This window comes from Onychostoma macrolepis, chromosome 13 (assembly GCF_012432095.1).
Source record: "Onychostoma macrolepis isolate SWU-2019 chromosome 13, ASM1243209v1, whole genome shotgun sequence".
NCBI classification, from domain to species: Eukaryota; Metazoa; Chordata; class Actinopteri; order Cypriniformes; family Cyprinidae; genus Onychostoma; species Onychostoma macrolepis.
Window position 1 is genome coordinate 17616638 of NC_081167.1, and position 288358 is coordinate 17904995.

Consider the following 288358-nt stretch of genomic DNA (forward strand, 5'->3'; position numbering starts at 1 on the left):
TTTGATGTGAATACTTTTTTTTTTTTCTAAATATTTTGCATATTACATATTTAAAGAATATGATGTAAATGTATTTTATGATGGTATTTGTTTTATTAGCTGCTAATTTACTGAAGAAGAGGCTGGACTTATTAATGTCGGTAAAAATAGAGATTTATGAGGGTTCGTTATTTTGCTGAAAGGTACTGGTGACCTCTAGGAAATACTTGTATACAGTCCTCTTTTTAATTTGGGCATTACCAAGTCGACACCTTCATATTACAAGATCGATCTGGACGTCAGGGTCATTAGTGTCTACATTTTTCAGATGAGAATATGTTTACGGTGCAGAGGAGGTAATAAAACTGAAAGGTTTAAGATCAAATTTTAGAGATAAACAGCGGGCATTTGTTTGCACCTGTGTGGAACCACATGTTGGAGCGCTACTACCAACATATTTATGTTTAGTGAGACGATATTCTTGTGCGATATATGGGTTTCTATGGATGTGTTTCTGGATTTTCTTTTGTCTTTAACACTCTGTATATACTGAAACAGAGAAAGAAATTTTATTTATTAATTTATTGAAAACTATTTATGCACATTACTTTCCTATGACGTACTGAAACGAAACCAACCCACAGCTGTCCCAAAGAAGAGACCGTTCTGGAGTTTCAGCCAGGCTACGCCGTTTTGTCCTTCAGAGCTTTTCTACTGGAGTCCTTCTCCTTCATCGCTGATTATTATGCACCCTTTTAGATGCACCTTTGACTTGATGCGTAAAACAAGTTTCTACTATTTGATATCGGTGTGACATGATATTAGAGGTAACTGTAAAGATTTTTTGAACACTCAAAATTTTGGCAGGCAAGTAAGGGAAAATATATAGATAGATATATATTTTATACTTAACTGTTTTGACATTTAAGATCGGTCCATTCCCTTTTTAGAGTGAATGGAGTGAGTGAGCGAGCGAGCCACAAACCTAAGAAGCTGATTAGCAGGAACGTGTCCTGGTAAAATGAAGCTAACGTTCATCAGACTGTTTCAAAGTCAAACCGTAGATGCTCTAGAAGAGGTCAAGTCATTTTTCTCTTAGCATGCCGCTCTAATCTTAGAGTTTATCCAGGAATTTCGGAAGAAATCCTCTCAGCAGAACAAGGATCAGAATTCATTTTCAAGGATGCAGTTAATAATATGGATTTTTCGGGAGTTCTTTATGCTGATGTGTCCGGGGCTCATTTCTTGCCCTTCTTTTAGAAGGACTATTTAAATACTTTGTTTTGTATGCCTCTGGTTCTGGGGATTTGAAAAAGACACCGCCATAATGCATCACAGCTGTAAGCTTTTAACTGTGGCACAATATGTGGATGCGTGGACTTTTTCTCCTAACGGAGGTTTTTTAGTGAGCTGACAAAGTAGCGATTCTATGGACTGTTTTAGTCTAGTTAGCAACTTCATGCAGGTTTTCTAGTCTGAAGGCACATTGCAGGGAAATTTTGTGTTTTATGCACTGGTTGATACTGGGTGTCTTAATTGTTTGTCATATTTTAACAATAGAATTTAGATGACTTAGAAACATATCTGGAAGAGTATTGCGGCAAAGTATTTTTTATCACAAAAGTAACTTTGTATTTTGTAACGCAAAATGTTTAGAAATGTTTTCTGCTTTTAAAAGTCTGTAGAGTGTGCTTCAAGTGAATCTGCATATTTATTCTTTAGATCATAAAACCAATTTGTCAGCTTACTGTCGGAGTACTTTTAGCATGTTTAAAATCAAAGGTCACACTTTGTAGGGCATTCTTTTCAATGATGTATAAAAAAATTGTTAAAAAAGATAATTTGTCCCTAGTTTGACAGAATATATTAGTTTTCTGTATCACTCATAGTAGACATTGAGGCCTAGTTTACTTTCCAAAAATGCAACAGCAGGTCTAGGGTTTAAGCAATGTGATATTCCTGATAAAAATATAAGCTAGGTGTAATCCAAGTAGAGCGTACAAGCTGTGTTTGGATGCTGAAGATTGTTAGTCTATTATTTTCTTCTTTGTAAAGCAGGGTATTATAAGAAAGACGTCGGGAAGGCAGGGTTTAATGAAAGTTTTGTTCATGAAATGCAATAATGTTTAGATCAATTAATTACTGTGTTTGCATTTTTTCTTGTAAATCCTAAACATGACACATCACATTCTTTGAATCGTATATATATATATATATATATATATATATATATATATATATATATATATATATATATATATATATAAATATTTCAGTAAGGTTTAATAGAGTTTGTGCACTCTATGCTCGATATTAAGGATAGTAAAAAGAGGCTTTGAGATGCAACTAAATTGGCTTTCACAGCAAAATGCTCCAAAATCTTTGAATACTGCTGCTTACAGATTGTGGGACATTAATGCCTATATTTATGGTTGCAAACTCAGCCATACTAATTAACAGATTCAGTGATAAATGCTATTTGGTCATCATCACATCTGGAAATCAAAGCGCTGCTGTTCATTTGTATATGCACAAATATAATAATAATAATAATAATAATGAGGGCATGCACAACCAATTAGCCCACAATTAGACACGTTTCGCTCAGATTTCCTTTTCTTGTCTGCTGATATTTCTTCATGGATTCAGGCATATTTGAATAAAAAAAATGTGACTTTTACAGGGTGATGCATTGCTGATGTACATAATTATACATACATGAAAACGTCTTCATATTTTTGTCTTTGCCTGTATATCCGTTGACTATATTTTCATACAGTAGATACTGTACAATGTTTGGGTCCTTTATTTGTTTATTTTATTTTTGTCGTCGTTGTGTTGAGGGTTTGATTAAACACCCTTGTTTTGCTAAATCGCATGGGATATTTTAATATAAGGAGTTATTTATGTTCATTACTATTACACATTGTTGAGCACTGGACGGACAGCAGTGGAATTAGACCTCTTAGATTATTGCATGTTTTCTTTGTTTTTTGTTTTGTTTTGTTTTTTTCAATGGAAAACTGCTGGGCTTTTGATTCTCCAATGAAAGCATAAAGTAGATAATTCATTCAAAGTAACTGATGTCTTCTGCATTTCAGGAGTCATAAAAAGAATGGTGGTTGGCTTTATGTACTAAAATATTTTGTTCAGGTGTTTCAGTTGTATATCAGAGTACATTTTTGCTACTTGAGCATAATAAAAATGATCTTTGCTGAGGTAAACACTATTGTTCACTTATTGTCATTTCAGCCATAATGGAATGCGTAAATACACATCTTGGCTTCACTGTATAAAGGCATAAATGCAATTTCTTTATTTATGATAATATTTCCTAAACCTCAAACATACCCCTAACACTAACACAAACCTGGTGATATCAGATTTAAAGCAAAATATTGTTAGATCATGCCTCCACGCCAGAAATACACTAGATCCTGTCAGAAAATATCCGTTTTATCTAGTAACAGAACAACTAGTCAGCAATGTTGTCTAATACCCAGAACTGTATTAACTGTCTTCTATCAGCCAAGAATTTGACTGAGTAAAGCCAGAGAAGAGCAGAAGCAGGAAATGAAGTATGATAATAAAAAATTAATAATTAATAATTTATAAATAATCTTAGGTAGCCTAGATATGTTTCAAAGCTCAGACTTTGTCTGACCAACACAAATCCAACAAGGTTATTATATCACAAGCAACAGCAATGGAAAATTACTGCTTCACAACCTTGAAATGGAGACATTCTCTCTTACTCCATGAACCCACACAATCATAAGTCTAAACAACAATGGAAAAAATAGTATGTCAAAATAATATAATATAAATGACTACTCAATGAAATGAATCAATTAAATGAGTATAACCTATACACTCTCAGAAATGAAGTATACAAAAGCTGTCACTGGGGCAGTACCTTTTCAAAAGGTACATGTTTGTACCTAAAGGGTCCATTTTGGTTCCTTAAAGGTACATATTAGTACTTAAAGAGTATATTTGAACCAAATAGGTACAAAAGTGTACTTTTTGAAAAGGTACTGCCCCAGTGACAGCTTTTGTACCTTTATTTCTGAGAGTGTATAATATAGCCAAATACATCTTAAATAACAGCATATTAAGCTACAGCTTAGTTATCGGCAAAAATGATCAGCTTAGTTTATCATTTCCAAAGACTCTTATAAGAGATGTACTTCTGTCAAAAATGAGATTTAAGTAATTTTTTTTTTTTTTTTTTTAATTATTATTTTTATGAATTGTATATATTGAACAATTAACATTCAAAATTATAACAAAATGTTACAAACATGATGTTCACATTTCCTGGAAGAAAAAATAAAAAATTAAAAAACAGTTTAAGTAAATTTAACTGCGCGCCTGTGTGCAATGGGTGACGTCACCGGCCCGCTATGCTTGTGGGAATTGTAGTTCGTTCAGAACTCATAACGTTCTGCCAACGTTGCTGTGACGTTTGCGTAACGTGATACGTGCGCTGGCTGGGGACAGTTTGATAACCATTTCCGCCTATTTCTCGCACATATCGCAGTGTTTATTAAGAGATGCATGTTAAGGGATTACATTTCCCATGAAGTGCTGTTTGTAAGTGTATAAGTACATCCATATAAATGGACCCAAACAGTGTCAGTCGCGTGAACTGGGCCATAAACCGCCGGGCGGAGGGTTTAGTAAGTAAACACATGGCAGACATGGCACAGAGACGCTCAGCGGTGTCTGAAGAGGATATGCACCCTCTGCCAGGAGACTTGAGCAGAAGCGCAGAAGACATCCCTGGGCGGGCCGAGGTGAATTTCAGCGCGGATTCACAGTCCTACAATCCTGCTGGAGTGGCGGGAAAGTTAATGCGCGAGGATGCGTCTTCAACATCAGGTACTGCGAAGTGAAGAGAGTGAAAATGATTATGTTTACCTTGACATGGACTTTCACATCCCTTCCCTTCTATTCATTATGGAACTTTGTTTTGTTAAAAAATGTCTTTTGCATTGAGATTTTAAGTTTGTTTTTTGTTTTATATAGGTAACGTTATTATTAGTGGGTAGTCGACAGTTGATTAGGTGTTATCTTAGTTTGTTTTAACATAAAATTGCTAACTTGTATAGTTTTTACATAGTTAACTTGTTGGCGTGCTTGTTAACTTGTTGTTGGTTGTTTATTTAACGTTAGACAAAATATGATAAAAGCACCTAATGTTAAAAAATATATATTAATAAAACCCTTTGACAGTTATCACTAAGGTTATTTAGTAAACAAACCACCACCTTTAATGTTATTGGCAATATTGTTTTTTCCACAAATGAAACTGACGCAGCATTTTTGATATAACGTTACATGCTGATTTTTAAAGCAGTAGTTCGCCCAAAAATTTAAATTTGCTAAATTAAAATGTACTCACACTCAGGAAGATGTAGTTGTGTCTTCACTGGAACAGATTTGGAGAAAAGTAACATTACATCAGTTGCTCACAAATGATCCACTGCAGTGAATGGGTGCTGTCAGAATGAGTTAAAATGGCTGATAAAAACATCAAAATAATCCAGCAAACCCATCTACATCCTGGATGGCCTGAGGCTGAGTAAATTTCAAACACATTTTTATTTTTGGGTGAACCTATTCCTTTAATCTTCTGTAAGTCTTCACTTAATATACATTTCTTACAATTACAGAGACAGCAGCCCATAGACAAATCATATCACTCCTTATTGAGATCAAGGAAGAGCAGCAGAGGCAGTGGGAAGTTCTGAAAGACCTGCAGGCCAGGATTCATGGACAGGTGTGTGAAGAGGAGGACGAGCCGCTTGACGTAGATCTGCCACTACGAACAATGGAACAGCTTGATGAAACAGAGCAGCATTTAGAGGATACTGAAGCTCAGAAGAAAATGGTACAAAAAATGATTACTTTCAATCTACTCTACAGTCTACAATTACTGCAGCGCATGTAATAATAGGTTATGTAACTTTGTAAACCTCAATCAGGACAGGAAGTTTACATTTTACGGAGGTAGTTGTGTAGTCCAAAATAATAGTTTAGAACAATATTGTTTGCTTTTGTTTCTAGTTTTTATTGCTTTCCACAAAACTTTTTCTGGTGACACTGTTCCCTTCTGTACATGTACTGAATATTTATTCATATTTTGATTTTGATTTTTTTTCATAGGTGTCACACCTCTCACGGATGGGCGGAGCTACAGTAGATGATGCAGTCCGCCGTCTTATGCACGCTGTTCTCTCTTTCAGTGTAGGCTCAGAGCTCAACTGGGTTGGCAGAGGACAGAAAAGGAGCTTCAGAAACACCAGACTGCAGGGTGTTTTGTTTCGTAAGCAGTCTTTAAAATCATGTCTCAGTGCAGATGCATCTTCAGGTTTATCACTGATCTATCACTTTTTTAGGATCCTCAACATTTCCCATGTGGAAGATTGTTTTAACTCTGTTTTCTGCAGGTGCCTTGAAAAGGACTCCTGTAGGAAAGGAGGCCACACACCACCAGTTTGCTGATGTAGTGAAGAAATGGTTGCGGTTTGCTCCTTTCCGACAAAGAGGAAGTGGACGAAGACCGCATTGGAAACCCATTGAGTTCATCTGTCCCAAATATGACAGTACTGTGGAGGATCATAACCAGCTTAACCATAACCAGCTGGATTCTGGGGAGATTCAGGTGACAATATAATTACACTAAGTGTTGTATGACTAAATGTCCAAAGACAAGTAAAGTGAAATCAGTGAATGAAGAAATGACAAGAGTGTGAAGGATTGGCTTTCAAATTCTGTTTCTTTTTTTCCCATATTACATTCTTTCTATTATAATATTTGCTTTGTTTTCTTTAAGTTAAAATATAGTATTGTTACGAGAATAATTTGCAGATTTTCAAATTACAGCATTAATCTTTAAAAAGTAATGGGTAAATGTAAATAATTCTGTTATAATGATTATTTTACCTGTGCAATTTTATTTGAATTATATTGTAAAATGTTTTGTTTTAAACGCTGATGGCAGTATATTTCCGTTTTAAATATTACATTTTGCAAATTGGAAATTGTTAAGAATGCTTTGCGTGGTTTTGTGCCATTATGTTAAGACAATAATAGACATCAGAGTTAATAATTTCAAACATTAAAGAGTTAATAAGTGTCACAGAAAATGTCAGATTGCTGTAGAAAAAAATGATATTTCTCAAATGTAATTTAATGACTTTTCTCAATAACATAGCTACTCACTTGTTATCTTTGCTAATGTGAACCATTTTCCAACAGTTTTCTAAGAACTCTTGCTTCCTGGCATATATAAAAACACATTAAAAACAATTTATCCATGAACGTTTTCTGTGGTGAATTAATTTGTGTTATTTGAGTGTTTCATGTTTATTGAGCCACTATTTTCAATTTATGTGACACTTTTACTTTCAATTTACTTAACGTTAGAAGAGTGCAAGATGATTTAATATAATCTTCCTTCAAGTCCCTCAAAACACTTATCACTAGTGTTTAATTTTTTAAATCAACATTGTTGAAGAGTACATGGGAATTTGTTATAGCCTATTTGTAATGTTTAGTGTAATTTCCATCATATCTCAAACAATGTACTGTTTAATCGCATTCTATTATGGAAATGGCATATTACCATAGATGTGATAAAATGTCAAGACTCTTACGGCTAATTTTGCAGCTTGTATTTTATGTATCGTAAATACTATAGGCCTAATATATAACGCCTTTTGCATAATTTGACAAAATTACAATTAGATTGGAAATGACAGTTAACAGAATATTTGTAATAACACGTATATAATAAGAAAAAGTGTTATTTTGGTAATTTTTGCTTCGGTTTCTTTGCTTTAATAAATAATTAGAGGAAGTGAAATTTAAGAGATATTTAGCCCACCGGTCATGGTCACACTTTGTATTAGGTGGCCTTAATCATCAAAAATAAGTACAATGTTTATTGTGTTCATATTGTATTGCAAAACACTTTTGCTGCCATTGAGGTGGGATACAGGTAAGGTTAGGGACAGGTTTGGTGGTCTGGGTAGGTTTAAGGGTGGGTTTAGGTGTAAGGGATGGGTCAACAGTGTAATTATAAATGTAATTACAGAAATTAATTACAGATGTAAATACATATAGGTATTTTTAAAATATATAAGTACAAAAACATGTATGTACACAATAAGTGCATTGTACCAAATGATTAATTTAAATGTAAGTACATAGTCGTTAAGGCCACCTAATATAAAGTGGGACCCCGGCCATTTACTTAATTGTTTCGATTTGTGCAGCTTTGGCCCTCCATAGTTTTCCACTGTCTTTCCGGTTGTTTCATGTTTCTCATCAATGGTTGGTGGGTCTAACAAAGGCTTTTCACTTCCAAAGACATTCCCGGCTGGAACACGTGATGTGAAACTTAATGCACATCAACTTTTGTTCTCCTCCAGGAGTTTGTTTTTGCCGGGAGAGGTCGCATGCTTTAACACAGCTATGAGTCTTTCTTGAGAAGTACAAGGAAGCAACTTCGACTCGGTCATGTAGGAACATCTAAAACTGTTAACATCAACTGATCCTTTGGAGGAAGATCATCCAGATCTTATAAATGCGTAACTGCACTTTTGCTTGCGGATGTTTTGGTTTCGACCCGTCGAGGTGAGTCCTCCACACACTGTTTATAAGCGTAAGTCTGCGGCGAGTGTTTTGTTTTTCTATCACAGCTTAGTCTTAAACGCATTTAAAACGTTTCTGCTTTTTGTGTGTTGCTTGTTCAAAATAATAACTAAAAAACATATATTATACGTTTATGTTTTGTAATTCTATTTTATTAACACTTAATTACTCGTGATAGTAATGTTGTTTTAAATATGCTGGTTTAACACTGGTCAGGATAGTTTGATACGTTGGTGACTTCTGTTTAGTAACTACCACTTGCTTTGTGGACATGAAACAAAAATGTTATTGTTGTCAGCCGGTAATTGTGTTATGCAGGTTACTCTGGTTAAAAATGGTCTATAGGAAACATACATGTAATGTGATGTTATGTAGTCAAATGCCATCATGATGTTTTGAAAGTTTTAAGGATGATCTCAAGGAAAGTCCAATTTGTCAAGATCTGTAAAACTTACTGAACTATATGTCCTGACTTTATCTATACCCAGAATGCTGTCATGAATATGAGTCAGCTTAGGTATTGAAACACATTCATATATTTCTTAGGTGAATGGTATATATGCTAATTATGTCCCCAAGAAAAAGAAAAGCTGTAGTACAGCATTGAACAGTGTGTTTTTGTATTAGTATAAGTGTTTATTCAAAATTTCATGTTAAAGATCATATCATTTTGCACTGGAAAACTGCTTGCACTTCCTCCTATATTTTTCTTTGTGAACTCTAAAAGACAGGGAAGTAAACTTAGTGTAGGGGTCAAGTTAGTAGCTTCACTGCTGTCCTCATAACCAGTATACAATGATTTCAAGTTTTTTTTTTTTTTTTTTTGAAGAGCTAATTACATCAGAACAGGTAGTTGTAAAATGTTTGTCAAATTTTGGCATCTCCTAAAACTTGGTCGTGTCTCTGGACAGTAAAAAATAATTAACAGCCCCTGTGAGGAAAGTAGGTTAATGGCGTAATCAAAAATGTGTTCTTGTTGTTGTTGTTATTTATTTATTTATTTGTGGGAAGTCAATGGAAAGTCCTTGTGATATAGTGAGTGTGCACCACTTGTGCTTTATGCATCAATTCTCTTTTATTGCTGTCATACAAATTGATTGCATTCATTACTAACTTTTTTCTAAAAATCGTCCCAACAGATTTTTCAGTTTCTTCCCCACCAATATTTCAGCAGTGGCTCTGAGGCCTGTTAAGAGGATTAGTCTCAGGCAAAGGGAAGTAACTTAACGGATTTTGCCCAGAACATGCGTCACTTGACAAGAATTTCAGAGTTGTGCAGTGACTGGCATTGGATTAGTTTGGAAGAGAATGTTTTGATCCATTTCATTACTCTACATAGCAGTTGTATTTACTTTATTTAAGCTTTATTTATTTTTGCTGGAATTGTGACCACTGAGCGCTACTCAAATGCTGAGGTGTCAGCCGTGACTGAGGTGTCTTCATTATGGTAATTCCGTGGACTGTAATTTGTCATCATAATTTTAGTGTCTGCTGACAGTATTGAGAGTTGTTACACTGATTTTAGTGAATGTGGTGGGTATATGATTAAATAGCTTGACAATTTTGTAATGAAATATGACCTCTTATGGTCAGCCGATCAGATCAATGAATGCAAAGTGAGAGACATAATGAGGTAATGAGATATCATATGTAGTTTAACCGCAGAATTGAAAAACAAGCCAAATACTCACACAGAGTGATACTGTGTAGTGTTTTTAAACTGCATATACCTTTAATATTTTTTACTTAAACACTTCCTTGATTGTTTCTATTCAGTTATTCACCTTGTTTCTGTTCCCTTATAATAGACTATCATTCAAACGTTTGTGATAAGATAAAAAAAAAAAAAAAAAAAATTCAGTTTCATTGATCAAAAGTGACCGCAAAAAGATTTATTTTACAAAAGAATAAATATTTTCAAATAATTAAATATTTTTCAGAATTGTTTTCTGCTTTCTCAAAAAAAATAAGCACTAACTCTTTTCTACATTGATCATAAATAAGAAATGTTTCTTGAGCACATCATCTTATAGTGATTATAGTGAATTCTGAAGGAGCATGTGACTCTGAAGACTGGAGTAATAGCTGCTATCAGATTTGCAGACACAAGTAAACTGAAATAGAACAATTTGTTTTAAATTTTAATAACGATTTCATTTGTAAAACATTTTCACCATATTACTAGTTTTTACTGTGTTTTTGATCAAATAAATGCATCTTTGATGAGTATAATCCTACCGACCCCAAACTCTTGTATCCACACTGAATAGTTTTGCCTTGTTTACATTTTGTGGGCCAAAAAACACAGACCAAACCTCAAATATGTAAAACACCGAGGCCCATTGAGACTTAGGCCTGTTTTGAAGCAGATAATGCTGAGTATATCTTCCCATCACAATAACAACCAACAAAAAAACCTCACTTGCATTCCAGTTTTACCCAATTTTGCCTGGCTGTGCGCATCTGAAAATGGCTGAAAAATTATTTTGTTTTCACTTTATATTCTGTAGGAATAGTGACGTACTAAATAATGGAGGAATTCTTGATGAAGGAAGACCAGGAAGTCATACATTAAAGTAAAGGAAAGCGCACAGATTAGGTAAGGGGAGCTGGCTTCACATCTGCTTCATAAGTGTGATTTATGTGAACAAGATCTAATGGTTTATCTGTCTTCCCCACTGAAGTGAGACTGTATTCAGCACATGCAGACCTCATTTTCTCCTAAAGGAATGTTTCAGCTTCAATGCAGTTAAGATAAACCAATAACTTTTGTGGCATAATGTCAATTACCATAGAAAACTATTTGGACTTACCCCTTAAAAAGCATACTTACCTACACATTTATGACCAAAAAACCAGCCAGAAACAATCTAATCAACAGCTTTTTGCTACGTCTTTACCTGAAGGCATGACATCACGTCTCTGTTGATATACTGGCAACGCCCACAGATATTACAACTTTATATCTCAAATAACTTTTTATGGATGATTTCAGTGCTTTACAAAAATATGAGTTTGACATCTGTCAAATTCTTTTGTAAATGTCTTATTATAACCATGATTTTTGCTTTTTTTTTTGTGGTAATTGATGTTATCAAATGATGTATTAAACTTGTAATGAACCTGGAAAATTACTTAAAAAATATAACACTTGTTTTTTCAGTTTTCATTTCATTTTAACTACCATACATCCTCATATATTAGAGACTTGGATGATGTGATGTGGCTGGAATCCAGCTTTAGCAAAGAAAACTTGTTTTGTTTCTTCAGCGTCGCTATTGTGGTATTCAAAAACCTTCAAACAGGTTTTGTTTGGGAGGGATTATGTTTTATGGAAACCAAAGAAATAAACTTAAACATGGACTGGATTGAAGATGGCACTCAAAACCTCTTGCTATCATGATAACATGCTTTAGACCTTTTCTGAAGACAATGAGAAGAATAATAATAGCGTAATGGGCAAGATGAAGCAATTGTTTTCTTCTTCGGAAGATCATTCGGTATCCAGTCCAGGACTCTAGAAATGATATCAGTTCTTGCAGTCAGGAAGCTGCCAGTCTGCCAAGAGCCTTTCCCACGGAATCACCTCACGCTTCCCACTGCACCGTCTGAATGAGAGACCTTTTTGTGTCTGACACAGAAACTAGGAAATAGGGAGAGAGAGAGAGAGAGAAAGAGAAAGGGGAAGTTCTGAGGAGTAGGAAACTTTTAAGTAGATCAAAAAGGTGCGTTTGGAGCCAGATTCAGGGCAGCAGAGGAAAGGAAACTTGATGAAACCGAATGAAAGATGTGCACTAAGCACTTAAATGCAAGAACAGCTCGATGTATGAGTCTGGAATTTGTCAGCACATGTATAAATCGTTGTTTGATCTTCATTTTGTCTGGTTATTGCTCTGGGACATGCAATGTGGGGTGGAGCTGGCTGGCCACATCCTGTAGAGCGCTGGCCTCTGCCTGCTCCCTCTGAATGTGTGTTTATGTGCTTCTCTTGTCTGGGGATCTGGGGATCACACCCATCCCATGTTGTGAGTAGGCCTATGGTTGAGATGAAATATTGAGAGGCAGTTCTTGTATTTAATAAGGTTTAAATGGTCATCTTTTAGTCTTCACTTATGAAGTGTGGCCGGTGGCATTCAGATGGTTTGAGTTTGTTGGTCTGTGCTGCAGTCTGCGGTACGAAAGACTATTTTGAGTGTGTTTTGTCAATGTTTTGCCTGCTTTTGCAGCTGTGCCTGTTAATGTCATTTTTCTCAGCCTTTCCGAGTCTCTCCACAATCCTTTCAGTCACAGCAGCAGGAGTCTGAGCTTAAAAACCACTTTAACTTGAATGATCTGTCAGTCAGATTTCAGGTCTTCAGGGGTTGTAATTTTTTAATTAATTTTTTTGTTGTTGTGCATTCTGAAACTGCGTCAATGGTTTTAGTACATTTGACACTGGATTCTGAGGGGTATTGCAAGAAAGTGTAATTTACTTGTGTGTCAATCACTTTACTATTGAGATCAGACATTTCAGAATTTCAAAAACAGTTGGTACAGACTCTGACACAAACTCCGTTTTTGGTGTTTTTTTGTCAGTGAGCTTGAACAAATCGGTCAGTAAATGATTCAGTGACTTATCACTAGTTTTGTTTCTGAATGAGGGAGTGCGTTTGAGTGAATCAGTTGAGCAAATGATTCAATGACTCGTCACTTATTTAATTTCTGAATTAATTATTGTTTGAACTAAATGTTTAAATGAATCAATCATAAAGAGTCCCATTTCTAAATAGATCAATGTGGTTGAGTAAATGATTCAGTGAGTGATGCCATCTACTGGCATAACTTGCAAAACTGACAGTAACATCCAAACACGAGTGATAAAAATATTATCGGGCAGTTTAATTTGGCTATTCTGTGTTTGCAGTAACTGTGGATAATGCCAGTAACCATAGTGACAGTGGTTAAAGTAAATATCAAAGATGGTGTCAGCATAACAACAGAAAAGTCTTACCAAAAATGACACAACAAACAAATCTAATCTAGGTGTGAGTTTATATGTCATATTTTATTAAAATGGCTTTGCATGAGTGTACAACAGCACATAATTTGGGTTGTAAACAGACCACAAACTCATGAGAGTCACTCCGATGGAAAAGAGACTGGATCTAACAGCTGGATCTATCTATTTATGTTACCTAAAACCCCATCTGAAAAGGCACAAACTCAGGCATTTTTGAGTGAATCTGTTTGTTTGAATGAAGTTTTCATGATGTTGCCCAAATAAAATATGTTGATGTCGTTTCTGAAGCAGGGGTGACTGTAGCGTGTGAAGATTTTAACTGTTGTTGTCCCTCAAGGCTGCTGTCCTCCGTGGGCGGGTAGAGCTCTCTACAGGCTTTGAGCAGAGCTGGATTTTTTCCAGCCGGGGTTTTGTGAGGTGGAGGGCCATATAGCAGCAGGGTCCTAACACAGTGCCAGACGACTTCATTATCCAATAGAAACCCAGTGTCTTTTCCCTCTCCCTTCCCCATCTCACACACTGCCTAACCACTGCATCAGACTTCAGGATGATTTATTAGTATAATTCTTTGAATGTGTGTGCGAAATGTGCTTTAACTGTCCTAGTTATGGTCTCGAACATATATTGTAGATGTGTTAACAATTAAGTCGGCTGTAAAATTCTCTCAGAAGAGTATAGGAAACTCAAGGGAAATGAAATAATTTAGCATAATTATGATTAAAGTCATTTTTGGGTGATTTATAAACTCCTCTGCACTGCATGTGGGCATATTTTTTTGTTGACTTTTGTTTAGACTTTTAGTATTCCTCACAAGATCTCTTCAATACAAACTGCATAACCTATACAAACAGCACGTCTGGTTTCGTTAGCTGTGAATCACACTTTGAGTCTTAACCAACACAATTCCAGTCCAACAGGACTGGAAAGAGTACGTCATTCAGTAACACACTGTGACTTCCTCTATTGGTTACATTAACTGGAATGGGGAAAAATCCCCTTGCTCAATTGCTAAATGCATACGGATTCACTTTGATTGTAAAACACTGTTGACCACTATAAAAGTATACTGTAAATGCTGTTACTCATCTAACATGCAAACAGGTTAGCCAATCAGAGGGCATTTATGTCAGTCTTGAGAAAGGATGGAAAATATGTCCGTTTCTGGTGCACAAAACATTAACTAGAAACTTATGGAAAGAAATTAAAACTTTTGTTTATCAAAAATGTTATTTTTGACAAAAAAGACAGTAAACACATTTATAATGTTACTAAAGATTTCTGTTTTAAATCAATGTTGTTCTTTTGAACGCATATTTAACCATGCAATAATTTTATACATGCAATAATTTAGTTTCTTGCTTTCTGCACTATTAGTAAACGTGTAATTTTGTAATTTACGTATTGTGTCTTTTGTTAACTTATGTCATTGGCTGCTGAGAGAATTCACAGAGTAAGAATTTCATTGCATGGTCACGGTGTAACAGACAGTTTCCTGTATGAAAAATCCTGAAAAAAATGCATCAAGGTTTTCACAAAAATACTAACATTGAAAATAAAAAAATAATAATTCTTGAGCTCAAAATTATGATTCCCGAAGGAGCATTTGACACTGAGTTCAACTTTTCCATAAGATGAATAAATAGAAAGTAGTTCATTTAAATTGTAATAATGTTTTCTTGTATTTTTCATCAAATGAATACAGACTTGGTAAGCATAAGAGACTACTAACAAAAACATTAGAAAATCTTACAGATTTGAATGGTAGTGTAAATATATGTGCTGGTGCATTATTATTGCACAAGAAGCAACATAAAAGAAATTTATAAACACAGGAAAGCACAAACGGAAACAAACCTTTCCGGAAATTTTTTATCATTGGGTAAGCTATCCCCAACTGTTTTTTTTTTGTTTTGTTTTTTTTTGTGTGTGTCACATTTGGATTTGTTTCTCAGTCATGCTGCACTGTTCTCCTGCAATTTCCAAGGCTGTCAATGTTTTGGCAGTGTTTTTTGTTTTTTTTAGCATGTTGTTTTGTCCTAAAAACTGTCACTGTCCCGCTGTTCATTGTAATGCTTATATTAAGATGCTTTGCACTCAGAGTTCTAGTTTTGTGTTTACATCAGCCCAGGATAAGAATCCCAGAAATACTGAGTCGTGTCTCACATTCTTGTTATATTTGTTCTCTTTGTTTATGGCTCAGCCCCTTTAATTGCTTGCAAGCTCCATTTCCTGTCAAGCCCTGCCAGGTCTCTCCAGACTACAGAAAATCCTCTCTGCTACCACGCACCTGTTATGTGTGCGTGTGTGTGTAGGACACAGAGACGCTCTGTGCTTCGTAGTTCAGATGTGCCTTTGTGTGGGTCCAAACAGCCCAGCTCAGTGGTCTTTACGTCCAGACACACACACACACACACACACACATATATATATATATATATATATATATATATATATATATATATATATATATACACACACATACATAAACTGGCATGCTGAACCTTTTGTGCAATGGTACAAGCCAGCAAGCAATAACAAATGACCCTGTTTTGATGGAAACAGGATACAAGTTTGCCTCTAGTCTTGTGTTGTTTGCAGTTGTTGACATTTTGGACGGCACACTAACAAATGCTGTTCCTTTCAACTGTAGTTTTCCATGTATCTCAGTGCCGTGACATCCCTATTGAGATGGTAGCGGGCGAGGGAGATAAATGACCAATTGAACTGGACTTTCTCTCTCTGCGTGTCTGCGCTCCACAGTGGCCAGTTAATAACTTAGCCTGTTTATTCTGCCCGTGCTGGCAGTACGAGGGGTTTCCTGTTTACTCACCGAGCCGTATGCATGTGTGCGTTTTGTTGAGTCTTTCAAAAACAGATATAGGCACAGAAACCGGATGATGCAAGGTAAATAACAGCTTGCTTTTTCTGGTTGATATACTGAGCAGGGCTCAACAATGGTTTGTTTGATGTCCTGGGGCCATTGTGAGAGAGTTTCAAGCCAGATGATGGAACTGTCACTTGTTTTGCATCATATGTCATCATTTTACAGCAAACTTCTGTATGTTTATGGATAAAGCTGTGGACTATGCAATGTTGGGAGTGCAAGCAGAAATAAATGTTGTTGTTGAGGCCTGCCGAGGAAAGATGAATGTGTTTTGTGATGCCTCATTACAGCAACAACATGAGGTGAAGCCCCTTCACAGAGAGGAGTAGATTAACATGTCAAACTCAATCCATATCTGTCAGCGCAGGAACAACACTTCACAGGAAATACCTGGAATTCACTCAGATTTCTCTTATACCCCACCTTCATCTCCAGCTATTTCCTGAAAAACCACCATCACAACAGCATAAAAATGTTAAACTCAGTTTTCGATGCTGTATTTTTTCCAAGAAGCTGGGTGGTTGTGAGAGTTGTGCCCTTTGGATTGTGAGGCTTGCCACTGAGCATGACAACTGGTCAGGAAAAGAGAAAAAGAAAGAAAGCTAAGACCTGTGGGATTGATTTGGAAGAGAGAGATTGAGACGATGAAAAAACAAAAGCTGGATAATCGTTCAAAGCCTGATGATTAGTCGATTAATCATTCTAATATTCATTAGGTTATTGGATTATCGTCAATTATCAAAATAATTGCTTGTTGCAGCTCTAGTGGACTATCTATTTAATGTGGTGAAGATTTAGTTTATTTGCATCACAGTTGGGCTTTGTTTCTCTTCTCTAATAATTTTATCATTCAATATTATTATTCAATAATATGTTATCTAAATAATAAAATAATAATTGTATTACTATTAACAATATATTAGCTGTTGATAATGATAATAACATTTTAATACTATTATTAAATCACAAAATAATAATAAATAATGAAGTATATCATCATGAAGTTATCATTATTAAATTATCATTAGAATATTATTTAAAAAAAATTAACAACAGCAATAATAATAATAATACCGTATTGACCCGAATATAAGACAATGTTTTTTTCTTGGAAATACATCTCAAAAAACGCGGTCACCTTATATTCAGGGTCTAGACTTTGACATGTCAATAATACACCCACAACAATAGGTGGCGCCAAAAACGCATAAAACGAGTGTGCCATGAAATACAGGTGCATCTCAATAAATTAGAATGTTGTGGAAATGTTCATTTATTTCAGTAATTCAACTCAAATTGTGAAACTCGTGTATTAAATAAATTCAATGCACACAGACTGAAGTAGTTTAAGTCTTTGGTTCTTTTAATTGTGATGATTTTGGCTCACATTTAACAAAAACCCACCAATTCACTATCTCAACAAATTAGAATATGGTGACATGCCAATCAGCTAATCAACTCAAAACACCTGCAAAGATTTCCTGAGCCTTCAAAATGGTCTCTCAGTTTGGTTCACTAGGCTACACAATCATGGGGAAGACTGCTGATCTGACAGCTGTCCAGAAGACAATCATTGACACCCTTCACAAGGAGGGTAAGCCACAAACATTCATTGCCAATGAAGCTGGCTGTTCACAGAGTGCTGTATCCAAGCATGTTAACAGAAAGTTGAGTGGAAGGAAAATGTTTGGAGGAAAATTATGCAAATGAACCAACCGAGAGAACCACAGCCTTATGAGGATTGTCAAGCAAAATCGATTCAAGAATTTGGGTGAACTTCACAAGGAATGGACTGAGGCTGGTGTCAAGGCATCAAGAGCCACCACACACAGACGTGTCAAGGAATTTGGCTACAGTTGTCCTCTCCTGAACCACAGACAACGCCAGAGGCGTCTTACCTGGGCTAAGGAGAAGAAGAACTGGACTGTTGCCCAGTGGTCCAAAGTCCTCTTTTCAGATGAGAGCAAGTTTTGTATTTCATTTGGAAACCAAGGTCCTAGAGTCTGGAGGAAAGCTGGAGAAGCTCATAGCCCAAGTTGCTTGAAGTCCAGTGTTAAGTTTCCACAGTCTGTGATGATTTGGGGTGCAATGTCATCTGCTGGTGTTGGTCCATTGTGTTTTTTGAAAACCAAAGTCACTGCACCTGTTTACCAAGAAATTTTGGAGCACTTCATGCTTCCTTCTGCTGACCAGCTTTTTAAAGATGCTGATTTCAGTTTCCAGCAGGATTTGGCACCTGCCCACACTGCCAAAAGCACCAAAAGTTGGTTAAATGACCATGGTGTTGGTGTGCTTGACTGGCCAGCAAACTCACCAGACCTGAACCCCATAGAGAATCTACGGGGTATTGTCAAGAGGAAAATGAGAAACAAGAGACCAAAAAATGCAGATGAGCTGAAGGCCACTGTCAAAGAAACCTGGGCTTCCATACCACCTCAGCAGTGCCACAAACTGATCACCTCCATGCCACGCCGAATTGAGGCAGTAATTAAAGCAAAAGTAGCCCCTACCAAGTATTGAGTACATATACAGTAAATGAACATACTTTCCAGAAGGCCAACAATTCACTAAAAATGTTTTTTTATTGGTCTTATGGATTTTTGAGGTGGGTTTTTGTTAAATGTGAGCCAAAATCATCACAATTAAAAGAACCAAAGACTTAAACTACTTCAGTCTGTGTGCATTGAATTTATTTAATACACGAGTTTCACAATTTGAGTTGAATTACTGAAATAAATGAACTTTTCCACGACATTCTAATTTATTGAGATGCACCTGTATGTAATGTAATGTGTGTTGTAAAGATCGCGAGTGAAAACAAAAGAAAAAGAAAAGCTTACAGCGGCACGTGACTGTCATGTTAGCCTGATGGGACCAAACTTCCTCTGTAAGTGATTTTGAAACATAAGGCAGTACCCAGATTTGAAGACTACAATAAGATTTCACTTCTATTATTAATACAATTTTGATAGGCTACTATGAGATGGATAGCCTAAATTTTATATAATTCAGATGGGCTACCTGTTATTTTTATGGTATATCAAAAAGTGTATATTTTTCAGTGTCATTGTTGGTACATTTTACCAGTATTTACCATACTTTCAAAACAAAAATTAAAATAGGAAAAATATGCAATATGAAAATAATTTCAGAAAAAATGTGTTTTACAGAGGGAAAAAAAAAACAAGATTTGGTTTTCAAAAAGGCCTTTTCCAAAAGGTACATCTGGAAAAAGGGGGGTCGTCTTATATTCGAGTCAATACGGTACTTTATTGTTTTGTAGATGGATCTTGAGTCTAATACAGTCCAATGAATGAATAGCTAGGCTATTAGTATTATTAATCTTAAAAAGATACAAACTACATGACAAAAAAAAGAAGATAAAAGACTGGAAAAATACATAAAAGAATAAAGGAAAGCAAGACAAAAGAATAAGAAAAGATACATTTAAGTGCTAAAATAGATCAATTTAAACAACTGTGAACAGATACATTTTGAATATGTAAAGAGGTGTTGTTTCACGGACATGGGGGAGGGAATTCCAGGCTTTGTTCTACTGAAGGACCTTCCACCCAGAGGACAGTCTGAACTTAGTGCTGATAAATTGGCTCTGGAGGACACAAGAGTCCATAGCGATATGTGCAGAAGAAAGCAATGGTTTGGGGGGAGATGCTGGCTCTTTTCAAAGCTCCTGGTGGTCACATCAAAGCCTTTGTGAGCTGAGCTGCACATGTTTGCCATGATTTCCTTTACAGTGTCAGCACCAAGACAGCAGCTTTGTGTTAGCTCAACACATAAATTCAACCAGTGAAAAAAGGCTTTGTGTTTCGTTTGTCGATGGTAAGAGCGGAGTCAGGTTGACACTGCAAGACTGTGCTGTCTGTGGAGGAAAAAGCTGTTGTGCATAACTCAGACAGCTGTGCTGGATCAAAGGTTTCTGGGTGTTGGGAATCTGCAGCATCTGGAAGTGGGTCAGCGCTGGCTCTTGCTCCAGCTGATGACAATCTTCTACAGCAAAGGAGAGAGACGCTTGCTCATCGTGAACAAAGTGACCTGCAGAGGCAGAATTGGGTGCTGTGGCTGTTTAAATAGCTGTATTGTTTACCATTTCTCTGGCAGGATGTATTAATGCAGCTTACTTTTGCATTGAATGTTAAAGAGATTTCATAAATGTTTTGAAGTCAAAAAATGTTGTGTACAATACAAAAAGCTCCTTCAGCCTTTAATCACTTCAGCCCATTCATGGTTTGAACCCATTATACCTAAGTTGTAAAGAGAGCTTTGTGAGAGCTTTCTGACCCTCCATAGGGCCTGGGAAATTTCAGTTACATTGTTGGTTATGCAGGGTCAGAAAGCTCTCGGATTTCATTAAAAGTATCTTCATTTGTGTTCCAAAGATGAACAAAGATCTTAAAGATTTGAAATGACATGAGGGTGAGTAATTAATGATGGGTAAACTATCCCATACAGCTATGAGGAGCAGGACATTCCAGGGGTTTCTTTTTTGTGCATGGAGCTGGTTTTGATTCTTACCTGAGCTGAGCAGTGCATTCACAGCTGATTAAGTGTGCATTAGAATGCTGTAGGTTCCTCTACCTTCCCTCTTCCACCACCCTTTCTCACAGCTTGACCTTTGCCCTGGTTTTGTCTCTGCCAGTCTCCCAGCTGATCCCCCTCCCTGTATTATGCCTCAGGCTGTTTTGAAAACTTCTTTACAAAAGTGGGTGAACAAAAGATTTAAACTCAGACTGTCGTCTCTATTTGCTTTACCAGTTCTCCCATGATCTCTAAGCAAATGTACTGTGTAAATTGTTTTAGCTAACGTATTCAAATATATTTGAATACGTTAGCTAAAACAATTTACACAATATACAGTAATTATTATTTACCATGTTAAATTCATAGCCCTGACTGTAACAGATAATATTGGCTGCACATCTTCTTATGCGCAATCTATGACAAGATGTGTTTGAGCATGTGACTGTGTGTATGTATAAGACAGTATTGTGTATGGAGTAGTTCAAGTTAATTCATCTGGCAGGAAATGAGCCGAATGAGAAGAGGGCATTTAATGAACTTCAGAGTGTGCCTAAGGTGCATGTATTGCAGGCCCCTGCTGTAAGTCTTGTATGCTCATTTCTCTGGCCTATCCGTGTGGAATGGGTTGAGATTTCCTCTTCCTGGGCTTCAAGTTATGTGTCTGTGATCCACAGAGACCCAGCCTGACACAGAAGAGCTGCGTACACCCAACCATGTCTACAGAGATGATGATGCAGTCCTGCCTCATGGACCGGAGCAGCAGCTTTTTTAAGGTGAGACACATCGGCATCGGTCTCCTGAGCTTTGCCTTTTTTTCTGTATGTGTCTGTCTGCATGTTCTGGATGTAGATTTGCATGTGCTCTGTTATCGTCACGTGAGCTTCTCTAACAGAGCCTCACATACTAAAAAGCTACACAGGTTTGGAACGATGTGGCTAAATGTTGACATTTACATTTTTGGATAAACTGTCCTTTTATGGTTCATCTCAGTTGATCCAAATTTGTTAATGCTAAATACAGTTGTTGCTAAATGTTTTGTGATCCAATCACTGAAACCACATTCAGAGGTAGACAGAAACACATGTGAATACATGGCCTAAGTCATGATTGAACGGCACTATAGTTTACATTTTACACAGTAATGTGTCAATAATGATGCGAAAGGAATAAATGACGCACGAGAAAAACAACTTCACTCAAGGAGCTTGCTTTCAGTATGCGTCCTACTTTAGAGCCAGACAAGAGCGCAGGTTTGTCAGGGCCTCTGGAGACCCAGTGGAATGCCGCTCTGTCTGTTCACTGTGCCGGCGCTAAAGCTGCAGAGCTTAAGAGGTTCTCAGAGGATGATAGATGCAGTTGTTATCTCTGCAAGCTATTCTTCCAACAAACATAAAGAGTTTTTGTGTGAATGTTTATGTAATTATTTCAGGGTGACCTTACTAGTCCCTCCAGCATGTGTTGTGATTATTTCATGCAGGGGGAAGTTGTAGTTGCAAGTGCAAGCTGTGTTACATGTAAACAATCAGATGCAGCCAAAGACAAATAAATCAGGCTTTCGCGCTGACACTAACCGGCCGTGATGAATGCATGATAAGATTATGAGTGTCAGTGAACAAAAATTTATATTCCTCCTTGTTTCCTTAACAGAAAACACTCCCGTAACATCTCTCCTCTGTCATCAGTTTTAGATGATCCTACAGTGGAATGTGGTGAGCGGATTTTACCTTTGTCATCTATTAAAGGAACAGTTCATCAAAAAATGTACTCGCCCTCATGTTGTTCCAAACATGTATGACTTTCTTGTTTCCGTGGAGGACAGGTGGTGAATTTTCAAAGGATATCCTGGTTGCTCTTTTCCAAATAATGAAATATGGAATAGAATACTGGCAAGAAGACTTAGCCATATAGAAAACTTTTATGATATTAGGAATGCACAATATCACATTCTTGTTGATACCAGTTCCTGTTATGGCTAATAATTGATAAATGGCTCACATACAAAATAAATCACTATAATCAGTTGTTTTAAATGCTACAAGTGAATGCAGGCATTACAGCAATATAATGTACAGTATGAAAAATAGATATTCATTCAGATATTTGCTAAACATAATGTTCAACCGTGTCATTTAATTATTAGTGATTTTAAAGATCAACTTTAGTGAGTGTCAGATGATGAAAGGAGTAAACAAAATCTAAAAAAAGTTATTCTATTATATCCAATATAAATATGATACAACAAATTAAATAAATTCACTGATATTGGCTGATAAACAGCTTGTAAACTTTTCATTTAAATTTAGACCATTTTTATTTAAATATTAATAGAATATAAATTAAAATACTAAAATGAAGATGTACAATATTAAATCAGAATTATATTTTTGAGTTTATTTGTTAGAAATACCAGAGGTACATATCAGCTTAGATAGCAGGCCCTTCAAATAATATCTCGACAAAGGGGAGCTAGTTGAGAACCACTGCTGTTTAATTATATGGAAAAGAGTGGCTAAGATGTTCCTTAAAATTTAAACTTTAAATGTTTTATTCCACACAATAAATATAAGGATTTGGAATAGTGTGAGGGTGTGTAAATGTTGACAGAATGTTGCTTTTTGAGTGAACAGTCCCTTTAATTGAATAACTCTGCTGCTGTCACTTTGAGTGTTTATAATTCGAACACTCCTCTCAGTGTTAGGGCTGTGTTTGGCTGAAACAAGTGTGCTAGTAAAATGTCAGCACATAGTTTCCTAGAGTCTTGGCTGCTTTGTATGCTGTGAATGACTTTACCTCACGGCTGGTTAAAGAGAGGCACAGATGACTGCAGCATTTGGCAGAGTTCTTGATCTTGCCAGTCTCCAGAACACCAGCCAGCACCTCACAGGCATCAGAATTTCCTAACAAATGTCCAGCCTGCGAAAATGCACTTTTTATTTTGCTTCATCACCTCTTTTAATGGCTCATCAGTAAAGCTGAAGTCATTTTCTGCTTCTGTATGAATTCATCAACGCGAGCAGAATGATTTTTATATCAGATCTCTTTCTGTCTCGGCAAATGAAAGTGTAAATGATAGGTGGTTCTGTTGTCATCATTCTGGCCGACATTATAATGACACAATAATTTGCTTTGTTCTTATAAATCTGTTGAAAATGTATCATCTGTTTTTCTCTGTCAGTGTCCAATAGGATTATACAATCTCATTTATATATTTTCCCCTTGCTGGCATAGTTGCTTTTTTTTTGTCTAAAATTAAGAACTGATTTTTTGAAATATGCATTTTATTTCCCCCCCTATGATCTGGTGAAACCAGGCAAAACTTGTATTTTTGTACAGGTGGCAAAAATCTCGAATAAATAAAGAAATAAATAGATAGATAAATGCATAAATAATATTACATTAATAAAAAAAAATACTCTTAATAAAGGTTTGTGGCCTGTAAAAGATTTGAATTTTTTTAAGTGTCTTATGTTTACAAAGACTGCATTTATTTGATTAAAATACAGTAAAACAGTAAATATATTAAGTATTTGGAAAGTGTGATACGTTTTTCATAGTTCTTTGATTAATAGAAAGTTGAAAAAAACAGCATTTATTTAAAATATAAATATTTTGCAACAATGTATACGTCTTTATTGTCATTTTATCAATTTAATGCATCCTTGCTGAATAAAAGTATTCATTTCTAAAAAAGAAGAAGAAAAAAAAAAACACCCACCCCAAAATTTTGAATGGCACTGTACACACAAAAAATAATATATTCTTTATGTGTTATTTTATGATTGTATATGTTCCTAGACAAAATGCAAAAGTGAGTGTTAGTATTTACACTTGTAAATACTCTGCTATTTAGGTCACGGTGACAAGTTCAAGGATAAGTTCATGCATGCCTGTTTCTAATATTTAGATGGTAAGCTTAAAATTGTTTTGAGGCATTTCTTGCCTGACTCACACGTGGAGCACAATGAGCCATATCCAGCCATTGCAGTGAGCCAGTTTATTTTATGTTGGTTTGATAATTCTTGACCTTTCAAGTGTCTAGCTCATTCAGCAATAATCCTACAGCGTTTTGGTGCGACTGAAGCCCTTTCGAGTCTTTACAGAGTGCTTTTCTTGGCTGTGAGCTGGATTTTGAAAAGAGCCAAGAGTTGGTGTGTAATTGTGGTTTGCTGACTAAGTCTGAGATGAAGTTCGAGAAATACCTCATGACTATAAGCGGAAAATGCTGGCTCAGATAAAAAAGAAATGCAACAGAAAGTGTGGACGGGTCTTTACTTGTCTGGTTTATGAAATCTCGACTTTTGTGCATAACAGTGGTAGTGCTTAACTGGAATTTCTGCAGGATAAAAAAGTTTACAAATTAAAAAAGGGAGAGAGAAAAAATAACAACCTGCCCCCTGCTGGCCATCAGGAGAAATACAGATATATGAAAAATATACAACCAGTTTTGCCAAGTGCACTTACCCTTACTGACCTAAAATCACCATGATTCATGTCTGATTTAAGCCGTTAGCAATGAAGCATCAGCAATTATTAGTATCCCGCCTTAAACAGAATATTTTTTATCCTTTCGATGTTGTGTATTTTCATTTACAGTGGCCACGGTTCAGTGTTTCATCTAGGAATAATCAAAGGAAATGTACAGACAGCGTGCTTTGATGTCTTTGTCTGAATTGTTCTCACTGTTAGCTGTTGAAAGGAAACGGACGCAGTTGCTGCCTCACTGGGAATCATTTCATGATGACTAACTCCAGACACAGCCACTTCCCATTCGTACAAAACTTCAATGACACACAGCACACATTCAGAATGTCTCGAGATTTCCTGCTCTTTACGCTTGTATTGTGTTTTCTGTGTGTGTGTGACTACAGCTGATTGACACGTTCTCCACGGAGATCTCAGAGCTAAAGCAGGAGATGGTTCAGCCAGCCAGAGAGCCGGAGACAGAGATCTTACAGGGGTGAGTCCTTCCTTCATCACTGTCATCCTCCTCCTCACTGGCATTAATAGGTTATATTACATTTACATTTAGTAATTTAGCACACGCTTTTATCCAAAGCGACTTACAAATGAGGACAATATTACATGGTGTTGTATATGTTCTCAATTGCACAGTGGGATTAGAAGGTGTGAGACAATATTGAAAATGTAACTTTCATATAGTTTCAATTAAAAAAAAAGATTAAAAATGTAAACTAGGCAATATTTTGAAAGTGTAATAGAGTTATAGCTTTATCTGGCATTAAAATGGGACAGGAAAAGTATTTTTATCATTTAAAAAAAAATCTGTATAGATTTATGTAGTCCGTCAGTATTCAGTATCACAAGTATCGGGTTTAAGATGAATTCTCAGTGTTTGTTTTTGTACTTCCCGTGTTCTCCAGCAGGTGGAGCATGTCTTATTTTTGAGCCCTAGGACATTCAATGCTTTTGCAATACCTCATTTCCATGAAATTTAAAGAAAGTGAGAGGAACAATAAATTCAGGTGTTTCACAATCAGCTTTCAGAAGTTTGAAAACAGCTTAACCAAAACAAGCTTCAGTCTCTTAATATTTTTTTTTCCTCATTTGATGTCCCTGAATTTGTAATGAGACAATTAACAAACATTTCTAACATTCATAAACATAACTTCTTGCTATGTATAATAAAATAGTTCTGTAATTTAGGTCTAGTACTGACAGATCAGTGTGGGTTTGGAAAGTAGGAGGAGGTCTTACTTCCTTCTAATCTGTAAAGAGTCCCAAGTGGGCTGTGACTTGGCTAATTAAAAATGTAGACCACAATAAACAAAATAATTATAATGAATGACCAATATTTGATTTAATTATTAGATAAATTAACTCATATCAGTCAATTAGCAGGTTCACATTAACAGGTTCACATTAGTTTGTGATGTTTCACTTCAGTAGTGTGACTGACAGTTACAAAATTACAAATGTATGCATTGTATGCAGATTTATTAACCAGTGAACACTATTTTTTTTAAGAAATTAATATTTTTAATCAGCAAGGATGCATTAAATTGAACAAAAATGACAGTAAAGACATTTAAAAATGTTACAAAAGATTTCTTTCAACTGAACTTAAACTACCTATTCATCAAATTATCCTGAAAAAAAGTATATAATTTTCACAGAAATATTTTTTACATTGATAATAATAGGAAATGTTTCTTGAGTACTAAATCAGTGTATTCATCATGTGACGGAGGAATAGAAAAGAATAAATTACATTTTAAAATATATTAACACAGAAAACAGTTCATTTCAATTGTAAAAATATTTCCCTACATAGCTGTTATCGGTAGTAGTCTGGGATTCTTACAGGTTGAGGGTCTTAATTAGGTGGTCTGCAATTTTTCTTTTAATGTTAAAAGTGATCTGCCACCTGAAAACATTTGACTACCACTGCTTTAAACCAAGTGTGGTTTTGATCTTGTGTTGTTGTGAAATAAAGGTTTCTCTTTCTATGTATATATCTGTAGTCTGGAAGGAGAGGTCAGCGGTCTTTTCCTTCAATCTTCTGCCTGTGCTGGTACACCTGGAGTGAGGGATTCTGGATATGACTCTCTACGCAGACACATGAGCATCCTGGACAGACTGATGCAGACACACTCTGTATGGTTGCTACTGTCTCTCAGCGATGAGGAAGCCAGACGCATTCTGCAGCCGCAGCCGGCAGGGGTAATGACAACAGCCACCTTGCTTCACAACAATAGGTTCTTCTGTTATTTATGTTTTATCATGGCCAGTGCATTTTATTTGTTTTTGTTCTGTCTAGAGTTTTGTGGTGAGGAGGTGTTATAAACTGCAGAAAAAGGTGATTTCCCTACGTATGGACAGTGACACTCTGATTGTTCGGGACTTCCCAGTTAAAGAGAGCCAGTATAGTAAGTGATATACTAAGTGTATTTCCATTAGAAGACCATTAATAGTATGCGTATCTGCGTCATCTTTTCCCACTTCCTCTTGCTTTTATTTTTTGGTTGTTTTTCACTTGTCCATTTCCTGTCAAATTTTTTGGAATAGCCATGCCCGTGAGTCTCATCAGAGTAAAGTCTGACATAGTAGTAAACTATGTTTGTCTTTGTTTGTTTGTTTGATGTTTTAGCTTAATTTATGTTTTTTGTTATTCTGTCAAAGACACATTTCATGTTACAGAGCCATAAGTGCGCTGTGGTACTGAATATCAGTATGATATATATGTAGTGTCATATACAGTACACAGCATACTGTACACTACCGTTCAAAAGTTCGGAGTCAGTATGTTTTTTGTTTTTTTTAATAAAATTAATTAATATTCAGCGAGATGCATTAAATTGATCAAAAGTGACATTTTTTATTTATAAAGTTACAAAAGAGTTCAAATTCAAATCAATTCTGTTTTTATGTGAACATTCTATTCATCAAAGAATTCTGAAAAAAAAGTATCATTGTTTCCACAAACATATTGAGCAGCACAACTTCATTTAAATTGCAATATTATATTTCACAATATTACTCTTTTTGCTTGTATTTTGATCAAATAAGAAGAAGAGGAAGAGGAATTTCCTACCACAAATGTTTGAATGGTAGTATACATATTTAATGTCTGAAAGAGAAAATATGGAAAAAATGTATTTGGTTGGAAACAGAACTTTTATGAAATGTATGAATCGTTCATAACTCTATATATTTCATGAGTGAGGCCCAGTGAAACTAGAAGTACTTGTATGGCTCAAGCTCCAGTTGTGCTATGCTGTTATTCTACTCAAATTAAATCAGTTCACTGTTTTATCTCCGTCAACACACTTCACGCACTCTGCTTCATTCCCATCTCTCTGTTTTTCTCTCTGTCTTTGTCTGTCACTTTCTGAAAATGCAGTAATGCAGTAAGTGGGTCAGATCCTGTGCGACTTGTGTGAAGGATGTTTAAATGTTCAAATTTGGCTCTGTTTACTTTTCCCTAAGAGAGAGACTGTTAGGTCATTTCAGTTTTTCCAATAGCAATTCCTGTGGTGTGTAACTTACTGTGGTGTGTGTGTGTGTGTCTTTATTACAGCTTTTTCTCTGGAGGGCTCAGGGATCAGCTTTGCAGACCTCTTTCGACTGGTGGCTTTCTGCTGTATCAGCAGGTAAAATTATCCCTCAAAAAAAAAACTAAAACGGCTTGTTTAGTTTCTAAGATTATTCACTGGTCTATTATATACTTATAAATGGGTGGACAGTGCCTTTATGCTTTGTTGGTGTAGATATTAATCATTTATAAGAATTATTGCTTTATCCTTAAGAAAGTCTAAACTGGTGAAGACTCAACTAGTAATGATTACACAAGCATAGATCCCAGACTCAGCCCAAAACAACAATATTAACTCAACCAATGGAGTGAATTTGAGGTGGAAATTCTCCCATCACCTTTCAGAAAATCTCCTGAAGTTCTCCGAATAAACCAATAGGTTTGTGGTAAAGTAAAACCAGATGATGCTGTTTCAGCTGCATTCCAGTGCTGAAGACCAACACGGATAATAACAGGAAGGAAGGGTCTGAGTAGAGTGGTCTCTTTTTGCTTGTAAAAAGACAATGTAGTCAAAGTTATTCTGTCTTAACCTGTTTACATAGTTAGAGTTCACCCATATAGAGTTCTGTAACGAAGAGGTTTGTGAGACGTAACAAATCCATGCAAGGTCTGTGTCAGTGCCACGCAGAAAAGTCAGTGGATAAACAGCCCTCTCTCTGCCAAACTCAACCACATGCTCAGATTAACAGCTATTTCTCTCTCTTTCTCTCTCTCTGAGTCTGACTCATTCTTTCTTTCATTCTCTCCACGAGTGCACACAACAACTCTCAGCCCGGATATTCTTGCTGTTTAGTTTTTAGTATTTGTTGTCACTCTAACAGTCTTTTGAAGCATTTTTGTAATGTTTTTAGCGCTTCTCAACATTCATCTGTCCTCTTTAGGGACGTTCTGCCCTTCACACTGAAGCTGCCCGAGGCCATCGCAGCTGCAAAGACCCCTAAAGATCTGGAGGAGGTGGCTCAGTTAGGAAGAGGTGAGTTTTCTTCCCCATGCATGAATGTTTGCTTTCCAGAGTTTTACTGAGCTTAACTGCTGACTACTAACTACTCCTAACTTTTTATGTGTTTATTGTATGTCTGTGTGACTGGGTTTAATAGTGTGTGTGTGTGTGTGTGTGTGTGTACTGTAAACCTAATGCAGATGTTGTTTGCATTTCATTTTAAATTCAGGTCAGAGTTTTATTGGCATATCAAAGTTTATTCGTTGTTGAGCATTCAGCAGTTTGACATGGTTGAAGCATTCTAACTCTAAAACATTAAGACAAAATGCACAGCATATACTGTATATGCAGAAAGGATACATATTTTAAAATTCTTGCCCATAATGATAAATTTCTAATTATTTTCATGTTGGCCAATAACCAATTAATGGCCAATATTAAAATTCTGTACTGTTTTTTTTAATGTATGCTCTTTTTGACTTTTGCTCCAGATTCAATTTAACAGTTATTAGATTTAAGTGAGTGTTAACATCAAAGGAAATCTAAATGTAATTTTAGGAAATTAGTATGAACAATTACATATCTAATATAGGCCGATATCCATCATGATATCCGTATTTTGTGCATCCCTAATAAACAGTATTGGAGTGACCAACTAAGAGAAGGTAACAAATTCAACATCATTTTGCACATAGTGTGTCTTTCCATCTTTTTGATTGTTTTTAAGTCTTAAAGCCTGAGACCTGCAGGCTGTATGTAGACATGCTGATGAACATGTTGAATTTGTAGTGCGACAACATCCGGCATGTTGTGAAGAACATAAGTCAGGCATGTCCTGGAGCATTGACTATACAGGTGTTACTGTGCCAGCAAACACACGACAACATTCGACACGTGGCATTTAACAAACAGCTCATGTGGCCGACAGATGATGAGATGTTGACTAGGTGAAATTGACCACAGATGTGTTTGACGCTAGTAAATGTCTCTGTCAAACAGAGATCTGCCTGTGTGCTTTGTGTCTGATTCAGACTACATGTTGTAACTTTGCACCTTACTTGACGTATGTGAGGTACAACATTCCTGTACTGAGACACATGAAATCTTAAATACGAAACTGTTGTGGTTATGTTTCTCAGCAGAGATTATGAGGTTCATTATCAAAGAAAATTATCCCTGTAGCTTTATTTAATTATATGGTGGAATGGTTTGATTTGAGGTAAAAAGCTCCAGATTTTATTTTAAAAAGACCTTTTTCATATATCAGAGTCTGAAACAAGTAGGCCTAAATGACTTGTTTAGGGACATGTTTTAATCTAAGAGTTGTTGTTGAGAAATAGCTTTGAAACAGGATGATCTTTTAGTTTGGTGAAATGACATACTTGAAATCTCAGAGGGGAACATATTTTCCTCTGGAAGACCAGGCAGTCTGAATGGGATAGGTGAGACAGATAGTGAGTCTTGGCAGTTAGTGTATCTTCTCTTTTAAAGAATGCCACCTGTAATAATACGGTTAGACAATAATGAATGCTGAAATTGCAGTGCAGAGTAAAGTTGAGAGCAGTGACGGGTGTGGTACCTCCATACTAGGATCATTTCCAAGAGAAACTCCACCAAGACAAAATTCCAGCTGTTCATTGACTGACTATAATGACTGGGATAATGGGGGTGAACTGAGGACAAGAGAATAGTTGAGAATAGCAGCAAATGTGACTGAAGCTGTAAAACAAAGTTTGTTTACAGAGAGTGAAAGAAAAAACGAGAGAGAGTAGATAAAAGAATAGTACAATTGTAAACACAGGTGCAGGTTTCCAGTTATTCCACTGATTCCAACTGATCCGAGTGATTCAAATGCTTCCCGCTCTTATCTCAGGTGGCATCAGTTAAGAGATGGCTGAGACTTATCCAGAAAAAAACAAAAAAACAAAAACAAGTTTTATAGTGATCAGATTTCCTGTCGCACCTATATTGTATGTATATGTTGTAACTTTCTTGGCAATTTTGGTATTGCAGCACTGTCAATTACTATTATTATTCATGTGCCACTGGGACACTGGGCCAGTAATTAAATCTTTGACAATTTCATCTGCTGTTATGAGACCAGTTTTGTTCTAAATTTAATTGGCAAATATTTCACTTTACCTTAAAAACATATTAAATTATGCATCATCCTGTACATGCTAAACTTTATTCCAAAAATGCTACAATTTATTAGTAAATGAATTCATACTTCCCCTGTTCTTCATTGATTTTTATATCTTTTATATTTGATATCTATAGTTATAGTGTTGATTCCCAAAAACTGGAACATGATCAAAGTAAAAGGTATTCATTTTCTGAAAATACAAGATCACATAACAAAGAAAAGTAATTCTCTTGTATAAGGGGTGGAGTTTAGTATGAAGGAGTGCGCTGTAAGAAAGGAGGAACAGAGAGCTCCAGTGCCTGTCCTCTTCCCACCTCCTCATCAGCATGCATGACTCACACCATTCACTGTGTGGGTATCAGCACTACTCTACCACTCACAACTCAGACAGCAGAGTCGCTGCATGAAGTGTAGACGTGTAAACTTTTGTGCTCAAACTATTTACAAGCAGTCTGAAGAGAAGACTTGATGATTAGTAGCGTAAGTTTCATTCTCCTGTTCTTGTCTTATTTGTTTCATGATTTTTTTTTGTTCACGTCAATTTTTTTCCCCTTAGATTCTGTCATGGAATTTTGTGGTTTTGTGTTTGTGCACACTATTATGTTAGTGTTTGCAGTATGCCAGTGCTTGAACCCTTTCAGAAGCATTATCTAGAGTGTCTGCTGATATTCTTCAGCTTTTCTGTCAATCACTTGAAATTGTAGCTTGATATCTGGAATTCTCTGAAATGACTTCCTCTTTTATTTGTTTGTTCTGTTATACTCTTCTGTGATTGTGTGAAAAGTATGATTCAGCTGTCTTATTGTTAAATGCCTTCTTAGTTGAGCAGAATTTCAATATATTGATTTTTTTTTTTTAAATCCAAATTTAATGTGTATGTTTTTGTTTTTGTTTTTGTTTTTTTAATGGAGCCTCATTGTGTTGTTTTCATGCAGGTTTCTGGGACTCTGAACTGTGCAATAAGAGGAAGTCTTCTGTGTCTGGGGAGACTGTGTGTGAAATTTCACAACAGAGACTAAAACAGTGGTTATCCCCAAGAGTTCCGGCCATCCCATTCACACGGACCCCTTCTGAACTTGAATGCAGTCAATCCAACGGAGCGCTGTGCTTCATCAATCCCCTCTTCCTGCAGACACACCAAACTAACCCTTCACCTAAAAAGCAAGAATCATCCCCGGGCAACACAGATCTCCAGAACAGGGAAGACAGCATCTTTTGCCGTGCAAAAAGCACGCAAAACAAATCACACGCAAGTGTGAGTAGATCCAAGAGCGAGAGATCCCCGCCACCTCGGCCCCCACCTCCCCGCTTTGCCTCCGACAGACCTGCAGTTCTTCGTAAACAGAAGACCATGCCTGAGACGGTCTGTTGGATCAAAACGCCTCAGGAAAAGAGCAGCCTGCTGGGGAGGTTGGGATCATCTTTCAGTTCCTTGTCACCCTCATCCTCCCCACCCAAAAAGTTCAGTAAACCCATCCTGGTGCCCTCATCCCGCAGTAAGAATTCCTCCAGTCTGCTCGATGCAGACGGTCTCCGCTGCCACATGGCCCTGGATGACCAGACCATTGAGGAAGCCGTGTCTTGGAGCTTGGCCAAGCTGTCCTCACGTAACTCCACCGCCCTGGAGAACGGCAGCCCCGTGGATGAGCGCTGCTCCACCGGACGAGAGCGTCTGAGCGACATCAGCATCTCCACCTCGTCCTCAGACTCTCTCGACTTCACCCACAGCTTCTCGCTGCCCATGGAGGCCAGTCCCTCCAGAACCGAGCGGCCCACTGGTGACAGCAGCCTGGAGGAGGAAGAAGAGGAAGAAGATGATGGCATCAACTTGGAGAGCGACCAGGAGGTGCCACCACCCTTCAAGTCAAAGAAGCAGAATGGCGCTGGTACGTTCGTGCTGCCGCGTGCACTGAGAGGACAATTGCGCAAGATGAGCAGTGTTCTCAATTCTTTGATGACGCCCGAGAAGAGAGCCATTCGGAAGATTGTCGAGCAATCCAGGGATAAAGGGACTTACTTTGGCTGCCTGGTGCAGGACTACGTGAGCTTCTTGCAGGAGAACCGCTGCTGCCACACATCAGGCTTTGACCTGCTGCAGACTCTCAGGCAGTTCATGACTCAGATGAAGTCCTACCTGCTGCAGAGCTCAGAGCTTGACCCGCCAATTGAGTCTCTTATCCCAGAGGATCAAATCGGTAAGGCTTCCTTCCTTCAGTAAAACTGTTCCATGCTAAGAAAGGGAAATTGAATTGTTGCTCTGGTGCCAATAATTATACAAAGGAAGTAGGGGTATGCAACATGTATTGTCTATGATAATAGGTGTTTTAATGATGTGCAAGCTTACATTATCAAGTATATCATATGTTTAGGGCATCAGCTATATGTACAAGACTGTAGCTGCAAACTGTCCATCTAAGTTGTTTTAATGAAAGGCAACTAATGAAATACCTAGCTGAATCAAGTTCCAGTGAGCAGTAAGCACTGATGTGATTTTGTCTAGTCTCATGAGCATATTACGTCATTCTTGCAGTGGTACCTTTGGCCCTGTCCCAAATGCCACCATAAGCACTTGCGGCCTTCTTCCGAGTCCACACTTTGTGTTGTAATCCTTCATATATTGTAGAATAGTAGTCTGTTGTGGAGCCTGCAGAAGTGTGCGTTTAGGCTGCAAAAGGGTGAGCTTTGTGGTCTCAAAATTACAAATGGGACATTTTGCAGTCTCATGGACTTCACAAGCATGCAGCGGCCATCGCAAGAGCACAAGTTCACATCAAATGTGCCATTTGGGGCTGAGCCAGTGAGTACTAAACACACTAAATTGACACTTTTCTGCAGTATTAAGGCACTTAATGATCTTGTCAATGTTAATTAACTTAATGCAGAGGAATTAATATTTGCACTGACCTTTGGTAAACAGACATTTTAACAGACATTTTAACTGTTAAACAGGTTAATACAGCTATAATGCAATTACTAAGGACACAGCTCATATTCTATAAACTGTGTACAATGGGATTGCCAACATATTCGTTACCCTGTGGCCCACTGCTCACAGCACAACAAATATGACCTTTTTTCCTAGCTACAAATGGAAGACTCCAAATAAAAAAATAAAAAATTGGAAACATTTTAATAATATATATGAAGCAACAACAAATGTGAAAGGGAAATATTTATAATTAGAATGCCAAAATTATGTGTTTACTGCCTTTTGACACCATTGTACCACTGCAAACTAAAAAATATGTTTGGAAACCAACAAATACACCATGAGAAATGAATGCTGAGGGTTAAACTTGTGAGTGTGTGTGCATGAGACAAAACTCTCGTGCCCATTTATCTCGGCCTGGAGGCATTTTACTCAGCGTGAGCGGCACACACAAGACACATTGAGCTGAGATGTACACTGGCATATTCATGTGTGGGCCGAGATCCATTAGTATGGCTTTGTATAACTGGCCACACGTCTTTCACAGTCAGTAACACGCAATTATATACTTTATACAATGACACACTAACTGCAAAAAGCCTAGTAGATATACATGCTAAAGCAGTTTAGTTATCATGAAATTTGTTCAAGTTAACATGGATAGTATGTTGGATGATTTTCAGCCCAGCTGGATTTTGTTTTGGTTCTCCAGGAAATTTGCATCATCCATTGCCCTGAGCATCCTCCTCCTCCTCTTCGTCTCTCTCTCACGAGTTGTAAACAAAGTCCAGCTCTGCTATGTGTTCTGAGGAACAGATCACTTTCCAGATGTTCCCAGAACGAACTTCAGCCAAACGACCCAGTGTCTCCAATATAGCTCTTCTACGATCCACCGTAACCCCTCCTGCTTGTTGATTCAGGCATTGAGTATGTGGGTGTTAGGCAAGAATGTAGAGAAAAAGGCTCTTGTTCAGAGATCCTAACCTGATGCAGCTGCCTATGTGTACTGGCAGGTTTTGTTATGTTTGTGTTGTGTTTAAACAAGCCCAGCACAATAAAGGCAGTAGCTATGAGATTATGCTGCCATAAAGAGAAATCCTATTCTGTGACTTCTGACTTCTGAGCTTGAATGCACAGTAATGACCTTTGACATTAATGTCACCTTCTATTTTTAAATAGCGATAAGTCAGTGTTCCAGCTCGCTTCACTCATTTTTGAGTCATAACAGGATTAAGACACTCTGTTTTATCGAGATTTGCCTGGAAAGACTCATTGTTGCTCATTCAGGCCAAGGATTTTTGTTGTTGTTGTTGTGCCTCGGCTCTATTCTGAGTGCTACCTTAAAAACACGTCTGAGAGTAGAGATTCATTTTGAAGTTATCATTCGTTTTCCTGAAAGACTTCATTTATTTGGATGGGTCAATAGACTATGAGGGGGATTTTATTTGCTCTGTTTGTCTGGTTTAGTTTGTGTGTGCCTTTTGTTCTGTGCTGTGACGTACTTTGTGGCCTTGTCTCCTAACTCAAGCACTAGCGTGTACTTCTTGTGTGGGAAGCATCAGTGGATTCACTTCTCCTGTCATTGTGGCTTTATTTTCCAGCCTGCAGTGTAGACATGGAGCGTGAGAGACAGAAAGAGCACTATGTAGAAGCTGAGGACGACAGGAGATTGTTTTGAGGGGAAGTTAACAAGCCTTGGAAGATAGCCTTTCAAGTAGAGGTGGCCTTGACGGATGAGTGTTTCTAATTTGAGCCACATTCCTGTAAACATTCCTGTCGCCATCACCGCTGTGGTTTCCTGTTGTCCTGATGTCCAATGACATCCTTATTAAGGGCCGAAGTTACTAAATAATACAAACTAAAAAGACAGTATAAATTATAAAATATTTTTAAAAATCTAATAAATTACTTTATTATGCTATTTAAGTAAATTGTGCTGTGCAGCAAACATTTAATTCGTCACCTCTGTTTTATGTAAATAAGGTAAAAAATTCAAAAGTTAGGTTTAAAAGTCTGTCTGGCACAACTGACATTATATTATAGCGTTAAAGTAGGCAATAAATGAAATTATATTTAAAAGCGATGTTTGATTTTTCTGATTGTACATGTCACTGCTTGTTTATAAAATGAAGTAGAGTTAATAACAGGCATGTGTGTATATATATATATATATATATATATATATATATATATATTAGTGTTGTCACGGTACCAAAATTTCAGTATTCGGTACCAATACCAGTGAAAATCCACGGTTCTCGGTACCAATTTCGGTACCAAAGCAAAACACAAAAACATGCTAATTGAAAAACACACAATTTTTAATAATAAATCAAATAAAAATAAAATGTACAAAAAATCAATGCCATTCTTTATACTTATTTAAAATTGTGTTTCAAGTTTTTCCGAAAGTAATAAAAAAATTCATATTTGAATCGACTTTTGCGACTTAATATTTACAGATACTAATCCATATCGCGATTTGATTTAAGTGTAATGACCTACTTTTGATTAATTCATCCAAATTTTGACAAATTCCATGACATTCCGTGTTAAACTGTAAATTCCGTTTTTAAAGCTGGACTCCCGAGATTCTGTCTGCGTTTTCTGCATCGTGGAAATCATAGGGCCATACGCGTCAAGAACCGGGTTGACTGGGTACTTGGTACCATTGGTACTTCAAAAAACCTGGTACCGTGACGTTTTCATTTTTTTGTATATATATATATATATATATATATATGACACACTGTAGTCTAGAGCATTAAATATATTACATTTCAAATGGAAATTACATAAATATCAAATTAAATCAAATAAAATATTCTATTACAGAAATAACATCTGTACCCCTCCCAAGTCCTTTGCTTCCACTGCATCTGCGGTTCTTCCACCGAATAAAGCTCTTAAGTGGAACAGCAAACCAGCTCAGTTCCTGTAAATCTTTGACTTTGTGCCGCCCTTCATTAGCAGAGCTCTCTGCATCGCTCACAAAAGTGAGAGAAGCCTTGCTTATTTACCGAGCTGTCCGCTCTCTCTTGGGACTGACAACCATGTAAATACATTTTGCAACTCAGCTGAATCTGTTAAAGTGATGTCAGACTCAAGAGCTGAAGTCTGACCTCTAGAAAACCCTGATGTAAGGCACAATGACTATGACTGGCTATTTATTAGTTATGCTTTTGATGGATCATTTCTTGTAAATGGAGTGGGAGTATCGGTAGCCTTGACCGGTTGAAGCTGCTGTTGTTGTGCACACTAGTTGATAACATTTGGCCCCATTGTGAGGACTGCCAACAAGCAGCCTGTGTGTGTTTTTACACTTTACTTTAAGATGATTTGCATGGCAAAAACGGGTTTAGTTTACTTAATTTCTTAAAACAGGTTTGCCAAGCTGTTACAGTCACAAGCAGTTGAGTCATCCTGACACACATGATTAAGACGATTACCATAAGATAAATGAAGTGTAAACTGTCATGTTACAAGTTGATTCGAAATCATCTAGCATTTTGTGGATATCATGCACAATGATTTCCTGGGAAAAAAATCATTATGCTATTTATATTAGCTTAAAAACATATGGTATAGAATTACTGTAAATTGTTTTACACTTGTTCACTGTAATGAATTTATATTTGTAATAGACCAAAATAGGAAAGCAAACATAAATTGTATTAGTGTGATTTACTATTATATATTTAAAAAAGTATAAAGTGCTGCCAAAGCGTGCATGCGTGTGTGTTGTCAGAGCACTTATTATGATGGTGTTGCTTTCCTCAGTGTTCCAGTGTGCTGACAGAAGCAGTGCTGTCAGCAGTTTCCAAAGCCCGATTAAACATTACATTCTGCTCTTCAGATCAGATGATTTTAGTTACGCATACACTTCTTCTAATTTATAGATGATTTTACAGTTTAGGTATCATTTCAAGCCCTGCTTGCACAATCAAAGTTACAAGACAAAACCTGTTGCATTGAGACATATGTGAGCATACTAGAGACACTTGTGCTGTCAGGAGACATTTTGTAAATGTCGAAGAGTTTTGGAAAAGCAGGTGTAAAAATACTATGAGCAGGTATTCCCCTTTAAAGCAGGAAATGGAACAAACCACGTCATAGATCCCAGTCAATATACTCATGGTCACAGTCCTTTCATTCACAAATAGACTTGCCCACAGACTTTTTCTCTGTTCCTCTGCCTTCTATAGTTACTATGTCTGTTTTCAGAGTTCACCAAAACAAATTCCAAATCATATGTGGCGTAATGTCTATAAAAATGTAATTTGGATATTTTTTTAATCATGCTGGATAACATGATCATCAGGTTTATTTAAATTAGTATGATTTCTGGTTCCTTGCTAAAGAAAATACTTTTATAGCAAGAATCCATTTAATTGGAAATACTTTTAAAAATCAATTTTTGAAAAAAAAAAAATCAATTTTTATATATTTGGTATTTTTATTTAAAATGCTTTTATAGCAAGAATTAGAATGATTTTTGAAGGATTATGTGACACTCATGTGAAAATTCAGAAATAAATTGCTTTTTAAAATATATTAAATTACAAAACATGTTAAACTGTGATGTTTCCCAATATTGCTATATTTTTGAACAAATAAATGCAGCCTTAGATTTATACAATATTCACAAAACAAAACAAAACTCCATTAACTGCATTTAGCTTTAACCTGTTACCTATTTATATGCAATTATTCAAATTATTTACCGTATATACAATTATTAAATAACATCTTTTTCCTCCGTAGATCAGGTGATGGAGAAAGCCATGCACAAGTGTGTGCTGAAGCCTCTGAAGCCTGTGATAGAGGCCGCTCTGCGGGACTTCCAGGTGAGCAGTGGGACTTGGCAGCAGCTGAAGGAGAATCTGGTTTTGGCCAAAGCCAAGCAGCCACAGGAGATGGGTGTGGATGGAGCTCTGCCTCCTGACCCTGTGGCCATAGAGAAGATTCGCCACAAGTTCCACAACATGTGCAAGATGTACTCACCAGAGAAGAAAGTGTCTCTGCTTCTCAGTGTGTGCAAGCTTATCTACACCATAATGGAGAGCAACTCAGGTACATGAGCGTGATGCATTTGTGTGAAATGCGTGAGTGTGACATAATACTTCTGCATAATTTGATTTCAATTCATGATTTCAATCTTTGTTGTTACAATGGCAGGGAGGATGTATGGTGCAGATGACTTCCTGCCCATGCTTACGTATGTGATGGCCCAGTGTGACATGCCACAACTGGATGCTGAAATAGAGTACATGATGGAGTTACTGGACCCATCACTGCTTCATGGAGAAGGTACATTAGACCCCGGTTTCCGCATATTTGTCACAAATACTGGGCTACTGCAATAACTGCTGAAGTTATTACACAATTTCATTGGGTATCAAACTTTTGTTAATGTTTTTTATCTGATTGTAGGAGGCTATTACTTGACCAGTGCATATGGGGCGATGTCTCTCATCAAGAACTTCCAGGAGGACCAGGCAGCTCGTGTGCTGAGCTCTGAGACCCGTAACACGCTGCACCAGTGGCACCGTAGACGTACCACACAGCGAACCACTCCATCTGTGGATGATTTCCAGGTAAATTCCCTATTAGACATGGTCATATAAGTTCTATTCTCCCTTTTCTTCCTTAAAACAATAGCAATTTCGGAACATCAATATATGTGACCTGTGCTGGCAAAATTAGTCACAACGAGAATTTTCTCCATTAAACAACAATAAAAACATTTTTATTTTCAGTTTTCCGACGGTTCCAAAGCAAAATCACCTAGCAACATTACTTCTTTTCCCCCACTTCTTTTCTTAACAATCATTACTAGATTAATAATCACAATATAGCTATTTTTTTATTTTATCTTTGTTGTTATAAATAAGAACCAAAGATGCAAAAAAAAGAACAAATGTAAGAAAGAAACAAGTGTATAGTGCATTATTTTTTTCATTTTAATTAATTAATTTCATCTTAAACATAAGCATTCAAGGAAGAAAGGCAAATAGTAAAATGTAAAAATCACTTAAGTGTGTTCATTACAAATAAATTGATTATTAAAACTACAAAAGCATTTCAATCGAGATTGATTCCCACTTTTCTTTTGTCGTTTGAGTAACATTAATGCAACAGACGGCCTATATTAAGACATAGTGTAATGCACTGATTTAATATAATGTTACACATCCGATGTTTTTCCCCAAATGTTCGCTTAAGATATAACAGATTGTGTTTGCGTGAATACTTAATATATTTAGCCTACTGTAAATTTGTGTATATGTGTATTGGGATAGAGCGCCGTGGGTGTCGTTTTTATGCGGGTGCTTCAGATGTCAATCAGTGCGAGAAGTGAACGGAGAAAAGGTACTCCTTTTTGAAAATGTACAAATAAAGATACTTTTAGATGTTTAATTACAATTTGGAGCATCGGGATCGCTATACAAGGGCTTAATGTACAAATTTTTGTGAAAACCTCAAATTACATTTTGTAGCTCAAAATTAGCCCATGTGCATTCAGACTCATTTTGCCAGCACGGGTCACAATATGTTCTTAAACATATATATGATATATATTGGGATTTACACCTAGATTTCTTCTTCTCTATATTCAGAACTACTTGCGGGTTGCAATGCAAGATGCAAGTAGTGGCTGCACAGCCAAAACCCTTCAGGTGCAACCTTACGCCACAACGGAGGAAGTGTGTCAGAAATGCGCGGACAAGTTTAAAATTTCTGATCCAGAGAACTACGCCCTTTTCCTCTTGACAGATGAAACCACACAGCAGCTGGCCCTGGACACTTACCCGCAGAGGATCAAGGCCGAACTGCACAGCCGCCCACAGCCACAACTCTTCTACTTTGTGTACCGCCAGATCCAAAACCTCACTGTCCCTTCAGACCAGCTCAATGACAACACTTCACCCAACTGACAGAGCAAACTTGGTTTCCATCAGGTCCTCTCGAAACTCCTTCTCAACCACATTTATTCAACTCCTTCCCTAGGAACACTGCTTACGTCTGCATTGTTTTGAAAAAAGTTGGAGGGACGCGGAAGATGTGCTTAGAGGGAAATAGGGAAGGAAGGATGTGTCTGACAGATGCAGCGTTTTTTATGCTCCGTCTTCACTATTTTCAAAACGTTTTAGGAAGTGGCACGTGACCATCACGAGAGAATAGCTGTACCCAAACTGCCAATGTTACAGTATGCCTGTTTATTTCTTCATGAATGTTCAAATACATTCAGGTTAACAGAAACAGGAGCATTTTAGTGTTAAGAATGTTTGTCCAAGCTTTGCACATTCCACATTAAATACACTCCAAAATTGTGCCTTCCTCGTCCCAAAACTCTACATACCTATTCTATCTCCTGTTCTTCGCTATGCTGAGAGACTGTGGCATTTTTCTTATGACTGCATTGAGGTGAAGACTTTTAGAAAGTTCCTTCCTTCAGCATTCATTCAGTAACATGGACATCTCAGTCCCTAAGGACATTGTGGACAATTATATTCTGATGTAAACCTTTTTTTTTTTTTTTTGCAGTTGCTGGTAAACTGCATTCTTTTTATATATGATGTATTGTTATGATATTGCATGTATCTCTGTGATGATAAGAACCAGGCATTGTTGCCAGTGATGTTTTATCATATTGCTTTTGTATGAATTATGATCGTTAAGTTTTGTTAAAAGTCATTGGTAGTAATGGAGATTCTAAAATACTGTACTACTACTGACAAGCTAAACATTTAGGGCTTGTGGTAATCTGGATCTCTGTTGTACTAATTTTGGATTTGACTTGCAGACAAAGGGTTTTTGGCAAGTAGGACAAGTGGAAAGATCAGCGTAAAGTAAGAAAGAGTAAGAAAAAAGGACATGGACGTTTAAAGCAGGTTTCAACAAACAGAAATGGCTTTTGTGTCGCTGTAAAGTGCTATCAGGGAATACCGAGATGGATGAGTCGCATAGAGGAGAATAGTTCTTTAACATTCATAACTATACTCATAACCTCTTAACTGCAATAACTTACCAAGTATTTTATGTTCTACTAATGTACTTTATGTTTGCATGTTTTGATGTAAACTCGGGGCATTGTTTTTTGTTTTTAAGAGACCAGGGTGCTGAAATGCTCTAATCCCATGTAACGATGATATAGAAACACTAGTCACATCTGAAACATAAACTACGTTTCAAGTTGTGAAATGTATTTTAACAAGATATTTTAAGTCTGTTAAATGTATACATATTTATAATGCAATCTGTGCAGGAATTTTTCACAGATTTGAAAAATATTGTGTATTCATTTAGAGAAAAGCTCATCCTCATTCTTTAGTAAGTAATGCGTATTTGCCTTTTAAAATGTACTCTTTTGCACACAATAAATTGATGTTGAACATTTATCATCTCTGTCATCTTTTATTACAAGTTTCCACAAGTCTTATCCGTTTCTGCATTAGCGGGTGGTTGGGTACCCTGCCAGTTCCTTTCTTGGAATAGATAAATACATTCCACTTTATCACCCTGTGGGCTGGTACTTCCCACCTTATTGATTCCACGTAAAACAAAATCATTAGAAGGAACCTCTGACTGTTTTCTCACTGTATTCCATAAATGAGGATTATTACTCTCTCTCTCTGTGTGTGTGTGTGAGGGAGGGAGATAGAACTAGTAGTCTGTGTTTCATAATGGGCATTATTTCAAGGCAGTTTGCAAACAACAACAAAAAAAAGAAAGCAGAACATCAAACTTTGTAACACATTTAGATACTGCATGTTTTTTTTGTTTTGTTTTTTTGTTTGTTTTTTTGTTTTATTGACCTGATAGAAAATTTTAAACATTTAAAGTTAATTGTGGACATTTGATTTAAAATATCTATTTTAATACATAACAATGCTAATGAAGATCTTAAAAGAGAACTGAATCCTGACCGCGTTTGAATTTCCTTAAAGCATGGACTGCTGCACTACTTTAGCTCCTCTTAGTGGATAAATGTTGCAATAATATAGAAAGTTCACAAAGTAGAAAAAGCAAACTCTGTTTGGTAATGGATCTTTAAAAATATTCATAGTATGAACAATGTATTCAAAATATGAACAATCATAGTTTAATATAAAACGGCCACATTAAGAAATATTTAAGATGATTTTAATCTTGTATATTCTTCTATATTCTTGCACTTTGTTTTACATGTTTTGACCTTTAAAACATTTAGAAAAATATTGCTTTTTTATTTTATTTTAATTTTAATTTTTTATTTTTTTGTTATATAATCTGTGCACCACGGGACTTTTATTATGGCATGTGTTTTTGCTGACGGCGAGCCACGGGTTCCGCATTCGGAGTGTGTTGTTATTGTGCTTCTGGTCAGGCGGCCGGAGAGCAGCTGCTCAAGATGATGGAGCATTCAGCGTCAGACTCAGAAACTGAAGATCATGCCCAGCCTTTACTACGCCGGAAAGACACCGGAGACCTTCAGAAAGGTAGCAGGACATTAACTATGAATATCTTTTATGTATTTATGTAGATTTACAACATGCCACGTAATACAAAATGCGCTGGTACCATACGTGCCATAACATTAGTAACTTACTTACGAAGTAATAATAAATATGCAGTTATAATAGTTGTGCTTAACCGATAATGTTCAGCTGCATTGTAAACTTAAAACAGCTCATGTTAAAAAATGCCTTACTTGTTTTTAGTATTCGTGAGATGTCCCAGTCATTCAATCGTCCCAAAAGTGCAGACTTCGTCTCTTTCGTTCAGTGTGGTATTATTTTCGCAGCATTTGATGCAGTCTGCATAAATAATTCAAGAGCCTTTTCAAGATGTGCTTTCAAACCAGGCAGTCACGTGAAGGAAGAAGTGTGTTAGTCATGCAGGTAACTGCCCTAAAAATGTACCGTGAGAACTATTTGCGCCTAATACTATAGTTACTCCAGAGGTATAAAGTATTGGAGTAAATGTAACTAATTACTGTACTTGAGTATCTTTTCGGATACTTTGTAGTTGTACTGAGTATCAAAGATATTAGCAACTGTTACTCTCTATTTCACTACATTTTTGAACAAGTATCTGTACTCTTTACTCCATTACATTTGTAATGAGTGTTGCAGTTACACATTACATTTTGCATGGCACCTAGCTTGGCTTATTATTTGTTCTAGTTTTTCCATGAAATATCTGCACATAGATCCTTGCCTCTGCCTGTTTTCCCCAGCTTCTCTACAACATTACAGTTTTTGACAGGCATGTCTCTTTGACTAGTGCATCTTTGAGCCTATATTTAGTATAAGTAAAATACTTAAGTACTGTTAAAATCAGATACTCTAAGACTTTTACTCAACTTGCTTTGGCATTGGTCACTTGTAACTTGTAGTGGAGTAACTTTCACTGTAATGTATCTGTACTTTTACTCAAGTGTGGTTTTCAGGTACTCTTTACACCTCTGAGTTACTCTTTTTACAACTGTAAAATCATAATATGTTAATATCAAATGTCCTAATGTATTGTTACAATGAATAATTTATTATTAGTATTATTATTACTATTTCAAAAATGTAATACATGTTTTATGAATGTGTCAGCTATTTAGGGATCTGTCGAACAAAATCATAACTTGTTGTTCAATAAGGAACCACTCTTAAAAATGATTTGAATGAGAATTTCTTTAAGACATTACCGTGAAAGGTCTTTTTTTATCGCACCACATTGTCGACAATTTGTATTCACAACTCGGGTACAAAAAGTCATACAGGTTTGGAACAACATTTTTGGGAGAATCCTTTAACCACTGTTTGATATGGTTTCATCTGTTTTTTCTTCCAGCTCCTGCTTGCTGCTCCTCACGATACGGCTTGGCCTTCTTGTCCTCTTATGGCTTCTTTGTGGCGTATGCCCTCAGGGTGAACCTTAGTGTAGCAATGGTGGACATGCTGAAAAACAGTTCCAGGGCCAACAACAGTTCCTCTGTCTGCCCTCATCACAGCATCCCTGTGCCCAAACACAATCACACTGTAAGAGCATCTACTTTATGGTCTCACATATTATATATGCAAAAATAATTATTGTAAGTTCATTATATTAAAAATATTTCAAATATATTTTTAAATCAATATGTTTAAGGTGCATATGCATTTTTTTTTTTTTTGCATTTCCGCATGATTAATTAAAGTAAAATTTTATTTCAGTTCATTTTAAAAATATTTCAAATTTAATAAATAAATACTTTTTTTTTTAACAATGTTACATATTTCTCAAACTCTCATTTTGACATGAAAAGAAAGGTGTGCTGTGGGGGGGGGGGAAGTTTTTGCAGTTTTTTTTTTTTTAAGTACAGTGCACATTTTGAAGAATTTATTTCAAGCATGAGATCTTGGAAGTGTTAATCATATTTAGTTCAATGTCTCCACAGGCCAGTGTGTATGACTGGGATTCAGAGACTCAGGGATGGATCCTGGGCTCTTTTTTCTATGGGTATATACTTACTCAGATACCAGGTGGCTACTTGGCACGCAAGTATGGTGCCAAGTGGCTCTTTGGTATCGGCATCTTTTGCACTGTGATCTTCACCCTGCTGACTCCAGTAGCCGCTGATCTGGGAGCAGGTTACCTCATCGCTGTCAGGGTGTTGGAAGGCATTGGGGAGGTAACCTCAAAACTCATTACCTACAATATGGATTTAGTACTTCTGTTCTTGTAGTTTGAAAGTCGATGTTTCATTGTTGTCATATTCGTTTTGGAAAATAAAAGTCTTAAAAAGACTCATTCTTGTGCATCCAGGGAGTGTCATATCCTGCTATGCATGCGATGTGGGCATCATGGGCACCGCCTCTGGAGAGAAGTCGTCTGCTCACGATCTCTTACACAGGTGCCCTGCTTTGATTTTGTTACAATCTACTCAAGTTTTTTGTGTGTTTGTATTATTTTTTTCTTTTTACTTTTCTTTTACAGGTGCTCAGCTGGGAACTGTAGTGGCTCTTCCTCTGTCTGGCCAGATATGTTTTTACCTAGACTGGACATACGTTTTTTATATATTTGGTAGGTTTCATTATAATACGCATTTAAAGGTGAACTGTATGCACAATCAGCATAAAATGTAACACTAAATATTCTTTCACAGGCTTGTGTCTTAATTTTATCTGATTTCTTCACAAATCATAGGAGCTGTTGGACTTGTTTGGTTTTTCCTTTGGGCTTGCTTTGTCAGTAACAGTCCCAGCTCACACAAAAAGATAACAGAGGCTGAGAAGACTTACATAATGGCATCTTTAAAAAATGAAGTAGGCAACGTTACAGTGTCTGTCTTTAAGATGATATCTTTATTCTCAAACCAGATAATGGTTGACTCATTAATTGTTTGTTTGTATTAAAATGTGCCATTTTCTGCTCTAGCTGTCCCCAACCACAGATTACATCCCATGGACATCAATCCTCAAATCTATGTCATTATGGGCCATAGTTGTGGCACACTTCTCTTACAACTGGACATTTTACACTCTGCTGACTCTCTTACCCACCTACATGAGTGATGTACTCGGATTCAGCATCCAGCAGGTGAGTGCAAAGCAGGGCTGACACATCATTTTTTTAAATGATCAGATGAATTTGTATTTTTAGAATAGAACATTCAAAAGAATTGCATTCATTTTAAATAGAATTATACATGTCCTCACTGTCACTTTTGATCAGTTTATTGCATAATTGCTGCATAAAAGTATTAATTTTAAGAATAAAAAAAAAAAATAGTACTTACCCCAAACTTTTGAACAGTAGTGTATTTCATATGAAAACAGGTTATCTGAAAATGATCATTGCCTCTTATCAAAAGACCTGTTTGCCATTTAGTAAGTGTGCACTCACTCTGTCATTCTCAGAATGGAATGCTCTCAGCTCTGCCCTACCTTGGTTGTTGGTTGCTGGCTTTGCTGGGTGGACAGCTGGCAGACCTCCTGAGAGAGAGATATCTTTTCCAAACTGTAATTGTGCGTAAGGCATTCACTATCGTAGGTAAGACATTCCTAGATTTATGCTGAACAGTACATTTGAAAATGGGATGATTGAAATGGTGATGTGAAGTCTGTTAATGATAATAAATCAGTGTGTCTGTTTTGAATGTGTCCAGGAATGGTGGGACCTGCCGTCTTCCTGGTGGCTGCTGGCTACACTGAATGTAACTATGTCTTGGCTGTAGCCTTCCTCTCCATCTCCTCCTCTCTAGGGGGCATTTCGGCCTCTGGATTTAACATCAACCATTTGGACATTGCTCCCTCGTAAGACAAGGCTTTTTATTGGCAATCATATATGATTTATGGTTTAGAACAACTGTAGATGCATGAAATCCATGTCACAAGTTAATTATCGTTGGATCATGGATAATGTACACCTTCATTTTCATATTTTTTATTTTATTTATTTTTTATTCAAAGATATGCTGGGATATTGCTTGGGATCACAAACTCATTTGCCACTATACCTGGCATGGTGGGCCCTGTAATAGCAAGATCTCTGACCAAATCTGTAAGTTACAATTTATATATAAATGTAAAATATTTTATACAAAGACTGCATTACATTGTGACGTGCTGCAAAAACTAAGAAAGGTGCTGTAAAAAAGTTATTTATTTAATGCTATGCCTGCCACTGATGTGATCATATGTTCGTTATGCATAAATGCAAACAGTAAATGCTTCAAGAGAAATCTATTTTTCACATTTGTGATAATGAAGTAACAAATGCTTAAACATTTTGTTTTAATCTAGAACACCATTTCAGAGTGGCAAGTTGTCTTCTACATCTCCGCAGCAATCAATATATTTGGAGCGGTTTTCTTCACAATATTTGGCAAGGGCACAGTCCAGCCTTGGGCTGTCCAGAGAATACACATCCAGTGAAACATGTCTACCGTCAATAATTTCCTAAAGGTCAAAGGGACGTACCTCTTGTAAATTCTATAGAGATCTTAGCAGTAGTTGCATATGCTTTGCAAACTAACGAATACTGCACAATCCAATTGTTTTTTTTAATTATACCAACAAACACAATGACTTTTGGTATTTTTTTTATTGGTAGTGTCTGTATTTGTTATACATGTCAGTAGCTTTTTCAGACAATTTTTTATTTTTTCAAACAAAGGTGCAATAAATAAAGGGAAGATAAAACATAGATGTACATTCAGTCATAAGGAGATCAAATTTTTGATCACGCTAGCAGTGTGGTCCAATTCACACTTGTGAAAAACCTGTGTGAATCAGAGCGGTTACCAAATTAATCTGACTCACTGAATCACAAGTTAACTTGTGAATTGTTTTGAAGTATGAAGCTCATGAGACCCATTGTAGCTGTTCTTAACACAGTAGTAAGAACTATATCAATTCTATTTCTGATTTGTTAAATCTGTTCTGTTGAAAACTAAAATAATCGTAAACGTTAAGGAATTGTGAGTCTTTCGCGATTAACGTCCCTGTGAAATATACCTTAATGTAGGCCTATGATTATCACAACATGCCTTACCCATACTGAAGCAAGAGGCCTTAAGGGAGATTATCAGTTAAATCGTGTCTGGTTGTTACGTTTTAGCCTTTTTGTACACTATAACTGATTTTTGTTTACATTTTTATTTCTTTCTGTTTTGTGCAATCTTTACTAAGTGAAACAAAATTAATAAATCCGTGTAAACACTGTATGTTGCATAATCTGTCAATTGTCAAGATGCTACAACACATGCTTCATCACCTGTCAAATACTTGTATATCTAATAAAATTATTGCACTTGTTTACGTTCATGTATTCATTGTTAGAATGATCAATTCTGCTTTTAAAAGAAATGTTTGAGACCAACATTTTCGTCGAATTGTGTCACCTTTAAAACCATCGCAGCAGTTTATGTGCACCTGACACGTTTAAAGCTAATGCGTCCGCAGAATAAACTCGTTAACTTTTTTCCTTTCTCGTCCGTCAATTCTAAATAACTTAACCAGATATTTACAATAGCAGTCTGACCTCAAGCATCCTCAGTGACTGATGTAGAGTCTGCGCATGCACAGTAGCTTTCGTCGAGTCTGTATTATAACAGGATCAGACGCGCCGCTCAGCCTCTTCAGCACCGTTCCAGTATCCCGAGCGCACGCGCAGGTACAGTACCGCACATTCACACGCATCTTTATCTGCGTATTTAACAAGAAACACAGCAAACGGGTGTGTAATCATAAATGAAGAACTTCTGTCGACATTTGTGTTTTCTAAATAGTTGTCGCTTGTAATAGACCTTACTGATGCTTGCATTCGACATTGCGCTACAGATACAGGCTGGGAATGGGAGAACATGGCGGCAGCTGCAGGGGAAGGGATTGCAATATTAAATCCCCTAGACATCTGAATGATCTCTCTCTGTCGCCTGCTGTTCTTAGACGACTAATTTTGCAGTGTTTTAGAGCAAATTAACACCGAAAGGAATAGCTTTCTGAAGTCATGTCAGCCTGATGCGACATAGGAATAATTTAAAGCTCTTTTTAAAGAATGCGTCTGTATTAGGTAACCTTAACAAGAATAGCCCTTCTGTTAACCTCTGAAGTTAAGCTGGGAATTAGCTTCCTTACACTAATGGCAGCTCGGCTCTTGCTTTAAGGAACGTCTTGGAATTCTGTCCTTGACGAATTATTCATTTGAACAGCTCCTTGGAAATGATGCTGATGCAATAATCAAACACTTTGGGTTCATGATGCAGCCAAACCATAATGCATTACCTTAGAATGGAATATGAATTCTAGCTTAACCAGCTGTTCCAATATTTCTTCTTCTTTTCACAATATCGGATACATGAGTGGCTCACAAATGGCTGCCAGTCTTTTAAATCAGTAGAAGAATCTTGACAAAATGGAGGTCTGCAGGACAAAGATGTACCAGGCATGAAGAAAGGCATGCCCAGTCTGTTAAAGCGTTGCTGGTTATTTGGCAGAACTAGAAGCCTAAACAGCCTGCAAGGATAAACTTAATGCTGGTCTGAAGGTTAAAAAAGGAGATGGCGTAGTGAATACCGTATTTGTTAAACAAATTTCTTTGTCTGCATTTCGTTCGGTGTACAATGAGTGAAATTCAAATGATAAGATATTTAAATTCTTCAGTCACAGGGAGCCATAGTTGTTGCTGAGCTGGTATTGCATAGGTCATTCTAAGAGCATTACACAGATTACTGCACCAAAAAATGAGATTTCTGTCATTGTTCAAGCGGATGTCCTGTGTGGTTTGCTTTCTTTAGCAGAACACAAAAGGAGAACTTTTGAAGAATGTGCAGGTCGGTCTTGTCCATGATGATTTTACATCCTTTTTGAGGCCTTACATCCTCAGTCGCCATCCATTTTTATTCAGTGGGAAAGAATGACCAGAATATTCTTCAAATTTCTCCTTTAATATTCCACAGAAGGAAAGTCATATAGGCTTGGGAAGAAAAATCTAGGGATTTTCATTTGGTGGATACTGTATCATGAGATCTACTGATGAACAGTGCATGTGTTTAAAAGGCCACTTCTTAAGTTCATGGAATTAGTGTTTTAAATTGGATGAAAATCATCCTCTAGCCAGGGAACATGTGTCTAACTTAGTCTATGTCTTTAATAGAATAATAGTTTCATAGAAATGACTGTTTGCTGTCTGAGTAAAGATTTACAGTTACATTGACACTTTAAATAAAGCCGTCAGCCATGGGAAAGGAGAAGCTCCACATCAACATTGTGGTCATTGGCCATGTGGACTCTGGAAAATCCACTACAACTGGCCACCTCATCTACAAGTGTGGTGGGATCGACAAGCGAACAATTGAGAAGTTTGAGAAAGAGGCTGCAGAGGTATGATGGAGATATTGGAGACATTTGAACTAACACATGATTAAAAACTATTTCAAGCTGTTACGTAATGTTTATGTGCATCACTCATAGATGGGAAAGGGCTCTTTCAAGTACGCCTGGGTGTTGGACAAGCTTAAAGCAGAAAGAGAGAGAGGAATCACCATCGATATCTCCCTGTGGAAGTTTGAGACCAGCAAATACTATGTCACCATCATTGATGCTCCAGGACACAGGGACTTCATCAAAAACATGATCACTGGAACTTCACAGGTTAGGAACTTAATATATTTTAGTAGCTGCTATTTATATAGAAAAAAATAATAATCCCTAACATTTACTCTGACCCCCAGGCGGACTGTGCCGTGCTGATTGTGGCGGCAGGTGTCGGAGAGTTTGAGGCTGGCATCTCAAAGAACGGCCAGACCAGAGAGCATGCTCTTCTGGCATACACATTGGGTGTGAAGCAGCTGATCGTGGGTGTCAACAAGATGGATTCCACTGAACCCAGTTATAGCCAGAAGCGTTATGAGGAAATTGTGAAGGAAGTCAGCACCTATATCAAGAAGATCGGCTATAATCCTGACACAGTGGCATTTGTGCCCATATCTGGCTGGAATGGAGATAACATGCTTGAGGCCAGTCCCAATGTAAGTATGACAGGAAGTAAAGTATTGTTTCCATTAAGGCTGCACGATTAATGAAAATAAAATGGTAATGGCTTTGATGTGGCTTAGTGCAATTATCAGATTTAATTCAATAAAAATATGCACTGCATGTTTCAGAGTGAAATGCAGCACTGCGTTCATTTAAAGTCCAGGGGTTTCAGTGTCTCAGCGGTTTGGTTTGCTTATAGTGGCAATCGCAACTTTTTTTTTAATAGAAAAATCACAATTATATTTTTCCCCCAAATTGCTCTACAGCTCCATTTTCTGTATGTCATATGGAGCATTATGAAATTCTTCAGTGAATATGAATACTTTATATTTAAGCAAAATGGCATCCCAGCAGGTTGATCCCAATCAGCATCTTCATTAGGTTTCTTTGTCTTTACTTTAGATGTCTTGGTTCAAAGGTTGGAAGATTACCCGGAAAGAGGGAAATGCATCTGGGACCACCCTACTGGAGGCTCTGGACGCAATTCAGCCTCCAACACGTCCGACTGACAAACCCCTCCGCCTGCCACTTCAGGACGTCTACAAGATTGGAGGTTTTAATTTGGACAAACTATGTTAATCAATTTTACCTGTTTTTGCCTAAAAGATGGCTAGGCATTATTCTGTCAACAAAGTGGAGCTGAATTAAATGCAATGTTTTGACTAGGAATTGGAACTGTTCCTGTGGGCCGTGTGGAGACTGGGCTTTTGAAGCCAGGTATGGTGGTGACCTTTGCCCCCGTCAATGTGACAACTGAAGTCAAGTCTGTGGAGATGCATCACGAGGCTCTTTCAGAGGCTTTGCCCGGGGACAACGTTGGCTTTAATGTTAAGAATGTCTCTGTCAAGGACATCCGTCGTGGCAATGTCGCTGGAGACAGCAAAAACGACCCACCTCAGGAGGCTGCCAGCTTCACTGCTCAAGTAAGCTCAATTAACTTCTGTTCTCACTCACTTCAGCAAACCTGAGCAGTCATTACAAGCTTCATTCTTTCCCATCAGGTGATCATCTTGAACCACCCAGGCCAAATCAGTGCTGGCTACGCCCCTGTTCTGGATTGCCACACTGCACACATCGCCTGCAAGTTCGCAGAGCTGAAGGAGAAGATCGATCGTCGTTCTGGGAAGAAGCTTGAGGACAACCCTAAGAGCCTCAAGTCAGGAGATGCGGCCATCGTCGATATGATCCCTGGGAAGCCCATGTGCGTGGAGAGCTTTTCAGAGTATCCTCCGCTGGGTAAGTGTTATCCCAACATCCCATCCCAAGAGCAAAATACTACATTGCTCATTTTTTATTAAAAAGTTAAGGTAACTGAAGTTAAATTCATTAAGTATCGTTTCTTGATAGTTTGTCATTCCTCTTTTATGAATATCTAAAAGCCATGCCAAACCATTAAGAAAAAGTTTTTATAGTTCACTCAAAAATGTTATACCTTCAAGAATGAAAATTGTTTTCTATCATTTACCTCCTAACCGATGACTTACTATTTTATTGTTGTTAGTTAGTTTGTTAGAGGCAATCATAGGTAATGAAATGGACAATTGAATAAAAAAAAAAAAAAAACATTGGGCAGTAAACTGTAAAATAGGGGCAGGTTTTCAGCAGATTAAATGATTGGAGACATCCAGCAGACAGAGAAGTCGGCCTTTCCCCCGAAAGATTGTTTTACATTTTTATTAAAAAAAAAAATAATAAAAAAATAAGTGCATTTAGAAAACAGATTTTTAAAACAGATTTTTGAATTTCCATTTCATACCAACAGTTATGGTATGCCTGGAGGCTTTTCACAATCAGTGTTAGGATGATAGAGATAATGGACACAGATGACCTGCTTAGATTATTTTTTGGTTTGCAGGTCGTTTTGCTGTGCGTGACATGCGTCAGACCGTTGCGGTGGGAGTGATTAAAGGAGTGGAGAAAAAGACCCCGACGAGCGGAAAGGTCACCAAATCCGCTCAGAAAGCCCAGAAGGCCAAATGAATGTTGTGTTTGACTGCCAACTCCAGAGACACATATGGAAAAGCAGAGGTCATCCAGCTCTTTTATCCTATTGGCTGCTTAGGTTCTATAGTCAGAGACTGCTTAATAGTTCCAATGCATCGTAAAAGTATCAGAAGGAAAAAAATTACTAACAAAAGCAGTCCTTTAGATAACACTAATTTATATGTTGACTCGTACTGTAAGTCTTACATCCACACCATTGAACTTATTTAATAGTGTTTTTATAGTTGTGCTTTTCTCTTCGGTGATAGCTGTTGAAACCATATGTGATTTATAAAATCTTGAGAGGTTTAACCTCTCCTGCTCTGGAGTGCAGTTTTAGCCTGGTTCTCACAATGTTGTCTTCGCTTGTTTTAGTGCTTGTTTGCAAAATACCATGTGTTCAGTATCCACTGGTGGTGAGCTACTTAAACAACACAATTTAGTAGACTTTGAGAACCTTTATGTTTAGCTTTGCAGAACAATGAAAACCTAAAATGAAGCTCTTAATCAGCCCGTGTTTGGGCTCATGCAATCTTTGGTGCACTGACAGCTTTATGTTTAGCACTTTGACTGGCGTAGGCTAACCCTGCACAAGCACTTGTTGACTTTAATTGGCATTAGCTACCGCACCTTATAAAAAATAAAAGCTTTCATGTCATATTAAAGATGTCTCAACCATAATAATTGTGTTTGTGTTCATTTCACTCCCAAACAGCACACTACATAAAAGCCATACAGGTGTGTGTTTGATCTTTTGTATTTAGGAAATTACAGTACTGGATTGTGCGCTTAGACTTCAACTAAAGTTATGACAAAGTCTAAAAACAGCTTAGAATAGATCAATACTTTGCTATCTTGCAAACTATTTATCAGTAAAGTCTTAGTCTTTTACACAGCTTGGACTTTTTATAGGTAGTTACACAAGAGTTTTCAAACAATGACATTTATTTCATTTATTCATTATTTATTGTATAAACACATACAGCTTAAAATCCTAAAAATATATTGGCTGGGTTACCACAAGATGTCGTAAGTGATCAATTTATAAAAGTTATTCATTATCAAGACGGGGACGGGGTTACCAGTAATAGAAAAGTAAGTAGACCTATTATTTTATTAGACAAGCCTAAATAATACGTTTTCAGAACACATACCTAGATTTTGCAATGCTTTGAAATATAACTCTTACTATAACTCCTATAATATTAAGTTTACATTTTAGTGTTTAAAAGCTTTTCATGTTCTACAGAGGGGAGACTTTTTACTCCACTTAATATTTCTCAGGGTATATTTATTTATAAGTCAAATCAGTAGTCTCGGACTTTTCACGGTATTGAATATCACCATTATTACCCATGAAGAAAGAGTTTTCACACTGCCATTAAATGGTCAATCGAAGCAGTATTAAACAACGTAAACCTTATTATATAAATATATTAAACTATTATTTTGGCCAACAGATGTTGTAATTAATAAGAGTGCCAACCCTGTGAAAATCAGCACCTGTCTACACATCTTTGTCAATAAATGTAGGCTACTTCACACGAGCCACGGAAACCCTAATAAATATCCCACAGAAATAACGTCATAATACGTCATAACACTGAGGAAGTGAGAAATGTTGAACTGTAGAGGCTGGCACAGCACAACCACCTGTATCCTGATGTCACAGTTCTCTGTAACAGAAAGCTTCCTTTAATGCACAACTGCGCGCGTCGCCGCTCACACACCAGCCATCATGAACAAGAGAAGACCGGGCAGCTTCCGCGCGACAAGCCCTGACCAACACAAAGCCAAAGCTCAAACAAAAGCAAATGGGAAGAGTAAAGAGCAGGGAGATCAGCATAAGACTGACAGGGAGGATAAGTCTCCGGAGCGCTCAGAGGCCAAGAGCGCGCCAAAACGGGAAAGCAGGAAGCAACAGAGTAAAAAGGAGAAAGATCCTCATGACAAACCTAATGAAACCCCAGCACCAAAACGGGGAACTAGTAATCGACACAGTAAAAAGCAGACAGCCAGGCAGTCTCCGGAGATCTCCGAGAGTAAGTACGAAGAAAACGGGGCTTCTGTTCCCAGTAACGCAAACAAAGTTGCCGAGACCGAGAGACAAGACAGTGCACAAAGCAAGCATCAGAGTAAAAAGTCTGAGTGTGAAAGTGAAGGCAAACCACGGCAGACCGTCGAGAGCAAATCCGATGGAAAACCAGCACCAAAACGTCAGAGCACAAAGGAGAGAGCTCCTTTAAACCTAGACAAAGAAGAATCTCCGGAGAGCCCCAAAAGTAAATTGGAAGCAAAACCTAGAGGGCGGCATGAATCTGCTATTAAAACAGATTTTTCTGACTCGAGTGACGCTCAGGACGCTTCTCCAGCGGTTTGCGCGCACAGCTCGGATCGCCAAAAGAAAAGCGCAGAACAAACTGCAACGAGAGGACTAAGAGTCGATGACACACTGGGAAAGGTTCTTAAGGCAACTATTGACAAATTAAAGATCAAGAAGAACGAGCGGTCTAATGCGTCCAGTCGTGTTAATGACATAACAGATAAAGTCATTGCACACCTGAAACGAAACACGACCTGGTGTGAAGAGATCGAGAGTTTACGAACTGGAAGTTATTATGAAAACCTTAAAGTAAGTGATTGAGTGTGACACCTCCACTGTTGATTCTGCATTAATCAGATTGCCAGGACATGTAAACATCTTATCAAACATCACAATATATCCATAATAGGACATTCCTACATCAGAGCATGTCCAAACAAAGATAATACTCGGTGATATAAGATTAGGAACAGAAAAAGCTTTAAATTTTCACAGATGCCGGTCATATGTAAAAAATAAAGCGTTTTATGGCCCGTTTCATTGCACACTTTTATGTTTTCAGGACATGGCTCTGAACTTCCATGTTAAATAAATCACTGTTCAAAATTACAACATAAAATAAATGCATGCAGGCACATCCAATTATTCCTTGAGAGAAGTAAAATAATATTCATGTTCGGACACGTTTGTGGAATATTACAATTATATATGATTATAAGGTCTTGACATTTCTAATCACCATGCCAACGCTCATAAAAGCAGTAGCCCCTCACTGCAGAACAAAAGATCCAGGGGGCGGAGTTGGATCCATATCCAGGGGGTGGAGATTGGTAGGTTTAGGGGTGGAGATGGGTAGGTTTAGGGGTGGGGATGGGTGGGTTTATGGATCAGGGGGTGGAGACGGGTAGGTTTAGGTCTATGTAAGGTGGGAGGAGTTGGATCTAGATCCAACTCCACCCCCTGGACCTTGTGTTCTGCAGTGAGGACCATCTCCATAAAAGAGCCAATCAACATCTGCTTTGGCACATTTTAGATTTGTGAACCAGATGAATTTGATGTGATGCTGACTATTCCTGTGGAGCGAGTGGACATTCAGGAGTTTGGTGAGGCCGGAGCATTTTACAGTATTGCATTGAAACGACATAAGAGACATCCTCTGGACAGATTCCTAAATGAAGACAAGACCATTCAGGCCAGCGAAATGCTGAGTGAATTCAGAGATGCCGTCAAGAAGGCTGTGGAGAAACTCCCATGTATGTCTAAATATTTATTTGTTGTTGTAAATCTTTTACTGATCTCAAAATATATGTTTAATTTAAGCTTAACCTTTTTAACAGATCTTTTCAAATATAATTTTTTTATATTTTGAACGTTTTAAAACGTTCTCTGTTGGACTTTGAACTGCATCTCCTACTGTTGGAACGAGCTTTTAAAATCAAAACATTTGAGCCAATTTCAACCATTTACAGACATGGATATAAGCGTAAATTATAAATCAAGTTGGGGATAACTCTTTAGCGCATTAATCAACAAAAAAAATCAAACATCTGAACACAACAATAACACAGTATGCCCACAAGGTTTTGCGATTAGCCCATAATGAATTTGAGATTATTATCGTTTAGTTCTTGCAGGCCGAGAAATGCTCATTTTATTGATATAAGAAAAACAGAAACATTTATATATAATCTTACTTGGTGTTACGGAACAAGGACAAAAATAAATAAATAAACTAGAGTAACTGGAAATGTTGCTATTTTCAAAACATGGCACGTTTCAACTGAATCAGTAAATGGTTACTTGTGATTTACAACACACTAACTGTAGAACTTTACCTTCTGCATTTAATTTAACCCCTGGTTAAAAAAAAAAACCTTTGTCCAAAAACACCAGCTTCCCACCAGCTCTAAACCAAAAGGCTACAAACATTTTCTAGCATTCTGGTAATATTTGTTTTTTACATTCTGTAGACCAAATTGACATACAGCGAAAAAAGCCAAAATGCCCTGCAGTGACGCTGAAAGTAAAAATGGAAGAAAAAGGAAAGATCATTTCTGTCGACTTCGTTCTTGGTCTTAAGGTTCATCGTGCAAGCTGGCCAGACTTTACAAAAGATGGCTTCAAAATAGAAAACTGGCTTGGTAAAAAGGAGAAAGTACATATGAAGCAGCAACCATTCTACCTGGTGCCTAAATATGAGGGAAAGGGAAACGCAGAGCATGATGGAGTTATTGCAAAAGGTATAGTGTTTATCATCATGTTATTTGTTTTGTTTATATATTATATTATATATATATATATGAATGAATGAATGAACCAAGATACTGTGGCCCTTCAAAAACTGAAAACAAGTTATTTGGAAAAATGTCCTTTTCACAGATGCCTGGCGAATTTCTTTTTCGCACGTCGAGAAAATAATTCTGAAAAAGCACGGCCACGCCAAGACATGCTGTGAACACGTTACACAGAAATGTTGCCGGTAATTATTATTCTGTTCCTCTTGTGCAAAGTTTTGATGCTAGTAAAATTTGTCTGTTGTGATGGTGCTTCATTGTTTGCATTAATACAATGGTGTACAATAAAATAAATTACTGAACTTTGCTCTACTTCTACAGGAAGGAGTGTCTAAAGCTCCTAAAGTATCTTCTTCAACAGCTCAAAGAGGACGACTCCAAATCCAGTAAGATGTCCAGCTTCTGCTCCTATCATGCAAAGACCACCCTTCTCCATGCTTGTGCTACAAGGGGAACTGACCACGAGTGGGCATACAGTCAGCTGGCCGACTGCTTCCAGCAGCTTTTGGAAGACTTTGTGAAACACCTGAGAAATCGTCATCTCCCTAACTTTTTCATTCCATCCCATAATCTCTTACATCAAGCCTCTCCGAGTAGCTGTGATTTCCTGGCAAATGAAATTGAGTTTCAGCGCAATAATAACTTTCCTATATTCAGTTAATTTTGATTGTCTGTTTATTTATATTTATGCATGTTTTGTCCTTTCATCTTGACGGTCATCTGTTGCTTAATACCATTCAATAATACATATTCCAAATAGTTTTATAGGCTTTTATTTGATATGCATTAAGCTGAACAAGACTGTTACATAATCTACAACTGGAGGTATTTTACCTCACATCAATGTAGGATAACAATAAAAAAAATACTGAACTGGGGGAAAAAAATCCTATTAAAGAAATATATCATGCATTCAAAATGAATCAGTGTTTCTTAAACATAACAAAACTTAAATAGTCAGTTACAAGGACTTTACAGGCTCTCTACAAATGAGAGGATTAACACTTTAAAAGCTTATGAATGAACTCCAGTGAGTATAGTGACATCAACCTGAAAGATACAATTAAAGATCAACACTACTGCTGGTACAACAGATACAAATGCTAAAAAGCACACGTTTGGTTAGGAAATATCTTGTAAACACCGAACAATTTAGGTTGAATTATGGTTTAAATCATCTTAAAAATTTGTTGTGAAATAAATTCTTCATACTGATGTTACTTGAAATGGCAAGATAAATTAATGCAACAAATACTACCTTTCAAGCAATCAGAACCGCCGATCTGAGCCTCCTCTAAAACTACCTCTCCATCCTCCCCCTCCTCTTCCTCCTCCTCCTCCTCCTCCTCTGCCTCTGGGCGCAAACATTGCTTTCTCCCTCTGGTGCTTTTCATAACGTTCAGCCATCAGTATCAGTTCTTCTGGTACATCCTAAAGAAGGGAAAAATGCTTCCTTTTATCCAGATTCTCCATTAGGATTTTGTACACATATACAGTAAACACACTAGACAACCTCAACAGAATGAGGCACTCTCTCTCTATACTATATATACACATAACAAAAGACAAATTTAACTGTAAAACAAATGACTTGAGACCTTTTACTGGCAAGAGGTTGTGGTGAGGATTCTGAAACATTGAAAAACTTAACCAAAAGAGATCTGATCAGGTGGTAGCGTGAGGAATAAGAGGTTTCACTTTCATCCAAACTAAGCATTTGACAAATAGATCTTTGAATCCAAACTTTGCAATGAACAGTTGTTTTTCCATACAAATGATACTTGGATTAAGCAAAAACTGGACCCACTGATCCCAAAGATGAAAAATGCTAATTTTAAACAAGCTTTGGTTTAAAACGGTGTTGGACGCAAAAATATTAATGTGAATTTGGAAAGTCTGAATTAAAAAAAAAAAAAAAAAAAAAGAGACCTTCAGAGAAATCCAGAGTTTCAACTGTACTATGTAATATGTACAATGGAAAATACTTTTTTTTTTTTCCCTTGTCATTTTATTTTTTATTTGCAGTAAACAAAGTAGGGGCCCATGATCAAAAAAAAAATATTGAACTACTTTAATTATTGGATTGATACTGATGACATTAAGAAGTCTCTATCAGATATGACATGGATATATTGTGCATCCCTACTGCAGCATTTTTTAGTCTAGATTTCTCCATGAGATTCACACAATACATACAAAGAGAGATGTGTCCCAAGGACTGTAAAGGGTTAACTAAAATGGTGAGAGACATTTCGGTGCATCCCTATTTTCATATCGTACACATAACTTACACGCTCACAAAGGCAACCTGTTGTAAGAAGCCTCAGATTTAACTAGTCAGACGGAGGTTAAGGATTTGCTTTCTTTGCAAAGCATAGTTCAACAAACATAATGAAAGGAGTGGATGCCTGCAGGTGTGATTACCTGACCAGATCTCTCCAGGATGGTGATCAGCTCAGAAGCTACTTTCCAGTCCTCTCTTGTTACCAGGGTTATGGATGCACCGGACCTCCTGAGTCAAGACATGGACTCATTTACATAAAGAGCCTGAATGGTTGAATCTGTCATTTCAGTCACACCTTTCACTGCTTCACTCACCCTGCTCGACCTGTTCTCCCGATGCGGTGCACATACTCTTCCACATTCCGAGGGAAGTCATAGTTGAAAACATGCGTGATGTCATGAACATCTAGCCCACGCGAGGCCAGGTCAGTCGCCACCAGAATGCGCACACGACCTTTGACAGCAACCACAGACAGGCAGATGGAAATCTCACAGATCAATTTCAGTTAAAATCTTAAGGGGCTCAGTACAATCGCTGACTACACCAAAAGTAGTCGTAGTTGTAAAGTATGCATTTTATACACCACTAGCCAAACAGTGTTGGTTTGATAAGCTGGAAAACAACATCGACTGAATGACTGAGTTTGGAACTATTTGTTTGTTTAAAGGAAAATGGGGTCAGCAGTTTTACAAATCGGGTGTTGTTAGTGTCTCAGAAATGACATATGTACTGCTCACTAACATACCATCTCTAAAGTCCTGCAGTGCCTCTTCTCTGTCACACTGCTCTCGGTCTCCATGCAGAGATTGAACCGCTGCACCCTGCAGACACAGGTCACTGGAGAGGTCATCGGCTCTATGCATTTGCAGGAAAGAGAAATCACAGTGAGAATCTGATGACTCAGACATTCTTAACCAGTTTTGCTTCATGGTTTCACATTTGATCCAACATAGTTTGGCATACAGTAATGTAGTCAGGGTCATAGCTTTTTTTTAATGGTTTTAGGATGAACGATACCACAAACAGCACCACTAGAGTAGAACTATTAAAACTATCCACATTACATAAGCAGAATTTAATCCAATTATAGAAATGCCAAGCACTAAACCATACTGTCAGGCTGAAAGTGTAATAAAGGACTTGTACCTAAGTGAGCATTTGGTTTTAATGTTTGCGCAACTGTTGAATGACCACATAAACTGCCAGTATCACAGGGGTGTGGAAAATAATTATGGCCACATATAAATGGCCACTCTGGCATTGGAGAAATGTGGTTTCATTTTCAGAAAAGAGCCGCATTTCCCCACAATCCTTTCAACTCACACCTTGCTCAAGCACGAAGACTGATTACGATCAAGTGATCATAATAGAAATTATGTTATGCAATACCATTTCAGTAGAACATGAATGTGTGCTTACAAAAATTCCTGCCATTTCCTGTTTTGTGGAATCAAACAAAGTTGAATCATTCTCATTTAAGTTTCGCTCTGAGAAACTCACTTTACTTTTTTCCCAACAAATATTAGTACTTTGTCCTGAGGCTCCATTCGGTCAATGAAGTCAAAAACGTAGGCTTTCTTTTCTTCCTCCTGCACGAACAGAACTGTCTGCTGAACAGTGTTTACTGCCTGAAGGAGACAAGAGATGCAGAAGGGGACCTAACTGGGGACTTTTAAGGAGGCTAAAAAGAAAAGCTGTATATGACCTGGCATTTGTATGTACCCACTATAAATACATACTCTGCTGCAACCACTCACTCACCGCTAGATCTAAGGTGCCCACATAAACCATCATGGGGTCTTTCAGGTAGGATTTGGCCAGCCGCCTGACACCTGTTGGCCAGGTGGCACTGAAATAAAAAAAAAAAAAAAGAGAAAAACAGATTAACATAGCAAAATGGCAATCATACCAATATTCAAACTTCACGACAGAAGATGAAATATTAGTCCTTATTCCGCATTTAAAGTTCAGTTCGCACTGCACCGACAGATGTCGAACGATGACAACATGTGCTTGTCGAGTGGATCAGTGTGTAACCCATTTCAGCGTCTGTTCTTTTTTTTTTTTTTTCTCTCCTCAGGCATACCACAACCTGGAAAACCCAGATTGATGTTCAGTCTGTGTTGTCAGGTAGTGAATAGTCTGAGAAGTGACAAACTTAAATTTAGTGATTGTCTGTGTTGGTTGGCGTCTGTCAATACCATGTGATTCAGCCGTAAAACTGACCTCCTCGCTTCTCAGAACGATGAGCTTTGTAAGAATCGGCGTGTGTCAGAAAGGCAGGGCATAGAGGAGCAACAATAATGTACAGTGTGTGGAAAATAATGTGTTTTTTTTAACTTTAAACTGCATAAACATTGCATTACACCAAATACACAAAATGTTTTTTTTAGCAACGTCATATGACCCCTTTAACTGTAACTTGGACAAAAATAACCCTTCATTTAATTTTTAGAGCAACAAACAATGTAATACAAAAGAAGTTTAAAAAAAAACATGTCAAAACCATCCATACACTATTCAAAAGAATCAAACCGCTGAGCCGATCACCTAGTCATAAGAGTTTGTCTGTCAGGTCGAATATCCAGAATGATTTTCATGATTTGAGGTTCAAAGCCCATGTCCAACATTCTATCAGCTTCATCCAACACCTGAAACAAGGGGGAAACCAAAAGACACAATTTTTCAAGACTCAAACCTATTTTTTTTTTTTAAATATATATATTTTTTTAAGTGTTCACAAAAACAATAATGCACCAAATCACATCCGTTACCGGCCCAGTATGCATTTTTGTCATTAATTTACCAGATAGGTGATGGAGCGCAAGTTGATGAGCTCATTCATCTGCAGATCATTTAATCGTCCTGGTGTGGCAATGACAATGTCCACACCACTGGTCACTACTTTAATCTGGGCCTTTCTGTCACCTCCTCCATAGATACAGATGCTACAGTAATGAGAGGAATTTTGAGCAAACAGACAAAGAAATCATTAAATTCTTAAATAGATGTGGCATAACATTATCATTTATTTAGGGTACTGGCTACAGCACCTTTTAAATCCTTTGTAGCTGTATTTGTTACACTCAGTTTCGATCTGGAGGGCCAGTTCACGAGTGGGAGTCAAAACCAACATGCCAGGGCCATCTCTCTTGTCCCTTTTTCTACAGTGTAAATACATAAATAAATAACTGTTTTGTTAATAAAAAGATCAAATGTGGAGCACTGATACTCTGGTAGACATGTACACTGGTTGCTGATCCATATGAATAAAGCCAGGAAGCAGGTAGGACAGAGTTTTGCCAGTTCCCGTCTGGGCTATTCCAATCAGATCTGTTCCTTTCAGGACGATGGGCCAGGCTTGTGACTGAACCATGAGACAAAATAACCAGGATTACATTTATCCCCACATATAAATCTTAACATTCAGACCAGAAGCAAACAAATAAATGTTTCTTTGGGGTACCTGAATGGGAGTTGGCTTTTTAAATCCCACTCTGACAATGTTTTCCATTATTCCAGGATAGTGAGCAAAAGCCTCCTCAAAAGTGCACACTGGATTGGGAATAGTTCTTTTTTCCCCATCTTTCAAGTCATCCACAAAGATGTTGTTGTTCTCCTTTCTGTTTGGGCAAAGAAGAGCAGGGGTACAAAAACAATACAAATATGCACAGTGCTGCACTGATACTCGCTCAATACTTTTAGATATTTTTGATTTGTACATGTCAGAGAAATAAATCTTCATTCATTGTCTTTTTGAAAGATGTGGCACTTCTAACTTATGCTATAACGCAGTGGTTCTCAACTAGGGGGCCTTAAGATGACTTCAATATGATTTAAAACAATTAAGATATTTCTTATTTTAATTTGCCCCCTTAACAACTCCTTCGAAGAACCAGGAAAAGATGGATATATGAGGTAGTCTAATTTTAAGTGTGATTTCTAGACTTGGAAAACTCATGTAAAATAAAATCTTAAAATGTTAAAACATCTGAAATTGTAATTGTTTTAATTTCAATTATTATTTTAGTTACTTTAAGACACAAACTAGAAGTGACCACAGGTTAAAATAAAACAAAACTAGAGCTACTGGGCTTTTGAAACTTGTGGACAGTGAAAAAGGTTGAGATTCATTGCTACAATGGCTTCTTATAATTAGAACTGGTATTAAAAGACAGTATAAGAGGCACATCAAACAACACACACAAAAAAAAGACACTGACAAAGCACTTTGCAAAGTGCATTGTTTCTCTCACTTAAACAAAAATAATGCTACATGAAAAATACAAATTTAAAGCCTTAAATACTAGCACTAGGATTATACCCAAGCATACCACAGTATATTCATCTCAGAGCATTCAGACGCACTGTTATTAACAGATAAATGCCGCCATCTGTGGGCTAACGTGAAGAAGACAAGGTGATACAACTTTTACCTCCAGATTTTGACTTCTTCTGCACTGCGAGCTGCCACTAATTTTGCTTCAATATAGAAATCCTTCTTGAGAGGGGGAAGATCTGCAGAAAACAAGATGACTGTTTAATCAGGTATAGTTCATATCTGACTATATATTTCATACAGTATATCAACTAAATTTCTTACTCTAGTTTAAATTTTAGCCATAAAGTGTGTACATAAAGTGTAAATTCACAGAAGAAAGTCATATGTGTTTGAAATTACAGGAATCTGAGGAATAACACTCCTGACACACCTTGCCATTTCATAGCTTCATATTTGTCCCGGTTTTCTCTAAGCGCAGTCCAGTCAATAGGTGCAGCTGATGGGGCAGCTGCAGCCGCAGCTCGTACAGCAGGAGCTGGCCAGCAGGAGTCATTCTGATAACCTGCCTTGCTGTTACCTGGAATTTGAAATGGAAAATGTCAAACCCAAAATATCAGTAATTAACAATACAATAAAATAATACATTACAGTAGCTTAGTGATTCCTGTGCTCTTACCATTTCCACATCCAGGACCTCTGACAGAATTCCCATGCACCAGATCTTCAATCATGTCTTTGGCTTTGAGCTGAGCATCACGGCTTCCAAAGACAAGTACCTCAGCTTCATTTGCACCACGGTTTATCTATCATACATCATTTAAACAGTATTTGTTAAAATACCATGTGAAAGAAAATTATCCCTTGCTCATTATGTTGTTCTAAGCCCATATGCCTTATTATTTTCAGAAAACAAAAGGTGAATTTTTAAGAATGTCCTCAGAATAAAAGTAAAAGAGAACAGCTTAAAGGCAGCTTTTCAGAAAATATTATGGATCTGACTATACTACTGAAACTATCTGATGAAAACAAAAACCTGAAGTGAATTGAGCTGGATAATGACATTATTGTCTTTTGTAGAGCTGCTTATTAAGTAATTTATGTACTTTGTTACGCTGACACTGTTATTGAACTGCAAAGAGCCATGATGAAAGTATTGCCTTTTATAAACCTTAATCATGTTAGATGCCACATTGAATTTAACATGGACAAAAATGAGGCTGAGGATAGACTTACAGTCTTCACAATGGCTCACTGTAAATGTCCAAATCCTGTAATTTACACAACTCACAAATGTCAAAGCAGTTTTATCAACCGATTTTTTTTTTTTCTGTTTCATCAGCTGAACAATTGAGCCTCATTTTCACTCCTGTCAGACATTAAATATGGCGCTAGCCTAAGAGCTACAGAGCTTCTTTATAGCTGAAATTGAAGTTGTTGTATAATTGATGAACTGTGCAACACTGACAGTTACTAAACTGAATCATCACTGTATCTGGGTTGAGATGAATAATGACACTATTTCTTCTGTAGAGTTGCTTTACAGCTAACATTTCAGTTCTTTCATAACTCATGAATTTAGCTGCTGTGAAACCATGTTATTGTACCTGCTATAAAAACAATAAATAAAAAATAGGCTAAATGTGACTTAACTTGAAAGGGAACTGTCTGTTCAGAACAAAAATATCAAAAATGCACTTATTTCCCAAGATGAAAGTGTGTAATAAGGGTTCAGGAAGAAATATGAGTAACTAAATGATTACATTTCTCATTTTTTATGAGAACGGACTATGTCTTGCATTTCAACAAGTCCTAACAGTTTTAGCCTGCTCAAGGTGTGACGGGCTCTAGGCATGTCTGAGCTTTACAAATGTTACTGCCAACACTTAATGGTAGAATTAGTGTAATTAACTTGCCTTTATCGATGCTCCACTGCCCTCTTCGAGCTCCCGAATTTTCGCACCACCTCGACCTGGGCAGACGAACAGAGACAGAAGTGACTTCCGCGAATCGGTTCGTTTGAACCGTTTTAAAACATGATTCAGTCATTCTTTAGTTTATGCAAAGACGTGCCATTAAGCCATCCCTATGCCATTTGGATGCTGTATTGTTATATTATAATTCTGTTCAATGGAGCTATTTAAAAATAAATAATGAATAAACCCTTGGTTCGCTACAAATCCTCTTACTAGTGCTTCACTCATCAGTTGTCGGCTCATGAGTCTGATTCGGCTTGACTCGAACCGACTGAGCCGAATATTTAAACGAATCGTTTTGGATTTTCAACCGATTCGTTAGAAAAACATCAGACATCACTACAGAGAGGGCAGAATTTGACAGCCCAAAGAACTGCTGCATTCATAAATGTTCAACATACACCTGTGTCTCACCTATTATTCTCCCGACCAAAGAGTTTTCCACATTGAGAGTTGTCGGTGATGAGCCTGATCTGTCTCCACCACCGCGACAGGAACGACTGTGACTGTTATTTTTACCGGCTGTTCCTTCACAAACATTGGATTCAGAGTCTCGATCCCTCCAGTTTCTCCATTGCTCGCCGCCGACACTCGTGGTTTCTCGGCTCCGCGCGCCTCTAGGAGATGGAGGCCTCCATGACTTTACTGGTAACGTTACTGTTTCAACGGGTAACGGCTTTGAAATCGCCACACCATCATACTCATCTTCCCAGTCCGACATTTAAAACAAACATATAAGAACACAACTTTGGATAATCGAGGCTTCCCTCCAGAACGACCACAAATCTCTGATCAGAAACTTCGACCAATATCCGCTCACGTGATCCCTTACTAAAATGGAACATGGCAACCGCAAGTCTTTTATCATCTTTATGCTGTTTTAATTAATGACTGTTTATTTATTTATTTGCTTGCTTATTTATTTATTAGTGGTATTTTGGTGGATGACGCTGTTTCAAAATGTGTACACGAGATGAATAATAAAACTATTAAATTATGCCGTTTTTTTTTTTTAAAGATATTTACAGAAAACTATAATTAAAGCCACCCATAGTAATTGATGCAGAACATCTGCTAAAAAATAAATAGGCTAGTAAGTAACTTTAAAAAGGGCTTTTGGAATAGAATAGGCTACTCCTTATATTAGTGCATTTCTAACTAATGCATGCTGGTTGTTTGCTTTCACAACACATAATAGGATATAGAACACATCAATCATATATATGCATTGCCTTCCAAAATGTATTTGAGGGAAAGAGAAAAGGGATCTAACTGGGCCCACAAACTAAGAGAAGGCACACACAGAAATTAACATCAAGCACACTAGGCCAAGTTTCAAGTATTTTGTTTATTTAAGTATTATGATGATCATAAATTTTCATTTTGCATTTTCCAATCCCAGAGCATCAACTCTGTTATGTGCACAATGATGAAATAAATTATTCTGAACGACAGAAAACGCTAACATTATCAAGCATGTATATTAAGGCCAGTTTCTGTGTAATAAATTATTTGATCTAGTGGTAAAACAAAGAAATGCTGCTTAAACTGACAGACGCTTTAAGTTCACAGCCAAACAGATAATGTGCAATTGTCAAAATATAACAAATTTCAATAAGAGTTCAAGGTACTGTGAATACAGAAGTTGTATAAATGTTTAATAAAATGCAAAAAGGCACCGTAAAACATTGAATTACAAATTAAAACTTTCAGAAAAGCAATAACAATCGTAATATTATTAATCATAATGTGTTAAGAAGACTATATTTCTGTACAACCCTTTTTCTGCATTTCAAGCATCAGTTAGTTCCACAGCTGTTGACATTTTCTCAGTTAAATTCTCAGGTGCCTATATTATTTACCTCAAATCTAGAGCAAAATAAGCATCTCGACTATCTCTGGATTATAAATCTTATTTAAAGCATATTCATGTTAAAACAATTCATCACATTTGCAGGTTTCCTCTACACATCTGAACAGTTGTGCTTCCAATTGTACAGTGCCAAAAACATCCTCAATGTACACCTCAGATGTTTTTAACAAAAATAAAAACAAACAAAAAAAATTTAACAGTTAATCATGGTTAGTCTACGTACACATAATGATACACTTTACATTCTAAGTTGTACAGACAAGCATTTCAGCTAAAGCACTTATTGTACCATTCAGAAGCATGGAATAAAAAATGTAGAACAAAGGTTACAAAGCTGAGGTTTAGGTATAAGACGCCTGCTTGCTACAGAATTTAAAATAAAATAAAAAATAAACAAATACAACAGAAATGAGATATTGCCGCAATTCCAATAAAAATTTGACAAAGATAACTTCTGATTATATGGATGCAGGTTACAAAGCAATCAAAATACATGTAAAATTTAATTACAATCATTAGTTATGATATTGCAAGTGTGATTTATTGTCAAAATGAAAATGATTCTTTTTACATTTTAGCAGCCAAATATCCACATGAGGACTCGGAATTAGAAAAATCAGAAATCAGTGCTTTTCAAAAAGCCCGATTGTCACAAATAACCTTCTCACAAGACATTACACCTAAACACATCATACTATCTCTTTAGTAAGAACATTCAGCTTTCTTCAGATGCTAAGACTCTCAGGTTTTAAAGGACATAGTCAAATTAAGAAAGAATATCTCTGTGCAGGCTACAATGTGAAGATGGATTTGTTTCTGAGTTTCTTCTGGAGTTGCTTGCAAACCCTGCTTGATTGGCTGAGGTTTGCATAGTATCACAGATTAACGTGGTTTTGGACCAAGACCATCGTTTTTTTTCTGCTATTCCCCCCGCAATTTCTTAACACATGCAAATGAGTGGACTGCCAAACATTCAGAAGGAAGTGAGAAATGAATCCTAATGCTGAGTGAGGGAATATTACTACAGGTGCATACGCACTTCCAATTCTATTTGCTGTTGCTTTTTAAACATGCCGATCCCATGCGAGGCTCATTCAGTACCATAACCCTTCATCATTTTAAAGGAATATTATAGGTTCAATACAAGTTATGCTCAATCGACAGCATTCGTGGCATAATATTGATTAACAACAACAACAACAAAAATGCATATAGATGCACATACAGTATACGGGTTAGGGTGATGCACTCACAGTGAAATTGAAAGGGGCCAATTTTTGGACGATTTAAAAGCAGAAATGTAAGTATATAAAATTATAAGATTCCTTCACATGGTTACATTCACACACTTTTCAGTCATTTATGGTGTTTATGGAGGTAATAAGCATTATGTCACAAACCTGTCAATTGAGCTTAACGTATATTGAACCCAGAATATTTTTTCCACAACAGTTTCTTGTTAATATAAATTATCTTTTTTGATAAACTGTCCATGCATTGATATGTATGTATGAACATAAACGTATGAACAGCATGTCTTCTTCTTTTGAAAATTAGAAAACACATAGAGCGTACAGGACGCTCCATTTCCTTTGGAAAAGAAGCACATGAGGGACATGAGGTTGTGTCCAGTCTCCACAGTGAGGTTCCTGTGCTCCGGGGGTTATTCGAGGCATACGTGAGGCAAGTTATGGGACTCAGGACCATCTCTTGGTCCAGCCTGGCTGGGAGACGGCCCACTGGCTCCTGTCCGTAGCAGCTCAGAAGAGAAGGTCGTATCGTTGCTTTGTTGGTGGAGGTGGAAACGGTCATCCTCCGAGGTGTCCACCTCTTTGTCATTGATGAAGAGCTCCGTATCGCCCCAGTCGGCCAGCGGCTCGCGGTCGCTGGACTCGTTGTTGCTGCTGCCGCTGCTCTGAGTGGACAGGCTGGGATGGCAGTCGGCAGCAGTTGGTAGCATGAGGTTCTGGGCGGAAAGAGACTTACCGAGCCCACGCTCGACTTGTAGCGAGGCAGCTGTTGTGGAAGACATGAGCATAAGAGGATCAATGTCAAGGCTCAAGTGTCTTCTCCACGACCCATCTTCCTTGGGGTTACGTTCGGGCTTGTCCCGTAGCTGTACCGTGCTTTGAATGCTCTCGGCTTCCCTGTCCGACTCATCCTCGGTTTGGGTACTCAACAGGCAATTGCTCAGACACTCCGCCCGGCTCTCCTGTAGCGTCTCTGGGATAAGGCTGGTAGGCCGACTTTGAGGCGTTGGTACCATAGGTGGGAGCTGAAGGGTCGATGAGGTTGAATGTACTGTTGGGACCGGCCTGGTCAGCTCACTGAACCGCTGGTGACTTCTGGAAAGGTTGTTGGGGGTGAGAATTGGAGGAGGGGACGCTGGGTAGAAACTGTCTGGGCTGGAGGGTTGGTTGTTTAGGAGAGGGGAAGGTGAGAAGGAGGAGGCAGAATGCGGGTAACCGGTACCCAAGTTGAGTTCACTAGGGGCCAGAGCAAGATGAAGACCACGGTGCAGGTTACTGCTGCCCGAACGAGACACGCTGCTGCCAGTAAGCTGGGAGGAGGATGACAAATCCTTGCTATGGATGGAGCTTTGGTAGTCGGAGGTTTGATCCAGCTCGAACAGGGGCAAAGCAGACAGACCAAGCATCGAAGAGGAGCCTTTTTGCAACACTTGTCGGTATATATCCAGTAATGAGTCCAGCTTTGACTCAATGGACTGTACCTGTATTATATTAGAAATAAAAACGTCACATTGGATTTTTCTGAATTTTATGCTTAAATATTGTAAATGTGTGCAAGTACACTACTGTTAAAAGGTTTGGGGTTGGTAAGATTTTAAAGCTTTTGAAAGAAGGTTGCATTTATTTGATCAAAAGTGCAGTAAAGACTAATATTGTGAAATATTGTAACAACTTAAAATAACTGTTTTCTAGTTTCATATATTTTAAAATGTAATTCATTCCTGTGATGGCAAAGCTGAATTTTCAACAGCCATTGCTCCAATATTCGGTGTCTCACGATCCTTCAGAAATCATTCTAATATGCTGATTTTGTGTTCAAGAAAACTTCCTATTTTTATCAATGCTGTAATCAGAAGAGCTGCTCAACATTTTTGTGGAAACTGTGATACATTTGTCTCAGGATTCTTTGATGATTAGAAAGCAAACACAGCATACAACCTCTTTTGTAAATTATAAATAATTTAACGGTCACTTTTGATCAATTTAATGCATCCTTGCTGAATAAAAGTATTCATTTCCATCCAAAAAAAAAAAGAAAAAAGAAATAGTACTGACTCCAAAACTTTGAACAGTAGTGTGTTTCATTAGACCATCAAGTTAATATGGCTTACTTGTCTCTCAACTTTACAGACACGACCAAGCATGCTCATGTCATGCTCCAAGGATTCTCCTTCTGGGAGGATTTTCTCCCTGCCTTTCCTGTCTACTGAAATCTGGCCCTTTCCCAGGATCTGATCCACCCTATAAGGAAGAAAAAAAGTTTTCTGAGCATACACGAGGATGCACATCTTTACACCGTTGTTCCTTGAGCTCGAGCAGGGAACAGCACAGCAGAATAAGCCTGGACTTTGGTTAGTGAAGAAGAAATGAAGTTAGTGCATCACCATCATCTGCTTTTTCTATGTTAAAAGGAGAGAAGGAAAAGATGCTGATTTAGTTTTGTAAATGTTATAAGTACATTCAGTACAATTGAGAATTCTGTTCTTTACATTCTAAATGTTACTTGCTGTATGTAAGAACTGGCTGTATCTGATCTACCTATGCTAAAATATCAAATCCAAAATGATAAACCATGCTGCTGAGAAATCCCTAGCGAGCAAGATTTTTAGCATAATGTAGTAATGTACATTTTCAGGTAGATGTAGTCTATGATAATCCAGGGTCTCCATGCAAAAAAAATATGCAGACTACAGTATTAATATATTCTGGATTGCACATTTCAGTCTGTGATTCTCTGTGTATTTTGTCAGGACTGGTGTTAGAAAAAACATACTTCCTTGTCTCTCTTCAAATCTATTGTGCAAGAGCAGTTTGAGTTAAACCAACATCAATCAGCTGAACCAATCAGAGTGTGTGCTACGCAATTAATTTAATCATCTCATTGGTTGAAAAACATCACTATTTATTAATCACCTTGAAGTCCAATGATGAAGATAATAAATAAAGAAAAAAATAGAGGTCTGTGATTCCTATATATCAGTAGCTGTTCTCAATGTGGCCTTAGCAAACTTCCAAATGACAAAAGCTTTAATGTCTAAATGTCAAGATATGACTTATTTACTTCAGCCCCTTAACAAAACCCTAAACCCTATGGATAGTTTTAGCTAAATACTGTACATCATCACCATTGGACCCCATTCACAATATGAAGTGATTGAGGTAAGTACAGCCCCGTGACTAGCCCCCCAGCCTGCTACAGGCCTCTGACCCAGCGTGCTTCTTCTTGCTTTGGCTGTAATACATGTGTAGAGAAGGAGAGGAAAGGTTCCTGGCTTTGGTGCTGAGTGTCTGATGTGGACCCACAGCTGTGGCGAGTCTAGATGAGAAAACATACGGGGGTCAAGTACATTTTTAAGGTTGTTCCGTCAAGTAAAAGGGAGGAGAGAAAAGGCTGAAGAGAAGGTACTTATGGCACCATCACAGGATACTATTACTACATGTGATTTACTAATACATGTTAATGATCAAAACAAAGGTCTCAGTAATCTAGGTTAAATTCTTAACTGTTGCTTCAAAGTCAGTGTTTCAAAGTCAGTCACTGAGGTATCTGATATTTAAGTAAATGTTAGTTAGAGATGGTTGTTCAAATCAGAGCTAGCAAACAACTATTGATTACACACGTGTTGATTCAAGATATTAAAGAATAACAATATTTTAATATGCTACTTCCATGCCAGACAAAATGTTGAACAAAAATCAAGCTTTGGGACCCAAATAATAGGGAAAGCTGTGAGGAATAAAACTTAGTACTATACACAGGCACATTCAATCTAACGCCATGCACTGCATCACGGTTATGCTGGTTTAGCATTGCCCAACCTTGTTAAACAGGGAGAAAGTTCTACAAGGAGAAAAATGGAGGGATGAAGGATTAATTGAACAGAGCCAAAAGCTTGAGGCGTTGGGTCACTGACACATCACAAACATGTCCAGCCTTTACTGCAAAAATACATATTGAAAAAAAATTATTTAAAAATGATATATACACACACTACCATTGTGTGTGTGTGTGTGTTTGTTTGTTTGCTTTTGAAAGATGTCTCTCATGTTTACCCAGGCTACATTTACATGATCAAAAAATAAAAACAGTGATACTGTAAAATATGATTACAGTTTAAAAATTTTCTATTTTAATATATTTTCAAATGTAACTTATTCCTGTGATGGCAAAATTTTCAGCAGCCATCACTCCAGTCTTTAGTGTCAAATGATCCTTCAGAAATGATTAATTCAAGAAACTGATGCCAAACTTTTCAACGGTAGTTTCTTCTTATTCAGTATTTTTGTCTTGTTTTGCATTAAACATATCTAAACATCCTTAGACAAGACTGTATAATAACTTTAGATAATATAACTTAAATTAAGATGTATTACTTTGTATTTCTGTCTCACAGACAAATTGTTTTATAAGCATAAATCTAACAAAATATAATGTTTATGCTTCAACAAGCAACTTTGCCAATTAGTTTTGAAAAATAAACATATATTCTCTGAAAACAAATTTGAATATCTTACACAATTTATCTTGATTTAAGGATCTTTAGATATTTTATTTATTTATGTCATTTTTAAGTGTTTAGCCCTTTAAAAGCTGAACTGCTGTGATGTTGATGTCCAGAGGGTATTGGACACTGGAGATTTAGACACACGGCCTCAGCAATTGACTCTGGATTCTGGATGTTTCAGAGTTAAAATAGTTTGGGGTGGGGGATTGTGGGTCGGCTGACCCTGGGGCAGAGTGTTTCCTCTTGGCCTGGCTGTAATACAAGTGCAGGGAAGGAGAAGAAAAGGTCTTGGCTTTGCTGCTCAGGGTCTGTGGACCCACAATGGTGTCCAACCTGAATGGGAGAGTGCAGACAGGGAGATAAGACAGACACGGACATGTAGATGTAGAAAGTGTGCATAAGAAAACAAACCAATTGAATTATTTTCTGTACAGCTTTCTGTAAATATGTATTTGTGCTAACTGCATTTGTTAATGTGTATTGGTGTGTGAGAAGTTTATGTAAAAAAACAGGAAAACTGTGAACAGAGAAGTTATAAATGAATTCGTAACTTTTAGTCACATGTTCACTTGAACATATTTTCACCACACAACAAGGGCTGGTTAATCTCACCTAGTCTGGAGACTCTTGATACGACACAGCATATCCAGGTGACCAGCAGAGTATTGCTCAATCACATCTTTCACATCATACGGTCGAAGTGTCTCCTTAAACTTCTTCTTGGCCACATGGAATTTCATTATCCTGTCAACAGTGAAACAAGAAACAAGACTCAACTAACTTTTGATTAGAAATTATGACACACAGGCATATGCAATAAAATTAAATTAAATAAAAAATAAAATTTGCAGTTTAAATATATTTAAGATGTGTTTATTTCAAATTAAAATAAATAAATAATAAGATACATTTTTATTAAATGCATCTTGAATTAAGTTTATATTTCTTACTCTATTGGAAAAGTGTCTAACCCTAACGATGCACAATTTGTAATGTTTCAACCGTGAACTTTAAAATTTCATAAAATAAAACATTTCTAGTTATATTTGAAGATATATCTATAAACATTATATTATGTACATATGGAGTCAACTCCACAAAGCAAACCTCTTTGCAACTCACAAATAAACAAGCCTGCAAGTTGTGCACGCTTGCGCAGAACCACTAGAGGGCAGAAATGAGTCACAAATACCATAACAGTTCATAACCCAGAGAAAAAAACACGATCAGATATGCCTCTGCTTTAAAAACAGTTTATAATAATATTACTCAAGTAAGGCTCATGTTCTAGTAAAGCTATGTGCTACAGATGACATTAGCTGTGAAAACACAGGTATTACCACAGGCACACTGAAACCTAAACCTATTCTATGCGTGATGTTCTTCTGAGTGAAGGTGAAAAAGCAAATATTGACACAGAGGGGAGCAGATTTCAGTAATCTGTTTCTGTAACGTCTTGCAGATTCAAGCCCCTGTGAGTTTTCTTTCTGTCAGATGAGCTGGTGTGTAAGCAGAACTGACTGTGAACATTTCTATCCGACACCCTGGGAAAGAGGAGTGGGACAAATCTCAGCCCTCTTGGAAGTGCCTAATAGTTCAGAGCGATGGAAGTGAAGTGACCTGAAGCAACACCAGTGGCCTGTCCCAGCAGGAGAGAGACAGCAGTGATGATCTAACCTTGATGCCTCAATAAATAAGGCAGTTTTCAACTACAGTGTGAATTCTTCAAGCTTTCACTAGGGGAGAACAACGCTCTCTGGGAAGTCAAAGTAAGTAAGTAATATTTATTTCTATAGCGCCTTTCAAGTGCAAGTGTCACAAAGTGCTGTACAACAACAGTATACAATGAAGAAATAAAAGACATGACAATTTAAAAATTAGACAAAAGCAAGTTTGAACAAGTGAGTTTTCAGCTGCTTTAAACTCACCTGACAGCCCTGATCACTGCCTTTAGTGGGGCAGAGAGATCTTCCACAGTCACATCACAATGGCAACCCTTCTCATCAAAAGCATCATCCGGTCCAAGATTTGTGTCAGCTGTGAGAGAAAGAGAGAGAAAGGAAAAGAATCTGAAACATAGCAAGCAAAAACATTTTTACAGCGGATCCTCAAAAAGGCTGAAAACTAAACTAGGCTGAAAAGTAGAGAAAGCCTAGGGCAGATCAATACAGCTATGAATCAAAATAGCATTCAAAGCAAATCTTTCCCTTGACCCCCAGCACACTGACCACAGGCCACTCCACTGAGCTTTACTGCATAAATACTAGAAGGAAGTACTGCTGTACTGACGTATCACATTAAGCTGAAAGGCAACAAAATGACTTTAGGAGTCACAAAAAGTGTCAGTTAGATGTCTCAATGTCACTGTATTTAAACAAACAAACAAAGTGAATCATAAGCAAAGAGAAACAGGTAACAGACTAAATATTTGATGCTCGTAGAAGAGAATAAATTATTCCATTTAAACTGTGTGTGATGCCTGACCCCATCAGCAGTAGCAGTGCATGACACAGATAAATGGCAAAGGATGTGAAGCAATTTCTCTTCCTCAGCAGTGACTTATGGGTTATATACAGTAACCTGTGGTGTATCTATAGTGTGTGTTATATAAGAGTATGAAGCCAGAGAGTGGTAGCACAGCAGGTATGAGATTCATTTTGGGTTGATGGGTCTCATACAGAGCTGGAGCTCGATCGCTGCTGCCACTGAGATGCTACTTTTGCAAAATGTGCTTGTTAGTGATCGGGCACTTCTGTGAAAATGTACTTGATTGGGAATGTTACAATAAATCTTATGGTACAACAGATTGTTGCAGTGTTGGAGAGTGACTCATTATTTAGTAGCATGACAACTGCAGCTTTTCCAGCAACAAACTACACTGTAAAAAAAAGTCCGTAAAAATACAGTACAATATACCGTAATAATTTGAAGGAATTTTCTGTATTTGGTTTTTACAGGTGTTTTTCTGTATTTTTTAAATTACGCTTTGCATTGTGGGAACAAGAAGCTCAGTCGATTATCGGCGCGAAAACAGTGCTAGAGCAGGCGCCATTATTCACGGAGATAGTATTGGTCAAAATTTCATTTTAAAGTCAGATTTCGGGTTTGGGGAACTGTTCTTACACTTCCGTGGTAAATTAGTTTTTGTTAAATGTAACATAAACTGTAACTTTAACTTAGTTGCTGTCTAGCTTGTTTGGCAAATGAATGTCGGAGCCGTCATATTCAACATTTTCAGCACACCGTCACATCTTACTCGACGACGTGGAGGTAAGTTACTTGTTACAGTGTTCTCACTTTTAGTTTTATAATTAGAAGTTAATTAACTTTTTAATTGTTGTTGCGGTGTATTTGTTACTGAGCGTGTCGTAAAGCATCGGCATATTAACGTTACTGAGGTGAAGTTAGCAGCTGTAAGAACGTTAAATCTGAGGTACAATGTGTTTAGAGTACTTTATGCCTTCAACAGGAGCTGGCAGAGTAAATGGGTGCGTTTACATGCACCCTCTTAATGCGATTATGATGCGATTTTGGCTATATTGCGATTAATCTTTACCTCATGTAAACGCAATACTTCGATCTAAATAATACGATTAAGCTCATAATCACAGCAAGCATAATCGTATTAACATAGGTGGCATACGCCGATTTTAATCGAAATACACAGGCATGTAAACACCTTAATCGCAGTATTGCAGCTCTGACCAAAGTGCGCATGCGCTTGTGACATATGAATAACGTGACACGCACCTGTAATAATACGGAGATTAGAAACGATGGAGGGGAAGAAAGCATCGCATTCTGAGGAAAACACAACAAGCTGCCAGCAGTCTCTGTTCCTTACCCTCATCCAGAAACGGCGAGTAGAACGCGACGGCAGCGTATAATCAAACTAATTCTATCACATTTCTATGGCGCCGAAAAAGCGTGGAATACAGCCATACAAAATCATTATGCATTAGACGTAAATAAATTAAAACCGCGACCAACACTGCTCTTTCTTATTATTCGCTAAGAATTGTGGTTAATTTTTTTTTACTGCCATTATTCACATACCCCACTGGACTTTTTCGGCGCCATGATAGAAATATGATGGAATTTGTTTGCCTATACGCTGCCGTCGCGTTCTGTTCGTCCTTTCTTTTGTTTTCTTTTCTAATGACAGGTCTAATTGCTGCTGTACTGTACACCCCAAGCACCCCCTGCATTCTTATCATGGGTTTGTATTCTGTTTTATTTATTAACTGTTCATTATTTTATTTACCATTAGGCCTGTTCAATTCTGACAAAAAATTAGTCATTGAGTCATTTATTCAGTTGACTTTTGTTTGTGTAGGAAAGATTTAATCAATGTTTGGAGTGGTTTTCTGAATTCACCATGTGTTTTTTTAATTTCTTATTTGTTACTGGTGATTCCAGATTGCTGTCATTCAAGAAGTTATCATTTCCTCCCATTGTGGCTGAGCTACACATTCTCTTTGTTTTATTTTAAACATAAAAAATCCAGAGGAGATGGCACCTACGCTGGAATCCATACAAATGTAAGGAATTTGTGTAATGAGACTGTGTATAAAGCATTTTATTGTGTTGCTGTTTAGTTGAAAATAATCAAAGGGTTAGTTCACCCAAAAATGAAAATTCTGTCATTAATCACTCACCCACAAGTCATTCCAAACCCATAAGACCTTCGTTCATTTTTTCAACACAAATTAAGATATTTTTGATGAAATCTGAGAGCTTTCTGACCCTTCATAGACAGCAAGGGTCCTTACACGATCAAGTCACAGAAACGTAGTATAAGGACATCGTTAAAATGGTCCAACAAAAATAACTTTATTCAATGATTTCTTCTCTCCTGGGAGAGTCTGCTGCTATTAACGAGAGTACCACAACGCATGCGTGTGCGTTCATTTGCCAGTAAACAAAGTGCAGCGTCAGCACCACCGTGGGTCAGAGAGCTCTCGGATTTCATCAGAAATATCTTCATTTGTGTTCTGAAGATGAACGAAGGTCTTACAGGTTTGGAACGACATGAGGGTGAATAATTAATGATAGTTCACCCAAAAATGATAATTCTGTCTCTTTAAGTATATCGTAAAACATTATTGACAAGATCACATGACAGATGCAATTGGAGACCACTGGAAATGCAAGTTTAGCATTTTATAAACAATGTTTGAACTGGAAAGTATTTGTAATAGCAGCTGATAATTCAATCTCAACCTGTTCTGCATGTTACTCTGTACTTCACTTTCATTCATTTAGTTTCTTGTCATTTCCAGTCTTCCTGTGAAGAAATCCTGAACGAGGGTCAAAGGTTGAGATGATGGGAACCTACGCTTCCAAGACTTTTAGAATCCATGTACAATTTGAGCTTTTTTCAGATCTCAACATGGAACTTGGACTGAACATGCAGAAAAAAAGGAGTTTCCACAAACTGGCACATGGCAAGAGATACTAAAAGCACACAAGTTTAGTTTAGTATAGTTGTATAGTATAGTTTCACATTGAAATGTGAGGCATGAGTGCAGGAATCTTTGTTTTTTTTATTTTCAAATGCTGTACAAGAAAGTATTTTTTGCAGTACCATGTCAATTGTAGATGCAGATAATTTAGCATGAATTAGAGGTTAGTAATCTAACTTAAAGGTTTAGTTCACCCAAAATGTTATATGAAAAATCTTGTTCCAATCCTGTTAGACATTTGTTCATTTTTGGAACACTAATGAAGATCCTTTATAATGAAATCTGACAGCTATACCTTATTGGACCTTGAAATGGTAGTTGTCAATGGAGGGACAGAAAGCAAAAAATACTAAAATTTAAAAATACTCTTTGTTTGTGTTCCAAAGATGAATGAAAATCTTATGGATTTGGAACGGTATGAGGGTGAGTAACTGATGACAGAATTCACATTTTTGGGTGAACTGTCCTTTTAAATAATATTGTGTTTTTCTATGCAGATGTTAAATGGTGTGAACACTGGAACATTTCACTTGACTATTGACTGTAAGTCTATAGCAATTGTTATTAATGACAGCCCTGTCTTTGTATTAATTTATTTCCCCCATGTATTTGAAAATATTTTGAATCTTGACTGTTTCACAATGAAGTTTATCTTTGTGACCACTATTTGGAGCAACACCAATATTGTACATGTTAAGTACCTGCTCATGTTTTCTTTTTTCTGCATGTTGCTGTTTAAAACTAAAAAGTGTTCCACAATACAAGCATTTTCAGTGGTGCTTTACACATTGTTAAATTAATTGATGTAATAATATTTTTGTCTTCACCTGTTTAAGGCAAATAAAAGCTACTGAACACACTTTTAAGAATGTTTACATGAGGTAAAAATAAACCATGTTCAATGTGTATATATTGTGCTGGATTTATTTGCTACTAAAGATAGGCCTATGCTATAATTTTTTAGAAATTTCTGCATTAAGGGTTGTCCGTTTATGGTACAGAAGAAAATGTAAATCTACAGAATTTTCCGTTCTAATGTTGAAGGAAAATGTCTGTAAATTTAACAGAAAATGTCCTGGTAATTTTCTGCCAGTACATTATCCGTTTTTTTACGGAATTTTTTTTACAGTGTAACTTAAAAAGTTACATTTCTGCATTTTATATCACATTGTTTGCATAGTTGGCTTTGCTGGATAATTAAATGAAATCTAAAACTAGCATTTGGAAGTCAAATTCATTTCAGTAAATTAGTTTATTCAGTTGGTTCAAATGTTCATCTATGCATCTGATGTGTAGAAGTCCCTTCTTGTGTCATGAAACAAACATTCAACCTGTTTTCTATGTCTAAATGCATGTTATTGATCTTATTGTGAAAGATACATTCATGTATACTTAGAATTTTTTTTATTTATGTATTTAATTTTTTTTAAAAATAGCACAGCTCAATCTTTAGGCGAAAAACGTCAGACTTCTCTCTTTGGTGATGTTTTGTGAACTTCTCCAGTCTTTTAGTCCATTTAAACCCGTCCCTGTAAACTCACGTTAATCTATGTAGCTTCTGCGATGGGGCCACATGGATACGTGGTTTAAAATCACTGTTTAACATCCAAATATTTTATATGCAACTTCACTACTTCTGATTGTAAGCAACATTCCAAATGAAGCCCTAACAAGGCCAACGAACAGATTAATTTTATTTTTTTTTACTAAACTATTTCCCGTTGTTTTATTTTCCCATGGGATCATGGGTTGTCAATCCTTTGTGACTAATGTACAGAATTCTGTCAATACTGAAAATCCTCTTATAAACAATGTCTCTATCTCCACTTTCGCTCTTCTTCCCTGAGGGGCATTCTGGTGATGGGAGCATAAGCCAAGGTTAACTAGTGCAAACAGAGGGTCCCATGGGAAACCATGTTCTCCCACTGCAGCCCAATAGTGTTTGTAAATCATGTCTTTAGGGACAAGTCCAAAAAAACAATACAGTACGTAGGGAAAGACATATTCTTGTTTATAAAGGGTCAAATGGTGTCAAGACTAGCAGATAACAGCAAACATGATCTATAATTATTTTTAAAATTAAGTCTTTTTTTTTTTTTTTTTTGTGAAGCAAATAAAACCACAGGTCTGATTATCAGCAATGAGAACTTTCCTAACTCTGCTTCTATTATTACAGTAGAAGTGGAACAACAGCGACCAAATCAAAAAAGCTGTTCACCTTCAGCCGTTGTGCGCGACTGGCTCTTGAGTCTCAGTGATGGCCGGAAGCGTGTGCGGTCATTGAAGCTCCAGCTCTTCTGAACCTTGGCAGGGCTGCTACCCTCAACCCCAACCTCTGTGGCAGGAGAGCGTCGGTCATTCACTGACATCTGTCTGCTCTTCACACTCTGACCGCGAGGACTGGCCATGCGCACACGCTCCCGAAAACTTAACTTTTGACTGCAGGAGAGGAAAGAAGAGGGATGGAAGACGATGGGAAGTGGGAAGGGACAAATAAACAGAGAAACAATTAAACATGGAATGGAAATAAAGATATATTTTACTAAAGTTTGGTTTAATAAAAAACTGTTGTGATGGCTTATTTTGGACCTGCACGTTTCTCTACTAAATTCTTCCAGTTTTTTTGTTGTCACGATTTGGGACCACTTCTTACTTGGAAGCTCTTTCGCCAAAGCCTCAAAAACTGTCCTAAACTTTTCTCAAAAATTGCATCAAAAGACCATCATGCAACACAAACCTCATTCCACGGCTTCCACCAATCAGCAAGCAACATTTTGAACAATGACTCTCTAACCACCCTACTTCTGTTGATACCTTCAATGTGGAGCAGCCTGACAACATTTCCATGTACCTTTCTAAGCCTGATGTAGAGGCCTGGAATATTAACAGTTTATGAGCAGAACAGTTCTATACGTATTCCTTCAAAGACAAAAATTCCATAAGCAGGGGTTCTTAATTCATGCCAGATGTCTACATAGTCAATTAAGCTCATGCTTGGTATTGAGTTTGCATGTGAAAGAGATGTAGTGTAATAGGAGAGTGAAGACATAATGTTAAAAAGGTGACTTACAAGAACATAGAGCCAAATTTCATGCACATGCAACATGCAGGTTAAGACTAATGTGTTAACGCAAACGGAGACGTATACAGTACAGTCAGAGATATCCTTCAAAACTGAACGGAACCTTTGAAACCACTTGATCGGATTATTCCTGCATTACAATGTGGGATGTTGGAAAACTGGTGGCTTGAAGTTTAGAAGCTTTGCATTATTTTATTATTATCACAAATGAGATATTGTATCATATTGGTAATAATATTATGGAGTAATTTCTGCATGTCAGTTAAATCCTTCAGGCAACAGGCAATAGGACCCTCATATTAGACCCTCTGTAGGGTCTGTAAGGTTATCTGAGGTGGCCGTCATCATCCATGCATAAGGTTAGTCAGCATTCACATTGGTCATATTGCTGGAGCAGTGGGGGATGCTGGGTACCTATATTTCCGTGTGGTATACCTCCTGAAGAGCCTCTGTCTATTACTATGACCCTTACTAAGGAAATGAGGAAGACAGATGGCAGATGTGTTAGTTAGACTGTGAGCAGAAACAACCTCCTTAAGTGGAAGAATTATATGTATGCAACAACATCGAAACAGAGACACGACTAGGGGGTAAAAATGAAGCAAAATGTTAAATAAATTGGCATGTTTTTGCAACCAAACATGGTAATATACAGTTTAATTAGCGCTGCACCAAACTACACACACTCACAAGCACATTCACACTAGAAGTATATTAGAAGTAAACAGTGTACAAAACTTGTCTAACAACCAAAGAACTTTGACAAACTTTCTTGGATTTGCTGGTTAATTATAAATTATCGTTCTGTAAATATTTAGTTCCCTTCATTCTCTAACCAGTACAAATGGATTATGTGGATTGTGGATTATACCTAATGTTTTCTTAAAGACTTAAGACTTAATGTTCATCCATTTAAAAGGTTTCACAAGCGGCGCAAAAAGTATTCACAGCTTAGCTGTTTGCTGTAATGCCTTTGCAATTTGAAGGTTAATTTTCCATCACATTTAATGACACATTTGCCACATGCTGTGGGGCTTTTCCAACTGTAAATTACTTCATTTAAGTCTGAGTTCTGATGCTCTGCTCTTCACATATTTAATACGAACCATGCAAACATCCAATTCCAGCACTAATTGAAAGTGAGAGGATTCAAGTAAGAAAAAGCCTTGGGTGCAACCATTATTTACAAGGAATGAGCAATAAGCTCCACCCCTGCTGAAATCACATGGAAGTTACAGTGGGGCAAAAAAGTATTTAGTCAGCCACCAATTGTGCAATTTCTCCCACTTAAAAAGATGAGAGAGGCCTGTAATTTTCATCATAGGTATACTTCAACTATGAGAGACAAAAGGAGAAAAAAATCCAGAAAATCACAATGTACTGTAGGATTTTTAAAGAATTTATTTGCAAATTATGGTGGAAAATAAGTATTTGGTCAATAACAAAATTTAATCTCAATACTTTGTTATATACCCTTTGTTGGCAATGACAGAGGTCAAATGTTTTCTGTAAGTCTTCACACACTGTTGCTGATATTTTGGCCCATTCCTCCATGCAGATCTCCTCTAGAGCAGTAATGTTTTGGGGCTGTCGCTGGGCAACACGGACTTTCAACTCCCTCCAAAGATTTTCGATAGGGTTGAGATCTGGAGACTGGCTAGGCCACTCCAGGACCTTAAAATGCTTCTTACGAAGCCACTCCTTCGTTGCCCGGGCGGTGTGTTTGGGATCATTGTCATGCTGAAAGACCCAGCCACGTTTCATCTTCAATGCCCTTGCTGATGGAAGGAGGTTTTCACTCAAAATCTCACGATACATGGCCCCATTCATTCTTTCGTTTACACGGATCGGTCGTCCTGGTCCCTTTGCAGAAAAACAGCCCCAAAGCATGATGTTTCCACCCCCATGCTTCACAGTAGGTATGGTGTTCTTTGGATGCAACTCAGCATTCTTTCTCCTCCAAACACGACAAGTTGAGTTTTTACCAAAAAGTTCTATTTTGGTTTCATCTGATTCTCCCAATCCTCTTCTGGATCATCCAAATGCTCTCTAGCAAACTTCAGATGGGCCGGACATGTACTGGCTTAAGCAGGGGGACACGTCTGGCACTGCAGGATTTGAGTCCCTGGCGGTGCAGTGTGTTACTGATGGTAGCCTTTGTTACTTTGGTCCCAGCTCTCTGCAGGTCATTCACTAGGTCCCCCCGTGTGGTTCTGGGATTTTTGCTCACAGTTCTTGTGATCATTTTGACCCCACGGGGTGAGATCTTGCGTGGAGCCCCAGATCGAGGGAGATTATCAGTGGTCTTGTATGTCTTCCATTTTCTAATAATTGCTCCCACAGTTGATTTCTTCACACCAAGCTGCTTACCTATTGCAGATTCAGTCTTCCCAGCCTGGTGCAGGTCTACAATTTTGTTTCTGGTGTCCTTTGACAGCTCTTTGGTCTTGGCCATGGTGGAGTTTGGAGTTGGACTGTTTGAGGTTGTGGACAGGTGTCTTTTATACTGATAAGTTCAAGCAGATGCCATTAATACAGGTAACGAGTGGAGGACAGAGGAGCCTCTTAAAGAAGAAGTTACAGGTATGTGAGAGCCAGAAATCTTGCTTGTTTGTAGGTGACCAAATACTTATTTTACCAAGGAATTTACCAATTAATTCTTTAAAAATCCTACAATGTGATTTTCTGGATTTTCTTTCTCATTTTGTCTCTCATAGTTGAGGTATACCTATGATGGAAATTACAGGCCTCTCTCATCTTTTTAAGTGGGAGAACTTGCACAATTGGTGGCTGAATAAATACTTTTTTGCCCCACTGTAAAACACCAAACGTTACCAGCCTGACAGCAAACATCTGACCACACGATGGCCTTGCAGATGCGACAGTCTTTAATGTGTCTAAACATGGTCAAGATCTGTATACAAACATGCAGAGTCCTAAATGTCAACAGCTATGTCTGGAATGGAGTCACTACTTTTTACTGCTATTACCAGTACTCACTGGACCTACGATGAAAGGTATTTAGAAGAGGGTGGGGGTTGTTATCGGGGGTAAAAGATGATGGATAAAAACGTAAAAACACCTTAATGCATTTATGCTGTGATCTTTGCTTTCTCCTGGCTGTAGTAATATTTAACAGTCAATATAAACAATCTCTGAATGGAAAAAGTGCTTCACGTTTCTGTCCATGTAGGTAGACAGAAAAAAGTAGGCCAAAGTACTCATCTATTACAGAAGCAGCTCTGCAAGTGCAAATACACACACACACACACACACACACACACACTTTGGTACAGATGAACACTTGTTCTTAGCAAGTTAGCAAAGTGAAGCTGCTCCACAGCTAAGCTACTATTCTATGACTTTTACTAAATGGTTCTCTGAAATATTTGTTTGGGATTGGTCAATCGTGGCCAATGCAGTGGTGAAACTAAACCATGAAACTATGTATTTGTCAATTGTCCAAAACAAAATACTGGTGCTACTTTCATGTCTCAGGCATCACCCTGTGCTTTCTCTCTAGAATAGTATATTTATATATTAAAATATAATTATTAATATTAATTCATGTACATAAATATATTTTTAAATATGCTTGTTGAATCACTAATATAATTCTGTATTACATTAATAATATAATTAACAATAGCAATATCTGGATTAAATCACGCTACTATTCAAAAGATTTTTTTATATATTTAAAAGAAGACTCTTATGTTGGCTGCATTTATTTAATAAAAATACATTACAAAATAGTAATACTGTGAACTATTATTAAAATATATATAAAAAAAAAACACTAAAAAATTAAAATGAATTTTATTCCTGTGATGGAAAACCTAAATTTTCAGCAGAAATTACTCCAGTATTCATCGTCACATGATCCTTCAGAAATCATTCTAATATACTGATTAATATTATACTATATATATATATATATATATATATATATATATATATATATATATATATATATATATATATATATATATATATATATATATAGGGCTCAGTTAATATTATCATGACACTTAATATTTTTGTTAAACTCATTATTTTTTCAGGATTATTTGATGAATAGAAAGTTAAAAAGAACAGCCTTTATCTGAAATTTAAACAAATGTAAACATTTACATGTCTTTACTGCAACTTTTAATCAATTTAATGCATCCTTGCTGAATAAAAATATTATCTTACTGATTATAATGTACAAGCAATATATATATAAAAAAGAAATTAAATCAATATTTAACAAATTATATGTAGCCTTGTTATAAGAGACATGTTATACAGATAGCTTCACATTGGCATCCTGATCATCCTGTCTTGGTTTATTCTGTGATAATTAGCAAATATCAAACATAATATAGCTACTACTTCAACTAAATAAAAAATCAGTGGGAGTGAATGATAAAGCAAGACATGTAACATGCCATGACTGAATGTACTTAATTCTTCTCTCTATTTTTATTGATGCCATGGAAGCTAAAACACAATAAATACTTAAATAAAGGTGCCATAGAATGCATTGTTACAATATTTTAAATTGTTCTCTGATATCTACATAGAAGTTATGTGGCTTAGGTAAGGGCAAAAATTCTCCAGAAACGATTTTACATGTGCATTTACAACCCTAGGAATTCTCCCTAGAATGAAATGGTCTGTTATTGGCTTATTTGGAAGGGTCATGAATAATAATGTTGAGCTCTGCTATGACTGGCTCTTTCACAGTACGGCTCATTTCAGTAGCTCACAGCAGGAAGGAAACACGGGCAGGAAAATATACATTTCAATACTTTCTCTCGCAGTTATATCATCAGGTAATTATACTGTATATAAAATGCGGCCAACAGGGAGCCGCTATTAATATGTGGGGCACTGAAACTGCTTTCGAATGCACGATCGCTTTTTACTTTCAGATTCGCAATCGCACAAACTCTGTTTATACTATGGAGTGGCAGTACTTACCAGACATTTTACAAGATCAGATGCTTGTCAGTGGTGCTCAGGATATGTAAATCATTCGCCATCATCCTCAGTCATCTCTCCTTACTCTGTTTATGTGGTAAGTGAAATCTTATGTACTGTAATGTAACAGGCTACCGCTAGCAAGGAGCTAACCAAGTCCCTTTAGTGGCTCGCGTTATTTTATTAGAACACGTTATTTGCTTTCCGTGCCTTTCTGAATACAGACACCAATCCTTCCCTGCACTTCACATCCCCTGTACAGCCTGGAACATAACATTTATTTCCATGATCTGCCATTTTTGCTGTTGTCCTTGCTTGTTTCTTCACTATACCTGCAGAACTTCTGATGGTTCAGCTGGCGGCTGGCATAGAACATGGGCGGGTATATGCAAATGTTGGGGGCGAAACTATTAGTGATCCCGACTGTTACGTCACAGTCTGTGTTATGTTCTGATTCGCCTATTTTTCAGTGGTCTTTTGCATTCACAAGATTTACATAAGGAGGAAACAATGGTGTTTGAGGCTCACGGTATGTCATTTCCATGTACAGAACTCTTATTATTCAACTATGCCAAGGTAAATACAGTTTTCCATTCTATGTCACCTTTAAATGAGTAAAACATTCCAGACACTAGGAGGATGTAGATAGGAGAACAACAAACCTGCTGATGGTTTCCCCCTGGTCTTTCCTTCAGGTGTTAGTTAAAAACATAGAGAGAAAAGAGGCAGGATATTAACACTTCACATGACCGACAGAAACTAATAAGGAGACTACAGAAGAGACACAGATGCCTCTGAAATATACTAAGTGTTTCACTGTAGGAATGACACACCAATATATTTCACTGTGTCATACAAATTATAGTTTAAATGTTAAAAAAGGAAATTAAACAAATATACCTCAACACACACATACATTAAGAGTAGGAAGAAATAGAGAGTCTTTTTTAAGACAGGCAGCAAGCAAGCAGGCATGCAAGCAAGCTATGAGCAATGCACAGTCAAGCTGACTAAGACAAGCGCTAGCAGAAGAGGGACAGCCGTGTTATCGAGGGCTGCTCTGTGTGTAATTACTCCAGAATTGGGGAATTGCCTGAATATAGCAGTACACCCATTTGTCAGAGTATTGTCATGTGTCTGTCTTCAGGTGTCTGTCTACAAACTGTCCTGGCTTCTGTTCAGTTTGATTTATCTGTTCTGGGCAACGTAGGGGAAATTTCAGTTAGCCACAGCATATGCATGAGGAAGCAGGTGTGAGGCTGTGGCTCTCATCCAAACGGAAACTTTAAGGCTTCAGTTATACAGAAGACTTGTTTTAACTGTCAAAACCTGAGGGTTGTGAGGTATTTCAGTAACTGTACACTGTACATCATTACATATTATTTTGGGGAACTTGGAATATTTGTTCTCTTACCGAATTACATTTCCAAGGGCAAATCACAATTTTTAAATTCTCATACTCATTTAGCCTTCCAAAGAACAAAGTAAATATTTTGCAGAACATAATGACCCAATTATTTGATCTTTTTTTGTGCATCTTACAGAGCTAGAGCCATTCAAATTACACTCGCACAAACTTTACAGCTAATAAAATGAATTTCATGGCAATTAACCTCCACTACAGTTTACTATTGTTTGTCCTCATGAAGAGATTTTTCATCAGTCACCAACAGTCTTTGACCTACAAATATATGTTCTAATTCTAGCTATTCTCAGGAATGAACAACTTGATTTGAGTATGAACACATTTTAATAATGTTCCAGCATCAAAGAATTATAAAACCATATGATGCTGCATTTAAAGTTTAACCATTTTGACTAATGTACAATTCTTTATTTATTTAGTAAGTGAAAATTTAAGTTGGGTTTGTATCAAAGAAATGGTTTTATTTGTTTTACATATCCTTATTTTGTTCGTTTCAACAACCTATGTAAGCTGTTTCCACCACAGAATAAAATTTCTAACAAAACTGATTTTACGACAATGATTTAAGTTTACAACTTGCAATTTAGACTGTGTTCTTAGAATTGCAAGTTTATAAAACACAATTCTGACTTTATCACAATTATCAGTGTAAATTTCACAATTTTGAGGTCCCTCTTAAAGTGTCCCTATTACGGATTTTTGAAAATTACCTCTCACGCAGCTCTAAGCGAATGAAAACATCCTGCAAAGTTTTAAATCTGAAAGTGCACCCGTGTATAGAGTTATTGTGTCTCAAAATAAATGTTGTTGACATCAACATGAAACGTTAGCATATTGCCCGCCCACTTGGTGTTTTCGAGTTGGTCTGAATGAAAATGCTAATTCATTCTTTGCCACTAGGTGCCTTTTGGTGCGGTAAAAATAGCGGTTTCCCCGGTAACGCTGTACACAAAGCAGCACTGTACTCACAAATGCTGCTTATCTGGAATTAGAGGCATGATGAAATGGAAATGAAATCGACCAACTGGACCAATCACTGCAGATTTGCGTCACGCAAAGGAGGGGTTTGGAAAAATTAATCGTTGAGCGAATCATTTGGGAGTCACTGAGCAAGTAAGGTAAAAAATAAATGCATATTATAAGAAAATGAAAGTGTTTTTTGACCTTGCATGCATGTCAACCTGTTGTTAGGGACTCCCAAAACCAAAATATTAACCTTTCATTACCCATAATAGGGGTACTTTAAAAGAGATATAAACTCCAAGATATATATATATATATATAGGAATGTGAGCTAAACTCAAAATTATGAGGAAAAAAAATCAGAATTGTGAAATATATGCTCAAAGACTGAATTTTGAGATACAAACTTGCAATTCTGGAAAAAAATGTAAAGTGTAAAAGAGTAAGACAGTGTAAGTGTAAAATGTTATCTTAAAACTGCAGACGTAAACTTATATTTGCAAGAAATAAAATAAAAAATGTGTTATAAGTCTGAATTGCAAGATAAAACTTGCACTTCTGAGAAAAAAAGTCAGAATTGCGAGATATAATCTAGGAATTGTAAGAAATAAGTCAGATTTGTGAGATAAAAAGTGAGAATTTTATTGTTATCATTATTCAGTAGCAATTCATGGATGTTTTAGGGAAGATACTTTGACATTTAACAGTACAATTTTGACAAAGTATCCATACTTGGGTATAATTTATAATATATAATGTACTTTTGACATCTGGCCATATGCGTATTTTCAGTGACCTAATGAGGATTTAAATAAGCAAGGATATCTACAGACTATGGTAGGGCACAGAAGAGATGATTATGCTTAGGAAGAGATACAGATAGAGGGAAAACAGAGTTTGTTTGCCGAGGGAAGTGGGAAAATGAGAGCTACAGAAGCACTGACACCAAATACGACACCAGCTGCCAGAGTTGTACCTACTTTGTAGGGCTGCAGGTATGCAACGCCTTCAAATGAGGCTTCCAGGTAGCAATGGAAACCGAGTTCTCATCAGCCGCATAGCTACGCCACACACACTACGTGCAGAATATACAAAACCAGGAAAATAGGGAGGGAAATGAGGAGAGTAGAAAATAAAAAGAGAAATATACAAGGCCAGGAAAAAAGCAGGGATTAAAAAAAAAAAAGAAAAAAGGAGAACAACAAAAGAAAAAAAAAAAAAGATTAGTAACAACCGGTTCATGTAAGCGCTCTTCCATCAGTTCACTGCATTGATACATGCCTTTGAGGAGGGAGAACACTTTTATAGAACAGCCATGTGGCACTCAGGTATGTTCTGGAGAGGTCTGTGGAGTAGAGACGCCACGCAGCCTGGTGCAGGAGACAGACACACACACAGACGGGGACATGGGTGGAGAAAGACAATAGCATGGTGAGGGAACAGCCAGTGAATCACTGATTGGGCTCAAGACATTTCTTCAAACCGATGCTTCCATTTTGTGACAAATGATGTAAGTTTTGAGCAATGCTGGAAAAAATGTTAGCCTATGTATTTTGAGGACCAAAAGTCTGAGACCAATAGTGAAAATGCTTTTTAAAAATAAGATTATCTGCATAACAATGTGAGTAAAATGTTAAAAATGAATTCATTATTAGAAATAATGCAGGACTTAAGCTGCATGACCTTCACAAAACCTGATAATTATGTTTTCCAGCATGATCTGAGAATGATCCAAAGAGCCTCTTGAGGAAGTAAGAACATCTGACCGTCTGTCCAAATAGTCACATGATGTCTCTAATTTATTAAATATTTCTTATTTGTGTAATAATGTTTCATTTTTTGCATTTTTTTTAAGGTTTAAATTGAAGTATACTTTAAATTCCAGATTTTCCGACAATGTCTTAGATTTTGGATCCCACTGTAATTCAAGAGGATTTGGGTGTTTTTCACACATCAACCATGTCCAAATATGAGAGCAGATCAGTGTTGAACAAATGTCTTGATGTTTGGGTGGCACATACAACATCAAAACAGCCAAAAGAACTTAAAAGTGATGCGGTGAATGAAAAGAGGAATACATTTATCCAGTGAAAAGTGTTTATATATAAAAAGGTGTTTATAAAGCACAAACTTTTAAAAATAAAAGCAAAAAGTGTTTGTGGCCTCGTATGTTTTAATTTAAGGGTTTTCTGTTTGGCCATTTGGCACTTACATAGTACTACCCATTATTTCAATCTAAATACTATTCTATAATTAATACTTTTATGAGTATTTGACCACACAGATGTTGTTGTAGGATATATGAACCCCTGCTTGCATTTAACTTCTGATTTTGCAATGTATATGGTATAACAACGAAATAGCATTTTATTCATTGGTAATAGCCTGAATTGTAAAAAGTGGGCTATGCATACTAGAATGAAGCAAGCCTTGAATGTGAATTTACTAAAACAAAGTAATTCTTTTTTTTTTTTTTCTAAATTATTCAATATACTGAATGACGCCAGCAGAAATGGAAAGTGATTGCTAGGGAAGAACAAGTCATTCTGATTAAAAACTACAAACAAAAGCAACAAAACGAATAATGTGCACTAATGAATCATTCATAATAAGGTACATGCATTAAGAAAGTCAACAGGGTCATTTTTATTTCATGTTGACTTGTAATAATGTGATAATGGATAAGGTTTTATGAATCAAGATGTAAAATTGCTTTAAAAAAACATCAGAAAGAAACAGAAGACGTGTTATGAGGAGAAAAACATCAGAAGGATGAAAGACTGAAGATGGGGCTCTCAAATTGTGTGACGCAGCAGTGAGGAGGGAGGGCATATTTTCCATCATTCTCTACAAAAATGTCAGTAAAAGAGAAAAACGGCAATCGTAACATGCAGGAAAGAATCCGGACCCAGACATAGCTGAGAGTCATACTCCACAGATCATAATTAAGATATATATTCCTGGGTTATATAAAGACCTGAAGTGATTTAAGGGAGGTGAGAGATAATGCACCAATGCAGTCCCTGCAACATTACATCTTAAACAACACAGCATGGTTAAAATACACATTATTGACAACAGTTATTAAAGCTGGATGGTTGGATGCCCGCTGAAAGGCCTTTGGAAAAAGTAAAGAAAATTAAAAACAGGGTTAAGACAGGAAGAGAGACAACATAAACATAAGGACCGATGAATATATGAGACATTCTCTGTCTGCAATATCAGAAAACAACCTGGAGAAAGAAAAGGGGTCATGGTGGTTAAAATAGTTGGGAAATGCATGTGGGTTTTCAACAGCAGCCAAAAGGAAGTAACTCATTTCTATAATATTACAGGACCTCAATGTTTTGTAGGTGTGTGTTTGTGTGTGTGTGTACATTTTCCTGGAGTAAATCTGTTTCTTCTGCTAGAGGAGAGGGATGCACCGTCCATTAGGAAGAGCTATAGTCCTCAGGGAGGCCCTTGCTCAGAATTCCTTCCATGGAAACACATCATAAATATCTGCAAGTGTTTCCTTTGGCTCTGACGGAAGATAATAGTCCTCATGTAATCAATGCCTGTGGTATTGTTCGCTTTCTCTTCTTTCATTAAAAAATGAACATGGTTCACTCCAAAAACAATCTTTATTAATCAGCTTGTATCTAAATAATATCTAAACCTATACCATAACATATTTATTTGAAAGGCAAAATTTTATAAGATGTACAATTATTATTATTATTCACTTTATTATTATTATAAAAAAATGTTTAGATGTTTTAACTGGAAAAGAAGACAAATAAACTGATTTTACAATTAATAGTTAATTCAAAATTATCAATATTAATTATTAATTTAAAATAATAACAAATTAAAATATAAATTATTTATATTAAATATGAATTTAGTATCACAATTATTAAGATTATTATTCAGTTCAAACCACTGTTGTTTTAGTATCATTTAGATAATATTATCATTTTTGTTAATATTGTGAATTAATTTTATTTTCATATTTTCTTGAGTTCATGTTAACCTTAGTTTTTGTTGAGTGTTTAGTCATTTCTATTAGTTTTTGATGAGTGTTTAGTCATTCCTATTAGTTTTTGTTGTATTTAAATGTGCCTATACAGTGTTTATTTTTTCAGTTTTAGTTATTTTAGTACAATAGGAAAAATGGGAAATAAGTTTGTTTTTTTATATTTACATTTATTTCAGTTAATATTTATTTCAAGTAACATTCTACTTTTTTCTTTCTTTTTTAGTTTCTGACTTATTTAACTATAATAACTCTGATTTAAAATGACACTATCAGGGAAGAATTCCACTGTCTTATAAATGTCCCATTATAAAACTGGCAGGTATGAAACTAATTTGATATTAACAAATGGGATATTAACTGTGTGCAGTGCAAGTGCATATTGAAGTGAATCTGATCTTTGAGGATGAGAATCAGAACAGGGCAAATCATACATACAGAAGAAATGCTTAAGTACTTCAGATTCCTTAAAAACCACCAATTATGAAATATGAAAGGATTTGAGCATTAAGCATTCTTTGTTTTAAATTCTAATGAGGCAACATGTGTTGAGTTCTGAATGTCTGACTGATCGAGTTTTTGAGATAGGATGAGCTTACCTGTATGAGGCTGGCTGCTGGGTTTCTCCTCTTTTCAAAGTGCTTCTGTCTGTGCTGCTCTTGGACCTTCAGAGCAAAGCCAGAGCCAAGAATACCCTACACCCACATCCACCCACAGAAAGAAAACAAACGCACCCTATTACTAAGGTTGAATCCGCTGATTTGGACTAAGAGAGACTGCGAGTGTGCAGGACACGTTTGTGAGCAGAGTTACAGATCACTTGACGAGAATGAGTCAGACAGGCCTCTGAGGGGCTTTACAGCCACACATACTGTGCGTTCTCAAACACATCATAAAAATCATCACAGTACAAACACTCTGCCTGAGCTAACAAAAATGGTTTTAGTGATTTCAAGTTTCATCCTAAAAGACCACAAACCCCTCATCTCTCGTAAGTGAGATCACTTAAGAGGTCAGGATAAGAAGGCATAACCTAATGCTTAAAGTTACAGTATATCTCATTTGTTCATCTGCCGTCATTTACTCACACTGAAGTTGTTCCAAAACTGTATGGGTTTCTTTCTTCTGCTGAACACAAAATAAGATATTTTGAGGAACAACGGTAGCAGCTGCTGGTCCCCATTGACTTCCATAGTTATTTCCATACTATGAAAATCTTTTTTTCCCTACTGTGTCAAATATATGCAAGAGAAACAGCTTATTCAATGTGAATTGTAGGGTGGGACTTGATTTTTACAAAGAATTGTACATTGACTTCATGGTGACTATACATTTTTGCACACATGATGTCAGAAGACTTGGAATTTAGTGCACGAGTCATGATTACTTCAATGATGTTTTTATGGCGTTTTATATGGAAGAAAAAATAATTCTTCAAAAAAAGAAAGCAATCATCATCATGTTTGGGACAACATGAGGTTGAGTAAATGCAGACAGAATTTTCATTTTTGAGTATAATATAGCTTTAACTTCTATTTTTCATAAATCCATTGTTATGTAAAACAATATTTACCCCAATCTATTCTAATGTCAGAAGAATGTGAGTCACGCTGTACATGGTTGGAGCTACTCACAGCAGGCAAAGCGAAGAACGAGATGCCCAGCAAAGCAAACCCTGCAGACAGAAGCCGCCCAGTCCAGGTCTGTGGAGTCTTATCACCGTATCCAATGGTGGTGAGCGTGATCTGAAGAAAAATGTGAGAATATGAAGGGTCAACCTTTTTTTATATGTTTACAAGACTAGGGTCATATTGCTAAAGACTTTCCACAAACAGACAGCATTGAATTATGTGTCTGGTTGCAGGACCGCAGTGTACTTTAACACTCCACATATCACCTTCACTCATGTATGTAGGAGGAATAGTAGCCTCTACACACTCTGACTCTACGTGATGGCCAAACATAGATCGAATCCTGGCAAGGGTGCATTGGAAAGTCAGAGGCCTCTAAACATGCAGTCAATTCTGTCTATTTATGCCATGTTAAACACCCATAAACACCAATCTGCGTTCTAAAGTTACGGCCACACAGATGCACGGTATTAGATCCATCTTTCAGCAAGAGAAATACTTTGGTGGCTCGTCAAAAAAAAAAAAAGGATCAGTCTAACATCTCACACTCATTTCCACACTCATAAGTGAGCGCTTTGGATTCTTGCAGGCAGGGGATACTTAAACAAAGGCCCGGCCAAAGCAAATTCAACACATCCAGTAAAAGTGAGTGCATTTGTCAAATGCACAGAGCACTGCGGCCTTTCACAGTGCTTTGAGGCAAAGACTAGGTGTGTGGGAGCTCACACACAAAGCCAGACTCCCGTTCTCCTGTTTTCCTCCACGGAAGCCTGCCTGTCAGCTCCAGACACTGGCTTGGGCTCAACCCAGTGTAAATACCGTGTGGCAGCATAATATTGGCTCACTGCTGGTTTGTCTCTGCATCTGAGCTCTACAGCAGAAGGCCATACCCTCAACTGACCTCACATCTCCTCGAAACAGCTCTGTTTGTGCTTGGTAGGAGCAGGAAATTACATGCATTGATTTGTTAAGTCAGCTGGTGAGGAACCATGACCAGTCCTGCTGTGTGTACCACAACAACTAAACTCTGTCAAGGCCTAGGGTTGTAACTCACTTATCGATTAATGAATGAAATACAGTGAAATACTGACAATGTGTATTACTGAGCATCCTAAAACCAGACAGTGGGGGATGGATTGATTGTATATAGATGTGAAAAAAGGGATTTTGTATACATTTAAAGGAAAATGTGCACAAATACTGAAAGGGGTTGAGGAAGAGCGTAAGGATGGCGTTTAAGGAAGGCATTTAAGGTAGACTTACCGTACCCCACCAAAGAGCATCTGCATAGGTGGCGAACTGTTTGTTAAACTCTTTCTCCACCAAGTAGACCAAGAACGATGAAAAGATCAGCACCAAGAAGCCAATGTACCAGGCGGTCACAAGCTCCTGAAACAAACATCACAATATAAAACATCCAATAAATTAAAGTCATATCTACAAAAAAAAAAAAATTTCCTGTAGAAACAACAGCTTGGACCAGCCTAAGATGGCTTGCTGGTCTCTTGCTGGTCTGTTGGCTGGTTTTATATGGGTTTTGGGCTCATGTCAGCTGGTCACGCTGGGGGACTAGTTTGGTGACCAGCTAAAGGTTGGGAGATCAGTTTAAACCGGATAAAACCCGCATGGCCAGGTTGTAAAACCAGCTAGATCAATAGAGAAACTGCAAAAATAACAAAAATATTTTTTATTATTATTATTTTTTTTCTATAAAACTGCACTGGAACACTGTTTATTGTAAAAAGTGCTATGCAGATAAACTTATTTCGAATTACATAAAATTCATAAAATGTTTTAGAATTTAAAAATGTTCTGCTGTTTTCTGGTTTTAAAGAGGTTGTCAGGTTGGAAATCAGCTGGCTAGGAGGAAAACCAGAGGGGCCAGGTTGGGAGACCAGCTAAACCAGACTAAACTAGCAAAGACCAGTGAAACAAGCTGGTTTAAGCTGTTTTTTTCAGTTTGATCAGGGATGTCAGGAAAATGCAAATGCTTAAGTCTGAAAGGAGATAGAAATAAGTAACACTGCTATTATATCGACCACAATGATTCATTGCGGGGACCCCTAATCTCTCCACTAAATGGTGGGTAACTGAGGACTGAGGAAGCGTGTGGTTTGGCTGCAGCCTGTGGATGAAGTTTCAGTCCAAGCGGTGCTGGAAAAAGAGGTTGATTGTGGGGTCACATGTCTGCCTTGACATGAAAACTCACACGCAATGTCATGACCTGAGCTCATTTACTCATTTTTGCCCTTAAATAGTATTCAGTATACCTTGCTGTGAGCGTAGACTACAGATCCAAGCAGTTTCCAGGTACCGCCTCGCCTGTCCATACGCACCATGCGCAGGATTTGCAAAAAACGCAGACTGCGAAGTGCAGACGTGGCAAAAATATTGCCCTGGCTACCAGCTGAAACCACTGCGATGGACGCAATGAGCACAATAATGTCTGAAACACAAACACAGGAGACAGGGATAATTTGTATGTTTACACCAACAGAGCAATAGAAATACTTTAATTGACTTATTAAAAATAATTATAGCAGTTGGCCATTTAGGAGATGGAATCAGTGACTCATAGTCCGCTTTATCTCCCAATATCAATATCACTTAACTTTGGCATCACTAATCCAACTTCAACAAGGACTAAGACCACCCAGCCATATCAAGAGCACTTGAGCCCATCTACCTATAAACTAAGCTTGCTGTTGTTCTCTAAGACATCAGGAACAGAGATATTTAAAAAAAAAAAAAAAAATTAGGCTGTTTCACTTGCTGTTATGTCTTTCTCCCGGAGGTCAGAGACAGAGAGAGGGGCCAAGAGAGAGCAGAGAAGCCACAGCCTTACAGAACAGCATATCTAATCCTTCGCTGCACACAGAAAAACCTCTCCAGCTCCCAGCGTGTCTTAACCAGGGATAATATTGTTCTTTACTCAAATCACCTCCGTCATATTTTCCTGCTGAATGTTACACTTGAGGTTTGAAATAAGAATGTTCTTGTGTCACACATGCTGAAGGTGGCCTCCTAAAAGTCTGTTATTTGAAATTCGAATCCCACAACCTTTGAAGGTTGCTACAAGGTGAAAATGGAACATTGAAGAACATGAGCAAATGGAAATGAGGGCAGCAGATTTGTGGTACTTGTGAACAAAAGCCATACTACAAGTAAAATGAAAGTTACCAGTAGAGAAAGGAAAGGTACAATTTTCTTTTTTTTTCTCTCCCCCTTCTTTATTTTGCTGTAAAAGTTGCTTTGGAACAATGTGTGTCGTAAAAAAACAAAAAAAACAATTTGTAAATAAACTAATTGATCACAATCTTAATAAAAATGTTTTATAACCAAACTTTCAGCTCAAAGTTTTCAATATTTTATAATTGACTTTCATATATGACAGTATATGACATATCCTTGTTTAAAGCTACAGATCTCAGATTGCGTTCAATGTAAAACATTTTTATTTAGACCACAAAAAGTTCAAAAATTTGAACTGTAAAGTGCAGTAAAGTGATTTAGAATGTTACATAAATGTTCTGTAATATCATATTTTAATGTTAATTATTAAAATAATTTTCTGAAGGACTTAAAATTCAGCTTTGCCATCACAGGACAACATTACATTTCTACACATGTGACCCTGGACGACAAAACCAGTTTTAAGTGTAAATTTTTCAAAATTGAGATTTGCTGACTAAATAAGCTTTTCATTGATGTGTGGTTTGTTAGGATCGGACAATATTTGACCGAGATACAACTATTTGAAAATCTGGAATCTGAGGGTGCAAAAAAATATAAATATTGAGAAAATTACCTTTAAAGTTGTCCAAATGAAGTTCTTAGCAATGCATATTACTAATCAAAAATTAAGTTTTGATACATTTACAGTAAGAAATTTACAAGATATCTTCATGGAACATGATCTTTACTTAATATCCTAATGATTTTTAGCATAAAAGAAAAATCTTGACCCATACATTGTATTTTTGGCTATTGCTGCAAATATACCCCAGCGACTTAAGACTGGTTTTGTGGTCCAGGGTCACATATATTAAAATAGATAACATTGTAAATTGTAATAATATAGCACAATATTGTTTTTATTGATAAGAGCCTTCTTTCAAAAACATTTTTAAAAATTCCCAAACTTTTGAAACAGTAGTGTAAACACATTGTTTTGATGCAAATGTATTCTTGTTTCACAAATCTTTATTTTATTTACTTGTTTATTTTATTTTTTTCAATTAATTCAATTCAATTTAACAAGGTGAGCTTACTGTAGGTTAATCAGGTTACTTTTGACAGGCCAAAAAAGTAGTTTTCCAGAATTTGTCTCAATTAATTAGTTGTGCAAACATTTTAAATCACCGAAATGGTTTAATAGTTGCTATGTTGCCATGCAAAAGTGCTACATGAAGTCGAAGATGAATGTATTTATATTAGTTAACATGAAGATGGAATAATAGTGGATGTGGTCACATAAAGACGGTGTGCTTCATTAAGAGTCAGCAAGTGTATGCATATAATATGCAAAGACCTTTACACAATTTCTAATGGGACATGCCAAATAAATGTGTTGAGCAGGAAGGGGAAATTGTTTCCTTTTTCTCTCTGTTTCATAATTCAGAGTTAGTCTCAGCGCTGATGGGATGCTGATGGAACTCAGCCTCCTAATGAATGGAGATGAGGTTCAGTGCATGACACACAACACACTGATATATTCACACTGGAGCCTAAATTACCCTCATACAACACAACACCACATACACCAATAAATATAAATAGCACTGGTTAGTTATTGCCTGTAATCCCTTATTGTCTGCTTTTCCTCATGAGGGAATTACAAGAGAACTCTCACAGTCATTATGTATGTTTGAGTCAGTCATCGATCTGGGGCAGAGGTGCTATCATTAGCCCATCGAGCATCCGTCAGCATCCACACCAATACAGCAGATCCATCACCCTCTACAAACACACGTATGGAGAGCACACTCAAAGAACGCGTTTTTTATCCTACCGATGACACAGAATGGTTTTCTTGCAAAGCGCAGTCGTCCTTGCCATCCCCTGTAGCGACAGCAGCATCCAGCCGACCAGATGCGAATGATGTACTCCAGACCGAACACAACGATCATCACAAACTCCTGCAAAACAAAAATACACACAAACACCTTTCATGACATCAGGTGCACCACTTAATATATGGAAACTAATTAAAGCTATCTCACCAAAAAAAATTGCTTATTGTTATTTTCTGTAAAGTTAGGCATGAATGTATTACATACAGCATTGTGCAAGTTACTTCCAAACTGTAATACATTATAGATTACTTGTTACTATTATTTAAAAGTAATTCCTTACCTTACAATATTACTGACTCAGAATTGTAATGCGTTACATGACTCCTGTATTACTTTTGAGTTACTTTTACCAAAATAACTACAGAAGTAGAACATTATAAAATGACAAAATGTACTGCAGAGCATTTTACATCCAGTAGAGGGCCATATGGTGTAGCATGACTGTGGGCTATCCAGGCTACTAACAATATAACTTCTAAATGGCAAAGTGAAGGCTCAAGACAATGCGAGAAAGGATCTGGCAATATCTGTGAATAGCTTGGGTCTATTCATATTAGACACAACAGGACTATATGTAAACTCTAATGCCATGACAAGTTGCACATTTTTTCTTTTCTTATTGTTGCCATTATTTTATTCTCTTTGAATTCAAGAGGTTCACTGACAAACTCGAAGTATTCTGCCATCTTCACCCATTAGCCGCTTTTCCACTGGCCAGTGCGAGCCGGGCGGGGCTAATAGCCTCGGACCTCGAGCACAGAGGCCGAAATCATGCCGCGTTTCCACTGTCGGGCCAGTAGCCTTGCGGCACTCCTGTAAAACCCGCCCTAAACACGCCTTCACTGGACTACGTCACACAATACAAAGTTCCACCAGCGAGAGGGAGATAAATGAAATGAATCGCTAAACAAATATATCAGAAGCTGTCATTTAGTCTTTATTTACAAACTTGGACACCACACGCGGCTACTGACTGACTACGAACAGGAAATAGAACTTATTTCGGCATTTTTGATTTGTTAATGTCTCGCGGTCTTGCAGTTTTTTTTTTTCTTTGAACAATTAAATTTTGGGCTAAAAGTATGTTGTAATGCAAGGTTACTGAACATGTACCGAGTAAAATATTACTGAAAATTGATTAGTAATGCCTTACACTACTGCGTTACAGCAAAAAGTAATCCGTTACTGTAATGCATTACTTTTGCAACGCGTTACTCCCAACACTGATTACATATGTATATACTTTAAATACTGTACACACACACACACACCCTGATACACCACAGGAGGCCTAGCTACTGTAACACAATTAACCTCTCAGCTAATCCATCATTGCCACATTCCTGGTGCCTGCTAATTGCAGTGTTAGATAAACCCCAGTTGAGTTCACAGAGGGTTTCACCTGAAAAACATCTGTCTGCATGCATAGAGTTTATAACACTGCTCCGCTCCCAGAGAAACACCACACATTTACATTAAACTGCTCGCTGATTCTCATTGGGCTTACAATCTGGTCATCAGTTGAAACTTTCATGCTTTCATGCTTTTGGATCACCTGGCACAAACTCTTAAGTAGTGGGGAAGAAAAACAATAATAAACAGAAATAAACTGGTAAGAAAGCAAGTAAGTGAGTCAGTCAATAAACAAACATGTTTCTTAAAATGCTTGAAATAATCTGAAATTAAATAAATAAAAAATTGTATTAAATAAACAAAAATAAGCTTTGAAGAAGACGTCTGGCTTTAATATTGCCTGGTTTTTAAATGCTTTCAGAAATAATTCTAATCTAATAAATAAATCTAATGGGTTGATAAATATTAACGTCAAAGATTTATATTATATTTATAATATATTTAGTAATGTTTATTTAATATATACTCTTTAATATTTATGTAAATATGAATAATACTCTATTTATTCATATTTACATTTCGCTTTTCATTTATATTTGAATTTCTTATATATAAATATATATATATTATATTCTCTATATGAAATCTTGAATTTAGTTTTAGGGTAAGTGGCTTTTGTTTTTCAATTCATTAAATAGAAAGAGAAAATCAAATCAAATTTGTGTTAGGAAAATTCTCTGATGGAATTCAATGTGAAATTGTCGCTGTTTTATAAACTAAATGACAGTTCATTTGTTGATGATGATGTTGATAATATTTGTCTGAATATCAAGTCCTCTTTGCAGCTGTTGATGGACTAATCAACCTTTTCCCGGGTCATATATCACGTTTGCCCCATCTCTGAGGGGTAAGAGGCCTGGGATAGGCTTTTAAACTGTCCTGTCCTGATCCACTGTGACAGCCGGGCTGGGCTTCCCACGGCTTGACACAACACTGTTTGCTTATCCTGAGCACTATCTGATACTGGAGGCTGTGCAGGTCCTGCTTTCCCACCAGTGGGGTAGACGCCATCCTCTCCTGCTTTCAGGTCAGCTCAGAGTCTCTGAACGTCTCTCAATACAGCCTCTTTAACTGAAACAGAAACACCTTGGCCCGCTCCACCAAGCGTCCGGTGGGACTGAGGTGCTCAATCACTAAAAGAACCGTGCTGCTTTCTGCTGTCATCTGAGAGGATCCCATCCACCAGTAAAACATCTCAGTGAAAGGATGAAACCAGCCCAGCATAATACAACACATATCAAATGGCCTAATCCAAGTGATCGTCTTTTAACGTTTTTGAAGGGATCTTTGAACACCAGACCAGAGAGAAACACTGAGACCTTGTTTTGAGACTTAAAGTCAACAACAAATCAAAATTGAACTTCGCTGACCCTACAACTTTAAGACCCAAAAGAATGATAACTATAACAATAACTTTCCAACACTATTATTCCTCTGTGCTGTTATCATAATATTTGTAGTGTGGACTTCCAGCATAACAGCATATACTCTAAATAAAAATCCTTTGTAACAACGTAAAAGTCTTTACTGTCATTTTCAATCAATTTATTGCATTGTCACCCAATAAAAGTATTAATTTCTTAAAAAAAAAATAAAATAAAAAATTTGTTTTGAAATTAACCCCAAACTTTGAAGAGTAGTGGTGCTGACATGAAAGCCATGTAGGATAATCTTAACCAACTGCCAAATTGTGATTTAGTGTCTGTTTAAGCAAACCTTTCCCCCATACAATCAATTCAAGTTCCAAGCTACATTTTTTCTCATTTAATACTACATTTTATTTTGAAATTCATCATTACAGAAGTAAAATGGTGTTGCACACAGCAATTTATATTGACTCTTAAGTGTTTCAGGTGGTTTCAGGTATTTTGTTTCTACATACAGTAAGTTTGTGTGTCTCACCAGAATAAGCAGACAGTGATTGGAGAGGTCCATATGAGCAGGGATGGTGGAGAACACAGACAGAACCAGACAGCCAAACACCAAAGTGAACCTGCCAGGGAACAAAAAAGGAAAAACATTAGTCATACAGCTGAAGTAACTGTATCCTGTTCTGTGTGACTTCACCTGAGCAACTGCGAGATGAAACTGAAGGTTTCTTTGTTCTGATGTGAAATCTCAGGATGGACCCTGTGAAAGAACACCGAGCTTTCAGAGAGGCATTAGATCGCAATCGAATCCGGTGGTGCAATTTCTACAGCTCTTTTAGCAACTGACCAGTAAACATAACAGCTTTTGAAGTACCTGAATGACACACTCACATAAAGAACTTCCCAAACAAATCATCACTTTCAGCATCATTAAAGCTGCAGAGTTTCACTAATGATGGATGTGTGTGTAACTGCACACACCACACACCCTCAGGCTTCTCTGCTATTGTCTGAGAGCTATTTACAGGAACATACAGTACATGCTTTCTTCTGCTGTCCCTCTGGTGCAATATGCCGTATCTGTCCCGTTTTTTCTATCTCTCTTTTGCTCTCACCCTGTATAAACAGGCCATTAAGAACATTGGCCTGAGGTGGAGAACAGAGATGGACTCTTCATTTCCAGAAGCAGAAGTAGCTGTGCGAGACGTGCAGCCGTATGCTGTCTGAGTGAACTAACAGACATCACTGTGTCTTCCAGCAACTGCTGTCCTTATGTTTCCTGTAAATACATTGTGTCTGGGAGCCTGTTTTTTACATCCAGCACTGTCTTCTGTGTTTTACCTTTAGCCTCCACCTCCCTCTTAATTGAAAGGAATCATATTCTGTAATTTTGTATATTATTATTATTTCTTTCCCATCTCAGGTTCACTTATAATTGGTTTGCTGCACCATAATTGTTCACATGACCATTTCCGACCCTCTCGCTCTGACCCTTAGGCCTGTTTTGCAGCACATATACATTTATAGCCATATTAACAGTTAATTCTTACTTTGAGCATATAGTGATGCTGCATAGCTAATAGTAGGTTCAAGTAGGTTTCAACACAGATCCTTTTACTCTCTGAACTCATAGTCTTTCGAAAACAGCATTTTATATTAAACAACAAAGAATAATGGAGCAAACTACTCACCCACTGTTGGAAAAAACCTTTTGGGGGTTGATGCAACGTAAATGCACTAACCAGCACATATAACAGCACTTTCTATTCAGTAAATCTGACTAAATGATTTGAACAGTTGATATGCTACACTGGAAATGAGTTCCATTCCATGTAGATTTTTGAATTTAAAATTGATGTAAATTAGACTTGAAATGGGCATTTGCGACGTCTATATGCACACTACCATTCAAAAGTTTGAGATAAATATATATATCATAGGTGAAAGTAAAGACTTTTACATGAAATAGATAAAGATTCCACAAAACACAACTGTTTTCAACATTGTTGAGCTTTGATAATATGAAATGTTTTTTTGAGCAGCAAATAATTTTATAATAAATTCTGAAGGATCATGAAACACTGAAGACTGAAGTAATGACTGCTGAAAACAGGCATAAATTGCATTTGAAAATATATTATAATAGAAAATTTATTATTTTAAATGATTTCAAACTAATAATATTTCATAATATTACTGTATTAACTGTATTTTTGATCAAATAAATTTAGCCTTGGTAAGCATTAGAGACTGCTTTCAAAAACTTTAAGCAAAAAATACAGTACCTAAATTTTTGAAGGGCACTGGAGTTTTCAGTTTTTTTACTTGAATTTAAATGTATGTAAATTAGATTTGATAGCTCAGTTATGACTGGCAATCCTCTGTTTAACCCAGCATAGTTTATACTATTGTTTATCAGTTTCTAAATACAACGATTGATTCCTGAATGACCAATCTAGCTGCACACTTTCATTTCTAAAGAGCAAGGCAGATCTTGTTGCCCATGATACATCCGTTTTAATGCATGAAAAGTCTCTATATTTCCCTAAATTTTTGAAAGATCATTCTATAATTATTAATGCAACAACACAACTGCTGAAAGGCCTATCTGAGCATCATACATGACAGATGAAGTGTAAAGAGTTTGGGAGGTGTTTATTTACTAGCTGTGTATCTGTCTGTGATCACTGACAAACTAGTTGTGGCATTTGTATGTAAATGTGTTAACAGCTGTTATCACAGTCATGCTGACAGCCCTCACCTGTTCCTCTGTCTTTCTTTTTCTTTTTGTCAGTGAGACACAGTCTGTCAGACCAACTCCTCACCCTTTTAGTGCTTGGCTAACACATGCACACCCACACAAACCAGACTCTTTCAGTTAGTGTGAGGGCTTCTGTGAATCTCATAACACTCCATAGTATTACAATCCCCAAAGACTGGATCGTGACAGAGTTTATGAGTCATTGCAGGATATAGCGCTTTCCATATCCTGGTGGTAATAGCAGACCACAACCATTACGCTCAAACTGGTGTCGTGCTATTCAACTAGAACATGTTTATTGCATTTAAACATGCATACGGACAAATGCACACACACAATGTACCTAAGAAAAGGGCTTCTGCTACAGTCATTACTGTAAACCAATAGACACGCAAAACAGTAGCAGTGATTCAAAACACATTCTGATACCAATAATGAAAATGCATGTATTTTGCACTCCTTTTTAAATGCAATATTTGTTTTCATGACTAATTATATTGTCAGCACAAATATATTTGAGCAAAAAGTGAAACTGTACATGAATTTCATAATTATATTTCTTATTTAGTTTGACCCATTTTGCTTTAATAACAGCAACACTCAAGTTGCATCACCTTAGTAAAATCTGAGTGTACTATGCTTCAATTGAGCCAAGAAAATTAGCTTACATAAATAAAAATGTCAACGCGTTCAAGTATAAATGAAAGCAATCACAGACTTTTACATTATACGTGCACCCAGACACATTTTTCAGAGCTATTTGAGAGATCTCTCACAGTCAGATGTGGGGGGAAATGAAAATACTGGACCAGGAAGAAATGACTTTTTTTAACAAACAGCTGCAGGTACCAGCACTCTGCTAAACGCTTGGCCCAGACAATGTGTCTTTTAGAATTCAGAGCCGTGTGGTCACAGCGCCAGGCTCCCACAGACCCAGACATCTGAGCTTTCAAAGCTCTCAACCCCAGGGACCTCTTTCCACCAGCAAAAGACAAAACACAGCACCACCTACCAATTCAGCGGCCTGTGCGTGTAAATGTGCAAGAGTGTCTGTATGCAAATGTCATCTTGCAGTTTTGTTGTATTGCTGCTTTGCAATGCAACAGAGTAAGAAAAAGAGGGAGAGAAAGGTTACAGTAGCTTCGTTTGCCGTTTTGACTTTGAGAAGCATTCAGACAGACAATGATGACATGCTTGGATTTGGAATTTCAAATATTTCTCCATGAGCCAGGCCACCTACAGTGTGTACTGTCTGATCAAACATGACACGGTAGAGGGCGGGTGTTGCTGTCGACACACACGATCAACCTATGTGAAGAATAGCATTTAATAAAACTGTTGATGAAAGCACCTAGGAAGAATTAAAAGACGTGAAAAGGATAGAAGAGGAGATTAGATGAGGCAAGAAGACAAGAAATGTCTTTGCGTTCCTGACAAGATGAGCAAGATAATTCATTTTCCATTGGACTAATATAAAATATAGCATGAGTAATCCAGCATCCACAAAACAATACAGCCTGATGAGAGATGAGAGTAGAAAAAAAGAGAAGTGAATGAGATTAGGTGAGAAGATGGCATGAGATGAGATGGGCATCTCAAAAGGCACAAAGAGAAGATGCAAAAACAGAAAATGTGAGATGTAAAGAGATGAAAGATGCATGAAGTGAAGATGAAAAATACGAATAGAGAAGATGCAAGAAGAGACAAAAAAAGATGCAAGAAAATGTGAGAAGATGCAAGAAGATGTAGAGAAGAGAAGAGAAGAGAAGAGAAGAGAAGAGAAGAGAAGAGAAGAGAAGAGAAGAGAAGAGAAGAGAAGAGAAGAGAAGAGAAGAGAAGAGAAGAGAAGAGAAGTTTCTGTGTTTCAGACGGTTGGCTGGTTTAGAGTTCAGTCTTTGCGTTCCTGACAAGATGAATACGATAATTCATTTTCCATTGGATTAATATAAAATATAGCATGAGTAATCCAGCATCCACAACACCATACAGCCTGAGTTATAATGGCTGCTCTGTGAATTATTGAATGGCTTGTACAAATAGCCTGTGGACATCTGGCTCTGATTTGGCTTGAGCCTCTAATGGTTCTCCTCCGTCTGAACAGGAAGGTCTGGACACTGGCTGCTGTTTCCACTGCAGCTGGAACAGAGCGAAAACACAACTCAGACCTCTGACCAGAGCTTCACACAGGCCCAGGGTTAATGACAGCAATAACACACAATCAGGAGGTGGCACTGAATGTCCCTGTGCAGCCCTGACATCATGAAAGCCACTGGCTATTGATTGATGCCTCCACAATCAAATGGGCTTTTCACAGGTTACACAGGGGTCTGAACGTTATCATTCGCAAGCCAGACATCGATATCATAGCCTAATGATTCAGATTCAGTCAGGTATTTCAGTGATTCTTGGAGTAACAACACTTTAAAGAAACAGCTGAAATCATTACAGTAACAGAACAGAGTGAATTCTCTTTCACAAGGAGTTTGACTGACAAAACTGAAACAGCTAGCGTCCTTGATGTTTGCAACGATTGACAGTGAATTACTTCTTAATCACAAATCCAGAGTTCAGGAATGATGGATCAGCAACAGACAGAGCGAAGGGAAAATGCTTGTATTACTTGCACTCCAGATGCTGAAAATGTTTGTGTGAGTGTATGCGCTTGTATTTATTTGTTAACTGGACACTGACTGTATGATCAGTCATTGCAAGTGTTACTCTGTGCTAAATTAAAGATGTTTTTTTCAGTCTGCTGCATTCCTGAGCATTCCTCTGGCTGGCTGAACCCAGGCCTGTCATGAATAATTAGGGCTGTCATCTAACACTGCATGTTGCTGTTCCAGGTTCAGTGAAGCCAGTCATGAGAACGAAACCTTGCCATAAAGTCCAGCTGAGGCAGCTGGTCAAAACTGACCATTACTGCATCGTGTGCAACCACACGATTCCCTTAAAAACTCAGATAGGTCTTGACACAGCTTAATTTTGTTATCTCAACCCGATGCTGAACTGCTTCCTCTGAAATCTTTCAAAACTTGCACACTAGCATACAAGCCACAAACAATTCAGAGAGCAATTAGATTTCTTTTCCTGATGGAAACACAAGTGCTTGCAACTGCAACACGTCTTGTTTTCTGTCAGCTGCTCAGAAGAGTTTGTACAATCACTGTACCATTCAAGACCAATCACAATTCAGTATGCAAATAGATGCAAGACAGAAGACCAAAGTACAATTCAACAAACAGTACAATGACCTCATCACTCTTGTTTCTTGAATGCTGAACATTCTATTCTATTCTAACAGTCAGAGCAGTTCAAAGTCAATGGGAGGTTTTCAAAAAAGAAATCTGTTCAGTTTAAACAGACTGTTGTAAGTAGTTCAGGCTGAACTAATTGTAGAAGTTTTAAACTTGGGTTAGGGATTTAGAACAAAACCAGCATAACTGAGGACTATCAATATAGTGCAGCCATGGACGGACTATAAAAAGAACACAGGCCAGTCAGGCGTATGCTTAGAGCTGGCAGGAAAAAACGAGTTTGTTGGAGTTTAATTGTTCTCAAATTGCACTGGGGATTTTTAATTAACTTCATTAACTGCCAGCAAACAGACTATACGGCTATTTGAGGTGGCAGCATGCAGAGCTGATCAAAGATAATAGCTCGCTAAGGTTTGAGAGAAGTTTTAATGCGGCTGCATGCATGCAGGCCTGCAGAGAGTGTGAATGCAGAGCAGCGTGAGGCTGGATGTCTTATATTTAAATCAATCTAAACACACGGCATCGCAACAACAAGAACAAATACAAAAACTACTTTATATTCCTGTACGACCATCGTGAATCAAGCTTCATGAATGAATTTCTTTGATCTACTTTTCTTCCACCAGCAACTGCTGAGCATATTTGAGGATTTGAGAACGAGGACAACTACAGAGATGCGTATCAAAGAGAAAAGCAGGGATTCACCTTCAAAGGACAGAAGAGATATTCATTGTCATACCTTTGACCATCAAAAAGTACATCTTGTACAAAATTTTTAAATATTCATGGGATGTATTTCACAGCAGTTTGCCTCCACAAAATCTATTCCAGTGTGTGTGTGTGTGTGTGTGTGTATATATATAGAGAGAGTGTGTACTGTATATGTATAAACGTATGTGTCTGTATGTTTAGTTTAAAAAAAAAAAAAACTTTCATTCAGCAAGGATGAGTTTTCTACTCAAAGAATCCTGTAAAAAATTGACCGCTGTTTCCACAAAAAGTATTAAGCAGCACAACAATGATAATAAGAAGAAATGTTTCTTGATCACCAAATCAGCATATTAAAATGTTCTACAGTATCAAGAGACACTGAAGACTAGAGTAATGACTGCTGAAAATTCAGCCTTTTCACAAATTTTCACATTTTAAAACATATTTAAACAGAAAAGAGTTATTTTAAATAGTAATATTTCACAATATTACGGTTCATGCTGTATTTTTGAGCAAATAAGCTTACCAACCCTTTTAAAGTATATACATACCTTTATATACCTTTTATCAGTATTAATTCACAAATGACCTACATGCAAAATCCAATACTTTCTGATGATGCCTAATGACAGTTATATTCTGTCTAACCACTATTTTATTTTTATACTGTATTTCAGATTTTTATCCATCAATGGATTTCACTATTGTGTTTTTTTCTTCTAATTTTTCTGACAAAGTTTTCTGTAAATCTGTTCCTATCTACAGTGTTAGGAGTAACCCTCAGTATTACGTTGTTTAATATAATTTGATATAGATCATATATGTTGTTTAATTTTTCATGTTGTTTTGCATGATTGGAAAGTTGCACAATTACAAATAATAATAACAAAACTACGTTTCTGTTCTTTAGAAAGTACATTAAAAGAGTATAACCGCTCAAAAAAATATGCCACCATTTACAGAATCCAACTAATATTATATCCAAGATAACAGACACAAACACTGAACACACCTGAAACTCTATAAGGTGAGAAATGATGGTGTTTTTAACATGAGGTTGAGTCTAATCAGGCATGGTGCTGTCCAGGGTCCTGAAGCTGATCACATAATGCCACTGCTGCATCAATATGATGCTCTGGCTACAACACAAGAAGGCTGAATCAGGTTTACGACCTTCTGTTAAAACTGAAAGGCTACCAGATAATTATAGGAAAGAACATGGTGTGTCAAAATATCCATTGTTAACATTATCACGTAGTCTGGGTTCACTTTGATTCACTTTGAGACTGTGTAAACAGGCATTCAATAGTCCATAGAGTTATCAATTAAGCATATCCTTATTAAACATAGTATATTTTATAATATACAACATAATATTTCTATATTCTACGTTTTAAGCGAGTGAACTGGTGTATCTGTGTAGGTCCCAAAATAGCTTTTTTTCCAAGAGCTTTGGGACACATATCCCAAAAATATCAGCGGAGCCCCTCGCCCCGCTACAACTCCCCACAGCATTTTTACAGAGGGAGGCAGTTCCCTAATCTCTTCCTTATAGACAAATAAAACGCTATGTAAGCCCATAAAGTTCACACAGCACCATCGTAACTGCAGCCTCCCAGACACCACAGCGGTTGGGTTTCTTTTTAAGCCTCACTTCACCGGGGAGGAGGGTGGAGGTGAGGACGAGCTACGCTGTTCCACCTCCAGCAGTTTGTCTTGAGGAGGACAGGGAGCAGGAACAGACAGGATGTTCCCCTGCCAAAAGTCTATTAACTAATCCTGCTGTTTATACAATCTACTTAAGTGTCTTACAAGGCTGATCGGCTAGATGAAACACGCTGTTTTATTTCTAAGCAACTACTTAACAAAACACAACGCAGCTATAGGCATCCAAAGCCTTGAGAGCATCCAGCTAAAGTTCACTGAAGTCAATGGAAACACTTAATCATTTAAATAATAAAAAAAAATAATCATTTATAATCATTCATTTAAATAACCATTCATTGAGATTATGATAGTCATTACTAAATCGTGCCTTTATATTGTATGTGTATATTGTTGCTGTAGGCATGGATGTAATGTATGATACGTTTTTGCCTTTCAGCTTTAATCTTTTGTGAGGCTTTCAAAAGTTTGTTTTTTTCTCTTATGCTCAACAAGGCTGCATTTATTTGATCAAACATACAACAAAAACAGTAAGAAAAAAGGTGTATTTTAAATAATAGTCATAATTTAAATATTTTAAATTTAATAATCATTCTACAATGCTGATTTGGTGCTTAAGAAACATTTATTATTATCACCAATGTTGAAAATTGTTGTGCTGCCTAATATTTTGTGGAATTTTTTTTACAGGATTATTTTTATTAATAAAGAGTTAAAAACAATAGCATGATATTTTAAATAATTTTTGTTTGTAAAATTATAAAATACTTTAATTTACTACTACTAATAATAGCATTCATTTCTTAAAAAGAAAAAAAATAATAATTAATGCAAATTTTTGAATGTTAGTATACAAAGAAATTAGCATAATTTTAGAGTATCCAAACCCTTTTAGCAAATATAAAATGTAAAATAATATAGCAAAAGCTTTGAAAAGCATGACATCTGGATATGCACAAAGTTGACTTTTTTAGACTTGTAAAGCATCAGATTTCTGTAAAATATAATTTGGTACAGAAGCTGTAAGATGCAACTGTTAAATAGAGTCAAATAGAGCTATCCTATAAAGTTTCTTCGAGCACAAGAAGGAGCAATGAAAAGTACACAAAGGAGAGTTAGTGTAATGATTCTTATGTGTATTGAACGTCACCCGCGTGGCTGGGGAACGGGGCCAAATTTCCATGATGCAGCATAGCTTGGCTTTGAAGGTGTGGGCCAGGAGACATTTTGCTCACCCTCTTTCTCTCCCTCCCTCCGTCTTTTCCTTTCCTTTCCCTTTTGGGTACCATTAGGAGAAGTGGGAGGAATCGGCACAAGCTCTTTTCCATGTGATGAGCACAAATCCTGCACTAACAGGATCCAGACCTGGGGAAGCTGGTGAGCTCTAGCAGCTGACAAGGTTCATAAACGTTCCTGGCATAGAGGGAAACAGCAGCAGGTTCTCATCAAACACCAAACGACCTCTCCTGTACTCCCTCACTACCTCAGCCTGTCTCATTCTCTCTCTTTCTTTCTGCTCTACAGTTGCTGGTGCTAACCAGATGTCAGCTTGTGTCCTACAATGCAAACTATCACACAAAGACAAAGAAAAAACAATATGGGGCAAAGAAAAAAAAAAGAGGTGTACTTCTCAAAGTAGTCTCAAGGGATGTTTAGTCTAGCAATTTTTCTTATCAACATAAATTTAAAAGAGTCCTTCAAGTGATGTACTGTAAATGGCTACCATTTATATTATTTTCCATTTTTAACCTACTCAACTTAAATGGTTCTGTAGTGATGAATATATACATTTTTTAAATATATATTTCTATTTAATATAAATACAAATGCAGTAATGGTCATAATATTTCTATTATATTTTATTTAAAAATAAATATTTATTAATTCTTTAAAAACATGATTTTCTTAAGATTTTGCATGAATTTTTGGAGAATTAAAATAAAATAAAGCTCATAAAAGCTGCATGCTGAATGCTATAGTATACATGTTTGTTAGATAAAAGTGTCTGTCAAATGCATAAATCTAAATGTATTAAATATTTGGCAAAATGCTGTTTTGTTGTTTATGGAGTAAAGCATATCACAATGCAGGATATCAACTTAGGATATCAAAAAGTTTTGCAACTACCTAACCTAAATATACATGTAATGAGACAAAAGAACAGATGCTGAGGTTCAAGCCAAGACTTCAAGCACTGAGCCATGAAGAGATAACAGTGACTGCTTCTATGCTGTGAAGAAAGACCACATCAATCTGGACCACAAAAGGGGCTTAGCAGCCACTTGAACCACAGGCAGCGAAGAGAAAGCTCAAATATACCTGTACTCAAGAAGCTACCCATTTACTGAGTCTCACTCCACTCTTCAGACGTTCGCTAGTCTGTCCTTTTCATCAGTCCTACATTTAATTCCCTCTGTCTTCTATGGCTGCTCTTCATAGCTCTTAGCCAATGCTATCAAAAAAGAAAATACAAAATTGAAACCATATAAAAGATGAAATCAAGCTTATTTAAAAGGAAAGAATATATATAAAAAATCATTTAGGCAAAGAAGTGGTGAAGGATTGCTTAGAAAAGAAGAGCTGCTAATGGAATTCATCAATCTTCTATTGCTCAATAAGACTTGGAAGACAGATGGAAATCTCCATCATTTACAAACACTTTGAACTCATTCACTCCAGAAAGTTCAATCGCACACTCACCGCCGCTGCTGGCGGCCCTGCTCCACTAGCTCCATTAAACACACAAACGCTCTCAAACACAAATGTTCACAGGAAAGACTCTGTCACGGCTGGCTGTGCTGTGTCGACACGCTTCCTCTGGTTGACACAGGTAAATTAGAAAGGGAGACAAGAAATAATCCAGGAAGAACTCGAGACATGCTTCAAGGAAGGATAGGAGAAAAAGAGTCATTACAGATTAAATGAAGCTAATGTATGTTCAAGAAGGAAGCTTTTTACTTACACACACACTCTCTCTCTTTCTGTGGTAGAAGATTTTAGGTTAAGATGGTACGGTCAACAATTCCAGCTCAGGGTGGACAGAGTGAAAACGTCTGATAAGAAACTCTTGAGACCTAGTTCAAAATACACAGTTAAACCTCTGAAAGTTGCTCTTGGGGTTTCATCAGAAAATCTGTTTATATTGATGCCTGTCACTTTTTAAAATGCTTTAATTGATGGTAATTAATTATTTAACATGCAATTAATTGGAATTTTCCTACCAGCTAGATGCCATCCAAACAGAACAGCAGGGGTCATAAAGATTATATATATATATATATATATATATATATATATATATATCCATCTATTTTAATATATTTTAAAATGCCATTTATTCTTGTGGTGTTTTTTTTCTTTCATTTTTGATAAATAGAAAGTTAAAAAGAACAGAATTTATTTAATAAATAAATAAATAAATAAATTAATTAATTTCTTTAACAAAAATTCTAATATTGCATATATACAGTATATAACATACAGAATACTTGAAATATGTGGCAAAATAATGGTGAGTGTCGGCCCACTTTGAAAGCTGCCTATGATTATAGTCTCTGTCTCACTTTCTTTTCCTCCAAATGCAGTTTTGCCTCTGGTGGGCCCTCACACTTTACTAATGCATGGGGTCATTGCAAAACCCACTAAAGTGTTCTCCACAGCTTGCTTTAATTGGACTGTTTACAAGCAGTGTGCCGAAACTCTATTGTAGACTTGGGGTTAATTTTCACCCCGGCTGCAGCAGTAAATCTGCCGCATCAGAGGGAGATTTTCATCACTGGAGAAACCACAAGCATCATAAGAGCACATGAAAAGCTGGTTGGGTAACAGCAAAACTATATTGACACCAAATTGTATTAACATGGGAAGATTATGGCAGAACTGTCTAAAACTAAAACAGCTGATGAGGTTTTTCCAGCCTTATCTGCACGTAAAAGAGTTTCCACTCAGTAGCAGAGTGACAGAACACACACACACACACACTCAGTTCCAGACGTATGTCTATACAAGTGCTCACAACTTCCCTTCTACCTCTGGCTTTTTATGGCATTAATGATATTTTGAGAGAAAGCAGATGGGCCAAATCTGTCAAGCTTGTATTGACATTGTCCATGTAAGGATACAGTAGCCAGGGAGCCTGTCTATCCAAGTGCTCTCGCTCCATCTCATACACACGCACACACACCTCTCTCTTTTTGAACATAGAAACTGTTTCATTCTGAAAGTGTTACTACCCTACCCCTGACTTGCAGTGCAAGTAGTTTACGGTTGATGTATGGTGTAATGGCTTGTGAACATGTACAGAGCAGCAGGTCTTGTGTCAGTAATGGTACCACAATTTAGTGCAGCCCAAAATTTTGTAATCATTTTATAAGATAAATAAATTATATTTAATTTTCACTTTTGGATTCCACTGTATCTAGGCTAAAACAATACATTATTAATGTAAATCAGTTTATAACCCAAACAGCGCATGCAGTGGGCTGTAACTCACTCCCTGTTCCCTGAGAAATAAAACAGAAATGTAATCTAAATCTGACAAGCAAACACATGGTTATATGACACCCTAACCTCTCTGCACAACCATAATCAAGGTGTAGAAAGATCTGTCGTCCTAATGGAGCGCCACAGGATCCTGTTGAACAGGGTGTAAGTGAAGTCAGTACTCTGGATTACTTGATTCTAATTGGTCAACTGTGGCATTCTGCCGTCTGATGTTTTTGTATAATGACCAATAAAAAGCATATTTGACTGTTGTCTTGGGCAACCAATTTCCTACAGAGTACCGATTTTATCGCCTTGTCGGAGTTCATTCTGTTATAATGACTGAATAACTGCACATTATCTCTTGCTTATTCCATCTGTCTCATGTTTATGGTTTTTCCTCTTTCTACAGGTAGAGAGGGTAGGTGGGTTGCTGATGCAGATGCTCGTTTTTGCTCTCTTCCTAGAATCCTGTTAAAAAAACAGTGCAGGGGAAAAGTGGTGCTAAATCAAGAGGGCTGCAGGTGCATGCTTCTATCTCTAGTGAGAAAGATTCAGCACAATCAACAGGCAGAGGCATTGAAAAATTATATATATATTGTGACACGTGTCCCGAGCCTTCATCAGCGTCGCCCTGGCAACAAAGGGAGCACACCTGCACCCCGCATTACCGGCAGACCGGTCACACGTGGAGCTCATCAGGCACCGCCCTTTAAAAGCCACCTTTCACACACACTCCGGTGAGTTCTGAGGAAGTCTCCGTCACTAATGTTGTTCTATCTCCTTTCTGCCAGAAGACAGTGTGTGACCGGTCCTGCCGAACCACAGAAGCATGACACCGACCCACCACTTCGAAGACACGAGAGGATTGAGCTGGAGCACTGCACGGAGCACCGCACCACGAACTCACGTTATTGCACAAATAAATCCACCCTCCGGGGTTTTTCTTGACTCTTTAAATTCTCGTTGTCGTGTGATTCCTCACCCCCGCCACACTGGTGGAGAATGCAGGCATAACGGTCAGGAATCACTGACAAATCACCCCTTCAGCACGTGGAATAAGTTGTGTTTTTTTTTTTTTCTCTCTCTTTTGTTTGTTCTGTCTAGGCGGCCGCTCCTCCCCTCTCCGTCATGGAAGAACTTCTCAAACATCTCACGGAGGTGAGCATCCGCCAGCAACAAATCATAGAGCATGTGGCCTCCCGACAAGGCGAGACAGAGCGGGAACTCGCCGAGCTCCGTTTCGCCGCTGCCCAGCGAGTCCCACTGCCCGACCCCCGAGTGCGGGCTACCCAACTTCTCCCTAAGATGACTGTCCACGACAACGTAGAACACTTTCTACAAATGTTCGAGGCTGTCGCGCTCCGGGAGGATTGGCCGCAAGAAGAATGGGCCTGGATCATCGCCCCCCTACTGACCGGAGAGGCGCAACGAGCCTACTTCACACTACCCCCGGAAAAAAAACGACTCGTATGAGGAGTTGCGGAAGGAAATCCTGGCCAGAGTGGGTCTTTCCCCTATCTGTGCGGCCCAATTATTCCAAGACTGGGAATATAAGCCCCGCCTACCGGCCTGCGCCCAGGCGGCCGAGCTTTCGCGTTTGGCCCGACATTGGCTCCTCGTCGGGAACCCCACTCGCCGAAAGAGTTGTCGTGGACAGGCTTCTCCGAGCCCTGCCCCGCTCCCTTCGGCAAGCGGCTGGGATGCGCAACCCCCTCACCATCGGGGAAGTCATTGAGGCCATCGAACTGGCGGATGCCACCCTTCACCGAGAGGCGGGGGAGCGAGTGCCGCCTTTTCCCCGGAGGGTGGTCCAGGAGCGACGCACGCCGGAGGGCACCCCGCGACCGGTAAACAGGCCAGCGGTTCCCGGCCCCCAGGATGAGCCCATGCCCACCGAACCACCCCGCTCTCCAAATCGGGCTTGGCAGACAGGCTGCACCCTGCACCGTGAACCACCCCTCGCCGCCCCACAGACGGAGGTGAGGATAAATGGACGGCCGTTCCCCGCTCTCCTGGACTCGGGCAGCACAGTTAGCCTCATTCAACCAGCCATCGACCGCAGCAGGTGCCCGCACGGCGGATTAACATCTCGGCGGCCCAAGGAACCTGGCCAGTGGAAGTGGGGATTCTGAAGGACCTGCCCGTCCCCGTCCTCCTCGGGAGAGACTGGCCGGGCTTCGATCGCCTCCTTGCCGCCGCCAGCCAGCCTGTCAGCCCTGCCGGGAACCGCCGTCGCCGAAAACCCAGACGCAGTCCCCGCTGTCGCCCCGTGTTGCTGGCATCCGACAGCGCCTGAGACGGTGAGTCCCCCTCTCAAAATTCTAACCTGTTCTATGACGTGTTCCAACAGGTATCGGGAGGGGGTTCGTTCGCAAAGGAGCAACACGGGGATGACCGCACCCTTAAGCACTGCTGGACGCAAGTGCGGGTGATCGAGGGGAAAGAGGTCCTGCCAGCGCCTCACCCGGTCCCTCACTTCCGCATCCAAAATGGCCTGCTTTACTGTGTCGCCCAGCGGAGGGGGGAGGAAAAACCGCTTTTGGTAGTCCCAAAGTCCAAGACAGAGGTCGTGATGGAACTAGCCCACGCCCACCCGATGGCTGGCCACCTCGGAGTACATAATACCACCCAGCGCATCCGAGATCGTTTCCATTGGCCTGGCCTGGAGGCCGATGTGAAGCGCTTCTGTCAAGCTTGCCCGACCTGCCAACGGACCTCACCGAGAACTCCTCCCCCCAGCCCGCTGATTCCGCTACCCATCATCGAGGTGCCCTTCGAGCGCATCGGGATGGACCTGATAGGGCCGCTGCCGAAGTCCGCCCGAGGCCACAAACACATCCTGGTGATTGTCGACTATGCCACCCGGTACCCGGAAGCGATCCCTCTTCGTAAGGCCACTTCCAAGGCCGTCGCCCAGGAGCTGTTCCTCTTGAGTAGCCGAGTCGGCATCCCAGCGGAGATACTGACTGACCAGGGCACGCCGTTCATGTCCCGGCTAATGGCGGACCTCTGTCGCCTCCTAAAGGTCAAACAGCTCTGGACCACCGTCTACCATCCGCAAACGGATGGCTTGGTAGAAAGATTCAACCAAACCCTCAAGCAAATGCTTCGCCGCGTGGCTGCTGAGGACAAGCGCGACTGGGACCGGATGCTTCCCTATGTGCTCTTCGGGATCCGGGAGGTTCCCCAGGCCTCCACCGGTTTTACCCCCTTTGAGCTGTTGTTCGCCCGCCAGCCTCGAGGGCTCCTGGACATCGCGAGGGAAGCATGGGAACAGCAGCCGGCCGCCCTCCGAACCACGATCAAGCACGTGCGCGACATGAGGGAGAGGATAGACAGAGTGATGCCGTTAGTCCGGGAACACCTCACCAAGACCCAACAAGCCCAGCAACGTCACTACAACCGGGCAGCCCAACCACGGGAATTTCAGCCTGGGGACCATGTGATGGTTTTGGTTCTAACAGCCGCTTGCAAGTTCCTGGCCACCTGACAGGGGCCGTACACTGTTACCGAACGAGTCGGGCCAGTCACCTATCGGGTTAGCCAGCCCGGCCGCCGACGGGAGGAACAACTCTATCATATCAACCTCTTGAAACGGTGGGTCGGGAACCGGGCTCAGCTGTCGGCCCTTGCCACCTCAGATCCCGTGGTTGTCGACGTCAACCCCCATCTCTCGGCTGCCCAGAAGACGGAGCTACAACATCTAGTCAGTCAGTTCTCCGATGTGTTCTCACCCCTGCCCGGGCGGACCAACGTCCTCCACCACGACATCCGCGTCCCAACTGGCACCATCGTGAGGCAGCGGCCCTACCGTGTCCCGGAGGCTCTGCGACACGCCATTGAGGACGAAATACAGGAGATGCTGAAGTTAGGGGTAATTGAACCATCTCGGAGCCCATGATCCAGCCCTATCGTCATGGTCCCGAAGCCGGACGGCACCCTCCGCTTCTGCAATGACTTCCGGCGTCTGAATGAAGTCTCGGAATTTGACAGCTACCCCATGCCCCGCGTAGACGAGCTGATCGACCACCTGGGGAGAGCCCAGTTCATCTCTACGCTCGACCTTACAAAGGGATATTGGCAGGTGCCGCTGACCGAGACCGCGAAACCCAAGACCGCCTTTTCGACCCCTAGCGACCACTGGCAGTACCGGGTTCTCCCCTTCGGCCTACACGGGGCCCAAGCCACATTCCAACGGCTAATGGACGTCCTTCTGCGGCCACACCAGGCCTACGCGGCGGCCTATCTGGACGATGTCATCGTGCATGCGGAGAGCTGGGAGGAACACCTCGAACGGTTGCGGAGGGTGCTGATGGAGCTTCGCCGGGCTGGACTGACTGCCAACCCCCGGAAATGCCACCTGGCCCTCTTCGACGCCAATTACCTGGGCTTCCAGGTGGGACGGGGTGTAGTCCGACCCCAGGAGAAGAAGGTGGCGGCCATCCTCTCTACACCAGTTCCCATGACAAAGACTCAGGTACGAGCCTTTTTGGGGTTGGCAGGGTATTACTGCTGTTTTATCCCTAACTTCTCCTCCTTAGCTGCTCCCCTGACAGACCTGATCCGGAAGGGGCAGCCCGAGAAGATCGTCTGGAGTCGTGAGACGGACCAAGCGTTCCAACGAGTGAAGGCGGCACTCACGTCCGAGCCCATCCTACGAGCCCCGGATTTCGGCTGCCCCTTCCTGCTACAGACGGACCCATGCGACACCGGGTTGGGAGCCGTCCTCTCCCAGGTGGTAGACAGCGAGGAACACCCGGTGGTCTACATCAGTCGAAAGCTGACCCCCGCAGAACGTCGCAACGCCACGGTCGAGAAAGAAGCGTTGGCCGTTAAGTGGGCAGTCCTGGAGCTCCGATATTACCTCCTCGGGCGGAAGTTCACCCTCGTCACCGACCATGCTCCCCTGCAGTGGATGGCCCGAGCAAAAGACACAAACGCACGGGTGACTCGGTGGTTCCTGGCGCTCCAGGACTTCCACTTCGACGTACAACATCGGGCGGGAACGGCCAACGCCAATGCGGACGGACTCTCCCGTGGTTGGGCAGCTTTCGCAGGTCTGTCAGGGTTCACCTCCCGCCCACCCCCATCTTCCCCGTTGTGTAGGAGCACCAGGACAACGCTTGGGGGGGGGGAGTGTGACACGTGTCCCGAGCCTTCATCAGCGTCGCCCTGGCAACAAAGGGAGCACACCTGCACCCCGCATTACCGGCAGACCGGTCACACGTGGAGCTCATCAGGCACCGCCCTTTAAAAGCCGCCTTTCACACACACTCCGGTGAGTTCTGAGGAAGTCTCCGTCACTAATGTTGTTCTTTCTCCTTTCTGCCAGAAGACAGTGTGTGACCGGTCCTGCCGAACCACAGAAGCACGACACCGACCCACCACTTCGAAGACACGAGAGGATTGACGGAGCACCGCACCACGAACTCACGTTATTGCACAAATAAATCCACCCTCCGGGGTTTTTCTTGACTCTTTAAAGTCTCGTTGTCGTGTGTGATTCCTCACCCCCGCCACAATATATATATACTGTATATTAGTATTTCAATATTGTATTCCTGAACAAAATACATTTACTGAAAAAATGCATAAAATCCAGACTTTTAGATATGTTTTCTTTAAATATACTTCATTTGAGATATATTCTCTGAACACAAAAAAAAAAAAAAAAAGGAAAATTTTGCTGTTTGCCGCTACATTCTGATACATTCAATGTGGACTCAGTGTGGGCAGGTGTCTTTGTTAAGAACTGTGTGATCTTTACCCTCTTTACAGCACTTCTTCAGAATTGAGGCACACCGATTGGAAGTAGTAAATAAGTAAAAGAAAAAAAATTAGGGTGAGAAAGAATCCAAAAACACTCCCTCTCATTCCTTACCTCCCTCTCCTGGGCAGCGTTATTCGGTGGCATAGATCTGACATAGATTGATTTGTGTCATTTCCTGAGTGAGGGAGCCATTGATCCTGCGCTGACCTGTTCACAGTCGCATCTGCTTTCATTAGCAAAGCAAGGGCTGTGTAGAGACCCACCAGGACAGGAGCCACAGGGAACAGCACACCTCCTTAACACGGCCATCTATCACAGCCGTTTACCCTGCCCAACAAACACGCACTGATCAATACTGCAACCATCACCCCTACAGCCCTAACTCTCTCACACACATGCACGTATATACAGTACTTGGTGAGTAACACAGCAAACACTTCCACAAACAAAAAGAAAATACTTTTTCTTGGTTTCTTTGTGGTGCGGTTTCTTAAAAATGCCCTATTTGCTTTAAATTCTATAAGAATCAACTGGTTTAAATGTTCAAGGATAAAACATCCTGTTATTTGATTCTTAAAAAGAAAGACTAATTATTTACTGTTTCATCTTTTAAGATACAAGAAAAAGGTATAAGTTAATTTATCTGGGCTATATGAATTTAATAGCTCTAAACTGTGACTTTATTGTCAACAACTGTCTATTTTTATGATGATAAATGATAAAAGATGCTAATGTGATTTTACATTTTGAATAGAATTTGATTGAAACCATGTATTATGTTCCACCTCCATATAAATGTACAAGCCAAGTGTTTTCGTATCCCACCAAAGCCACTTTTTACTCACATTTGGCACTTGTGAAGTGTTAACTTTGGACCCTGAGAGAAACAAAACTGAGAACTCAATTAAGTGTCTGTCCTGAGCTGTTAAATAGAACCCACTGAGCAATAAAATAGCATTTTTGGAGGAGACAAATACCTCAAACGAGATACGAGAGAAGTAGAGCAGGTGGGTTTTATGCAACTGCTGTGGGTTTGGTCATCAGCGTGAGAGGTACCAGCACAAATAGCACATACTGAATAAGGAACCGGTTATGCAACATGCTGGTCTTGCTTTATAGACCGGGTGAGATAATGGATAATGTTATGCAATGTTTGTTTACAGAAAAGACTAGACAAGAAGAGATGCCCTCAGGCAGGAAAAAAAATATCTGTAGAAATATGAAACAAGAGAAAGAATGCATTCTCATGGAAGTGGCGAGAAAAACAATTGAAGATTGTCAGAAACAAGGTTTGGCACAGGAGGGGAACATAAGATAGGTGGTGTAAATGGAATAACATAAGCCTCGAAGGGTTAGGAAGGAGAGAGAAGACCATGGAAGAGAAAGAGGAAAGGGAAATGAGACATTCACTGCTAAATGAGTAGTTCACTGAAGTATGGCATAATCTACCTGCTGGGCATGGAAACAGAGAGGGAGATAAAGTGGCTTCTCTCAGGACTAACATTACTATACCGCAGCTCTTTTGCTGCAGGATTAATAGGGTTATATCTCTGGTTAGACCAGACCGTAGCGTCCTACTCTGTCTGGGACTTCAATGTCCTAAAGGAAGACACTGAGATCTCCAAAGATACTGAGTGTTTGCACCTGAGCACAGACACACCTGACTGCTTTTACCAGTCTCTACTAATCAAAATGCAAAAACATTTCAATTATGGTTAATTTAGAATCCTTTTTGGTGTTTTAAGCAACGACATGTGGTTTGAAATCTGATTAAAATTAAATTTTGAATGCATCTCAGTGTTTTTCTACAATTTGAGAAGCTACGCATATGTAACATCATATCAAACATAATACTGTCAGAGACTGTGTCCAAATATTATTTTTACTCATACACTGAACTATGTGATATTCACTATGCAGCAAATAAGCAAACAAACTTGCTAGATTACTATACAAAAGCACAACACTTCCAGCACCTTATGTAAAAAGCAGCTTACAATCAAACAGTGTGTGGGCTCATTTGAAATTACAAGTAATAACAGTGACTCCTCGGGGTTCAGTCATTAGTGCAACTGTGGCTTTTTCCATCGTGCTGAATGCTTGAATTTCTCAGCAACATCTGTACCTCCTGCAAAACACAATGAACCTGAAGCTCATTCAGGAGCAAGGAATTAATTTAATGGAGCTTATTTATAACAGGGCCCACATTAGTATCAATATCACTGAACCCAGAATAATGCAATTAGCAGAGCGAGACATGAGAAGCAGCGTTCGATTCACAGGGCCCCTATGCAGTGTTCACTGCTCACTACACACTGATATCATATATCTTATTTTATATAATACACAAAATAATATTATCTATAAATTTATATTACAAACTAAATAAAATACATTAAAACATTTATACTAAGAAATTACTCCATTAATGTAAATTAATCTAAATAGTCACACATGTCCGTTCTGATAAAAATACATTTAAAATAGTGAATTGGTCGATTGTAATGGCAGAATAACCTATCAAGTACACTCACAGGATGCTGACTCAAGTTCAGCCCTGTCCATACATTATTTGAGAGGATAGGAATAAAGTGTAGGCACGATAGGATGAAGAATATATAGCATTTCTGTTTCTGGTGAGGCATAAGGGTAATGTCCCTCCATATTTCTGTGAGCTTTATTGGCAGAACAGTAAAGCAGTGTCAGACCGATGCTGACTAGATCTTTTATATGCTGATCTCCACAGAGGCAATCCCCCATCAGCCCCCAAAATAGCAACAGGGCCATCCATCACCCGGAGAAGAGGAAACTCTATCTTTATCCTGCACAGTAGCAGTGAAAAACAGCAAAAAATCTGACTGTCCCAGCAATAGAGGTAAAGGTGTATGGGTGCAAAAATTCAACACCTATCTACCTGCCTAACCCTATCTATCCATCCATCTATCTATCTATCTATCTATCTGTCTATCGTGCTAGGCATGCAAATTGAAATGACAGTCCTGGTTAGGTCTGTTGTTAAATACGTGTGAAAGTAATTGTGACACTTGACTTGCTCACTAATTAGATGCAGTCACCACTGATTAGATCTACATATACAAGAATATATAAATGTAATATAAATGTAGGAAATTCCATTATACACACTAGTCCCTCTAGTCTAGAGAGGTCTATGTGTGCATGTGCATGTGTGCATGTGTGCGTGTGTGTGTGGGGTGGGGGGGGGGATCTTTCCAAGGCCAACCCATTCAGTTCAAGGTTCAGTCTGAATCAAGCTCTGACTCCACGACTAAACCTGGAAATGTAGGCAGCCCCTGACTAATAGGAGGCTTTTTATAGTTTTTCCTAGGTCTGAAATGTGTGATGAATGCAGCTGATCTTTCAGTTTCATTGCAGGAGACGATACATTCTGAACTCCAGCTGACAGAGAGAAGAGAAAATGTGGTAAGGGTGCAAGATGAATGAACCGGACTGATTTGCAGCAAAGCCACAAGACAAAAACATAGATAGCCACAGGGGACCATGCAGTCACTCGGATAATATCCAATCAAAACATGAAAAAGTACAATTATTCATGACCAATAAAATTATACTTTTTATGAATCTGCTCAAGTTTTAAGATAGAAATACAGAGCTGTGTCTTATTTTTCATTTTAACACATTGTATAGTGTTATTTTTTATGGAACGTGGTGAATTTCTAGTGTACATTTGAATTGAACAGTGATATAAAACAGTCATTTTAATAGTTTACAACCAGCAACACAATTCCAAAATTCACCTCAGCCTTATGTTCCCTCAACCCTAACTCTGCTAGAAGTGATGACTATCAATCCACAAATGCAATACATGCAATATAATTAAACACTATTTTATATTTAATATAATTTAAAAATGACTTGAAAACCACAAAAATATGATGACTTCATGTTGAATGTCAACTTCATCGTTGGCCCAGATTTTCTGTCTGACAATGGTGACAAATTTGGCATTTCTTTCACAAAACAAATGTTTATGTAGTAGCCCCCCTTTTTTTTCTGTGGATGCTAGACGCTAATATAACAAGCTTCAGGAGAATAAAATTATTTTCAAATTATTTCCTCAGAAAATGTTGTTGACATATCATGGTTGTGACACAGGAAATGTTAGCATTGGGGTTTTATATTATATTCTAAAACCATAAAACTTACCAGAGCCTGTTTGACAATGATGTACTCTTCAGAGGTGGAATGTGGCAAGGGGATTATTTGGTTATTTAGAGTGACAGCTGCCCTGATATACCCTGATTTTTTTTTTAATGAATGCCTGACGGTGTTGACAAAAAGTGGGGACACAACTTTGAAACCTTATGAAACATGCATGTGTCACTGAAAACAACCTTGCTTTGAAATTAGATATTATTAAGTGTTGCTTTTGATAAAACAAGCTCTTTTTCCATCATTAAAAACATATTTTATGTATTTTATAGCATATGAATGATTGAGCCCTTCTCTGTTGACACTGTTTTATATGTAGTGAGAAACTACACTTACAGCAATTAGCCTTATGAATGTAATTTCATTCCATTTTAATTCTACATTCATTCAAATAGTAATACCGCATCCCAATTGTTTCCTCAGTTCAAATCCACGATTTAATTCTGAATGACGCACAAGCCTCTAATATTGTTCGTTTTACCAATTCCTAATAGAATCTCAAATCTTGTAGTCCTGAATACACCTAACATCTCTGGCATCGGGTCAGGTGGGAATAGGAAAATGTAAAGAACCTAGCAATCAGAGGGCCTCAGTGAGAGAGAATGGAATGGAAAAAACTACATCCACTTGTCATGGCTTTTAAAAGCAAATCAGAATTAAAGATGTCAGGGGAAATAAATCTTTCCCCATTTTCCAGTCATTCCATCTCACTAAGATAAGAACAGCTGGCAAATGAACCTCAGAGTGAACGCAGCCATCAGATAGCGGGAAGTATAACAGTGTGCTGTGCTGCTGAGGATACAAACACATGGGACTCTAAAGTTAGTAGAAGAAGGTGGACACGAGTATGTGCGAGTATGCATGAGTATGAGTGAGTGAGTGAGTGAGTGAGTGAGTGAGTGTGTGTGTGTGTGTGTGTGTGTGTGTGTGTGTGTGTGTGTGTGTGTGTGTCGTTGTGTTGGTCCAAGGGTTTTTGCCGTAAAGGGGAGGAGAGATCACAGCGCCTTGATCAAACACATTTTTTGCTTGAGCGAGTTGCCTTTGAAGCTCAACACTGCTTTAAACACTTGCAGTCTTATCAGAGGGAAAACATTATTCTAGTTGATTAAAGCTTGATTTAGATCCATATTACTCATGTTGCGGCAATTTAGTGCAATACAAATTCCTGTAATGTTTACATTAATGCCCAGGAATAAAAAACAAGGTAAGAATGTCTGATTAATATTGCCACAACTAGCTGAGCACCATATCAAGCCATCCATGAACAAAAAAGAGAAATAAATTAATTAAATGTATTTAAATTAAATCAAATAATGTTTTTATTATAATTAACTTAAATTTTATATAACTTTTCTATTATATACACACATATATATATATATATATATATATATATATATATATACATACACAGTATATGTTTTTTTTTCTAGAAACGTAAAGGATACAACATATATGGAATATACAATTTTTCTCAAGAAACGTTTTATTACTATTGATGTTGAAAACAGTTGTGCTGCTTAATATTTTTGTGATATATTTTTTCAGGATTTTTTGACGATTAGAAAGTTTAAATGAACAGCATTTATTTAAAATAGAAATCTTTGGTTATGTTACAAATGCCTTTACTGTCACTTTTGAATTTTATGGATCCTTGGTAAATAAAAGTATTAATTTCTTTTTTTCTTTTTTTTTAAGTCCCCAAACTTTTGTTTGTTTGTTATGCAAATTTAATATAAAATTTATGCACGCTCCTGAATCTGATTTCTCATTAATTGAGGGCTGTCAGAAGAGGTCAAAGATGTGCGATTAAAAATGCGGTCACACTGCCACCCACTACCATTCATTTTGGGCAAAAGGTCACCGTTTAGCTAGTTAGTATGGTCCATTTAGCCCCTGCTGGTAGATGCTGTGAAACCATCTGGGAACACAAAGCATCTTTCTCCATTGATAGTCATTCAAAAGCTACTGTGCATTTTGACTGAATGCATATTTCTTTTTTTTTTTTTTTTTTTGCATACTTGAAAAGTGTCTGTTAATGTACAGTCACACTAGATTTTAATTACAAAACCAGATGAGACTCATTTAACAAAACACCTGAGACAGAGTATCAAATCAATCACTGTGGATGATTTCCTCTGAATCACTCAAAATTATGAACATAGACAAAATGTAATGTTCTTCTACATTAATATCTGAGTCTTTAAGTTTGTAATGTAATAATACTAATATCACTGCATTCCTTTGTAGAGAACAATAAAAACAAAAAAAAAATATAACTCAAAGCTACTGCAATATGCTGACAGTGCGCATAGTGCTGAGAGAGGAAAATGGTGACGTGGCAAGGAATTCAGAGGAAATTTAAAAAACAATAAAAGCATTTAATTGAATGATTTCAGGATAAACAATTTGTCATGGGTGAGCAAACAAACAATTTTAACATAAATATGTCTGGGTAATAAAAAACCAACAACAATAATAATACTAAATTCAATAGGAGCTTAGAAGAGAGCAGAAGAATGAAGAAAAGTTCATATCTACACTCTGACATGTGAAGCAAATTAGCTTCAATTTGATGCAATCGGCAGTTTTTAGAAATTGAAGTAAACAGCCACACTCACTCAGAATGTGACATCACAATGACAGGTGCTTAAGTAGCCCGAGCTAAAAACAGCCGGAATTAAAGGCTCGATTTCACTAACACAACTGTGATCTATCTACATCTACAGAGCTATCTTTGTAAATAGCTGATATGCAGATGGGATGAATATTTACTCCGTTCACCAGGCACTCTGGAAATTCGGCCATCAGAATGAGAGTCCAAGCAGATAAATACATCACAATATTTGTTTAGAACTCTTTTTGACTGCTTTGTAAACTGTGCTTGATCTGTACATATTTCTCTCCTGATTCAGAGACAACTTTTTCATTGCAATGCACGATGCAATGCAATATTATGGATGGTTTTGTGAAGCTTCACAAAATGTTTATTGATTGACTGGAATCATATGGATTACTTGCTAACTGTGATGCTTTCATCAGCTGTTTGGACTCTCATTCTGACGGCACCCATTTTCTGCAGTGGATCCACTAGTGAGCAAGTGATGTAATGCTAAATTTCTCCAAATCTCATCTACATCTTGGATGGCATTAATTTTTGGTTGAACTATTCCTTTAACTGTAACACAAATGCTCTTTTACTGCCACAATAACACAATGCACAGCAAAGTTCGCTGCAGGATGTGGCTTTCATGTACATGTCTAAGCCTCTTGAGCGTTGGTCTTGCTTTTCCAGAAGTATCTTGCCTGAAGACATTACTGAGAGGCTCCCAGGGACCACGCATGCTACGCTTTTCCTGATTCAGGTTTTTCAGCGGGCGGCTAGAAAGCCAATCTGCTGTAATGGCCATGGCAGCCTGCTGAACACTGTGTGCTGCAGAGCCAAGTTTGAATTCTTCAGAGAGGCCTGTCATTAGCTACACTAGGGCATCATTAGATGAAATATCAGGCCTCTACAGATACAGGCTCAAAAGGGCCTCAGAATTTGTGATTTTTAATTCATGTAAAGGTCTATAAATAACAAGCTGGTGAGACAGAGGCATCCACCTGAGGGCTATGAAGCAAACTGCTGAGAGCACACCTTCTCCTGCTCTCGTCCTCATTCCCTCGTTTACACTCTGCTCCCGTTTCACCATTTACTTACAGTATAGTTTTTATTCCATTCTTCTATATTAAAGCACCACAAATTGTTCCATCCTCCTGTGACGACACATACTTTATCAGAAACTGCAGAATAATCAAAACAATGGCTACAAAATGTTCTGCCTGAAGATGGATCAATTAGATACGACATTCCTATGTTTCAACAACATCCGTCTCAATATTTGCTTTAACCATTTTGTTTCAAAGTCCTTTATTATTGTCCCAACATCCAGAACCACTTAGATTTACCTGCCTCTAAATTACATACACAGACACAAAAGAGAAAACCGTTACAGGATGTACATGAAAAATAAAATAAAATTAATTAATTAAAATGTTGATTTGCTGCTCACAAAATATTGGTGAATTGAAACTTTCAAAAGACCAGCACTTATTTGAAATAAAAATCCCCAGTAACATTATAAAAGTCTCATTCTATCAATTTAATGAATTATTGCTGAAGTATAAATTTCTTTCCAAGGTCATAATAGATTCAGTTAGCAACAATAACCTTTGTGTTTGATAAATTTTTCAACATATGCACAAATTCAAAACTTAAGGGTTATCGCATAGATTTGTAACTGTATAGATTAACTAAACTGAATTTGAAAGGAATAATTCACACATCTGTAATCCTTGCAATTTTAACTTCAGTTAAAACAACTCACACTTACAGCAGATTTAAAGCATAACTGTCTTCAGAGCAGTGACAGAAGCCAAGGAAAGCAAGTGGAAAAAGAGCCCATCTCTGGAACTACTGAGCGTCTTTTTTTAAGTGCACCGAGTGTGTGGAGATATTTTCCATCCATTAGTTGAGCGTGAGGCCATGAATTACACACACACAGATACACACACACACACACACACACAGACACACACTTCCCACCACACTCGCACATACATGCAGGCCAACATATAATTGACTTTCTATATTTATACAGAATATGAAGCTTCAAATCCAGATCAATGTTGAGCTTTAAAATCAACCCCGAATGAAGCTTCTCAGACACCCCACAAACCACAAAGAACAACAACATATAACAAAACCTACACTCTGAAATTGCTAACTGTGCAAATAATTGTCACAAAACCACATCCTGAGTGAACCAGCCATACCATTTGTGAATCTAATTCAAATGCATCCCGTCTAGACAATAATTTCGATAAGAAAGCATGAAAGATGCTTTTTGTCAGGACATTCTTTTGCATCTATGCATATATATGCAGACTACATCTAAATTTGCATATCTGAGCCTTTCAACATACCTACATGGTGATTCAGTAGCAGCATCAGAACAGAATGGAATGATTCATTCCTTCTGCAATTGCTTAGTCTGCTAAGCAACACAACCTGCAAATTCAAAACTGTCCAGCAATAGCATTTAATCATTATTCAATCTCCAAGTACAAAGAGAGCACATCATCTGCTTCAAAAGCAAAGCAAAAAAGGTCTATTTGACTGCTTTCAGAAGGGCTGGAGCTGTTGAATTGCTCTATATAATGTCAGAGTGTACGCAGGTGCAAAGCTAGTGTTTTGGCCACGGTCTGAAGTTGAGATATAGTGCAGAGAGTCTGATGTCTCGGTGTGTAAACACTGGAGCGAGGAGGCTCAGGTTTGTTTGAGCATGCAGAGGCTGTCGGCTCTTGTGTTGTTGTGCTGAGAGACACATGCACTACGTAATGGAATCTCTGTAGTCTCGTGTCTGGCTTCTACAGAGCTGTCCCATCCATCCTCATACAAGAGTCTGGACGCCTGGACATGATCACATACTCCTCCTCAACCCTGGGCTGCTCGCACTGACACAGGAGCTGAGAAAACACACACCCTGCTGCTACTTATACATACAGAAGCACAAACATATGCACACATACGTAAGACTCAATCACTTTGATGTACATTAATGCAGTGTCATTTGCAAAGGGATTTGAAAAGTGCAAACGTTGTCTTTCTGTTTCAGGTATGGTTTCTCTATCGAATTATAAGAAAGGTGCTTCTACATTGCTTTCCTATGCATTTATATCCCTCACTGTCAAATGGATAATTATTTATAATGAGTGAGAGACTTCATCATACAGACATTCAATATATAGAGACAGGCAGTACTGCAATAAGAATAATAACAAGCACAGTACAGCTAAAAACTTTACGGCAAAACAATCCTATTCTAAACATAATTTAGTTATATCTCGCAATTATAATGTTTAAAAATTCTTTAATTAATATAGATTTTTTTGAGGATATATTAAGTATAATTCCCCCCAAAATTTACATTCTGTCAGCATCTACTTACCATCATGTCATTCTAAACCAGTTTGTTCCAACTAAAAACTAATAAAAATTGTTTTTAGCAAATTGAAATAAAGCTGAAATTGAATAAAATATAAATATTCAATAAAAAACACCTAAAAAGTTGCATTAATTCAAATAAATAAGTTTAAGCCTAAGTACTAAAATTACAAAGACTAAAAGCTTCACAGAAGTACATATATAAAACAAAAACACATACGCACATAACAAAATAACTAAGACTTAAGCTAAATTTAAAATGAAAACTAAACATATAAGAGTAACATATAAAATATAATAAAAATATAATAACAAATTCTAATAATATATACAAATAATAATAAATAATATAACAGTTTATGAATAACACTGTTCTAAACCTGCATGGCTTTCTTTTCTGTGGAACAATTCTTGAAGATACAGTATTTTGAGAAATGTCTTAACATTATTTTTTATTTATTTATTTTTTGGAAGTCAACGGTCACCAAAAAGCATTGATTTCCAAAATATCTCGTGTTCAGCATAAAAAAGAAAGTCATACAGGTTTGGAATGACATAAGAGTGAGTAAAATCTTTTTAAGACATAAAATTAAAATTTTTTTGTGTTTTTTTTTTTTTTTTTTTTAATATATATTTTTTTTTTAAATTCAAGAAAAATCATTAAGAAGTCATTTTTTTGCACTGTATCCCAAATCTAAATCACCATATGATTGCTTTGTGGAATTTAAAGCCGTTCACCAATAATCTTACCCTGTACCAAAGCTCTGTAATCATATTTGTGTTTATGTTCTTCACACAAAGTGATCATTTCGTAGCTTGAAAGACATGTCAAATATGAATTACTGTTGCATGGAAAAGTTCTTCAACATACCCAGTAGTAACAAGTTCAGGAAAAGTTGATGGAAAAAAACTTGCAAGTGACATTAGAGACTACTGAGGGGAAAAAATGAATACAGAGGCAGAAAAAAAACAAAGAAAGATAGATGAGCAAACAACAAATGATACCTCACAGAGAGAGGACGTAGAAAGTTACTGTGATGTCAGCAGATGAAGTGTGAACTTTGGGGAAGCGTGTGACACCTGTGGTTAGAGCAGATCGCAAGCAGTGATAGAAAGTGCAATTCAGCAAGAAATATGTACACACACTGATGTGTCACTGTCAGCTATAGATCTCATGGGACCACAGTGAGGTCATTAAGGGGCTTAAACTACCCTAATTTCCACTAACCCACTACATGGGACCGTCCCAAGACGATGCATGAAAAGATGTATACTTCTCTATATAGATCAGGCACTTTACTAGAACATAAGAAAGTGATGGAGAGTCGGCGAGGGTGCAGCGAGATAACTCAGCTTTCGATGAGGAATACACAGATATGCGCTGAAGATCAGAGGAGCTGGAAAAGTCAAGCTGCTGTTTCAAGAGGCTTTTCATGAATGTGACTGGCAGGAACATAAAAGGATGGTTTAAATGCGCTTTGAGGATTTTCTTCTAAACTATTATAATATCAAACAACTGGTTTCATTCACATTTACATTTGTGCATTTGACAAATGCTTTTTTTCAAATTGACTCGAGGTACATCACATTTGATCAGTTCTTACTTTTCCGGGAATCTAACCTGTGATCTACTGTTAGAGCTACAGGAAATCACATTTCAAATAATAAAACTCTGAAAGAAAGAAAGAAAGAAAGAAAGAAAAAGAAGCCCTCATAGAATTTGTAATGGTTTTAATGACAACTGTATTGGTCCCTGTGGGTCTACTGGTAATTTTTTTGCCTTCTATTGGTGGCATGACAAAAACACTAAATCCTAACAGAATATGACCCAAAACACTACAGGTAATGGTTTTAATGGTTAAAGGTTGATGGTTTGTAATGTTATTTGTAGTGGTCTTTTGAGATAGTTATTTTGTTCAGCAGGTGTATATATCATGTAGAAATAGCTCCTTATGTAACGTATTTTTGTTTGAAATGAACAGAATTGAAATAATGAGTGAGCACCTCATAAATTCACCTTTGAAATTGTGTTTTTGCCTTACCTTGAATCACTATGGTAAGCCTATATCTTTATATTTTAGAGCTGTTGGATTTCAGAAGGAAATTGCATACTTCCATCATTCATCTGCTTATGTCATCCATAAATAAAAGAAAGAAGATCAGGATTCTGATATGCAGCAGAAGATGTTGTGATAGCTTGAACATGTTTTTCGGATATTTGACTTACTTTCGTTGTTAAGGCACCTCAAGTCATCAGATTCATCCATGCAGAATTCACGTAACTACCAAAACTATGTTCTTCCGCAAGTAGCTTGTAGTTTTATGCTTCAACTGCCAAAATTTACATAGCTTTAAACGCACAATTCACCCAAAAAACGAAAATTCTGTCATTAATTAAGCACAGTCGTGTTGTAACAAACCTGTAAGACCTTCATTCATCACACAAAAGGTATTCTCATAGTTTTATATAATTAAGGTTGAACCACTGATGACACATGGGCTATTTTAACAATGTCCTTACCTTTCTGGGCCTTGAACATGGTAGCTGCATCGCTGTCTATGCAGGATAAGAAACCTCTCGGATTTCATCAAAAATATCTTAATTTGTATTCCAAATATGAACAAAGGTCTTATGGGTTTGAAACGATATGAGAGTGAGTAATTAGTGACAGAATTTTCATTTTTTTGAAGTAACTATTGCAAGCTACAACTTTTTACAGTGATATTGCAATATAAATTGCTACTCTTGTGTTAAGTCAGCAATTACCAAGTAAAATCCCTAAGAGTCTTCTTACCTGGCCAATGCAATTTAAACAGTGCTTGTAAAAGAAGTAGAAGAAGGACAGAAGAAAAATGCTTTATTATGTTTATTAGGAATTATTATGTTTGAAAATAAGTGCATTAGTGCATTGTCATCTCTCTTCATCTTTCTAGGTGCTTTTGAAATGTGGATAAGTGTAAACAGTTCATGCGAGTCTATTGTCTGGTCTTTCTCTATAAACTGCTCTCATTCAGTCAAACTATATCACGCTGCTCTTTTACTTCCAGTGTTTGGACACAGTCAGGCTCCTAATGCAGCCATAATAGCTTATTTTATGCCCAGCTGGTATACTGTGTTTGTCTGTGCTTGGTAGAGAGTGAGAGAAGCAAGAGCATTTTCTCTATAACATGAGACTTTGGGGATAACAATGCAAGCAGCTCCATCACCATTAAACTGAACAAATAACCATGTCAGGTTTCCAGACCATTATCACATTTCCCACTGCTTGCTGCCTCTATCTTTCTACTTCATTCACAAAGCTCAACTGAGAGTGAGAGGCAAGGTTTTCCTCATATTCTCTGCATTGAGTCTCCCCTGTTAATAATTTTATTAGCTTAAACACTTCTTACTCCAGCTGAATTGTAAAAACAACAGTTTTAATAGAGTTAAAGTAGAGAAAAAAATGTATCCATCATGACGCTTTCATCTTAAATGCCAACATCTAACCTAAATCATGACCTTTCTCTCGCTACCTGTGGCTGACCTTTTCTGCCAGGCAGCTTTATTAGTTATAGGCAGCGAGTAGATGACCTCTACCCCTGGATTGGGTTGCACCTCCTGGTTGTAGGCCCACACTCCTCGCCTGAGCCTTTAAAAGCCTGCTGCATCTGGAAGGCATTGCACCAGCAAGCCACTATTACCAATTACCCAGCCCCGAGGCCATCTGGGCCACCTGCACACACATGCTTTAACAGGCAATGGGCTCTTACACCAAGCCCTCGTTAAGCAGCCAGCAGCACCACTTTGAGTGCTATTTCATCAGACTACTGAGCCAGTGAAACGGCTGATAAAACGACCATCAGAAACCCGAGCTTTTGAGGCTCAAAGGCCCGCCGGGTGAGAAGAAGGTCACTGCATCTCTCATCCAGCTGTGTGGACCGGAAGAGAGGTCAAATATGCAGGAGCAAAGAGTTCATGTTCTTCGAGGAATGCTGATGGCGACCATCACGAGAAATGAAAACAGACTGTGAATTCACAGATTCAGGGAAGATTCAAGGAGAGGATTATTGGATTATTGCTTGGTGGACAAGAAGATAGGTACACTGTAAAAAGTGATAAGTTGACTTAACTTGAAGGAAACCCGTTGCCTTAAAATGATTAAGTAAATAATAATTAAAAAAAATAAGTAAATTGTCAAGTTCACTTAACTTTTTTTTTTTAATTATTATTTACTTAATCATTTTAAGGCAACGGGTTTCCTCAATTTTTTTTTAAGTTAAGTCTTTTTAAGTTCTACAGTGTAAATATTCCCAGATGCATAATAAATGAGGGACCTGGTTCATATCGAGATATCATAAAATAACAGATCTTAATAACAGGCTCTTTTGACCTAGCAATATTTAAACACAAATTTCAGATTTATGTTTTTGAATTGCATATAAAATTTCCTTCAATTTGGATTACACAATTTTAACGTAAACAAAATAATAAATTTAATGTAATGCATATGTCATTCATACAAAAATGAAACAGGTTAAGATTTCTGTAATAAACTGAATGTATTTTAATCATAAAATAATTACATTTGCATGTGTATCATCAAAAAATCTAGTTTGTTTCAATTTCATGCATTCCAACTAATTTAATATTGCTTGTTACACAGCCATATTTTACCCATTATCATACATCTTAATCGAATAAATGTAATTGTTTTCATGATGAACAGATGCTGAAGCAATTTGAATACATCTATTTTGAAAATGTGATTACTTAAAAATCAAACTAATTTAAATTTAATAACAACTGTGCCATGATTTATGAGTGCATTTGACCTGTTTTGTACATGTTTATTTTTTATGAATGACTTACAAATGTACATCACATTACGTTTATTAGTTTGCTCATGTTAGGTCTGTGTAGTCCAATTAATTAGACAATTTATATGCAATTCAAATACATAAATCTTTAATTTAAGCCTTTTTCCCTAAGTGTAGCAAACATGGTAAACATCACTCACAACTTCTTTAGAAACCACCTAGAGCATTGTGGTGTTGTGTTTTGCATAAGCAAGCACGACTCACTTGTCTTTAGAAAATGCAGGAAAATCAACTTAGTCTTTTGTGGAGGGGTGCGGTGAATGTCAGAAGTTGGCTAGAGTATAACACCGTGTAAGTTAGTAACAGCTGTCAGACAGAGACCTGCTGGGAGAGAGGCTGCATATCACAGCCAGCCAAACCAATGACTCTTAGCCAGAAACAGCAGCACGGCCCATGGCCAAGAGCAGAGAGCAGGACAGTGGAATTACATCCAGGCCTGACTGCCACACAGAACGAAGCAAGAGCGTAACACCATTTACCACACAAGCTCAAGTCTGCTTTCAGTGAGAGAAGGCAGAAATAACCAGTGGATGAGCTGGATTTAGATACATTACAACAATCTGGGAGCAATATTTACTCACAAGCTTCACTCTCTGCTGTCTTAATCGTGATGAAAGCTGTACAACCCAACACAAACAAAGACGCACACCAACACACAAACACCAGTTAGTAATAGAAAACATTGGCCTTCCCACTCACCAATGCTTTTGTAAACACAAATATCTGAACTAAAAGTTAACATAGAAGGGAAAAATTTTGAGCCTTTTCAGAATATGAACAACTACATTAAATGCATATGTGGCGTGTGTAGCATTTTTTTTCAATGTCTTCTTCTGATGATTTCTTCTATTTCAGCTTAATATGCAGAAACAAAAATAGGTACAAATAAGCACTGTAAGATATGTGCAGAGTGATTAAACACTGCGGCTCTGTTTTGCTGTCAAAACACTGCTCTGTTTGTTTGGAGCATCCCAACAAGCACAACCTAGCAACATTGGCTCAACCAGTACAATGATTAGGGGGCAGGGCCATCTAGTGACTGTCTGACCAATGGAAAAAAGAAAGAGTGAAAAGGCATGACCTACTGTAGTAATGCTCTAGCAACCACTCACAACACTTTTGAGTTAAATCGAAATGTCTCAAACTGTGGCCAGTTTGAATTTATCACGAATTCAGTGTTTTCCTATTTGCTATATTTCAGAAATTACATATAAAACAGAATCAATGCATGCTGTATACATTACAATTCAAATGTTTGGGGTCAGTATATGATTATAAGAACACTTTCAGTAAATACATACATAATATTACAAAATATTTCTATTATAAATAAATGCTGTTATTCTGAACATTCTATTCATCAAATAATCCTAAAAAATCAGTTTCCACAAAAATATTAAGCACAAATGTTTTCAACTTTGATAATAATAAGAAATGTTTCGTAAGCTGCATATTAGCATGATTTCAGAAGGATCATGTGACACTGAAGACTGGAGTATAACGGCCGCTGAAAATTCAGCTTTGCCACAACAGGAATACATTTAAAATTTACATTTAAAATAAATAATTTTTAAATATTGAAAAGGGAAAATAGCTCTTCTGAATTGCAATATATTTTACAATATTACTGTTTTTTTTTTACTGTATTTTAATCAAATAAATACAGCTTTGTTGAGGACAAGAGAATTTAGTTTTGAAAGGTAGTGTATTTATGCTATGATAATTCTGCATGTAACAAAAAGCAGTTACTCTGCTTGTTGTTTTCTCATAACTTCCAAAATACTTGCTATATTCCACTGGGTGGATCAGCCGTCAATCTGGCTGGACCAGTGACACCCTGTGGCCTCTCGCTGATGTGTTTACTCAGAATGACTACTGACAAACACAAAGTCTGATTGCATAAAAAATAAAACATTTATTTCATGGAAAACAGCAAAACAAAGAGTTTTTCCCCTCCTTAAACTAATCCAGAGTGCAATGATGTGAAGGTTAAAGAATTCCTTGTGACACTGTGTATGTTCGCGGCATCAGAGAGACATCTGCTCCATTACAGCGCAGTCTGTCAGTAGAAGCTTTGTCCGCAATTTTATTACTTTTCCATTTTGTCTTCCACAGTCTCCACCTGTCCTTCTGTCATTCATTTCATTTGTCTTCTTTCCTTATTTGAAGCCAAAACCCACAGTAGCCTGTCTCAAATCTAACTGCCATGATTTACAGCTGCCATAGTGATTCAAACAATAAGTGTTGTAAAGTGTAAAATACATCTATTTAGAATTTTTCCAATTTAATGTTTTGTTTTGTTTATTTCATGGTAAATTATATTTTTCATACAAAAGAATTCACAAAAATTGATTAGTTAACTATAAGTTATGCAGAAAATTAAATATCATAACATTTCTTTGTTTTAAATTAATAAAAATTCTAAAGCTTCCTGTTCATTTCCAGGTTTAAATTCAGTTTTGAAAGCCATATTTTCAATGGGGACTCAGACCTGTAAATGGCACGCTATGTGTGTGCATGTGGATCTGGAGGTACAGCAAATCTCTCAGGGATTTGAGGGAATAATCAAATAGATTGGTGCATTCTGACAGACCCATCACTTGAGCACAGCCATCTTTTGCTTGTTATTTTGTAATGCATGCATTTAAGTCTGAAAGCATTCAAACCTGAACGTCCTAGTTGACCTTCGGTGGCAATGAGAGATCACAGCAGCCAATTTTCAGCACATTCAATCCCCTGACCCTATAGGTAGGCAGATTTCACAACCCACTCTTTCCCCCAGTCTGTAATCATCTTGATTAAGCGAAAAGTGCAGAAAAGAGGTCAGCACTGTGGTAGAGATAGGATGACCATAGAATGTGTCAAGAATGACCCACCATGCTTGCCACAAGATGTATTTTAGCCATGTGGTTTCATACCTTTTCGTTATAAATAGTCAAAAACACATAAGAGTAGTTCAAGGATAGACAACGTGTTCTGTGTCTGTCTGCTAGAGCATAATTCATACAGTAAACACTTTTTTAAAAAAACAAAACAATTATTTACTAAGAAAGAAAAAAAGATTTTTTTTTTTTTCAGTGCACATACTGGAATCCAATCCGAAATAGTATTTAAATCTTTAGAAACTTTACATTTTAATCTTTAAACAAATAAAACTTATATTTCACATTGAAATGCTAAACCCCAGGACATTTTTAGAAGAACTCTTTCTCTCTCTCTCCAAAGTCAGTGGGTTTGAATAAGATGATTATTCAATAAGCCATAAATCAACAATAATATAATTAGCTACCAAGAATGTTAATGGTGGCTAACAATTTATAGCCCTGTATTTTTTCCATCTTCATCGCTGGCTTGTTTTAGGGCCAGCAATGCATAACTTTCTACTTTCTGATTATGACGAGTTCTCTAACCTCACAGCTGCTCTGAGACCTCAGTGCTCGCTGGCTTCCAACCAGCACACGTCAGCCTCTGGGAGCAACAGTCAGCAATACAAGCAATAGCCACACACACACACATACATACTATTTGTGTAAGCACATACACAGACGTACATGCAAACACAGCTGAGCACAAATATGCACACACTTCAAATAAGAGATGTGTGCTAATGAGCAAAATAAAAGAGATGAATGGAGACAAACACCACATGATTTTTCAGCAGTGTTTTACTGTGATGGCAAAGACTTAAAACATTATGATAATTGCTTTAAATATTTAATCACTCTGACCTGATTGAACCTTAGACTTCTTTAAGAGATTTTCACATTTCAATGCAAGTTCTAGAGACAAGTATTTCAAGCACCATTGATCTCAAGGCTGACCAATATGGAAGATGAAACATTTTTGCAAAACTCCAAAAAAGTACACATCCAATTCACTGCAGTTTTCAGCTAAAATGAACACTACTGACAGTACAACAGCAAGCAACTAGGCCCACCTTTATTCATTTTTACACAAATTATGATTAAAGGGACAGATTATCAATTAATAAAGATGTATTATTGCGTGGTTCCTTGCACAATACTACGTCATGACCTCAAAATGCTTTTATACATGATTCATAAACTAGTACATTTTGATATTTGCATCACATACAGTAACCAGCTCCATTTGTTTGTTTTTTTCTGATGTTGTAAACTTGCTTAGTAGCTCACCTGGTACAGCACATCACTTGCAATGCAGAGTGCTCTGGGACGCGTCACAATAAAAGAAACATTTGATTTCCAAACTGCTGTGATATGTATAATAACCAGCGTTATAAAACATTGTCAGATTCACATTCATTTGTTTCAGATAAAACTGAATGCCCTTTTCTAGTGCCCATTCACTGGACATTTTATTGTGAAGTGGTATGTACTTCCAACAAGCCTGATTGCAAATGTCTAAATTCAAACAAATAAGGGGGAAAACAAAACAAAACACACAAAAAAAAAAAAACAAAGAAAAAATGTAAAAAAAATTTGAAAGGTGTTTTCCCTATTAAAAAAAAAAAAAAAAGAAAAAAAAAAAGAAAAACCATGCTGAGAATTTTAAAACAAACTAAAAAAAAGTATAAATGATTATTGTGTAAATAATGTATATAGAATTACTGTATGTAAATTGAATAAGAAGTATTTAAAATTCTGCACTATAATTCTGCACAGCAGCACCATTAATGTATTTAAGCTAAATTTACAATCCAACAATTGTTGTTGTTGTTGTTGTTGTTGTTTTTGTTTTGTTTTTTCTTTTAAGCAAAGCGGGCAAAAAAATATTGTCCACAAAAGCCACAGGACCTTCCACACATCAGACCACAGGTATACACACACACACACACACACACACACACCAGTGATGTCTGTCTGGGATGTTGTTTGCTCAAACCTAACAATGCCTTACCCATCATCACTGACAGGTGCTTTTAACCAGGGCTTTGTGACTAGAAACCCTATTCATTACCTTAACAGCCATCCCATTAAGGAATCCCTGCCTCTGCCCAAATTGAATGGTCCCACAATACCCTGAGCAAACCCACAGGCACTAAATCAATCAGAAGGATGACAATGAAAACAGCACTGTAATGTACAGTCGACTCAACAGTTTTTCATGATGAAGAGGGGAAAAAAGGACGGATGAGTAAAAAAAAATGAGAATATCATCTGAAATTGGTTCGGTCTCCAGCTGCCTGCCTCGTTTACTCATGCACATTTATCATGGTGTTAATTGGCTAATTAATCACCCTCTGCAGTAACCTTTCCACTAGGTACTCCCTGATGCACTGGAATCCCCCGCTGCAAACATCCCGAGGTTACAGCTCATACTGCACATGCACCCGCACTGTCTGATTGGCTTGACAGGTTTGTATGTGTATACTGTGGTGCAGCATTAACACACATGCGGGAACTTTCCATCGATTTCTATTGTTTTTATATAACGATTGCCTAATTGTACTTTCTGCATTTTTACATTTCTGCATTTTCATTCGTCTACTTTTTTAATAACTTAGCATGCTTAAGTTGTTTTAGTCCCAACAGTCCAGGGAAAACCAGACCCACACACACAAAATGACTTTTTGATAACACAAAATATAGTAAGAATTGCAAGCAAACTGATTTTTTAAATTAGGTATGCATGATAGATTGGTACTCTATCAATTACCAATTGGACATTAAATATATTTTTTGATTATCATAATTTATAATTTATCAGTAGATATTTCAAATATATTGACCAATACTTTAAGTTAATTTTTAAATAATAATTGAATAGAACTATTAAATATAACCTCACGATGAATATTATAGACCGTATGTACTTCGTATAATATACAAAGAACAATATAATATCATGATGCCTATTTTAGCATGGGCTGTTTAGTAGTTATCGGCCATAACATGAAAATAACTATTGTACATCACTACTTTTTATTATAATCGTGCTATGGATGCTAACAAAATATTGCATCTCAAGAATCATCTGAAATCACTTACAAGACCATAAAAAACGTTTCTACATTATTGTAGTGCTCAATCAATATCACTAGCTCTAGCCTAAATAAACTACTCACTATAAAAATAAGCTCACTTATTACATAATTTAAACTCTGCACACATAAGCTTGAGAGCCTGTAATTGTTTGCGTTTCTCATAGTTAATGTGCACTGACGGTATGTGACATGCTTTGTGCTGTAGGAAAGCATCACTAAACTGGATTACAATACTGAGAACTTGAGCAACTGCAGTAAGGCCGGCCAAAAGCCATTAATTCCCCTTTTTCAGCACACATAATCCTGTCTGTGAGATGCACAGCTCACTGAATCCCTTAAAATACAACTCCATTAAAAAGGTCTATAACCCCCCAAAAACCACAAGTCAACAAGCTGGAGTCCTGGACTAAACAGATGGCAAGTGTTTAGACAGGTTCAGGTAACAAACCTCTGTGACGGCAGATCTGCTCAAAAGCCTAAAATTTGTTTGAATATCTGATTTCTTCTCTTTCTTTCTAGTTATTTCTATCTTAATTGCTTTCTCACTTTCTTTTATAAACAGTACACAAAACAGTATTTATTTAAATAGATTTTCTTTTGTAACACTGTAAATGTTGCCACTTTTGATGCATTCTTACTGAATAAAAGTAATTTCTTAATTTAAGAAATTATGACCCCAAACTTTTGAATGGTTGTGTATAAACATACAAAAATGTTCAGGGACAACAGGATGGCTAAACGACTGGATTACTATGTTAAAGTAGTTATTACCTGAAGATCATTGGAAAAGTGTATAAGAAAACCACTTTCTAAAGGCCCATTTGTTCTATTTGTACATAGATTCTGATTTTTGTTTTGTCGCATGACATTTTCACTTCCAATGAGGATAGAAAATTTCTTCTGATTACAAAATGACATTTGAGCTTAAATCTCCTTTTGGGACTGTTTCACATTTGTGTGGATGTTTGTATAAGAAATTAAAAATGTGTCATTTTGCCATATCCCTGCTTGTCTATGCACATTTCCAGTCAAAAAGTATGACTGGAAAAGGATTATAGTCATTACAGATGATTATCTAAACAAGAAGGCAAACAGTTTGTGGAGCAGGTAGAGCATTATGGACTTAAATCCTGATTAAACAAATTCTCATTAAGCCAAAAAGAGCTGTTTTCCCCTCCAGGCTTTCTCGTCCAGTCTGTATAACTAGCATCCAGTAATGGACCTCACCTCAGGGCGGCTCTGATCCATTCTGTGCACATGGGTGAAGCACACGTCTGGCTTCAGTAAGCTTAATGTTTAAATAACCTCTTAAAGTTATAATCTACAACTCTAACTATATATAGGCCTATATCTAAAGTGGGGCAAATTCTACACAGCCTTGCAAGATTGTGCCACTGCGTTCTAAAGCAACACAGAGAGTGAAATTCAGTGTATATGTGGTCTTATGATTGTTTTGTTTGTGTATTTGCCTTCTGTTCTAGATGACCCACAATGTACCATCCCAAACCAGCCAAAGGTCAAAAACCTACTAATTTCTACAAAATGGAGAGGAGACCCAATAAGTTGAAGTAATCAGTTCAGCATGGGGAGCAAAGCATTCAGACAGCGGGAAAGGAAGCCTAGGAATTTCCGTCCTTGCACACTCGCCCGCCAGCGACAGCTTTAGGATTTTACATGGGTCTTTGCATGTGTCAATCAAAGTCTGCCAGCGTGTCTCGGCCTTTAAGCACCACAGGAGTTTCTGTGTGGTGGACTCTATTATTTTATGCGAACAATATCTAGGAGTTAAAACCCCTTTTCTAGAACACTCCAAATTACATGCCGCCCTCCAGGGAACAACGTACCTGCACCAAAAGCTATTTCTTTCACAAGTACTCACTAATGGCTCTTCTCTGTCCTTCTGAAGAGGCAGTGCGCAACTTCAGAGTATTACGTATGAATGCACTTCAACACAAAAACACACAGTGTGAGGGAGAGATTTTTACACTAGCGAAATATAGAAAGGGAGACACTGAGTGAGAGCAATGTAGTAATAAAAAAGATCAACTAGAACCAACTGAAACCAGACAATGTGAAAAGTGTTCACCAGCTGCCTCTGATGGACTGATAAATGGCGCTCATGCACTGTAAAACCGAACAGCGAAATGAATTAAATGAAATGAGTTAATTTCACTCAAATAATAATGAAAGTTCATTGGACTTAATTGAAATAAATGTGTAAACTCAAAATGTTGCTGTAGTAAGGTGAACTTAAAATGATTGTGTTTTCTAGTTCCCAGCATGTTTTGCATCAGACAACAAGGAGAATAAATGTAGGAATTAAGTGTTATTTTGTGAGTTTTTGCACAAGATTAACATAGAGAGACATAAGTTAGTACTTAAATGTTGTGTTATGTTAGGATTTACATAGGTTTCTGTTATGTTGGTTTTGTAGTTATACCGTTGTGGTGAAGAGTAGAGCCTGTGGTTAGGGTTGAGGATGGACAGCAAAACTTAAATACTATATGTACTGCATAACTTTTTACATGCAAGTGTTGAGAGTCTTTTATATAACTACATTAGCATGTGCCAGTGTGCTGTTGCTAATTAGCACTTAACTATAAATATCTGAATGAATGGTGATGAGTGGAGTGGGATCATGGAAACAAGGCTTGGCTTGGCTCTCATTGCTCTTAGCCCCACCCCCAAAATTTTTAGCTCTACTAACTTCAAAAAATTTAGCTTGTTTACTCAAATGTTTTGAGGCAATCATTTTCCTCAAATGTTTTGAGTATTCTTAACTTATCGAGTTGTGCACATCACACAGACACAAACATAATCAACAGCTTTAACCTTACACAATTCACAATCAGTGCTGAAGACTACTGATGAAAAATTACTGAAAATCAATACATTAGGATCAAATTAGGGTCTTAAAAGAACATTTAACACATAGCACACATGGTGTGCAATTGGGGTAGATGCCAACTTACTCCAAATCTAACTCATCAGAGAGGAATCCACAGTTGAGCACGGCTCAGAGCAGGAAATGACCACTAGGTTATCATCACCATTTTGACTGATTGACTCATTGTCCCCCTCCTCCCCAAAGCAATTACTGGAAAAGCAGTTGGAATGTGGAATACTTCTGTAATCAGAAATAATATTGAACCGTGCTAATAGAGTGTTCTGTGTAGAAAGCCTTGTACATAGTTTCCTAAAACTGAGGTTCTGCAGGGAACTGCAGGGGGTTTCTTGGTGAAAAGCAAATTTTTAATTAAATCATAAAATATAAATACATAAATATAAATAAAAACAATTGCATTTTTTAATCAAAAATAAAAACTTACAAAAAAAGAAGATTGTTTACCGTCAAGTCACCTTTATTTATATAGCGCTTTTAACAATACAGATTGTGTCAAAGCACTTAACAGTATCAAATTGGAGGATAGAGTGTCAGTAATGTGTAATGATAAGATTAAACACTCAATTTTCAGTTAAAGGCATTTCATTATTGAATTCAGAAATGTCATTGTCTAGCTCAGTTTTGTTTAAATAGTATCTGTGCAATCAAATCGACGATAATCGCTAGAAATTAAGTGTTCCCAACTGAGCAAGCCAGAGGCGACAGCGGCAAGGAACCAAAACTCCCTCTGTGACAGAATGGAGAAAAAACCTTGCAGTACCTGCATGTTGCCATTAACTGACAGAGAATCTTGAACATGTTTTTTTTTTAATAATTGGAAAATGAATTTAAAATCTCAGAAGGTACTTCAAGAAAATGTTCAAGTTAAATGGCTGACAAAAACGTTTGGGAAACCCTGACCAAGTGGATGAAAATGTAGAAGAGTGGTTCTCAACCAGGGGCCCGGGACCCACTAGGGGACCTTAGTAAATTTCCAAGGGGGACAGAGCATGATATAAAATTATTAAAATTAATTGTATTAAAATAACTGTACTTAATTCAAATGTTTACAACACAAAATTAAGATTGCATATCTTTTTAAAAAAATAAAAATAAATAAACATTTCCTCTATTATTAACCATGTAAATTGTAAAATTTCAACATACCAGTTTTTGTTAATAAAAAAAGTTTGAAAAACAAGCAGCATTATAGTAATAATAATAAGAAAAATATCAGAAGAAGTATCACAGCCTATATTACTTATAAGAAAATATTGATCTAAAACACTGATGGTCTTGCACAAAATGTGGCATCACTTTTATTAAAAATGAGTCAAGCTCTTTATTTGGATTAATTATTGTGTGGGATCATACAAAAAATGTTACAAAAGATTGATTTTTTAAATAAATGCTGTCGTTTGAACCTTCTATTCGTCAAAGAATCTTGAAAAATGATCATTGTTTTCTCAAAATATTAGGCAGCACATCAGCATATTAGAATGATTTTTTAAATTAAATCACTTGATATGTGTAACAGTAAAATCAGAGTAACTGTAACTTCTCCTGCATTATGCCTACACCTGACTACAGTACCTCACAGGCAGTTCTACTGTCTTTACTCCCATTGGTTGTTGCCGCGTTGAGTCATTGCTCATCAAGTTAACTTTGTTGCATCACAGTCAGTGTGAGCGGCCCATAAATTGGAAGAGACAGCTTTTATCGCTTTCCTCCTGTGCTGATCACTCCTGGTTAAAACACAATACTATTTTCATGTTTTCCCAAAGACTGTTTGTAAAGAAATAACGTTAATACATAACGTGAATGGCCTTTTTTAAACTTAAAGCAGAAGACTGAACAGGTAGGCTATGTTGTGGGTGTGGGGTGGTCATACTGAGAGGTGAGGAGGATAATTGCAGAGGACTAACCTGTCATAACAGAAGCTGAATGGAGCAGGCAGCAATTCCACCGGCTAATATCTCCATTAACGAGCAGCCATTACAGCAGCTGAAAATAGCTCCGCTAGTGCGGCAAGACTTAAAATGTGCTCTTTTAAACATAATACTTAGATTTAAAGAAAATCAGCACAAAGGTGTATGAAAGCCTCTGTAGAGAAAATGAATGCTGCACTTTTAAGACTTCCATCGTCGTTTGAATTGTTGTAACAGTGACAAACAAAGCTACTACTATTAATTACATTTTTCTCTTACTGACCAAGCACTGTATGCATGCAAACATAGTTATCTTTCTTCTTTCCAATGATTACTCTAACGCTCTAAAGCATCTAGAGCCCATCAAACCTGCAGGAATGTTAATGCTGTGCTTGGCCGGCTGTGAGAGTATTCTGCGCTGGTGTGAGAGACTAGTTTGCTGTTCCACAGTCAAACAGAGCTAGATCAGTTCAGTGGGCCGTGCAAGAGAAAGGTGTGCATATTATCACACCAGATTAACAAACCAACTCATGAAACCATAAAAAAGCTCCATTCATATGCCTCCATAAGGTGCTTGATCTTTAGTAATGACCAGCATGTGGGCATAGTTTTCTGCTTGGTAACATTTTTAAAAACCATATTATTTTCGAATAACATAAATCAGCCTCGTAATTAAAAGATGACACATCCCGTTATGTTTTTAAGATTCTTTGTTTCTCTGTCAAATTTTAGTCTCTGTGGCAGAAAAGGTCACAAAAAGTTGACTTGAAATAAAACTAACAACTAAATAAATAAATAAATAATGATGGGCCCAAAGTCAAATACCTTACTCAAAAAGGCACAGGTAATGGCTTCAAAATGAATAATGAGAGTAAACAAGAGTAATATAAGATACTAAATTGTACACATTTTCTTTTTGATATGTGTATTTGTCTGTTCCCCTGCACTATATAAAAAAAAAGTTGAGCCAACTTAAAATTTTAAAGCAACCAGCTTCAGCAGATTTTTGAGTTTTCTCAACTTGTCGTTTCTCAAAACCAAAAATGCATTCAGATAATTTTCAGCGGCCGAAATTTCGGTGCATCCTTAATTTTTCCTTTTATTTAACATGTAGTTTTATTGACTTAAAGAAATTTTATAATTACAATGAAAAAGAATATATGAGTCATACAAGGCATATTTGTTACATCCAAACTATGACGGAAACCGAATTACATTTAAGACTTCTCATTTAATTTGATGAAAATCCTGTTTAAGCCCTGCCAACTTCTGGTTTTATAGGAATACAAAAAAGAAATACAAATTTTGAGATTGCTACAGATATAGAAACAGATATTGGCTCTGCTGCACATGCTTAATAATAACACTTCTCTGAATATTGTGACACTATCAAGTGCACTCTTGTGCATTTGCTCCTGTATTCCACAGTAGAACTTCAAGGAAATTCCTTGAGGAGTGCAGTATTTAGCTTTCATGGTTGTTTGATAGGAATGTTGATCCAGGAATGTGTCCTACTTGGCTACATCATGCTCATCTACACCCGCTTATTCCTGCAATACCTGAACATCCTTCGTCACCATGGCAACAGCACAGCAACAGTGCGCTGCACCTTTGAGTAACTACAGGCAGAACATTGCTTATGGACCCAAAGACATTGCAAGATAACATTAGCACAACAATTCAGCTTGCAGGCCCGGTGAAAATAATCACTGTGGTATTTAAAAATTCATAAGTCTGTGCATATAAATAATTTACCTCCACTGTCCATTTGTGAATCCCTTGGTTTTTCAGCCCGGAGAGGAATGCAGGAATATTGACTACCATATTAAACTGAACTCTATATAATGCACAACAATGAATTAAAGACACCACTGAAAATAAGTTTAGAATTTTACCTGAAAAAAAAAACAAGTAAAACTGCTATAGTAAAATCTTGTTTATTGGTTAATTGTACATGATCTTATCGTATACAGTATTTATTTTGAAAATAAAAAGTATGAATTACTATATACAACAATTTATAACAAGAATCTACACATTTACACTAAAGTATTGTTAAAATTATGTTTTGATAAACTTTAAGTCATCATGTAGTCATCTGTTCTACTACCAGTCGTCTTATGATGGTTATTGGCATATTTTAAGATAAAAATCAATTTCAGTAGTTATAGCAGCTGAATATTTAGAGACAGTTATTAACTATAAAATAAACAAGCACCAAAATGCCCATCCATAATGCCCGAAACTGTAAAGTCATAAATTATAATGTTCTTATCTCAATAAAGTGGAGATAAGATTTGTGTTTGTTTGTACAGTACTGTTCAAAAGTGTGAGGTCATTAAGACTCTATAATGTTTTTGTTTTGTTTTTTAAAAGATGTCTCTTTATTTGATTAAAAATACATAAAATGATGAAACTGTGAAACATTATTATAATTTAAAGTGTTTTTTGCAGTGTATTTTAAAATGTAATTTATTCCTGTGATGGCAAAGCTGATTTTTTTCTTATTATTATCAATGCTGCAATCAGTTGTGCCTTTTAATGCATTCTGGCTATATAAAACTACATTTCCATAAAAATAAAAAAGAAACTGACCCCAAACTTTGAACAGTAGTGTATGTAACTGTCTGAGTTTAAGTGTCAGTTGTCATCAGGCAGTCTGAGATCTTGATGTGAGCTAGCAGAGAACTTCAGTCTTGAGAGTGTGAAACTATTACCATGTTATCCTTGCCTGTTTTCAGAACTCTGTCTGGCAATCAATATGGATACAAACACACTATCTCTCTCACACACACATAAGAAAAGCTCCTAAGCCTAGATTCTATTTTCAGCACATGTATCAGTCACACCATTGCTTAAATATTAACACATGAGAGATGAGAAAGAAGTTTATATGAAATATGTAAAGACTCATTAGAGCAGACCTACATAAGATTGTCCATTTAATTAGAGTGGAGCAGAAGGAGAGAGAAGATCTGTGATATTTCATATCATACTCCATATCAGTGAGCCTATATCTCCTTTGCTCTTTAGAGAGGCAAGTGATTGCTCTTTTAATTATTGCCCATTCATTGTCTCTCCTCATTCATCTGAACTTCCCCAGGTCACTGTGTCAGGGAGCATCATGCGGTCATCAGCGAGCCTTCACACCGCAGAGAAGGTCAGAGCAAATAAAAGTGAGAGGAGAGAAAGTGAGAAAAGAGAGTGACTTTTATTGGGCCAGGCAGTGCAGCAGGAGGCTTAGTGTTTCCAGATGTGCCGGCAGTCCCATGAGAGTGGCTGCCCTGCTGTCCGTCCGCATTAGAATGGAGCAGCACTCTTAAAAAGTGTTCAGAGACTTCACAAGGAACAGACACCGGCTCAGCTGCCGCCACAATACTATTCCTGGAAAAGGAGTTGACATCATTGATTTTTCCTACTGAGTGGGCAGCACGAGTAAGTGTTTCATTTCGGTGGGTGTTCCAGCACTGTGACTGGACACGTTTCAGAATGAAAGCCATATCATCCAGAGAAGAAAACGGCTGGAAACAGTCCTTGGGAACATTTTTTCTGTGTAGTAAATAAAGAGGGATGGTATCCAGTTGCATAATGCCAAGTGTTGGAATCTTCTTACTGTGCAATCAATGGGCATTTCCTTAAATCATAAAGTGGCATTTCAAGAGAGAGATTTTGGGTTTAATTGTATTGAGCAATTAAGGCCAAATGAGGTTTCCAGACTTCATCCAACTCACAAAACAAATAAAGCAACTGAAAACCATCATATTCATTTCAAATCTCTTCTGTTCAATTTACTACTGTGTAACAATACAGCGGGGAAAGGAATATTACCTAATCTCAATCTCTCTGGCTTTCTTTCACTTTTCCTCTTTCTCTCTCTCTCTCTCTCTAATGAGCATACCACCCGCAAAAGCTCCCAGAGTTCTCCAGGTCAAGCGTGTGTTTTCCTACTTAGCAGTAAGACGTTTAACCACTGTTTAACCACATTTTTGATTAGTCCTCAGACAAACGCCACCAATGACATTTTCTGGGCTGGAATAGGAAGGGACGGTGGGAAACGAGAGAGTTAGACAGGGTCTGATAGTGTGAGAAAGCAGTATGAAAGCTGGCTGAAGACGCTGGCTCTGGCTCATATGTAGCAAGAGCAAAATTTTTTTTTTCAACCATTACCACACTGGAAAATAAACTATTTTAATCAGTATGTTTTGCTGTTTTGCATCGGAAGTAAAGAAGTAAAGAGATATAAGATATCATGCAACAAGACTTATTAAATCAAATTTATTAAATGGTTTATTTTCTGTTTATTTTTAATTATGTTGATTTTACAATAGTGTTATTATTTATCAATATAAATTTTGAATTAATTTTAATCATTTTAAACTTATTTACTTAAATAAATTTCAAATGATTAACTTTAAGTTCTCTCACCAAAACAGAATCATCCACATATTCGTTTGGTTTTCATATTAAATTAAAGGTGCCATAGAATGCATTGATACAATATTTTAAATTGTTCTCTGATATCTACATAGAAGGTATGTGGCTTAGGTAAGGGCAAAAATTCTCCAGAAACGGTTTTACATGTGCACTTACAACCCTAGGACTTCTCCCTAGAATTAAATGGTCTGTTATTGGTTTATTTGGAATTTGGTTTATTTCATGAATAATAATGTTAAGCTCTGCTCTGATTGGCTGTTTCACAGTGTGGCTCATTTCAGTAGCTCACAGCAGGAAGGAAACACAGGGAGGAAAATATACATTTCAATACTTTCTCTCACAGTTATATCGTTGGGTAATTATACTGCATATAAAATGCGGACATCAGGGAGCCGCTATTAATATGCGGGGCACTGAAACTGCTTTCAAATGCACGATCGCTTTTTACTTTCACTTCGAGATTCGCGATCGCACATACTCTGTTTATACTATGGAGCGGCAGTACTTACCACACATTTTACAAGATCAGATGCTTGTCAGTGGTGCTCAGGATCTGTAAATGATTCGCCATCATCCTCAGTCATCTCTCCTTACTCTGTTTATGTGGTAAGTGAAATCTTATGTACTGTAATCTAACAGTCTACTGCTAGCAAGGAGCTAACCAAGGAGCTATCCCTTTTGTGGCTCATGTTATTTTATTAGAACGCTTTATTTGCTTTCCGTGCCTTTCTGAATACAGACACCAACCCATCCCTGCACTTCACATCCCCTGCCCAGCCTGGAACATAACATTTATTTCCACGATCTGCCATTTTTGCTGTTGTCCTTGCTTGTTTCTTCACAATACCTGCAGAACTTCTGATGATTCGGCTGGCAGTTGGCCTAGAACATGGGTGTGTGCATGCAAATGTTGGGGGCGTAACTATTAGTGATCCCGACTGTTATGTCACAGTCGGTGTTATGTTCTGATTTGCCTATTTTTCAGTGGTCTTTTTTATTCACGAGATTTACATAAGAAGGAGGAAACAATGGTGTTTGAGGTTCACGGTATGTCATTTTCATGTACAGAACTCTTATTATTCAACTATGCCAAGGTAAATACAGTTTTCCATTCTATGGCACCTTTAAGTATATTTTCTTACGCCATTGGCTCAACATTTATTTTTATTTTTTATTAATATTAATTTTAAACTACAATTTAATTTGAATACATTTTTTTAAATAAAAATAAACCTAAATCAAGATATATTCACTGACAAGAAGCTTTAATGCCATTTGCAATGTCACAAAAAAAGTATTTTGCTTTAAGGATGTTTTGAAATTTTTCCTGAAAAACAAGACAAACGCTGATTAAAACAATTATTTTTTTGCAGTACTAACAATGCCCAACTATTGCATGTGAGAAGGCCTATGAGGCAAGTATGAGATGGTTTTGAGTCACGTTAGACAGAAAGAACTGCTATTACCTCCATGTTCAGTCACCAATCGAACATCTTGACACATGTCAATGCTGCTGCCTGGGAATAATTATCAGAGCCTTCCTTTCATACTTTCAACTCTGGCCAAAGAAACTTGTGGCACTAGCAGCTTAAGCCCCACACATACCACACTAAAAATCACAAACACACACACACATACCAACAGCTCTTCTCACAGACATAAGCACAGATGGGAACAAGCAAACCCAGTGGCAAGAGTTTGGAAAACCTGCTTGAAAATATATTATTTTTGCGATTCTGTTTAGTGGTGTCAGTGGTGCAGAAATTCCACACTTCAGTTTTCAAGGTGTGGCCTCATTTACTGCTGATCTGCACATTTTCATGGTCGAAATCAAGTAATCTGTGCAAACGGGGATTTAGCCTTGAGAATGATGACTTTCAAACGCAGATTCAGGGTTAAGTTGGTCATGCAAATTTGTGACACTGACCAACAGAAAGCTCTTTAGTTTGAAGTGACTGTTCTTCACGCATAAAATGAACAATGTGACTACATCTTAAGTAGCCAAAAGATTTACTTCATTACATTTAATATAATCTATCATAACACTAAAGTGAAGAAATACACACAGTCATTACAAGCCAAACAAGCCTAGTTTTAGCAGCTTTAGAAGACAAGAGGCTGACCATTCATTTTTTGGAAGGTAAACACAATGTTCAAGCCTCAGGAAAAATGCAGATAATTACATATGTGGGAATTAATTATGTGCTTCTCGTTCATTCACACCAAACATTTGCTTCAAAGTGTCCCACTTTGACTGTTTATTGGAAGCTTTTTTGGTTACAAGACCTGAAACAGCCTCTCCATATTTACAATTTGAGCAGGTTTATGTTAATTCAACTTTCACTCCTGTTCTCTGGGCAATGTCTGCAGAAATGAGAAGCTAACTGCTATGATTAGTAGAAATCAGGATGGTCATGAGTTTATTTAGCTGAAAAAAGCAGCTGGATTGTACAAGCACAAATACTGGCTGATGTGGAATTTACTTTCAAGAGCCTCTAAAGCTCAGTTCCCTCTGAGAATGGCACACAAGACCAAGTCAACCAACACATGACTTATTTATTTAGGTACACCAAATCAGGAGAGATGAGCATCCAGTGGTAGCCATCAAGCAGGGAGACCGGAAGTTGAGAAACAGTGAGACTTGCAGGACCTACGCTTATCAACTCCAAAGCAGGTGTCTTTTACCCAAATGAGCAACGGGCTCACAATTCCAGATCTAGACAAATATTTAGGGAGGTTCTGGCTTGAGGAAGCCTGTACCAGGACAGTGAGTCCCCACATACCAGTGCACACTGTCTCCTCCTTGACTCCATACATCTCCACAGCTATTTTAACAGAGCTGGCCCTCCCTAGTTTGCAACACAGCGTATTCCAACAGTATCTGCCTCTTCTCTTCAGAGGGAGTCTCTTAAACCAGGCTGATTTATCTTCCCCTTACACTTTTAAAGGTCAGTTCACTCGCAGAAAAGCTGTCTGGGAGTTATGGAGATGAGCAGGCTGACATTCTGTCTGCTGATTAGCTTAAACCTACAGATTTGTTTGTGAAATTAGGGTGACGTGACAAATTAAATGGATTAGGGTTTCAATGTACAGAATTGCAGTCAAAGATAAAGCTGACCCTCAATCAATCAATATAATTGTATATATACAAATAAAAAAAATGAATAAATAAATAAATAAATAGCTCACATTGATAATATGAGTTAGGGTCAACAAATCATATTTCACACAAATACACACACACTATATTAGAAGTGACTGTACAAAATTTAGTGGTTATAGTTACCTCTGATTGAAATGAAAGACTAAAAATAAGAAAAAAATAAAGATACAACAAAAATCACAGAAACTGAACCTAAAAATATATTTTAATGGTAAAAATACTATCACTATTCTAACAATCTAATAATAATAGTATTCTTTTGTTTGATTCGTTGTGTCAATGTTTTTTAGCGATTCAGTCTTTTGGTTGCCATGGTATTTTATTGTCATTGAAGTGTCTTTGGCACAGTCTGGCACATCCAATCATTAAAACCAAGAACAATTCCCATTTCAAACACCTTTATAGAGGCGGCTAAGGATGAAAATGTTCAAGAAGCTCTAAGTCTTATCCACAGACTTACTCTTTTTTTTTTTTTTCTGCCTCTTGCTGTGTGCCTATTAGCTCCAATGTCCTGCTGATTTCTCAGCGCAGGTGGCCACTCAAAGCACTGTAACAATGTGGTATGAGGCAAGAATCATGGGACTGGTACTGAGGAAGGAGCTTGAAGAAGGCCAAAGCCTGAAAGCATTAACCCTGGCCCTCCCAACACAACCTGCTGAAAAATTCTTCTCCACAGATGTTCACAGAGTCGGGCCTGAGGGCAGGTGTCTCCTAACTGACTTTACTGTGTGCTTGTTGGAAGTATCTTCAAACACTTAAACTCTCCCTCTCCCAGGTACACACACATATGCTCTGCTCTAAAACCTACTGAGCTCCCAAAGCCAGCAAGGTCTGAAAGCAGGGCTACTTGATTATGGCAAAAAATCATAAGCACAATGATTATGTTGGCGAGTAGTGAGATCAGTGAATTTCCTTGAACTTTAAAAATAATTAAACTGAAAAAATAATAAAAAGAATCAGATAAAGATAAAATAATAATAAATTGTAATACTTTACTTAAAGCCTTTATGTATAATGCATTATAAAAGTAATTTTAATGCATTAATTATTATGCCTTGTAATGCACCTTATAATGCATTGTATAATCTCATGAATAATTGTAACCACAGTTAATACACTATAAAACACTTATCAATTCATTGTTACACTATGCATTTTAAATTAGGTTACAATTATTTACAAACAGATAAAATGTATTACAATGCACATTATGAATAATTATAATGCATTACACAAAGGTGTTACCAAAAGCATTACCAAATAAATAAATAAATAAAATATAAAGGAAAAATCTATACAATACGTATACACACATTTGAGGAAGGATTTATAACACAATACAAACAAAAGCTTTCAAAATCATAACTTTTTAGTTAATTGTCCATCCCTGTTTGAAAGGCAGACATCTTAATCATAACTCCATCCCCATCTGAAAAAAATTAAATTGCTAGGAAATTGAACAATTACAGAAACTGTAAGAAACAAACTGAATTAAACAGTGTATCTTAGTGTAAGATACCTTGCCAAACTCAAGCGTAGCATTATGTGCATCTTTTGCGAAAACAGAAATCCCAGAATGCACTGCAACAAACTCAGATTACAAACAAATGTAAAAATAACATAATAAATGTACAAGAAAACAAGTAACACGATTAGTTTTGTTTTACCGAATATTAGTATGTTTTTTATTGGTGTATTGTGTCATTAGCTTAGCAGCATACAGACGTCAAACTGACGTAAACTGAAATCAGTTGCGAGTTCTTTTTCAAGTGTGGAGTGCTGTTTGTGTGGCACATAGACAATTCAAATCAGACATTTATGAGATTCGGTGACTGTTAGGATGCGTATGTAGGCAGCAGGCCGCTCATGAAAATTTGGAACCGAGATGTAGGCTAGACAAACATACTGTTTGATCTCAGTTGTTTCTCCAAAAATCCATAAACATTGTAAATTCCAGATTACATTACAGAAAAAAAGAAAAAGAAAAACATTATATGCAAGTGTAAAGCAAATTACAAAGTCACAGGTACAGTTTACTATATTTACACTACATGTACAGTTTTATTTATACTGAAATCAAATCAATACAGCCATCACCATTGCTGCATTCTTTCTCCGACACTTTCTCACTAACACTTTCTCATTTGCTGCTAACCTACTTTAAACTGAATATAAACTTGCAAACAATTTTTGATCTCTGAAAGAACTGAGCAAGAAATGAAAGCCATTTATCATACAGCGGTAAATGTCAAAACTCCAGACTCTTTTCTGGAGTCATTTGTCAGATTGCGTGGCGAGCAGATGGGTCATGTTTTAGGGCTACTTCGCTGCTTTTATCAGCTGTTACAGATGATCATCAAATGAAAAACATTAATGACTAAAGAGACTGAGAGAGTTAAAAGGGGAAATAGAGAAAGAGAAAGTATCAGAACAGAGAGGCAGAACAGAAACAGGCCAGTTAAGCTCATAAACACCAAGCTAAAAACAGAGCATTTAACTGTTACACACCATGCATTTCCCCATTGACTCACAACATATGTTATGTGCAGATAACTTGGCTCACTGAGCAGCCTTATCTGAACGACAATCATGGTCTGATGGGAATATTGGGATTCTTGTGAAACAATTGATCTCCCTATCCTCAAATTAGGATTGTTTGACTCTTCACTAAATGTCATGGTACTTTGTGACATGTAACTGAATGATTAGCACAATTTAATAACATTTTGGCCATATCAGTGAGCCCAACGTAAAAGCATTGAAGGTGTCTTCAATATAGTGGATTGATCCAGAAAATGTTAGAACAAACACAGAGGAATAACATGCCATGGACACACACACACACACACACACATTCTAGAATAACACGTCAGACATTTACACTCACAGCAAAAACAAACCACACAAGCATGCATACACACTGGAATCAAAGCATGCTAATCTATTTTCATTTGAGTATTTTTAGGAGCAAGAACTCAGTGAGCAAATATCAAAATATCACACCTCAACAGCTGCATAAAAACAATGGAACATAAACTATGTTTGGAGTTGGTACGATTTTTTAATATTAGACTCTTGTGCTCACCAAGGTTGCATTTATTTGATCAAAAATACTGTAAAAATATTATTGCAATTTAAAATAACTGTCTTCTATTTTAATACATTTTAAAATGTAATGTATTCCTCTGATGGCAAATCTGAATTTTCAGCAGCATTAAAGCCTTCATAAATAATTCTTATATACTGCTTTGGTGCTCAAGAAACATTTCTTATTACCATCAGTTTTGAAAACAGCTGCTCTTAATTGTTACACAGAACAATGCTTTGCGACAATATGTATTGTGAAAAGCACTATACAAAAAATGCATTTATTTGAAGTAAAAAACTTTTCTAACATTACAAATGTCTGATACATGTAATTACACCCTTGATAAATAAAAGTCTTAATTTCATAATTTAAAAAAAAAACATACTGATTAGCAGTTTAAAGGGAAAAAACACATTCTCTGTTTTTAATTCAATGACATAAGGACTGTCAATCATGCATGAAATTAAACTATCAAACAAGATTACACAGTTTCATTGGCTGTCTATTGGTCTAAGGCATTTGGAAATCTGCTGGAACCTAAGATCAGCCCATTTGCCAAGCAGCACAGAGGAGTAAACAACACAACACATGTTGGCCTTCAGAGTCAACAATATCTCGTGTCACACCCCATCCCATTAGAGCACCTTTAAAAACACACACACTCACATCATGTAACAAGTTGCCATCTTTAGCTTTGAGCTTCTCGCTGGCACTGGTTCTTTCAAACGGACCTAAACAGTGCTGACTTGCTGTATAAACTAGTGCTTCTCCAAATTAGTAGCATACATGAGAAAGTAGAAACATTTTGTCGAATAGAGACTGTGCTGTGATCTATGTGGCTGATGCTTTTCATTGATGCAGTCACATGAACCACATGAATGACTCATTGGTCTTATTGGTCAAAATCTCCTCGCCTACACACATGATTCAGTACAGTCAGTAAAAGACATATATATATATATATATATATATAGCTTTTACTGAAGTTAGCTATATGGGGGAAAATAACAACAATAGGCAGTTCAATACGGTAATACTTTAACAGTTTGAAAAGAAGCATGAATGACGAGTGAGTCTATTAGTACTGTAGCTAAAGGAAATAAACTCATCAAATGTGACAAGAATACATGTGCTTACTGGAGTGTTTCTTATTGTGGTATTCACAGCATACTGCCTCAACTTATGAAAAGAAACAGAAAAAGTGTAACTCTGCATACTGTACACTGGCTTTACACTCAATAAAATAAGTAAAACTGCATAATATATTAAGATTTGATAATTATTAATATTAATATATTAATAATAATATATTATTAGATTTTTTTTACTTATAATTTAAACAATTAATTATTTAAATATTTTTTTAAATATTAAGTATATAAAAAGTTTAAGTTTTCCTTATTTTAAACCTGACAAAATATAGTGAGGTTTATACTTAAAACAAGAAGAAGAAATAAAAAATATCACAATGTATTCTCTGAAGTCTTAATATTAATGGATGTCAAGATTTTTTTTCCTGGAGAACACACCAAAAATACTAATTAAAAATGTTTTTATTTTTTGGTAATGTAGCCAGACATCTTTTCTGTCCATAGATCCCACACTCAGTCCTCATGGTCCACAATCACAGACAACGATTATAACAATGCTATCATTTCATGTGTGACTGATGTGCAACAGCAGGTGCTGCGGATGTGAGGCTGGAAATAAAGGGCAATAGTGCTACACGTACAGTTATAAAGCTTGTTATGCATGCGCACACACACACACACACACACACACACAGAGAGCTATAGAAATGATCTGCGCTCTGAGCCACTAAAATGTCATCTGAAACATTTACAGTGTCACACACTCCATCAAACAGCCATTGCAGACGTCTACAAAGCTTTATGATGGCATGCTAGTTTTTAGAGTGTATCTCAGCGTGCATCTTCACATTAAACACACAGACAATCCAGACTGAGCAGACGTAGCAAAGGATATGTATTCATATTCGGATGGAAGTTATTAATCATAGAAGAATTGTAACAAATGTCTCCATTAATGGTTTTTTGTTTACAAGACTCAGCAGGGAAGAATCTAACGACTTATTTCATATAAACTATAAAAAAAAAAAATCATTTATTTCATCAGTACTTTTTGTCTTGATATCCAGTAAAAAATATTCACACATCCTTTAAAAAAAATCAATATTTATTTGAGAAGCAAAACTGCTTAAGATAATGATTAAGAAAATGATTATTTTTTTTTTTTTGCATTGTAAAGCTTACGAGCTGCTGAAATAATGAATACATGCTTCACATCAGGTTATTAATCATCTCTATGAATTCATCGCTAGTCAGCACTGCTGTGGGGTCTCTGTTCAGAGACCGCAAGTTCCCTGTAGCTCAGCACTTTATAAGCTTTGCAGTGATTAAGTGCAACAATTAGCTCAAGCTAGGGAAACACAGTTACCGGTCTAATTAAATCGAGATCTGCCCCAAGGAGCAAGACTTGGCATCAACATATCAGATTGATATCACGACATCCAGTGAAAAATAATACCTTGTATAATAGGCCAGATCAATACAACAAATGTGATCATATTTTCAGAAAACTGACATCAGGTAAAAATAAGAAATGCTTACATACGGAAGCAAAGCAGTGCTTGCAAACTGATGCTATGGCAGTTTTGAGCTTTACACCAAGTACACTTATCTCTCAACGACACAAATTCACACAGATACAGAACGATCGGAGTAAATAAATCATTTCGGCAAATAAGAGGAGAGAGCGGGCGACCACTCCAAACACCAGCGAGCGGTGCAGCACTTCAGAGCTTTTCAGAAAACCACAGCTGAACGAGTGCGGCTGGTCACAGGTTACTGAATCCATCCCACACAGAACACATGATCTGTGCACAAAAGTGGATATTTTTACCTCCAAAATGTTTGCTATAAATTATGCACGGCAAACATCCTTGGGTATTGTGTTCTAATAATCATCAACGCCACATGATTTAGCACTACGACAATTTGCTATTAGCATTATTTCACACCACTCAATAAAGAGAACACTAACTGGGGCACAGACATATTTTTCCACTCTCTGCTGACAGTCAGTAGATAAGCCACACATAACAGATCAGCATATTTCCACTCAGAAATCATTGTAGAGGGACAGAGTTCTCATTTCTAATTGCTTTATTGACTTTGCTATCAAGCATTGTTGAATTGCCAACATATACAATGCAAATAAAACTAAACATGGAGATCTAGAGCCAGATCATATACACAGCCCTGAAAAGAAAATTATTTGCCCTTGTTGATTTAGTAATTGTTTTAAATAGAATAATGTGCTCATATTTTATGTGAAACTTAATCTCTTAAGAGCAACTAAGCTGTGACGTGGATGATATGAAGGCTAAGAATACCTTTGTGAGACATATTGGAAAGCAGCTGAGACACCAGGAATCAGACGGACATTTCACCCTACTGTACTGCAAAACATTTGTTGGGTGTGAATGATAAAAATGGCTATGGTGTAGGGGAAGAGTGAGGTAAGACGTGCTACTTAAGTTGTCCTCTGGGCAAGAATAAATGAGATATGAAACTAATACAGATGATTCTAATTCAAGATGTCAGCATGTATAATAAAGACAGAAATTTGAATCAAATATGTAGACATACCTTACCTTAGGGGTAAACTGTGTCATTGCAATTAGCATGCTGAACCATTGTATCTAATCATTCACACAAAATTTTGAACATAAATGAGAAAAATAAATAAAAACATACTAATGCACAATTCCCAAATACCATTATTTAGCTCCACGTATTTCCATGAATCAGCCATAGTGAAGCAATTTTTTTACATTTTGTCATCATATCTGTATGGTAAAAACTGTAACAGGACCTGTACCTGTACTTTCCTGCCTTTGAAAATAAAGCTTACAATTACTAGTAACTTAGTTGAGCCCCTGGTACAGCTTACAAAGCACTTTTTTTAGTGCTATGAAGTGAATGATTTTAGGGAGAAATGTTTTAATAAATAATTTTTCAAAAAAAAAATTAAAAAAAATACCAACATATATTTTACACATATTTTAAGTCCTGGATGAATTTGCTTTTACATTTAAAAATTTAAAAAACATTACTTGCACATTATTTACTTGTAAAAATGTACTTTGAATGAATGACAATGACTGAATGAATGAATGAATGAATGAATGAATGAATGAATGAATGAATGAATGAATGACTAAGTTACTAAATGACCGAATTAATAAAATTTCATTTAGGACTTATGATAGACTCATGTGCATCGCTCAAACCTAGCCAGTGTATATGATGGGCTCTTTATAAATGTATGATCGTGTGACAAACTTTGCATAGCTACATGGGAGGCCAACACAGCTTACCCACTGACATATTGCCACTCACCTCCAAGTTATGCAAGTTATGAGAGGGTGGGAGATACCAACCACAGAAATTGTTGGCGAAGACCTTGCTGCCACATGGAGACTTCGGTGCAAGAGCAATGAGGGACAAACCGAAGAGTGTGTGAGTTATTGATCCAGAAGCACAGATGTGACATGCATGAATGGCAGCACTACTCTAGATGCCAGAACAACCACATGACCAGCGAATGAGACACCCTGGGGATCAAACCTTTTTCAACACGAACATTATGTTCTAGGCAAGAGTGCATAAATATTAAAACTGATTAAACATTAAAACTCACAAAAGCATTAAGATTCTGAAAACCCACTCTGAAGAGACAAAAGTTTGACACTCACAGCTAAGTGTTTACAATGTTAAATGACACAGCAAATAGTGAGACTGTATCATCAGAATGGCAAACTATTAATCACACAAGGGCCGCGAGTATTAAAAAGCTGTGAACACCTGTTTTAAACACTTGTGTCTTTAACAACTAACCAGATCTCATGAGAAAACATAACTATTTAATGAGATTACATGAATTTTAATTTGGAAAAAGCATGAAGCTCACCCCTAACCCAATCCTTAAATTTGTTTGAGTTTGTTGAACTAACTGGTTTACACTTTTGACAATCTCACCAAACAGTTTCACATAAACAACTCCATACAATTCCTCTTTCTATGCCTTTCAGAGGTGTTGGTCTCAAAATAAATTTGTCAGCAAATAAGTGACAATCTGGCAAGCTTCAGGAAATGGTTTTAAAGGGTCATGAACTGCCTTTGTTTTTTATTTTGTTCTGTTCTCTGAGGTCCACTTATAATGTTATCAAGATTTTTACATCAAACACTTAATAATTTAGAAGTAATCGGCTATTTTCAGTCCTATTTTTAACCCCCCTCATCAGAACGCTCTGTTTGAATAGGCGTGGCAGATTGTAGACTCGGAAGTAAATGCCCACTGCTATGATTGGCTAACAGTCATGTTTGTTTGACAGTGTACAATCCTCATAGATGGACGCTGCTGTATTTTAGGTTAAAAACGCATACTTAATACACATCAAACGATCTGTAACAACAGACTAACCAATAGTGATCATGTAATAAAAACAGTTACTCACACTTGTGTGGTGCAACATCGTATCCAATATAGTCGGCATAGCATCGTCTTTTATTTTCAATCTTTCTGAAAATCCTGTGTCGAATTGTGCTTTGTTTGTAAACAAATCCGCAATAAAATGACACTTCATTAATAATAAAGTTCATCAAATAAAGTGTATTGTTTGGTTTCTGCATAGACCTGCTTTGCCGCTCTTGTCATTTACCAATGTTCTGCGAATCAGTGGGCGGTGCTAAACAGGCAGTGATGTGGAAGCAGGCATTGATCTACTTCTTTGGATGTGGTGTTTGGCCACACTATTACGTCATAAAGTGGCACATTCCACAACCTCTAATTTTGGCAGATTGGCTTCAATATGAACTGTTTTTAGACTAACGAGAAAGTTTTGTGTTCTAAAACTTACAGAATGTTTTTATAGTACAAGGACCTCTTATATATCAAATGATATTGATGATTTCTCAGTTCACAACCCCTTTAATATGACTACATACTGTAAAACATGCCACAATTGTTGCAAAACAATACAAAATGCTATTTTGATCTTTGCTCTCTGAATGAAGAAAAAAAAAACCTTAATATGAACATTACGTTCCAGGTGAGAACACACAAAAAAAATTGCGAAAACATTCTAGAATCTCTTTGAATGGGCAGACACCTCTGTGCCCGTGGCCGCTCTCTTGATAGATGTGATGGGATCAGTTTCCATGGACACACCCAGTGATGTGTGCTCTAGTCAGCAGATGTGATGTGAGCCTAAGTGCTGCATATCAGATACAGCTACTGTATTACATGACTTAAAGCCTGTCTGATTATGTTATCAGAAGGTATGATGAAGGATCCCGGTTGATGCGTGTTGTTTTCTCTGCGCAGAACGGGGGAAGGAGGCAAAGCATGAATTGATTGTGATACAAACGGAAAAATGTGTTTCTAGTCAAAGTCATTTCATTACATCAAGTAAGCGTGAGGGTGCTGGCACGTATTCATGGCGATAGGGAACTGCTTTATTACTCATCTATAGACTTTAATATCCTGTTTCCAAGACAACCATGACAGTGAAGATGTTCGTGGCTTCGTTCAAGGACAAAAACGTGGCATGTATATGAGTGTGGCCAAAGGGCACTATGATTCTCATCCTTGAAAAATAACACTGGCAGTCACCTCTGGCCTTGAATTGAATGCTCGAATGCAGAGCAATTACAACATAGCAAGTCTAACTAGGCCCAAAAGGAAAGTGTCCTTTAGCAAACCAAAAACGCAAAAACGTGCGAACACTTTTGTTGAGCAAACAGATGATCCAGGCTCAAAACCTTTGGGAAATGCTGTTTGAGATGGGCTGATTGGGATGCTTAAACAAAAGATTTGAAGGCTGGTAGACCAACCTGATCTCACAGAAAGTGGCCATTTTGACTATACTGAAAAAATCAAGGGCCAGATTTACTTACAGCTTGCGCCAGCACAATCTGTCTTTTGACATTAAAATATTACTGTCAGGATTTACAACAGACGTGCAGTGAAGAATTAGCTCTGAAAAGGTGTGGAGAGTTATTTTTGTGCCTGACCTTATTGAATATGCATTTGTAGGATTTTCCTTTTCAGACACAAAATTTATGGGAGGAGAGTATTAAAATGCTTAGCATTGCTTAGCAACGGCAAACACCACGAGAGCACAAGCTCCGGTGCACTTTGAAAGAAGAGAAAGCGGTAAAGCTCGCGTTTCCATGCGTTTTTAGATGCGAATTGTGAACGCTCCATGTTTTTAAATTGTATGTATTCTGCCACATATTGATGTCTCACGGCTAAGACCCAGGTATCCATTCACCCTAGAACCGTCCCTGCCTAGAATCTGTATATCTAACATCACAGACATTCAAAAAGACGAACTAAGAACTTGACCTCTCAACATAGTTATTATAGTGTTAGGGGCGGGGCCATGCTCGGTGGCTCCATTGCGTCATCGAGCCACTGTTTTAGCCCCGCCCAATAAATCCTGAACACAGAATTGGTGAAAAACTGTTTAACAATTTAACTCCACAATTCAGTACTACATAGTTAAGAGTCTTTCTAATGTGTTTCAGCGATAAATATCTAACATTTGTGATGTGTTTAGAAACAATTCTCAGAATTCTCTTTACACGGACTTTAAATACTATAATACTAACTACAATAACAAAATGATAACAGAAAATAAACTGAAAACAAATACATTAATATTTAGAAACTATAATGATCCAGGAGAGAGGAGATTCTATTAATTAGGGGCAACGTCATACTGGAAACAAATGGCGTGGCCTTTCATTGCTAAGGGCCATTATGATTTGTTAATGAGGGTTTCCATACACTGAGCTGTGTATTGAATCACAGCAAGAAAAATGCCCTAATGTGTCGAGACATTTGATGTTTTTTGTTCGTCTAGAACGTGACAATATATTCTGCACAGAGATGCACATAAAACTGGACTGGATGAAGCATATAACTCCAGAATTGTAGCATTCGAGCCTGTGGCTCTGATTCAGTCTTCTGACTGTTTGAAAGGCACAGCTAATAGTGACAAGACATAGTGCAGAGGGCTGCTTTCAACGGGAAGGTTTTGATCTCATTCTGTAATTGAATTTCAATTAGAGAGAGGATTAGAAGACAGCTGCGCTAAAGGCAATGTGGCGCTTTCTGTTTACTTTATACTATTAGCTTGTGCCCTTTTCTTAATTATGAAAATAAAAGAAGTGATTTATAATGGAAAGAGAGAATGAGAACATGACATAGTTTTTCTCTGGCTGCCAGAGAGAAGGGGATAAAAGCATTGCAGCTTTATGGCCTGGCCACCGCACACAAAATCCTGCAATTACTTCAAGACGGGAAAAAAATCCTTCTGAGTTCATTTTCTTTAATGCTGTCAAACATACATTTGTCATTGTTTGAGTCCAACAAAACAGAGAATGATAAAACATTTTATGAAGACAAAATCACCACATAAAAGAGGCAACAAATATGTGGACTACAATATAATATGGCAACTAGCGAGAGCCTGAAACTGTATTAAAATGCTGTAAATATCTGTTTTATACATTTGTATCTTCAACTGACTAACCAACCTGATCTCAAGAGAAAACGTTTTGTGCAAATTTTGTATGAATTCGGTCGATTTTCAGTTTTACCAAACCATCAGTTAGGCCTAAGCAGATCATTCAAAAACATGAATAAATTTGTGCAAATTCATACAAAGTAGCCACCAGTTTGCCAAAACATTTGTGTGTCGGGTTAACTGGTTTATATAGTACTTCGAAAATGGCTTGTATTATTTTACCAAGAAGTATCACTTAAAGTAGCACACGCAACTCCACAAAAACGCCTGTTTTTATGCCTTTCAGATGTGTTGGTCTGAAAACAAGATTGTCAGTGACACTTCAGGAAATGCTTTAATAGGACAGACCACAAACTGTAAAACATGTTAGAATTGTTGCAAAACAAAACAAAATGCTATTTCTGGGCTCTCTACAATAAAGTAATGAGAAAAAGCAGACGAGATAATAAAATTCTTTAAGACAAACATTACATTCTTGGTAAGAATTAGGGCTGCACGATAAATCGCATGCAACTGTGATGCGCATCTTATCAGTAAAGCAGGTTCTGTGATTAGTAGTAAAGCTCCATCACGTGCTTTCAGATGGAGCGACACTTAATACACAGATGACAATGCGCATGACAATCGCATGTGATTTATCGTGCAGCCCTAGTAAGAATACACACATACACACACAGAACATTTGAATTCATTAAATATTCAAAACATTTAAGCTCTCCAAAGCCATTTTGAAAAAAAAAAAAAGAAAGTTAAACAGCTCAGGGTTCACAAATTCTCTAATGACATGACTAATTGTGAAAGCTTGTTAGCTGATGGAGTCTAAATGGGGGTGTGTTCATAAGAAGGTTTAACAGGCTTGTATCTCCAATCCAGATGGCAGAGTAATATATGCTGGCTAGAAAACACCACATATGGACCAGAAACACCCACAAACATGAAAAAGACAAAAAGATAGCGGGAACAGACTGGGGGGGAAAAAGATGAGAGAAAAGCCACTGGGTATCTGTGATCTTTTATCAGATGTTAAGCTACTGATCCAATTCACAGGTGAACACTCAATTGGTTAAGGTTTAAACAAGGTAAAAACAGTTTGAACCTGTGTGAGGCGTTTAACTTCTGGATAAATTCATCAAGTGACTATGTCCTTTGACAATCTGCAGTCTAATTCTTAAGGAGCTGATCGTGTATCAAAGTAATCAGAAAGTGTGACATACTGTATGACTAACACTCTAATTGAACCCTGTGGATCATTTACAAGGTCTTAAAACAAGATACAAGACCCTTTGGAGGGTATATTATATTTTCTCGACACTGCTAACTTCTAACATCTTCCCTTGTGGTACATCTCATATTGCATTTCATTAAAAAGTGAACGAACACACTGTTGATGTACTGTAAGCTTTGAACTTTCCATGATCCTACATGATACATCTGCTGTGAAGAGGGCTTCTACATCATAGCTCTGTTTTAATGGAAACTGTTAAAACACTCTGCTAAAAAACTTTATTCTCCAAGAATAGTGTTCAATATCAAGCAACTAAATAAAAAAAATAAGCTAGGCGCTTAAATCGAAGTTATTCCCAAGAAAGTCTACAACATCCACAAATTTTTAAAAAGATTTTTATGTAAATTCAATCTACAATTTATGCACGTTTACAAACTGAAATGAGTGCTATCATAAAAGGACAAATTCAAAATGTAGCACAGATGCCACAAATATAATGGGGGATTTAAAGGTGTGGTCACCCTAGACTCTGTGTTCACTTCCATTCATACATATGCATGTGAACGAGGGAGAATGGAACTGAAAGTATATGCATATGCAAAATTTCATCTGTGTTCTGTTTAAGTTTATTTTAGGAGGTCTAAAAGGTAAAACATCGACTATAATATCATGTTGTTGGGAGGAAATCTTGTACTGTATGATGAGGTTTTAGGTCTGTTACCAGTACCTGGTTCGGTTCTGACTGCTCGTTTCTCAGGTCCGTACAAGGCATCAAAGAAACTGAGCGAGACTGATTTTGTGATACACACACCTGAACGAAAAAAAAAGTTTCGAACGTGTCATATTAATATGCTGAAGTTATATTGTTCTTGAAAAACATCGGAGGAAGTTTCGAAAGAAAAAGAAAGGTCTGTTGTTGTTTCTGCTGAGGTTTTAGCTGCCGCTGTTACTGCTGTGCCTGACTCTACTGCAGTGAATAGTGAGGTGTTGCTGCCATCCCTGGGTGAGTGTGATACTGATGATGGTGTTACATTTCGTAATGATTTTGTCAACGTGTGGAAGACTTTCGAATTCGGAAATTTTTAAATATTTGCCAGAAAATCTTGGTAATTCGTCTGAATCACAGAAACAGGATGTTATGAGATTAATTCAAGAATTTCCCATGCTATTCTTTGATGTGCTGATGCAAACGCATGTATTACAACATGATATCCAAGTGACATGTGATTCTGCTATTAAGCAACACGCTTACCGAGTGAATAGTATTAAACGCTTTGTGATGAAGGGTGAGGTTGATTATTTGCTGAAGAATAACCTAGCTGAACCTAGTTATAGTCCATGGAGTTCTCCTTGCATGCTCGTCCCAAAGCCTGACGGTACATATCGGTTTTGCACAGATTACCGAAAAGTAAATTCTGTGACTGTACCTGATAGCTATCCTCTTCCTAGGATGGGGGACTGTATCGATAACCTAGGTTCTGCTAAGTTTGTGATGAAATTCGATTTGCTGAAAGGGTATTTGCAAGTGCCATTGACCACTCGTGCAGTGGACATTTCAGCTTTTGTTACTCCAGATAATTTCCTACAGTACAGGGTAATGGCGTTTGGGTTACGAAATGCCCCAGCAACTTTCCAACGCCTTGTAAATATTGTATTGTCAGGAGTACAAAATTGTAATGTGTACCTGGATGACCTAGTGATCTATTCTTCTACTTGGTCTGAGCATTTGACTGATCTTTGGACAGTTTTTGAAAGGTTAGCTAATGCTTCACTGACAATTAATTTGGCTAAATGTGAATTTGGTAAAGCGACGATCACCTATTTGGGTAAAGAAGTAGGTCAAGGTCAGGTCTGTCCTGTTAGTGCCAAAGTATCCGCTATTGTTGACTTTCCGATTCCAACGACCAGATGAGAGCTACGTCGGTTTTTAGGAATGGCTGGCTAACAAAGAAATTTCTGCCGAAACTTCTCTACTGTAGTATATCCTTTGACCAGCTTGTTAAGTCCAGCAAATGCTTTTATTTAGACTGATGCATGTCAACATGCTTCTGATAGCGTAAAGCTGTTGCTGACTAGTGTGCCTATTCTCGCAGCCCCTGATTTCACACGTTCGTTTAAATTGGAAGTGGATGCTAGTGCTGTAGGTATGGGGCTGTTCTCATTCAAGAAGATGATGTTGGTTTTGAGCACCGAGTTTGCTACTTTTCTTGAAAATTCAATCGACATCAACAAAATTATTCTACCATTGAGAAGGAAGCTTTAGGTCTGATTTTGGCATTACAGTTTTTTGACGTTCATGTGGGTTCATCCTTTTTGCCTGTTATAGTGTACACCGACCACAATCCCCTGGTGTTTTTGTCCAGAATGTACAATCACAATCAACGTCTTATGCGTTGGTCGTTGATTGTACAGAATTATAACTTAATCATAAAGCATAAAAAAGGCTCAGAAAACATTGTTGCCGACACTTTATCGAGAGCTTAAAAGTTGCTTTGTGTTTCGTCTTAAGGGGGTGGGTGTTACGTATACTGTGCTACGTTAAGTTCGTTTCTGCATATGTTATTGCATATGTGTATTTTTGTGTGTACTCTGTCTTTTTTCAGGTGTGAAATCTGATTGGAGGATCTACCTGTCAGTCGGCTGACGTACGACACTGATGTATGGGATCGCGCCGCCAAACGCTGTTCATCATGTTCAATTTAACAGCTGTTCTAACTTCAATGTCGGGAAGTCTGGGCTGGGAGAGGGCTCTCTTGCAAGAGACCAGTCTGAGAGACTGATTGATGTTAAGTCCTGGTTTGTTGTTTTGCAGTGCTATCAGTTCTCTTTGTTTTGTTCTTGTAGTTTTGTGCGTTTGATACATGTGTGATATCAAATGTTTGCAATACGGTTCCTGTGACTAGTCTGTGAATTCGATACATGTGTAATACCAAACGCTGCTCCTGTGAAACTTCTCCTTCATCACGAACGCTGTGTGTATTGGTTGGAGGGGTTGTGAGACAGGTAAGCAGGTCGCGACCTACATTTCCATCACGTAGTTTTACTGTATAGACGCACTAGGCTTAGGAGATGGTGCTTATATGTATGTTTTGCTTTGCTAGCGAGTATAGTTTAGTAATGGCATCCTTTACGCTGAAGATATTCTTTTCTGCATCTTTTGTTGGTAGTTAGTTTATTTTGGGTTAATATTTAGTTAGTTGGGTTTTGATTTGTTGAGTTTTTTTATTTAAGCACCTCTCTCTCGCTCCTTCCTCTCCACCAGAGTGTTTGTTGATTTAGCCTACTAGTTGAGTTGTAAATATTGTAAATAATGTTCATTATTGGATTGCTTTATTTCACTTTATTGCATTTAAAGAAAAGTAAACATCGTGATTAATAAGCGGTTTGTTGTCTTTTCCTTTTACCACCTTAATACACGCACATGTTAATTATTTTTGTCGCGTCCAATGATATTCCTAGACAAAAATAACACATAATTAACAAGGGACGTAAGACTCCATATTTCAACATTTTAATTTTTTCAGAAATTAATGTTATGCTTTATAAAACTATCTGCCATGCTTAATTCATAATTGGGAAAGTAAAAATAAAAAATATTTTCTTATATTTTATTTCTTAATCTAACTTTTTTGGTGCTAAAATTTTTGTGGAGCTGTCAATATTACAACTAAAAGAATCCAACAAGAGCAGCATTAAACATTGATTCATGAGGCCTGAAAAAAGCCTGTAATCGTTCACACTTATAGAGATGTGCTAATTTTAAAGAGACGTTTTTAACATCTGTAAGCTCACCTTCAGGTCATGTGCACCTTGTAAGTCAATCATACTTCCAAATGGTGGTTCTTCATTGAAAACTGGTAATCTTATGTTCACCGAGGCTGCATTTATTTGATCAGAAATGCAATAAAAACAGTAATAGTGTGAAATATTATTACAATTTAAAATTGTTTCCAGTTTCAAATGTAATTTATTCCAGTGATGGCAAATTAAGCTAAATTTTCAGCAGCCATTACTCCAGTCTTCAGTGTCACATGATCCTTCAGAAATCATTATAATATGCTGATTTGGTGCTCAGGAAACATGTCTTATTAATATTAATGTTGAAGTTTTTCCGTTTTTCTTTTCTTTTTTTTAAAAATAGAAATATTTTGTAATATTATAAATACATTTACTGTCACCTTTAAACAGTTTAGCATTGCGAGACATCTCCTCTATTGCCCTCCATTCAAACAGAACAGCTTTAGTTACTTCTCTTGAAGGCTCCTATGGGGAAAGGGCTCTGACGTTACTCTGTCAATGGGTCAAAACACAGCCATGTGATTCAACTTTCACTTATACTGTCAAAAAAGAAAAACAACATGACAGTTATGAAAACACTGATACATAAAGTTTTAATTGCTCACTATTCATAATCAACATTTTAGCTAGACATCATGAGACCATTGCTCTATCGCAGAATGGTCAGAGAGCCAGTGGTTTACCCATTTGGTTTACAAATGCCAATGACAACTAGGCTAAAAAACTACAGCGAGAGAGTGTGTATAAGCATAAAGCATGTATAAAAGGTGCTTATAGCTGGAGCATCCAGTAACGGTGCAAGTCGCAACTCAATCAATCACACAAATATAAATATAAGGGTACAAACATTTTGTGATGATGTGGCAATACTTAAAACCCATCAGACCTGCACACATACGCTCACAAATATTACAGTAACATATCATAAACAACGAAGAGTTTGTTTGCACTATTGGAGGAGCCTAATCATACAAACCTGAGAGGTTGCGCTGGATGTGGCAGGTGCCTAATAACACCGGACCATCGTGCCGCTTCAGAAAGTGGCCAGCAACTAAACAGCCAATCTACTGTTTATTCTACAGAGACTTATAGACCGGCCCGCAAAACATACCCTCCCTCTGTTGGCTCTAAATTTCCAGCTTCACAGCTTATTGAAGAGCCCTACAGAGCTGTAAAAATAATCATTCAAATAAAACTCACATCTTGTGAAGTTAAGTGTCATAACAAGTGCGGCAAACAGCACAAGAATCCTTTGCCCAGAGAACTTCTTTTTTTCAGAGCAAATACAGTGCTAGGGCTTTGCCTTTGATCCCAGCAAATGTTTTGAAAGTCTACAGTAACACTGTTCTGTGTACTGATGCAACAGGCATTAATGTGCTTTAGTAGAATTTTGTTAAGGTAATGCCTCTCTTATGTCAGTAAAGGTTCAGAGGCTTCTAAAGGCTCTAGAGTTGTATTGTAGAGAGATAACATGCTAAGAAATCAGAGGTTCACAAAAAAACAGCCACCATGTGAATCCTTCCATCTGCCATCCCAATTAACACCACAGTGCTTCTAGCACAGGTGGTCTGCCACCCCATGCAAACATAATGGCACAGAAACAAAATTATTTATCAAAACAGTTAGTAATTTATGTTTACACACACTGGCTTATGAGTAATAGATGTCAGATGAACTAATAGATATCAGATTAACAAAATAACTCTATATAAAGTATAAAACACATATACGCATACCAACAGATATTTCCCAATCAAGACAAATATGGATTTTAGTTAAAGACAATTATTAAAATTATTTTCTTGTTAGGGTGCACTGTATCATTGTATTTCTGTATAGTCTTTTTATTTTTAATTTTTTAATAGATTTCAATTTTTTTATTTGTTTTTATTGTTATCATTTATTTTGTATGTACCTTTTACAATACATTTTTAATAAATTTATCTAAATCAATTTGAATTGGGTATAATGTACTAAATAAACTTGTCTTGCATGGCCTAAATGTAATCATGTTAGATGACAGCAAAGGCGATCTGAATGTAAAAATAGGGTAAATAAGCATATCCAATAATAATAAAAATAAAATATCTCTGATCTTGGACAATAACCAGTAGGGTACCACTATACTATACAAGATGAAAAGTACTCTTTTACCCCAGTCAATTTGACATCAGAGTTCAGTAAGTTTGGTTGATGTGAAAGCATTTTTTGAACTCTGGTGAGCACCGGTTCAACATTACAAAAGCAAAAAACAACACCACATTCAATTCCGTGCTTAAGACATATCTTTGGATAGCAACTTCTTCAGTGGATTAAGCTGAACCTAACATTTGGCATGGTGAGAATGCACAGCATCCCACTCAATCACAGAGTGCCTTGGGACACAGAGTGCTGTGACGTGTGGCCAAAGATGCCTTTGCTGGAGAGTGTCTTCTGGTTTCCTGTTTTCCTACGTGGGTAGAGTCAGGAAGGATGGCAGCATGTGCTGTGTCTGCTCAGTGCCAGTTACGCATCCTCTCACCTGGCTTTGGCTTTTATATGATTTTAGGTACCTGCTTTAATGGATTTACGTTTCCTCTGTCCCTTTAAATGTGCTTTCTTCTGCTTTTCTAAGTCTCTTTTCCACATACCTAAGTAAACAGTATTCTGTCTGAGAACAAGATGAATGTCAGATATCATCAAGGAAATAAGGAAGAGGAAGGAGGAGCAACTCATTTTCCCTGAGGAGGTTAGGTAAATTTGAGTCTCACAGATGTACTGATTTTAATCCCGTCTGAATCAAGCACATCAGTGTTCTTCCTCCAACAACCTAAAATTACAGAGTAAATTACCTGCTGTTTTTCAGCATCCACAGAGAAATCTAATCTCTTCAGGACAGAAACATCTGTGATTGTGGTGTATCATTTTTCACGCTGCTGCTCATTTGACCGTTTTTTCAAATATCCTAACTAAAGTTATATTTACGATTGTGCTGTCTGGTGCTTCATTATGGATTAAGACCCTTTTGTCAGCTTTCTGGGTAAAATAACAATTGATGGTCGCTGAACTGCTGGCGTGTTATCCAATCTAAAAAGACAATTTGGTCTGAGAATATACATAACATCATAATTCTATCAAGTCTTCAAGACACTCATGTGAAATAGTTTTTTTTTTACATTATGTCCTGTTTTGATGTAGATTTTTCATGAAATACGTCTTTTGAAACAAATAAGAATGATTCTGAATTCAATGTTGTTTTGAATGGACTTAAATTTTGGCTGCTCTTTCTAATATCCATATACTAGGGCTGTCAGTTTAATGCAACACAAATAATATATTAAATCATTTATTTTAATAAAAATGCATTTTATGTAAAGTGTTAATAAAAATGTATAATAAAATGTCAACCAATTCATCACGCATGTCAGCTTCTGTAGCGCCCACATCTAGACAAAAAACACTTGTATCCAACGTAAGTATGTAAACTTACAAAGATCCCAATCCTGTCTGACATTGCAGATATTTTGTTAATAATTGTAACTCAAACATCGAATCTCATCCAAATACTGTTAAAGACCCCTTCAATTTGGCTTTGTTGCTTTGCATTTCTTTCAAGTCAACAGTCGAAAGTTTTGACTATTTTCAAAAAGTTGAAATTGTGTTTTCCTCATGGAAACTCACTGCCTTGCACCGGGAACTGGAATCAGGCCTGGGGTCATGACTGTGTCCTTAACTGAAAGCTTGCTCTGTGGACTGGGTGGTCTGTCAATCAGACTGGGAACCACAAATAAGGATTTGAGTGCATGGCGAGCTCCTTGCAGAACCTAATGCTGTCCCAACACAAACAGCAGGAGGAATGTGAAGTTCCTGTGGTACAATGAGAGTACCCAGGTCCAGCAAGATGCAGAAAACAGATACAGAGTGCCTCAAACTGCAGGGATTATGAGTAAATAAAAGTTACATATATAAATATCTCATAAAAAATAATTAAAGAAATATTCCAATAAACGCATTACGATGCTCAGTTTTCCAGTTCACGTGAAACTGCCAAGAACAATAATTCTATTTCACAATCCACCCCAGAGCCAAACAAACATAAATTATTTCAACAAATCCAAATCTCCAAAACGCAATTTTGTCTGTCTCCAAAACAATGTGGCTGGAAAAGTGCAAAAGAACTAAGAGCCAAGACTAAAAGCATCACTGAGCGGACTGGAGTTTAACTAGCATCTACTGACTCTCTGGTCTACATATGCACAGTAGCATACTGTACTCTTCTGACATTTAACAACTTTTGCCCTTTGGGGCCAACAAACAACTCTCACGCATATGTGCACATGTGAGGACGCTGTTGTCACTACAACAAACAGCTGTCAGGTTTTGTCAACGCTGCTAATTCCCACGCATGGGATGAAGCTCTTTTGGAGAAAGCGGCTACTCAAACTTCATTTATCAGGTATCATGTCAGGCTTTCTTTGACCACACAATGGAAAAGGCTCTTCTCTAGACTGAACCTTGGAAGAAAAAAAAGCAATCTAGTTTAAAAGCCTTGACTTTTGTATGTTTGAATTTAATGTAAGAATGAAGAACCTTTCAGATCTTCTATAAGGGTTATATAGCAAACAGAGAGCATTGTGTTTACATTATTTTCTGCTTTGATGTTGATCTAATGCATCTTTTGGAAAAAAAAAAAAGAATGTTTCCTTTTGTTTATCCAAACAATTATTAATTTAGGCTCTATATAGTAACTTTATACTAGGACTGTCAATCCACTGCATAAAAAAATATTATTAAATTAATTTATTATTTTCATTTTAATTGTAAATGAGACATGGGCTTGGGTTGTCAAGACAGACGTGCCTTCCAGGTGCAATAGCAACAGGCTCATTTTCTGACAGAACACAGAAACATATTTTACTCGTTGGTGAACCACGTGCACAATGGCTACAGTGAAATTTGCACAAACAGAAAATGTATGTTTGTGTCAATACAGTTGCTGTACGGTTTGTGCTGCTGTTATTTAGTACATTTACTGGGAGCTGTAATGTTGGTTATATCTCTGACCACACTCCAGAAAAGAGGCTGTAAGGGAGTAACAGAGTTTTGCTGGAGAGGTCACATCTTATCGAATAAGGAATTTGGTCGTTCCAACCTTCCACGTTTTCAGAAGACGAATACGAGTTGGTTTTGTTTGGCCTGTGGCGTATGAGATTATCAGCTTGAGGAATGCCTGGTGTTCTTCAGAGCTGAGAGCAGCAGTAAGAGAGCTGTTAGCATGTTAGTGTGGGAGTTCTAGCATGGACACTCCACTCATAGGGCCTAAAAATTAAATTAAACTCAAACTCTCCAAAAAGCTGACAATATATGCACAACTTGTTCATTTCAGTATCTGCTCCTCTTTTTAACATTCAAAGTTTGTAGTCAGTAAAGATATTTATAAAGTTACAAAAGGTTTTATTTAAAATAAATGCTGTTCTTTTAAACTTTCTATTCAAAGATTCCTGAAAAAATCTTAAGCAGCACAACTGTTTTCAACAATAATATGTTACTTTAGCATCAATTCAGCATATTAGAATGATTTCTCATGGATCATGTGATACTGAAGAGTAGAGTAATGGCTGCTGAAAATTCAGCTTTGCCATCACAGGAATATTTTTGTATTATTAATATTATTATTTAAACTGCAATAATTTTCACAACATTACTGTTTTTACTGTATTTTTGATTATATAATTGCCACCTTGGAGGCATAAAAAACTTCTATCAAAAACTTTAAATACAAAATAATCTTACTGACTTGGGGTGGGGGGTGTTCGGGGGACTGGAAAACTCTGTCCTTCCAAATGTATTAAGTATCAATTATTTCATAAATATAACTCAAACCATATTTTAAAGCAGAATATGCAATTAATCTCAGTAACTTGTTCTGACTGATAAAAAGCTCTGCACATTGACTCCTGGAAGTTGCCTATAGCAGTCAGACAGTCTGATTAGATATTAGATTGCCTTTGAATTTTTGATGTCAAATGCTGCATGGAGGAAAATTACATTTTTGACTGTTATATGCTTCAAAAGGTAAGCAAGCGATGGGCGTACTGTGTGAGCGCTCCAACTGATGTAATCCAAAATCCAAAACCTGCAATCTGGGTGAACATTTAAAGAAATACACACCAATTTACCTGTCCATATAAATCAGATTGTATAATAAGCTCTAGGAACCAGAAATAAAAATATACACTCCAGAAAACCAAACAAATAGCTAACCAGTAACCAGTTTCTCCAGAGCCTTGAGATGATTTTAATGAGGAAGACCTGTAGTTCTACATTAGGCTCCTGCAGTCATATTTATTTAGTGAAGTACTCCTCAATTTTAGCCTTCAGGCTCAAAACAGCATGCTTTTTATTTCACACAGTAATAAAGTCTCTGGGCTCTAGCTTGGACATTGGTTGCCATGGAAAAATGACCACCTACCCTCTCAAAACTATTTAACAATAGTGAGCAGGACAAGTATCCCAACACCGACTGAGCTAAAAGAGAACTAAATAAGGAGTACGTAATCTTCCAGCTCTCCAATGCCGCTTTATTGACAAGGTCGAATTGTCAATTAAAGGGAAATAGTGTAAACAGTAGGACTTAACACAATCTCCTTCCAAATTGGAGTAGGCAGTCATCGGGGTTCTGAGGGGATTACGGTACATGGTGACCTTCTCTGTCATTGAACTAAACCAAGTAAGGAACTACTAAAGAACAAGCCTGAGAGCGACTGCCAACTGCCATGACATTTAGGGTAAAAAGTCCTCCAAGGTTTTAGTTTACTCTAATGAACCATTTGGTTGAACACACCACTGCCCTAAACCCTATCTAATTATTTTATAAATGTATTTCTTTTGACTTTCATTTACAATATAGTGGCGAGAGAGACAGGAAAGTGTATTGGATTGGGGATAGTATCGGGACATGACACAGTTCCAAAACATCTCTGATCCTTCAGAACGACGCCATCTAATTCAGATTCAGCTGCCTCATATTATCCAAAAGCACACCGAATGGATCACCCATGAGAACAAGACGCAGCTTTAATGAGTTATTTCGCATGTGTCTGATGACATATGGAAAAATTAGCATAGTTAAATGTATTTCATTAGCCACTAACACATGTGCAAAGACGCCACTATTGCATCCCTTCAAAGGAGGTACGTGCCAAATTGCCACAACAAAAGCAGAATCCTTCAACTACAATTAAAGAGGATTTGTGCATGATGCTGAGATGGCTTTTTAATTCCTCCCAGCTTGCTACAGCGACAGCAAGAAGAGATTTTGACATTTGATTCAACAGAGTTAAATAAACAAACTCCAGTCAGCTAAATATTATATTGTTCTTTATCAGCAGGTAAAACAAATCAAAAGCAATCATGGCCCATTAACACTTAATGTACTAAAGGCATAACATGTACATGAATATTGAGATTCCCATTCATGCAGGAGAAACAGTGACCACAGGTCATTTTTATCATCTTTAAGATGGATGGTTGTGTGTTAATGGTCCTGGGTAACCGACCAAATAGAGCAAAAAGTGTGTAAACACATTTTTTTTTTCTATTGAGGCTAAATCTCCTTAATCCTTGTCTAATGATGGTTTGCAGACATCTGAGGAGATGCAAAAGCAGAGAGAAGACAGACCCCATAAATGAATACTTCTCTGCTAAATACTACCATTTGAATGTTTTGAGATGGTATTATATATTATAAAATAACCATTTGCTATGTAACTTATTCCTGTGATGCCAAAGCTGAATTTTCAGCAGGCATTACTCCAGTCTTTAAGAGTCACATGGCCCTTCAGAAACCATTCTAATATGCTGATTTGGTGATCAAGAAACATTTTTTTTATTATTATAATCAATGTTGAAAACATTATTTATTATTATTATTATTATTATATATTACTGACCTAAAACCTTTGAATGGTATGTTTTTGAGTATGTTAAATGAGTAGTATGTCCAAATATAGCCAAAAAACACCTGGTTGAGCTATATTCAAAAATATATATTTTTTAAATAAATAATATATATATATATAATAAAGCTGAGGTGGGGGACCTTTCAATTTTAAGTGTTATAGGAACCAAGAAAGTTTTTCCTTAAATTGTACTTAACATCTGAGTCAATTATTTTCACAGTTGTTGTTAGTGCATCATAGATCAAAGAACAGGTCAAACGTCAAAGACAGCATGACAGATGTAATATGTCCAAGAATGCAGTCCAACTATATATCTGCATACCTAAATAACCAAGATGACAAGTTCAGCAAATACTGTACACTTAAAGTACGTCAATTCAGACGCAGATAGAGATAACTTTATGGTCATGTGCGTGGGAAGTAAACCGGAGAAATTATTCAGAAAACCCTAAGGAAAATGCTGACTAAATGTTATAATTCATAAGCTGTTGTAATCAGTTGAAACCAGACAGAGAGCTTTCAAATCAGAATCCAGGGCACACCTGTCCATACCCAAATGCTGCGTTATCAGGGGAACCCCTTCATGCTGACAGGCAAGATCAAAGAGAAAGAACAGTGAGCAATGGAAAGACCCCCATGCATTTCCCGGGAAGGCAATTACTCTTTAGCCCAGTTTGCCTGGGCACTGCTGGGCAGGGAAGCCCCTCTGGGTTATGCCCGGCCATAAAGACTACTTATGTTGCAGGGTTTGCTATTAAGAGAAGACGGCTGTCTCCATCAGTCAGTCCCCCTGTCAGCAAGGGCAACTAATATAAGACCACTTTTTGATGTTTTACTATTCACCACTCAGTTAAAATTTTGAAATCAGCAGAACGTAATCACAAAGTCCTTGTGTTGACTGTAGCGAATGAGGCTTTCTATTGATTTGTCCTCTATATCATGAGAAACAATTACAGCGACAAAGTAGTTCTGCTGCCTTGAGAAACAGTTACTGGCTAATGGTCTCCCTGTTAATAAACTTAATGCCAACATTACTTTTATTGAAAGTTTCGATCAGCAGTGGCTGTCCTATAGGAAGGCCTAATCAGAATACGCAGCCTTTTTTCACACTTTCAGCGCTGATTTCAGAAGCGTTAAATGAAGTTCCAAAAGTAGGTTCAGGAGGAGCTCAATCCAAAAACTGAACCAACCCCAAACCTTTGAACTGTAGTGAACTCTATTCTGTGTGGGTTTTGTTAACACATTTCAGAAATAGTGTTTTTCTACTACTTCAGTTTCAGTGAAAATTTAAGCAGAAGAAAACTCCTTTCTTTCAAAGGACAGAAGGTTTTAATGATAGATTAGTTCATCGACAGTGATGACACATAGTAGGACAGAAATGTCCAAATGCTTGGATCCATGTTCCACGCTGCTTTTCTCTCAGCACAGCTGGCAACTCAACATGCTCATATAGTGCCCCGTCTGAGGACTGCAGCTCTTCCTTGAGGTCTGTCTTGTGTCAGGCGCCCCTGACATGATCAAACAGTGTCCTTTTCAAAAGCCTTTCCCCCTATTATTCATAGTCCCACTGGAACACAGGCATGACACCCTGTTTATTGCCTCCTCTTTGCACTTTTTCAAGATCTGTAACCTGTTTGTGTTTGTCTAAAACCTTTTTCCATTAAGCGAGAGCCAACTCTGTTTCCATATATCTTCCAACCGTGGGTAATAGCAGCTTGCGTCTTCGATTACAATAACGGTGGGAGTGAAAGTCACTTGGCCGGCCTTGGTGGCCAGTGCATCAATAGTCTTCCCCATCAAACAAGTGTGTTAATCCTAAATGAAATCACAGTCTATAAAGCTCAAGAATAACATCACCTTCCTTTGTTTCTTTGTCTCTCACAAATCCAGGTTTTAAAGAGTGATACAAAGTGTGAAAAGCTTGGCCAATCAAATTACAGGACCTGAACTAACTGTTGCATAACACAAATGATAGTACTCTAAGAAAACTTGTTTATGCAATCAGATGTGCTGGGAAATTGGTATTTAATGTCAGTAGTACTGATTCAGTAAATTTACACTACTTTGCAAATATGAAACTAAAGACTGACATCTCCTAATTCCCCTTCCGAATTCCAGTGTAAGGAAAACGATTAAATCTTAAGTAGAAAAATGTCTAATGTTAGCTGGCTGACTCTTGTATCACATTCAGCCTGTCTACTCGGGTCAGTGGCAAACTAGAGCACCTTCCTGAGTGCTCAGAGAACAAGAGACCCTTTATTGCTCTCTGAGTTACATAGGAGGCAGGAGACCATTACAGGTGGGAACTTTGAAATATTTTGTTACGATTTCAAAGCCATCGGTCAACGTGTGGTATAAATCACCCTCAATAAATCAATCTGAGCCATCTAAGTACACCATGCAGTTTTGTACAACAACCATTAAATGGAACGCAGTTAGGAAATGTGAATGGGGAACTCAATGAACTTCTACCTCAAACCAGATGAATTCTCAGTCACACAAAGAGGGCTTGAATCTGACTATGGCATGACGGATACAGATGATTATGTCAGCGTTCACCTACTGTGCAATTTCCCTTTTTCAGTCTTAAAGAATGCATGTGATTTCTGAGGGGATAAGGGAAACTAAATGTGGCTTTAATAATGTAAGTGTTCATGATGGCAGCATAACGTTTTCATGTTGGTGAAACCAGTGTTAATGCATATACGGAAAGGATACAGGGAGTAGAAAAATCCCCTCATATTATCTGAGTGTCAAATATGATGATCAGAGAGGGTTATGTTTAGAATTATCCCAGGCGATACAATTTTTTTTGTTGATATTGATACGGCAGTGTGGCACGGAAGCTTTAACCTTGATGAAATGCGCTCAGCTGTGGTTTTGCTATCTGCTCATTACAAAGAAAAATTAGCTTGCTTTGATGCTCTGTAAAAAAAACAAGAAAAAAACATTTGCTGGGTGAGCAGACAACTGTGAGTAATTGATATGGCCGCTGAAAATACTTTCCATTTAAAGAACCTGTTGAACAGAAAGTCATCTTAACAAAAAGCTGGTGCGTTATAGTCTCACACATGGTACAGTATAGCACTACGTTGGACGCTAGACATATTGTACATAGGTTGGGGTGTCTTGCTGAAAAACTCGTAGAATTGTAAAAAGTAGAATTGTATCATTTGATTATCCAACACACAGAAAACATGGCAACATCATTTCAGACCTTCCAGTATCTAATCAATTCATAAAAGTAATTGAAACAACTGAAAATCACATTAGTAATTAAAACGCCCTATAGGTCGCATTAGACAAATATAAATATAGGTTGCATTACACATAATAGTAAAAGATTCACACTCAGTAAATTTCAATAATGTTATTTCTGTGTTTTTAATAATTTGTTTATAGCTTGCTAATTTAATTCAATGGCACATTTTTTGGAATTTTTAAATATTTCTTATAGCAATAAATTATCAAGCAACAGAAAGTATGACATTAAATGAACTCTTTCATCACATATAAGCTATTTCATATTTCAACGATATCAAGCTCGAGCTCTAAATGGCATCTTCATAATTAATGATGAAATTAATCAGGCATTTGTTCATATGGTGACGGGTCCTATCTGACCCTCAAGCATACTGGCACAAGAGACAAATGTGCTAATAATGTTAATAATGTGCTGTATTTAGTAGACTCTGTTTATTGCAAAGTATATGACGGAAACAGCAGAAGCAGCATATGGTTTGCTCAGGGCACAGATTGTGGTTGTGATTGATTGTTCATTGACTTCAAACAGTCCCCCACATCTTCTTTCACACAGCCTTTTAAAACCAATAGTCTCATAAGATTAAGATTTTCTTTATTAACTTCTTTCTCATGACGAAAACTCTCACCGTATTTAACACAGTGTTTCTTCCTTGTATGCGTGCACACACAATCCGAGTTTGACTTATGCACTTATGCAAATTCCATAATTTACATAATTATATGAATCAGTGGCTACAAATGCTTAATAAATATGTTCTAAAGCTTGTCAAAAACTAATTACTGATAACAACCAAATAGCAACTCGTGTAAAAGCCACTACCTTCCTCTGTTGATTTTTTCCCCCTACTGATAGCATATTCGAGCATGAGCCCTGTCCAAGTGTGCTGATTCTGTGATGTTTCTGACTAGTGTGGGACAATGCGTCGTTGCAGATGTAACAACTTAACCTCCCTGACCTCAGCTGTCTTCTCAGCACAAATAAAACAACAACATCCTGTCTTGCAGCACAGAGCAGCGCTCCAGTCTCACCATCCGACAGCTCGGCTTCCTCCTTGCACAAACGCTTCTAACAATATGTCAACAGATGCAACCAATCTGAACATAGAAACTATGTCAGAGTACATGCATTTCCCTTTAAACTGGGGTCATATAAAGAGCATCTTTCAAGGAGCTTACAGAAAATATCTGAAAAGCCATTATCATAAATTTCCCAGTAACAGTAATGGCAAATACACACCATAACGCAAACCCTCTGAGATCTTATTGGTGAGTTTAAAAGACAAACTGCGGAGTCTATCAAAGGCCACTGCTAGATAGTAAGTCAATAATCAAACACCTTAACTAGAGCCATTTCTTAAAACCCAGAATTATTTATTTATTTATTTATTTATTGTTATACTGAATATGGCATCAAACATGAGTTGAAGAAGAAGAAGAAAAAGATTGTAAATTCTGCATCAACATTTTGATCATAAGCAGTAGGCTAAATTTAATAACTGGCATATGAACCATGATATGAAAACACTGTACAGCAGATTGCAATTTTCTACATCCCTATATTCCTGTCATAAAACATTTAGACATACAAATGCTAATTATTTCGAACACAATTCCTCGAAAGAAAAGGAGACCTTTAAAGCAAAGTGCATAAATGTCACTTTAAGTAACAGGTGAACTCCAGTTGTGAGCATACATGATGTAGCCTAATCAATAAAAAGGGAAAGAACATTTTTACTTACACAAAAGCATGGTAAACGAATGCCCAGGCTCGCGGTCTCTCCAGGACATTGTAGAGGTAGTTCTGGAGCTTCCTGTAGCGCGCGTTTCTCCGGCCGCTCTGCGCGCTGTAGGTGAGCGGTTTCCCCAGCAAGCTCAGCCGGGCGCCCTGCTTTCTCCTCTGGTTCTCCGAGCCTCCTGCACCTGTTGTGCCCGGCGCCGACAGCAGGCTGTCGACTGTCTTGGTCGCGCTGTTCATCGTCCCACGACCAGATTCAACATCTTTCATGCCATAGTGCTGCGAGGTCTTCATCCAGAGACCAGTGCCGCCCTCATCGCCGCTGTGGTTGCGGGGCATCGCATCACCAGCGCGGGCTGGAAACGCGCGTCTGGCACCAGCGGTGCGCACATATAAAGAGACTGTACGCGAGCTTCACAGTTCCCTGTGTAAAAACACTGGGTGCTTTATTGTTCTTCTTCTCTTTTTATCTTTTCGTTAAGGTTATATATAACAGGATCACCTACTGACAAGTGTAGGTATACAGCTCATTGGCAGATAAGCTATGAAAGATTTGGTAAAGTTATGAACCTTCAGATGACTCAAGCGATCTGCTCCCGCCGCCGTGAGACTGGAGTTTTGAAGGAGCGTCACCATCTCAGTGGAGGAGATTTGGCGAGGGGAGGGCATCACCCGCGCGCGCTCTCGATTTCTCTCCCTCTCTCTGGGCTACTGTAAACCATTGGCTACTGTATTTTAGTTCAGATGTCCTGACGAGATCTAATGTAGGATTTAAACACCAACAATACAAGCAAATTATGAGTTTTATGAAGCGTGCGTTTCAGGGCGCAAATTAGGCTACTTTCAATTAAGCAGGTAATTTTTAAGACAGTTTCTGTCAGTAGTGCTATACATTACATTTTGTAGGCTACAGGCTAATTTTCGAACCGCAATCTGTCGAGGTCAATCTAAAATACCTAAATACAAAATTTATCATGATATAGGCTACTTGCGATAAATACTGTAAAAGCAAGTACTGTTGCTATGGTTACCACCTCAGGCTAATTCTACTTGAGTTCTCACGCTCATTTAGTGCACTAATCTAAATTTTCTTTTTATTAAAATCGGGGTGTTAACTACAACGTTTTTGGGGTTTGGGGGTCAATTGAGATTGATTGAGAAACCGAAATTATATTTTGTCGCTTAAATCACCCAAGTTAGAATAGCCTACTTGTCACACTTGCGATATATAACTTTTTTCTTTTTTTTTTGGCCAAAGTCCCTTTAGGGGTATTCTATAGGCTAGTCTTTGTTTTGGCTTATGACTTCCGTTTCTTGGTGTTATCTAACTTTTGTGGTTCCTGAAATGTTTAAAAAGCGGTTAAAACATATACGCTATGTATGCTGTTGGGGTGAGGGTTCAAGCTTAATTAAATAGTCTATTTATTTTGATTAAGAGGTTAAAACAACCGCATAATTCGCTGGCTCGCGTTTTTATTTAGTTTCGAGTTTAATTGTATTACCCCAAAACTGTTTATTGATGACCCTTCTTTAAAATGTCATTTTATAATTCATACTTAATATTTAAGCGCGACTGATTCCCAAGTGCTTTGGCATGGCCATCCGCTGCCTCTTCATGCCCATTTATGTCGAGCTGAGAGAGAACTGCGCGTTCATTCTCTGCTGAGCGGCTCGGATTAACGACAGCACATTTATGTGAAAAACGTATGTTTCTGAAGACACCGCTGACATTCTCCTCCAAAAATATAGTGAAACAAAGCTATTTAAGCCTGGGGATCCCTGTCATCATTGATAGAAACATTTAACTAACACCGCTGTGCCCACATCATCTTGAATCGACTTACAAAAGTGTCTAAATTACAACTAATAATAGGTAGTTCTCTACTCACTGTGGTGGCAGAACAGATTCTCCTCAAAATACTCTTTATAGAAACACCAAACAGATAAACTTAAGCGCATAACTGAGTCTTTCTGGGTTTCAAAACAGGGCTCAACTGAAAACGCTTCAGTCTGATCCGGTAATAACGGAGCCCGCGGATCTAGCGGAGCCGCTGCCAGACAAATCACGTGATCCGAAAAGAAATAAAATGCAAACGCCGATAAGCGGCAGAGACAGTTTAATGATGTGTTATGATGTGAACGTTATTTAATTATATTCTACATATTTAACTGTTTAGATTAGTCTAGCTAGCCTTCGTAAGAATGTTTCTAATTGACTCTAAACACTGTAAAAAATAAATCCGCAAAATAACAGAAAAAATATACTGCAGCTCATTACACACAACATTATCCATTAATTTTACGGTCATTTCTGTTTACTCTAAAACACAATGCAATGAAGTGTAAAATTCAAAGTACTGGTAAAACACCTGTAAAAAAATAAAAAATAAATACAGAAAAATTAATTCAAATTTTCTTTCTATTTATTTTTTTAGTGTGTACATTTCGTTTTCAGTTGCCTTGTTAGGCTATGCGTTGTTTCTCACTCTTTTTTATTAAAGAAGGCTAATTCAAATACTTTGGCATTAACAATAACAATTATTTGTCATGCCAATAAAGTACATTAAATACACTGCACAGATCAAGGCACAAAGTCAAAGCATAATAGCCCATATGTCAGACTGTAAGACTGAAATTCTGAATAATATACAAGAGAAATGCAAAAGCATTACATAAAGAGACTGTCAATAAAATAGTGTGTGTGCGTGTGCGCGCGCGTTTTCGTGACAAATGAGGACATACATTTGTATAATGACAAGGCTATGAAATAGGTATTACAAGGAGAAGGTGACTTTCAGGACATTACCCCATGTCCCCACTTTTCAAGACGCTTATAAATCACACAGAATGGAGTGTATTGAAAATCTGAAATAGCACAAAGTTTCCTGTAAGGGGTAGGGTTAGGTGTAGGGTTGGTGTAGGGCAATAGCACATACAGTTTGTATAAAAACCATTACACCTATGGGATGTCCCCACTTTTCACAAAAACAAACGTGTGTGTGTGTGTGTGTGTGTGTGTCTGTGTGTGTGTGTTTGTGTGTGGAAGAAAGTAAGATGCCAAACGCAGCTGTTCAGCGCTTCACTGATTGTCTCTGTTATTCAGGGAAATCTTCCAGAATAACATTATCATTGGAACCTTACATTGAAGTGTTACAATCTAACACGGTCACTATAATTTGCTTCCATGTGAGCAAATCTCTTTCTACATGATCACAATATCTAAATGAATAATCATATAAATAAATCAGCAAATATGGTTACAGCATTATTCTTCAGGTCATATCAGGCTTGGACATACATAATAGGCCATGTATCAGCATCTTGTTTCATACTTTTTAGAAACTGGTTCACACGCATGAGAAATTAGACAATGATTTTTAAAAAGTCTTTAAGTTTAAATTTTGTGCTTAATGTGCCAATAGCACGGATACAAAATCGGTACTATTTCTCACACTAACAACAGAGTTAAAGTATATTAATTATGCCATATGAGCTTTTCTTGTTGTGCAAAAGCTGTTTAAGCTTTCATTAACAAAACTGCCAAAAGTGTAACAGAAAGGCATAAGCTAAATGAAGAAGAACACCATTGTGTTTACAATACAAATACTATAATTTTTATTGAGTTTATTTAGTTATCCTGGCAGTGCAAACTTGGGCTCAATGTAATTTAGAATTACAAGTTATTATATGACAAAGAAATGTACAACAAGCAAAGCTCAAATTTACAACTGTATTTGGATGGTAAAAATGTCTACATATGAACTTAAAGCATAAACTCTTATGGACAGGACATTGTTATCCTAATGTAATCATTTTGCTATTGAGGGTAAGCTTTCTGGTACTGTTTTTGTCATTCAGACATTATTATTATGACCATAAAAATGTATTTCTATATATTTTTTTTTATTATAATTGTGTGGATAGGTCTCCAAAAAAGGAATCATTCACAGCTAACAACACACTCTAGTGGTGTGAGTCTGTTAATACAGACTTGAATATATCCTATTCATTTAAAAAGCATTGACAGAAGTGTGAAATATAGTTAAAAACCATAACAGCTTAAAAAATAGCCTAAATAAAATAAAAATCACTGACGCTATTATTATTCTAATAGTGTGGTTCCATGTAGCTTATATGATTTAGGCCTACCTATATAAGCATTGTATGCCAAACTCTGTGCGCTCGTTTATATCACTAATTATAAGAAATCACAATCAAATTAACATCACAATCAAATCAGATTCACTGATTTAGATGTAAGGTTAAACTGTAAAAACTAAGTCTTGGTTTGGCCATAAGATCTGTGAATTAACAGGGAGTTTACTAAAGCCTCTAAATGTTAGGGCCTACTCTATGGTGACCGGGAGGTGACATGTTCGGTTCACTTAGTTTTGTCGTGGCCACGACATAGTAACTCATGGGAACGTGATAATATGTTGTGGGAACGTTATATTAACTCGTTGGATCGTGATATTATGACGTGGTCGTATTGAGGGAACGACATACATTTCTCGTGGCCACGACTACTTATGTTGAGGGAAGGACATATTTTTCTTGTGGCCACGAGTTTAATGCGTAAACAAACCTGCATGACCATATCAACCCGGGATTATCAGAGATGGGTTCATTAATATTTTATTTTGAATTATTATAATATTATATTAATTATTATAGAAATTATTACATTATTAAATTATTATATTAACCATAGGCCTTGGCTACCGGACTGTATTACGTGGGATAGTCAGCATTCAAATTAGGTTTATCATGAATAAATGTTCCATAAAGTGCATAAAATAAAATAGGCCTACAAGAAAACAGTTTTATTCATCCCACAGTCTTGTAAGTCCATTAACTGATTGTCTTTTTCCCGTAATATTTGTATATTATGATGATGATGATAATGATTATTATTATTGGTTATATTTTTATATTTGTTTATATTTGTTTTTTCCCTTCATTTCGATCTCTTTACTTAACGTTCTGAATACTTTTGTAAATAATAGCCTATTGTAAATGCTCGACATGCCAATAAAGCTTTGATTATGCTGACTGGAAATTTACTGGAATGCAGTTTAAATTTAACATATATTTAATTTTATTTAGGCTAAGTAATAGACCATAATTATAAATACTATAGTGTTTAGTTGAGGAATTAATCATTCACGTATAGTTTCATTTGTAAATGAAAACACAACACACTCATTTATCATCACACAGGCATAAATACAATCATAAAGTCAAAACTTTATTGGCATAACTGTCAGACATTTACAGTATTTGCAAAATATATGGTAGGCCTGCAAATACTAGCATAATTATACAAAATGTTAACTAGGTAAAGCAATACACAAATTAAAAGGGGAAATAAGCGTATATATAGCCTAACAATAAATATAAAAATTTTGACCTAATTAGTTAATGTAATAATAATAATATACTATTTAAATGTTTAATGTCAATAAATGTTTTATCCATTTCTGATAATCCTGGGTCACTATGGTCAAGCAGGTTTGTTTAGCATTAAACTCCTGGCCACAAGAAAAATATCTCCTTCCCTCAACATAAGAAGTCATGGCCATGAGAAATGGATGTCATTCCCTCGACATAGCATCTCAAGGCCACGTTGCCTAAAAAAAAAAAAAAAGATCTAGTGGCCACGACATAATATCACGTTCCCACAAGTTATTATGTCGTGGCCACGAAAAAACTAAGTGAACCGAACATGTCACCTCATGGTCACCATACTACTCCAATCCATCAAGCTGAAACATTTCTGCAGAATGTGAGTATATGGCACAGTGGTGAGGGATAGTGAGAATCCAGACAAACTCTCCAATAACCCCTGTCATAAAAAAGCTATGAAGATTATATGGCCATCGGGATCAAGGCAAAGAGAAATGAGTAACGAGACTTAAAATATTAGCAATAGATTCATTTGAAGAATGGAGCGCAAGATATGCTTTTTACATATTTGCAAGACTGGCCATAAATCAAATGTTTGAAATCTTTTCACGGCACTGGTTTCATTTCCCAGGCAAAGCAGACACTTTCCATTAACAGCTGACTGGCACTGCACCAGTCCAGCACTAAGTTTATGCATGTACTTACTGAATGCCTGTTTGACATAGTCCACCGCTGACTGATTCACCTGCTCACACAAGAGAATGCGAACCATTGTAGATACCTTCAGCAGACTTTGTTATAAGCCCATGTTAATTGTTTAACTCTTGTCCAACCTTCAACTCTCATTTAAACTTTCATTTAAAACGGGTATCACTAAAAGTAATGATAACTTGCAGTTCTGTCAGAAGATTCACTCAGTAAGCACTCTGTTCGATTCAGTGAGTTCAAGTGACGATTCAGTGTTGAATCATTTGTTTCGAACTAGTGATTCGGAGCGTGTATCAACCTGCCACGTGATTTCAGTAAACAAGGCTTTGTTACATCCCTAACTGTTTCAAAATGTTTCAGAATTTAAACAAAAATTTTCCTTAACAAAATTGAAGAGTTTTATGCATGTTGGGCTGAGTTTTTACATTTTTGCACCACCGTTCTGACCAGTAAGCGTCACTAGCGCATGGTGTTTCAAGTGAGTGAATCGTAACTGGTTCAATTGATTCAAAGTTTCGGAAAGCTTGGTTGAGTATGAGTATACTCATATGAGTAATTTGCTCCCCAGTGAGACTGCACTTGTTGCGATGTTTTGCATGCCTGCAACTCGCGAAGGAGATTCGATAGAAAGAAGTGATTTTTACCATTATTTCGTGGTACCTTATCTTTTTATCTCATTACATTTAATTCATGCTGGAAATGCACAACTCGGATAGAAAGATCCTTTGCCATAACGCTGTAGAATAGATTTGAGGAGAACAGGAAACGATTGTGTGTACTGTCTCCTCAAAACTCTGCCCTCTTAAGGACAGGTGGAGATTTACTATATTCAGACATACAGTAAATGGAAAAAAGTAAGCCCTCATTTAATCTATTTCTATGAAATAGAGTAAAATGAATGAGTGAAAATATTTCAGAGCTTTGAAAAATGTCTGAGCTTCAAAAACATTTATTAGACTGGATTCTTATAACTTTAACAACTATTTCAGGAAGTTTCTAAAGCAACTTTCCTTATTTTAATTTAGAGTTTAACTTGATGCACTACAATAACTAAAACTGAAATGAAATCTACATACACCTAGAAAAAAATAAAACAATAGAAATAAAAACGACAAAATTACTAAAAATACTAAAACTGAAGTAAAATTAAAATATAAACTTGGACCTCAATGATAAAATAACACTGCCTTGAAGCAGGTGTATTTTTCTTCTTTTCTTTTTTTTACTCTCAAGTTGAGTTTTTTTTTTTTTACACAAATTTTAATTTTATAAAAATAGCATACAAGTGTTTGAAATGTTGCATAATGCCTACTTTTTCATTTATAGTGTGTCGTATTTATGAAAATATTTTCATTATATACACTTAACTTCAGAAAACGCATGCAAATAGAAAAGGCACCAGCAAATCAAGGAAACATCTTCATCAGTTTGACAGCAGGTGGTGCAAATGCTCACAACACAAACAAATAAAGAACACGCTGCAAATGCTCACAACCAAATAAAGAATTTTATGTTTCTTTGTTTGGTTGTGTTGTGAGCATTTGCAGTGCATGTGTTGTCAAACTGATGGTGTTTTTTTCTATTTGCAGTGCGTTTCTTTATATGTTTGTGTTGTGAGCATTTGCAGCGCGTGTTGTAAAATTGACGAAGTTGTTTTCTTAATTTGCAGGTGTTTTTTTCTATTTGCAGCACGTTGAGCTCTCTTGGTCACTGTAACAACCAGCTATCACTGCACCATAATCACTGCAAATTATTCCCTTTTTTTTTTGCTAAACATGCAGACAGTTTAACCATTTTAAAGTAGCAAGTTATTACAACAAAGTACAATATGTGGCAGATATTTTATGTCAGTTTAAACCAAATTTGCCCCTGGCTGCTGGAATGTTCCCAATTAGCATCTGAAACTCCACGACAACTTCCTACACTGAATTTTTCACGTTAGCTTCCCTTACACAGATACACTATATTGCCAAAAGTATTGGGTCACCCCTTTTTTAATGAACAGGTTTGACTATTTTAGTAATTTCCATGAGTACAAATCTTAATGTTTAAGCATATAATGATATTCTAGGGAATTGTGTGCATCTAATTATAAAGCAACAATTTGGACAAGACCCTTTTCTATTCTAACATGACAATGCCTCTGTGTATAAGGCAAGGTTCAAAAAGAAATGATTGATTTAGTCAGTGTGGAAGAACTTTACTGGTCTGCAGAAAGCCAAGTCCTAATCCAAGCTGAACACCTCTGGTGTGACTTTAAATGCAGATCTTGAGCCAAAAACTCTTTACCAAACACCAATGACTTGTACATACACTATATGGACAAACGTATTGGGACACCCCCTTCTTTAGAACTGAAAAAGGCACTTCCAAAACTGTGGCAACAAAGATGGAAACATAATTCATGTATTTAAAAATTGTATTTCCATCTCTGTTGCAACAGTTTTGGAAGTGTCTAAAATGACTGTACCCATATGTACAAGTCATTGGTGTTTGGTAAAGAGTTTTTGGCTCAAGATCTGCATTTAAAGTCACACCAGAGGTGTTCAGCTTGGATTAGGACTTGGCTTTCTGCAGAGCAGTAAAGTTCTTCCACACTGACTAAATCAATCATTTATTTTTGAACCTTGCCTTATACACAGAGGCATTGTCATGTTAGAATAGAAAAGGGTCTTGTCCAAATTGTTGCTTTATAATTAGATGCACACAATTCCCTAGAATATCATTATATGCTTAAACATTAAGATTTGTACTCATGGAAATTACTAAAGTAGTCAAACCTGTTCATTAGAAGGGGGTGACCCAATACTTTTGGCAATATAATGTATTTCTCAGTAACAAATCATCTTGTAATTTACTGTCTTTTTTATTTCTTCCTGTTAAAGCCGTTCAGATTCAACCGCTCGCACATTGTTGGACCCGAACGATGGTACGGCTTGTGTTACCACATTCTCGGCATCAGGTGGGCCGTCTGCAGTAGCCTACATGGTGTACCAAAATAGGTCTTGTCTCAAAAACACACCTGGTTTCCAGCTGCTGAAATTCTTGACCCTTTCTTTTTCCAAAAAACAAAACAAAAAAAAAAAAACATCAGGGGCATTGAGAGTGCCCTGCTCCTATAGGCCATGTTTGTCTTGTAATCAAAATGTGAAAAATGTAACATGAAAAAAATTAAATGATTGAAAATAAATTAGTTTAAATTGAAGAAAAATGACTAAAACGTAAACTAAAATTAAAATGAAAACTGAAATATAAAAATGAAAGCTTCAAAATATTTAATAAATATAGTGTATCAATAATATTAAAATAGTTAACCAAAGGTATTTTATAAATTTAGTACATTCATCAAATTCCCCTTCTTACCTTAATTTTTCTTTTGATGTATTTTTGATTCTGATTCTATGAGAAAAATGCATTTTATTTATACCTGCTCTTTCGTTATTTTAATGTTTTAAAGCCTTTATTGTTTGCACTTTCATGTCTTCATTTTCTGTCTCTGTCATTTCTATTTATAACCTTTGTGTAAAATCTCAGAAGCCTTTAAAATCTCAGAATATGCACCCTTTGAAGGTACTTTTCACATTTTGAAGGAAATATGAAATCCTTACGAAAGGATACCACACTAGTGACAGCTTTTGTACCCCTTTTTTGGATAGTGTACATACATACCTGCCTTTCCTCATTACTCTGTTTAACATCATGGTCTGTTTTTGATTTCAGTTTTAAATTTATGATTTGGTTCATGAAAAAACCGCACTGTTTTATTACAATCCAACTAACAGTACAATGACGTCATGATTTCCTGAAATGTCGCTGCTCGATTTGATTTTCAGTGGTGATGCATCTGTGTAATATAATGGCCTAGTAACAATATTGGTTCCTGTTCTGTGTTACTGACCAGTGCATCAGCATTACAATAGGAGCAGTGAGTGTTACGCTGAATAAAAATTTGGAGTAACATCAAATCTAATAAAAACTTAACATTATACAAGTAATTTAGTGCATCTTTCTTTAAGGCCACGTTCCACTAGACTTCAGAATGGCTTCTTTTATTGCTCACCTGAACAGACATTAAATTACAATCAGCTACATAATTGAATTAGGCATAAGAACAGCTCCTCACTGGTTATATAAACACACAATACAGTCTATTGTCACATTTCCAGAAATCTGAAGCACTAATAGAAGTAGTATTTTTAGCAATTGTTAAACAGTGACCTTGCACAACTGTAAATAAATAAACCAACAAATCGAAATAAACCCCAAACAAAAGGAAGGAACAATGTAATGCTATTTGTCTCCACGCGGTGGAGAGATTGGATTATGATTAGCTAGAGTATGATGCATTGGTGGACAGACCTTGATTTGGTTTGAGGGCATGGGCAAAATGTAAAAATGAATAATTTACCATTTTCAATTGTTAAAATATTCAGAACACAAATATTCTTACACCTTTTAAATGATAATAGATAATAAATGTAAAATAAAATTAAAAGCTTGTAACATGTATTTAAAAAAGCAAAATATATAACAATAATAATAATAAAAAACAATCAGTACACACATTTTCTTCCACACAGTCTTTTATTTGTAAATAATAAAAATGAACTCTTGAATATAAAACATACACATTATTTGAGCCACGTCTGCTGTACAAACAAGAAATGTTGCAGTGAATACTTTCAATTTTGTTTCAGTGGAACACACGAACTGTAAACAATCAGTATCCTTGAATAATACTGACAAAGTAAATAAGTCTGCCGTAACCAGGCATATAAAGTAAACTTCTCATTGAAATGAGGATTCGTGAGCATTTATGGTAACGCAACAGATCAATAGAGGTCCAAATTTCTCTCGTCAGATTGGGCATCACTAAAATAAAACTTTGGAGGCATCCCTTCTTCCGCTCAGCAGAACCAAGAGACAGAGCACTGATCCATTAACTTGAATGGGGCCGCTTTGTAAATATAAGTAAACTTCTTTGCAGACTCATATTTACAATATATGCATGTACGTAAGTGATGTTTACTTGATACACTCTGTTTCAATATCGATATATCTCTAAGTCATTGTGATTTTCATAATTATATTCCATATACAGATAGCTCTAGTTTTTATACAGATTATCTACCTTAGTTTTAGCCCCACAGTAGTACAGACTACAGTGAACACCAACATCTTCAATAAAATAGGGCCTTGTGTTTGCTCAGTACTACAGTACAGCACTTATTTATCCATCCAGGGTTAAAAGAAAAAGAAAAGGAAATCAAACAATTCAAAAATTCTTATAGACATTCAGCCCCAAAATAAGGCCTGTGTGTATGGCTGAACCCGGCCAAATGCCCACACATGGAATGAATGGCTTCGTTTTATTTGATAATCTATTTATATCAAGTACAAGCAAACTGTACAAGTACATGCAACATACAAGCTGGCCTACAGTTTGTGGAACTAACACACACTTATTGTAGTCTCTTTTTTTTCTCATCTGTCTTGTTTTACAAAATGTGCATGCAACTTGGAACAGTTCCAGATTCATGCTGTTCCCCTCGTTGGTGGCATCTGTTCCCCTTGTTGGAACGTCTCACTGTCACATTCAAAATGCTCAGGGGGGATCTGTGAGATTGGTTTTATAATCAACTAAACTGATGACAAACTGCTAAAAATAGGAAGCTTCCGATTTTGGCCTCTTTTTTTGTATTACTTTTAATCCCCAAAAGCTTGAACTTTTTCTCTTTTTTGTTCAAAAATCAAGCATTTGTGCTTGCATTAAAATAATGTAAACTCTAGTCGGGTAGAAATTCTAATATCGGTATGTACAGGTCCTTCACCAAACGGAATAGAATTAAAAGTGCTCGGAAATACCTGTAAGATATGATTTGTGATTGCGTGAAACCTGGAAATCGAACGTGTTAGTGAGCTAATGTTTCCTGTTAAATGATAGTGGCAGCTTCTTACAGTCCCAGTGAATCGAATACAAGTGGTTTTGTGTCTTCCGTGGAGCTCATATGACACAAATGTCAGAAAACACGAAGCATGTTTTCACATTCTACAAAGTGTGCCTATTTACCAAATCAACATTAACGTGAAAAGGCAAAGCAGTCGGTGGCGACTGCTGTAAACAGACTTAAAAGGTTCTCAGGCGTCTCCCTGCCTTCTTAAACACAAACGCACACTCTTGCACGCACACACACACACGCCACAGTCACACAATCTGAGTCTGAGTTCGTGCCGGACCGGCACACAGCGGGGCCTCGGATGCAGCATCCGTGATGCAGAGAGGAAACTCTCTGAGAAGACTAAATCTTGACCTTTAACCCTCGACCTGTGGTCTTTCAGCAGAGGGACTTCCTGAAAGTGCAATATAGAGGAGGGGCAGTGCTGTCCTCTCACTCTCGCCAACACGTGAGAAAATAAATGCGCTGACTGACCAGAGCAATCTAGGCTACCGGCGCCACTGTGGGCTCCGCTTCCTGTCAGACGCTTCGGCTGCCTCTCCCTTCCTTCTCTTTTTTTTTTATTCGGGTCGAATTGTCATCTCAGCAACAAAACATGCAGTAAAGGAGCAGAGTGGATCAAAGGAAATCTCTACAACCCAAAGATCAAAAGTAAAAGAGAGAAGTGATTGTCAGGCTTCAGCAAAGCTTTGATCATGATTCTGTCCATCTGTCTCTTTATCTGCCGCTCTGGTTCTGATTGTTGCCTCGGGTCCTTGGTCCACTGGGTCGTGCGTTTCCTGTCCGTTCACTAGGACCTGATGCCCGGCGGCCCTGAAGAGTCCAGCGAGGTTTGGGAAGCGCGACGAGTGAGAGGAGCTAACGTCGGGTCGACCAATGACGAAGGGGGAAACAGTTTGTACCAACCGATCACTGTGCTAGAAAGATCCAGCTCCTCTAAAAGAATCTGGGCGACTCCCATGAAACATTTGTGGTCCATGCGGCCGTAATCTCCCCAGACTATTACCTGAAGACACATTCGGTGGTCAGTACGCACAAATGTTGGACTTTGGAGGCATTTTGAAAACAAACGAATGCAATTCGCTTCCTACCTGGAGAACTTTACCCTGCGGACTTTCCTCAAACAGCAGCGATTGCTGATACAAGGGATCAAGCGTTTTTCGTGCAATCTTGGTTTTCTTTTTGGCTTTGCACGCTCCGTTTTCCAGCAAATAGACCTTGACATAGGGAGCTGTGAAGAGCAGATGTAGTGCTCAACTAGGGTTGTTCAGGCAGTTATATTTACAATTAGTACAATGTATTAATTATCAAATTTATGAGATGTAATCACTCCATTAATAAACTTTAAATCACATTTCCATTAGTCCAAGCGCTATAAAAACTGCAAATACACTACTGTTCAAAAGTTGTTGTTTTTTATGAAGTCTCTCATACTGGCCAAGGCTGCATTTATTCAATCAAAAATTAAAATAACTGTTTAAATAACTGTTTCTATTTCAATGTTCTAGTTTTCAGTTTCATGTGATGTCTTTACAGTCACTTTTGATCAGTTTAATGCATCCTTGCTGTATAAAAGTATTAATTCTATATTAAAAAATTTTACTGACCATTTATGAATGGTCATAAATGGTTACATGCTTACATTAAAAAAAAATAATTTGGTGCACTTAAAACGGATTAATTTACTCATTACACATACAAAATAAAAGTGTTTACATAATGAGGAGAAGACATATAAATGAATCTTTGATCTATATTCACTTTTATACATTGCTAATGAAAATTATTGTTTGTATTGTTGGCACACTCTCACCCGGCAGCGATTTGGAACCTGGTTTAGGTGTAAGACCACGGGCCCTGATAACCTCCACTTCCAGATGCCCTTTCTTGTCCATAAGTCCAATCTGAACATCTCCTACAAAACAAAAAACAAAGTGCTTTAAAGTTTTCCATTGCATCAAATTCAACCAAGATAGACTTTAGTCAGTACATATATGAAGATGTTTACTTACCCATAGAAGGCGTGGCAAGTGTTTGTCTACCCACCAACTGAGCAGGGCCAAGACCATCTAGGAAGTCACTGAACTGGCTGTCAGCCCCTAACCTCATCCCTGAGAAGATCAGACTGAGACATACACAGGTTATCAGATAGACAAATGAATAGATAGATATCAACTGTAAGGCAGCAATTATGGTACATTTCTTGTTATCTTCAGCCGTTCTTAAATACTTTTTTGTCATAAATCAATAGAAATTAAAAAACAAATCTTTGTACAGTAGATACCAACATATGAAAACAAACAAGAACCTATAAAACAATTTAGTTTATTTGGATGAAATCTGCTATTCCAGAATGAGCCTACTGCCCTCATATAGAGTTCAGAAGCTAGTGAAATGCAGACTTGCGCTGTGTATGGTATGTAAACCCCATCCTACGTTAAGGCCCCTCTTAATACACTCAATATTTCCTTTGAGACCAGCGCAATTTCCATGACCTAACTCCAGCAGGAATGTCTGAGGGACGTGCCAGCCCGTGTCGTGCTACCATATGAACAGCCTCGTGTGATTTCAGACTATTTAAAACACGTTAACGTGAAATAAGCCTTATATCACAGAGTCGCACTCTGTGTAGCGACACAGTGACCGACCGCTGCTCTGAAGCCACAAAAGCAAGCGTGGCTGCCGTTCTCTGCGGAGCTACAGACCTTGCCAAGACCCCTCTCTGAAGATGATGGATATTTTAATTATTATAGGGGAGTACCGCTTGCCATCTGGCTCCAAAAATGGAGCTGAGAAAGTAGTGGACACAGCATTAGCTCTGTAAATCAGACTGTTTCTATTAGCTTATCCTTATGGTTTTTCCAAATAAATCTAGAAGAGAAGCTCATATGAACATGACACACGGCCTGTTGAGAGACCACTTATGTATGAGTGATGGGTTTGCAGCGAATGCCTAAAAACACCAGAGACTAGACATTTTAAAAGGAGTGCAAAAGCAGGTCAGCTTTGGGTAAAAAAAAAAAAAAAAATCACAGAAATTAGGACATTATACATCATAATACACACAGTATGCTACCGTTCAACATTTTTAAAAGAAGTCTTTTATGCTCACAAGTCTGTTTTTTTTATTAAAAATATATTAAAGTATTATTGTGAAAAATAGTACAATTTAAATGAGCTGTCTTCCATTTAAATATTTTTAAATGTAATTTTTTCATGTGACAGCAAAGCTGAATTTTAAGCAGTCATTACTTCAGTGTCACATGCTCCTTCAGAAATCATTCTAATATACCGATTTGGTGCTCAAGAAACATTTCTTATTATTATAAATGTTAAAACACCTGTGCTGCTTAATACATTTTTGGAAACCGTGATCATTTTTAAGGATCCTTTAATGAAAACAACATTTATTTGAAATATAAATCTTTTGTAACATACCGGTACTGTCACTTTTAATCAACTAATCAACTGATGCAAAATTGTGAAGAAAATATATAAATATGTGAGTTAGAACTGCAAAGTTGTTTGCATGCAAAAAAAAAGGTTTACACTGCTCTGGATACTAACTTGCCCTCAGAGCTGTAACTGTTCATGCTGCCATCAGTGGACTCTCGGCTGGCTTGGCGGGCCATGGCGTTGCGGGGATACTCCACTGCCATTCCCGTCTCCTGACTGCGCTGGATTTGACTGGACCCCTTTGCTTTCTTGTTGCCTGCTTCTGTGGATGGAATAAAAACAGTATTACAATACACAGGGCTTTCATCAGGGGGACAAGGGAAAGAATCTGTAAGACCTGCAAAGCAGAAACCTAAAATGAAAATACTAGTGCTGTCAAAAGGTTAAAATAATTCATAATCATAATTAAGTATTGGGAATTTTAATGATTACTATCAGTACCATGAATCTATAAAGAAGGCTTCTTTTGAATTATTGCAGGTCTAATACAAAAAATAATAAAAGAACATATTTGCTTTGATTTTTGCAAGGTTTTATATTCACGTGTGTGTGTGTGCCCAGATGTTTTGTGTGTTATTCTTACAGCCGTCACTCAGGAGAAAATATTGCGATCTAATACGAAGCGCTTCACCCCTGGTGAGTGTAACATCTCCTGCTGTACGTCATGGGGCATCATCCGTACTATTTATGGCCTTTTGATGGATTACAGATCCTTTGAAAATGTCAACCACTTAGGTGGCTCACAGAGGTGCTGTCATCCCAGTTGTTTGAGTAAAAAATGTAGCAGAGAGATTTATCTCTTCACTCATCGTGTTCACTTTCATCAAACCACCATCAGTGGCTTATTCTGACAAAATTTACAGACCAAAAAAAAAAAAAATGTCCAAGGATTGTCATTAACAGACTTGCATGGCTCTGATATTATTTGAGGAAACCGAAAAATACTGTCAGAGCAGAAAATAACTGAAGTTACTAATACTAAACAGCAGCACTAATCTACTGAATACAACACATTAAGATCATCTGTATGTTAAAGTTCGGCTTGTCTTTTGACCCCTCTTAGCAAACAACATCTTAAAGCAGGAGTGTCTACACCACTTGTTCTGTGGCGGCCCACAAGATGTTTTAAAAGAGAACTGAATTTGGCCCGTTACTGTGAAATAAATTAAATACATAATATGAACACTTGGTGTCGCTATCATATGCAATCAATGTCACTGTCATCATTATTCATTGCCCTATTTAAATAATAAATGTCATCATTGACCTGTATCACTGTTAAGATTTTTTTTGACAAAACAGTGTTGACTATGTTTTGAAACGGTTAGTAATCCAGGTAACATTTTGTATAAAGATTCAATTTGTTAACATCAATTAATGCATTAGGTAAAATGAACTAACAATAACAACAATTTTTACAGCATTTCTTAATCTAGGTTAATGATAATTTATTAACTACTGTTCACCAATTTCAGGGTAAGACACACAGCATTCAAATAAATCCTGAAAAGAATCTAATCTATTTATCGAAGAATCCTGAAAAACGTCAACAAAAATAATATTTATATTTTTTAATTATTTAATCCATTAAGAGCCATTTGTAATATTGATAGTAAGAAATGTTTCTTGAGCACCAAATCAGCATATTAGAATGTTTTCTGAAGGATCATGTAATGGCTGCTGAAAATTCAGCTTTGCCATTAAAGGAATAAATTATACTTTAAAATATTAGTTTTTACTGTATTTTAATCAAATAAATGTAGTCTTGGAGAGTGTAAAACAAACTGACCAACAGTAAGCTTTTGAATGGTAGTGTAAATATACTGTTAATTCATGTTTATGCAATACATTAACTATGTTGATTTATACAATTAAAAAAAAAAAAAAAAGTTTAAAATATATTAGTATATGCATAAATTACCACAAACTAAAACTAGTACACGCTTTAAAAGAATTGTTTGTTATTTCTTAATACCTAATGCTTTAAATCATGTAAACAGATTTAGAAAGCGTTACGGTAATCTTATTTTTAGTTTTGGCTATGGTTGTGAATGGATGAGGCTGGTGCAGTGGGCAGAGCATGGAACAGCTGTTACAGAGCAGCGGAGCTCTTTAAAATGCTGATTTATCGCAGCTTTGCAACTCTTTCTGATTTATCATCTGATGGGCCTTTTAAGATATTATCCAGGCGCTTGGCAGACAGCGGTAACAAAAAAACTTCTTTTGCCATCCTTTTTGAATTTGTTTCTTTTTTCAGCAGTCCATTTATTAAACTATAAACAGACAGTGCTTAAAATATGAGATTTTAGAGGATATCAGATCCAACTTCAAAGGTATTTATCTACATTACATCTGATAGGAATTCAGGGTTGATCTGCACCTGACACAATGAACTTCTGCCAGTGCTAACATGCTGCCATTCATATTTCCAGCCTGAGCTTTCAGCTCCCACACTTTAACAGAGACTGAAGACACATGCTAGTTGAAGAAGAGAAACAGGGTAGAGAGAGACCTGATACGTAGATCCACCAGACAAAGATGACCCCAGAAAAAGAGGAAACACTGATAAGAGATAGCAATCTAAGTAAAGCAGGAAGACTGTTAAAAAAAAAAAAAAAAAAAAACATCCAACCGGCAAATGGTCTGAACTGATGGAAAGGACAGTTTTAAAGAAATTGCTCATTATAATTTGTCAGTCTCCATTTTGGTGACAATTCCCTACTGATTTTGGCCCTGATGACACTAAAGTCATTCAACTGAATATCTTTCCATTGTTACTGAAGCATTTCTGAAATATAAAAATAGCTGATTTTAGCTTCTACACCAGTAGAGGGCACCTCAGGCTACACTAACTAAGCCAATGAAACTCATTGGCGTCCTGTAACTCTTCTCTGGTGTTTAAAAGAGTATAACAGTTATATTTAAAACAGAATTCTTTTAAGGTTTAACCCTGCCACTGTCCGCATTAGGAAACAATGTGACTTTAGCAGACAGTGATATCTAAACAATGAGTTTTAATGGGACAAAAGGCCTCGTCAAAGCCCCTATATGGTATGTGAAGCAGCGAGCAGCATGTCTTGGATACTTTATTTTATTAGGTACAATACCTGATCTATATCATCATCCAAACTATATGCCATTGTTGCATAGACAACTGAAAAAACACAAAGGACCCTTCAAGGTGCGAGTATATGATTGGTTGGAAGTGTCTGACCTGTCTGACTGAGCTGAGAGGTGCTCCTGCTGCGGCGGGAGGGAATGCCCACGATGGCGACTACACGTGCACTAAGGCTGGATCTGCGCTTTTTCCCTCCTGATCCCAGTGTTCCCAGAGCGGTGTCTGACTGACTGCCATCCGTACGCTCCAGAGTGTAGATTTCCCCACTAACGCTCGTACTCTTCAGCATGCTGCGGCTGGATGGACGAATATGATGGCTGGTGTGGGGAGAAAAATAGCGAAGACTCTCAGTAACCCAAATGACAAATGGAAAATGACTATTCTCACATTAATACGACCCTCTGCATTTCATTATTGTGTGCACTCTTTCTGCTTTTTTTTCACTTCCCTCAACATGAGTTTACCGAAAATCATAAAAATCTGAGAATGACGCTATCATGGAAAAGACTGAGACTGAGAATCATTTAAAGGGATAATGGAAAACAGATTTTGTCTTTGCTATTTTGATAAAAAAAAAAAAGTGCTTGATTTACAATGTACACTACTGTTCAAATGTTTAGGGTTGTTGTACTTTTTTTAAATACAGCAAAAACAGAAATATTCATACATTTTTACAATTTAAAATTTGAAATAAGACATTTAAATATGACAAAAAATATTAAATCTTTTTCCATTAATTAGTAAATATACTCCATGTTTACAACACAAATGTATGGAAACTAACCATTATGTTTACATTAACTATTGATCACCACGTTTATAAGTGAACATTTATTCAGTATAGGTACAGCAAAAATGAGAGAAAGGTGGAAAATGATTGTCTAAAACTGATTTGCAACTGTTTGTGCAATAAAACAATTATAAGTGGACTTCAAGGGGGAAAATGCTGTAAATATGTTGAAATTATTTTAGAAATGGAGGCATTATAAAGATAAATCTCTGGTTTTATAAGTCTCTTGATTCTATCTATTGTTATTGACCCTTATTACCACTAATATGCACTCCACAGAACATACAAGGAATTTTTGAACAGATTTTCACCCACGTAAAATAAAGAGATAATAAAAATCATGAATACATGACATACATTTACAAATGGATCTCTAACAAGTGATAATCAAAATATTATTTAAATTCACAAATCTAATCCAACAGTCCAGAGTGATGCTACACCATGCATCTCACCTAATGCGACCCCTGGGTCGTTCTGATTGAATGGACATGTAGCTGGTGCTACTGATCCGCGAGGCACTGCTGGCGCGAGAGATGGCTGACACGTCACTGACATCACTGTCTGAGGACTTATGGGACACGTTGTCACAGCTCCGTCGCTGCTCCTTATAAAGCTAGTGGAACGAAATGCACAAAAAATTAAAGCATGTATAATTTAAATAGGAAAAAAAAATAACATTCTAGATTTTAAAATCAGTTTGAACGAGTTTGGATGGGATAATACTCTATCGTTCAAAAGGTTTGCAGTCAGTGCAATTTTATAGGTTACTTTTAAAGCAATACTTTAATTCAGCAAGGATGCATTAAATTGATTAAAAGTGACAGTAAAAAGACATTTACTTTACAAAAGATTTATATTTCAAATAAATGCTGTTCTTCTGAACTTTACATTTATCAAAGAATAATGAAAAATAAACATGTATCACGGTTTCCACAAAAATAGGCATTACAACTGTTTCTTCAGCATATTAGAATGATTTCTGAAGGATCGTGACACTGAAGACTGAAGTGATGGCTGTTGAATATTCAGATTTGCCATTACAGGAATTAATAAATTACATTCTAAAATTAGAAAACAATTATTTAAAATTGTAATTTTTCAAATAAATTACAATTGTTACTGTACTTTTGATCAAATAAATGCAGCCTTGTTGAGCTTATGACATTTTTCTCTCTCTTTAAAAACCACAAACTTTTGAATGGTAGTGTTAATGAATTCTAATCTGAGAGAGAACAAACGGCACTCACCTCTCTTTTATTCTTGAGCGTCCTCTCCAGATCCTGGCTAGTACTGGAGGGAGCTGGTGTTCGGAAGGTACGTACTTTCATTTGCCGCGTTCGCTCCTCTGAAGCAAGAGCTAATACATACATGATACACAACAAAATGATGCTCATCATTTCACATTTTGCAGTTTTACTCAAAGAAAATTTGGAAAAGTAACCAGTACAAGTCAGCAGACAATGACTGTACCTTGCTCTACACTGCTGCTTTTGGCGGGGACTTGGGGAAGCTGTCTGACCTTGCGTGCCGAAGAAGAGGCCACTGTTGATGAGGAAAATGCAGAGCTGGAGTGTGGCTGCACCCTGATGGAGGAAAGCAAATGAGAGAGAGAGAGAGAGAGAGAGAGAGCGAGAGAGAGAGAGAGAGAGAGAGAGTGAGAAAGAGAGAGAGAGAGAAACAAAAAGAGTAATGGAAACTTTATCTTATGATTTCATCTAGTACAAAGGCCGTCAATATCGTAAACCAGTGTGGACCAAAGTGCAAACTACTGTTTGATCCAACAGCATCAAGTACTACACATTTTCACTAAAACACCACCATATCTTGATCGGACCAATGTCTGCATACTTGGGGTATTATCGCTAAAAGCCATTAGGAAAGCAAAACAAGTACAAGAGTGGCGGGTGTGAAACCAGTGAAGAAAATAGCGTTAAACTGAGAAAGAGCGGTAAACACAGAAAGCTGTGGGTAGGTGATGAGGATGAGTGGATTTTCAGTATGAAAAGCAGCAACCACACAAAACATCTGAGAGAAAAGAGCAAAAGCAGCAGAGATTATAGCAATGACAATCCTTTTTGTGCAGGATGGGTTAGGCACAGCAAGGCTTCTCAGCCCAGATCAGGGTCAGCACCTTTCCATTTGGGGTGAGCCTGGGGTTGACCCCCTCACGGGTCACCTTACCCAATGGAGGCAGCGATACCCTCTTCCTGCACGAGCCCTTTAGAATGGAGGTTGGCTGAATGCTGCAGGCCAGTGCGAATAGCAAAATACAAGACAGAATAAAGGAATAAAGGAAAAATTAAATCAATGTGACAAACCGTAGGGAAAAGAAGAAAAACAAAAATGGAGAAAAAGCCAACAAAGTACTTGCAAAAACAGAGTTAGAAATAAAGTGTGAATGTGGGAAGAAACAAATATGTTTGTGGATGAAGCCAGTGCAGCAATTCCCTGTAAAAGTTCAATAACTCATTTAAAAATATGTATACAGTGTAGCATACAATATAACACTAAAATATATAGTATATAACAAGGTCCAAATTTAACATTTGCCATAACTTCTAATGTTGCGTGATTTGAGAAAATGTACTGGCCATACATTTTCTTCCCAGCCATTAATTATTTTTATAAAAAAAATATTTGTTTTCTATATTTCCTATTTTTCTACAGGTCTTTTTTGTCATTTATGATGAATTAGTCCCCATCACTCAGCAAAAAAAACATTTACAGAAAAGACAAGTGAGTTACTTTTCTTTACAATACTGCAGATTTGATCTGCTCACATCGTTTTTTTTTTTAATAGTATGATTTTAATATCACTGCTTTCCTACAACCCGAATTCTGGAAATGTTGGGATGTTTTTTAAATTTGAATAAATTCACAATTTATTCACAATAGAACATAGATAACATAACTAATGATGAACTAATGTAAATTTTACAATTTTATGCACAAAATGAGCTCATTTCAAATTTGATGCCTGCTACAGGTCTCAAAATAGTTGAGACGGGGGCATGTTTACCATGGTGTAGCATCTCCTCTTCTTTTCAAAACAGTTTGAAGACGTCTGTTCCAAAACATGCAAGCTGCCCATACCATATGCACTTATGCACGCCCATACCATAAGAGATGCTGGCTTTTGAACTGAATGCTGATAACACGCTGGAAGGTCTCCCTCCTCTTTAACCCGGAGGACATAGCATCCGTGATTTTCAAACAAGAATGTCAAATTTGGACTCGTCTGACCATAGAACTTCCACTTCCACTTTGAAACAGTCCATTTTAAATGAGCCTTGGCCCACAGGACAGAACGGTGCTTCTGGACTATGTTCACATATGGCTTCCTTTTTGCATGATAGAGCTTTAGTTGGCATCTGCAGATGGCACAGTGGATTGTGTTTGCCGACAGTGGTTTCTGGAAGTATTCCTGGGCCCATTTAGTAATGTCAATGACAGAATCATGCCGATGAGTGATACAGTGTTGTCTGAGGGCCCGAAGACCACAGGCATCCAACAAAGGTCTTCAGCCTTGGCGCTTACGCACAGCGATTTCTCCAGTTTCTCTGAATCTTTTGATGATGTTATGCACTGTAGATGAGATTTGCAAAGCCTTTGCAATTTGACGTTGAGGAAAATTGTTTTTAAAGTATTCCACAATCTTTTTATCATGTTACAGACCTGATGTCAATTAACGTAATTAGTTGCTAGATGTTCTCCCAGCTGAATCTTTTCAAAATGTCTTGCTTTTTCAGCCCTTTGTTGCCACCGTCCCAACTATTTTGAGATCTGTAGTAGGCATCACATTTGAAATTAGCTCATTTTGTGCATAAAATTGTAAAATTTCTCAGTTTAAATGTGTGTTATGTTCTCTATGTTCTATTGTGAAAAAAATATTGGCTCATGTGATTTGAAATTCTTTTAGTTTTCATATTATTCAAATTTAAAAAACGTCCCAACATTTCCGGAATTCGGGTTATAATTTTAATTGAAATGTTTTGGTTATTTTTCACAAATTATGAGAAATTGGTGAGTAACTCTTTTATTAAACCAATTTATTTACTCATGAAAGTAAATTTTTACGTACATTTGGAGCTTTGGCAATGTTTTGATTTTGGGCCCTTTTATAGAAATGGTCAGGAACAACTGAAAAGATTATTCATCATTAACAAAAACACTATACAAATCCAATTTAGAAGCTTTATCCAGTGTGAAACAAGTGTTATTTGTGCCTAAAACAGGTACACAGGACTTAAGGTGCAATCAACAGGCAATGCAAATGTGATGTGAAATGACATGGTTTGATAAGTCTTACCGCTCGCTGTCAGATATTTTCTTGCCAAGTTTCTGACAGCTAGGCTTGTCCAGAGTTCTCGACTGCCTGCAACTTGGAAATGATCGAGGCGAGACAAAAAATAAAAGAATGAGGAGTGGATTCACTCAAGACTGGACGGACAGTAAATGAAACTTCTGTCTAATAAAATGCCACGATGGAGATGGACATGTTACATGGACATGATATGTGCACTAGAGCTCTTCCTGTGTGTGTGTGTGTGTGTACCTCTGTGCGACTGGCTTTGCACTGAGGTGGTGTACTGTCTCCTGAGCGGGGAACATAGCCTCCAAAACCCAGCTGATTCATAAGATCAGGTCAAACACATACAGTATGAGTGGCATGGACACATAGACACACAATGACACAGTATGGGTTGATGTTAATGAAACATAATTTCATTACACTTTGGTTAAGTGGCTAAAATATACAATAACATGTACAGAAATTAAGACATATACGAGACAAACTGTGTATGATATGAAGCACAGACACTTGACTCTTATGCGTCAGGGGTCACATATGACATATGTGACGCTCACACCCGAAAACTTTAAAAACGAAACCCCTGAAATCATTACAATTTCAGTTGAACAAAGAGAAAAATAAGTCAAGACACATGCAGTGCCCCCAAAATGTATTTGGACACTGAAAATGTCTGAACCAATGTCAAACTAATTATTTTACTTATCTGTGTGAAATGTTTTGCCTGAAAAGTGTGCTTGTGGTATTTTAACTTCAAATTATATCTCAGTTGGTTTGATATTTTGTTATATAATGCAAAGATAGTCATACATTTTTAAGTGTTAACATACTTTTTGGGGCCACTGTTAAGTGAGAGACTGTATCTTAATGGCAAAAACTGTTGGAGAAATCAGAGAAATCTTCAGAAGATAGTATCAACAGAATAAAGAAGTTTAGATAAAAAGGACTAAAATACAACCTCATGAAATCCAGAGTAACACAACACACTACACATCACAGCACAAAAGCCACAAGTCACCACATTTTAAAGCTACTAAGCTGCTGAAAATCTACAAAAAATACTGGCGAACACATTGTAGAGCATTAAAATCATGGGGTCGGGTCACAACAAGCCATGGGTCAGAAGCTACAGAAGGCTGGAGGGTTAGCTACATCCACTATCTAGTCCCAAGGCAGAGGGGGGACGGACAGGTTAGAAGAGCAGAGAGGTTTAGCAATAGGACTGGAGGACAGGAGGGATACCTGTCGTCTTCTGGGGAGGCATGCTGAATAAGGATCCTGGGGCTCGTGGGTCTGGTACGGGGCAGAGACTGGGTGCTCCTGCGTGAGTGTGTGCGTGTGTGATCCACAAACACCGAAAGAGTTCAAAGTGGAGATGGAAGAAACACGGGAAGTCAATATAGAGACTGTGACAATGGTCATGTCAAACATATAAGATGAACAGATTCAGGGGACTCATTTTTAACTTCTCCAGTTACAGTGGTTGGATATATGCTCCCTATCAAAGACGCAAAACAGAACTGTTAGGCCATAAGAGTCATTGGATGCTAACAGAGCACTGCAAAGTGGGTGACCCAACGGTGGTATGTTACTTTGACATTAATATTAATGTAGACACGCTGGGTTTTATTTACTAATACTTGCATATACTGCAAGTGCTCTTATTTTACAGAATATCCTCAGAAAAAAATGATCATGCTAAATTTGACATTTACAAAAAATGATAATAAAGCTAATGAATCTGCTAGCAGTTAGTGATTAGCATAATTAGAATAATTAAGGGCTTTCCACACAATCTTACAAACCTTTTTAGAATATAGCAAAATAAATAAATGTTATTTTCAACTTTCTATTTATCAAAGGATCCTTAAAAAAAAAAAAGTAGTATCACAGTTCTCACAAATATATTAAGCAGCTCAACTGTTTCCAACATTGATCATTAGAAGAATCAGCACAGGATCTGAAGGATCGTGTGATACTGAATACTGGAGTAGTGATGCTGAAAAAATGCTGAAAAAGTTATTTTAAATTATAATAATATTTCACAATATTACTGTATTTTTAATTAAATAAATGTAGCCTTGGTGAGCTTAAATTTAACAACATCAACCTTTTTTTATATATATAGGCCTAAACATTTAATTTAGTTTATTTAATGTCTCTAATGCAACAAAGATTTGTATATGTGGTTTTAGTTGGTTCTAAATTTTGTCCCAAATAAATAATAAAATAAAAAAAAAATCCAAAAATGAAGATTTCTGTGTTCTCACACAGCTTTTAAACAAAACAATGTGTGTATGCACATTAGTAAATAAGACCCAGTGACTGTTGTGTTTAAAGGGCATCACAAAGTAACATTCTAAGAGTGTCCTTTAATGTATGTGAATGATATTAATGACAAATTCAACAAAACTGAAATAATCCAATTCAAAATAAAGAGTGTACCTGTCTCGTTCAGGTGAATTGGAATTAGAACCTGGTCTCAGACAGTTGGTACTAGCACTTCTAACCCTGTCAAGAGAGGGCTGTAGATCACTAGGGTCACAACATGCCATCCAATGGAGAAAGAAGAAGGAAAAAAGGAAGATGACAAAGAACAAAAAAGTTAGGTCCAAAATAAAATGAAAAGCAAACCTGTAAGTCTTAAGGGGAGGAAGTCAAGAGAGCTGCTAAAATGTGGTGAGTGAGATAATGGTTTAATTTTCTGCTAACATTCTGAACGAGGAGCTGCTGGCTCTTGGGAGCTGTTGGATGTTTGATGTTGTTGGTTTATATATATATATATATATATATATATATATATAATTGGGTTTAGGGTTGATATGTTCGACCCCTTACCTAATGGTGATCTTGTCTGTGAAACTAAGAACTCGACGTGTGATTGTACGTTGAGTGGCAGTGACTACAGACAGCCGTGACTTTGACTTAAGGCATGCAGGAAGTGTTAAGCTGAACACAAACAAAAGTCCAACAAGTGCAAACAAAAGCAAACATAAGTTACAGAAAAAGACAAAAAAACCAAAAAAACAACAACATTATAAAATATGACATGACCCTGTTTTCTTTGGAGACCTGTTGGATGTTTAACACTGTGTCACAACCAAAGAGAATGCTAAAGGAATTATGGAGGAATTATGGACCTACTTTGTTTGGACAGACAAATACCGTAGCTTGTCCCATGGCGCCTGGTTAGGACACGCCATAAAATGTTTAGCTAACACTAATTTACTTTCTAACTCTTCAAATAAATTGTATCTTTTAAATTACAGATGCTACTTTAAACATCCACAGAAACCAGAACATCACAAAGCACTCATATTTACTTACCATCTTAACATCTTACAGTGGCAGATTCCAACAGGATTGTCTGTATTTCAATCTTCAGCTTAATGACTACAATACTACAATACTACACTACGTTTGCGCATATGTCATTGAAAATACAAATATTGTATGGTTTTTTTATGGACCCTTGTGAAAAAGCAGCACTTTAGCATACTTATACCAGAAACAATAATCTTTAAAAACAACATACTTCAGTGTGAACTGAATGTGATGTTTTCATACACTTCAATTACAATTAAATAAAAAAATGATCAGTATAGGGACCAATTCTCACTATTATTATTTCTCTGTGGTTGGGCCTCGGTTATGGAACAATCTGCCGCCTGAGATTAGAGTGGCACCTTCCCTACCCATTTTTAAGTCACTTTTAAAAACTCACTTGTTTGCACTGGCCTACTAACATCCCTCTCTTTTTACACTGTATTATGGTCTGGATTATTACTCTGTTTTAAGATTGTTTATTTGTCATTCCTTTTGGCTCTTAATGTATATGTTTTATTATCCCTGTTTTGTGTGTTTATGGTTTGATTTTAAATGTACAGCACTTTGGTCAGTCTTGTGGCTGTTTTTAAATGTGCTTGATAAATAAATGAACTTGAACTATTAACTAGTTGCTTATTAGCATGATTATTATTAACATATTGGCTGTTTATTAGTACTTATAAAACTTTTATTATACATATTCTACATCCCTAATCCTACCAAATACCTCAACTTAACAACTACCTTACTAACTATTAATAAGCAGCAAATTATGAGTTTATTGAGGCAAAATGAATAGTTAATGATTTGCTAATAGATATAAAGTGTGACCAAAATTATGTTAGTGTGTTATAGTTTAAATTTATATTAATGCAATTAGCCAAATTTTAGAGTGCTTATTTAAAAAAAACTTTTAATATGACAAGTAGGCTATAATTTTTAACATTGCACTTACGCATGTAAAAAAAAAAACAGTTGTAAAATTGTACTCTCTTTAAGTACAATTAACTGGCCTTTAATTATTATATGATCATTCAAAGGTATATATGTTAAAAGTATTACAAGTGTATTTTCAAAATATACTTTTAAGGTTTTAAGTACAAGTGCACATTCAATACAATTAAGTGCACTTCAAGGGAAACCAATATTACTCTCCCTATTAATAGTAAATGATGAACAAACATTATCATGCACATCCAGTTTAATGGTTTTGTTGAGTGAAAAAATACTGTGTCAGTATCTTTGACAATGATAAAAAAAAAAATAATATATGCACCAGCCAGCATTCTATATATTGCATTAGCTAATCCATAATAAAAGTGCTCTGGAGATCTGAGTGAGTTTGAGTGTCACAGATGCTATAAAATCCTCATTAGTCAGAAAGGATGCCATGGCTTAAGTGTTCGTTTTTGGCCGCCTTACCTGTAAATATCCTTATGAATTCCATTGACTAATAAAGGCATCTTGGGAGGCAGAGTGCTACTGTACTTAGATGAACTCCTGCCAACGCTGCATTAACATGCAAGCATCCAAGATGGAAACAAAACATGCATCAAACTCAAACAGCAAAAGAATGTCAAAGGTCACACACGCAAACATGCAAAGATCACTCCAGAGGCAACTCCCTCATTCTAGATAATCTTTTTTCCCCCCCGTCAAACAAGCCCAGGATTTAATCGAGGTCAGTAACAAACAGAATAAAAATAAACGTGTCAAAATGACACAAAACGAGATTGTTATTTTCACAAAGCAAACGCTTGTTGTGACGAGGTATTCGTCTTTTAGGCTGTACGCCAAAAGCAACTGGAAAGTTCCGCTTGTAATGTTTCTTGTCAACGAGCTGCTCTGAAATATTAGGGTGGAGAGGCGAAGAGTTTGACAAGAAGTGTTCGAGAGAGAAAAACTGGCTTCAACGCTCAGCGCTGTTTTAATTAAATGGAATAAACTTCAGGCTAGGCGAAAGAAAAAAGATACAATGAGTCTTTTCAGAATGAAAATGATATTACCAGTTCTTATGACACCAAGATAGTAATATTGATTTACACAGTAATCTGAATACAACAATAGTATAATTTACAGATTGGTGGTTCAATTCTGGCCTTTTCTTTACCTTTGGGTGTGCAGACACTCTGCGCTTCTACCCCGCATTGATCTGTGTATCAAGATGACCTCACTGCAATTACCATGGAGATGGAGGACACATAGGAAAATAAACAAAAAAACCCAAAAAACAAAGCAGACCAATAAACGAGCAAACATAAAATAAAAATAAAAAAATGGGCACCAGTAAGTGAGTTAGAAGAGGAAAGGTAACAACCTTTAAAGCCAGAACAATACACAAAGGTTATAAAAGATGTGTCTTCCTGTACGATCATCTCTGTCCATACAAACCCTTCAGTGGCATTCAATCTGTTCAAAAACACTCAGTCACATGTGGTTTGGCTTTAACCCACCTTCTGAAAATGGTGCAAGTCATCTGTAGATTAGCAAGTCTAGAAAATTTAATTTCTCTTTCCAAAAACTCATTTTTACTGTATTTTCCAGAAACCGTATTTTTATGGAAGTAAATGAAGGCACATGGAAGTGATTATTCTTTTAACACACAATAAGGCACACTTGTACACATTCGCTTGGCCCCGCACATTTCTATTTACCTGTCATCTACGTAATCCCGCTCTTGCACACGGGCACGATCGTGGTAGCGTGTTGGGGAACGGGATCGCCGGCTGTGCTGGACCTCATCCAGACTCCTTAGAGGGAAAGACAGAGAGAAAACAGGGTTTTAATGCAGGTTACAATTATTTGGCACATGAATCCTAACAAAAGGTAGGGATGTACCTCTGTGCAGGGACGTTGGCTGGGCGGGACCGTCCCCTGCTCTCTTCGTCTCTGTGTGGGGACACAGACCGTGAGCGATACTGAGTTGGCCTGATTTGGTCTGGAACCTCTAATGTCGTTGCTCGGTCTCGGTCTCGGTCTCTGTCCCGTTCTCTTTCCCTGTCCCGTTCTCTTTCTCTTGATCGGTTTTCTGTAGCTGTGATGACACAAAGATAAAAAAAAACAAAAAAACAAAAAAAAATTTGGAAAGCCTGTCTGGAAAATTCAGATTTTGCTTATGCAGTCACTGGTCTTGCCAAACCACATTCCCCATGTTAGAACCCTTCCAAAAAATAAAATGATTGACATAATATGTTAGACCATATCTAACAAAACATGCCAGATAATTAAAATACCTTGTTCATTCTCCTTATATCTATTTGTGAACAATGTGTGCTTTTGACAGTTGGAATCACAATTTGAGTCCTAGATATATACAGTCATGGCCAAAAATATCGGCACCCTTGCAATTCTGTCAGAAAATGCAACCCTTCTCTCAGAAAATTGTTGCAGTTGCAAATGTTTTGGTACTCACGTTTATTATTTTTGTTTGCATTGGAACAACACAAAAACAGAGAAGAAAAGTCAAATATGATACAATTCCACACAGAACCCCAAAAAAATGCACTGGACAAAATTATTGGCACCCTTAACTTAATATTTGGTATCACCCCCTTTGGAAAAAATATCTGAAATCAATCGCTTCCTGTAACCATGAATGAGTTTCCTACACCTCTCTACTGGAATTTTGGACCACTCTTTTGCAAACTGCTCCAGGTCATTCAGATTTGAAGGATGCCTTCTCCCAACTGCTGTTTTGAGATCTCTCCACAGGTGTTCTATGGGATTCAGATCTGGACTCATTGCTGGCCATTTCAGAACTCTCCAGCGCTTTGTTTGTAACTATTTGTGAGTGTTTTTTGAAGTGTGTTTCGGGTCATTGTCCTGCTGGAAGACCCATGACCTCTGGTGGAGACGCAGCTTTCTGACACTCGCCACTACGTTGCGCCCCAAAATTCTTTGGTAATCATCAGATTTCATGATACCGTTCACACAGTCAAGGCATCCACTGCCAGAAGCAGCAAAGCAACCCCAAAACATCTTTGAACCTCTACCATGTTTGACTGTAGGGACTGTGTTCTTTTCTTTGAAGGCCTCATTTCTTTTTCTGTAAACAGTGCCATGATGTCCTTTACCAAAAAGCTCTACTTGTGTCTCATCTGTCCACAGTATGTTCTCCCAGAAGGATTGTGGTTTTGTCATAAGTTTTGGCAAACTCCAGTCTTGCTTTTTTCTTGCTGGTGTCCTCCTGGGTCTCCTACCATAGCGTCCCTTTTCATTCAGATGGCGACGGATAGTGCGAGCTGACACTGTTGTACCCTGTGTCTGCAGATCAGCTTGAATTTGTTTGGGAGTTAATCGGGGTTCTTTATCCACCATTCGAACAATCCTTCGTTTTCATTAATTTTGCTCTTCCGTACACGTCCAGGGAGGTGAGCTACAGTGCCATGGGCTGTAAACCTATTGATAATATTAAGCACAGTGGACACAGGAATCTTAAGATCTCTGGAGATGGACTTGTAGCCTTGAGACTGTCCATGTTTTTCCACATTTTTTTCCTCTCAAATCCACAGACAACTCTTTACACTTCTTACTTTTCTCCATGCTCAGTGTGACACACAACACAAAGGTTGAGTCAACTTTTCTCCATTTTAACTGGTTGCAAGCGTGATTACTGTATTGCCCACACCTGTTACTTGCCACAGGTGTATCTAAATACAAATTACAGAACCATCACATGCTTGAAAATCAATTATTTCTTACAATTTTGACAAAGTGCCAATAATTTTGTACAGTCCATTTTTGAGTTCTGTGTGAATTTTTATCAAGTTTGGCTTTTCTTCTCTGTTTTTATGTGTTGTTGCAGTGAAAAGAAAAACAATAAGCATGTGGATACCAAAAAGTTTGCAATTGGAACCATTTTCTGAGAGAAGTGTTGCATTTTCTGACAGAATTGCAAGGGTGCCAATATTTTTGGCCATGACCTGTCAAATCAAAACTTAAAAATGTATTTATTTTTCTATTTTTAGTTATTTAATAATTTGTTTTCTACAATGACATTTTTTACATATTTTATTTTATACATTGTTTTCAAAGAATGTACTTCTTCATTAAATAGCAAAGCAATGAAAACTGAAAAAGAGTTTTGTTTGTTTTTTTCCAACAGAAATAGTTTTTCACACCAGTTACTTTTCCAATATAACCACTAATAAATATAACTTAATTGCTAAAATCACAGTAATAATATTTTGTCAAAATGAATTAAAAAAAAAAGTAAATGTATATATAAAATATAAAACTATATCCACTATTTTTACAATTGCAGTATGCCTATATGGTTTGGAGAATGAAGTCGAGGTATGTCACAAAGGCATTGTACACAAAGACGCGTCATTTTCTAACTTCTACCATGCAGAAGCAAAATAAAACGTGTAGCACCACCAAGAGGAAGCAGTCCTCCCGTTTACAATTTCTTTTTCCTCAATTTCCCACTGTGATCATGCATGTGTGATAGTGTGCTTTATTCTGCAAGTCTAAACTACTATACTACAGAGAAAAGCACTGGAGACAAAACACATTTCAGATAGTTAGTGTCTCCCCCATTTAGAAGAAGCACCACTTTTTATTCATTTTAAGTGCATAATAGTACAAAGTAGTTAGTTTATTAGTATGGGATGAATGACACATGCCAGATGTGTCATGATCGGTGATCGGTGCATTGTCTCCAGCACAACAGCGGTGACTTCCGAAGGAAGGGAAGGCCTGCTATTGGTTGCTTCTCTCTTTTGGGGTATTCTAATGCACAAAGTACAGAGAAGTGCCAAGGTTGGCATTGCCTTGGCCCCTCCCACCCACCTGTGACGACTACACCAATACCATCATCATAATCAGTTTCTGTAATACGCTGCGAGCCTGCACACACAGATACAGATATACACACAGGGATAGATGTACAGGCAGACACGGAGATACAGACGTAAACGAATGCACACAAAGCACTGTTGGAATAATCCATTGTTAGGCAAGCAATAAAATAGCATACTAAATTATGTCTTGTGGATACACTGTTCCCATGGGCCACACTCCTACACACTAACTCACAGGCAGCACGGTTCAAAAACATACCTCCGCATGAACGTACAGACAAAACAGACATGAAAAACCTTGAATATTGCAAGTCAATGCCAAACATATTAATGAGACTGGATGAGTTCCAGGACCTTGACCTAAAAGATACGTTGATGTTTAACTAATGTTTGATAATTGTCCTTCACCTACTTATATATAGTTTGGTAATTATGAAATTATGATAATATCTCTGGCTTGACTTAACATCTTAGAAAGTGAAGGAATACTTCATTTATTTTAATCGAACTGCCCACAACCTCTTCAGCTTTTGGTAAATCTGTGAAACACTGAGGGGGCGATTTCACTAAACGATTGTGCCACACAACTGAGCAGTATTTAAACGCAAAACTCTTATTCATATACTCACAATTAAGCAGAATCAGGGATGTGTTTAGAGTTTTGGGGGCTCTGCGGGGTCCCCCTCAGTAGAGATCACGTTCCAGGGGCCCCCTGGCCCACAAGGCCCAATGCATTTGCATGGTAGCTAAACATGCTACTGAGCAGAATGTACTCTACTGTTCAAAAGTTTGGGGTCAGTTTGGGATTTTTTTAAAAATATTAATACTTTTATTCAGCAAGCAAATTTCTATTCATTAAAGAATCCAGGTTTCCACATGTTGTCAACATTGATAATAATAAGAAATGTTTTTAAGCACCAAATGAGCATATCTGAATGATTTCTAAAGGATCATGTGATACTAAAGACTAGAGTAATGATGCTAAAAATTCAGGTTTGCCATCAATGGAATAAATTACATTTTAAAATACATTAAAATAGAAAATAGTGATTTTAAACTGTAATAATATTTCACAGTATTACTGCTTTTACTGTATTTTTCATCAAGCAAATGCAGCCTGTGCATAAAAGATTTCTTTCAAAAACATCTCATCAACCCCAAAATTTTGAATATTATCGTATAAAGCTGCTGCACCATGCATATTTAAATTAGGTCGCCATCATACGTTTTAGGGCAAACACGCCTACTTTCTATCCAAATGAGGCTAACTACTTGCAAATCGGGCTTAAATCGGGCTTAAAATCCTGTAGTGTGAACTAGCCTTAACTATTACCGAGTCATGAACAGTTGAAGGTACAAATATTTGTGTACATTTTCTATTGATCACAGCAGCAGTAATTTTTCAAATTATGATCAAGTGATGGAGAAGAGTGTTTTAATTGGATACATATCCAGATGCTGATAGCTTACAGCGCTTGCAAATAAACAGCTGGATCAACAGATGAAATTCAAATCATTCTTACTAAATTCCTCCCTGTAAGAGAAAAAGCACTTGAACACAAAATGATTCAGTGTGTTCAACACTTTCAGATCACATCCCCACTGTGAGGCCTTCCACTTACGCTGCAGCTTTTTGGTGGGTGTTTCTGTGTGTCCTTGTCTGCGGGGCAGGTATGGCGAAGGGTGCGGCAGTGGAATGGAAGAGACGTCATGTGTCTGCAGCTTGTACCAATGAGGCTTGTCATCCAGCAGGGCAGTCTCCAGCTCGATTAGGATCTAGGTTCAAAGAGAGGAGAAACCGCAGACAGTCAGGTGTGATACTGTACGAATGTTTTCAGAGAGCAATTCATGCTGTAAATAAATGGACAAAGTTAACATATGCTTCATACTTCTCCCAGAAAGTCACTCTCCTCATCTTGTATTCTGGGTTGGTCCCATACAGTCATCTCCAGCATGTGTTCTCTGAAATCCCGGCGATGGACATGAGAGTACACAAATGTCTGGTTCCACTTGGGCTCCAGACTTTTCTTTACCGTCTTCGTCCTTCTCTTGCTCTTATCGCTAAAGTAAAATACATATAACATTACAACAAGAACATTAAAACTATTAAAAGTGCTTGATGCATTGGAAAATGTATTGGAAAATCTGTTTGATCTACACTTTTTTAATGATTTTCTTTACAAAGAATTTTGTAATTTTTTTACTTTTTTGTATTCTTGTTATAAAGAAGTCTCACCAAGGCAGCATTTATTTGATCAAATACAATGTAAAAATAGTAATATTCTGAATTATTATTGCAATGTGAAATATATATTGCTAAAGAATAATTGCTATTTTAATATATTTTAAAATGTAATAGCGAAGCTGAATTTTCAGTAGGCATGACTCCAGATTCAGCATCACATGATCGTTCATAAATTGTTCTACACTTACATTTTCTGCTCAAGAAACATTTCTTATTATATTATTAATGAGCAGTTGTGCTGCTTAATAATTTAGTTGAAACTTTTTTTTTTAGATATTTTTTTTTTCTTTTTTTGTTGAATAGAAACACTTGTCTTTACTGTCACTTTTGATCAATATAATGCAATTTAATGCCATTTCCTAAATAAAAGCATTAATCTAACTTTTGAACAGTAGTGTACAGGGTTGTCACAATAAAAAAAGTCTGTAGTCGATACAATACCAAATTGCTTGACTAAAACTAACCCCACAGGAAACATCTAATATACCTTCTATCGGGCAGGAAGTACATTTTGACATAGGGGTTTCTGGGTCGTCCATCTGATCTGGGTGGCAGGTCTATAGCCTGCAATACGTTCACTATCAGCTGATGGCCGACCTTATCGTACCACATTTTCACCTGCAAGACATAAATACATAAACAGCAACTAAACAAACACTCTAAGCACAACATTGTGAATGTACATACTTAAGTATGTACTGACCGACAGCTGTCCAGGCAGTAGCTGAGGGGCATCTCTAAGACCACTTGGGCTGGATGGGGACAAGACAGATATAGAGGGTCTTTCCATCTTCTGTGATTCGAAGGAACTTGAACCTGCTGCAGAGGGACAAGAAAAAACAAGTGTTTAAAACATCAGAATAATGTTTGCATATTAAAAAAAACAAAAAAAACAACAATATTTAAAGGGTTAGTTCACCCCAAAATGAAAATTCTGTCATTAATTACTCACCGTCATGTCGTTCCAGACCCTTAAGACCTTCATCTTCGGAACACAAATTCGGAACACAAAGATATTTTTGATGAAATTGGAGAGCTATCGGACCCTCCCATAGACAGCAACACAACTGACATGTTCCCAGGTCCAGAAACGTAGTAAAACCATCGGTAAAACAGTCCATGTGGCATCAGTGGCTCAACTTCAGTTTTGCGACGTTACAAGAGTACTTTTTTTTGCGCAAAGTAAACAAAAATAACTATTTACTCAACCATTCTTCTTCCCTGCATTACGTCTTCTGCCATTTTGGAGAGTACCTAAGACTTAATCAGCGTTGTTTACGTTCAGGGGCAAAGCGCGCACATGAACGCAATCTGCATAATAAGCGTTATTTACGCTTAGGGGGAAAGCGTGTGTATGCATTGTGATACTTTCTAAAATGGCGGAAGACGGAACTCGGGGGAGAAGAATGGTTGAGTAAATTATGTTATTTTTGTTTTCTTTGCGCAAAAAAAAAATTCTCGTAGCTTCGCAAAACTGAAGTTGAGCCACTGATGTCACATGGACTGTTTTACTGATGTATTTACTACGTTTCTGGGCCTGGGAACATTTCAGTTGTGTTGCTGTCTATGGAGGGTCAGATAGCTCTCCGATTTCATCAAAAATATCTTAATCTGTGTTCCGAAGATGAACGAAGGTCTTACAGGTCTGGAACAACTTGAGGGTGAGTAATTAATGACAGAATTCTCATTTCGGGGTGAACTAACCCTTTAAGAGTTCACAACTGATTCATGAATCATTTGATTCAGTACATACTAGATTCTAATGGAGGGTGTGATGTTTCTGGTATTCGTGGTATATCACTGAAAAAAAAGATCACAAATCCATACATTAGTTGTCAAGTACAACACTATTCAAAAGTTTGGGTCTGTAAGATATTTATAAAATAAGTGTCCTATGCTCACCAAGGCTGCATTTATTTATATAAAATACAGTAAATATTGACTACAGTAAATATACAGTATTGCAAATATTATTATATTTTAAAATAACTGTGTCTATTTTAATGTTTTAAAATGTAATTTATTTCTTTGATGGAAAAGTTACATTTTCAGCAGCCATTACTCCAGTTATCAGTGTCACATTATTTTGTAGAAATCATTGTAATATGCTGATTTAGTGCTCAGGAAATATTTCATATTATTATTAATATTGAAAAGAGTTCTGCCGCTTAATATTTTCTGTGGGAACCATTATACACTTTTGTTCAGGATTCATTGAAGAATATAAAGTTTAAAAGAACAGCATTTATTTAAATAGAAATCATTTGTAACATTATACATGTCTTTATATCCACTTTTGATAAATTTAATGCATCCTTGCTGAATAAAAGTATTAATTTATTTTTGTAAAAAAAAAATTAAAATAAATTAATTAATTTAATTTAATTTAATTTAATAAAAAAATAAATAAAAAAAACTTACTATAAACATTTGAATGGTGGTGTATTTGGGAATTGAAGCCACATTTAATGTATGAATATTTTTGTACAACAAAATATATATAGTGTCATTTATTTTGAAGCAATATAGCACAAACATGCATTTGACATTTGTTAGTATTTAAATGATAAAACGTTCGATAAATTGTTTAAAATATTTTTGACAAGTTTGTTTTCAGAAAAGCTCTAGTATCGTTTGTTTAGCAGATATTTTACATGCAATTTAGGTGTCCAAATATTCTGGACACACTGACAAATAGTTTCAAGTCGAACATCACCAGCGTGCATCACAAGCCCTTTATAAGGGCTTTAGGGACAGACGACAGAAGCAAATGAGGAGAGAATTCAGAGATGAAGTCCAAAAAATAAATAAATAAATCACAGCACCTCTTAGACTGCAGCTAAGATTTATACACCCTCTGCAAGTGTTTGGAGAGAAATCAATGAATACATCTTTTTAAAGAGGTGGGAGGACAGAGGAAAGGAGAGTATAATGGCTTACAGTGAAAACTAAACACAACACAAAGTTAAACATCTATTGCACAGCTATTCAACTGCCTCTAGAGACTTCAAACACTCGTGTTTAATAATTGGTCCAACTAGAATAAATTCTTTAAGGGGTCATGAAATGGTGAATCAAAATGTTCTTGATATTTACACATACAAGAGGTTGAACTACAATAAAAAATAAAAACTGATTTTCAAAACTAACTCCCCATTTTAAAATATGAATTTTTCTTTTTTACCTTTCTAAAACACCAGGATTTGAAATCAGGGGAATCGTGATTTCACAATTCACCTCTATACGTGTCATCATTGTATGCAATCTGAGGAAGTGTGCTATGAACAACTCATGTCTGTCATAATGAATATAATGATACATCAATGATGCTTCTGTTAGGTAAAGAAAGACAAAAATCTTTTGATGCAAAAATCTTTATTAACTTTATAAACTAACTAAAAATAGAAATAACCAATTATATTTAAATTATGACTATTTTTGTAGACAAAAGCAAACTAAGATTTATAAGTGCACCACGGGAAACATTATAAAATAATTTACAAAATGCATTTAATGACCCCTTTAAAAATGGTTTGGCTGCTTTGCCTTTAGTTAACCGAGAGTCAGATATCCAGTAAGGTGTGTGAAGGAAGACTTACCCTATTGGCCTTGATACTACTAACTCAACTTGTGGTTGTGTTTGGGAATTCAAGATGATATTGTAAACTTCTTTCTTCGTTAATCCAGGTAATGATTTACCATTCCACTGAAGCACCTCATCACCTACAAACAGCCAAAAAGTGTGTTGTCACATTAAATTCCTGCACAGATCTGTGGACAACCACCATTAAATTCTTAAAATAGAAATTTCACTGATTAAACAAACTCATTAAACATTTTCAAAATATCTGAGGAATAAATGCATTATTAAATTCAATTCAATTAGGACTGTCAATTAAATGTGCTAATAGCGCAGTAAATTTCGCAAATACTGTATTTTCCCTACCATCAGAGTAATTTGTGTTTATCTGTGTTTATTCATTTGTCACAATAATGAAAAATCTTCATTTGGGGTCTTTTCTTTGTAAATACAGATATATGCCAGTGGTTTTCCAAGGACCCCCATTGCCCACATTATTCAAAACCTCCTAGTTTCTGTACAAAAGAAAATAACTTTTCCACTCTTTTTAAACAATGACTTCACATGACTTTTGTGATTTCCTGGATAAGGAGTTTTACAAATATTTTTACTCACAATTTCTACCTGCCTGGTCAAATATTTTAGATGAATATTATTTATGAAACAATTAGGCGTTTTAAGATTTTATTAATTTACATGACTTAATTTAAAATACTCATATATCCAGATTTTCCAAGACTGTCAGGGTGATTTATAAACAAAATCTTGATTTTTATTAATTTTAACTTATTTTAATGCTTGTTTTATCTTATTTTAAATCTTCTGAAGTCATCTTGAGGCCTCATTAGAAGTTGGCTTGTGGGCACTGGTCCTGGTTGAGAACCACTAATATATGCATCCATACGTGATTAATTTGCTAAATCAGTGTATAAAGTAATTACACTGTTTAATCAATTAACAGTCCTAGTTATCTAAAACAAAGTCTCTTTAAGACAAGTCATGTCACTTCTTTGAAACGCCTCTCGGAAACGCATGCAAGTGCAGCTCCTATCTCTTTGAATGGGGAAACATCAAATTCTCCAAAACTGTTCACTAAGCTTACGATTAAATTTCATATTTGAAATCACCAAAGAAATCTGACAACAACTGTATCATTAATGTTGTTTCTTTTGCTCAAATAGCGTTATAACAAGCTTATTTCTCAGGCTAGATCAGCCAGTGCGCATGCACAGTCCTGAGCGCACGTCTCAGAACGCTGACTGTTTCTATAGCAACCGGGACTTATAAACGGCAGCTGCAGTGACACGCTGACTTTACTGATTAGCGATTGGCTCTTTCATTCAGAAGGCGGGGCTTCCTGCGATGGAGTGGCCATATTGAGCGTTGCATTTTTCCCCATTCAAAACTATACGAGTGACATGTCTTAGCTATTCTATAGTCTTTGTCTAAAACTGAGAGAAACTGAGAGAAGTTCTGGACTCACCGGCCCGTAGATGACCCACCACATCAGCTAAACTACCTTTCTTGACTTTGGTGATGAAGGCCCCAAGTCTCCCAGTTTCTGTAATCTTCCCCCCGACCACCTGTACCCATACAAATCATTTAAAGATGGGTAAAGTCTACAGAGAATTCATAAATGGCAGTATACTGTGTGTGTGTGTGTGTTTTCATCTTTTGTACATGGTCCATGACATGGTGTAGTTTTTGTCTTCATAACAGTCAGGAGAGGAACTTGTGTTTATACAGTATGTTTATGCGAGTTGCTCTCCCCTCACCTTTAGCCCTAGCAGAGCCCCAGCCTCTTTTGGCATGGCTGTTCGCTTGCTCAAAGTGATTCGGCCAATTAAATGATCACCTTCCTTGGAGGGCTGCCATGTAACCGGATGCTAAAGAGAACAAGGCAGAGATTAATCCCATCAGAGAAAGGACCATTACATTACATCTAACCCTTACCTCACCTTCACACTCATGCGCATTCACACACACAGACACAACCAGGGTCATTTCAGCTACACAAAAACAGAAACTAAAATCAAAACCAAAAAAACATTTTAATTTAGTTTCACTTCATGTACTTAAATAACATACTAAAACTGAAATAAAAATGGAAAAAGATTATACAGACATACAAAAAGCACAACACAAGAACAAAAAAAATCAATAAAACTTCAATAAAACTAAAATGAATATATAAAAACGAATTCAAAATATTAAAAAAACTATAATATTATCTCAATTATACTAAGTAATACTGCACGCAACTCACCAGTGTTCTCAGTCAGTTTAAAGTTAAAAAAAAAAAAAAAAAAGTACTATATAGTTCACACTCCAGGTCATCTTGTAATTGATAGCAAACAAAAAATGTTATTCAGAAGAAAGTGTGTGTCATTCTAATACCAAATGTTTATTCAAAAAGTTAATTTTCCACTTAAGACCACATATGCCAAATAATGTTAACCAATGGCCAAATAGCTATTTAGTAATTGTTTTAGCAAAATTGCATTTGGTATCGCTCAAATTTGGTGTATATAACATTTTATAATTTAATTTATACATTTGCATTCAAGCTATGCATTTTATAACTTCATGCATTTCCTGGGAATCGAACCCATGACCTTGGCAATGTGAGCTACAGTGGCATACTCTATGTAACAAACACATCCATTTAATTTACAGTTTACAGATCAGTCAATTTACAAGTCCTGCGCTACATTTTCTTCTAAAAATAGATCAATTTGTGGAAGTAAAATGGTCAATGAACATCAATGTATGTTGACTTTAAATGATTGAAGCACAATGTAGGAATGACTTACATGCCACGCAGTGGGGTCCAGCGGACAGCACTCCCAGTCCCCTAAAACACACACACACACAGTCAAAAGTTCATAGAGTTACACTGTACATATGCTGACTATGTGAGCTGCCACCTTACACTAGCCAGAGTCCATTTCTAAACCCGCTCTGTTTATGCTTAATGAATATCTGAGCCCCAAAAGGGCACCTGCAGCCAAGATCTCGTGCTAAAATATGTTCTGCTTTGACCCACCTGCAGTGCAAGAGGGAGCAAGAGTGTTTGTGAATATATGTTTAAGAGCTACATTTAGTCCCCAGACAGTGGAAGCAAATGCTGACACCAAAGCTGAATACACACTCCCACACACAGACGCACACATACACACAGGCACAAAGGGACAGTCTCAGTGCTTTCCGTGACGTTGGCCTTCTATTTACTGTTGGCATGTTATATGGACGAGTGCCTTGCACATACGGGTTTCTGGGCTGTTTTCCGGTTATTTTTGAGCACCTGGGGTGTCTTGAGTATGACGCACAGAGAGGGTGAAGAGTGCTCAAATTGTCATCCGAAAAACAAAAATAGATTGTAAAAATGAGATGTTTCTATAGACATCAGATTTGAATTACTTTCAGTCAGCTTTTAAAAGGTTCAAAATAAAAGTGTGATGTACATTCAGTGGGCCAGTAGCTTTTATACGGACAAATGTTAAACAAATAATAAGTGGTATTTGCTAGAGAAGCATCACTTTTATTGCTGATACTTTTTTTAAAACCTTGTGAATGATGAATATGACAAAAACTCCCACAGATTTGCTTTGAAGACTTAAATACAGATTTGGGGATGGGCTCTTCTGACTCAAAATCACTAAAAACACCTTAGAAACTCACAAACACACACACTTTTATATAGATTAATATAAATACAAATACTGGTTATTTTACAACATGACTCATCCAATTCAATTTTTATAGTCACAAGTATTGATTTTATAAAGTAGCGTCAGCTAGTGAGGCATCCGATAAAAAAATTAAAAAAATGTCCAGGGCTTCAACATAAGGGGAAAAAAAGAAACCTTGAGACCTGGATAGCTTACTTACAAGTATGTCAGGGAATCTTCATAGGCTACTTTTTTAAGGAAGGCTGCTTCTTCACTGTCTAACCCAGTTCTGAGCAGGGTTGTCCTATAAAAAGTTACTCTAAATAAAAATGTTAAACTCTGGAAAGCAACAAAATTCAACTATCATTCCTGAAAGTTTTAACAGCAAAAAGAAAAGACCCCAGAAAAACATTTTCAGCACAAAACAATGAACAACTTACAAAAGAAACATGTATAAATCATAATCAAATGCCATGAAGTAATATTAAGTAAAAGAGGTCTGCATGAAGTATTAGCTGTCTAAGGGTATAAATGTTTAATATATTGCTTGTTGCACGGTGGATTGGTCCCCTGTGTGGGCTTTTATCTAAGCCTTGTACTTCTCATTCACATGACCTCCAAAATATAGTGCTTAGCAAATAAATATTTCATTAGTACATAGTTTCACATTGCAACATAAAATATTTCATTAGTTTCACATTGCAAGATGCGGTATGTTGTATTATTCTACTTCTAATGATTCTAACTTTCCAAGGCAACAACAAAGAAATCAAATCTAATAAATATCAATCTCTGCTCAAGATTTTGTACACAATTCTGTACAATTGAAAAACAATATTTTGAGTTTAAAGTTCAAATTATAAATCCATTCTTTGGCCATTAATAACAGAACTAATATACTATCTTTAAATTAAAAAAGTATGCCAACTTGAATTATTCAGTTCCTATTCTTTAGAAGAAAGAGTCGATTCTCTTACCTGTTGTCTCTGTTGAACCTGATGAAATGTTGTTGCACTGATAAGAGCAAGCTTGTGTTCTGCTTAACCTCCTCTCAATCTCCTGTTCTCCTATTTTTAGTCTCTCATTCCTTCTCCTATAGTCTGTCTTTCCTATTCAACTCACAATGTTTACATTTCACCCCTGTCTTGTGTTAATACACTGACCTTTTAAGTCTGTGTTCAGTCAGTTTGCCAGGCTAACAGCACAGTGCAATGTGAATAACCTCCTCTCCTTCAGACCCCAACCTTCATCCAGTCAAAACTAGTGAACAATTATTCTGTGCATACCATCATCATAAATATCCATGGCTGATACACTGTAAAATACTCTTATTAAAGGTGCAATAGGTGATTGTCATCAGAAAATATTTTTGTCATGCTGGTTGAAAGTCTCTTCACATTCCGATAGCAATCATTAAGTTAAAGGTGCCATAGGTGATTGTCTTCAGAAATATTTTTTGTTATTCTGGTTGAAAGTCTCTTCACATCCTGATAGCAATCATTAAGTTAAGTGGTCTAAATGAATTTATCTGTATTTATATATTGTGCGGAAGGTGTAGGACCAAGAAATGTTCCTCCAATCAAAACATTCGGTCCGAGCGTTTTAATTGGCTTTCCTACCTGTCTGTCAACGTATGTATTTGCATACCTCTGCACACCCTGTTCGCGCAGACAGGATACGGCATCGCTGTGCAGACAGACATCAACAACCTCATCTTCCTTCTTGGTATTGTAGTACTTTTACTAACTGTCCTATAAAGTTTTCTCACCGGTGAATGACATGTAGCCCAGCGGTTCCCAATTCCAGTCCTCAATGTGACTGACCAGATAACATGTTGATTTATGTATTGGGAGGAGAAACAGAGAAACACCCCAAGCTAAGACAATATCTAAGTGGTCAACACACCATTTTGGGATGTGTCCAAAAGCCCAATTAAAAACTCAGGACACCATCAAACCACTGCTTTTAGCTTTTTAGTCATTGCTTTTAGCCATACTTTTCCACTGCTGTTTGCCCATGAATTCTTTGAGCGCCGTTCCAGCTTGCTCTGGCCTACATGCCAGCTGCTAACACCATGATGAGAAGAAAAACCACCTAGTCTCGTTACATCCTTTCTTTCTTTTACTTTAGTTTCTTTCTTTTACGTTGCGAGTTTCGTGTTCTCAGTTTAAGTTTGAAATACTGCCACGCTTGGTCTCCGAGGTCAACTCGAGTCTGTGACCACCTCAAAACTTCTACCAGCTACAACTCCGCATCTTCAGCCAACGCCCGACCATTGGCTTCCCAAGACATCACTTCAACGACTACTGAACTTCCCTATCCCCTTGGAGTGGGGACTTGGGAGTGAGCAGGGCACGTGCGTGTCATTATGTAGTCGTTTGGAATGCACTTGGTGAAGGGAGCGTAATTTCCTCATTATCTTCAGCTGGGATGTTCCCGTGACAACGCAGCACGGTGTGCGTCAGCAGATGTCGCTGTTTAAATGTCAATAGTCTTTTTATTGTTGTTAGCATAACTGTTGCAAATAAACATACATTTTATATTTTAAAAAGTTTTTAAAATATGCTATATAATATATAAAAAAATAATATATATACAACTTTTTAAATTATGAAATGTATTTTTTTTTTATGCGGTTGTCCGCCAGCGAATCTGCTGACACACACCGTGCTGCGTTGTCACGGGAACATCCCAGCTGAATATGATGAGGAAATTACGCTCCCTTCACCAAGTGCATTCCAAACGACTACATAATGACACGCACGTGCCCTGCTCACTCCCAAGTCCCCACTCCAAGGGGATAGGGATGATCACTTCCATTTGGAAAATGCCCGTGAATCGTTCAACCGCGATTCTTGCATCGTTACACCCCTAGTTTTGTGCTTACAAGTTAATGTCTTAAACTGCCGATCTTGTTACTGTGCTATTAAATAGTGTTTTTACTATATTTTGGATTTCATATCCAGTGCAGAGTTGATGTTATACGGCTCGTTCAGTGAATCGCCGGCCGACTCAGTGATCAGCTGCAAAACAGTGATTCTGTCCAAATTCCCTATAAAATCATAAATGATTCCCTTTGAGCTAAATTGACCTGTTTACCTTACAACAGTGTTCTTTGCTCACTACTCCTTGAGAAGGGGAAATCTGTTGAAGTTTACTTCACTTCGGAACATTCATTCACGGATTTCAGGATTTCATTCAGGCGCTGATGTAGCCTCTGGTATTCTGGTCTGTGAGCGTATATATGCGTTCAGGGGGCGTGGCTTTGGACAGTGAGGGTGGGATGTTCGCTTTCAGCACTATCAGGCTAAAGTTAGCATTTTCCAAGATCTCCTACTGCACCTTTAAGACTTGGATATGTAATTCATTAGTATGTAAATTAGGTTTTCAGCCTATTACACACAAATAATCTTTATAAAAATAAACAAATAATGATAAGAAATGTTTTTTGAGCAACAAATCAGCATTTTAGAATGATTGATTTCTGATCCTAAAAGTTTTAAACAGTAGTGTACTGTATATATAACGTCAAATTATTATTCTTTTTTAAGAAATCAGTTTTTTATAAAATGTTTTATAAACCTGTCTGCATCGATTTCCTTGTGGGCAGAATGCTGACATATAGCGCCGTTGCACTTTGAGCGTCAAGAGTTTGAATCCCAAAAATAATCATTTATTGTATTGGTTACTTTATTTATTTTAAAGTTTTGAAAAAAAAATAATAAAGTAATCAATCAATTTAAAAAGTATAAAACCTGCAGGACCTTTATGGACAGTCATTGCTGAAAACCCTGCCATTTGCAAACAAAACAAATGAAAAGTCTTGCAGCATTTAAAAGAAGTTATGCAACCTCTTGATAGTCATCACTAATCCATTTGCGTGTTGCAAAAAGTACTAAATTCATCAATCAAACTAAATATTACATTCATATTAATGGTGGTTTCCCTTTCTGAATCATGGAGGTTAGTGTTTATGCAAACACTTGATTAAATATATAAATTACACAAAAGCAGGTATCCATCTGACCCACCTCTCTCACTGACGCTCTCAATCTCCACATCTTCACAACTGGTGTATTCCGGTGTCGAACCGGCCTCTTCCTCCGAGCTGCTGACAGACATCTGCCTCTTGTTTCCTCCCCGTTTGCTCTTGTAGGGGCGGGGTGGGGGTGGTCGTAAAGATTCAGATTGGTCAGAGCTGAGCGAATCATTGCGCAGCATGCTCTCAGCTTTTTGTCGTTTCGATTTGCGCAATAGCGCAGCCGAGCCGGGGTCCAGGTGGCTCGGCTGCAACTTCCTGTCCCATTCCTGAGGCTCCCTGAGCTCAGGTGGGCCTGCGGGCATGGCAGGGCCCACCCTGAACCCCGGAGCGGGCGGCTGTGGGGTGTGGTTCGTTTTAGGAGGAGGACCCTGCACAACAGGCGCACTCTGCAAACCTGTACCCCCCGCGGTCCTCTCTGGGGCGTAGGCCTGCTGCTGGCCCTCCAGCGAGGCCTGCCGCCCATCTGCCCATCTCCGTGCACCTCTGTTGTCCTGCACCATCTCCCCTGCCTCCCTCGGCTTAGGATGCATACGTCCATCAGGCTCCGCCGGCTGGAGTTTGGCCGGATGATGAGGAGCATTTGGGTCAGTCCTGCACTGTTCCCTGGGTGGTTTCTGCTCCGCCTCAGTCCTCCTGGTCTCAGGACTGTCATGCTCCTGAGAGCGAGTCTTCATCAGTCTTCGACTTTCTCTCCGATTTTCTCCAGTATCTCGCTCTTCAGAGTGGATTTTGGATAGGCCTCGCCGCCTCTCACCTCTTGGCCCTAGCTTGCCATTCTGATCAGAGGCTGCTGGTGGCTTTTTTCTAGAGGTCAAATAATAACACAGCATCACAAAGAGACATTCTTACAGACAGTCTTTCCACATTAAAAAGAACTGGATGTTGTTTTAATGAGACATCACTATGCATAAAAAATAGAAACCAAATGAGCGACACAATGTCATGATGCTTCTTGTTTGTCATGAAAATACTCGCCAAAACTGATCCACAGGTCTGAGCTGGTTTAATGTGGTGTTCAAGCCTGGCCAAACTTCATCTAGCTGGGGTCTAGCTGGCTAAAATGGTGTTTAGCTGGTTTAGTTGGCCGGATATTTTAAGAGTACACTCTCTTAAATACACTCTCAAAAACAAAGGTTCTTTATTGGCATTCATGGAACCTTACAAGGTTCTTTTTAGTGGAAAAAAGAATCTTTAGATTATTTACATGCTCTTCAGACTAAGGAAAATAATGTTTTTTTTTTAAGAACTGGTCACTGAAAGGTTCTTTGGGGAATCAAAAAAATTCTCATCACTGAGAAAACCACAGTTTGGAACCTTTATTTTTAAGAGTGTACTACAGTATATATACAAATAAAATGTGTCATCCAAAGCTATCAGGTAAGTTACTAAAATGTGGTTACAACAATACTGTATATCTTAACTGCAAAAATTAAACCATTTATAATTATTAAAGTCGACACTGAAATTAAAGTTGTGATTATCTACCCTATTTTATGAAACAGCTGAAACAGCTACTCAAACAAGTAAAAATGTAGGGTGGGACTTGATTTTGTCCATCAGGATTTGATTGGATTGTTTGCCAATTGCTGTGATCTCATTTGAGTGACAGGTTGCTGGAGGGATCATTGTACTGTTCTCGCACTGTTGCACATGTCATCAGAGAAGAGATGTTGTTGCGAGGGGGAGGGAAGTCAATGTTTTTGATTAAAGATTACAAGAGCAACTGAACTAAAAAAAAAAATTGTGCATAGATGAATCGTTTATAATAAACACTGCGATATTCCATAAACAAGAAAGAATAATAAATTCTGACCTTAATGATTTTTTGTTCATTATAACCTTTAAAAAATATTATGGGAAAAAGTTACTTTTCTAGATTTTGCATTGAGGGAGCGAGAGGCTGATGTGTACCTTTCTTGTGGAGGCTCACTGCGTGAGCGCGATGACGGCGTGTCAGCTGGCCCTGTGGAAGGGCCTTTTCTGGGGTCTGTCGGGGCATGTGGCTGGGTGTCATGGGCAGTGGAAACGGAGGAGTCGAGAGGGTTCTGAGACCTAGAGCGCACCTTCTTCTCCCCAACGGGATCTCCACACATGGCCGGTTCACTCACTGCTGACCCAAGCTCTCCAGCCTTGGGCCCATGGCTGGGAAACCACTCTCCTGATTTAGTGAGCATATCCTGTTGCCTTCGGCACTTGTTACATACCCACATTACCTGGGGTAAAAGAAATATCATATTTCAAATTTAAAGTTTCACTAATTTTGTGAAGGTGGAGTGTGTAATTTCTGTAATTTTAAACGGAACTGCAAAAATAACAAATCTAAAAATGATTTCAGATATTGTAGTCCCTCCCAAAATAGTTTACTTATGATTATATTAAACTAAAATATAAATGTTTTTGAAAAAATACATACTTCACATGTGTGTGACATTTTAAATCTAACAAAATAATACAAAATTCAAAAAGATGACAGATGAAATTAGGATGACACATTCATGCATTTCTTGATTCTGGGTCAATGACAAGTTGTGTCCATGATAAAGAAAGAAAAAAAAAAGCATGTTGGTTTCATGTGTTTTTTTTTACCTTAGTAACATTAAGAAAATGTTCAATTTAATAACAGTAAAATGTCATGTGGTATAACCAAGTAAAATGCAATAATATATTTTAATAAACTATTAAATAATTATTTAAACTGAAGCATTTTTAGCATTAGCATTGATGCATTTTTTTTTTTTAAATATACCTTTTAGGGAATACAAGTCATGAACAATAATAATAAATAATAATAATAATTATTATTATTAATCATTAATGAATACAATTTATAAATTTAAACTTGACTAATTAATTGCATTTCAAATTATTAAAAAAAAACATTTTTGCATGCAGATATTATGCAAATTACTGTACATGTGATACCCCAAGTTCACATAAAACATGTCTTCCCTGACTACAAAGTTACAGATGAAAGGGTTCTTCATCATGTGGTGACCAAAAATAAAAGCTGAGGCGTCAAAAAAATAGAGCTAATCTGGCAGAGACACTGAAACCCTGCGATACGTGACTCAGGTCTGACAGACAAAACGGCAGCCCGCTATAAGGGATAATGTAGGCAGGAGGAGGTGTGAACTGAAAAAATGAGACAGAAAGGAAACTGTTGTGCTAGCAGGGATAAATGTAAAGACAAACAATGAATATAAGGTAGTAATGTTAGCTGACAGAAGGTGGGTGTTTTTGAAACAAGAGGTTGAGACTTGAAACTGCGAGCTCCGTGGGATGTAATCACATGCCCACAGAGCAAAGGCATTGACCGTGGTCACTGTGGGAAGATTCACAGGAACTGTGGGGAAAAGCGCGGAGGGTCGGGCCGCGCTACACGCAAACATTAGCAGCGCTATCCATCACCCTCCTCCACACACACACACAGAAAGCCTGCCTGCTGATTCCTTCAGCAGGAGGATCAGGAGCGAGGAACACAAAAGATCTTGGCACATTCCAAATTTTTTCTCCTTTTTTTTCCACTTCCCTCCTCCAGATTGCTTTTGATTAAAAGCTTGGGAGGTTGAGCGCGAGAGTGAGCGAGGGAGAGGGAGAGACACGCATCAACACGTCTATATTTATCCAGGCAGCCGCCCAGCACCATTGGGGATATGTTAAAAAATTCCCCAGCTCACTGCATAACTTTACTCAGTGAAGACTACCATTGATCCTGCGGATGCAAGGCCAAACAAGTGATCTTACACAGCACAAACACACACGCACGCATTTAACACGCAAACATATACACACACGTAAGCTTACGCACACACGCAGCCTTCTGCTGCTGATGTCCTTGCCAGACAAACACGCTCTGTGGTTATAGTCGGAAAACGAAATGTTCAAATGTGCCACCTGCTACCAGAACTCCTGTCCTAGTTTCCGCTTCTTTTTCTTTCTTCTTTCACTTTCTGTCACTCAGCTAACTTATTTAATCATTCTAAACTCTAAATCAAAATGCACAAAATTTGGCTTACTGCGATCATAAACTAAACAAATCAATAACATTTTTCTAAAACTTTAATACCATAAAAACTTTCGCACACAGTAAGCAGCCATCATGATCACATCTATGACAATAAAATCCTCATCCCATGTGATTCTCACACTCAATCATCTTCATCAAAACCTAAAATCACTCTGTATCAGTGTCAGCTTTTTCATTGAAGAGCAATATTTAGAAATTATTTTCTAGTGCATTTTTACCTTCATATGGGCATTTCTCCTTGCCAATAAAAAAAAACAAAAAAAAACAAACACAAAGTGTGTCGTCCATTTATACCAAATACTTCAAATTAATGAACTAAAATAATTGAAAATGCATATAAAATTACTGAACTGTCCTAATGTTGAGCTCTCTATGTTATTTATATAATTACGTCACATTATGGTTTTGATGGTTTATTTTACATTAAGTGTTTTTAAAGTTTAATTCAATTAAAATACTTTATAATAGCTATACATTCAAAAACACACCTCTGAACAGTGTGAATTTAATGTTGTTTATATACACTTAAAAAGAAAAGCTTCAGATTTACTGAATTTCACTCGGAAACTGCTAGTAAATTTCACAAATAGCCTAATTACACAGAAACTGCAAGTAACGTTGAATTAAAGGTACAATTGTGAAATAGAAATTGTTGTAAAAATGATTTGTCAAAGTCATAAATAAAACTGGAGTATGTTTTACTAAAAATATTATTTCAGTCTAATTCAAAATGTAATCATGTTTAATTCAATATGCTACTAGCTGTTTCTTTGAAATTATTTGTGAAATTTACTAGCAATTGTTCAAGTAAATCCTACACCATTGTTTCAGTGTATACTATTATAGTATTCATATTTTGTTATTATTTTAATTGTTTGTTTTTTGCATTTTTGATAGGACAGTTTAGAGTTGACAGGAAGTGAAGTAGGAGAGAGGGAATGGGATCAGGAAAGGTCCTCGAGCCGGGATTCAAACTCAGAACACCCGTAGCGCAACGGCACTGTATGTTGACGCACTACCCACAAGGCTATCGCCGCTGACAAAATTGTTTTGCATTTTAGTTAGATTTTCTGTTCTCATTTTAGTTTTAGTTTTATTAATTTTGTTATGTGTAATTTCTTTTTAATATTTCTATATAGCTTTAATTTCATTTCAATTTTAGTAATTGTATTACTTCAATTTATTTCAGTTAACTGCCAAGGCAACATTTCTTATTTTCATTTAAGTTTAAGTTTTTCATGCACTGTAAAAAAAAAAATCAAATTAACAAAATGTTGGAAGGGAAAAAAATATTTAAGTTGAGCTAATTTTATTGCTTGGCCTTAGTTGAGAGGACATATTAAGTCTACAAAAATATAATTGAAAAACATTGAATGAATGGTTATTTTCAAATCCAGTCAACAAATGCTAATATTAACAATAACATTACCTCAAAAACAGCAAATACGAATATCTGACATCTATGAGTAAGTAAAGTCTGCAGAGGTACTAAATTCATAAAATTAAGAATATTATAATCTAACAATAGACATAGAATTCTCAGTGGGGTATTTTTGCCTTACATTTGTACTGGGGCACTCTTTTGTCTCTGATGGTGACATTTTTTGCACTGGTTAATTTCTGGCACTGCTCTACGTACCTAGCACCTGACAAAACTTAATTTTAATGTGAAAAACAAACAAACAAACACAAGCACATAAGAAGGTCTCCAGTGATCATAATGTATGAGTGGTGTTGATACAGAGGTAGCAGTGGTGTGTACGGGGCAAAGAGGGGCAGAGAGGGCAAGAGGGGCAGCTCTCTTACAATGAAAAAGCATTATGCTGTGATTGAAAAGGGCTGGCTGAGCTCCAAACTAATCTAAAGTAAATCAGCAGCAGAATCCCCAGCTGTCAGGCACAGACCCCGACCCTCCCCACACGGATTACAACACTCAAATACCAGCCGCCTCTCCTCCAACAACCCACAACACTGTACCACACTGCTTCCTCTCGGATCACACATCACTTATGGACAACAAGACAGGAGGAGGCAGCCGGTTTAATCAAGACAAACTGCTTTCAGACGATTTGTTTGTGTGCACAGACAGTAAAACTGCACTACCAGATTATTAAAGCATAGCTTTACAATATTACCAAATGTGATAATTGAGCAATTGCTTTGTAATTCAACAAAGTGTGAGTTTTCCCAAGAACATGTCCTTGCAAGAACCGTAAGAGCATAAGATTCCAAATCTGGGCTGCTAGCAACAGCAATTGAAGCTTATTGTAAAATGCTTCCCCATGATATTACAGTAGATGTTTTGCCAGTGCTTGTTTTGTATTTTTCATCTATTATTTATTTTCAACAACCTGATCTTGACATTGTTGCATTAGTGATGGAATCTGTTACATTCTAAAAAAGTCTGTAAAAATAGGGCCCATTGTACTGTATATTTATATGAATGATTAATATGTTTTCCTTGTATTTTGAATGACACATTGCATTGTGTTGTGTTTTACAGTTGAAGGAAATGTCTGTAAACTTAACAGATAAACTTCTGACAGAAAATTGCTGGTACTTTTGTTCTGCACTTTTACTAACAGTACAGAATTTTCACTGATATCTGGCAGGCTAATGTTTTCTTTTCTAATCAGACAGATGAAGATGTGGAAATGGCTCTCCAGTTTGTTATCCAACACTCATAAGAAGAGTATTTGGTATTCATAAAATGTAAACAATGACTATATGTTCAGTAATGTTAAAAACATTCCCAGGGGTCTGTGAGAGAAGGACAGAGGGTGTAAAGGTGGAGAGAAGGCAGAAGCCATCTGGGAAGAGGGTCAGTCTCACCCTTGCAGGAGACTCATCAAACTCCTGCAGGTCCAGTGATGGGCTAATTATCAAGCTAATTAACATCTGCTAATGATCAGTAAAGGCCCTGGTGCCTGTGAGCCACTCTGTGCAAAACACACACACTCTCTCTGTCCAGCATCTCTCTAACTCTCAGCTGATTTCACCTTCAGATCAAGCAATAACTACTGCTTCAGCCAAATCTGTACAAATCAACCTGTCTAAAAAAAAGGACCAGGAAGGATGGGTGTAAAATTCTGTTCAAACGGGAAAATCTGCTAAAGCATCCTCTCTCACACCACCTCCATTTTCATTCTTCAAGAACCAGTATGAAAACAGCAGAGAAACATGTTTTTCCCAGGGTGTTAAAACTCTGTGGTGTTGTTTGGATTTGAAATATACAAGCAAATTTAGTCCATTTGTAACCAAGGATGGACCAACCATAGAGAGCAGTGAGACTTTTCACTAATCACTAAAAAAACCAATATTCTATTCAATTCTATTCTATTCAGGGGTTCACATAAGTGGTGCGCACACTGACAAGGTTGACAGCTGCACAAACACTGTTTCAGATCGACCAACTGTAATACTGTATAAGACTTCCATTTGAACTTAAAGTATAAATCTAGGCCAGGAGCTGTCAATTTCAAAGGATAATTCGAAACTGTGACATTCACTGATACGCTTCACTCGGCAGCGCTAAACCCGGCAGCACTAAACCCGGCAGTACTTACTTGAGGGCAACCCGCCAAAATAAAAGCTTGCTAATTTTAGGTCTGAAAATGTTGAAAATTCATATAAAAATAAAAAAGTAAAAAAACGACAATATGTAACAAATGTAAATATTAGCATTGTATTTTTCAAGTGTACTATAAAATAACTGTTTATTTAATACTTAAATAAAATTAAAATTAAAAAAAGTATTATCATACTTTGATTATTTTGTTTATTATTTATTTTAAATATTATTACTATTATATTATATATAAATATATAATATTATAAATACTATTATTGATTTATTTTTTTGTGTGTGTATATTTTATATATATATATATATATATATATATATATATATATATATATATATATATATATATAAAGGATAGTTCACCCAAAATGAAAATTCTATCATTAATAACTCACTTATGTCGTTCCAAACCTGTAAGACCTTCATTCATCTTCGGAACACAAATTAAGATATTTTTGATGCATTCCGAGAGCTCTCTGACCCTCCCATAGACAGCAAGGATCCTTACATGATCAAGGCTCAGAAACGTAGCAAGGACATCGTTAAAGGGGTCATATGATGTGATTTCTATTTTTCCTTTTTCGTTAGTGTGGTATGTAGCTGTTTGTGTATGTATAAGATCTGCAGGGTTACAAAGCTCAAAGTTTCCCACAAAAGGATTCCATCTAAAAGAGAAGGCTGATCCAGACCAGGCTAAAACGCCTCATTCAAACACGCCCCCATATGTCTACATCGCGATGTGGAAATATTTGCGTAATGCCGCCCAAATGTGCACACAAAGAAAGAAGGTGTGGTTTCAGTAACCGCAGTAGTGTTGATGCAGCATGTCAGGGAGACGCTGTGTGTTTCTATGCAAAAGCACTTTATTTGGCCTTCCAAAAGTAGATGCAATTAGGAATCATTGGTTAAGATTTGTTTACAACAGAACAGCACGACCCAAATGTTTGAATTAGTGCAACGCATTTTATGGACGACAGTTTTGTTAACCTAGGAGAGTACCAGGCTGGCTGTGCACATACAGTGGGGCAAAAAAGTATTTAGTCAGCCACCAATTGTGCAAGTTCTCCCACTTAAAAAGATGAGAGAGGCCTGTAATTTTCATCATAGGTATACCTCAACTATGAGAGACAAAAGGAGAAAAAAAATCCAGAAAATCACATTGTAGGTTTTTAGATTTTTAAAGAATTTATTTGCAAATTATGGTGGAAAATAAGTATTTGGTCAATAACAAAATTTCATCTCAATACTTTGTTATATACCCTTTGTTGGCAATGACAGAGGTCAAACGTTTTCTGTAAGTCTTCACAAGGTTTTCACACACTGTTGCTGGTATTTTGGCCCATTCCTCCATGCAGATCTCCTCTAGAGCAGCAATGTTTTGGGGCTGTCGCTGGGCAACACGGACTTTCAACTCCCTCCAAAGATTTTCGATAGGGTTGAGATCTGGAGACTGGCTAGGCCACTCCAGGACCTTGAAATGCTTCTTACGAAGCCACTCCTTCGTTGCCCGGGCGGTGTGTTTGGGATCATTGTCATGCTGAAAGACCCAGCCACGTTTCATCTTCAATGCCCTTGCTGATGGAAGGAGGTTTTCACTCAAAATCTCATGATACATGGCCCCATTCATTCTTTCGTTTACACGGATCAGTCGTCCTGGTCCCTTTGCAGAAAAACAGCCCCAAAGCATGATGTTTCCACCCACATGCTTCACAGTAGGTATGGTGTTCTTTGGATGCAACTCAGCATTCTTTCTCCTCCAAACACGACAAGTTGAGTTTTTACCAAAAAGTTCTATTTTGGTTTCATCTGATTCTCCCAATCCTCTTCTGGATCATCCAAATGCTCTCTAGCAAACTTCAGACGGGCCGGACATGTACTGGCTTAAGCAGGGGGACACGTCTGGCATTGAGTCCCTGGCGGCGCAGTGTGTTACTGATGGTAGCCTTTGTTACTTTGGTCCCAGCTCTCTGCAGGTCATTCACTAGGTCCCCCCGTGTGGTTCTGGGATTTTTGCTCACAGTTCTTGTGATCATTTTGACCCCACGGGGTGAGATCTTGCGTGGAGCCCCAGATCGAGGGAGATTATCAGTGGTCTTGTATGTCTTCCATTTTCTAATAATTGCTCCCACAGTTATTATAGTATTATTATAGTCCCACACTTTGCTATGACAATCTGGCGCTTCTGAATCAGTGACTGTGTGTTTTGTTATTAGTTTAAGTATTTGCTATTGACTGTTCAAATGTGGAGTTTTGCGCAGTGTAGAGTAATGCGTCTTGTGTGCGGCTTGTGTACGGCAAATACATACGAGCATCATCACTGTGTCTGTCACGCGACTCTGTTCCCCCTTTCGGTAATGGTAAATGATGGTAAAACTAACGACATTATTAACTGTCTTTATATTTGCTTTGAAAGCTGAAGCTTGTGATTATGGTAAGGGGCGTTACATTTCCGACACACTCTTGTGGTGTTCAGCCAAATCACAATGCACTGTGTCAGCTGGCCAATCAGAGCAGAATGTGCTTGTCGGAAGGAGGGGCTTTGTAGAAAATGATGCGTTTGAGAGAGACAGGGCATAGAGGAACTACAATAATGTACAGTATTTGGAAAATAATGTGTTTTTTGAACATTAAAGCATGTAAACATATTCTGTTACACCAAATAATGATCTTTAAAAATAGCATCATATGATCCCTTTAAAATAATCCATGTGATATCAGTGGTTGAACCGTAATTTTACAAAGCTACGAGAATACTTTTTGTGCGCAAAGAAAATAAAAATAATGACTTTTTTCAACAATTTATCTCCATCGCGTCACCCTATGGCGCCATTTTGGAGACAGTATCACGTACGTAAACAACGTATGTATGCGGATACATTGTTTACGTTCAGATCAAAGCATATAAAATATAAACAGCGTATCCGCGTATGGTGCTGCTGACACAGAACAGCATACGTTGTTTACGTATATAAATAAAAGGATAATAAACTTCTATTAACACTACTAAACACTTTTCTAAAATGTCAGTGGCAGTCACTTTCTTTAGTGGATTATCCACAAAAAATGAACTTCTGCCATCTGTATGTATGTGTGCTTTATGTGTGGGCATGTGTTATCCAATACAAGCGTGTCCTGGATTACACTAAAGCACTCGTCCCTCTCCACCCTTTCAATGCAAGATTAAGAGAGTGTAATAGACACTGTTTTTCAGTCATCTCCTCAAAAGATGGTTTATTTTTGTTTGTGTAAAACTGTCAATGCTTTTGTGATGCAAGAAAAATGACACCCAGTCTCAGCTCTTGTGAAACAGTACCTGAATGTCCAGGCAAAAGATGTTTGCTGTAAACGAATCTAGAACCCCTGAAGACTCATCATGAAAATCTCTGGCTCTTCTCCACCCAGCATCACAATCTGCCCATCACAGCTCACTGAAACAAAACTCCTGAACTCCAGGCTCTCAATAGCTCTGATGATAAATTACTCTCAGTCGAAAATCCGATTCTACACTCGTTTGTATGGTTTCTCTGTGTAAACCACAAACCACTGAACACACTCAACAGCAGTGGATCTGGTGGGTCGCAACAAAAAGATCACAGGTCTGTTCTTTTGGAGTAAAAACAGCACTAAAAGCAAATAATAAGCAAATAATAAAATAAAATAAAATAAAAAGCATAGTTAGGATAGCAAAACAAGTACACTTCTAAAAGACAAGAGAAAATGAATACTGCTGTTTAAAAGTTTAGGGTCAGTGTTTTTTTTTGTTTGTTTTTTAGAGGAAATTAATATTTTTATTCAGCAAGGATGCATTATACTGTGTGACTTTAAAGACTGGATAAATGGCTGCTGAAAATTCAGCTTTGCTATCAACGGAACAAATTACATTAAAATATATAAAATAAAATGGGAAACAGTTAATTTAATAATATTTCACAATATTACTGTTTCTGCCATTTTATTTTTTCGATAAAAAAAAAATGTTGGCATTTGGTGAGCTTAAGAGACTTATTTTACAAAGTCTTAAATCTATCTACTTGTTAACATCAAAGGTTTCTATAGAGTTATAAAGAAACTCAATTAAATATTAATACTTTTTAAAAGACTTTAATAGTATTTATGTACTCCAGTTTTGGTACCGAGTTGGGAACCAACTGAAAACTTTTATTTATTTTTAAAGTATCCTTTAATTCACATAAATGCTAAACAACTGCTGAGCTTCTTAACAATTTACCAACGAGCCATCATCTGACTCTAGCTGGCTCTGTTTGACTAGCAGCCGAAAGCCTGTCATTCATTATCAGACTCCGCCTCTTCCTCCATCTTGTTAATATCATTTCATTTCCATCGCTCGGTAAGATGCGGACAGGCAGGGTTGTCCGCCGGTGTCAGGTCCACGCAAACGGGGTGGATAAATGGAGTGCTTGAGTTCTGTGAGTGGAGGAAAAGGGAGAACGCAGTTCACGTTTCCACCTCCGACAGCTTGATGAATTGGGGCGGCAACAGGCAGAGCTAGACCCATAATTCAGCATGTTATAAATCCCGGATAAGGATGAAAGACTGCCACAAAAGACATTACTGTCCATTCCGTCTAATGAGCCAGTACATCAGCGCCTGGAGACGCTCACCCACCGGCCCTCTCTCAAAACACTCCTTCACCCGTCCCTCATACAAAGACCATTCCTATTGTTAAATACCGGATCAATAGTGTAAATAATCTATTTCATCTCCCTGCTGATGTTACAAAACCAACTTTCAGTCTTTCGTCACCGAGACATACATCTCACGCTTGACAAGCCATCTGCAGATCGATACAGTGATAAGTTTAGCTCTACTCCCTCTCCAAACATCAGGCCTTTCTGAATTAAGCAGATTGATGAGGTCTATGAATACAACGCCTCCCATGGTACCGCTAGCCATTTGTGTGTGTGTGCATTTCACTGTCACATTATACTCGTCTCTGTAGACCTGAACTCAAGTCCAAACCCCACTGGAGCTGTGTCTCGTATTTTCACTATATAAAGTCCTACATGAGGCCTGACCAAAGGCTGTTTCAAAAAATAGAGTCATTCTAACCAGGGTAATTTTAGTTGACTAAAACTAAAAACATCAAAAATTATTTACTCAAAATAAATGTTAAATTAAATTAAATGTTTAAAAATGTTTTTTTTTTTTTTTTTTAAGCTGGCCAAAGCAACATTCTCATTTGAATGTAGTTTAACTTGATGTATTAAAATAACTAAAACTGAAATAAAATGTAATAAAACACATTGAAATAATTTATAAATACATTTATTTTAATTCATTTTTTATTAAAAAATATTTTTAAAAAACTAAAACAAATTTAAATGAAAATGAAAAATATAAAAATAAAAATGGATATTAATTTAAAATTAAAATAAATAAATATTTAATAAATAAAAAATTTTAGGTTCTTATAAGAACCATCTTTTTTAGTGTAAAATATATTAACAATATTATTATTTTAATATCTAAAGAACCTTTTCCACTACTAAGAACCTTCTGTGCAATGAAAATGTTCCATGGATGTGTCAGGTTCTTCATGGAACCACTGATGCCAATAAAGAACCTTAATTTTTAAGAGTGATACTAAAATAACACTGGTTCTCATCGAAAGACATTGCTCTACCGTCCTTGTTAATATAATATCCACAAACCAGATGCAAAGGAAGAGGAGAAAGATCCATATAAATCATTTCACAGTGTCGCTTTGAGGAGGTGGGCAGTGGAATGACACAATTGCTGGTGTTTTCCAACATCACCGAAGTTCTGGTGTTAAAAACTACCCAGCTCCAAAGACCAGCCTGGCTGACCATATAGTCTAAAATGGATCTTTGGAAAAGAAAGAAAGAACAAGAGACCGAGAGGAGAGTGTACTGCCTAGGGAAACGAATCTGACTTCAAAAACAGCAGCACTCAGAAAGAAACGCTTGGCTAAAGAAGAAAACACAGATATTACCAAGAGGCCTGATAATCACTGGGATAATGAGCTCTGGATTGCATTTACAGGGATCTTTTTGCAGCACTGAAGTGTATGGCACTGTTCTGATTAACGAATGCAGCGCTATGGGAGAAGACACAGTGCATGTTCATTTTAACAGTATAGCAGGCCAAGCAGGACATGCATTCATCGAACACATTCTCTGGCCCTGATTTACTAGAATCACAAATAAAGGGTGCTATTTTCCTTGTGGAATCTAACCTACTGCACTACATGGGTGCATTGCGGGTGATTAACTAACAAGAACTGTATACATAGGTTAGACATGTCCATATTTAAATGAGGCTTCTGCATGTGGTAACTGTACTAAATGTTACATGAAGTGCTCACTGCATACTTGGCAAACATAACGACAAACAAACAAACAATAAATAAATAATATACACAAAGTTTGAAAGTGGTCAACAAGCTCATAATTTTATTTAAAAAATCTAATATAAAGTGATTTTGTGAAATATTATTACAATTACTTTGTAATTATTTTTTTAAAGATTTTAATATGTTTTCATTTTAATTTAATTCAATATGTTTGTAATTTATTCCTGTGATGGCAAAGCTGAATTTTCATCAGCTACTGTATCTATTTGCAGTGACATCAATCTGTGTTTTGGGTGTGTATGGATGCATCACCCAAATTACATAATTATTCAGGGAAATCCACAAAAACACATACTGTACACACATAAAACTTTTGTAAATCTGGGTGTTGTGCGGGTAGCATATACTGTATGAAAATAAGCCATAAAGAAGCTTACATAACCTAAACCTGACAAACAGAACAGTGCAATGAATTAACAGAGTGAAACTCAAAAAAAAAAAATAAATAAATAAACACTGAAGATGTACTGAAGACCTTGTATATGTGAATGAAGGGAGTGAGGGAAAGAACACTTTCAGATCAGCATTCACACTCACAGTGACAAAAAGAGAATAGAAAATGCTAACCACTTTGTCCACTTTCTTCTCCAGCGACACAGAGAGAAACAGGATGGTGGGTGGGGGAGAAGAACAAGAGAGAGAAGTATGAAATGACAATCAGATATGAAAAAAAAAAAAAAAACATTTAGATGCATACTGGAATAATAAACACAAAAACAGCTCTAGACTGGCATTTGCAGCATCAAAAGGTGTCAAAACACAAATGGCATTTTCCAGTTGCAAAACAAACATGTCTTGGAATGTTTTACATTATATTGTGGATTTATTCACCTTTTCTTTGCTGTTATTTCAGGACAGATCACGGTAGTGTAAATTTGCAGGTATGTTGCCACCCACAGGGCAAACCTGAGAGGTGCAGGTTGCACTGATATGTACTCTAAGATTTCCCATGAATAATTCCCAGTGGAAATAAAGGTAGTGCATGGGTCACTGAAAACGAGAACATGGCATTCCGCTTAGTAGGTCCTACTGCTTCAGAGCCACCATAGAAAAAACAATCACAGCCACTAAAATGCTACTGTATAACTACATCTGCACACTGATAAACAAATGCCCACTAAAGGCAGGTGTAAACACTGTACCAGTTTTCATTCATTTACATAATTAAAAATCGTACAGAGTGAACACGAGGTTATTTTGATAGAATGTTCACAATATGGCTGAATGTCTCTTCCATTCTCTCTATATATAGAACCTTCATTAAATGGCAGTCAAACACCTATGACAGCCAGTTAATGAAGAATCCATACAGTGTGTCACACTGCAGGACACATCATATTAGACACTTATCCATTGGAGGCTGGCATACGTATCAACTGGCATGGAGGAAGAGGATTGGTTTACTTCAAATTTCTTGCAAATTAGGGATTTAAAAAAAACAATGTTACAGCCAACTGCCTTGTTTAGTTCAATTTACTGTATTTAATTCAGATTTTAATTGCAGTTTGCACTTTTTATTGTGCCTGGGAGTTAATAACATTTCTTTAAAAAAATATTTGTGACCCTGGACCACAAAAGCAGTCTTAAGTTGCTAGGGTATATTTGTAGCAATAGCCAAAAATACATTTTATGGGTCAAAATTATCGATTTTTCTTTTATGACAAAAATCATTAGGACATTAAGTAAAGATCATGTTCCATGAAGATATTTTGTAAATTTCTTACCGTAAAAACATTAAAACTTAATTTTTGATTAGTAATGTGCATTGCTAAGAACTTCATTTGGACAACTTTAAAGGCAATTTTCTCAGTATTTAGATTTTTTTTTGCACCCTCAGATTCCAGATTTTCAAATAGTTGCATCTCAGCCAAATATCTACAAATATCTGGACCCTAACAAACCATACATCAATGGAAAGCTTATTTATTCAGCTTTCAGATGATGTATAAATCACAATTTCGGAAAATTGACACTTATGACTTGTTTTGTGGTCCACGGTCACATTTTATGGCATTTATAAATAAATGTATGTGTGCATATAAATAAGTTTGAGGTTGGTAAGATTTTTTCATGTTTTTGAACGTATCTTATGCTCACCAAGGTTGTATTTACTTGAACAAAATAAAGGGATATCTGTAATATTATTAGAAATGAAAATAACTGTTTTCTATTTGAATATATTTTAAAATGTAATACATTACTGTGAAGACAAAGCTGAATTTTCGGCAGCCATTACTCCAGTCTTCAGTGTCACATGATCCATCAGAAATCATTCTTATATTCTGATTTGGTGCTCATGAAACATTTCTTATAATTATCAATGTTGAAAACAATTGTGCCGTTTAATATTTTGTGAAAACCATGATACATGTGTTTCTGCTAAAATATAAATGTAGTGGTACGAATTGTACAATGTGCACTGACTGGGTGAGGCATTTGTGATTTTTCATTGAACTTTTTCGAGTCTGTTCACTCTGAACCAACTCAGGCTACTCATAGCAATGGAGCTATTAAGTTTATTTCATTGCTTTTAGCTACTGTTTCCAGTCTACCAGATCGAGTAGGTGTAGCTCTCTATGTTTAACCTACAGGCATCTAGCGACTCCATTATCAAGACTGCCACTCTCATTAATAGCATACGCCAAAGGGCTCCGAGAAACAACATGCGCTCATTTCAGCGAAACTAACCTCAGGGCAGCACCCATCCACTACCAACAGAGACTTCACTTGCATTGCATCACATATGGGATTTCTCCAGCCAGCCTTCTAGACTCAACACTGGCCCTATCTGAGCTTTCTCACATTTAAACCAAAATTAAACCTCATGAAGTGCCAAACGTAAGTAAAAATCAGCTTTGGGAGTTACGTCGGGGGTTACATCTCAATACAAAAGCAACAATCAGATCTTAGTTGACATGAATTAAATCATAATCTCAGTGGAAAATGTACTTATTAAAATTATGAATGTAATGAAATTCAAATTCTGTAAGCAAGTTCAATAAGCAGATAAATATTTTAAGCCAATAACCAATAAATGATACATACAAATTCTATTTTGTCTAAATAAATGAAAAATAAAACACTAAAAAATATTTTAATGTTAATGAATTTAAAATACTAAAAACATTTTAGTGTTCCAACTAAATTTAGGCACAGCATCACAGCATTATTAATGCAAAATTAAAAATATGATTCATTTTGGGATAATTGGGCCATATTTTCTCAGTCTTCTCAATAGCAAAAAGTTGTCCAATTTACCTGAATTCACTCTAGATATTAATTTTGACATTTGCATGAACATGTACAATTAAATATCCAGTTTCGACAGCTACCAAAAAACTAAAAAATTTCTAATACTGATAACTAATACTGTGCCAATATATTGTTCATTCTTCATTAAATGTAAATGATTATATTATTAATATAATAAATAATATTTATTAGTCACTGTATGGCTAAAAATCATTCTTTTTTGATAAGCAAAATAATTACCTTTCTTATTAACTTATTCAAAAATGTAAATAAAAAATGCCTGATTGGATACATTGACTGCCAAAAACATTTCTCAATTCACTTGCCATTGACAGGCGTAGACAATAGTTACACTACAAATGGCCTGGCTTCATTGAGCAGCAATAAAAATGTGCATATTTACTTCAAATGTCCAAATGGATACATATGTAACTAAATCAGTGTGTTATTAATTACATTTACCCTTATCTCCACCTCACTGACCTCACTCCCTGCTCTACTGCCTCTGTCGGTGAGATAATGCTCTCCTGTTGACTCCCTACACTGCACTCATTATGACTGAACACTAATTAGCGCTCTGGACTCAGTGGAAGGAATAGAAAGAGAAGGTAAATATCACACTCCAGGAGGTGAGCCACCATTTCAGGTGCTTCTCTTTGTGTGGTACGGCTGCCCCTGTGGAGACTCAGCGCCAACTCGGGCATCCCAGCATGGGTGTGCGGCGACCCCCCAGTGACCAACAGCGTCATCTCCTCTGACTAATGCCCAATTAACCTTTCTCTCATCCACCCAGTGCTCTTCTCTCCCTGTCCTTTCTTAAATGCGTGCAGATGCAGGTGGAGGAAGCATGAAAAACAGTCTGGCCACTCATACTATGTAGGTGGTACTCACGTTATTGGAACGCAGAGAGACCCTTCCTCCGCACCGGGCACAGAACTTAGTCTGGCAGTAGGAGCACAGGTTTCCGCAGCCATCAGCAAACTTGGTCTTGTGGCAGATGCCACAGGTGGGGGCGTCATCCTTGTGTTGGCCCTGCTGCCTCTGTTGGGGGGGCTCTGGCCCAATCCGCCTCACCTGCTCCTTGTAGTTGGCAAACTGCTGGTGCAAACTGGGAGGGGAGAGGAGACAGAGAAAGAGAAAGGGGACATGAAAAACTTTAGGTTCAAATTCAATAGTCGCCTATGTAACATTTTTACCTAATAGCTTCCCAATCTTATGAGTAAATTTAACATAGTCCCTCAATTTTAACATGTTACCAGCAAATGTATCATTTTAGCCAAATAATCCCTCCATGTTAACATTTTACCCAAATGTAACATTTTAACCCAAAAATCCCTCAAATTAATTTTACATTTTTGTAACTTGTGTAACATTTTAACCCAATAATCCGTCAAAAGAATAATTTAAAATTTTTGTAACAGTTGTAACATTTTAACTAGGGTTGGGCCGATAGACGATGCCATCGTCCATCGCTGATGGCTGATAGACATCACGATGTTGAGCCGGCATCCTGATTCCACATCGCCCAACCCTAATTTTAACCCAATTTTGTAAAATTTGTAACATTTAACCTAATAATCCCTCAAATGAATAATTTTACATTTAACACAATAATCCCTCAAATAAATAATTTTACCTTTTTGTATTTTTTGTGATATTTTAACCAAATAATCCTTCAAATGAATAATTGTACAATTTTGTAACTTTTGTAACATTTTAACCCAATAATTCCTCAAATTAATAATTTTACATTTTTGTAACATTTTAACACAATAACATTTATATAATTTTACATAATCGCTCAATTTTAACAAGCATATTTAACATTTTTATCTATCATCTACTGACAAATTTGACATAAGAAATGTTGACTTGATGACCTGATACTCTAATTTGATTTTAATGCCCCATATTTATTCAGATCAGATTAATTATCAATGTTTTTTTTTCTAACAAACTGACCAATTTTCACAGTAAGTTCAATGGTTAACCTGTTACAGAACAGAACAGAACCAAACAATATAGCCCTGACTGACCGTGTGTGCATGACGGAATCTCAACTCCAACTACAAGGTATGTATTTACTTGGAAAATATGTTGCTAGTAGTAAGCACTTATTCTGAAGCTAATGCAGTAATTGAAGACAGTATCATGATATTTCAAAGTATAGAGATATAAAAAAATCTACAGTGAAACAACTCATGGAAACTCCACAACCAAATCTCAGTCTTTCTTTCAGTCTAATGTTCTTTCCACCACATAGATGAAGAATGCTTAAAGACTACATGAACGTCTTCCAAAAGAGCTCCAAACAAACCAGCGACTACTAAACAAAATCATGACATGCATACAACCCATATCCAGCATTTTCCCCTGTCCAAACAGCACTGAGGTCTCAAACATGAATCTATCCAAAGCTTTACTTACACTAAAGGGGTCTTCCTCACAGACTCCTCCGCCATGATGATATCATGTGACGTATATAAAAACAAGCAAGCTACATGTAGAATTAAAAGAATATGCTACCTACGGAATGTGATGAATGTGCGACCATCCATGCAGAACGTGCCCCAGAGAAAGACAACGAGATGATCTGAACACCTGCCCCAGTCCTAACCCCTGTCTCCCTCCCCCTGTGCACCCTTACTGCTCTCTCCCTCAACACCGTCACCAGTGAACATCCTGTGGGTCAAAGGTAAACGTAAAGGACAAGCTCAAACACAGGATGCAAGATTTTCCAAATAAAAAACTAAATCGGTTGCTTTTTCACAGCCAATGAGACTTAAGAGTTCAATACAATGCAATACAATACATTTATAATTACTTTTTTTTTTTTTTTTTTTACTTTTTTTGGTATTAAAAGAAAAAAAATATACAAATTACACAATATACAAAAAGTGCAAAAACAAAGAACTACATATCTAAAAATTTATATAATTAAATTACAAATATGTGGGAAATATTTATAAAAACATCAAATTTGTCACCATCATTTAGGGTTGTAATATTCACCATAACTGAGAATTACAGAAACTCAGATATATATTTAATATATATATATATATATATATATATATATATATATATATATATATATATATATATATAGATATACATATATTAGATATACATAAAAATTAAATATATGATTTTTCAGTTTTATATCCCAAAATTTCATGTGCAGAAATAAAGAGACTGAGAGACACAGCATAACAGTATTATTTAAGGCTAATATTTAATATATTTATGAATATAACTCAAATTGAAAAGACAAGGGAAAGTTGTGTTGTGTGAAATTGAGTGAAAGTATGTGGAATGAAGCAATGAAAAATTCTACGGAGTGTCTGGTGTCTGAGATAATTATTAAAACAGGGCCTTGGCACTCAATGACACCAGCCTCCATGCATGTTTAGTTCACACAATGATCAGCTACCAGTGACTTAAGCTCCACAGCCAGTCTGAAACAAGACAATGGCTTTACATGATGATGAAGTGGTAACATCACAAAAGCAAACCAAGGCCATATTATGACACTATTGATGATGACATATGTATGATTTCTTATCCAAATTTAAAAATAATATTCTTGGAGTAGCTGCTGACCTAGAGGTGTCTTGATGTCCAAGAAGACTCTGCCATCAGAATAATGCTTTAAGTTTTATGCACTGTATTATATAATCAATTACAAATTATAATGATTACAATATTAACATTTTAACTACAAGAAAAATTTTCTCAGTAGGCATGTAGCTTATGTAGGTAACAGAAACACTGGCTATATACAAAATAAACATGGGTTTATGAATGATACAGGATACTCACACCAATAAGAAAAAATGTGCTATTCACTGCACCTAAAATGTATAATTGCAGAAATAATATATACGTTGTATTGAACATTAATGGAGCAACAGATTTTGTATGAAAATAAATCATTCAAGTTGTTTAAATTGTTTAAAAATCTTATAAATGTATGAGGTAGCAAGGGGGGCCTTTTACCCCACACACGGGGTAAAAGGCACACGGTATTGATACAAATACTTCAGCTAAAATAATGTTTTTTAATAAATAATGTCTAAGTTAATACTTGTTCAAAACAATCACTTTAGCAAAGTTTGTACTATTTTCTGCTTATTTTGAAAAATAAAATAATTTTTTGTTCAATAAAGATACTGTCATTAAAATATGTTCATATAAAAATATGTTTTAAAATACAGAAACAAAATCATTTTAATAAGTAAAGATTCTGAAAGTATTGAAGGAGCTCCAATAATAATTGAATATACATTTACAGTAGTAACAACAAATTATATTTTATGATATGATTAACATCATGTTTTTAAATATGATGGTTTCATTCTAAACATGGTGATTATCTCTAATATGGACACCCAACATAATATATGATATTGACCATCTGAATCCAACCATGTCATGTCAACAAATGGAAAAGTCAGCGATCTATTAATTATCATGTTAATTACTGTGCACCTTTAGCCCCAACAGCAGGGGCACTTTTTACCCCAAATACCATACTTTTACATATTCTGTCATTATTTAAAAACTGTTGCTTTAATTATCTTAAACAAAACTGAAAATCATAAAGAAGACCTTTGTCTCAAAATATATGCATTAATTTTAGTGATTCTCATTTGCTACTTAAATCTACAACATTTTAAAAAACATAAAATATTAGATCAAGTAAGCACAGAATCAACTTTGCGCTGCTGTGTTGCGATTGTGTCAAAGATCAGATAAATATATAGGTGCATCTTGAAAAGCGAATGTTTTGGAAAGTGCTAAGCCAGTTTTTGTGTGGTTTTCTAGTGGTTTAGATGAAAATAATATCAAATGCGCCTTTTACCCCGGGGCGCCTTTATCCCCGTTGTACCCTATACATTTTATTAGGCCACAGATACATTTGTAGAGGTTTGTTTCAGGCATTGTTGTATATACACTGAAGTAGTCACCACTGACAACTAGGTAGGCTAATCTTTCAGTTTCTGAATTCCTTACATCGTAACACATATACACACACAGGAAAACAGGTAGAATTAAGCATGCACTCTTCTCATCTCAATATTAAGATGTAACATTCACCTTTCAAACTTTCAGAACACAATGACCTTTAGTTACTTAGCTCCGATGAACAACGGAGTACAAAGTCAAGGCTGAGATGAAATTGAGCAGCACTAGACTACAAAAACCTTTCAACACTTTATGAAAAACATGAGAAACAGAGACAAACATTGAGCTTGGCACTGTAAAAGAACATATGAAAGTGCTTTGTACTCTGAGCCGGAAATGATATTCAGGAAAGCAGCCCAGGCTTGCCATAATTGAGACAGCACATAAAACAAAGACCCATAAGTGAAGCACAAGGTTATACGAAAGTGAACCACAGCTTTACTTTACTAGCACAAACCCCTCTTCCCCATCACAAATCATTTGCTTCTCTCTCGTTCTCTCTCTCTCCCTCTCATCCAGGAATAGAAGTAAACCTTTTGTGAAATGCAAATCAGGCACAGAGTCTGCAAGAAACGGCGAGCAATTCACACAGGACTCCGGCATTAGCATAGAACTTGGTGTAATTAAGGTATGAGGAAGCTTTAATTAATGTGGTAAAGTGTGGGGACACGGAGGAGAGCCGGCGAGGAGATGCTTGAGGTGGGGTGCGTTTTTACTCCGTTCTCCCCTGCTTCATGACAGCTGGTCTCAGTGGCTGCTGATGTCGTCGGGCAAGCACATGGAAACGTCCGTGATTAAACAGCTGTCAGCGGTCGCTCGTGCTAACGCACACCATGACAGGAGCCACAACTGTAACTCATTGGCTGTGCACAGCGTTCCTGCGGAGGCTTTGGTCGGGCCTACACGCTGGCCCATTTATCATGTCCGCTAGGCCCCACGGCTCCCTACATGGGCATAAATCCACCCTATCTGTGCCAGGATGTTGTATGAAAGGACAGACGAGGGACAGAGATGTAGTGAAAGTACTGCTGAGGTTGAGTCAGTGTAAATTCAACATCATTCACAGCGAATGCCGGGACAAACGTGCGTTTATGAGGGAACAGAGCACGTTGGCAGCTCACAGGCACTAGCAGCTCCATTCATCCTCTAACACAAGAGGACAAATCTGAACACCACTCACAGGACATTTACACTGTGCTCAATAGGAAAAACAGCTTGAAATAAAAATGCCAGTTATACAATATATGTCAATAAAGAAGTGGGTATTTTATATACTGTGGTGGCCAAAATTATTAGAACACCAGTATTTTCACCATGCAACTAAAAAATGGTTTTAAGTCAGTTATTTTTATCTTTTGCTGTAGTGTGTCAGTAGGAAATAACAGTTTACATTTCCAAACATTCATTTTGCCATTAATTGTAATAATCCAGTAAGATTTTTGTTTGTACAGTGCTCCACACAGAGATCCGATCTAATCATCATCCAGTCTGTCTGGAATAACATGAAGAAACAGAACAAACTGAGACAGACTAAATCCAGAAGAACTCTGGCAACGTCTCCAACTATTATTAAATTATTTATTTAAATTATTTTTTATTATTAAAATAACTGTTTTCTATATTAAAATATGAAGAAAAAAAATATATAGAATTGTAAAGATTTTTTTTTGAAAAGCTGAAATTTTAGCAGCCGTTATTGAAAACAGTTGTCCTACTTAATATTTTTGTGGAAACTGTATTAACTTTAATAAGAAATCTTCAGTGAAATTATAAATCTTTACTTTAATGTGGCCTTGCTGAAAAAAGTGAATTTATTTTTTATAGATTTTTTTTTTTTTTTTTACAATAATACAATGTGAAATATATATATATATATATATATATATATATATACACACACACTGTATGAACACAAAAAAAACCCCACAAAATATATATTAAGAATAGAGAATAAATAAAATATTTTACTATATAAAAATGTTTATAAAAGCTATTTTAAAAATCTATATTACATTACATTACTGTTTGTCTATCAATAAACAGTGCAAAATAGCAACATGTAGGAGCACATGCACTTCTCTTGTATAGTGTGCTTCTAATATTTTGAGAACATGGATAGTTACACTGTGGACAAACATCCACTATTATCTATAACCCCAAAGTAGAAAAACAGTATTCTTCCTCTTAACATTTTCTTGAATAACAAACAGGGCAGCACTTTATACTGCCAGGCAAACTCACATACCTTAAGTACCTATGAGAAAGAAATAGTCTCATTACTCTTGATAAAAATGAGCTAAATTTAGCCTCTTAAATGAACGCAGCACTTTCACTCTATTGGTTCCATGAATTTAAAGGCCTCTTACGATATGGCAGCTGCTCATGTTTTGCATTAAACAGCTGTTTAACTGCATTTTTTAAAAGGCTTTCGCTTATAAATCTAGCAAAGGGTGACTTCCACTTCTCACAAGGGGACCAAAGTCACTGAGGCCAAACTGGAATGATTTATCCCATCACCTGGAGATCAATGTTTGAAAGTGAGCGGAAATCCATCAAAGTACACCATGTGAAAGCACCAGGAACATAGCGATAAAATCACTCCCATCCAATTTAGAAATTAAGCCCCCCTTCCAGATAGTAGCAGCTTCATGCATGATTGATTTCTGTAGACAGACAACTTCAAATAAATGGGGTTCAAATGAACTGAATTATTTGAGATTTTGATTTTGTTGTGCTTATTACCACACGGAAAAACAATGCTTCTGTTGGGCCCAGTGAGGGTTTAAATAGGGAAAAATCCATTGAGAGAGTAGAATAAAACAAATGTTAGTACATTTCTTAAATGTCAATAATTTATAAGAAGGTTTTGTCATGTTTAGAGATGCACTAATACTGAAATTCTAGGTGATACAATAATGCAGTAGCCTAGTCATTCTTTATATTATGGCTGATAATTGATAAATGCCCAGTATAAAAATTCTATAACATTTTGTTAGGCACCAAAACTTTATATTTTGTACAATATGAGATATTGATATTCATTTAAAGAATTGCTGATTACTTTTAACAGCACTATTAAATTATTAGTGTTTTTAAAGACTGACTTTAAATAAGCATTCCACAATGACAAAGGTAATCTAAATGTAAAAGAAAAAAAAGGGAAATACGCATGTACAATTAATCCAATATACAGTATATCAACAGATAACAATAAATTTAAAAATTATCTGAAAACCAAACTGCTATTTATATCATGTGCATCCCAAGTCAAGGAACATTTGCCAGTGAGGGACAGTAAACAAAAGACTAAAAAAAAAAACACATTCACCTTATTTATTGCCTTGTTGGTAATAGAATGTACACATTTTCAACAACGTTTCTAACAAAATGTATAATTTTGTATAAAGAATAAGCTTTTTTTAAGCTAAAAGTCATCATTTCTACAAATTACTTTATAGCACTGACTTCCTCCTCACAGTTTGCTCCCACTCTGTCTCATACTGCTTAAATATCCGGTTTTGACAATTATCCAGACAACGCCGTGGATGCTCAAGGTCCGGCTTCAATGTGTCTGTTGGCTCTGGCTCTTCAGGACTGGCTCTAGTACAGTTTGCCATTATTTCTACTCAGTCAGGCACTGAGGCTGAGGATGGGGGTTGCCATCCTCTGAGTGGCACCATATGGTACCATGAGCAGTGCCATGGCTGAGTCCTGCCTCCACCGGAACTTCCCCACTGTGGAGAGTGTTGACAGCGCTGCCCCCTGCTAACCCCACAGACCAGCCATGTGGCAAGGCTACGGTGCCGTTTCCCTCCCACATTCCCCTTTTCAGCGCTTTCAACAGCATCGTGTCTCCTCCTTTTTCCTTTCACACACTTGCAACGGTGCTTTCTAAAAATGACCTGATTTAAGTAACTTAAGTGCTCAAGCTAAACACACACACAAGCATATGTATACGAGTAAGACCTCTCCTGTTCTCACACTCGGCTTTGAGTACTTGACTGTGCTGTTCTTGAAACCTTTTACATCTCACTCTTTCATGTTTAGATTTATGTATCAGGTTTCATTGTTTTCTCTTAAAGACAAAATTATGCAGTCAATTCGACTATGGGGTTGATTTTAATAAAACAAATAGCATTTTTTCTTAGCGTCATATAAAGGTCACATTACAACTGTCTTGAAAACTACTTTAAATGCTTTTGCTACTCTTCAAATATATTTTATGTATAGATTTTATTATTTTATTATATTGATTTTATAATTTTTCATCCTAGACCTAGACTTTCAATCTTAAAAACTGAAAATCTATCACAAAATCTTTGAGACACAGAAGTGTCAGTGAACACCATGCATGAGATAAAATGTGAGTGATATATTTAATTTCCAAGCAAGCTGTAATTTAATTTTGCCACTTTATTAAAAATGTTAAAATGTAATTTCCACCACAGAACACTATTAAATACCATAAATAATTTTTTTTAAATTACACTGCAGTTGAAATGTGTCATTTTTGAAAATGTTCTTATCGTAATGAACTATTCTCCTGTCATGCATATTCTGTATCAGACATTAATAGTGGGAAAATTAAATGCATTAATTTTCTGTATTACGTTTTATGGGTGTTTTGAGTTACACATTGCATTGTGTGTATTAGAGTTAAAGGAAATGTCTGTAAATGTAACAGAAATTGCACTGGTATTTTTCTGCCAAGACATTATCCATTTTTCCTCAGATTTTTTCTTGAAAAGTGTAAAAAGTATAGTCCTCCCAAATATAATGAGAAACATGAATATATATACTACAAGGAAAAAAGTTGTCAGCAATTCACTATATATATATATATGTGTGTGTGTGTGTGTGTGTGTATGTGTGTGTGTGTGTGTGTGTGTGTCATATATTATTATACAAGGCTCACTAATGAAAGTAAAAGCATATAAAAAAATTTTAATCAGAGACTATGAAAATCTACTAAAGCCATCATACGTAACACACAGAAAAAGACACCTCATTTATACGAAAGCAAGTAACCAGCTCCAGAGCATTATGAAATATCAGCGCTCTCAATCACATGCCCAGTGGAGATACTAGATGGCACAGAACACAGAGAAGGTCACATGACAAAAATGATGAGCACACAGAGGAGTGTTGTGCACATCACATGACCAGCCGCTGCCTCCCATAGGACAGGTAGAGAGAAGCAAGTGTACAGCGGTGTCCTCATTATGCCAAACTGGAGATGCAGCAGAGAGTCGGGGGAGAGATGTTACGTCCTCTCTGTGCTCTTAAGGCTACAGTAACACTAACGTCCGGTAAGCCAGCCATAGCTATACAGTAGTATTCTTTCCTTCACCTTCTTGTCTTTTGTCCATTTATTATTGCACTTCCTTTTTTTTTTCATAAGGAAGTTTCCAATCCCCTTCACAGATTCCCTAATGGGGTTCCTTTCTAGCCCTTTGTAACTAAGAGCTTTTTGCTGTCAAGAGCCTCTACTGTGAGCGAGTGGAAATCCACAGCTGTTACATGAATACAGAACTGTGATATTTAAAGGGATAGTTCACATTGAAAATTCTGCCATTACTTACTCACCCTCATGTCATTCCACACTCATAAGAATTCCATTCTTGCACTAAAAGGAGACATTTTGAAGGCAGTGCTGATCACTTTTTTAAAAAAAATGCAATTACAATGAATAGGAACAAGAGCAGTTTTCAATTTTAAAAAAGACACAAGCTACATAAAAAAATGGACCCTGGTCCGTGAGGTCAGTTTTACACTAGTTATTAATTGATGTTGTATTTAGGTTTTTTGCCATATCTACAGAGGGGACATTTTCGGTTCACTGAGTTTTGCCATGCGCAATACAGTCTGGTAGCCTAGGCCTATATGCTTAATATAATAATTTAATAATGTAATAATTTCTATAATAATTAATATAATAATTTCTTAATTCAAAATGAAATATTAATAAATTCATCACCCAGGTTGCTATGGTCATGCAGGTTTGTTTACTCGTGGCCACATGTCGTTCCCTCAGCATAGGATCTCGAGGCCACGACTTCACATTGCGTGGCCACAATATAAGGATTTTTTTTTTTTTTTACATTTTAAAAGCTTCATGCCCAAATTTTGCAAGTTTATGGAACAAAAAATTTAATTTAAAAACAAAATAAAAAAAGAGATAAGTTTGGAGTGACATGAGGGCATTAAATGACAACAAAAACTTCACTTTGGATGGACTTCCTAAACAGCTCACAGTTCAGAATACATGACATACAACTGGATTGTTTTGACATTTAACTCATAAAATATATATAAAATACTAAATACCAAAAATAAAGTAAAAAACATGAATATTGTTTTTTTCTTACGTATAAATGCTTTTATAAAATGTTTTTACAAAAAACTTTTTCAAGACACTCCGTTTCCAAAATCAACAGTGTAACTGGCCTGATCAGCAGGCCTTTTCATCCACAGTTGAGCCGAGTGGAGGAGCTGTACAGTGCCACCAGGACAATAACATTTCCCAGAACCCCCTGGTGACGGCAGCAACTCTGTGCCGATTAGACAGCATCCCTTTAATAGTGAATGGAGTGGAGCTTCAAATTCACAAGCAAGAGGCATAGAGCGAGAAAGTGAACTGAAAGAAATAAAGATATGGTAATATTTTTTACCAGGGGTTACAGTAAATGCAGTAATGACCGTGAACTTGAGAGCTTGTACTCGACAAAGACAGAAAATAATAAGTGGGAATGGGAGACAGAAATAAATGTGTGAGCTTAGTAGGGTTTACTGAGGCATTTACTCAAGTGGCCACTCTCTTCTGTCAATAATACAACTCATTACTTTTTCCCCTTAAACAGCCTCCGTGACACTCGCATTAGCTTTGACCGGCTAGTGTTTCAGTTAACAAACCTCATGAAAACACTTAATAAACCTGTCGGCCTTTAAAGCCCCCCGGCAAAATAGAGACCTATCGTTAATTAGGGTGGTACATGAGAAGATGATGATGTCTATTTTTACCCTGCTGCGAATTACCCATTTACAAACAGATTAGAGTGGGTGGGAGGAGGAAGGGAGGTGTGAGATGGAGGGATGTGGGGGGAGAGAAGTGGGAAGAAAGAAACAGATGGAGAATATGTGCAGTAGCTGTTGCAGTGGAGTGGTGGATGCTTGGATCTCCTGATAAAGGTGTCCATATGGCCTAGCTGTGCATCTACACAGGACCAACACAGCCCAGTGGAGGCTCAGCATTAAACACACACCAGGCTATAGCATGATGCTAAACACACACATATACATGTAAACACAAGCTGTGCAAACACACACAAAAGCACATGAAGCACCAGTTGGCATTATACAAATCAGGCAGCAGCCAGTTTGAGCGGAACCCATGCCAGCAAACACACACACACACACACACACACAATATAAGTACAGCCACTGCATTTACACTGGACCATATCGGAGCAATTCCATATGAGCAAAACCAACAGTTCAATAAACAAGAAGTTTATACTGAATAACTTACGTTCAAGATACAATATGACAATTAGGTTGTGTATTTTATTTCTCTGACGAACATAGTTGCAAATAAATCCACAGCAGAATTAAGGATTATTCGTCTCTGAGCAACACAACATTGGCTTTACTGAATGGATCTGTGAACGAATTGGTTGAGTGAATGATTCAATGACTCACTTATAAGAACACCACTTGATTCGTGTCTGAATGAATTCATATTTGTAATATTTGTATAAATCAATTACATTTTTTTTAAATGAATTGGTTGACTGAATTGATTCAAATGACCCATTTACTTGACAGTCACGTCACCACCTAGTGGCGTAACAATGTAACCTGCAAAAAGATTCACTTGTTGTCCTCATCACTAATGTGCATACTAAGGGTGTATTCACACCTGTCTTGTTTGGTTAGATTGAAACGAACTCAAGTTCGTTTCCCCTCTTGGTGTGGATCTTTTGGGCAGGTGTGAATACAGCAATCGCACTCGGGTGCGCACCAAACAACCGCACCAAGACCCAGATGAAGAGGTGGTCTCGGTCCGCTTCCAAACGAACTCTGGTACGGTCCGTTTAAGGTGTGAATATGAACCGGCCTCATTAGCCTATGCAGCCCAATTAGCCTATTAACATTAGCTGCCAAACAAAAAAGATTAATACATTTCAGCGCTTCTAAAAGTTTTATGTAGAAAGTATTTATAAAATGAAAGAAAATTGGTTTGCAAAGAGCCCACTTTTTCTTATGAGCAATATATATGGTATTTTCATAATAAAATAATTGCATAATTTATTTATTTTATTTTTCATTCTGAAAATAATAGCACATCAAATACACAAATGTCTATCACACATCCCAGCTTTCTGTTAATAGGTTTGTAAATCCTTCTAAAATCTATATGAGAGGCTTCTCAAAGCAGTGCCATATGGAGCTCAGCCAATCAAATTAGTAAACTGGCCAAGGGATCAAGAAAATAATTTAAGGGGGTCATGAACTGAGAAACCTAATTTCCTTTGATCTTTTGACATATAAGAGGTCATTGTACTATAAAAACCTGTAAGTTTCAGAACTCAAAACTTTCTTGTTAGTCTAAAAACAGCTTATATTGAAGCCAGTCTGCCAAAACACCTTGTGGAATGTATGACTCTATGATGTAATAGTGTGACTAAACACCGCCTCCGCTTCTACATCGCTGCCTGTTTAGCCCCACCCACCGATTCACACACGTAGTGTAAATAACAAAAGAGGAGAAAGCAGGATTACGCAGAAATCAAATGATAACGATTGCTCCAAACACAACGGGACGCTGTGCAGTGCCAATTTGTGGAAAAACAGTCTTTGCATTGCCTTCCTTCTGATCCCAACATTAGAAAAGAATGAATGAACTTTATTTTTAATGAAGATCCAGACCACAATTCGACACGGGATTTTCAGAAAGATTGAAACTAAAAGACGATGCTTTGCCAAATATATCGGATCCCACAGTAATGTTGCAACACTGTCACACAAAAGTGTGAGTAACAATTTTTATTACGTGCTCACAATTGCTTTGGGGGTTTGTGTTTGGTCAGGGTTGGAACTGAACTCTGCAGGAAGGTAGATCTCCAGGACCAGGGTTGGGCACCCCTGTTGTAGATTAATAGTGCGGGCCCTGTGTGGGTCTAGTGAGGGCTTCCTGGGGGCTAAGTGAGGGCTGCCCGAGCAGGGCCAGCAATAAGGGGCCAACGTTTTGCCAATGAGCAAATTCTCAGGGGCCCTGCCTTGGCAGCCCGCTGGGGGCCCTTAGGCTAGCCCTAAGTGGGCCCATAAAGGGCCACCGTAGGCCTGTTTGCAGGGGCATTAGCATTATTGCTAATTTGGGTTCAATGTAGCTAGTGAACTGTGCATTCACTGGTCTGTAAACTCCATTCAGCACTTTGAAAAGATGCATTTATCATCTCACCTTATCTGTGTTGTTCTTTATTGTTTTGTTGTTCTTTCGTGCTATATTATATGCATCAATCAAGGCACATTGTGTCATTTGCTACCATGCTACCATTTTTCTGCTCTGTCAGGTGTTGCAGTTGCTTAATTGCTTTGCTAACTTCATACCTGGTCAGTCCTTTTAACCAAATGTCTACATAGGTTTTGTTAATAAGCTCGGTGGTGATTTCAAAATATGTTGTAAGCCTGAGGCTACAATTTCCGTTATACAGACTCCAAAAAACATAAGAGTGTTCGAGACTGACAGAAAACACACCAGAAAACCTAAGGGTGCGTCTTCATAGCTTGTGAGTGCTCCCTGGGTGCATGACACCATGGTTACAGCCCATAAGAACAACGGGCTTCCCAGAGCTTCCACTCTGAGTCAGGTTGTCACCCAAGCCATCCCATGAGTCCAAGCTTTAACCCTGTGGAGCAGGAAGAGGACATTACGGAGAGAGCGAGTCTGTGAGCAGGAAAGAGGAGCCTCCAGGCCTCGCTAATGACATTTTCTCCTTTCTGCGGAGAGACACATGAAGGAAGAGATTGGAGGGACGTCACTGCTGCTCCACTCTGACACTCAAATATGCCTCAAGACACACTAATAAGCGGCTAAAGTTCAAGTGGAGCAATAGTTGGGCCCTTGTGTGTGTTAGAGGTACAGATCAGGCTGTTAAGGCCTTGAGAACTCATGTAGACATACAAACCTTTACTTGATACCTAACCATTAAATTTTATATGATTAACATTGCGTTAGGGATTTGAATAAACCTTAAAGTTCTGTGTATATCTTGCACATTTGTGCCACAGACATTAAATTGTGCATCTTCTGATGAGAAATGTACTATTTGTGATTTCTGAATAATCTGATTTAAAGGGGTCATCGGATGCCCATTTTCCACAAGTTGGTATGATTCTTTAGGGTCTTAATGAAAAGTCTATAACATCTCTGGTTAAAATTTCTCAATGGTAGTGTAAAAAACACCTTTTTGCCATATCAAAATCAGCTCTTTTTTTATCAAGCCATTCTAGTCCATGTTACTTTAAATGCTAATGAGCTCTGCTGACCCCGCCCCTCTCTTCCGTGGGGTGACGAGCAGTACTGTTTACCTTAGCCACAAAACTGGCTAACTAGCACGTTATTAGGAAGGGCGATTTGCAAAGATTCATAAAAACTCTTATACTCACTTCTTCTGTTGATGAAGCTGGATCACGAATGATTCACGCGAACATAGACGCATTTAGGCAGATCGGGGATTTGCGCATTCACTCCAAAAAGAAAATAACGTTAATCCTCTGCTTATTCAGATTATTAAATTCAAAAGTGCTTTCCATATTTGGATCAAGGCTACATTTCTGTAATGTCGCGTGTCAAGTCACGCTTCCGTGCGCGTCTTACAGACTGCAATTTACAATCGCAACTTCATTGTGCTGTTACTCCTTTCGAGCAAAATTGGTCAGCTCCCGACAGCAGGGCTTGCAAAATCGCTGGCCCAACGTCCCGGGGCTATTGCGTTTTCCAGTCGGGCTACCAAAATGTATCACGCCCTGCCCGACGGCCTAACTTAAATACAGGGCTCCCGCGGGTCCTTAACTCTTAATTTAGTTGTATAAAATTTAAGGCCATAAAAAGTTTTAAATAAGTTAAATGGAAAAAAGAAAAGTCTCAATGATAATTTCAAGAGGTCTTACAGTTGTGGACGGAAAGATGAGAACCGCAATACAGCTGAATTAAACTTCAAAAGGCAATGATGTCATTGAATAAATATGAGCACTACACATTTCAAAGTCAAAACACGGCGCAGTTGTCTTTGAGAATGTGTCTCTGAAGGGAACGTCTGTCCTCAGAAACGCGTCCTTGGCATTTTCATTTCATCTTGCCTATAAAATGCCTGATAAAGCGGTGTATATGAGCGCGGTGCTGCTTTGTGTCCAGCCGTTACCGGAGAAGCTGCTATATTTGCTCCCAAAGCGCCACCTCGTGGCAGAGAGAGTGAATTAGCATTTCCAGTGTGCATCTTATGTTCAGATCAATGCGAATATGACCCATGTTTTTATGCAGCAAACACAGAATTGTAAGTGTGAAAGAAGTTAATGTGCCTTCTAAAAATATAAACAATTCAGACAGTAATATTTATGTTTTAAATTAATATAATAATATGTTTGACTTGTCCCTTTTCATACAAATGGTTTAAAAGCTGAAATGCCATTTTCTAAGTGTGTGTGTGTGAACTTGTATCTAAACTGTAAATCATGTCATTTTATGGCTTAAAATGTTACCATAGACATTGTCCAACCCCACTCATACAGTGTTCATTTTACTTGTGCAGCTCTTAAAAAGGTTAATAAATTAACTTAAATTGATTTTTAAAAATTCTGCCGATACACTGTAAATAGTGAAATAAAATTATTTCATTGATATTTCTTAATATTTGTGTACTGAAAATGTTTTTTTATTGACATTCAGACTTATCTGATTTTCTATATTTAAAAAAAATGGCCTTTTTTATTTAGGTTAGTTAAATTAAATTCAGGCTACCAAAATCTGAGGGGTACCTGCCCGAAGGGCTACCAGGGATTTTGACATTTTGCTAGCCCTGGACAGCATCAGGTGTTTTATCAATGGTGAGTATAATTATTTATTTATTTATTTCAATAAATGTAATCATTTAGATACCATAATATTTAGGCTATAAATAATATTATGAATCTGGTTTGTTTGTATTGATGACATAATATGTAAATGACATGTGTACGGTCTAAGGTAACACGGCCTTGTCAAACTCTCATGGGAGCGGCCTGCGCAGAACTATGTCATTCTGACAGCAATCTCAGAACGGCTTGATTTGAGAAAGGGGATTTTAACATAGGGATTTAAAAAAAAAAAAACACTGGGTGGATTTTTATCATTATAGGATGGATGTGTACACACACTTCCAAAACACATTTATATTCAAACAACTTGTAAAGTGAATTTTTGCATACGATGATGAAAATTTTTTCTTTACGGTGAATACAAAGGGCAAAAAACCCTAAAGAAACCCTGAACCTGAATTAAAGGAAAGAACCAAGCCATATACTGTATACACTGCCATTCAAAAGTACGAGGTCAGTAAGATTTTTTAAATGTTTTTCAAAGTCTTTTATGTTCATCAAGGCTGCATCTATCTGAGAAAAAAAAAAAACAACAGTAAAAAAGTAACATTGTGAAATATTACAATTTAAAGTAACTATTTTGTTATGTATTCATATACAGGTGCATCTCACTAAATTAGAATGTCATGGAAAAGTTCATTTATTTTAATAATTCAACTCAAATTGTGAAACTCGTGTATTAAATAAATTCAGTGCACACAGACTGAAGTAGTTTAAGTCTTTGGTTCTTTTAATTGTGATCATTTTGGCTCACATTTAACAAAAACCCACCAATTCACTATCTCAACAAATTAGAATACTTCATAAGACCAATAAAAAAAAAACATTTTTAGTGAATTGTTGGCCTTCTGGAAAGTATGTTCATTTACTATACATGTACTCAATACTTGGTAGGGGCTCCTTTTGCTTTAATTACTGCCTCAATTCGGCGTGGCATGGAGGTGATCAGTTTGTGGCACTGCTGAGGTGGTATGGAAGCCCAGGTTTCTTTGACAGTGGCCTTCAGCTCATCTGCATTTTTTTGGTCTCTTGTTTCTCATTTTCCTCTTGACAATACCCCAGATTCTCTATGGGGTTCAGGTCTGGGGAGTTTGCTGGCCAGTCAAGCACACCAACACCATGGTCATTTAACCAACTTTTGGTGCTTTTGGCAGTGTGGGCAGGTGCCAAATCCTGCTGGAAAATGAAATCAGCATCTTTAAAAAGCTGGTCAGCAGAAGGAAGCATGAAGTGCTCCAGAATTTCTTGGTAAACAGGTGCAGTGACTTTGGTTTTCAAAAAACACAATGGACCAACACCAGCAGATGACATTGCACCCCAAATCATCACAGACTGTGGAAACTTAACACTGGACTTCAAGCAACTTGGGCTATGAGCTTCTCCACCCTTCCTCCAGACTCTAGGACCTTGGTTTCAAATGAAATACAAAACTTGCTCTCATCTGAAAAGAGGACTTTGGACCACTGGGCAACAGTCCAGTTCTTCTCCTTAGCCCAGGTAAGACGCCTCTGACGTTGTCTGTGGTTCAGGAGTGGCTTAACAAAAGGAATACGACAACTGTAGTCGAATTCCTTGACACGTCTGTGTGTGGTGGCTCTTGATGCCTTGACCCCAGCCTCAGTCCATTCCTTGTGAAGTTCACCCAAATTCTTGAATCGATTTTGCTTGACAATCCTCATAAGGCTGCGGTTCTCTCGGTTGGTTGTGCATCTTTTTCTTCCACACTTTTTCCTTCCACTCAACTTTCTGTTAACATGCTTGGATACAGCACTCTGTGAACAGCCAGCTTCTTTAGCAATGAATGTTTGTGGCTTACCCTCCTTGTGAAGGGTGTCAATGATTGTCTTCTGGACAACTGTCAGATCAGCAGTCTTCCCCATGATTGTGTAGCCTAGTGAACCAAACTGAGAGACCATTTTGAAGGCTCAGGAAACCTTTGCAGGTGTTTTGAGTTGATTAGCTGATTGGCATGTCACCATATTCTAATTTGTTGAGATAGTGAATTGGTGGGTTTTTGTTAAATGTGAGCCAAAATCATCACAATTAAAAGAACCAAAGACTTAAACTACTTCAGTCTGTGTGCACTGAATTTATTTTACACACGAGTTTCACAATTTGAGTTGAATTACTGAAATAAATGAACTTTTCCACGACATTCTAATTTATTGAGATGCACCTGTATATTGTATTTAATATAATGTAAAATATAATTTATTCCTGTGATGGCAAATCTGAATTATCAGCAGTTATTACTCCAGTCTTCAGTGTCACACAATTCTCAGAAATCATTCTAATATGCTGATTTGGTGTTCAAGAAACATTTCTTATTAATATATTTGTGGAAACTGTGCCTTAATATTTCTGTGGAAACAGTGATACAATTATTTTTAGGATTCCTTGATGAACAGAAGTTCAAAAGAAGCACATTTATTTAAAAAGGAAATCTTATGTAACATTAAAAATGCCTTTACTCTTGCTTTTGATTAATTTAATACATCCTTGATAAACAAAAATATCAATTTCTTTAAAAAATCATAATTACCTGAAACTTTTGAACGTTTGTGCACATTTAAATGTATTTATTTCTATGCAAAGCAACTTACATTTAATACAGTACAGAACAATTAATTACTTTTTTTATTCATTGCCTTCTTGCCACTATGTACTGATCAGGATGGATCAGTAAAAAACTTCTGTCAACTTAAGCATGGATGCAAACTGCTAATATCTAATTGCCACATCTTTCTGTTCACCACTCATTCTCTCCTCCAACCCTATAGCCCTATTTTCCTATTATCCTTGGATCATCATATAATGTACACTATGTCTTACTAAACATTTTATCTCTTGCATAATAACCATGACAATTCCTTTCCAAGTCCTATTTTATACGTTTAGAGGATAGACCAATCCGAAAATAATCAATTTGAGCATAAAGGTGTAAAGAGCAATTCTGGTTTCTGAAAGATGTAAAGTGACACAAACAGTGAAGCATCTCAGTACTGTCTAAATATCAACATTCCCATCATATACACAAGACCAGAAGTAACTCTTGTATAATATGCAAATAACCCTGCGTGAAAGTGACTGACTGGGCAGTAGCGCATGAATGATGTGTGAAACCTACAACAGACACTCTTCAATAGCATAGACTCTCAGACGGACTGTAAATCTCTGACAGAATCCACTCTCAGATGGAGCAGTCCCATGTGGGCTGGTGAAAATAAGCAAAGAAAGAAAAAAGAGGGAAAAACATCCATATGCCCATCCGCACACACGGCAGGGATGTCATTAAAACAAAACACATCTAAAAATAGACAACCCACTCTCTTCATCGAAGACATCATGGTCCTTGTAAAACCCTCCGGAATCCACACGACCCGCGGCACAAAAATGGCCGTGGATCTGATCGCCTCACACACGCAGTCGGCTGAACACATCAATGACGTTACTTTCAAATCAGGCCATGTATTATCTGCTCGTGCTGTTTTTACACAAATGCATGGATGCATAAATGCACACACACATACACGACTTCTCTCTGGGCGATTCAAAAAATCATTGGTGCAAAAGGAACACAGAGCCACAGCTTTTTGGTCAGCTCAGGAGTAATACTGATGATGCTTGAGGAAAGTGACACTCTGCTGAGGAAAAAAGAGGAGAACAGTGCCTACAGAACAGCCCGAAATGCACATTCCTCCACGGGAGTGCTGTGTAACTGAAGCTCCAGGTGTTGGTGCCACACTTCACTGACTGACTGTCTGACTGACTGACTAACTGAAGACTCTGCTAATTAAAAAAAAAAACATACGAACGACAGAAGAAGCAGATGCAGTAAAAAGACGTCTCAAAGCTGACAGTTCACCACAGTTGTGGAGCTTAGTGTCTGCTTTTGTTTGCAAATTGTCTACACTTTTTACATGACTCATTCTTCAGAAACAAACTTCTGAGGTAGTGGAGATAAGTGCACTGCCTACATAAGAAACATCCTAACAATAAAACAAGTGATATTACTTCATATTAAGAGGATGTATAATTGTCATACTGGCTGATAAAATGGGTGAAAACTCCAAAGGAGTTTTTCCAAAGACTATTTATCAATCACACTATCACAGAGACTAGATTAGACTAGATTTCCTCAGTAAACAACCACTTAGAAACCAACCTGTCGACCACCTAGAAACCACATATCAACGTGCTAAAAACGAATCAGAACACTTCAGCAACTGCATAGCAACATTCTGACAACCACTACGTTGTACACAAATACAGAGCACACACAAATATGTTTGGTACTGAATTAAATATAGGCTAATTACGCAAAAGTTAATTCCAGTCCTCGCATTTGATTGGCTGACTGACTGGCAATTCAAGATTAATGATATACATTTCAACAGGGGATGTTTCATTGTCACTTCAGTAGGGCTGGGCGATATATCGAACACGATATTCATGCACATCTCGTCAGTAAAGCCGGTTCCGTGATTAGCGCTAAATCTCCATCACCTGTTTTCAAATAGAGCGCCATTTAATACACAGAGCCATAGTTCATTGACAAGCTACGCAATATCGCGTTCATTATCGCAGATGAATCGCCTTCGATAATGAACACGATATTGCGTAGCTTGTCAGTGAACTACGGCTCTGTGTATTAAATGGTGCTCTATTTGAAAACAGGTGATGGAGATTTAGCGCTTATCACGGAACCGGCTTTACTGACGAGATGCGCATGAATATCGTGTTCGATATATCGCCCAGCCCTACACTTCAGATAATCCTATGGTGACGATTTTTCTATGGCGACTCTTTTTGCAGGTTACATTGTTACACCAGTAGGTGGCGACAAATGACTTTATTAATGAGTCACTGGAACTGTCAGTTGAACTGCCGTTCAAAACCCTGATTCATTCAGGAACGAAATAAGTGACTTATCGTTATGAGTGAGTAAGTGAATCCTTCACTCAACCCATACGCTTTAAACACTCTTCATTCAGAAATGAAACATCATAACCATCAATGTTGTGCAAGTTACTGCAACATGCAAGTTACTCAAAATTTTAAGCACATCTTTACCTTAAAATGCAATCTAAATAGGCAGCTCAATTGTTTCTGGAACAACATTATGGACTGACATTTCTAGAGACATTTGCATCAACTTCCAAAAGCTCTCACATGTCCTGCCCTAGACTCACCTTTACATTATATCCAAAACTGAGGAGCATCTGAAGATCTTAAAACTGAAAATACAATTCATCTGAGAATAGACAATGTTAGAAACCAAATTACTAAGAAACGAGTGGAGGTGTCGAGCAAAGAAAATATCCTGTCATGCCTACACATGCTACACACTGGCATTCTCCATGGGACAAATTCTCACAGGAGGGGTGGCTGTAACAATCACGGCACATTTTTCATCTGTAAATATCAGCCAGCCAGCAAGCGAAGCTTCAATTCATCTCTCTAGTCATTTAATCATTCCTCCTTTCAATTTAAACATATTAGTGACAATATTAAATCATTTCCTAAAAACAAGACATATGCACTAAACAGTTGTTTTGGTGATTATACAAACAAAAAGTCATTTTATTTGATGTTTGTTGATTTTTAAATGTAAAACTTGAAGCAATTTATGTGTTGGTACTTTTTGTACATCTCCAGCACATTTTAACAATACCGTGATAATACTGATAAACCGGGATAATTTTGGCCACTATATCGTGATAAGAAATTTTCATACCGTTACATCCCTAATCCAGTATGTCAGGAGAGATGTTGTTGTCAAATAACCTAAGCTGCAGAAAAGTGCCCCCTGACCCTGCTTTGGGAAAGTTCTACTACCCTGTGTTTGTGTGTAAACGGCTCACAACATACTCCCCAGCATTACGGCGACAGATGCCAGCTGTAATTCCCCTTACTTTTATGTGTTTCTATGTTAAAGGTCTTACTTCCCTTGCAGACCCATTATCCACCAAAACATTTGTGCTCTAAACAGCCTGGGTCGCTGACACCACGGCGCAAGGATGGGTGTATTATTACAGTGCATGGTGAGGGGTCCCTGTCGGCTTGACTGCATATTTTTGTGAGTTGGTGAGGAAATGAGCATGTGTGTGTGTGTGTGTGTCCTAGCACAGTTAACCAACTGGAGGAACAGATGGACTCCCCACTCTCCTTGTTGTGAAGAAACACAGCCTTCACACATACACACACACACACCTCTCAAAGCAGCATTTAACTCAAAACAGGATATGCTGACATGTTTATGTGGGCCTATTCTTACATTTAATTATAATACTCAAACAACATTTGTTTCAGAACGCTCATTATCTAGTAAGCATTTTTTTATTAAACATGAAGAAAAGTAAAGTTTTACCTGCTAACTAACTATCCAGGTACTGAAGACTGATATATAATTACATATTTGGAAATATGACACATTTTATTTCATCAGCAATATTCTTTTTATGTTTTTGGAAGCAAATATATTTTATATATATATTTAAAAAATATATATATATTTCTCATCTTGGGATTCCTTTACAAAAAAATTTTTAAAATAATAATAATAATTTATTAGGTTTTCAGTATTATCTGGAAATTATGCTACTGCAATTTAACTTATCAATTAAAAAGTACATTTTTATAGAGATAATGTTACCTTGGAGGTATATTTAAATCAGCAGAATTTGCAACACACAGAAAATGAAAATGACACATAAAATGAAATATTCAAGTTTGGATTACTGAAAGTTAACTCTCTTGCTAACAGGCTAGCATTATGCCAATGCGGTTCAGAGTTAAACTGCATCATTCAGCTTAAGCAGCTCAGTTTGAGTAGGTCATATAAAACGTACAGCAATCAAACCCACAGCCACTCCAGCATCTGTATGCAGAGGCCTGCGAAAGACACACTCGGTAATGCAGTCAGGCCACTGACTGAACAAGTGAGAGAGTAATTGAGTGGGAGCCGGAGAATTAGGAGCATGCCTTTAGCACATGCCAACCCGTGAGCTCAAGCTCGTCCTTCTGAAGCCTGCTGGTGGGTGAGAGCAAATGGATTCGGAAGGCTTGTTCTCCAGTGGGTGCTAATGTATGGACTAGGGCGCTATTAAAAGCCACTACTGTGTGATATGGCTGTGCATTTAATTATTTATCTATTCATGTATTCCTCCTCTTTTTAAAGGCTTTTTGTCAGTCCTTGTGTCTTAGCCAGAAGCACAGGCTAGAAGAGGAGTGGGGGCTCAAAAGAATAAGATTACAATAAGAGCAACTCTCTGTTTGATCTTCAGCAGAATAGACCTGCCTCAAATACACCCCATCTACTAAATCCCTTGCTCAACAACAACATTTCTAGGCCAGAAGTCTCTGGTAGGTGTAACTGATCAAGTACATTCTGCATATGCTTATGGTGCAATGGTAATAATGATAATGGTTCGAGCCAATAGAGTGCTGCAAGGATGATGAATTTTTGTAGGCCAAAACCTTGGAAATGAGTAAGCATTTTAGCACTTTCAGTTCCATCGTCCAGAAGTCAGTAGTTTTTGAATGTGTTTAAATTCTTTATAAGGTCTATGGTTAACTCAAGCTCAAGATATTTTCACGTTTTATTTCACCACAAAAAATATATCCATAACACCCCTTATGAATTTCTAAAGCTTTTACTTGTCTTGAAAAAGGCGATTGCTAACAAGTGGCCAGCTTTCTGGGAAAATGTTTTTTTTTTTTTTTTAAGAGCTGTCATTGTCATGTGAACATATGTAGTTTGTTTATAACCTACATTTAGCGTTTTACTTCTGGTGATTTTATTCAGGCTTCAACATTTATAAAAGTTGTGTTTATTTGTGAAGACTATCATGATTAACAAAATGTGTAAGAGTCATAAACTTCTGCTGGTCTGCATTAATCCAAAATTCAATGGAAAAATCCTATTGGGTTTTTGTCGAGGGAACAAACATTGGCCTACAAAAATACATCAGCACTGCAGCACTTTATTGGTGCAAGTTCTTGATCAGGCTGATGAAATCACAAATGACCATATCCACAGACTCCACACAGAAACAGATGTGTTTTGGCCAACTTGCCCTATAATCCTAAGCCTTTCTGATCCTCTGACCCCTCCAGAGACCATAGAAAGCGAGTGGGAGTGAGATGTTCTCTATCTGTTGATATAAACCACACCGCAGTTCTCTTATTCTTCAGCTGAGAGAACCAGGGCAATACTGGTGTGCGTAAATAATTTAACATAGCATAAATATTACTCTGTCAGCACTCTAAAGCACCACCACAGGTGCCAGGATTTGTTTTCGTGTTTTTGCAGGAAAAAAATTAATGCAACCGTAAAAAGATTTTGATTTACAACACAGTGCCACTCTCAGCAGTTTCAGCATGACCCCAATGGGCAGTAAAAAAGGAAATCGGAAATAAATAAAGCAGTCATTTAAAGCATTAAAGAATGTCACTTTTAAACATTCTTCACCAATTTCAGTCTTTACAAACCCAATAACTGCAAAAAAAAATTAATAAAAATACCAACATAGAGCACCTCCTTGAGAGGTAAATCTTGACCTTTCATTCACTCTCATGTATAACTCCTACATTTTGAGGCAGTGTTGTCAAGGCCTCATTGTCTGACATTCATAGAAATCGCAGTCATAGCAGTCAGAACACAGAATGACTAATATAACAAGGCAACAACCATTAGACCAGTGGTTCTCAATCAGGAGCCAGGCAAAGTTCCAGGGGCTAAGTGTTAGAAGAAAAAAATCTTAATTACATATATCACTCTTAAAATAAAGATATTTTTGAGTTTATTTTTATTACAACAGAAGTACTAGAAGTACAGCTTAGATAGGAGGATCTTTGAATATTGTGTTAGACAAAGGGGGGCCTTGGAGGCAAAAAGGTTGAGAACCACTGCACTATAATGTCTATCATTTATTTACAACAAACTCCATTATTAACTTACTGCATGTAAACTTGACTGAGATGTTTACCTGATGTCGTTCTGCTGAGGTGGTTTCTTGTTTCCGACCAGGTTCACCGTTTTTGCTTGTATGGGTTTCTCCTCTCTAAAACGAAAAAACACATTTTAGAATCTTTTAGAAATAAATCTCAGCTCTTATGCATTAAAAAAGATTTTTTCTTTACATAACTTTTTCTAGTATCACCAACCTTCACCAAACATGCATTTTCATAAAATGAAGGTTGAGTTATAGAGACAAAACATCTCCTTTTGTAAACAATTCTGCAATATTATTTTTAAAGAACAGTTCATCCAAAAATGAAGATTCTGTCTGCAGAACACGAATGAAGATAAATAAAGGAGTACAAAACTAATCTTATTTTATTTTCCACAGAAAAAAGTCAGTCATAGAGGTTTGGAAAGACACAAGGATGAATGAATGAATGAATGATGATTGGGTGAACTACGCCTTTAAGTTAGCACAGTATTGTTGTATCTCTGAATGCTTCAAAAGCGTTGTGAGGTCGACCTCTAGCTTCTGCTTCAGGACAGAAGTTAATTTGAGAGTGAGGAACTGTCCGATTCAAACATCGATCTCATGACACACACAGTAAATGAAAATGAGAGGTTGTTTATCAGCACACTAAAACAGATTAGTACACAGATTATGTGGTGATCTGTCTCTTCTCTCAAAGAGAATTACTGTGTAAATGAGGCTGAATTCAGTGATCATTTGACCTGTGACCTTTAACTATTCAAAAACAGTGTTGTTTATTTCTCTTTCAGAAGAGTTTAGAAGCAAGAAATGTATATACAAAGACCAATAAATTAAATATCTGCATGATTATTTCCTATAAGCAATATAGGACATGAAGTGGTTAAGTTATTGATTGTAGCTGCTCAGTGAACCAATTTAAGACGCATAAATCTGATTTCAAATCTCAAGGTGGCCAACAACTAATGTAATATAAGCAATGATGGCTTCTAAATGGCAGGTGGACAGGAAGCCAAGAAGCATCTTCACACTCATGATAACAGCACTGAAGAACCACAAATAGCCATTCAGAATAAAACTTTGTAAACCATCTTACATGTAAACTGCTGACAAGTGCCTGTCATAAAAAGATCTTTTATTTTTAATGGTTTTCATTTGAAGTACTTTGTGCTTATTAAGTCTTTTTTTTTTTTTTTTTTTTACTGTAAAGCTCTTTGAGTTGAATACTGTTGCTATACAAATAAAGTTATTATTATTAAGAAAATATCATTAAGAGGATCTAACAAGAAAAGAAAAGAAACAGACGAGGAAAATATAAAGCAATGACTGATGCTTCTACTCAAGCTGTGAGTGATGCTCACACTACAATCAGGGAAGATTTCAGTGAATGGGTTAAGGATCCTGACGATCATGATGACGAGGCACGGAAATATTGTCGTGACCAGGCAGGAATCCTGACACTGATGGTGAATAGTGCGGAAAACGTTCACTAACCTATTTAAAAACAAAATGCACGATGTGTCGAATAAATGAACTAATAATGTGACATGACATGTGTGCTGCCTGTGAAACTAATCCATCACACAGTGAGGTGTAAAACAGCAGGATGCATAGAGTTGTGGATATCTAGATCTTGCATTTCGACACACCCCTCTCTCTTTAACAGCTACACCTGTGACCAGTCACCTGGCTGTTCATTACACAAGCTGGATTCATATGGATGTGTATGAATACACAAGCGGTGCTCATCTATGAAAGGTGCCCATAAGCATGGAGAAAGTGGACGTACATGGCCAGACTCACCCACCCACCCACACACACACACACAGGAGCTCAGGTGCAGGCGTACAGCCTGATGGCTTTATTAGTAGGCTATGGCAAACAGATGCACCTACTGAAACCATCACAAGCTGTTTGCCTTTTGGTCTCCAGAAGCAGCACAAATACTACAGGCAGGCTCCCTATGAAGCGTGATGTCTTACTTGAGTATGGCCTCATCCTTTGCCTCTTCCTCCTTCTGCCGAACCATTACAGCCATGATAATTTTCCTCTCCTCCTCGGTGAGGTGACTGAGGTCCGGTAGATCGGGCATGGAGCTCTGCGCTGTGGGTGGGCGAGGGCCGCCGCGGGGCCCCACCGAGGCGGACATATTTTACCCCTGTATGATCGGTGCACAATCCCAGCTATGTAAACCGCTATTCAGGACATAGTCCGATGGCTTATCTGCGGTTGTCGCGAGCGTGGCGAACCGTTCATCGTTGCGGCGGGCACCCACGGTTGTGCTTCTCTTCCTATACGGCTTTTTCTCCTGTCTCTCCCCCACCCCCCGCCCGCCCGCCTGCCTCTCCCCTCCAGGTCCAGTTAAGGGTAGTCCATATCTGATCCGGAGGATAAGTGCGAGTCGACGAGGGGGGCCTTGCACTTGCTGCTGAAGCCGCCTCGGAGCTCGGGATCTCGGGTGGGATGATGGGAGCAAAGGCGGAGTCCGCGCGGCGCTCTCTTTTCCGAGCTCGTGCTGCTGCTGCTGATGCTGCCGCTGTCAGGGAGACGGAATAGTCAATGGGACCGCAGCCCCTCGAGCGCGCGCACGCCTCCTCGAGACGGCCGCGCCGCGCGCACTCTCATTTGAGAATGGGGGCTCGCTGTACGCGCGCACAGCATCCTATTTTCGCTCTCCAATCACAGCGCGCTGGTGACGCTCAGATTCATCGAGCCTCACTCGCGGATGAGATTGAGAGCAGCGCGTTGCAGGTACAAATTCAGCACGCAACAGATGAGTAGCTAAAATATAGCCTAGATAATAATACACTTAGAAACACAAACTTGCTGTAAATGACTAACTTCACATAGAAATGGGACCCTGGACCACAAGGGTCAATTTTTTAATATTGAGATTTATATACCTATCTGAAAGCTGAATAAATAAGCTTTCCACTGATGTGTGATTTGTTAGGATAGGAAAATATTTGGCTGAGACACAACTAGGCCTATTTGAAAATCTGGAATATGAGGGCGTAAAAAAAAAAAATCTCAAAAAAAGTTGTGAAAATCGCCTATAAAGTTGTCCAAATTAAGTTCTTTCTTAGCAATGCATAGGGCCTATTACTAATCAAAAATTAAGTTTTGATATATTTACGGTAGGAGATTTACAAAATATCTTCTTGGAACATGAAGATAGCCTATATCCATAGGCGTAAATCCCGGGGGGGGCGGCGAGGACAGGACCCTCCCTATCTGAGGCTTGTCCCCCCTAAAAATATCATTACAAGTGACTCTGTGTATTGAAAATAATATAATGGACATATACTTAAAATAATTGTGTGATTAGTAAAACGAAATAAACGCAAAAAAACGTTTTAAGTTCAGAAATGTTTTGATTCCCCCCTCCCTTTCCTCACAGTGGTTTGGTCCACTGCCTGCTTTCCTTCTTTACCGATGCACACACGAGTCCGGTGAGAGAGAGCAAGTTAGTTATGTGTAAGTAGGCTGTCAAGCCTATTTTATTCTCTTTAAACATCGGGTGAAATGATTCTTTATCTTTAATACAGATTATGCTGGATCATTAATAAATTAGTCATGACAAAAAAATTATGACATCTGATGTATTTTCTATGAGCGATTATAAGTTTGACAAGCTTAATATCCTAGCTTGTCACCCACTACAACTAACATGGCGATAAGCCTGTGTGTGAACTGATATTAGGCTAATATTGTAGACCTATGTGTTGGGTTTCGTTCACTATGATGTTAAGTGGCAGATCACTGGGTTTAATGCGGTTGAATTAATGCGAAAGAGACGAAACCTAAAATACTATGGATGACGCAAAATAATAATTATAATATGACCGCGTGGTGAACCATGAACTCATATTTAAACATGGTCTCCATGCTATGTACACACTCTGTGTACACATATCTATCCTTACAAGTACAATTTTGGCTGTATTATTTGTGTCCCCTTCAAAAATTGCTCTTGAGAAATTTTACGTTTATTGTCCCCCCCTACTGTCAGATGAAATTTACGCCCCTGCCTATATCCTAATTATTTTTGACATAAAATAAAAATCGATCATTTTGACCCACACAATGTAGCCTATTGTTGGCTATTTATGACTGGTTTTGAGGTCCAGGGTCACAAATTGGGACAACTGGTTAAGGGGAACACTTAAGCTTAATCATCTTTATCATTATTTATTTCTTATCTTTAAAACAGCCTTTAATTTCACACATTTGCACAAATGAAAAATGACAATACCTTCAGGCAAAGCATGTTAAAAGAGTGAACGGTTGCATGATGTGAGACTGGTTGCAATATAAGATCGGTGTTTTGCATGTTGTACTTTCTTTTTTCTCCTGTCCGTTTGCATGTCCAGTTTCTAAGCACTGGTGCAGTGTTTGAAGAGCGGACTTTTATTTTGGTGTTTTCTCCGTGGCTGTAATGACGTGTGTATAGTCACATTATTTGTTGTCCCTGGTACACCATCTTCAGGTTCCTTCGCTTTTAATGCACTCCTACTATCTGTGATTTCATATTGCTGTCGTTAATCTGGTGAGGAATCCTTGTTAAATATCATTTTTAACGTTATGCATATGTGGGCACGTGCACAGAATTACAAAAACGCTGCATTTAGATTTGGTCATCCGTTGAGTGAGATACATAGTGTGATATAGCTTTTATGTTACATTTTTATTTCTCACTTTTGTTTTCTCAATATTATTCTCAATCAAGTGTCTTTGGACAGCTATGCTGCCTGTAGTGGTGGTGCATGGAGGTGCTGGTCATATTCCTAAAGAAAGAGCTGAACTCTCTACTATCGGTGTAAAGGAGGCAGCCAGGACTGGGTATGCCATCCTCCAGAAGGGTGGAAGTGCCATGGATGCTGTGGTTGAAGCAGTGGCCCTGATGGAGATCAACCCGAGATTCAATGCAGGTACTCATAATACTCATACTTCTCATACTTCATACCTAATACCTAATACTACATCCAGGGTAAGTAGAAAACTCAGGTTATGCCCATCTATCATAGGTCGGGGGTCAGTGCTAAATGTGAAGGGGGAGGTGGAGATGGATGCAATGGTAATGGACGGAAGGACTCTAGATAGTGGGGCTGTTTCAGCGGTCAGAAGGATCGCTAACCCAGTGCAGCTGGCCAGGCTTGTCATGGAGAAGGTATTGTTGTAAAGTGCATAACATATTTCCAAATACTGTACATAACCACCATGGGAGATTTAGTTTTGAGTAATCTACAGTTACCAAGATTAAAAACAAAAAGTGTTAGACACAAAGTAACTAGGGAATACTAGGCTATATGCTATCAGATGCTTTTTGCATACATCGAATGCAGTCTTTAGATGATTTTACAAAACTTTGCATTTAAAATAATCAAAGTAATGATATAAATAATGTCTGTCCTTTCTCTGGAGACCAAACACTTGTGTCTGACAGCTGAAGGGGCCTCTAAGTTTGCCAGAAGCATGGGTGTACCGGAAGTGCCTGAGGAGTCATTGATCACAGACTATGCCAAGATGCGCTGGAAGAAGAACCTGCAGCCAGATGCCAACCCTGTGGAATGCCAAATGTAAAGCTTTTATGTAATGAAAACTGGTACAAAGTGCTGACATAAAGTTTTTGGCATAAGATGCCTAATGTCTAGAAGTTCTACTAAGAAGAAAGAGTTGCAACAATAGTTAAAGGGATAGTTCACAATCAGTTTCTTCAGACCTGTATGACTTTTTTTCTTTTGTGAAACACAAAAGATTATATATATATACACTACCGATCAAAAGTTTGGAATAATCCCTTTATTTTTTTCTTTATTTTTAGAAAGACGTCACTTATGCTCAACAAGGCTGCATTATTTTAAAGAGTAAAAACAAAACAGTCATATTTTGAAATATTATCACAATTTAAACTATTTTTTTATTTGAATATATTTTAAAATGGCATTTTTCCTGCGATGGCAAAGCTGAATTTTATTTTATTTTTTTTCCTTTAGTTTTATTTTTTTCTTTAGGTTTTTTCTTTATTATTATTATTATTATTATATAATGAAAGTAAGGGGTCCAGTTCTGTTTGCTGTATGAAATATGCTTTATGCTAACAATAAAGCAATTTTCTTTAAAAAAAGGACTGTGTAAAAGGAAAGTCAGTAGTTTTGCATATTCTGTGCATTCATTTCAAATGTCTAGAAATTACAACACATGACGTGTCCCTGTTTATGTTCTTTATCTGATTTCTTTCTTTCTGATGAACTATTCCTTTGCTACCAGATTAATTAAAACATTTCATTCATGTGTGCGTTTATAAAGCTGTTTTGTATGCATGTGTTTTAGGGGCAAGATGGGAACAGTCGGTGCAGTATCTGTGGACAAAGACGGGAACATTGCTTGTGCCACATCCACTGGTGGAATGATAAATAAAATGGAGGGTCGTGTGGGAGACACACCATGTGTTGGTAAATCCAAACTTGTTGCTTTGTAATGTATGTTAGGGGCCTTGATTTGATTTGCACCACAGAACTCTAGTGTTAACCTTTCCGAGGAATCAGACTATAAATGGTTTGACATATAGCTGTTTCTGTGTATTAAACTTAAATAGAAGAAAGTATTTTAACATTGAAAAAGTACACATAAAAAAACCTAAGCAGCTGAAATGACAGGGATTGAACTCTGACCTTTGGACATGCAAGAATGTGTGTAATTTTCAGCTGCTCATGAGAGCTTGTTGCCTGCTGAGTTAATATTCAAACCACAGATCTAATCCCAGCTTAGCACACCACACCACATTCTATCAGGACACATTTTAACCTGTGGGAATCTCACACACACACACACACACTAGTTAATGATAAAAACAGAGCTGGGTAAACAGGAGAATAGACTCTGCTGGTATTGTCTGATTTAGTAAGTGAGTAAATAAGTAAAAATGTAAAAAGACAGCCGGGTTTTTTTTTCTTATTTGGTGAATATTATCAGGGTTTGCCTCAAACAGGTGGAATTTTTTCTGTAGCAACAGGTTTGGTGAGCGTGAGTGTGTATAGGAAAGATCTCACTCTGGATTTGTGTTTCTTCTTCTGATTCTCAGGATGTGGGGGCTATGCAGATAACAATATTGGGGCTGTCTCCCCCACAGGCCATGGGGAAGCCATCATGAAGGTCACGCTGTCTAGACTCGTTCTCTTCCACATGGAGCAAGGCATGTGTTGTTATTTTTTTCTTATTTATTTATTTTTTTGTGTGTGTGTGAAAAAAAAATTGACATATGTATTACATATTACATATTTATATAATGCTATATAAACTGCAAGGACATATTAAACTGATCAAAAGTGATAGTACTATGCTACAAAACAACACATGCTATAAAAAATTATATTTTAAATAAATGCTGTTCTTTTTAAATTTCTGTTCATCAAATAATCCTGATAAAATGTAGGCGTTTCACAGATTCACAAAAAAAGCTGCAGAAAATTCAGCTTTGCCATCACAGGAATAAATATATTCAAATTGAAAACAGCTATTTTAAATTTTTAATAATATTTCACAATATTTCAGTTTTTAATATATATATTTTTTTAATATGCATTTTTGGTGAGCATTTTTCAAAACCCAGCTTCAAACTTTTGAACAGTGGCGTATTTCATAATTGTCTATTGCAATAGTGAAGTACATTTCATGCCTTACATATTACTCCTTTTCCTAATAACATAAGTTATAATGTATGTGTCTCAATACAAGTGACTACCAAATGTAGTAAAAAAAAAAATGCTGGAGAACTTTGGTATTAATTTTAAATGGAGCAAGGAATGACAACATTGCTCAGAACAACTAGCAAGTTGTAAGAGACAACTAGATTTGGATTGGAACTTAAAAATAGCTAAAAACACATTAGATTGTAATCAAACATGTTTAATTAAAACTACTTCCTAGAAAAAGTAACTGGAACTGTAGAGTAATAATATATAACTGAGTACGATCAACTGAGTACGAGCTTTACATCATGATGGGATCAAAATGAACCTGCCTGGGTTTATTTTGTGATAATGCCCTTCCTATAGTACATTTTACTAGACGTAAGTATCATTTTATATAAAGAAAGTTAGTCTAGCCATATGACCAACTCCCTATTCTTGTGTACTGTGCAATTGTACTCGGTAGTTTTATTACTGCATTGCAAATAGAAATGTCACATCTTGGACCATAAATCAATCTGCACTGTAATACTGATTTAGAAGCAACAGGTATATTGACATGAGCTCATATGAGCGCTTCACATGTGTTCATGATTAGCTGTGCAACCAATTCCTGGCACATTTTAGTAAATAAATAGCTTGAATTACTGCTGCTACACATTAACTGGAGATCTAGGGCCTCATTAAGATGCTTGACCTCAAGTCCGTTTAGGTAAACATTGTTCACTTCATGGGTCTGAGTAAAAACAATTTGAGTCAGTCTCATACAATGCGTTATGTAAAACGACCTCCAGCACCATTTACAAAGAGCAGACACATGGAAGTCTGAGGTATAAGCTGTCTGAACAGTAAAGTGAAGATTAACTTCCCTGCACATCCTCAGAAGGACATTTCAAATAACATGGGCTGCCATTACCAAGCCAGTATGTTGTGTAGTGTAAGTTCGCCTTTGTTTTCTGTTGAGGTGATCTGTATGTCTGCTTTTGCCTTATGTGTGTGGAAACTGAAGCAGCAGAGGTCAACTTTGCTATGTGTGTGTTTACATGGGCAGGGTGTTGATATGATTTATTTGGTCTCACCTAAGATCCAATCCTTGCAAACCACATAATTTAAAGGAATAGTTCAACCAAAAATGAAAATTTGCAGACAGTTTACTCACTCTCAGGCCATCCAAGATGTAGATGAGTTTGTTTCTTCATTGAAACAGAATTGGGGAAATTTTACATTATATCAGATGCTCAACAATGGATCCTCCTCAGTGAATGGGTGCCGTCAGAATGAGAGTTCTAACAACTGATAAAAACATCACAGTAATTCAATAAAGTAATCCGCACAACTCAAGTCCATCAGTTAATGTCTTCTAAAGCAAAAAGCTTTTAATAAACAAATCCATCAAGATGTTTTTAACTTCAAACAGTTTCTTCCAGCTAAAACAGACGTCCTCTATCCATAATATTGCTTTCGTCTCGTCTGAATCAGAAGAAAAATGTGCACAGATCAAGCCCCATTTACAAGTCAAAACAGTCCAAAACTGTTCCAAACAAATTTGTCTGTGGATTTTGATGTGAGAGGACAATAGGGGATTGACGTTTTCCACTGGAGGAAGCAGTATTATGGACTCATATTTTGTCCAGAAGTGACGGTTTAAAGTCAAAATGCCTTAATGATAGATTTGTTTCTTACAAACACAGCACATTAATTGGTGGACTGTAGTTGAATGTATTAATAGTGGATTATTGTGATGTTTTCATCAGCTGTTTGGACTCTTATTCTGACGGCATCCATTCACTGCAGTGGATCCATTAATGAGCAAGTAATGCTAAATCTTTTCTGATAAAAAAAACGAACTCATCTACATCTTGGATGGCCTGCGGGTGAGTAAACGTTTAGCAAATGACCATTTTTAGGGTGAACTATTCCTTTAAAACATTTGCTTCCTTATTGTGCATTACACGGTCACATACATCTGGCAGAGAGATCTGGAAAGATACTACCATGTACACTATTTTTTATTTTAGTAAATCGCTTATTTGTATGGTTCAGTTAAGTGTGTGTTCTTCTGTACTCTCTAGGCAAGACCCCAGAGGAAGCTAGTGACCTGGCTCTTATGTATATGAAGGAGCGGGTGGATGGTCTTGGCGGGGTGGTGGTGGTAGATGCAAAAGGGACCTGGGCAGCTCGGTTCAGCAGTTTACAGATGTCATGGGCCGCTGCCCAGCAGGGTGAACTCCACTATGGGCTGTACCATGGCGAAAACTTTGTTGAGCCTGTACAAGAGAACATATAATGACATATATTTATATGCACATTTTAGTTGATTAAATTTTTACAATCAGTATTTAATACAAAGGGAAATGCGCATACATGCAAATCAATGTTTGTCTAAATACATATATACCTCATGCCGGTAAGTATTATTATACATTTTGAAGTTGATCTTCTCTACACCTAACAGTAAAGCAAGTCTTGCATAGATTGATTGGCCATATAACTACTATAACACTCCTTTTTGAGGGCAGTGTAACTGTCCTTAGTGGTAATACTGTATTTTCTCCACTAGATGGAGGTCAAATTATGTTTTTGGAATCAAGTGAATTTAATTTGTTGTAAGGTGCAGTGCACATTTAAAGGGATAGTTCACCCCAAAATGCTAATCCTGTCATCATTTACTCAGCCCTCAAGTTCATCCAAACCTGGTAGAGTTTCTTTCTTTTGTTGAGCACAAAAGAAGATATTTTGAAGAATGTTGGTAACAAAACAGTTGATGGTAGCCATAGGTTTCCATAGTTTGAGTATAACTTCAAAATATCTTCTTTTGTGTTAGTAAATGTTGACAGAATTTTCATTTTTGGATGAACTATCCCTTTAATAATAATTACAAAATTGTAAAATAGATGTTATACATATTTTGCAACTTTGATTTGACTGTGAAAATAATACTAAAGCAGTAGAGATAAAAATGCTGTACATGTACTGTGAATGGCACCCGTGAACCTAAGTCAAAATATCTTGGCAGACTTACCAGACGGGTTTTATAACTGATTTTGAAGAACAGAAATCATGATTCATTCCTGAAGTAGTTCAGCGTATCATTTCCTTCTGAAAGAGAAAGCAGCTTATTAAAGCACAAATTATTTTTAACCAGTAGATCATGTTGACAATTGAACAAACAATGCAGCAGTTTTATAATGGTCTATATTCTGTGAGAACGTTAGTGCCAGAAGAAACTTTGTAACATGTTTTTAAGTATGTCGGTGTCATCGCACTATTTAGACTGATTATGATGGCTGAACTTCTGTTGGAAGGTGAAAATGTGCAGAAAAAATAAAAATAAAAAAAACCTTTTGTTGTTGTTGGCCACTTATGTGCTATTTTAAATTAACTGATACTGATAACATCAGTTCTGTTGTTTTCATCTACAGTATAGTGAGGTGACGTGGCCTTCAAATCTTAATGCCCTGACCCTCATGACAGTTTAAGTACACAAGCTTCTGCTTATTGTGTCAACACACAGGCCAGCTTGCAAGTTCCAACTGTGAATTGTCTTTATAATGATCAACAACCCAAAAACCAGTTTTTCTGCCCTTGGCGGTCAGTTTGTGTTCAAAATATTCCACACGGGAGCATGCAAAACAGCATCAGCATTTGTCCTCTGAAAGACAACCGACAAGTCATGACCTCTCTGTCCTTTTGTGTCTTACTGTGTCACTTACAAATTCTATAAAAAAAAAAATATATATATATATATTTAAAAGATAAAAAAGTAGAAAAAAAATAATAAAGATTAGCATTTACCTCAAGGTCAGTAACCTTTGCGTGGCATGGTGCCATGTTACTTTTAGATAAAGATGGTCAGTGGATGCCACAATTTTCAATATTTTGTTATTTTGTTATTTTAATATTAAATTGGTTGCACTCACTCACGGTCCCTCACTTGAGTATGTAATCTATTTATGGGGAAAAAATGGTTTTAAAACTAAAGATTAAGTGTATTTTAGTTATCTAATTGAACTGCATTTATTTTGGAGTGAATATGTTAAGCCATACACAATACAATATACTAAGAAAACTACAAATTTATTAATATTATCTAAACAAATCTATATACGAAATTATCTAAACATTATAATTGGTACTAAATCAGCTGCAGGGAATTCATTTTAAATTTATATTTTGCATTTAGATATTTTGCAGATACTTTTATCCAAAGTGACTTGGATATCCCTACAATATTCCTATAGTGAAATGTCAGGTTTATTTATTAAAAAGCTAAGCTCAGAAACAAGCTAGATCAGAGATGAAATGCAAATAAAATTATTATTATTATTTTAATTAACTTATGTGAATTTAATCAGAATACAAAACACTTGTTTAAAATATTCAAATATAACACCACAGC

The 288358-nt window shown here is 37.1% G+C and overlaps 9 protein-coding genes and 1 long non-coding RNA gene across 45 annotated transcripts; 7 read left to right on the forward strand and 3 right to left on the reverse strand.

Moving 5' to 3' along the window:
• Positions 1-4367: 4367 nt before the first annotated feature.
• On the forward strand, positions 4368-7308 carry si:dkey-187a12.4 (uncharacterized). Its single transcript, XM_058796041.1, has 4 exons — positions 4368-4863; positions 5658-5875; positions 6151-6310; positions 6435-7308. Exons 1-4 carry the CDS (start codon positions 4602-4604, stop codon positions 6659-6661), a joined length of 867 nt encoding a protein of 288 aa, XP_058652024.1. The 5' UTR covers positions 4368-4601; the 3' UTR covers positions 6662-7308.
• A 1059-nt stretch (positions 7309-8367) lies between these two features.
• On the forward strand, positions 8368-43533 carry rin2a (Ras and Rab interactor 2a). 5 transcript variants are annotated; one of them, XM_058796248.1, is made up of 14 exons: positions 8375-8625; positions 11154-11242; positions 21740-21838; positions 22713-22774; positions 25934-26022; positions 27548-27746; positions 27844-27952; positions 29104-29176; positions 30000-30091; positions 33140-34399; positions 39898-40206; positions 40312-40443; positions 40567-40730; positions 41754-43533. In XM_058796248.1, exons 4-14 carry the CDS (start codon positions 22754-22756, stop codon positions 42069-42071), a joined length of 2766 nt encoding a protein of 921 aa, XP_058652231.1. In that variant the 5' UTR covers positions 8375-8625; positions 11154-11242; positions 21740-21838; positions 22713-22753; the 3' UTR covers positions 42072-43533. The 5 variants fall into 5 exon arrangements, with proteins under 5 accessions (XP_058652230.1, XP_058652228.1, XP_058652231.1 ...); XM_058796246.1 differs by lacking the exon at positions 22713-22774; XM_058796249.1 differs by lacking the exon at positions 11154-11242.
• A 909-nt stretch (positions 43534-44442) lies between these two features.
• slc17a5 (solute carrier family 17 member 5) lies at positions 44443-49913 on the forward strand. The gene is made up of 11 exons (XM_058795872.1): positions 44443-44615; positions 45964-46151; positions 46550-46783; positions 46918-47005; positions 47089-47175; positions 47299-47417; positions 47530-47691; positions 48012-48144; positions 48260-48407; positions 48564-48654; positions 48897-49913. The coding sequence occupies exons 1-11, from the start codon at positions 44528-44530 to the stop codon at positions 49026-49028; spliced, it is 1470 nt and encodes a 489-aa protein (XP_058651855.1). The 5' UTR covers positions 44443-44527; the 3' UTR covers positions 49029-49913.
• A 228-nt stretch (positions 49914-50141) lies between these two features.
• On the forward strand, positions 50142-55298 carry eef1a1a (eukaryotic translation elongation factor 1 alpha 1a). The gene is made up of 8 exons (XM_058795929.1): positions 50142-50268; positions 51825-51977; positions 52068-52247; positions 52328-52624; positions 53034-53184; positions 53298-53554; positions 53633-53867; positions 54487-55298. Exons 1-8 carry the CDS (start codon positions 50173-50175, stop codon positions 54609-54611), a joined length of 1494 nt encoding a protein of 497 aa, XP_058651912.1. The 5' UTR covers positions 50142-50172; the 3' UTR covers positions 54612-55298.
• Positions 55299-56253: 955 nt separating this feature from the next.
• cgasa (cyclic GMP-AMP synthase a) lies at positions 56254-59899 on the forward strand. Its single transcript, XM_058796607.1, has 5 exons — positions 56254-57246; positions 57971-58190; positions 58908-59177; positions 59317-59416; positions 59553-59899. The coding sequence occupies exons 1-5, from the start codon at positions 56353-56355 to the stop codon at positions 59890-59892; spliced, it is 1824 nt and encodes a 607-aa protein (XP_058652590.1). The 5' UTR covers positions 56254-56352; the 3' UTR covers positions 59893-59899.
• Positions 59900-59986: 87 nt separating this feature from the next.
• Positions 59987-68596, reverse strand: ddx43 (DEAD (Asp-Glu-Ala-Asp) box polypeptide 43). The gene is made up of 17 exons (XM_058796606.1): positions 68185-68596; positions 67711-67766; positions 66474-66600; positions 66228-66374; positions 65952-66033; positions 64982-65138; positions 64764-64882; positions 64569-64679; positions 64322-64463; positions 64066-64166; positions 63277-63364; positions 63016-63143; positions 62261-62370; positions 61830-61968; positions 61656-61743; positions 60490-60662; positions 59987-60281 (listed from the first exon to the last, which is right to left on the reverse strand). The coding sequence occupies exons 1-16, from the start codon at positions 68489-68491 to the stop codon at positions 60501-60503; spliced, it is 2064 nt and encodes a 687-aa protein (XP_058652589.1). The 5' UTR covers positions 68492-68596; the 3' UTR covers positions 59987-60281; positions 60490-60500.
• Positions 68597-69407: 811 nt separating this feature from the next.
• kcnq5a (potassium voltage-gated channel, KQT-like subfamily, member 5a) lies at positions 69408-188551 on the reverse strand. 7 transcript variants are annotated; one of them, XM_058795361.1, is made up of 17 exons: positions 188426-188551; positions 186541-187295; positions 105342-105432; positions 101963-102089; positions 99222-99397; positions 98215-98340; positions 96955-97065; positions 95920-96015; positions 92283-92377; positions 89576-89602; positions 83082-83302; positions 77327-77435; positions 76011-76142; positions 75621-75731; positions 74102-74209; positions 73005-73134; positions 69408-72374 (listed from the first exon to the last, which is right to left on the reverse strand). In XM_058795361.1, the coding sequence occupies exons 2-17, from the start codon at positions 186873-186875 to the stop codon at positions 71307-71309; spliced, it is 3063 nt and encodes a 1020-aa protein (XP_058651344.1). In that variant the 5' UTR covers positions 186876-187295; positions 188426-188551; the 3' UTR covers positions 69408-71306. The 7 variants fall into 7 exon arrangements, with proteins under 7 accessions (XP_058651344.1, XP_058651345.1, XP_058651346.1 ...); XM_058795362.1 differs by having other exon boundaries at positions 186541-186960; positions 187107-188521; XM_058795363.1 differs by lacking the exon at positions 92283-92377 and adding an exon at positions 92584-92672 and having other exon boundaries at positions 186541-188521.
• On the forward strand, positions 78686-83033 carry LOC131552020 (uncharacterized). Its single transcript, XR_009273875.1, has 3 exons — positions 78686-79617; positions 79818-79939; positions 80681-83033. It is a non-coding gene; the product is annotated as an uncharacterized LOC131552020 (long non-coding RNA).
• An 8664-nt stretch (positions 188552-197215) lies between the features above and the next one.
• LOC131551972 (regulating synaptic membrane exocytosis protein 1-like) lies at positions 197216-278952 on the reverse strand. Of its 25 annotated transcripts, none has more exons than XM_058795241.1 (33): positions 278251-278608; positions 276305-276379; positions 251103-251319; positions 247527-247541; positions 234867-235168; positions 232945-233759; positions 228056-228096; positions 227018-227128; positions 226726-226825; positions 225262-225385; positions 223416-223462; positions 222366-222481; positions 222150-222280; positions 221307-221478; positions 221040-221193; positions 216452-216647; positions 216268-216363; positions 215724-215765; positions 215036-215122; positions 213125-213235; positions 212732-212821; positions 211529-211606; positions 210530-210601; positions 210284-210355; positions 207445-207557; positions 207222-207331; positions 206427-206587; positions 205278-205498; positions 202175-202325; positions 200620-200732; positions 200421-200522; positions 199699-199838; positions 197216-199613 (listed from the first exon to the last, which is right to left on the reverse strand). In XM_058795241.1, the coding sequence occupies exons 1-33, from the start codon at positions 278415-278417 to the stop codon at positions 199398-199400; spliced, it is 4758 nt and encodes a 1585-aa protein (XP_058651224.1). In that variant the 5' UTR covers positions 278418-278608; the 3' UTR covers positions 197216-199397. The 25 variants fall into 25 exon arrangements, with proteins under 25 accessions (XP_058651224.1, XP_058651222.1, XP_058651221.1 ...); XM_058795239.1 differs by having other exon boundaries at positions 210284-210349; positions 215724-215786; XM_058795238.1 differs by having other exon boundaries at positions 215724-215786.
• A 1615-nt stretch (positions 278953-280567) lies between these two features.
• asrgl1 (asparaginase and isoaspartyl peptidase 1) lies at positions 280568-287304 on the forward strand. 2 transcript variants are annotated; one of them, XM_058794771.1, is made up of 7 exons: positions 280568-280817; positions 281011-281199; positions 281296-281438; positions 281693-281847; positions 282602-282723; positions 283353-283463; positions 286032-287304. In XM_058794771.1, exons 2-7 carry the CDS (start codon positions 281013-281015, stop codon positions 286244-286246), a joined length of 933 nt encoding a protein of 310 aa, XP_058650754.1. In that variant the 5' UTR covers positions 280568-280817; positions 281011-281012; the 3' UTR covers positions 286247-287304. The 2 variants fall into 2 exon arrangements, with proteins under 2 accessions (XP_058650754.1, XP_058650752.1); XM_058794769.1 differs by having other exon boundaries at positions 280571-280817; positions 280998-281199.
• The last annotated feature ends 1054 nt before the right edge of the window (positions 287305-288358 follow it).

Bases quoted from the DNA above. Each gene is read 5' to 3' on its own strand.
- LOC131551972 (XM_058795238.1), bottom strand. From the start codon at position 278,417: ATGTCCGCCTCGGTGGGGCCCCGCGGCGGCCCTCGCCCACCCACAGCG. The intron at 222,482-223,415 runs GTATGTACTGAA...GTCCCTCTGCAG, and splicing joins ACACCCTCCATTAGAATCTA to CAGGTTCAAGTTCCTTCGAA. The intron at 221,194-221,306 runs GTATGAAGCATA...CTTTGAACCTAG, and splicing joins AGAGTGACTTTCTGGGAGAA to ATCCTAATCGAGCTGGAGAC.
- kcnq5a (XM_058795361.1), bottom strand. From the start codon at position 186,875: ATGCCCCGCAACCACAGCGGCGATGAGGGCGGCACTGGTCTCTGGATG. The intron at 105,433-186,540 runs GTAAGTAAAAAT...GTTCCCTGGCAG, and splicing joins TTCGTTTACCATGCTTTTGT to GTTCACTTTGGTGTTTGGCT. The intron at 96,016-96,954 runs GTGAGTAGCTCC...ATGTGGGTGTAG, and splicing joins CGTTCTTCGCTTTGCCTGCT to GGTATTCTTGGCTCTGGCTT.
- asrgl1 (XM_058794771.1), top strand. From the start codon at position 281,013: ATGCTGCCTGTAGTGGTGGTGCATGGAGGTGCTGGTCATATTCCTAAA. The intron at 281,200-281,295 runs GTACTCATAATA...CATCTATCATAG, and splicing joins CAACCCGAGATTCAATGCAG to GTCGGGGGTCAGTGCTAAAT. The intron at 283,464-286,031 runs GCATGTGTTGTT...TGTACTCTCTAG, and splicing joins TCTCTTCCACATGGAGCAAG to GCAAGACCCCAGAGGAAGCT.
- slc17a5 (XM_058795872.1), top strand. From the start codon at position 44,528: ATGATGGAGCATTCAGCGTCAGACTCAGAAACTGAAGATCATGCCCAG. The intron at 48,408-48,563 runs GTAAGACAAGGC...TTTTATTCAAAG, and splicing joins CATTTGGACATTGCTCCCTC to ATATGCTGGGATATTGCTTG. The intron at 48,655-48,896 runs GTAAGTTACAAT...GTTTTAATCTAG, and splicing joins CAAGATCTCTGACCAAATCT to AACACCATTTCAGAGTGGCA.
- cgasa (XM_058796607.1), top strand. From the start codon at position 56,353: ATGAACAAGAGAAGACCGGGCAGCTTCCGCGCGACAAGCCCTGACCAA. The intron at 58,191-58,907 runs GTATGTCTAAAT...TACATTCTGTAG, and splicing joins GGCTGTGGAGAAACTCCCAT to ACCAAATTGACATACAGCGA. The intron at 59,417-59,552 runs GTAATTATTATT...CTACTTCTACAG, and splicing joins GTTACACAGAAATGTTGCCG to GAAGGAGTGTCTAAAGCTCC.
- rin2a (XM_058796245.1), top strand. From the start codon at position 8,602: ATGTTTTGGTTTCGACCCGTCGAG. The intron at 29,177-29,999 runs GTAAAATTATCC...TGTCCTCTTTAG, and splicing joins GCTTTCTGCTGTATCAGCAG to GGACGTTCTGCCCTTCACAC. The intron at 40,207-40,311 runs GTACATGAGCGT...TTACAATGGCAG, and splicing joins CATAATGGAGAGCAACTCAG to GGAGGATGTATGGTGCAGAT.
- si:dkey-187a12.4 (XM_058796041.1), top strand. From the start codon at position 4,602: ATGGACCCAAACAGTGTCAGTCGCGTGAACTGGGCCATAAACCGCCGG. The intron at 5,876-6,150 runs GTACAAAAAATG...TTTTTTTCATAG, and splicing joins CTGAAGCTCAGAAGAAAATG to GTGTCACACCTCTCACGGAT. The intron at 6,311-6,434 runs GTAAGCAGTCTT...TGTTTTCTGCAG, and splicing joins ACTGCAGGGTGTTTTGTTTC to GTGCCTTGAAAAGGACTCCT.
- eef1a1a (XM_058795929.1), top strand. From the start codon at position 50,173: ATGCACAGTAGCTTTCGTCGAGTCTGTATTATAACAGGATCAGACGCG. The intron at 51,978-52,067 runs GTATGATGGAGA...CATCACTCATAG, and splicing joins TTGAGAAAGAGGCTGCAGAG to ATGGGAAAGGGCTCTTTCAA. The intron at 53,555-53,632 runs GTAAGCTCAATT...CTTTCCCATCAG, and splicing joins CTGCCAGCTTCACTGCTCAA to GTGATCATCTTGAACCACCC.
- ddx43 (XM_058796606.1), bottom strand. From the start codon at position 68,491: ATGTCGGACTGGGAAGATGAGTATGATGGTGTGGCGATTTCAAAGCCG. The intron at 64,464-64,568 runs GTGCTGTAGCCA...TCATTACTGTAG, and splicing joins AGCTACAAAGGATTTAAAAG to CATCTGTATCTATGGAGGAG. The intron at 64,167-64,321 runs GTAAATTAATGA...CCCTTGTTTCAG, and splicing joins TGCGCTCCATCACCTATCTG to GTGTTGGATGAAGCTGATAG.